This window comes from Haemaphysalis longicornis, unplaced genomic scaffold, assembly GCF_048455015.1.
Source record: "Haemaphysalis longicornis isolate Haplotype H1 unplaced genomic scaffold, Haemaphysalis longicornis Haplotype H1 scaffold_9, whole genome shotgun sequence".
NCBI lineage: Eukaryota > Metazoa > Arthropoda > Arachnida > Ixodida > Ixodidae > Haemaphysalis > Haemaphysalis longicornis.
The window spans coordinates 107,660,773-107,912,505 of record NW_027526460.1 but is presented as its reverse complement, the minus strand read 5'-3'; the positions used below and the strand labels follow the sequence as shown (position 1 = coordinate 107,912,505).

The 251,733-nt window shown below is 46.0% G+C and overlaps 2 protein-coding genes and 1 long non-coding RNA gene across 3 annotated transcripts; all 3 read right to left on the bottom strand.

Moving 5' to 3' along the window:
• Window positions 1-22,342: 22,342 nt before the first annotated feature.
• Window positions 22,343-79,761, bottom strand: LOC144153803 (uncharacterized). Its single transcript, XR_013319384.1, has 4 exons — window positions 79,580-79,761; window positions 38,938-39,061; window positions 23,678-23,719; window positions 22,343-22,502 (listed from the first exon to the last, which is right to left on the bottom strand). It is a non-coding gene; the product is annotated as an uncharacterized LOC144153803 (long non-coding RNA).
• A 28,082-nt stretch (window positions 79,762-107,843) lies between these two features.
• On the bottom strand, window positions 107,844-117,833 carry LOC144151493 (neprilysin-21-like). Its single transcript, XM_077682561.1, has 5 exons — window positions 117,706-117,833; window positions 114,656-114,721; window positions 111,911-112,015; window positions 111,733-111,809; window positions 107,844-108,060 (listed from the first exon to the last, which is right to left on the bottom strand). Exons 1-5 carry the CDS (start codon window positions 117,757-117,759, stop codon window positions 107,955-107,957), a joined length of 408 nt encoding a protein of 135 aa, XP_077538687.1. The 5' UTR covers window positions 117,760-117,833; the 3' UTR covers window positions 107,844-107,954.
• Window positions 117,834-118,360: 527 nt separating this feature from the next.
• Window positions 118,361-210,468, bottom strand: LOC144153347 (neprilysin-1-like). Its single transcript, XM_077684998.1, has 17 exons — window positions 210,368-210,468; window positions 198,255-198,355; window positions 187,808-187,849; window positions 186,452-186,613; window positions 180,351-180,434; window positions 176,465-176,661; window positions 174,507-174,704; window positions 171,571-171,657; window positions 159,427-159,557; window positions 148,683-148,908; window positions 144,711-144,809; window positions 142,103-142,180; window positions 141,253-141,365; window positions 128,006-128,064; window positions 125,297-125,348; window positions 118,431-118,498; window positions 118,361-118,380 (listed from the first exon to the last, which is right to left on the bottom strand). The coding sequence occupies exons 2-17, from the start codon at window positions 198,346-198,348 to the stop codon at window positions 118,361-118,363; spliced, it is 1,710 nt and encodes a 569-aa protein (XP_077541124.1). The 5' UTR covers window positions 198,349-198,355; window positions 210,368-210,468.
• Between the last annotated feature and the right edge of the window lie 41,265 nt (window positions 210,469-251,733).

Here is a 251,733-nt window from a genome sequence, read left to right as displayed (position 1 = left end):
TGCGCATGCGCGGGTGACTCCACGTGCAAAAAAAGTGGCTGCGGCTTAGCTCAGCTGACCGTGCATATGCAAAGCGAAAGCTTGGTTAGCCTACTTAGGTTTTGGTTTCACTCGTTGAACCTTTCATTTAGGCGTGATTATTACACTCAGGTATACACTCATTGTTAAGCCAGATAAGACGGCTGTGCCTAGGTCATTGGCTAGATATGACTGTGATTAGGCTTGGATAGGCACGCATCGTTAGGCACACGCCGGGTGGTTAGACGCCGCTTCCCGAGCACAGCTCAAAGCCGTTCGGTCGCGTGCAACGCTCACAGAAGAAGGCCCGGTATCGCTTTTATTCACGGCGAACGTGGCGTCGAACGGCTCGCTCTTCCGCAGTCTGCGACGCTAGCTTAGCCCATTGGGCATTTCGCTTCGTCTCCAGTAAAGCAGCTCGCCGAGCAATATCCGGGCAATCTCGCCGAGCAATCTCGCCGAGCAATGTCAGATGCCGCTTACACCGACCACAGCTCAAAGTCGTTGGTTCCCGTGCAACAGTCACGGAAGCAGGCCCGGCCTAGCTTGCTTTCATAGCGAGAGCGGCGTTTCTCTTTACCGGGAGCAGGGCCAGTCACGTAGCCCGAGACGACCCACTGGCACATGCGTGTGCCAGCAGCGGCGGAGCAGAGAGGCTGCGGGGGTGGTCGGCTGCCTTTGAGGTGAGCGGCCTTACCCGCCGAAGCAGCCGCCGCTCAGTGGCGCTGAACTGACTGAAAACAGGGCCTTGTGCGCAGCGCAGAAAGCGGGCCCGGCGAGACAAGCGATGCGCAGCAAGGCGGGTGTCGCAGCTGCGGTGAAATGAAGTAGGCTTGAGCATCTGCGGCAAAGCCACTGGACGACAGTAGTAAAGTTTTGCTTTAAAACGCTTCATCACGTGAAACCTAAAAATTATCTGAGCGATCATCGTAACCCACAACGTTGATCGGGAAAACGAGCCGCAGCTTTCCCTTGGACCGGGTTCGGTCGCATACATCCAGCTTCAACACCAGGAACCAGTTGCTTTCGGGCAGCTTACGACAGTCGCTACCGTCATAAAGTCTCCAGGTGGTCAAATCACGCTTTCCACACCGAGAGTTAACATTAAGTTGAGAATTAACACAAAAATGCATTTAGAAAGCGGGCATACAACGAAACATCACTCGCTGCAAACCGACTGTATACTATAGGAAAGGCGATTTTGTTAGTGACGTCAAAAGGATCGCCCCGCCAGCCTCTCCAGCGGTGGCCCTTGAGGCGAATTGCTATCTTTTTTGTTGGGCGTGAAACACTTACGTGCCCCCGACACACAAAGAAAATGCCCACACTAAAAATGAAAAATATATAAATACGGAAATGAAATTCGCTTGCAGTATATCGTAACTTCAAATTACATCCCTAATTTAATCTACAACGTCAACATTAAGTTATTACTGCTTCTTTGTTGGACCAGTTCGTGTTTGATATTTTGAGCGGGTCGATTCTCGTTGTGGAAAAGTTCGCGTATCGGACTTGAATCTCCAGCAAAGCATCACCTCGTAACAAATTTAAAAAAAAGTTCAGTCTAAGTGATGTTTTCTCAATTTTGTCAAAATGGTAAGAAAAGTAAAAAAGTGAGGAATCACCAATGAGGCATTCTGTGCACACTGTCGTCATTTTTCTCTCTTTACTCAAAAGTAACCTTAAAACATTCAACTTTCGGTTATCTTCAGGCGACAAGGCCTATCCAGGCTGGTACTAAACTTCAGCACTTTGAAGTTGCCGTTGTAGCGATTTTGTTGACTGGCAAAGTGGTGCTCTTTGGGTCGTAGCCCACATTTAGGCTTCCAGTTTTATGCCCACCGGTGCCTTGAACTATCATTAGATAGCTATGACGCAAGACTGGAAGCCGTATTAAAGATATATTTCGTATATTGTGCAAAATCAAGGGAGCTTTTTGCGTACGTGCACACTTGAATATCCCATTGGGCAGGAATGCTTGAAATGGTGGCAAAAATGCAATAGGCAAGGTATGATAAAGCTTTTTTTGCATTTGTGAGGTTATTTTCAGTTCGTCTTTTTTATACCTGGTGACTCCTCGACATAATTATTTTGGCACATTAGTTCTGGTAAAGCAACGTTGATCAACAAAAACTAATTATTTGCAAATAAATGCAGCAATAGGTCAATTTGTCGAAAGACCATTCGCCGCAGGCCAACTCGTAGTAGGGCGATTCGTCGAATGGGGCAATTCGTAATAGGGCAATCCGTCGAGAAGACAATTTGTTACCTTATAATGATCTGCTTGTGGGTTAACGACTATTCTGAACTTGGGTGAGTGCGCAAAAAACATTTTATTGAGCTGGTGAAGTGGGAGTGGTTCCTTATTCCAGGAAGCCATGTGATGAGCGGGCAGCCTTCGATTTAGAGGCCAAGGTCTCTGCACGTACAGGTCGCTGCTGGTCACCAGGCTTTTCCACAGCTCAAGGGTGGGAAGGGGGACGGAAGAGGAAGGAAGTTGGGGTTGTGCTTGCACTCGAATATGATGTGAAGAAGAGTACCGGGTTTTAAAAAGAACTTGCATTCGGCCGGAAATTGCGTTGGAAACATGCGATGGGGGCGGACTGGGTGAGGAAAGGTATTGCTCGGCAGTCGGTGAAGTGGGGATTCTTCTTCTTTTGAGAGTTTAGGATGTGGAGGAGGGAGTGATATCGTTCGAACCGGTAATATTGTGTAATATCTTGAACAGTAGAGGGACGGACGGTGCCGTATCCTCTGTAGCCTGGAGAAACAGAGCGCAGGCTTGATGGTGAGCACATTTATTGTACGTCAGCGGGTAATGGCCAGGAGTCCAAATAAAAGTGACTTTCCGGCAGGGTTGCTGCTGAGACAGTAGTTTCAAAGTTGATCGGGCCACCCTTACGGCTAGAAAGCTTCTGCAGGCTTCTTGAGAATCTGTGATGATGACGCGGTTCTTCGTACGAATGAGGGCTAATGCGATGTCGAACTCTTCGGCAATCGATGTTGACGACGTCTCGATTGTTGCAGAAGCTACGAGGGTGGTCTTGGTGGTGACTACGGCTACTTGATGCTGTGCGTTGGGGTAGATGCTATTGTCCGTGTAAGGGACAACTGCACGCTTTCCATAGATGGTCTCGTGCGCTTGAGTTCGCGCTTTTCGGCGGCCGGGTTGTAGGCCCGGGTGCACATTTTTTGACAAGGGGCGAACCCGGATAACACTTCTCCAGTTGTGAGGGAGGGGCTGAGAGGGAGTGGATTAGCAAGAGACGTGCATACTTTTCAGGAGGACTAAGCCCGCAGGTGTTGGGTGAGACGGAGACGTTCACTAGATAAATGGCCGTCAACAAGTTCTGACACCGTGTGGTGGAGGCCCAGTGGTAAAACACGGGCTGTTGAGGTGTTCATAGGAAGATTAAGCACCTGTTTAAATGCTTTCTGTATGAGCCGGTCAATGGTGTTCTTGTCACTATTGGTGAGAATAAGGTACGGTGTGATATACGTGACACGTGAGATAAGGAGGGACTGGACCAGTCGGACCATGCCTTTTTCCTTCATGCCACGGCGGCGGTTAGAAACGCGTCGAAGCATGTGGGAGATTTGGTTAAAGGGCTTGGACAGCTCAGATAAAGTTTCATTGTTGCGCGTATTGGCCTGGATTGCGAAGCCTAATATCTTAAGGGAGGAGCTAGGCCGTATAGTATGGCTGTCGAGTTGGATGCAGACTGGTTCTTTCTGTAGAGCAGGTGGATGTTTACGGATGTTGACAGGCTCAGATTTTTGGGGGGAGCATTGAAGTCCAAAGGAGGAGGCATAGTTGTGAATCACGTCGATAGCCTTTGGAAGGTAGTCTTAAAGGGTTCCCATTGAGTCTGTGTCTGTCGATATGGTGATGTCGTCTGCGTAAAGTGCGCGATGTATGTGAGAAATGGCGTCAATTTTCTGGGGCAAATCCAGGAGGGCAAGATAGAAAAGGAGTGGAGAAAAAACTGAACCTTGAGTGTGCCTTGGTCCCCCAAAGCAATAGGCTGGGATGTAACGTCACCTACGCGAATAATAGCTTGCCGATGAGTAAGAAAATCTGCAATTTAATGAGTAAGAACGGTGGCCGCAGCCTGTTTGATTGAGGCAGGTTAAAATGGAGAAATGCCAAACTTTATCAAATGTACTTTTTAAGCCCAAGGCAAGTATGGCCCGAGGGGAGCAACGAGTCTCTGGAGCAAGCACTTCTTTTATTCGAAGGAGAATGAATATCTTGTGTACTAAGAGGCTTCCTGAAGCCGTACATGGTGTCGGGTATAAGGCCTTTTTCTTTACGGAAGGGCTGGAGGCTCTTCAGTATCATTCTTTCCCCTAACGTGCCCACACAGGACGTCAGAGAGATCGTTCTTAGGTTATCAAGATGGAGGGACTTATTTGGCTTCGGGAGGAATCGTAATTCAGCCATCTTCCACTGGGTAGGGAGGTGACCTGAGCTCCAGTGCGAATTGATGGGGTACAGAAGGTGATCCAGCGAGCCGCCGTCCAGGTTGGCAAGAAGCCGGTAAGTGGCTTGGTCTGGTCCCGGGGCGCTATTTTGATTGCATTCGAACAAAGCTGCTCCCATGTCGTGTAGTTGAAAGTGCTTATCAAAGTGACTGTTGGCCAAACCCATGTAAGGAGGAGGATTGAAGTGGCGAGAGGTGTTCAGATATTTGGCCGTGAGTGTTTGGATGAGATCCTGGGGAGATCCGTTGAAGGAGCTTAGGGTCCGGGTCATATTGCGTTGGGTCTCGCTCTTGCTTGAGAGCGGGTCAATGAGGTGCCAAAGTAAATACTATGTTCTGCGAGTGGTAAGGGTACCCTGGAAGCTGCACATAATTGAAGCCAATTCTGTTTGCATAGTGATAGGCGTACTCAGTGGCCTCTTTATCTTTGCAGTGGCGGTTCCATCTTTGCAGTTTCCATTGCTTTCTGAGGCTTCTACGGGCCTCCCATATGTGGAGATGTTTATCATCCACGCTGGGGGTCTGGAAGGAAGTGATTGTAGATTTAGTGTTTACCCTCACTGTTTCAGTAATGCCATCGATCAAGTTGGAGAAAGGTTGGTTAGGGTCTATAGGGCGAGAGGAATTGGCCTTGCGGAACGCATCCCAGTTAGTGAGACGGGTGACTCATGTCTTGACATTGTAATCGAGATTACCAATTGCAAGTTTGATAATATCATCCTCGGATCTAAGATTCTAGCCAGTGGATGACCATAACACATCCAGGGTGCCCAGTAATAAAGACAGGTCTGGGGAAGTGTCCATGGCTGTGCTGGTTCCCATTCGTGTTGTTGAGCCAGGATGCTCGGGAACCATGAGGTGAAAATCATCAATCGCTTGCGCCAGGAGATGCCTCGTCTCGTTTTGTAACAACAACCCCATTGTTGATGAGCAGCGTTAAAATCCCCAAGAATAAGGAGCGGTTTGCTTTCAACTATAGTAATAGCGTCACGAATTGTTGATAAAATGTCGGGAACCTTCTGGGCTGGGCGGCAATAGATATTGAGGATGTAAAAGCATAGCCTATTCTTAGGAAATGGAGATGGGAGCTTGGTGAGGACATGATTGCATCCCCTCTGTGCGGTGACATGATTAACAGGAGATATAGTGCTACGAAGAAGCGTGAGAGCTGAGTAATTGTCTAAGGAACTGTAGGGGTTGTATCCAGGGAGTTTCATTTGACTGTTAGTTTCCTGGTAGGCAATGACCGCTGGTTTCGAATCAAGGGTGGTGAGGAATTGAGTAAGGGATGTAGCTTATTGTCTGGGGCCTCTACAATTCCATTGAAGGAGTACCGTAGAAGTGGGATTTGGTTGATTCCGGTTCATCAGGTAACGAGGCAGAGATGGTGTTGTCTATGTTTCGGGCATATGGAATGGCACGGGTAGGGTTCCTTAGGAGCCTTTTGAAGTTCTGTCTTGTCGGATGGGCCCTAGGTCACTGGTGGGGCCGAGGAAAGTGGGTGAAGTGTTCATAGAGATTGCTTCCTGCCTGAATGTGTGATGCTCCGTGCCGAGGGATTGAATACCTTGTGGTAGCTTCTGGTTTTCTTGCCTAATATTCTGGAGGTCTTGGTTTATGGAAGCAAGCTGTTTAGCTAGGTTAGTAAACATTTCTTGGATCTGCGGGGGGGGGGGGTGCGGCGGGAGGGGGGCGGGGCGACGGCGTCTGGGTCATTTTCTGGGGGGTTGAATTAGGCAGTTCGGGTGTCTGAGCGGGGGTTAGGTTTTTGCGTTTTTCCCCGACAACAGATTGGGTGTGCTCTAGGGCATCGACACGAGCACGGAGGGATGCCAATAAATCATTTTGTTGTTCCAGAATTCGGGTAAGATACTTACATTCCATGCAGGGAGTTGTATTCTAAGACTGCTGTGGAGGACATGGAGGAAGGTAATTAGTTTGATTGATTGATTGATTGATTGATCGATTGATTGATTGACTAAAGATGATTGAAGGGTTTAACGTACCGACGCAAAGCAGGTGATGAGGTGCGCCATAGTGGAGGGCTCGGGAATAATTTTGACCACCTGGGGATCTTTAAAATGCACAATCTTGTACACACAGGCGTTTTTCCTTTTCGCCTCCATCATAAAAGTGGCCGCGTTGGCCGGGAAGCCAAACCACGACCTCGTGCTCAGCAGCTCAGGAATTAGTTCGAGCTGTGGGAGAGACCCGTTGGGCCCAGCTTAGTTGTTTTGGCTGGGTGAACTGAATGTCGGGTGTCAGTTGCGGATCCTGGGACTGCGTTGCTGGTTTTCTTCGAAAATGGCTGCGTTTTCTTGACGAAGGAGTCGTTGAACGGTCCTGTCCACGACCACGAACCGGGATGGAGACTCATGGTGTTGCAGGAGTGCTTGCCCGGGCTTGTCTGAGCCGCCTTTGCCGGAGAATAAATTGTTCGACATAACGCTTTGAGCAGCCTGCTGCTCCCGAAGGGTGGGAACCACCACAGAAATCGCAGGTGGCCGAGCACGTGTGATTCAGTTGAGGCTGCTTGATCCCATATTCATGGCAGACGGGAGTGGTAGGGTTCAGGCAAGCCGTGGGCCTGTGGACTACGGTACGATGTAGCACACACGCGGATGGTTTTCTTGTAGACGGAGCATGGATATTCTGCGCCGTAAAGTCCGACTGTTTAAAGCACCTTGGGTCCCGCGAACTTAAGAGCCACCGTAGATGACGTGCCAAGTCTTCTTGCTGCGCACACTTCGTCGATAGACTCACCATTGTTGTTGAGAATGTCTGTTGAGACAGTCCAGCTGGGACATCACTGATGACGCCTTTAACAGAGTCGTCGGGTGCCAGGCCGTAACGTTGGACGGGGTACTGTGTGTTTTAAAGTGTTACGTATTGGACTTAACCCAGAGCTCGTGCCGCCTCGGAGGATGGAGTATCGACAGTGGCCGTGTTTTGTGTTACATCAACTGTGAGGCGCAGAGTTGCTTGACGCCACGTGACCTTGATGGTGTTCAGTAGCGCCAGGGACAGCTCAGCGTACTCAATGTTGCCCAGCGACAGCCCGCCCAGGGGACGCAATACTGGTTTTAAATCTTCCTTCGGCAGGGGCTTAAGCCTGAGGAATGGGATACTTGCGGGCGTTAGGGCTTGCTTGGCTTGTTGTGGAGTCGTGGTTGTGGCAGTGTTGACCGCGGGGGCACTGAGGTGTCGGCGACGTTGGGCTCGCGAAGCTACCTCAACCAAGTGTTCATGGTGATCCTGATTTACGGCACAGTGATCTTCTGCGGTAATCGAGTCCATTTCATGTCTGCTGAGGAGTTGGATGATGGCTGCTGGTCTTGATTTGCAGTCGAGTGACCTTCTTGCATTACTTCAGCATCCATATCTGCATCCGAGGAGGTGTTGTTTGAAGGCCCAGTGAGGGCACTCGAGGTGCTCAAGGTGTCTTGCATGATGGGTTCCTTGGCGGCGCCTAGCGCTCGGCGACAGGTATGGCGCGGGAGTCGGGAACAAAAGTTATTCACGAAATATTTCACCCACGGGGTCGAGGGGGGTGCTCCGGTGATCGGTAGAGCTTGTAGAGTTCAGTATCCCGGGATAAAAGGTGAAACAAAACGAAATTTAACGCATTGCTGCGTGAAATTCGGCGCAGCCGATGATAGACACGTCTGAATAGCGCAGCACTTCTTCTTCTGATTGAGAACTTGGGTAGTGGGTGCTAATTTACTGTACTACTGCGCAACGGGCTGTGGCACAGATTTAAACGGGCCCACTGCAGCTTCGCAACACCTACTTATTGCGAAAACAAGCAATTTATAACAAGGGGTAACACTTCGCGCCTGCGCACAGTGAACGGGCAGTACATTTAAGACCTTGCAAAATTGTGCAAAAAAGCATACGCCATGCTTCGACGCGACTGCATCATGAGCACCCTTAATTCTTTTAATAAAAACAAGAAGAGCTATCTGGCTGTTATATAGTTGATTGTTTGTCGAGTATTTTGTTACGAAGGGAAGGGTTAAAAAAGTTTCCTTTAGAAATAACCTTTACTAGAAATTAAAACATAAACAACTCTCGAGGGAGCACTTAAACAAGTGTTCCGCAAAGTACATTGTCTAGGGATGGAATGGCGCTGCATTTTCTTTCGTTTCCTCAAGCACCGAGTTAAATTGTAACATTGTCGACAAATAAAGAGTTTTTAAGACAATGGCTGCAAAGCGATACCCTTACTTCATGAAAAAAATCACTTGTCGCATTCAAAAGGAATAGCATTTTCTTTCGTTTCCTCAAGCACCGAGTTAAATCGTAACATTGTCGACAAAGAAACAATTTCTAAGACAATGGCTGCAAAGCGATACCCTTACTTCATGAAAAAAATCATTTGTTGCATTCAAAAGGAAGAGCAAACACGCATTTCACTTCAGATACAAGATACCCGGAGAGGCAACTCGCTGGGACAGCAGGGTTCTCAGTAGTATTATTTCAAATGTTACGAATGAAGCTTTTCCCTCATTTGTTATTTGCTTTCGAGCATAATGCTTCAGATTTCATTTAACTTCAGTACATCCGTAGTACCCACCTAATTTTTTAAAAGTACTCCAAACTTGAGCAATCAAAAGATCTCACAGAAATTTAGAGAATTGTTTGCCAATGCGTGCCATTCCTACATTGTTTGTCTGCATAGTAATGTCTTTACAGGCAGCTTTGGCTATGAGTAGCGAAGGACGTTTAGTTATTTCAGTGTTCTTAAGTTTCTTTTCTTTCTTTTTGCCAATAACGTAACTTTATACCAATATAGTGATTACGTGCTTTTATTCATCAATTCAGTGTTTTTTTCTGAATAATCGAGGCTTATCTCAGGGTCTCTCCGTTTTTGTAATTTAAAGCAGAGCTTTACTAACCTAGTTGAGCCGAGTTGAGGCGTGGCGAGCAATTTGGCCATCATTTGACCGCAGCTACGCCGTAGCCTTGGCAACGCGTCACGTGACTCACTGCACCGAGCTCCGGATCTGCCGGTTTGGCTCCTGTGCTCTAGAAAACACTTCATAGTTCCCGTCTTACCACGCAATATGCACCGTGTGCATCGCGAGGATCGCAGAGGAGCCCGAGCCCGGACAATATTTAGAATGTACGGAGATGCACCATCTACCGCCTACACAGACGCAGCCTGTTACCCCGGAATAGCAGCCATGACAGCCACCATTGGTTAAAATAAGCAGCACAGGTGCAGCATCTTAATCCCCGGACACAACCCTCTCCAAGCCGAGTAAGCGGTGATAGCACTTGCGCTTAGCCAAGGCGACGCCAAAGTTATAATCCCAGACTCCCAGAAGGCGTGCCGACTCTTTGCCAACGGTCGATTGCACTTCACAACACTTCGACTAATCAATCAGAGACCACCAACGAGACCAGTCAGGATTGTATGGGACCAGCTCACAGAGGAATCCCTGGGAACGAGATCGCCAACCTCGTGGCTCAAAATTTGACCCGCCGAGCCAACGCTGGTGAAGCCGCAGCCGAGTCCGAGCGCATGCAACCTCTTGTCACCTGCCAGGAAATCACGCAGCACTATAGGCTGTCCCGTAAAACCTAATCTTCACCCCACAAATCGATACCGAGGGATCAGGAAAGATTATTGCGAGCCCTGCAGGTCAACACCTTCCCACATCCCACCAGACTTAACCTCTTTGAAGGGACACAGTTTTCTTCACTTTGCCGCTTCTGTGTAGAGCCTGGAACTATCAGACACATAGTGGGCGGCTGCGATAAGTCCACCCTAGAACCCCCAAACATCCACCTTTCCACGGAGCTTTGGGAGAGAGCGTTGGCCAGCTCCGGCCTCGAAGATCAGCTGCGCCTGATCGAAAGGGCTGTCGACGCGGCCCAAGCTCAAGGCATCCTTCAATGAGGACGCCTCTCTGAAGCATTTTCTGGGTTTAATTAAAGTTTATTCTCTCTCTCTCCGCAGCTGGGTCTACGCCTGACCACGTGACTCGCCGCGAGTTTAGCTAGGAAAAGCGCCTCGGTCGTAAATCCAGTGCGAGCATGGACATGAATGAGAGTGACGCGGGGGGTCATCTCGGAGCGTTGCGCGGGAGCAGGAGACCTTGAGCCGTCGTCGGCAGGCGATACCTGACCGCCCCGTGGCTATTACCCGGCAGTCTGCATCACTGGACACGGCTCGGAATGCCAATCGCGCGACTTTCGCGTCGTAGACTGAGGAATAGCGAGCCGTTAGCTTTTCTTTGAATATCAGGGTTTAGGTGAGACTAGCGGCTGCCGTTTTTTCAAATTTGTATGTGCAACGTTGTTTTCCGTGCCTTTTTCAAAAATCTGTTTCTTGGAGGACATGTGCAATTGATTGATTGATTGATTGATTGGATAAGCTTGTTCAAGGCAGAAAGCGCTATGTTAAGGTGCCCGCCCAGTCAGAGGGGTCCTCAGTGGAGGGTGCTTTGGAGGTGACCCGCTCGCTCTGCCCTCTCTACCAACATGAGCTGAGTAGCCGGGTCGGGGCTGGCCAGAAACTTCGCCACCTGCTGTGTGGGAATGTTGGGGAGTAGTGGTTGGGTAGGCATGTTGGAGAATTCTGCAATGATGTGGTAGGGAGTTGCCATGTTTGGACAAAACTGGCACGTGGTTGGTTATTTGGTAGGAAACATGGCCTGGAAAAGTGTGTTGTGGGGACACGTGTTTGTCTGTAGCTTGGGTAGTGTAACTGCTCCCGCACTGGAGAGAGTATGGTGAGGAGGAGGATGTTTCCGTCAGAAGAGTTGAACATAAAGCGCTTGTGTTTGTCTCGTGTTCGCTTCGTCCCGTTCATTGCGCTGCACTCTACTCTCAAAGATATTTCCATCGCTGCCGCTAAAAGTGGGTGATGATACTTGTATATGTGACGAGGGGAGTGGACGGGGTTAGGGGGAGAGAAGAATAGGGGGGCACTAGGCAGTAGGCAATGGTCCGGAGTGCATGTCCGCGGGCCGCGGCATGCGCTGCTTCGTTGCCTCCTAATCCCGTGTGGCCTGTCGTCAATACAATGTGTCGATGGCCAGATGAGGATTCTAGACGAAAATTTGCAAGGCTTGATGAGAGATACGGCCGGTGAGGTAGCTGTGTCAGTCTGATTGTGAATCTGTGAGGATCGTGATGTACTGTTCTGTGGTTCGTAAAGCGAGGGATAGGCCGACTTCAACCGCTGTGGTGGGTTGTGTGCTTGAGAATCGAAACGGCTGTGATTTCTTGTTCGTGGTGGATGATCACGGTGGCAACAAAAGCTTTGGGGTTGTTGTAGGGCGTAGCGTCCACGTATCGAGTGGTGATTTGTGGGGCATATTGCGGTCGAATGGTGGTGAGCTTTGGCTGGATAGCGGGCGGTGTGGTACTCTGGATGCGTATACCGTGTTATGGGGGAGATGCGAAATTGGTGGCGGATTGGGAGCGGGATCCGCTCCTTGTGGTCATCACATGCTTGAGCTGAATAGGCGAGTTGATGTGTAGGTTCTACTCAGTGGGTGTCCGGGTGACCCGACGTAGGTCGTGACTTTGTCGGCTTCGATAAGTTCTGCCATGTATTGTGGAGACCCAATTGAAGTCATTTCTTGGTCGCTGTAGTAAGAGGAAGCCCCAGTGCTGTCTTGTAGGTTTGGTAGATTAGTGTACCCTCTTTCTTGATTTATGCAGTATTGAGGAGTAGGTACGCTGTGCCATACGAAATAGACTTCTCAGAAGTGCTTGGCTGAGTCTCGTGGGGTCATGTTGTTTAAAGCCGGGTCACCTTTGTTTTACTCGATGTAGAAGGTGTGTTAGCTAGCTTACTGTGTGTTGTAATGGAAAGAATATCTGTGACCCAGAACGGTCTTGTTGGATATCGAAACCTAATATACGAAGTTGAGAAGTGTGAATATTAGGTTGCCCCTTAGGGTAACTGGAGGAAGACGAATGATGGTGAGGCGCTGCGAGGTGCGTTTTGTGAGAGCCAGAAGCGGTGATATTTCGGGTGCACCTGTAAGACCTTTTCGTTGCATGTAGCCTTGAGGAATGCGGAAAGCTTTTTCTAAAGTGTCTTGTGGCTCTCCTTGAGAGCCAGTACAGGTTTATAGTGTGAGATCGTCCGCAGAGATGACGTGCTTGAGGTGCGGAAGGTCTTGTAGTAGTGGAGGTAGTTCTTTCATTGAAAGGGTAAACAGAACGGGGGGAACCACCGATCCTTGGGCGTACCCTGTGTACGTGTAGGAATAGGGGCAGGGCGTAGGTGGCTTTTTTTAGGACGCGAAACCCTAGCACTCATTCAGGAATTACGGAACCAGGGGGTAGATGAGCATTATGTAAGAATACTAGAGGATATCTACAATGGGCCCACACCTACCATCATCCTCCATAAGGACAGCAGTAAAATACCTATAAGGAAGGGTGTCAGACAAGGAGACCCAATCTCTCCAATGTTATTCACAGCATGCTTACAAGAAGTATTCAGAACGTTGGATTGGGAACAGGTGGGAGTAAGGGTTAATGGAGAATACCTCAGTAACCTCAGATTTGCTGATGACGTTGCCTTGCTAAGTAACTCGGGGGACGAATTGCAAAGCATGCTTTCCGCACTGGGCAAACAGAGTAGAACCGTGGGCCTGAAAATTAATATGCAGAAAACTAAAGTAATGGTCAATAACCTCGGGACAGCACAACAGTTTGAGATAGGTGGCGAGGCAGTGGAAGTGGTAAGCGAATATATCTACTTATGCCAAGTTGTGACCCCAGATCCCAACCATGAGGCAGAGATAATTAGAAGAATCAGGATGGGGTGGGGCGCATATGGCAGGCATTCTCAGATAATGAATAGCAGCCTACCATTGTCGCTCAAGAAGAAAGTGTATGACAGCTGCAACTTACCGGTACTCACCTACGGGGCAGAAACTTGGAGACTCACTAAGAGGGTTCAACTTAAATTGAGAACGACTCAGCGGGCAATGGAGCGTACAATGATAGGTGTAACATTAAGGGACAAGAACAGAGCGGAGTGGGTCAGGGAACAAACACGTGTTAAGGACATATTAGTAGAAATTAAGAAGAAGAAATGGACGTGGGCAGGGCATGTAATGCCAAGGCAAGATAACCGCTGGTCATTAAGGGTAACAGAGTGGATCCCTAGAGAAGGCAAGCGTTGCAGGGGCCGGCAGAAAGTTAGATGGGCAGATGAGATTAAGAAGTTTGCGGGGATAAATTGGTCACAGTTGGCACAGGACCGAGGTAATTGGAGAATAATGGGAGAGGACTTTGCCCTGCAGTGGGCGTAGAAAGGCTGATGATGATGATGATGATGATGTAGGTGGCTTAACCCCATCGTGGCTGTACGGTTTGCTAAGAACGCTTTCACATAGTTGTATGTGTGTTGCCCGGAGTGTGTCAAAGTTAGCCCGGCGAGTATTGCTTCGTGGCACACATTGTCAAATACACCTGTAATATCCAGTGCCAGGATTGCATAGCGATTGCAGGACGTAAGGTCTTCTAGAAGGTATTCCTTTAGTTATAAGAGAATGTCCTACGGTTTGACGTGGGGACGGAAGCCAAAGATCATATCAAGGAAGTCGTTATTATCTTCTTGATATGCGGAGATGCGGCCGTGGACGAGGTGTCTAAAGGCTTTTCCCGGGCAGGAAGTCAGGGAGATGGGCCGGAGATTGTTCAACTTGAGAGGCGTCTTGGGCTTAGGTATAAGGGTAACGTCTGCGTGCTTCCACTGCGGGAGGATTGGGCCTTTTGCCCATTGCGCATTTAGATAGCCGAGCAGGTGATCAAGGCTGGCGTGGTCCAGGCTTCTGGGGAGTTTGTTCGGTCTCTTCTCTTTGCCAGGTGTGGTATTGCGCACGAGTTTGTGAACGACGGCTTCGTTTTCGGAAAGCGTGCATGGGCATCTAATTCTGGGTTCAGTTGTTGTGTGTAAAATGAGGAAGAGAAGGGGGGTTAAAGTCGGAGCTTGCATAGCATTGCATGAGGGCGTTGAGTATCTCTTGAGTATCTGTTGTAGCTATGGATTAGGCGACCAAGATGATGAATTGTATTTGTCGTTGCTTCTCGTGAGCCCATCCACTTGCGGAGTATACGCCATGTTTTACGGGCACCAAGCGTACCTTGCAGTTTGTCACATAATTGGTTCCGATTCAGTCTGCTTAGGTGTGTGGCGTACTCGACCGCTTCCTTCGTTATGCTTGCGATGCGTTTAGTTTTTGATTAGTACTGTGTTTTTTTTTTCAGTCCTTTAGTAGTTGTACGGGGCATCCCACGAATGTTACAGTTGAGTATCGTGTGCAGGGTAGTCAGGGGGAGGGAGATTTCCGTGGTGTACTTGCCGAGTCTGGTAATTAGACCTTGGCTCCATGTTTCTATGTTTATGATTGGTGCACCGTGTTGATGATAGCGGAACTTCTTCCCATTGGTTAATTTGGCAGTGCCAAAACCGAGCTGCGTGCATTTGTGATTGGTGATAGTGAATGCAAGAACGAAGTGGCCACTACCCAGGGTGTGGGGTGTACAGTCCCAATGAGCGTCCCTGATGTCCGTAGTGAGCGTACAGTCAGGGATGGCATCTCGGGAAACGCTATTCCCTATTCGAGTTATAGTTTTCAGGTTGTTTTGACGTTTGCGTGGGAGTACTCGGCAATGACGTTTGCGTGGGAGTACTCGGCAAAAAATGGTACGCATGAAAAAGTTTAGAACATGTCCTTGGTGACTTCGCGAGAGACTGAGAATCGCTGCCCAAGAGACCTGTGTATTTTCTAAAAACTTTAAATACCGCTTGATGTGTAAGGGGCAGTAAAGTTAGATTTAAAAAAAATCTCTTTCTGAAGAAATCTTGAAGCCGGCTCTGTTAACAAGCGCGTTGAACACAAAAAATTAATGTTTTTCTGCATTAAAGCACAAAATAGTCGTGTGTACAACACGACAGTGTATGAGAAAAGGCTGGGAATAGGAGGAAGTTGAACGCAACTACGCGGAAGCTAGCTATCGGCAAAAACAAATGTACGCCTTATAGAAGAGCAGGGTAACATATGCACAACATGAATGAGATAATAAAAATAGCAAAACGATTCCACGCCAGGATATACGCTAACGACCTAAAGCCATAGAAAACAACTTAACGTGAAAGTTTACTTTTTCTCCCACGAATAACTAACCATGGAGTAGAGAAGGCTCTTAAAGGTATCAAAAGAGGAAAAGCAGCAGGTCACCACGGCATCACCGGGGAACATTTTGAGGAAGGAGCGGACATTTTAGTGGAAAAGCTTGCTGCAATATTTTCAGCATGCTTTAGGACTCTAAAAGGGCCCACAGCTTGAAAAAACACCAACATGATTCTGATCAACAAGAAGAAAGATAACACACACCTTAAGAATAAAGACCCACCCGCCTACTTTTAGTTGCATAAAAACCGTTTAGCAAAGTTATAGTTAGCCACATAAGTAGCAGCCTAGATTCTCAAGAAACCAGAAAACAGGCTGGTTTTAGGTTGGATACTCTACAATGGATCACATGCACGTCGTTAATTAAGTAATAAAAACATCCGCAGAGTACAGTAAATCTTTTTACAAGACATTTATAGAACATGAACAAGCGTTTGATTCAGTACACCCCGCAGCAGTGCTGGAAGCTTGGAAAGAGTAGGGCATAGAGGATACTCACGTAAGACTCCCAGACGGCATTTATCAAGGCTGTACGGGCACAATAGTTATTTACAAACAAACCGACAAATTCATGATCAGAGAGGGCGTATGACAGGGAGATTCCATCTTGACAAAACTATGCACTGGATGCATGGAGGAGGTATTCAGGAAGCGCCACTGGCGAATCAGAGGAATTGGGATAAACGGTGAATACTAGAGACATCTGGAATATTCAGACGACGTATTCGTGCTAAGTGAGAGAGCGAAACACCTGGAAAAAATGCTTGAGAAACTACAGTCAGAAAGGAAGGCCATCGGAATAAAAATAACTATGAATAAATCTAAGGTGGCGATGAATAAACAAGCCGAAAGCGCCCTTTTCGGCTTATGTAACAAAACGTTAGAACAAGTGGAAGAGTATATCCGTCTCGGACAGGCTGCCAGAGCTGACCCCAATCATGAGAGAGAAATTAGGCGGAGAACAGGTTTGAACTGGAGTCTTTCGGCAAACAATCCAAGTATTTAAAAGTAGGCTGCCTCTATCACTCCTAAGAAAAATATACAAGCAATCATCGTGACTGCGATGACTTTCTTAGTTCAAACTTGGCGCCTTACTAAACAACTAAAAAAGAAATTTGTGTCGGCTCAACGGGGCATGGAACCAATAATAATTGCAGTAGAACTAAGGGACAGGAAACGAGCCTCCTGGATCAGTGAAAAAGCTCGAGCAGTTGATGTAGAAGACTCGAGTAGTAAATGACAACCGGCTGACCAGCAGGGTAACAGAGTGGATACAGAGAGATGGGACTTCAAGAATGGAAATGCTAATAAAGCGATGGAGGAATGAAATGAGGTAATTGAGGGGAAAAGAATGGACTCGAGTAGCGCAGGGCAGGAAGGGCTGGCGTTGAATGGGAGAGGCCTTCCTTCTGGAATAGACTTGAGCAAACTGATGATGATGATGGTGGTGGTGGTGGTAGCGGTGTTTGCTGAGGCTTGCAGGAGCAAGTTGAGCATGCTAATTAGAATAGTGGCAAACCACAGTAACACTAATTGCGAATATGTAGGGCCGACAAGGGCAAAGAAGAAAACAAACAGATAGAAACAAGCCCGTTCCATGGGTGGGCCCCATTACATGAAAGCCGAAAAAGACTACAAAAAGCAAAAAGGGAATGTAAACGAACAAAACAAAAATTGACCCTGATGATGGTCACGAGAGCACACAATCGCACGACAATCTGTAATCATCAAAAAGGGGCACAGCCATGAATCCCTGAATGAATCCCTCCGTTTTGGGCAGGTGAAATAAGCCTGAATGGCAGCTTTATTCCCATTGTCACTAGAGTGCTGTTTAGGAGGAGTATTCACGACATATCTTTCAACATGTCTATATGGTCTATATTGTCTTATAGCCGGAAAAATTGTAAATATTTCAAACTGCCACACATTATCTATAATAGGCGTGCCTTTTAATGTTTTCTTTTGAACGTTTAATTGGTCAGTGCGAAGCATAATTTCTCCTCACTACACTTTTTTGAGCCATAAAACCCACTGAACTGCACTTGCCTCAATAAGAGCAGGTACAAGTTCTGCGAGATACAAGAATGGTTCTCAGCTGGGTTTCTTGAAAATCCTTCCTTTTTTACAGTTGAGCTGGGATAAGGGGTGATTCTAGTTTTATTTGCTGCCGGTTCTCTGAGATCGAGATGTAAACATTTGCACCAAAATGTTTCTTCTTCAACTTCGTCATCACGACTGCCCCGGCACGACACCAACCACGTTATACTTCGACCACGCTACCCCAGTTCGCAACAGTACGTAACTTGGACGAGGTCGTTGCTTTCTTTCCAAACTGCAAGTGACAAGAAATGGACTTTTTTGCGCTTTTACATTGACTCGGAATACATTTTTACTCCATTTCAAAAAACGGTACAAAATGCGCTGCGCAGGAACGCAATTGATGAAAACGGGCTATCTTGTTCCAGAGTGCCGCTGGAATATCTTCAATAAGTTTACGACACTGCTAGATATCTATTTGCAATTCACTTTTGCAAGGTTTCAAGACAGCCCGGCTCGAGAAAAACGGCATATGTGTTGCCTGTCGTATTGCCCCTTTCCTGAGCGACCTATTCTCGGCAAAACGCTAACAGGATATACGTTTTGTCGCCTTGAAGGCAATTTTGTTGCCAAGGTTGGCAGGTTTGTGGATGTTTCTTAGGGGCGAAGCCCTATAGGAGCTCAGGCTGTCGGCGTATTGTCATCGCTGTCTGATGTGGTCATGGTACTAAAACACCGGGACAGTTGTTTAACCCTCGCGCTAGTCGCGGGGCTAAACGCCGGGTCATTCGCTTACCCCTCACGCTAGAACGTAAGGCGTACTAAAAGAGCACACCGAGATACTCGTTTTCAAACGCCTCGCTCTAGGACGTTTCATCTCCGCGGGTTTCCGCCAATGGTTTCACCTCCGTTGGCAAAATGCCAAGGCGCTATGAATACACTTATACGCTGCATGCTTCGCCCTACCCAGGTTTTACGTCAGTGGAGATGTTTGTAGATAAGGAAGGCCCTGAGTCATTGCAACCACAAAGAATACAATTTAGTTCTCCAACCTTTCTCCGTATTGCATGGTAGACATTATCAAGTGATTTCTGAAACTACAGAGGTACGGCATCTCTTTATTGATACATGAATCACGTTCTGCCGGATGACCGAAAACTTTTTGTTGGAGATGTGTTCAGCATTTTCACTGAGTGTACAGAGGATCTGAAGTTCCCGCGCGAGGTTGCTGAATTGGAGCATCTGTAGTTTCCGGACATTCACCTGCTCGTTGGTGATGGTCAGCTGTGTGGCCAGTATGCACTTCGTACGAAAAGGGCATTCTTCCTTAATGCCACTCTCGTGAAGCGGGGCATAGCGAATACCACTGCGAGGGCGTCGCTAATTAGGTACTGCCGGCACAAAATGGAAGCAAGCCTGCTGCAGCAGTACGAAAGGTAGAAAACGCAGGTATTCCCCAGAAATTGTGGAATAAATGGCGGACAGCCCTCTCAACGAAGTCAAGAGCGCCTACGTGTCGGGTGGCCTGCGGGTGGCACAGTGGCCGGGTGGCGGGTGGCCCAGTGGCCTTCTCCCAAAGGGAGAAGGCCACTGTGGTAGCTGTGCCATACGTGCACTAGGCGTCGCACCGCTTCAAAAAGGTAAGTAGTAATTTCGGAGTCCAAGTGGTGTTCTCAGCTCCAGAGAAGCCATTGAAAATGGTGCGAAAGGTCAAAGAGCCACGCAATGAGCCCTGCTTTGTTACATAACATACGGAAATGTTCGAAGAGCGCGCGACAGGTGTGGTGCACAGGACCCCTTCGTCCTGCAAACCATGGTACGCAGGGCCGACTGATAGACGCAAGAATGATGCGATTTGAGAGCAACACGCATCTGAGTGAACGGGGGGGGGGTGCCACCTCGCTGATTATTGCAGTAAGGTCGGGTGCTCGCCGAAAGTTCTGCACACGGGCTCCTTGTTTAGGTCTTGTTCTCAAACAGATACGCCAATCTTCGAGGATTTTGGGATAAACATGGAGGACTAAAACTGCGTCAGCGCACCGTTTTTGGTGCTTTAAGGCAAATAAGTCAACTCTTTCGAGAGAGAGAGAGAAAGAAAACATTTTTATTGAGCTCTATGTGGCTAACAGAAGTTTGGGTTTGGGCTAGTTGGTTCATATTTAAACTGGGAAACAGCGCTTAAAACGAGGACAGCGAAGAAGACACAGACACAGCGCTGTCTGTGTCTCAATATGGCTCAACTCTATGTGGCTCAACGGGTGGTTGTTGCCGCTGGCTTGTGCCGGGCGGGGACATCGGGAGCTCTGGTGACAAAGGAGGTTTGTACCTCTAGGTCTGAGCTCCCCAGTGCCTCCTTTCACTACTCATCAGAGGAAATTAGGGTATACGGATCTTTAGGACACCCCCAAAAGATCTGGGGAAGGGTGGCGAGGGCTCCACAAGCAGGGCATTCTGGGGAAGGGTATAATGAAGGGTGGATTCGGTGTAGTATAGCGGGATTAGTAAACGTGTTCGTCTGAAGGAGACGCCACGTGTGTTCTTCGTAATTAGGTTGGCGTGAGCCGGGGCGTACCTACGGCGTTCTAGGTGGTAATGAACGGTTATTTCTCTGTACGTAAGAAGTCTGTCTCTGGTGGATCTAGCCCCGTGATAGAGTTCGAGGCTTGCCCCGGCTGGGATTGTGAGCCCTCGAGCGGTATTGTGGGGAGCCTCATTACCCGCGAGGCCAGCATGCGCTGGAGTCCAGACAATTCCTACCGGGTAGTCGGGTGGGAGGCGTCAAAGAATTTTGGATGCCTGTGGCGAAACATGGCCGTTGGAAAAATTTTGAATGGTTGCTTTGGAATCGGAGATTATTATCGGTGGGGTGGGCCTTTGGGAGAGGGCTAAAGCTATTGCGGCCTCTTCTGCCGTGGCGGGATAGGGAGTACTTCAGTTTAGAGAGTCTAGACGGGGATTATCCGGGGCGTTTATAACTGCAATGGCGAATGCGGCGCGGTGTCTATATTCTGCAGCATCCTCATAGACCACGTCAGATCGAGCGGCGAGTCGTTTTTGGAGAGCACGTGCTCTCTGTTCTCTGCGGCTTGCGTGGTATACGGGAAGCAAGTTGCGGGGTATTAGTTTAATTTTAAGCCTTGCATGGGTTTCAGAAGGGAGGGGTTTTTCAGTCTCTTTCGAGAAAGTGCATGTCTCGCGAGAACACGGGATGTGTAACGACCTGGGTCGGCACTTTGGTTTTGCTTCATTCTCAAAATGGAGATAAGAGCAAGCATGCAGATTGCGGGTCCTCTGCAACACGAACTAAAGTTTCTGTTTATCTTTTCTTCTTTTATCTGCGTATATCAGTGTTCTCTTCTACATTTTGGCGCTTAACTAGTTAGAGGCGTGTGTCTTGTACTTTCTTTTTTAGTCCAGTTTCTCGTTTGCTGAAGGTATGGCTTCATTCCTATCATTGTTTTGGTTCTTTTTCCAATAACTTGATTTTATTATAATGTAATTGCGGTCACCTTTACGCAGTCCCGAGGTTCCACAGAATTCCCGAGGTTCCACCCATCGTCTTACATTCCATTGCTGGCTGAGTCATGCTTGATTTAAAATTAACCCTTTGAGTGAGCCTCCAAGTTTCTGCCCCGTAGGTTAGTACCGGTCAGATGCAGTTTTCACACACTTTCGTCTTCAGGGACACTGGTAGGTTGCCCGCAATTGTCTGAGAAATCCTGCCGAATTCACTCCACCCCGTTCTAATGCTTCTGAACATCTCTGCCTTATGGTTGGGACCCGGGGTCACTACTTCGCCTAAGTAGATATATTCCCGCAACAATTCCACTGCCTGGCCTCCGATCTAAATACGCTCCCGGGGCTATTGAGCGTTGCTTTATGTTCCTGCATATTATTTTCAGGCCGACGATTCTACTCTGCTGGTCTAGTGCAGTAATCATGCTTTGACATTTGTCCAACGAGTTACATAGAAAGGAAACCTCATGAGAAAATCTGAGGTTACTGAGGCATTCTTCATTAACCCTTGCGCCCACTTGGTCTCAATGTAATGTTCTGAATACCTCCGGTAAAAAAAGCTGTGAATAACATTGGGGAGACTGTCTCTTTGTCTGACGTCCATCCCTATAGGCATTTTACTGCTCCCCTTGTAGAGGACTCTGGTAGCGATGAACCCATTGCAGGTATCCTCTAGTATTCTTACGTAATGCTCACCGACACTCTGATTCCGCAACGCCTGCATGACTGCTGAGGATTCGACAGGGTGAACTGCTTTCTCATAATCTTTGACCGCTATATAACGAGGTTCAGTATACTCCGCGGATTTCTTTATAACCTGATTCATCGTTTGGATATGGTCTATTATTGAACTGCCTTTACGACACTATGCTTCTTTATTAGGTTTACTAAAGTCAATGGTTAACTGAAATAAGGTTGCCTAAAATCCACAAAATTATAGTTCTTCGCAGATATCACCAACAGATGAAAAATGTGCAGTTATTGTGTCAACTATATATGGCCAGAAGCGTCTGCAGAAAGCCTTGAAGCTGCATTGACGAAATGTTAAATATGTTTCAGTGCTCAGATGCTTTTTCACCTAGAGGACATGCTCTACATTGGGGTTTTGTCATACCTTTCACCGTGTGAAGAACTTGTACGTCTAGTATCTTCATTGGGTCCAGATAAGATAGATCTTCTGGTAGCCTACGGCTTTTAATCCATCCTCCACAGGCGTACGAGTAGAAGTCGTCGCATGGACGAACCGACCGGTCGAGGGACGCAGTGAGAATTTCAGCTGGAATGAAAAGATGTCCAACGAACTAATCAAATATATCATCTAGCAATTGTATTGCTAGCCGTGTTATTCTTATTTATTCGTGTTAACAACAATAGGTTCACATGTGTACGTATTTAGGATATACAGCTGGTTATTAAAGAAACTGAAACTTACAAAGGCTGAGAAATCTGTGATAAGTGAAATTTGGCTGCGGCATTACATAATGTTTTTCCCTCCATCCTACACTTCGGTATATTGCCTGGAGAATATCTTCGTTAATGCTAAACGAATGTTTGGTTTTCTTTAAGTTTTCTTAAAAGTGGAAAACTTGGATTTGTATACCTTTTAAAGGCGGCCTGGTTGTTTTGTAACTACTAGAAAACGCGTTAATAGGGACTTGTTAGAACTCCAGTGGGGTAGTCGCTGAAATATCCATAAAAGTTTGAGTAACAGCATGGTGACAAATAAATAAGCGGGTGGTAATAAATACGCTACAGGAAAAAGAGAAAAAAATGAGTTAAACATCTGCGGTGGGCAAAATAAGTGCAATATCCCAAAACAAACGAAACAATACGTCAACCCAGAGGAGTGTCATTGCACCGTTCGACCAAAAGGAAACTCTAGAGCCCTCAGCCTTTCTTGTGGTGTTAACGGCCTGTGTTCCCAGGGCAGTCTGTTTAGTTGTTTTATGCATACAGACGCCAAATACAATTCACATTGTTTCATTAGCACAAGTACTGCGTGTTGCATATGGTGCTATGCTGTGCACTAGCTCCGAGAGATGAGTTTATATTTGAAATGCCCGTACAAAATACCGCCAATATAAGCCCCACTATTTGTTTGCTCTGATTACTTCAGGAGAATCACATCATTCGTAGACACCCTTGTATGAGTGGCCTTTTTTGTACATAATTATTACATAAATATATCAAATATAATTCATAAAAAACCGCACGCATAAGTGCTTAACTTTATTCGAGCACATTGACAAGGCAAAGTGGGAGACATAGTATGGTCCAATACGGTGTGCAGCTTCTATAATGTCGAGCACTGCCTTGTTGCACGGGATTTCAGGGAAAGGCCTAAGACAGGTGGTGAACGTATTACTGTTTTCTTGGTGCTGCTTGCAAGACTTTTTAATGTCATAGGCTAATATCACGGCACTAGTTATACAGTATGAATTTATACGTTACCTCTTCGGTAGCACTCGGGACTTGTGCATACGTCATGGCTTGCTAGAAAAGCAAACGACATTCATAAGCAAAAACAAAATTAATGCAAGTTTTTTTTTGTGGGAGGAATCATTCAACACCTCTAGAGAAGCAGCGAGAAATTTACAATACTCAATGGAAATTGACCAAATGTTTGGCCACGTTTAAAACAAAATATCACGCGAAAGCACATGAGGAAGCCTGCCCATCACTTTTAGCAGCGAAGCCGTTGGACAAGCCGGGAGTTCAGTGTTGCAAGAAAAATTGCCGAGAAAATGCTGAGCGCTTCTAAGCTCTTGCCTCGCAGCGACCGCCGAGCGTTTCCGCCAATCGCAGTGGCTTTAGTGACAAAACAAGAAAAATCACGAGTCGCGAGAGAATTCCGAGCGATGGTAAGCGTGTGCATAGCGGCGACCGCCGGCTCCCCGGCTCGCGCAGTCACGTTACAAAAAAAGAAAAAACTCCAGCGCTGTGATCAAGTGCTAACGAAGAAGACACACGAAGAAGACACACAGGGTGATCGAAGAGGAGGAGCAGGTTAGCAGTACCAACAAATGGGAGAGAGAGAGAGAGAGAGAGAGAGAGAGAGAGAGAGAGAGAGAGAGAGAGAGAGAGAGAGAGAGATAAAGTAAAGGAAAGGCAGGAATGTTAACCAGGCTACGGCCTAGTACGCTATCTTCCACCGGGCCATCGCTTAGGGGTCACCAGCACGGGCCGTCGCGACGGGCCCGTGCTGGTGACCCCTAAGTAAGCCAGGAAACCCACCGGGCTACATCATCGGCATCGCACCGGGTTCGTCGTGCTACAGGTGGTAGGACTTGATTCCCTATGAAATAGACAGGTAATGTAATATAGGGATTTGTGACACGATTTTAATAGTGGGAGGTTGTGCTTGTTTTTTTTATGTGCTGTGATATGCTTGTTCATTTGCTATGACCCCGTGTGTTCGAGCTTTGGTTTTGTAAATATGCTGTGTGGGCATGGAATGCCTCAACCCGAGCCTTAGTTTTTTTTTTTGCTCCGTGAGACGCGCGACAACATTTGACGAGCCTGCCAGGATCTATTCTTTGTCCAATCACGCGTCTCAGCTGGCAGAGAGACGGAGCTCGAGAAGATCTTAAAGGAGCCATGAAGAGAAAACACAAGTTTGGTTCATTCGAAAGATTGCCTCGTTAGAACCATAACGACACCACTTATAACGCAAACTTCGCTCAAATAAGCTACATAATTAGGAAAAAAGCAAATGACCATGCGACCCACCAGCTCATTTTCCGCAACAGCACCTACGATGTCACTCGAGAATGCTCTGCGATTGGCGGAGTCCGGCAAAAGCAAACGCATGGTAGGCAGGGCTTATAGTTTGCATAGCGAGCTAAATGCCCGTGAAACATGCTGCACATTCTTTTTATGACAAAGAACGGTGGAGTAAACGGTTGAAGTTCCGAACGAACACGCAAGCGCGTATGCCAATGCGTACGAAACTGCCGCCAGCCGAACTCGACATCTCGCCGTCGCCACCGTCGCGCAGACGAATTTTCGTGTTCAAGGCTCTTCGGGGCCAACGAACCGTCCCAGCACGCACAGCCGCGACCTTGCTTGGTATCGTAATCTCTTCACAGGAGGTTGGCCGTCATATCGCCAACCAGCAAAGGTAAAAATAGAAACAAGGGGAGTAAGGAACACAGAGCAGCAACGAGATAGTGCCACTCGTCGCACAGGTTTCGGTATGGAGGTCGTGTTGGCTTGCTGCTGTCGTTACGAGCTTGTTTACAGTTTACAACCACTGAAAACGTCAGTTTTTTCGAGTACTTTACAATGAAATTTCGTTGCTGTGTTTTGAAATGCCCATGTAGTACGGGCAAATCGTCGAGGGAGTGCGACATCCCCGCCGGTGTGATCTCCTTTCATGTGCTGCCCAACGACGAACCTCGGCGAAGCAAGTGGCTACGTTTTGTGAACTTTGCAAACGGAGGAGAAAGAGAGCTAAAGGAAGTGCGAGTGTGCTCGCTTCATTTCCGAGGAAGTGATTACGGCAGGGACCCGGACATGCTGGCGCTCGTCGCCGACTTCGTCAAATCGCCGAAACGCTCTGACCTTGGGGAAAAAAATTGCCGTACACAGCGCGCATTGACGCTCGAATATTTCTGGTCGGAACAGAGAGCTCCAGCGAACGGCTTTCCATACACGACACCGGCCAACTGGCACAAGCGAAATTGAAAATACGGCACATACGTACCAGTCTGTATTCGTCCGTCGCCACGGGGCTGACGAGGCAGCGGTGCCGACGGCTGGGCGTTCGTCTGTTGTGGCTATCACGGAATGGTCGCTTTCCCGTCCACCGCGTATCCCACAACTCTTGCCGCTCGTGCACTTAGAAGCATTGAGCGTTCAAGTGGTGTGAGGTTGTTAAATGCAAGCCCGAGCTTCTCGGCGAGAGTTTTGTTCTCCGGATCAGGCGATTCCATGACTAGGGCTGCGGGTGCACTAGGTTTTACTAGTATTTTTAAAATGGCCGCCGTCTCGGTCGACTCCCGCGTATGGGTGTTATATGGAGTCGACATACTAAGTATCTGTTTCATGAACCGGCTCGTATGACGCCATTGTTCACGCTACGAAATGTGCAATTTTAGCGGGAGATTTAAAATTTTGGCTTAAATTGCCCTATTTCTCAGTGAATAAAGCATCATTTGCTTCCGGGAAAGCGCTTGGTGTACTCTGAAACACCTAATCTTTCGAATAAAACAAACTTTTGTTTTTTTTTCATGGCTCCTTTAACCTTGGCTAGTGCATTAGGTTTGTCCAAGGAGGAGGCGCTCTGCTTGTAAGAACGGGAAAATACGAGGTTCCGAGTTATAGCACAAGAGAACGAGAGGAAAGCCGTGAGGGTGAAGGAGATTTTCGGACTTAAGATACGCTTAGCAGTGTTAGCGCGGCGTCTCGAGGAGAGAGAACGCAGAAAAAACGGTGAACGCGCCGCACGTGAGCCTGACGGCACGCGGGTCGCCGATCTCTTTGATGCGCGTGAGAACGAAAGTACGCAGATAGCTGACAGCGAATAAGCACGTGCTGTTGCGAGAACGGGGTTCGCACAGTACAGTGATGCCAACAAAAAAATAAAACGAAAATGCTTCTCGTAAACGACCGCTGAGGAAAAAGGCGCATTCGAAGCGCAAGAAGGCGAACGGGCCGGGTATGGTAGAACCGATGCCCAGGCGCTTGGAAATCGTAGTCGGAACACTCCAGGCGAGGACATCGTTCTTCCGCCTAGTACTTCTGATGATTCAATCGATTTGACGGTCTCTGGAAGAGTAATAATTGCGACGGACATACTGGCTGCTCGGTGCGCTGGCAGTAATAACATCCGGAGAGAAAGCTCTATTGCTGGTCCGTTAGAAATGCCTATGGCTATTGAGAGTACACTTGTCCCGCAAAAGTCCAGTGCACATTCTTTAGACAGCTCAGCGGACAGCTCAGTGTCTAAGATGGTAAACGGGGTCCCCAGTGCGCAGCCAAGTAAGCGGAATTCAGAGCAACTAGAACCGCTCCCTCAGACCTAGCTCCTTGTGGGCGATGTATAGTCCCGACTCGAGAAATTCAGGTTGGGCACTGGATAGGGCCTGATCCCAGGTAGAAGGCAGTTCCCAGCACCCGGTAAGGGGGCTGAGGAGCAAGGGGGTGAGAAAAAGTTCCCGCGTTTTTGTAAGCGTGTGAAGCAGAGGAGAAAAAACTGTTTGGGTCTTAAGAAGGTTCGAGTGCATGAGCGCAGTTGTGCGAAAAGTGATAGGGTAGCTGGGAAGTTCGTAGAGTTAGCGCACGCTACCAAGATGATGCGCATACAACCAGCTAAGGCCTGTAAGAACAACGGCTGCCTCCCTAGTCAGCACCCCGGCCAAGGTGGCGTCGGCCATAAGATATGCAGTGAGTTCTTCTCCGTGAGCATCCAAAGTACCAACGTCAGAAGACAGCGAAAGCGCAGGCGCGCAAAGGCAGAAACGAAGAAATCGTACGAGTCGTGCACAATCGAGAGAATGCTTACAGTAGAGGACTGGAGACAGGGAACGGGACATAGGGCAGTGAGACAAGTGAACATTCACGGTGGTTCAAACAGAGATGACTGTGTAGCGAAAGGTGCTGAATGGAAGAGGCGCAAGAAGGTGAAGATGAAGTCAAAGATCAACAAAGCCGGTTGAAATCATGGAGTTGACTTGCAAAGAAATTGGACTCATGAGGGAATATGACACATAGGTTGTGTATTAACGTAAAGCAGAAATGTTGTGGTGTGGTGTAGGTGACAGGTTGTGGTAGGTGTATGAATTGTACATGGAAATGAGAGAGTTGAGAAGTGTACTTTGATTAAGAGTGTTTGCAATCTTGAGATTTGTTGATGTGTTTGATTTTGGTGACGTCAGAGCAGATTGCATGAGTAGATTAGTGTAAGGGTATGAGGAAGAGTTGTCTGTTAGTGTTACGTGTTGTGATTGAGTGTAGGATTTGAAGTTGGTTTTGGTGTAGAGTGAACTGAGTGTGTGATGCAGATTAGTTTAGTAGGACTGAGGTAAAAACGTAATAGGTGTGATATGGTGTTGTGACGGGCAGACTGCGGACATTGTTGTAGCACTTCTTTTAAAAGAAAAAAAACTCTTCAATTTCAGGGGGCAATGTCATGTGGTAAGAAGGTGTGAGGTGAGAATAGAAAAAGCCCATACCCGAAGGGGGATTCGAGAAGATGATTAAAAAAAAGACCAGGAGGAAGAAGGATCAGCTTACGGGTTGGCTAGAAAAATTTTGAGGGACCAATGAAGAAGATACACGTGGTGATCGAAGGATGTTACCTGAACCATCAAATTGGAGCCTCACATGGTACATTGCGAGCTGAAGAGGTGGACGACGAAGTTAAATAAAGTAGGGAGTGTGGAACGAGGTTTTGGGAGGAACGGTGGCAAGTTCGGGTCGACCATCGGGGCCTCCAGGTGGCTGTGCCACCCTCGGGATGAGAGCTGCCGGACCGGTACTGAGGCCCCTGAGCCCTGAAAGAGCCTTTTGGTGAGAGCGCACCGTCGTCATCACACAGGCGGCGACCTGTCGGGCCGTTCCCCACAACGTGCCAACGGCCTCGCACCGTTGGCGCGTGCAGCTCGGAACCACCTATTACCAGCGGCTTTCCACTGCTGGCCTCCTGCTGAGCCGTGCTCCTCAAGGAACCTGTGGCATCGCACCGCGGTCATCCAGGCCACTGACGAATAGCAGGGGCCGTCGCGACGTGCTCCTATATGCGCCAACGCGTAACCCAGCAAACCCACCGGGCCCCGTCCTCGGCATCACATTGGGTTTGTCCTACTACAAGTGGTAGGTTTTGTTTTACTTTGGAATGGACAGTTAATGTAATAGAGTGACTTTTTGACGAAATGTTTGATAGTATGAGGCTGCCATACTTTTTTGTGTAGTGTGATATGCTTGTTCATTTGCTATGATCCCGTTTGTTCGAGCTTTGGTTTTGTAAATATATTTTGTGGGCATGGAATGCTTCAACCCGAGCATTATTTCTTGGCAGCGTGAGACGCGTGACAATGGGTCTTGAATAACAAGGACGGCAGTTTTCTTCACACGCTGAAACAAAGCTATTTCTGTACCAGGGGTCCGCAACCATTTGAGTTGGATGAAGGGCTGACTTGCATGACACCGACATGGTGGAGGGCCGTACGGCCAATCGGGGGGGAGGGAGGGTGGAGGGGGGGTGGCTTTGCAGGCAAAGCGTAAAAATTTAGTGATTTGACATTATTATTTGAAACTTTTCTAGCTAAGCTTGAAGATGCGGTACAATGCAAACTGGAAGCCAAGAAGTCTCTCTCCTTGTCTCCCGTATGAACCTAGTTCAAGTCAAAACTGGCCTGCCGGCGTTCATATAGCAACAGACATAGGGAGGTTAGGCGTTCTGACGACGTGCTTGGAACCGAATATTACTGCCCAGTGGGCTTCATGCACCCTCGGACCGCAGGTTCGCATGGCCAACATGCGAAATCTGCGTCTGAAAAATCTGCGAGTCATTACTAATTTGGGATAACTGGCGGTTCCTCGGGAAAGTACTCAATATCTAGCAAGTCCGAATTTTCGGTGTCCGAAAAAGTTGACAGCTCCTTTATATGGTGATGGTGCAAGTTTGTCTCTTTTCCTGGTAGTTCTGATATTGATTTGGCAAGTTACTCAAATATGATTCTCGCACCCATTTGCTACGGGGCGTCAAACAATCGGTTAAAACGTACTCCTAGAAAGCCTGAAGCCTCGATTTTTTCCCCATTTCGTACGGTCTGTGAAGTTGCCCCAACGCAATATATCTGATCCCAGTAGTAGTGGTCGGGGGTTCTCAGCGCTTGACGTGTATTCTTAAGAAGCCACAACCTGAAACTACAATACAGAATTCTTAATTTCCAATTATCGTATACCACTGTGCTTAAGCGTCGTTGCTACTTTACCCTCTCAATTTCAGTTAATCCTGAATTTTTCAATTGCCTGTTAAACTCTATGAATAACTATAACTCTCTAGTCTGAAGAAAGATAATTTTCCGGAACGCGGGGAAAACTCTTGGTTCAAGAAATGCGAATCATCCGCCTGCTGAGGGTGTTGCCATATCTCTACATGATAACGTTTTTAAACATACTCGCAGTTTCATATATTCTATTTATTCATAAACTTGGTAGCTGTTATGAACAAGCATTTTAAATACCCCAAAAAAGCTGTTTGTATTACATCTAATTGCTTTTCTTTATTTTCAATTGCCCCGCAAGAAAACGACGTTAAGCCACGAGACGTCTGTAACGCGAAAATGCCCAGCAGGAAAGCCAACCTTCTCTGACGATAATGACGAATGATCGTGGGTGAAGTGGGAGATTTGAACTTGATTGGAGTAAACTTTATTTTTGCCTGGAGAGCGGCGTTCTTACGTGCCGTGATGCGGACGCGGCGTCAGCGTAATGAAAAAAAAAAATAACACGCTTCCTGTGGCCCGAATAGAATCTGCGTCCTCCTCAGTATGAAGCCAGCGTCAATCCCATTGCTTAATTTTGATATGGTTGAAAATGAGTTCAAACTCAGAAGATAACCCGAAGAAATTATGACGAGACAGCTTCGCGTCCACCCATCCTCGTCGTTAGACGGCGGAGTGCATGGATTCCTTGGATCGCGTTCCGAACGTCGTCAGTCGCGCACAACTGCAGAGCAAGGACAAGCTAACACGGCCACAGTTGAGCTACTGAAACGCATAAACAACAAAATAACGGTGCCTCTGAACGGTGGGAGTGTAGACAAATGTCACGTTATGCAAACTGATGAGTGATCACGGCGGCGTCACGGAAGAATAGGAGAAAAGAGTGCCGATACGCTGTAACCTTACTAGTGACGCTAGTGTAAAGACCACGCGTTTTTTTTTTCTTTTCGAGTTGGTGCTGCAATTTATATTGTCAGGTGCATACTCGGCTGTTTCACTCGACAACCAAGAACATTCGAGCTATTCTACAGCTTCTTCCCGGTTGCCTCTGCGCGATATTCTTTCTCAGCGCATGAGAATGTTCTCTTCTATTCTGTACTGTCCTTTCATCTCAGGCTGTTCGTTCCATTGTACAGTACTTTCCCCTAGAGCGTCGGCAAAGCGCCGTGGTTTGGCCTACATAGAGGCTTCACTTTATTACGTTCATTACGTCCCACTGGGGGTCTATCCCCATATCAACCAACCCGAAACGTATTGGAGATGACGCCACGGTACTGGTTAAAGATGTACGAGGTCAAAGCCCGACTCAAGCGCTCAGGCATTACAGTGGCCCGTGACATACATGCGTGCCCTGTTTCTCCTAGGAGTCCGCAATATTTTGGGTACATTTTGACTGTTTATTACCATTTTTGGAGCACAAAAGAAGGTTGAATCGCATTGAGCCGCATATGCTCCGCAGACATCACAGCCAACACTTAGCTTTCAGAGAACGTGACTTGCTTGGAAAAGTCGGTAAGGCATCCGTAGGGCACGCTGCCAAGGCCCAGTGTCTACAGCAGCCCATGTAGTATTTTTTTTATAATTTCAGTGGCTCAGAAGAGGCCTCATACAAATCGAATCTAAATCCAGAGGGCTAGACTACTAGTATTAAAATCTGGAATATGCAGCTTGTACACAACTTTTTTCAGAAAAATATCAAGATCATTTATGCCCAAAGAATTGGTGCTTTTTGGGAGGTCTCTCGTTTGATTTGAAACATGGAAAAAGGCCACTTGCATTTTCATTTCTGAAAATGTTGTTCTGACGGAGCCAAGTTGTGATGATTTTCAAGCCTGACCGGCCAGAATTTAAGAGGAGAAGTAAAAACTTGCACAAAAAAATCATTATCTATTTTACTCCGTGGAAATACAATGATTAAAGTATCTGTGAACATGGCGTTGAAGTTAAAAAAAGGCAGGCGAAAAAGTATCAGCAAATTTTATTCTGATGGCAAGCACTTTCTCATAGCACACGCACTTCCATTCCCCTGTTATGAATGGACCGGTTGCTTATGAGCCAAAGAAATTACTAATTGAGTGGAACTGACCACAATGCCTAAGGTAAGGCGGGAACATGGTTGTGGTGATTAGCTTCTGTACAGGGATGACAACAATGCATGGTGCACCTTGTCAGCGCAATTTTGTGGACTGCTCTCGATAAAATGAGCACTGCGGGTCGAGCTCTTTCAGGATTACGGTCTCGCAGTAGGGTTCTGAGAGCTTTTGGTCATGTTTTCAATTCGGCCGCCACTGGGCGACGACAGCGACCAAACAAAGCCTGCCTTACGTGTTTTCCAGCAAACCGTATCGTTGCCACCACGAGGCACCACGTTCATTATATTCCAATACAAGCTGCCACCTGCCAGTAGTGGCATTACTCAGCAGACCGCGCCGCCACTGGACATGCACGCGCATTCTGTCTTGTTGTGGTCTTGTTTTCATAAGTAACAGAAAAATTAAATTCTGTTCACAAATATTAGCTTGTGATGCGGACATTTACCATTCCAGACAGCGGTCACCTATTTCCCGATAACAGCCATGGTCATACGCGAATTCCCAGAGGTGGTAGTGAACCAGGAAAAACAGTCATGTGAAAGATACCAATATCTAAACCGCCTCATAATGACAGCAGCTTTAAGTTGTCATGGGTACTTTTAACGTCTTTCTTGCTTTATCGTCCAAGGTACAACCGACAGGCATCGCTAAACCGAGCATCAACGCCGATGGTGAGTAGCCACCAATGACCGACTTTTTTAATGAGGTTCGGCTACCCAACGGGAGGCAATATTCCGCCAGGTGAATAAATCGCTTCTAGAGGATGTGATGCGGCTGCCGAGGAGATGTTGAATATAGTGTGCTTTTTGTAGAAATATAGCACACTTTCCATCTGCATAGAGACACAAATATTAGCAAAACCATCAACAAAAGCGCTAGCCGTTTGCCACTGCCACGCACCGATGCGGTGGTAGATTGACCACGCCATGGTAGGTACTCGTCAAGTGATTTACGCACTGAATAAGCGGAGATCTGGATCCTGAAATAACCTTCTCTGTGGATCCCAAGGCTGTACTAGCTTATTCTAATGCATGTTGTTTTTCACTCCCCCGCGTTAAAATAGGAATGGGCACTCAAGGACATCTGGTCCTGCATGGCTGGACGCGGTAGCGATATTTTGGCGAAGATTTGAAGAACACCAATGTGGTCTTTGTACTTTTGCCAAGTGACCTGCTCAGCTATCTTTTGCTGTACAGACAGAAATTTCGCCTTCCTTACAAAATATTAAAATATCAAGGTCACAAGTTGAGTTTCAGAGGCCTTCACCTCAACGCCGAGAAAGCAGCCACGTCACATTATGTTCAAGTTAAATACAGGATAAAACGCGGCGCAAACTATACGTGGACGAAGAAGACAGCGTGAGACAGACAATGGCACCTGTATCTGTCTCACCCTGTCTTCTTCGTCCACGTCTAGTTTGCGACACGTTTTATCCTTTTTTTAAGTATGTACCAACAAGATCGGCAACAAGTTTTATGTTCAATGCCACCCGAGAAAAGATTTACAATGAGCTTCATCACTCTCTTCGCTGAGAACACACGTTTTTAAAATACATTTCCTACCATAGCACAGCTTTAGACTACTTGACCCGAGGTAACGTATAGGTGAACTTTACTCTGAACACTGCGCATCATTCAAGGAGACCAAATAATGACTACACAGTCCGCCAAATCTTGGCCTTTTTGCCAAAGGTGCAAACACGAGACTTTACATGGATCCAAGGAATAGAGGATTAAGCTTCGTGGTCACGCTTACTGGTAGTGTGAACTGTGTTTATATGCCTTTGTTTAAAACCCAGCGCAAGAATACCTGGACAAAAAAAGGGACAAACACAGCGCTGCACTCACAATTGAAGTTTTGTTGAAAAGTGTACATGAACCTATGTACAAAAAACCCCGAGTGGCAGTTGACGCTAACTTCAAAAAGCGGCAATCCGCAGGACTGACTTTTATCAAGTAGAAGGCTGTGCAAGAAAACACACTTGTTTTTTTAAGTATACAAAGCCTTTTACACTTCTTTTTGAAGCTTATGATTATGCGGGAAAACACGGTTCTCAACGAGTGTGCAGCCAGCATGATCTTTGCCTAGCGCGCGCCAGTGACGATTCTTCTGTCTCATAACACTATTAAACATAAACAGCCTAGCAGACGATAGGCCTAGCTGGATGCGGTTTCTGAGCATGAACTTAATCTAGACCAGATTTAAACTTGGCTTCTGTCCTACGGCGCTAGCGCATGAAACGTCACCGCTCGCACACAATAGTTATAGATATGGCCGACTGCAAAAACCCCACAAGAAGCATTGAGAAGCCAAATGACACAGTGAAGCATTCTCTACGAATGGGGTTGACGCAGCCATTTACAAAGGACCCCTTTGCCTTTTAAAACAAAAGCTGCGAGACAAATGAAGTCAATACATGACACCCACTGGTTCAGATTACGCTGATCAAGAACTGACCTGTCTGATTTCTCTTTTGCTTGGCAACAAGTAGGAAGGCTTCACGAATGAACTTAAAGCTTTAAAGACAAGGTCAACTTTATTATGGGAGCCTCCTACATTGATCCCTTTCGCAAGGCGGGGCATGTACAAAATGACCATGAAATTATTTTTTTCTTTTCTAAGGAATCCAATCTGGACTTCTGTTTACCAGTATTTTTTTTTAATTTTGAGGCATTTATCGCGAACAGTACGATTGACACCATAAAAAACGGCGTGTTTGGTATGGGCTACTGGTGGAGGTTATCAAACGCTTACCCAATTTTTTAGCGCGGGTTTTAAACAAGAAAAGACGGCGGTGCCTCTTTTTACTACTTTAATGGAGCCTAACAAAAATTAATCATGGGCGGTGCTGAACAAAGTTCACACTACCAGCAAACGCGATCGCTTTTAAACCGCAATCTTAAGTGAAGCAACTGCAACGAGATATGTCTCAGAGTTCAAAGCCGCTCGCCTTAACCATTACCAAAACCTTCTTCTGAGCTTCGGAAATACAGCGTTCTCATCCAACCTTATACAGTCACCTACTTATCGTACGATAGGCTTCGCGGCTCCACGTAGGCGTTTTTATCCCCAAAGATAAATGTTGCACAAATGTAATTCCCACAATACTGGTGCTACGCAAAAGGCGACTGACACTTCTGATCCGTGAAAAAAGGTATGTCATAGCCACCAACAAAGGCCACTTCCTCTATAGGCACTGTTAAATCTATGATCATGACTGTTAAGTCATGATCATCATCGGGGATTTACCATGCGAGTAAAGTGATGATCCCCGTAACGGGCAGCCATGGCTTCGGTCTCGCTTGCGTCGTTCATTGGCTACAGGCACTGTTCAACTGCAATGCCAATAGAAATTCCAAAAAAGACGGTCGCCATTGTCCTAAGTAATACCAGAGTGCTTCGATGGCAATACCTGCTTCGGCGCACTATAAAGTTCGTGGTTGCAAATCGAAAAAGAAAGCGTCTTACCCATAAATAGTGAAACCTAGGCAGAGCTTCGAATAGCCCACTTCATATAATTACAGACTGCCAGCAGGCATGCAGAAACTACGGCAACGGTCGGATCTCAAATTGCGCTCTCCGACTTCAAAAAAAGCACAAGGACACCCTAAACCCGAAACTTCTGCAACACCACCGCCTTGCCAGATGTGCCTACCCACCACCGCACCAGAAGCTCACCCGAGAGGAGGCTGTAGCCTGGTGGCAACTACAGACAAACACATACCCCCACCTTAGCTTCCTGCACATCATACACCCCACAATGTATCCACCAACATGCCCACACTGCAGCGAACATCCAACACTGTACCACACCACGTGGGCTTGCCAAAACACACCAGCAGCCCCCATTATTCGCACACCTACCTTCGAGCAGTGGGAGGCCGCGCTGTGCAGTTCGGACCCTGAGGACCAGCGACAGTTGGTGGACCGGGCACGCAGAACCGCAGCCGCCGCAGGGGTCCTGGACTGAGGGCTTCTCCCGCTTTCAAGCGCGAACCTCTTTCGCTTGAATAAATGTTTCTCCACCACCACCACCTAGGCAGATTGCTGTGTCATCTTGCCGGAGTTGTACAATTGAGTCGCGTCTAAATATTTTAAGGGGTCGGGAATGCGCGCCTGCTTTAAGTAGATTTTAAATATTTGGAAACATTTTTGTGCCACAAAGCACAAAGCTCTCCCGGTTATTATGGTATGAAAAGTAATCGTATGTTTATAAGTTTATGTGTGAAGCAAGTGCTTAGTTCAAAACGTTGGGACTGGAAACAGAAGAGGAGCCTCTGAAGGTGAAAGTCGAGGAAGCGGCGACGTCCGTAACATAACAACGGCCAACTATTGAGGTAGCCCTCAAACTTTCGCAGTTGCCTTGCCCACTTCTGAAAACGTAGCCTCATCCTAAATCACAAAAACCGGTTCCTTATCTGCGTGAATATGTCTTCAAATTCTTGTTATCGCAAATGAAGCCAGCGGCCAGAGAGAACAAGTGTTCCTCCTCGTAGACCCGTCGGTCCCAATTAAATGATCCACACTCTCAGTTATACACCTTATCCACGACTCGTCTTCAACCCACCGTCAGACAGTATTGTCCACCCGTACCATCTCAGGCTCATGCGAGGCTCACATCGACATGCGAAACTGGGACACCGACGGTCCTTCGACTGCGAAGAGGGCGAGAGACGGCAAGCACGTACATTCACGCGGCGCGTACTGGTTTAACTTTTCTTCCTCCGCTGGCATTGTGTGGAGACGTCGCAATGTTAACACGCTGGGCTATTTCTTTTGGCACCCGAATTAAAACTTTAGGTGAACTAATTTGTTTCCATAAACTGTCCACAGCAGTGGCAATTTTATGTACCGGGCCACAACTACACTAAAAGAAATGAGGTTTTTGCGCACAAAGCGGCACTTAATGGTTTCGCTTAAAAACAGTTGGTGAAATGAACGGAATGAGTACTTCCTTCGTAAAGGAAGTTCCTATAAAGAGAGTAGACAGCTGATTTGAGATGAAAATTTTGAACTTTTTGCACTGGGTGCGATACAAACCAGGCTGCACCGAAATGTGAAACCAGCGGAGATCCCGAAAGCTCCGATGGCTCGACCACCCTTAGTGAAGAAATCTTACCCCAGTGATTAACTTGTGGCATTCGGCTAAGAAACTTGTGTTAGAGACCTTTACTCACTGCCGAAGACGAAATTTATGGATATAATTTATTGTAGTTGCACTGAAGTAATTTAACAAGCACGAGCAAGGGTATCTGGAGCGGGTCTTTCATAAAACATGAAAAGCTACATAGGAACAAAAAGGATGGTGGTGATGATGATCATAAGAGGTCAGACATGGACAACGGGCGTGTGACAGGGTAAGCAACGCGTATGGCCGTGCATAAAGCGAATGTGCTGCGTTTTACACGACACTTTACTTACTTGAATCACGCGAAGCGCTACTTACGTTTCACGCGAATTTTACTAATGTCAATTACTGAAGATAATGTTTCTAGATTTAAGACTGAGCGTTATCTTTCAACAAAGTCTTAGGATGCCCACATTGGTGTTTTTTGCAACCGTTATGTATTCTCTTGCCAGCTGGGATGTTGCTTTACAGTAGCCTTTTTCTTCTAGACTTGACTACTGACAGTTGGCATTACCATCAACAACTATATAGAATATAGACATATTGCCCAATCCGCAAAGAAGTTTTAAGAGCTGTGGAAAACGCCTCGATATAGTCCCATGCAAGTAAGCTAATCAGAAAATACAATGATATCCCAGCCCCAAAATGTTACGACTATTGATTGCGAATATACATTGTAGAATGGTTTTAATTACGAAATAGCTAAACTTGAAAACATGCAGAGTCCTGTGAGACACGCCATTTGTTGCCATGGAAAGTTACAACTTGTAGAATGCCTTGCGGTCTACCAATGCTAAAATATAGAGCACTCAGATGTTGACCACTTTGGATGCAAGAAACACCAAGCATTTTATCACATTTTGGGAGCATTTCAAGCTGTTGTAAACGACATTTATTGTGTTTTTTCAACTTGCGTTATTTGCTAATTTGTGTTAGCGTTGTGTTCGGCGGCTATTTACAGCAGAATGTAGTTACAAACTGTGGCATTCTGTGCGTTTCACCGTACCTGGTAATATGTATATAGCGCACTTTGGTGAATTTATTTTGGTGCTGCAAGAGAATGCTATTGTATTCCTGTGCTATATTTATGAAAACAGCCAATGAGGGTGTCTACCGGGCTCCCCTTTGTTGACACGATGTTAATAAACGGATTGTATCCTATTTTATTGTAATTCCGTGTTGTACAAATGTCAGCAATGCGGTGTATACGCTGATATAATATGAGCTGTCAACATCCCCACCTGTAAACACATCTGTAAAACAAAGCGCAGCTATGACAAGTGCCTGCGCACATATGTCTTCAACGTTCGCTCGGAAAGTCAAAATTGATGCTTTCGACAATATTGGTTGCGTGTAGAACATTTTATATTGCATACTTCCACATCTGCAGTAGACTTCTTCGTGACTGAATCGTCACAGGCACGCACACATGTATTTATTTATACCTAAGTGCGAACACGCAATTATATACACTTGTCAGAATATACGCATAGATACAACCTGGTGCAGACTGTACCAACAACAATTTCGGAAGCTTACCTTTGACGGTTGTCTCATAAGTCGAATCAGAGCAGACCAGAGCCACCCAATTCAATAATAGGAGTAAGCTTGGGGTACGCGTAACGCTCAGATGCATTAGAAATTTAAGCAAGAAGTAACGTTCCTGAAAATGTAATGGCCCTTGTTAAAGTTTACAACAGAAAAATGCAAAGTCAAATTCCATAGTACTCAATAGGTTTGTATTCCCATCTCGAACGTCTGCAGCTCAAATTGCCTAGCAAGAACAAATTCCGGGGCAATACTCGTGGGTGCGGCACGTTTTAATCGCATTTATAAGTTCCTAATGATTAATTATATTGGATGATAAAGGCTCTTTGTGTGGAAGTTTGATTGACAAAAATATTTGTTCTTTACTAATGCATTGTGTAAACATAACATTGCCGCGAACCTTGTACGGGTTTGTTTATTTATTGTTTGTTTTTAATTCCCAGCCGCGCCCGGCTCTGTTATCTGTGTCCCATGAGAAGCGCGTGTTCTATTCTTTATTTTTATGCCGCACCGGCTATCTCATTCAGATAAGCAGAGTGTTTCGCCCTAACGCCGCTAGCCCAGAATAATCTTCTGTGATCTACAACGTTCTGGATGTGAATCGACGGTTCCAGAAACTCTCGCGCCGAAAGATAAAAGCCTGCACAGCAGACGCCGCGGCATTCGATTCTGCGACGCTCGCCGACGCAAGTCACTTTGTTGACCGCTGCTTCGCCGCCTCTGTATTCTTTTTAGTGGTTAGGGGAGCACAAGTTCGCTCCAATAAACTTGTTTCTCCTTCATGACAACTGCGTCGTCTTGTCTTCGTGACATCTGGTGGAGGTGCTGGGTACTCACCCTTTATGCTCCCTACGACATCTGGAAGCCGCCAAGCCAGTCCAACGAGAGAAAGCCGCCGACTGCAAGGATTGCTACCCGAGTTCGGTCTTATCCCAGAAGGGCCCAAGAGAAAGAACGCTGCAACCAACACCATGGTGCAAGAAACAACGTCGCCAATCATCCTGCAGCAGCCCCGGGAGCCGCCATCGTTCCGTGGAGCCCCTCTGAAGACCCCGAGGAATGGTTGGAGAAGCTGGAGCGCGTGCGGACCTTCAACAGATGGGACGATGAAGAAACCTTCCGGCATGTTTTCTTTCACTTGCAGGATGCAGCTCGAACTTGGTTCGAGAACCACGAGAGCGCCTTGACCGACTGGACGCAATTCAAAAGCGAGTTCCTTATTACCTTCACGACCGTGGTGAGAAAAGAACGAGCTGCGCTTTTACTGGAAACTCGAACGCAACACCCGAACGAAGGAGTCGTAATCTTCGTTGAGGAAATGAAGCGACTATTTCGTCACGCGGACCCGGATATGACGGAAGAAGAGGAACTAAGGTTTCTGATGCGAGGAGTAAAGCAAGAACTTTTTGCTTGCCTTGTCCGCAACCCCCCCCCCCCAAATCGGTGGCAGAATTCGCATCCGAGGCGGCCGCCATGGAGAAGACGTTGGAAATGCGCACGAGGCAGTACGACCGTCCCATCAATGCGCTAGTTGCGGACACGATCGATGCCGGGGCTCTTAGCTGTAACACACTACGTGATACAATCCGCGCTATCGTCAGGGAAGAACTGCAGAAACTCTTCCCATCAACGCCGCAACCCCAAGTCACCTCTATGAGCGACGTGATTCGGGAAGAAATTCAACTCGCTTTGTGGACTTGTACGCCTCCCGAAGTACCACGTGAGCCTCAAGCTATGACCTACTCCGCGGCTGTTCGACGACCCCGCCCTGCTCCAACCCGTCTTCAAGAAGTCCCGCCGTACTGCCGTCCACTGTCGCCCGCCCGACCCCCAGCACGCCGAAACCATGCGCCGAGGAAGACGGACGTATGGCGAACCGCCGATAATCGTCCGCTCTGCTACCACTGCGGAGAGGCCGATCACACCTACCCTCGCTGCCCGTACAGGAGACTCGGACTGCGTGGTTTCTCCATCGACGCCCCACGCCCCCGACCCGCCCAGCGCCGTACTGAGATCGAGGAATACCTGTCCAACACTAAACGAGGCCCAGCCCGCTTCAACCGATCGCCGTCGCCCTACCCATACCAGTCGCCCAACCGCCGTAGCAGCGCTGACATCGCACGTGGAAGGTCCCCCAGCCCACGCGGGGGAAACTAAAAGCAGCAACTTCAGGAGGTAAAGTTGCACGATGCGGAAAAATGAAAACCCTCCAACGACGCAACGACTCACCGAAGACAGTAATTCACGACATGCCAACATCCCGACGACCCGACCTAACCCTGACGAGACTCCCGAACACGACGACTGCTACACGGCGCGACGCGTACCCGACCTGACCGAGACGTCCGATGAGAAGACGACGACAACGACGACGCACAGTGCCCGACCGTCACAACACACCAGCCGAGATGCGACGCCCCGACGAACCCGGAACTCGAGGTAGGCGGCATCCGACGTCAAGGTGTCCATCGACGGCTTTGACGTAATCGCCCTCGTAGACAAGGGAGCCGACTACTCAGTAACGAGCCAACCATTTGCGTCTAAGCTTAAGAAAGTTGTGACCACATGGGACGGTCCGCACATACGCTCAGCAGGAGGACACCTCGTGACGCCAAGTGGAACGTGCACATCCCGCGTCACCATAGACGGCACGACGTACCCTGCCGCGTTCGTCATCTTGCCTAACTGATCCCGCGACGTAATTCTCGGAATGGACTTTTTGACGGACAACGGCGCAATAATTGATCTGCAGACCAAGTCGATAACTTTTTACTCCGATCACTCCATGACGCCGGAACCGAGCCCCGAACACCGTGCAGCTGTAAGGATCGCCGATGATCATGTCACCCTGCGACCCCGCGCAAGTTTGATGATCACCGTCTACTGTGAAGGTGCTGTTCCTGACGTTGACGCTATCGTGGAGAGTGACCAAAGGTTCCTTCTCCACCGCGGTGTGTCTGGCGCAAGAGGCGTTGCGCGGTTTAAGCAGCGCAAATCCCACGTTTTGTTCACCAATTTTACTGAGAAGTACCAGCATTTAAACAAGGGCGCTTCAATTGCGTTCCTAGAAGAAACGCAACAAGCAAGTGACGTGATCGTGGTTGCCGAATTTGAACGCGCACCCGAAGATACCTTCAAGCTTCCGAATCCCTTCGAGATGAATCCGACGTTACAGCAAGCAGAACGAAACAAATTATTGGCTTTGCTGCGTCGCTACAGGGAGTGTTTTTTGTCAAACTCAAAACTACGTCAGACACCTCTAGCGAAGCACCGAATAATAACCGAAGATGGAGCCCGACCTACTCGACAGTCACCGTATCGCGTGTCTTCCCACGAGCGGGAAGCCATCCGGACTCAAGTCGACGACATGCTCAGCGACGACATTATACAGCCATCGAAAAGCCCCTGCGCTGCGCCGGTTGTACTGGTGAAGAAAAAAGACGGCACATGAAGGTTTTGCGTTGACTACCGGCGACTGAACAAAGTCACCAAAAAGGACGTATACCACCTGCCACGAATCGACGACGCCCTCGACCACCTCTGCCATGCGAAGTACTTCTCATCGATGGATTTGAAGACCGACTACTGGCAAATTGAGGTGGACGAGAGAGACCGAGAGAAGACCGCATTTATAATCCAGGACGGCCTATACGAGTTCAAGGTGATGCCGTTTGGGCTGTGCACAGCGCCAGCAACGTTTCAAAGAGTCATGGACACTGCTAGCTGGCCTGAAGTGGCACACCTGCCTCGTATACCTCGACGACGTTGTGGTATTCGCCCGGACTTTCGACTAACACCTTACAAGGTTGGAATCTGTACTCGAGGCCATCCGTACGTCGGGGTTAACGCTGAAGCCCGAAACGTGCCGCTTCGCTTACGAGGAACTCAAGTTTTTGGGACAAGTCGTCAACGCCGCGGGAGTCCTGCCCGACCCGGCGAAAACATAAGCCATAGCGAACTTCCCAAGACCGAAAGACAAAAAGAGCCTGCGAAGATTTCTCGGACTGTGCGCATACTACCGGCGCTTCGTCGCAAGCTTCGCACGCATCGCAGAGCCACTCACGCGCCTGACAAGAGATAGCACCCCTTTCGCCTGGGAAAACGGACAAGAAAAAGCATTCTGCGAGCTGAAACAACGCCTGCAAAACCCGCCCGTGCTTGCTCATTTCGACGAAAACGCCGAAACAGAAATGCACACGGATGCCAGCAATATAGGTTTGGGGGCCGTCCTCGTCCAAAAGCAAAACGGGTGCGAAAAGGTAATCGCCTGTGCAAGCCGTGGTCTGTCGATGGAGGAGAAAAACTAGTCTGCCTCCGAAAAAGAGTGCCTGGCAATCATTAGGCCATTTCAAAATTTCGGCCATACGTGTATGGTAGACCATTCAAGGTTGTGACAGACCACCATGCGCTGTGTTGGCTCGCCAATTTGAAGGACCCCTCTGGCCGTCTTGGGCGGTGGAGTTTGCGCCTGCAAGAGTTCGACGTTACAATCGTGTAAAAATCCGGCAGGAAACACTCCGACGCCGACTGCTTGTCCCGCGCCCCTGTCGACCCACCACCACAAGACTCCGGTGAAGACAGCGCGTTCTTCGGAGTTGTTATGGAGAGCGACCTTGCCGCCCAGCAGCGTGCCGACCCCGACTTGCACGTAATGATAGACTACCTCGAAGGACGAAACGTCACCGTGCCTAGAGCGTTCAAGCGGAACTTATCAGCATTCAGCGTCAAAAACTCCGTCCTCGTGAAGAAGAATTTCAGCCCCGGAACGAGAACGAATTATCTACTTGTCATCCCCGCAGACCTTCGTGACGAAATTTTGGAAGCGTCCCACGACGACCCGTCTTCCGGACATCTCGGCACAGCTCGCACTATTGCAAAAATTAAGGCGAAGTAATTCTGGCCCCGCCTTACATCTGACGTCACCCACTACGTTCGGAGTTGCCGTGACTGCCAGCGACGAAAAACGCCGCCGACAAGACCCGCCGGACTTCTGCAACCGATCGCCGTCCCGTCGAGGGCATTTCAACAGATTGGAATGGACCTTCTAGGCCCGTTCCCTACGTCACGATCAGAGAACAAGTGGATTGTCGTAGCGACAGACTACATGACGCGCTACGCAGAGACCGCCGCGCTTCCAAGGGGGACAGCACAAAAAGTCACCAAGTTCTTTACAAACCAGGTTGTGCTGCGACATGAAGCCCCTGAAGTCCTAATCACGGACCGCGGAACGGCCTTTATCGCGGAGCTGATGCAAGGAATCTTACGCTACAGCAACAGGGATCACCGAAGAACGACGGCGTACCATCCCCAAACGAACGGACTAACGGAACGCCTAAACAAGACGATTGCGGATATGCTGTCCATGTACGTCGACATTGAACATAAGACTTGGGACGAAGTCCTCCCATTTGTCACGTTTGCGTACAATACAGCGACGCAGGAAACTACGCAGATGACACCGTTCGAGCTTGTCTGCGGAAGACGGCCGACTACGATAGTCGGCCGTCTTACGGCGGCGTGGGCTACTCTTCTGCTACCTCGCAGTGCACCACCGCCGGCGGCCAGCATGTTGCAAATCGTGTTTGGACATCCCCCGCAAATGTCACGTGCCGTATTAGCCTTGCACAAGGGAGCAGCGAGCATGTTGTTGCATATCGTGTTTGAACCTCCCGCGCAAACGTCACGTGGTTCGGATTATCGGAGAATTGAACAGCGTCTGGGGAAAGTGTCAGGGGGAGGGCGCTCCTTGGTGGCGTCACATGAAAGATGCGTGAGGGGAAGGCTGTGAGAGAGATGACGCCATAGCCGCACGTTTCGTACTCCACTTCACCCTTCGCTAGACGCTTCCCAGGCGGCCCAGAAAGTGTGCCCCAAGACCGGGCCGTCTATGGCCGCTTTCTGGCATGTCCGGCTTCGTCGACGCATCAGCTCGAGGCTATTCGCCCGCTCAAGAAATGGAGAGCATTGGAGACATCGACCCGCCAGAGATGTCCGATCCGAGATGGAGATGGTTCACCAAAATAACTGGCCTTCAAGGGCGTCGAGCAAGCGGCCACCACACAGGAGCTAAACCACCACCATGTCAAGGACTCCCCACCAAAGAAAGGCAAGTGCGAGCAAAAGCGCAAGTTATTCTGCTTACAATTAAACTGCGACAAGCAATGTTGCGCTATGTTGTTGGTGATAAACGTAGAAGAGACTCGCTCGTGCATTGGTAGGATCAACTTCATGCCCTGCACTATGTTACTTAAAGGGATTTTACGACTGCCTATTTAGAAAAAAATTATTTTAAATTTGCGATAACAACACAGCCTTGTCACTGACGAAGCCTAGCTGTTAATTTAGTTCCGATGTTTGAAGGTGAGCTTAGCTACTCTTGGGATATGACTCATTTGGGTAAACATAATCGCCAGCATCTTAGCAAACACGGATTTTGTCAGGATTTTCTTGCTCAACGCAGATTGTTAAGTTCACGCACGATTTGGCTCTTGCAATAGATAAGCTTAAAGTGGTTGACTGTATATTCTTGGACTGCAAAAAAAGCAAATGATGGTGTTGCATATCACCTTCTGCGTAGTACATTTCATCCTATGAACTGAATGAATCGGTTATTGCATTGTTATTACTATTGGCCTTATAGCTTTGTTCAAAAGTACTGTGTAGTTAACCGGACTATAGCGAATGAACGTGATTCCGTATACCTGCAGCTTTATTCGAATTTAATAACATCCTGGTGTGCTCATTCAGAAAAGTTTTTGGATGTTAAACATTGTGTTAACGGCACCTTTACAAGAAAACCTTCATTCCAATTGGACACGTAACCGTAAATTATGCTGCTGTGACAACGGCCGAGGGATATAAATATGCCTAGGAGTTTATTTAGGGAGTGGTTAGAGGTTAAATAGGCAGGTTCACACCATAAAAGTTACGGCTGCGTATGTTTTTGGCTTTCTGAGACGAAATTTCAGTGAACCTCCATCTAACTGAAAAGAACAACCGTATTTCACTCATGTGCGCTCAATCTTGGAGTACGCATGTGTTTTCGTGGATCCCTACACCAAAGAGCTTGTTGATACGCTCGAAAACATACAGAATATGTCAGTGCGATTCATATTAGGTAATTGTCACGCTCAACTTAGCATGAGAGAAAGTAAAAGTAAACTGAAATGGCAGGACCTGAAAGATCACCGACGAAACCACAGGTTGAACTTTTTTCGTAATATCTATCATTCGAAAACTGTTGTAGAAGGCGAGAAGTATGTCCAAGCGCCATTCTACATATCGCAAAGTGGGACCGCTAGCTTAAAGCAAATTATTAACTTCCCTTTAAAGGTGACGCCTTGCGCGATTCATTTTATTTTACATCAATACTGCAGTGTAATTATCTTCGACGTATGATTGCAATTACTGTTTATATTGACGATTTTCAGCGCGCTTTGTAGATATATTTTGTTATTTTGTGTCATATTTAATGCTTAGTGTTATGTATCTCCCTTCTGTAATGCATGAAAAGGCAAGCAGGCATCAAATAAATAAATAAATAAATAAATAAATAAATAAATAAAACAATGAATAAATAAATGAATAAAAATAAATAAATAACTAAACTTCCAGAGGCGCAAGTTTGCCTCCGACGGGTTGAGAACCCTACGCATTCAACCTTGACCAATAAAATATTTATTGCCCTATACGTTGCAGTATGCAAGGTTTCCTGTATGCATGCTACCATTGCTATGTTATTGGTTTGAAACAAATTATGTAACTATAATTTTACGCCTTTCCTTGCGTGAACACAAAGGGATACAACTGCAGCCACCTGAAGCAGGGCGTCATTCGCGACGCGTCTAGAATTTTTTGAACGTAGTATGACATTAGAAGAAAATTAAGCTCTTTTGGACTATTAAGTGGTGTGGACGTATACTCATGAAAACAACAATAAAATAGATTGAAAATGAAAGTACCTGTTCGCTCCTTCTTAGGATCAGCCCTGCGCAAGATCATCAGAAAAGTTGATCGAGTAGAAAATGTCTTTGCAAGAAAAATGGGGAAAAACTGGATATACTTTTTTGTGAAGGAGTTATATTAAATGCTCCTGAGTGTTTTGTTGAGAACCAAAACGCTTCGTAAAGGCATTCACGCCGGTTTTATATACATCAAAATTGGTCAAGCAACTGTTATAAAAATAGTTTATGTAGTCATAGCATGAAAGTGTTCCGGAATATTGCCCTAAAAGAAATTGGCTAAAAGCGGCGAAATTTATCTCTCTGAAATTCAACCCACTAAAGTATGCGCCCTCCTCCACCTCCACCCCCCCTCCTCTTTCCCCGTTTATTACAGGTAAGCCGCCCCACAGAGGAGGATATCAGGACCTGGACAATACATCTATTCAAGCTCTACAAAGAACTGAATATTTTCTGTGTTCGGCAGTAAATGAGGCACAGCAATTAAAGGAACGACAATTTGTGAGCACTGTTTAATAAATGAATTTTGCTGTCAACTGAGGCTGGTAATTAAGCAAGGCTGCGCTGAAAGCTTGACGGCTGGTGGTTGCGCGCGAGCTCACTTTGATGTGGCTGCATTGGACCCAAAATGCTGGGTTTGTGCTGCTTCTGCACTGCGCGAATGAGTCATCTGCTTGCGCGACATGCAGTGACTGGCCTCAGTACAGCTAACGTTCTGTGGCTGAACTCCAATGCCCGTAGAACGGCCGTATTTCCGGTAGCTGTAGTCCGGCTGGAGTCCGACGACCGCATCTCGGCTGTCCTCCGGCGGACGTACTTCGGCCGTACACGGGTGGCTTTGGAATGGCCGGAGCCCTACGGCTGGAATCTGGCCGTATGACCGTAAGCCGGTCGACTGGCCGACGGACACTGGCCGTTGGACAGCCATGGGAGTACGGCCGTATACGGCCAAAAGGTCCACATTTGGACATGGGCCGAACATGGCTGCCGGAAAACGGCCGGACAGAAAATCACCGGCCAAAGTACACCGGCCTGTTTTAGGCCGAACAGTCTTGTGCTGCCTGGTCTCCCACTTGTTTCGTCACTGGTGCGTTCGCTCACTCGATTACGCGGACGTAAACTGACGCCGCTCCCGCCAAGCCCCGGTAACGGCATGCGAAGGGCTGCCCTCTAAAACACCCGAATCTCGCCGTCGCCGTTTCTACTCAAATTGACTTTGCCAAGTTGCTGCGAATTCTTCTCGGTAGAAGAGAAACTTCCCCAGTTAGAATGCCGGCTTGAGCCCATATTTCGTTTTCAGCTTGGAGGCCTTCTGAGCGACATTTTCGCCGACATTTTGGCCGTTGTCATTTTCGCCGGTGTATGCGCCATAACCGGTTGCCAGTTTATGCGTTCATGATTAGCGGGTCGATAAAGGAGGGCGTACACGAACAGCTACGCTTCATGCCGCTACCGATGAAATGCCGGTTGGGCTGGCATTTATGTACCGAAATTACATGACTCAATGCGGTTAGCCAGCTGTCCTCCGCACTCGACTAGTTCGGGTATAGGTTGATGTGTTACACAGACATCTTACACACACAATAAGACGCATACAAGGGGGAAGAAAATAATGCAGCCACATGTTTGCATGCGAGAATAGAGCTAAAGGGCTTCCAGGTTTTAAATCGTTATGGGACGGATGCATGATCTTGTTTTGGAGGAAGCAGAGCAAGATTCAAAGCGTTGGCCCGAACCCAAGCCCGAATGGGTGCAAAAACAACGGAAAGCTGCTGGCACCGCCGTTACCGCCTCAAGTTCACCTCGTGGAATAGCGCCAATCTCCGCCGGATGAACAGCAAATAGCCTGCTTGGAACGCAGGCGTGAGCCAATATCACTGCTTGAGAGGGCTTTCAGGGAACATTTTCTACGGGCTCTGTCACTTCTAAGCACGCGAACATAGCCGGTTGCTCGTTTTTGTGTGTGCAAGTTTGTAGTGGAAAATAGTGGGAGGGAGGAGGGAAGGCCTGCACGCGCAGCTATAGGTTTCATGCCCATACTGATGAATGGAGTGTCAATTGTGCTGGTGCGAGATGTAAACGCGGACGTCAAACGGCCTAATGGGGCCTGTCCGAAGTCCCTTGTGGTAGAGTGGATTGGGTTCGTGTGTTAAGCTATGTTCAGATTACCGATGCAAAACCCGTATCGGGATCTATTGGCGTAAATACATTTTATGTCCCGGAGTTCGATTGGCTGAGATGTGAAATGACGTCATTCATTAAAGTTATGACAACAGTTGCGGCTACAGTCTGTACCCGGGCTTACACAGTGAGATGCTTACGGCGTGGGAGGGACAGAGACAGTTCAATGTTAATCGGCTAGAACGAAGCGTGGATTCGTCAGAGATTCATTCAGCTGATTAGTTAGGAAATATGCTCCATCGCAAATTACGACAAACGTGTTTTGTTTCGTACACTCCGTCGACTGAGTCCTGCTTTGCAAGTCACCCCTCTTCACAGAGCGGAAGGGCACTTATTTTTTAAGTGGCGCTTAGCTGAACCATTAGTTCAACATAAGTATCCAAGAAAGTGGAGGGGAAGACAGCTTCTCCGGTGGCGTAGCGTTTAGTTCTCCAGACGGATATTCCGGAGGTCCGGGGTTCTGAACCCAACGGGTGGTCATACTTTTTTCACTTTCTTTCTGCCTTTCAAACATTGCGAAACATTTCTGTGTTTAAAGGAGAATAAATGACGGACAATCTTTTTCCCTTTTGCCTCATCGGCGTTCTTCACTAATCACTCTTGTTTCCGATTCGCCAGAGGCACAGTCAGGGTCTTGGTTTTGGCAGTAATGGTGACATAGGTAGCTTAAAGGGACACTGAAGTGAATTTGTCAAGCTCCCGTTTTTGCTTGCGCTGCGTAGACTGGCTCACATTAGCACACTTTTCATAGTTTTTACGATTGACAAATCGGTAATTATTTTACAAAGCGCGAAAGAAGAAAAACTACCATGCGCGGTTTGCGGCGGCCGCACCAACTAAAGCTGTGACGTTAGGAGGAGCGGGACCATGATTGGACGATGCCCAAGGTGAGCAACCAAACAAGTTTCGGTTTCGGTTTCGGTTTCGGTTCTGTAAAACACAACCGTTGGCGTTGTTGGATGGGCATTCTCAATAACTCAGTAATCATCGTACCGCGCTTCTGCCATGTTGTCAGCTGTAAAATAGCATAAAGATAAGCCTCTTAGGACGGCTTGGAATCGTAGCATTCACTAGCCGAAACCTACGCAGTGCATGAACGCCCTCCGCGGACCCGCAGACGCCCAAATGTCATGCGCTTTTCCCCCTTATTTGGAGCTTGCCTCCCTCATGCCTGTATCGTAAAAAGCGTGTTCGCACCAGGCCAAGGGTCTGTTCATTCTGGCCTGTGCCCACTGCCGGCAAGCAGTCGGTGCTTATGGCAATAGCACGCCAACGAGAACTCGCTAGCGCGCCAGTGCCAGCCTGCGCGCGTTTTGTGAACTAGTTCGTGGAGCCATGAACGTTGCAGCCCAAAAAAAGGTGAACTCAATATAGAAAACATCGGCGGAAAACAAAAAAGAGAACTTACAGGAAAAAAAAGCACGTACCCGTGGGGATTCGAACTGCTGACTTGCAAAATACTTGCGGTGGCATATCTAGCGCCCCAAACCACTCGACCACGGAGCGGGCTTCTTTTTTTTTTCTTTAATACATGGAAATTTTAGAGAGACGTCAGCCAAGAAAATTGACACACAATATAAACACTAACACACAGCAAAGGGTAAGCACGTCAGTCTAACAAAGGTCGGCACCAATTCAAAACTCAGGCAAGCAAACGCACGCATCCAAAAGATGCAGCCACTCTGGTGGATCACTCTGCCCAACGTAAACGCTCCGTACCAACGCCGCCTGTTCCCGAAAAATGACCTTGGTCGGCCTAGGGGGTTCAGCATGCCGATCAGTCATGCGGCACTTCAACAAGCTAAACAAACCTAGGAGCAGAAAAACGCCATACGGCACCCGATTAACGTCCTCAAATGGCAAGAAGCGAATGGTGTATGGGGTGATGTCAATGTCCTTTTTTAGTGTCCGTTGCAAAACGTCCCAGAAAAACACCGCGTCACGGCACAGCACAAAACAGTGGTCAATAGTTTCTGGTTGGTTGCACAAGCGGCAATTGTCTGACCAAGGGATCGACATTCCTTTGTCTCGCAGCCATGTTTTAACTGGAAGCGTTTGCGAATGAAGCTTGAAGAAAAGCGTTTTGGCGTTTGGCGGCACGCACATACGCTTGACACGGTCTAAAACATTATTCGTATGGTCCCGCAAGTATGACTGGCGATAAAGAGGCACGGGGAATAGATTATGAATTAAAGTGTTCGTCAGCGGAGCCCGCTCCGTGGTCTCCCCTAGACTTGGGAGGGAGACCACGGAGCGGGCTCCGCTGCCCTTGGGTATATATAGGGTATATATTGTACAACCAGTTTACACTTTTATTTAGTTTTGGCATTTCAAGCACCTTAGGTGACTATTTGTTATATTGCGCTCGTGCAGTAAGCGTCGCCCGAGTTTCCACAATAGCTCACGTCTAGGAATTGCATTTCGTAGACGGAAAAGCGTTCGCAGATGCGTAGTCGTGCTGCTGATCGCTGTGCTTGTTCGCCCAGCGCAAAAAAGTGGTTCCCGCGCCCTAGTTTTACGCTGTACGGTAAAAATATCAGTTGATTTCATTTCCTTAGTTCCCACCTTCAAGAGGCCTTATATTTTCTTTCTGGCGTACCAGTCAGCGAAGCGTCGCATGTGCGCTTGTGCAGCGCTTGTGTGAAGTGACCTTTACTTGGAGCTAGATACAGTGTACAAACTAACCAAGTAAACAAAGGCAGATTCTACCATTCACAAACGTGTCCTGGCTTCGTTTCGCCTGAGCGAACGAATTGCGACGACCCGTCGGCGGCCGGCGGACGAAACGCTGGGCCGACTGACTGTGTGAAGGCAGGGGAGCCGTGCAGTAGCGCAGCCAATTGCGAACTCGGCTCATCTCGACGTCACACGAAAACGCCGCCGAAAATAGGCGTGCGTAAAGAGATGAGGACAGCATTTTCGAATTAATTTTTCTACTAAATAAAATCGCGTAAACGCGCCCAGGGTGGTCGAAACATGTTCTGGTGACTCCGGACTACAATTTGCGCAAGTAATCCCGCAATGTTTACATATCACTTCAGTGTCCCTTTAAGGGGTAACCGCTGGTGGAAAGTTCCCGACACGGCGTAGATGTTCGATTCACGCCCCAGATATTAAAAAGAAGGTCCCCTTGACACCGGATTGATGCTAGCTACCAACCCCAACCGTCGGAAAGCAATTATCTTATTACAAATACCCAAAATGTTGAGTGAAGCACCGCCCCGCCGGTAGTGTGGTGGTCGTCTGGAGGGCGTGGACACAGATCACAGTTGTCCGGCATGTTTTTCTCCACTTTATTTCTATTTTTCCAACATTACAAAAACTATATGTGTGTAAACGAAAATAAAGGACAAATCAACTTTTCCGTTTGCGTTCCTCGGTGTTCTTAAGGGGCTGACTCTTATTGTTATAGGCTCCGGACAGCTAAGTTTGCCGGGCGAGCGTAGCGCTAGCGCGGCAGACCCGCGCAACTCTGGGTCGGTCCCGCCGTGCCGACCGCTTTCAACGCCCGTGAACGCAACTTTGCAAAAACTTGTGTCATAACGTTATTTGCGTGTATATCTACTGCATACTGCAACAAAGTAATGCAGAAATGTTATATAGCCTCCAAATAAAACAGGCCCCTGACAAAATGCTCTCGCCTTGCTGCCGATCCGTAGGTTGATACAACTGGGAAACATGTGTTCAGGGCGTTGCATTCTCACACGGATTCTTCTTCTCTTTTTTTTTTCGCAGATACGAAGCGTGGTTACTAAATCCTGAAAAGCCTACACTAGGCGACTGGATTACGTGCTGCCGTGGCGTACGAGCAGCTTGTTAGGAGGCTGGTTAGCAGGCCGTAAATACACATAAGTTCGCATTAAATTTGGTAACAAAGAGGGCCCCAAAACACAGTTATAGCAGCGCAGTTTACCACCCGGCGGTTCTACTCTGCTTCTTCTAATATGTAGCGCGCTTATATCGCCGTAATAAATATATATAAACACATATGTGGCGGATACCTATTGGCGTTAACTTCCCAAATATTTCGCAAGCTATTGGATAGCATAAAATCACCGCCTCTTCTTTCAAAAGAAACAATAAAATTGTGTTCCGAGGCAACGAAAGGTAAACAAAAATAGAGATTAGGCGTGCCGCAATGAAAGTTGGAAATATAGGAACGCAGGACGAACTTCTTGCGCTCGGGGTGGAGGCCCAGGAGGACAAACGTTATTTATCACATCCGTTGTGATTGTGATCACTCCGGACCAGTGAGGGGTGTCCTCAGAATACTAAATTTTTCTCCTGAGAGTTTGGCTGCAAAGGTGTTGACGGTAATAAAAGCGCCAATATTTCTTTCTAAGAGAGGTCTCACGCCGGACCCGTTGACGCGGAGAGAAAAAAAATACCAGAATATGAATATTCCGCAATTTATTCCGATACCCGTACTAGATATTCTGCCACCTCCTACCCTCACCTTCTCTGTTCGCAATGGAATTTCTTGTGATAGCGTTCTCATGAAGAGTTTTTTTTTTCGGGCCGTGTTTTCATACAGCTGGCGTACTGGGCTACACATTGAAGCCCAAACGTTTCGTGGCAGAGCGGGCTCTTATTAGCGTCAGCCCTTCCTCTAACGCAAACAAGTGTGAATGTCAGACTATTAAATGTATGGAGCATCAAATTCGGATCAAAGACCCATATATAACACCCATTTGTTTCAGTTTGAAGTTCTGCAGTCGCAAGTGCCCTCACATTGTTGGAATACTTCGCGCGGAAACACCACGCAACGTCTGATATACTTTCAGGGAAAGCGTCCTCTTTTGTGGATTCAACAACGTAAAAGAACCGAGGCGAGGACCGCGGGACGTAAGTGATTCTTTTTAATGGTGAATGGAACTGTACAATGATGGTGATAGCACTATTTGGAGGCAGCTGCTAAAGGCCACCTCTTCTTCCTTTCTGATTTTTTCAACATCCTCCCGGCCACGCGATAAATGTCGGAGGGTAATGGGCATGACGTGAAGGATTGCAGTTTTCAACGGTCATCAATCACTCGTCTTTTAACACTTTCGTCTAAGGTCCCGTGATCAGTTCAATGTGGTCACAATCTTTGTCGTGAACGTCGTAGCCGCCCTATATTAGTCCATACTTTCGTTTCCATCGATGCTTTGTGCATTTGTGATACCTGCACCTTGCTGAATCGGAACAGGGTAATCGACTTGATTGGACCATCGTCCGTCCTGGATGACGACCTTGCAGACTTCGCACAAACTTCATGCGGCATGGGCGTCGGGTTGACTGTCGGGTCCTAAGGAAATCCAAGTACCGGATGTGTCTCTTCAGGTGCATACAGGTCCTTCGACGTGGGGCTTCCTCTTGGTTACTTGTTTTTTGGCCCTCTGTACTTGATTACGCGTTTCGGTTGACCCTTATTTGCGCTACTTGTACATGCTTGTCGTAGGGCTGTCCGGCTTCGCCATTTTCGCCGTCGTTGTTTTGGCTTCGGAGTTATCAAATCTTGCCGTTTTGCCGCAGTCAATAAAATCCCCTCCGAAGTCGTGTTTCCGTGATGGCAACATATACTTGAACGATCGATGGGTGCGCCTGTAACTGGTTCAATGTGTCGATGCTTCTGAAGTGTTCTTTGGTTCACTTTCGGGGTGCACATGGCTGCTCGTTTTCGCTTTAATGTCGTCGTCTTCTTACCAACCAGATCACATTTTGTAACAGGCTCCGGGCCGGCGCAATAGTATGGATCTGGTTGGCGTCCGGTGGCTAATAGCTTTAATCTGGAACGGGGTGGGCGATTGATTGGTGTGTCTGAGATCGGGTACTGACGCCTTCCTTGGAGTCACTGGCGCAGGGCTCAACGTATGCAGGTCTTTGTTCTGGCCCCCTAATTGCCGTTTTCTGTCCAGAAGGTGCTCTCAATGCTTCAATCTGGCACAAACTCTCAGCCGATGAAGCTTCAGGCGCTGAAGTAAAGCATAAATATTCTGCTTTTCGTTCTGTTTCGGTGAGGACTTTTAAGTCCGGGGACTTTATCTGGAAGATTCTCCTTTGTCAGTAGGTCTTGGCTGATCCACCTCCAAAGAAGCCTTTTTCTGCTCAAACACTGGCTCTTCATTTGTTACGTGCGAACATGTCGCTGCTTTTGGTTGTATGCTTGGTGAGGATAATTTCGCGTCTGCAAGCACTGTCCACGCAAAAGCCATTTCCTGGGACATAGCCGTTGATGTGGACGTAGTCGTCAGTTTTCTTGGGGTTGGTCGTTTCCAATTTGGATCGCACAATGAAGTTATGTGGTGTCCTTTGCAATTCCGACATGAGAGGCTTCTTGCATACCTGCAATTGTTAGCGCGGTGAAAGGGCCTGGCGCAGCGAAAGCAACATCCCTGTTTTCGCAATTTGGCTTTCTTCAAGTCTAATGGGAGTTGAACCCGGCAATCATCTGTGAGGTAGTCGTTGGATTCACAGAGAAAACATTCATGGCGGGATGCCTTCACCGTTAGCGTGGAAGAACCACCTTGTATGTTGTCGTAGACGTGGTTTCGGGGTGGTTCTGTCGTGGTAGGCGTATCTGAACCAGTCATTACTGAAGTGGTCTCCCGACTTCGCACTTCGAGGTTCAAAAGTTCGAGTAACGTTGATACTTCATCAGACCGTTCTTTTCGCTGTCCTTGTGGCGTTCTTAGCATTAACAGGTTAAACTTGAGCAGGAGCTCATAGGGCAACTTCCGCAACAGAGCAGTCTTCAACATGATTCCGTAGTACTCAATGTGTATTCCGAGGTTTTCGAGTGATCTAACGTGGGTGTGTACACAATCATGGAGCGTCTGAAGGTCGTTCAAGTCTTCGCAGGAAGTCATTTTCGGGAGTTTGAGCAGTTTGCTTATGTGGTCGTTAATTATGAGGGTTTTGTCTCCAAAACGTTGCTGCAACAGTTCGATGGCTAAGGCGTAGCTGTCCTTAGTTGTAGGCAATCCGCTAATTATGCCTTGCGCTTTCCCCTTAAGACAACTGCGCAGGTACTTGAATTTGTCGACGTCTGTTAAGCACAAGTTCTTATGTATCGTTGACTCGAACTGCTCCCAAAATGCAGGCCACCGTATGAATTCTCCGTCAAAAGGGTGGATCTCAAGTTTGGGCAATTTAACTTGAACTCGTTCTTGAGGTGACGGTAGTCGTTAAAGTGCATGCGGCTGGAAGATTCTTTCAGCGCGGAGGGCCATGCGTGCGATAGAATCCCGGTAAGCTTCTACAGTTCTCAGCTCATCGTCTAGTTCTTCACCGGGGACGAGGTGCTCTATCTCTTGGTCTAGTTCGGTTAAGGCAACCTTTTTCCGCTTAAGCGCATTCAGCTGTTCAGCCAGCTCACCGATTGGTAGTGGTGTCACCTCCATCATGGCTTTCTTCTCGCTGATGATCTTTGTAGTCGAGGCGCGGACTACACCGCGTTTCCTTTTCAGACGGTCCATGATGGGGCTCGGTAGGCAGAGATGCCGTTCTGGTGGGAGGTGGTGCAATGCGTCGTTCTTGGCCGGTGCGTCCTCTTCAGTGGGCTTGCTTCATCGGTAGGGTCTTCAACGGTGTGATACTTCAATCCTGGTCACGGCATTAAATTGTTGAAGACCAGGAAGCAGAAGCAGGCTAGAGGACGCCGCTTTACTCCGCTCCTACGAGCGGTTAGCGTTATTCTAAGGAGGAAGAAGATGTCTTGAGCCGTGCTGCTCGTGCGGTGGCTGCTCGTTTTCACTTTGATGTCGTCGTCTTCTTACCAACCAGATCACATTTTGTAACAAACAATACAAAATACGTTTTCTTTTGAAGCGAAACATGCTTATCTTGACAACGTTTTTTCCGCAGGCAGGCTGTACAAGCGTTTCTCTTCTGGACATCACGCCTATGCGGCCTTCATATGCCTTTACATACGCGAATTCAACCGAATAAATCCTCATTCATTCACCTGCACTATGTGGCTGAATTACTGTACAATCTCTTTGTTTTAAAACCAAAACCGGCCACTTATATGCTTGATCGAAGCTGCAAAAAGAGGAGCGTCCCCCAACCAGGAACGTAACGGCTTGTGGGGACCGACCCAGTGTTTCGCATACCTGCCGAAGGGGGTGCTGGGTGTCGCGGGCTCCGTGACGCCCTGTGGGCGCTGTCCGGCGCCTATATCTCACTGTAATGGATATCTCTCTGTAATGTCCAGCGCCTATATCCCTATATCTCTCTGTAAGGGCTGTAAGGAAATATGTTGTCTGTAGAGTTCTCTCAAATGTTTGCGTCGTGTAATGTCGAGGGCCTTGCATTCAATGAGGATGTGTATCACGTATAGGCCCTCCCCACACCTGCTACACAGGGGTCTTAAGATCCCGCGAGCAAGTGCGAGTGCGTTACATGTGTGTGGCCTATCCGTCACCTACCTAAGGTAACTTCGGTGTGCCTGTTGTGTGAGTTGGTAGTGTATTGTCCCAAGTGTGGTTTTATCACGAGTAGTTTGTTGTCTGTCTGTTCGGACCAATCTGCTTGCCAAGTGTTACGGAGTTGTTGTCTAATGTGTGGCTCGAGGTCTGTGTAAGGAACTGCTGTTATCTCTACTGTGTTTTGAAGTGCAGCACTGGCGGCCATTTCATCCGCCAGTTCATTTCCTCCAATGCCAGAGTGGCCTGGCACCCAACACACAGTCACCCCAAGGTTTGACGAATACGCTAGCATAAATGTTTTGAGGACAAGATTAACGACATGGTTTCTAGATGACTTTCCGGGTGATATTGCACGGACGACACTCAGCGAATCTGTAGAGATAATGGATATAAAAATATGTTCAACTCTGTCACTTATAACCAGAAAAATGCCGTATGCCTCTGCCGTAATTATACTTGTCTTTACATTCATGGTTCTACATGCTTCAAAATTGGGTCCATGCGCAGCACATGAAACTGCAGTGAACGTTTAGATGCACCACTGAAAAACTCTGCAGCCCTGTGTTTGTCCTGCAGATACCAAGTGACACGACACAGGATGGAGATGCCATGGTGCTACAAGATCAGTGTGAGATGATTTGAAAGTATCTAAGAAGGAGACCTCATGAATAGTCACTTCGTCCCTCACTCTCTGCGAGAAAGGAATAGAAATTTATGGACGTTTTAAAAGGAGTTTAGTTGTGGATGTATTAATAAAACCGGTTTAAAGGGATGGTGATTCATTGATGAGATTTTGGAGGCATATAGAAGGTCAACATATGTTCGCTGGTACGCTAAGCACCATTTGTCGCACTTTGCATAAAGACTGTGGACAGGACTGGTACCGAATGTCCCACAAGACAGGCGAAACCCCAATTGAAGCACTGGGTCTAGCATTTTCAGTGCTGTTTTTGTGGCTGACCGATACACAACACTTCCGTAGTCCAACCGTGACCCTACCAACGCGGCATAAACGCGAAGCAGTTGTTTGTCTGCACCATATGATTGGTGAGATAGAACTTTTAGAATATTCGTTGTGTTTAGGCATTTTTATTTAAGTCGTGTTATGTGGGGTATGACCGTGAGTTTTTCGTCAAACACCACACCCAAAAACGTGTGTTCTTTTTTTAGTGGAATTGAATTACCATTGAGTTTTAAGGTCGAGATCGGGCAGGATGCCCCCGCCTTTTTGAGAATACAACGCAGGTACTTTTAGAAGGATTAATTCTAAATCCATTTTCATCTGCCCAGCAAGAAAGTTTGATTACCCCAAGCTGGACCTGACGTTCACCAATGGACATGTTACATAATTTAAAAGTTATTTGTACATCATATACATGAATCAAACAGAAGATAGTTGGCGGCAGTGCCTTTCTGAGAGAGTCCATCTTTACTATAAACAAGGTGCTGCTGAAAACGCCACCTTGAGGCACACCATTTTCATGCAGGTGAACGTTTGATAGTGCTGACCCAACACTGACACGGAATGTTCGTGAAGACATGTAACTAGAGAGAGCGTTGAGCATGTTACCTGAGATACCAAAAGATTTAGGTCTCTAAGAATGCCGTTTCGCCATGCCGTATCATACGCCTATTCAATGTCAAAAAATACTGTCATGCAGTATTGCGTATGAATGAATGCATCCTTAATGTAGGCCTCTAGAGAAACCAGTTCATCATTTGTGCATCGCCCCGCCCGGAAGCCTGCCTGGCAGCTCTGGAGAAGAGCATTGTACTCTAGAAAGTACACGAGCCTCCTATTGATCATCTTCTCGAGCAGCTTGCACAGGCAGTTTGTTAGGCGATGGGACGATAACTAGCAGGGGAAGACTGATCCTTTCCCTCCTTCAGAAAAGCCACTACTATGGCTTCCCTCCAAGACCCTGGAAGATGCCCCGAAAGCCATATATTGTTGTAGAGGTGCAAAAGTGTTACGAGTGTGTCTGCGTGTAAGTGTTCTATGATGGTGTACGTAATGCTGTCTCCACCTGGAGCTGAACGCTTGCAAGTACTGAGAGCCAGCTTCAGCTCATAAAGTGTAAAGGGGGAGTTATAGGAGGTGTTTGAATTATTCTTATCCCACAATGACTTATTTTCACTGGTTGTTTTGTATTTCATGAAAGTGTTTCTGTAGTGTGCAGAGCTGGACACGTGTTGGAAGTGTTGTGCAAATGTGTTGGCCTGATCCTTGAATGTGTCCCCCACAGTGCTCAACAGGGGCCGGCTGTGCGTCTGTTGTCCCTTGTGTTTACGTACAGGTGTTCATACTTTGCGTGTGTCTGTGTATTAGTTTATGGATGTGAGGAAGGCATGGCAACTCTCCTTTTTTGCATCCCGGCGCACGTGCTTCCCGAGTGCTTTTGCCCTTTTGAAGGATACAAGGTTATCAGACTTAGGGTACCGGCGAAGGACACCCCACGCCTTGTTCTGGGCCACTCGCGCTCGCCTGCAGTCCGCGTTCCACCAGGGCCTCCTTGGGTTGCGTAGGGCACCGGAGGCCTGGGGAATAGACTTGTCGGCGGCACCGAGAATGTGCGCCGTGAGCAGCTGGCTCACCTCTTCTACGTGTAGGAGCTTTATGAATGTGTAGTGTAGTTTAGATGTTTCTGTGAATGTACTCCAGTTTGCTCTTCCCTCACAGAACCTTTTATGAGAGGAGGAAGTGTTTGTACCTTTGCCTAGGTAAGTCAATTTGGTGGGGAAGTGGTTATTACTATATAGGTTTGTATCCACATGCCACTCAAAAAATGGGCAAAGAACTCCGGAGCCAAGGGCCAAGTCAAGATGGCAATAACTGTTTTGTTCTATGTTATAATATGTAGCATTGTTTTTGTTAAAAAGGCATGTTCCCAATTATGTTAGAAATTTTTCAATTAGGCGACCCCGGGTATCTGTGCAGGAAGATCCCTAGATTGAACTGTGTGCATTGAGGTCGCGTAAGACTAAGTGCGGATTATGTAGCTATCAGGGCCTCAAAATCAGTTTTCGATAGTTGATAATCCGGATGGATGAAGAGAAAGCATACCGTTATTGACCTATCAAAAATAATTGTTCGAATCGCAACAGCTTTTAGCATGATGTTTAGGTGAATTGTGTGACACGCTAAGAATTTTCGGGCTACTATGGCCACACCACCTGAAGAATAAATGCAAGAGTGTGCCTGTCTTTTTTAAATACCAAGTAGCTATTGAAGAAGTTAGTATGTTTACTATTTAGGTGTGCTTCCTGAAGACACATGACACTTGTCTGATGTGAATGAATTATCTCGTACACATCATCTAGATTGTTGATAAGGCCTCTACAGTTCCATTGAATGATGTTGTCTGATCTCATTATTTACCTTTAAGAATGACTGGAGTGTGTGTTTGTGTTCATGTGTGGTCTTTCGGGGCTGTTACTCTGGGATTGGGCTTTTTAGGCCTTTCTGTAGGCTTGGAAGTAGGTGGCCACTCCTTGCGCTGTGTTGCAGGCAGGAACGAGTGGACGTCCATCTCGTCATCACATGTCCGAGGGGTGCCCGTCGTACCGGGCTCACCTGACTGGGCCCCCTTTCGGGAGCCTTTCGTTTGAGCCGCCACTGCCGAGGGCGTCCGGAGCACCAGAGGTGGCACGGGTGGTGCGGTGGCTGTGGAAGCTGGAGTGGGGCCCGTGGTGTCCATCCCCTCGGCACCCTCCAACGCACTGGAGGACGGTGAGGCAGAGGCGGGAGCGGCACCGGTCCCAACAGAAGTGGTATGCACCACAGCCGCTGCTGCCTCAGCAAGCGGCATGGTGCCGGGTTGGGCTGCGTGAGGCAACCTAGCGGGAGGCGGGGGCAAGACCAGGTCAGGCTCGCTGAACTGGGTCCCTGTGGACACCAGACGCCGCTCCGCCCCCCGGCGAGCTGCATCGGCGTACCTCCCCAGGGGAAAGAGATGAACCTCTTTCGCGCCTCTGGGAAGGTGATGTTTTCAGTTACCTTCACATTTATGATCTCCTTCTCCTGCTTAAACTTCTCTAATTTTCTAGAGTAGGAGGCATGGGGACCCTGGCAGTTGGCGCAGGCTGGGGTTGATGATGGACAATTGTCAGATTGGTGATCATGCTGGGCGCACTTTGCGCAGATCAGACGGCCACGGCAGGAGTTGGTTCCGTGCCCGAACCGCTGGCACTTAAAGCAGCGGCACGGGTTCAGAATGTAAGGACGAATGGACCATCAAATGAAGCCTGCGTTGATATGTTCAGGAAGCGATGATCGGTTGAAGGTCAGGATAATGTTTCGTGCGGATTATCTTATCATCCCTGCGGATCGTGATGCGGCGCACGGCTGTGACGCCCTGATCCTTCAAACCTTCAAGAAGGTCGCCATCTGTCTTGTTAAGAAGATCTGGCTCACAGATCACACCCTGCGAGCTATTCAGGCTGCGGTGGGGTGTGACGTTGATGTCAAGATCGACCATTTTCGTGTCACCAAGAAGTGTGGTTGGCTGCTGCTGGTTTTTTACCTCAACAAGGACTTCACCTGTGCGTTGTTTTTTGGCATTGTAGGTTTTCCCAAATATTTAATCGGGGTATTTTGTAATCAAAAATACTGATTGTGAAGCAAGAGGGCGGGCTGTTTCAAGAGATTCGATAACGAGGAAACGAGAATAGTTGTTCACGGTTGTCGACAAGACAGTTGTTGAGAGGTGGGAATAAAACTTCGGTGCGGCCCCTTTTCAGGGACCGATCACGTTTGGGGGGGGGGTTAGAAAATACCATAAAGCATAGTTTAAAAGCAGGGATACGGGGGTACTTTCTTCGTCAGCCTTACCCTGATAGCTAAAGAGGTCCCGGAGCTCCCTGCCTGATAAACAGACAGGGAGCCCATCCGCCGGAGCTTGAGCTGGGCTCCGAAAGCCACCGTTTGATGTTTCAACCCTTCACCTTAAAACTCATTACCACGGTCGGTTACAGCGTGAGTATGGGAGCTCGGGGTCCGCGGTGTCGCCGACACTGTCACCATGATTGTTCAAGGTGCCCCGTGCGGGAACACTATCCGCATGCTTCATTTATAAGATTTATCGAAAGGATTGGAGCGACGAAACTATAACAATTTTTACCAATTATTAGGGACCATTCGTAGCTCTTTTTGTTTCAATTCAAAAGTGGGCGGATTCCGTTTAGAAGCAAGGGTTACAGTTAGCTCATTAAGTATCCTTTCCGCGAAAATTGAATGCCCGTAACTGGATAAACATAAGGTGTGTAAGCACAAGACACTTGATTAGGACGTCTCTACTGAACAAAATGCTATGACGCATTTTATCGCCTTGGGTTTTCACCTTCTCTGAATATATTTTATGGTGTAGCTCACGCCCAATCCGCTGATTGCAAATTCTCTGTGATATCATTCAAAAAAGTTGGGAGAGAACTTCCATAGTCCGAGAATAGAATTGCCGAGGCAGACAATCACCTATTAAATTCGCATAAAGAACTAATCCTAATAACAGAACAACTACAAAAATTTTGCCTTTGCGTGAACTGGGCTTATGTTTATATAGGTCGGTATATGCGGATTTTCTGTTTTGGTAGTTGAGATTCCGCATTGCACAAAATGTTGACACAAATATTATTCTTTATACGCACAACTAGAAGCACCAGCTTAGAAGCTATTCGTAGGCAGAAACACGGCTACCAAGTTGTCAGAAGCAAGAAGTGTCACACCGTATCAGGTTACAAAACTTTGCAAGACGGCCTTATGGCAACGAGCAGCGCAGCTACCCGTATTTCGATGCCTTACATGAAGGGAGATAAAGGGGAAGCTGTGAAGCATTGCAAAAAAATTAGTGCCCTTCCACTCTGTGCAGACGGATGACCTGCAAAGCAGGACTTAGTCGACGGAGGGCACGAAACAAAACACGTTTGTCGTAATTTGTGATGGAGCATATTTCCTACCTAATTAGCTGAATTATTCTCTGACGGATCAACGCTTTCTTCTTGCCGATAAACATAGAACTGCCTGTGTCCCTTCCACGTCGTAAGCATCTCACTGGATAAGGCCGGGTTCAGACTGTTGCCGCAACTGTCGTCATAACTTTAAAGAACGACGTCATTTCACATCTCAGTCAATTGAACTCCGGGACATGGCATTTATATACGCCAATCAATCTCGATACGGGTTTTGCATCGGTAATCTGAATAACGCCTAACTCACAAACACAATTCGCTCTACCACAAGGGACTCCGGAGAGGCCCCATTGGGCTGTTTGACCCGCCGCGGTGGCTCAGTGGCTAAGGCGTTGCGCTGCTGAGCACGAGGTCGAGGGCTCTATTCCCGGCCGCGGTGGCCGCTTTTCTGATGGAGGCGAAAAGCAAAAACGCCCGTGTGTACGAGATTTCGGCGCACGTTAAAGATCCCCAGGTGGTCAAAATTAATCCTGAGCCCTCCACTACTGCGCGCCTCATCGCCTGCGTTGCGTCGGCGCGTTAAACCCTACAATCAATCAATGGGGCTGTTTAACGTCCGCGTTTAAATCTCGCACCAGCACAATGGACATGCCATCCATCAGTATGGGCATAAAACCTATAGCTGCGCGTGCAGGCCTTCCCTCTTCCCTCCCACTATGTTCCACTGCAAACTTGCGCACACAAAAACCAGCAACCGGCTATGTTCGCGTACTTAGAAGTGACAGACCCCGTAGAAAATGTCCCCTGAAAGCTCTCTGAAGCAGTGATATTGGCTCACGCCGGCGTTCCGAGCAGGCGATTTGCTGTACACCCGATGGAGATTCATGCTATTCCACGAGCAGAACTTGAGGCGGTAAGGCCAGCAGCTTTCCGTTGTTTTTGCACGCGTTCGGGCCAACGCTTCGATTCTTGCTCTGCTTCTTCGAAATGAAGGGCATGCATCCGTCTCATAACGATTTAAATCCTGGAAGCCCCCTAGCTCTATTCTCGCGCACAGACACGTGGCTGCACGATTTCCTTCCCCCTCGTATGCGTCTTTCTGTGTGTGTAAGATGTCTGTGTTACACATCAACCCATACCAGAACCAGTCGAGTGAGGAACACAGCTGACTAACCACATTGAGCCATGTAATTTCGACATCTAAATGCCAGCCCAACCGGCAGTTTATCGGTAGTGGCATGAAGCGTAGCTGTGCGTGCACGCCCTCCTTTTTTCCTTTTACGACCCGCAAACCATGAAAGCATAAACTGGCAACCAGTGATGGCTCATACACCGGCGAAAATGTCAACGGCGAAAATGTCGGCGAGAATGTCTCCGGCAAAAGGACACCGGCGAAAATGTCGCTCAGAGGGCCTTCCAAGCTGAAAATGAAATATGGGCTCAAGTCGGCGTTCCAACTGGAGAAGTTGCTCTTCTACCGGGAAGGATTCGCAGCAACTTGGCGAAGTGAATTTGAGTGGAAACGGGGACGGCGGGTTTCGGGTGTTTTAGAGGGCAGCGCTTCGCATGCCGTTACCTGGGCTTCGCGGGAGCGGCGTCAGTTTACGTCCGCGTAACGGAGTGGGCCCCCCCCCACTCGGTTACGCGGTTACGGTGGGTAGATGCAGCGATGGCGTAGAGGCAGAACACCCGCCTAGCGTGCAGAAGGACCGTGGTTCGAATCCCGGTGCCGGACAATTCCCACCGGAAAAAAAACATCCGCGTATTGATGGAATTGCACAAAGGGGCCTGGGGTGCGGCCTGACCCCGGCGACCATTGCCGGTAATGCACTCCCTCACCAGAGCAGGATTGGGCACCCTGGTGTAGTAACGGCCACAACCTCTCATGAATACCCAATTAACCCTCCGCCCTCAGTCCCCAGCGGCTGCGAAGCAACTGACCACGGCGGCGGTCAGACCTGTGACGCAGCAGAGGGTGCTAAGAATCCCTGGATCCGGACAGGCCGCCAATGAAATCTGAACCTGGCAACGTATAACGCGCGAACCTTATCTAGCGAAGCAAGTCTTGAGGTGTTGTTCGAGGAATTAGAGAGCATTAAATGGGATGTAATAGGACTTAGCGAGGTTAGGAGGGCAGGCGAAGCCTTTACGGTGCTGAAAAATGGACACGTCCTATGTTACCGTGGTCTAGAGGACAGAAGAGAACTGGGAGTGGGATTTCTAGTCAATAAAAGCATAGCTGGCAACATAGACGAATACTATAGCATTAACGAAAGGGCAGCAGGTCTTGTAATTAGGCTCAATAAGAGCTACAAGCTCAAGGTGGTGCAGGGCTACGCGCCCACATCCAGCCACGACGACCAAGTAGTTGAACGCTTCTATGAAGATGTGGAATCGGCAATGGCTAAAGTAAAAACACAGTATACCGTAGTTATGGGGGACTTCAATGCTAAAGTAGGCAAGAATCAGGCTGGAGACAAGGCAGTTCGGTACTATGGTCTGGGCTGTAGAAATAGCAGGGGGGCCCTACTAGTTGAGTTTGCAGAACGGAATAACCGCCGCATAATGAATACCTTCTTCTGTAAACGGGAGAGTCGGAAGTGGACCTGGAGGAGCCGAATGGGGAGCACAAAAATGAAATAGACTTCATTATATGCGATAACCCTGGCGTCGTGCAGGATGTGGAAGTGCTCGGAAGGGTAAGGTGTAGTGACCACCGTATGGTAAGATATCGAATTAGGCTAGATTTGAGGAGGGACCGCAACAAGCTAGTACGAAAGAAGCCGATAAACGAACTAACAGTAAGACGTAAAGTAGAAGAATTCAGGATCGCGCTGCAGAACCGATATTCCGCCCTTAACGAGGAAGCCGAGCTTACCACACAGGAAGCCAGCGACAACCTTACACGCATCATCACGGAGTGTGCAATAGAAGTCGGGGGCACTATGGCTAGACAGGATACTGGTAAACTTTCACAGGAGACGAAAGATCTAATCATGAAACGGCAAACCATGAGAATCTCTACCGCAGCAGACAGAATAGAACTAACCGAGCTCTCGAAGTTAATCAATAGGCGTAAGACAGCTGACATACGGAAGTATAATATGGAGAGGATCGAATACGCTCTAAAGAACGGAGGTAGCCTGAAAGTAGTGAAGAGACGTCTTGGCGTGGGGAAAAATCAGATGTATGCACTTAAGGATAAGCAAGGCAATGTCATCACAAATAGGGATAAAATAGTCACAGTGGCCGAGGAGTTCTATAGGGATCCGTACAGTAGCCGGGACATACAGGATAATGCCGAACGAGACAGTAGCTCAGAGGAGATAGACATCCCAGCAGTAACGACCGAAGAAGTAAGGAAGGCTTTGAAAGAAATGAAAGGGGGCCAAGCACCTGGTGAGGATCAGATAACAGCAGACCTCTTGAAGGATGGCGGAGAAATTGTACTTGAAAAACTGGCAAACCTGTATACGCAATGCCTAATGACCGCAATGGTACCGGAATCTTGGAAGAACGCGAACATCATCCTAATCCATAAGAAAGGCGACATGAAGGACTTGAAAAATTACAGGCCGATCAGCTTACTGTCAGTCGTCTACAAGGTATTTACCAAGGTAATCGCTAACCGAATCTCTGCAACCTTAGATTTCAGTCAACCTAAAGAACAAGCAGGGTTCCGTAAAGGTTATTCAACAATGGACCAAATTCACACGATCAATCAGGTGATAGAGAAGTGCGCTGAGTATACTGAACCCCTATATATAGCCTTCATAGATTATGAGAAAGCATTTGACTCGGTCGAAACCCTAGCAGTCATTCAGGCATTACGGAACCAGGGGGTAGATGAGCATTATGTAAGAATACTAGAGGATATCTACAGTGGGTCTACAGCTACCATCATCCTTCATAGGGAGAGCAGTAAAATAACTATAAGGAAGGGTGTCAGACAAGGAGACACAATCTCTCCGATGTTATTCACAGCATGCTTACAAGAAGTATTCAGAACGTTGGATTGGGAACAGGTGGGAGTAAGGGTTAATGGAGAATACCTCAGTAACCTCAGATTTGCTGGCGACGTTGTCTTGCTAAGTAACTCGGGGGACGAATTGCAAAGCATGCTTTCCGCACTGGGAAAACAGAGTAGAACCGTGGGCCTAAAAATTAATATGCAGAAAACTAAAGTAATGATCAATAACCTCGGGACAGCACAGCAGTTTGAGATAGGTGGCGAGGCAGTGGAAGTGTTAAGCGAATATATCTACTTAGGCCAAGTTGTGACCCCAGATCCCAACCATGAGGCAGAGATAATTAGAAGAATCAGAATGGGGTGGGGTGCATATGGCAGACATTCTCAGATAATGAATAGCAGCCTACCATTGTCGCTGAAGAAGAAAGTGTATGACAGCTGCATCTTACCGGTACTCACCTACGGGGCAGAAACTTGGAGGCTCACTAAGAGGGTTCAACTTAAATTGAGAACGACTCAGCGGGCAATGGAGCGGAAAATGATAGGTGTAACATTAAGGGACAAGAAGAGAGCGGAGTGGGTCAGAGAGCAAACTGGTGTTAAAGACATATTAGTAGAAATTAAGAAGAAGAAATGGACGTGGGCAGGGCATGTAATGCGAAGGCAAGATAACCGCTGGTCATTAAGGGTAACAGAGTGGATCCCTAGAGAAGGCAAGCGTTGCAGGGGGCGGCAGAAAGTTAGATGGGCAGATGAGATCAAGAAGTTTGCGGGGATAAATTGGTCACAGTTGGCACAAGACCGAGGTAATTGGAGAATAATGGGAGAGGCCTTTGCCCTGCAGTGGGCGTAGATAGGCTGGTGATGATGATGATGAACCGAGTGGGCGAACGCAGCAGCTACGAAAGAAATGGGAGAGGAGCGTCTAGCGAAGGGTGTAGTAGAGTACGATACGTGCGGCTATGGCGTCATCTCTCTCACTGCCTTCCCCTCACATATCTTTTATGTGACGCCACCAAGGAGCGCCCTCCCCCTGACACTTTCCCCAAACGCTGTTCGATTCTCCGTTAATCCGATCATCGTGACGTTTGCGCGGAAGGTTCAAACGCGATATGCAACAACATGCTCGCTGCTCCCTTTTGCGAGGCTAATACGGCACCTGAAATTTGCGGGGGATGTTCAAACACGATTTGCAACATGTTGGCCGCCGGCGTTGGCGCAGTGCGAGGTAGCAGCAGAGTAGCGCACGCCGCCGTACGTTCGCTGTTCAAGCAAATACTTCCTCAGACGCAGCAGAAATGCGCCGTAACCGAGAAGACTGCAGCTCGCAATGCGCACAATAGTCAGAGAATTTTTTTACGCCCATCCGTGCTTCCGATTATTTTTTGCTATCATCTGATAAGCACACTACCGCCGTTATCTGCCGAAAGCGAAACTTGCCAAAGGGGCATCGGTGGAGGCGAGTGGGCAAGTAGCTGTGAAAGAGTGGTCAGCGGTGGTAAGGAGGAGCCCCGGAGTGCCGCCAAGTAAATCGATGACACCGGAATGAAAACTGGGGGGGTTAGACATATACTGCTTTGCAGTAATAAGCTCAGATGGCGAATTGTTTCGTTGTATTCGCTTGTTACGCGGTGTGGTGTAGCCCCGCGCTAGCACATCAGGATCGCTAGGTTGCGCTGTCGCACCGTTTGAAAGACGCTCCTTTCCGTTTTCTTTCCGCCTACGCACGGCTGGGCAACAGTGGAGGCGTCCGCCGCTCTAGCCCGTCGTAACAGACGCTGCTGCGTTCGGGATATCGCACCCTCGATTCCCAGGTAACGGTTGGCAGAATCTCAGGTTTCACTGTTTTTAGAGCCACGTGTGTGAATTGAAGTGACGTTGTATGGTCAACTGTTGTGGATGTCGTTTACAGCTTCGCTTTCCAACCACCATCACAGCGTGGATTGCAGCCAATTTTTTGATCAAGTATGTTGACCGGATAATTAAAAAAACGTACAATGCAAAAAAACAACGTACCGGTGAAGTCCTTATTGGGGGAAAAACCAGCAACCGGCCACAAAACCACTTTTACAGTATAAAATGGTCAATCTGGACACCAAGCTAACAGCTAATCACAGCCTGAACAGCTCGCACGGTGTGATATCTGAGCCAGATATGCTAACTGAAACAGATGCAGACCCTCTCGGTGGATTGAAAGAGCAGGGTGGAACAGCCGTGCGCCGCTTCATGACGCGGAGGGATGATAAGAGGATCCCTACCAAACATATTATCCTTACATTTAGCCGCTCCTCACTCCCTGAGCATGTAAGTATGCAGATTTTGCAGGATTCATTCGATGTTCTATTAGTACATACCGAACTCGCGCCGATGCTTGAAGTGCCAGCCATTCGTACACGGTACAAACTGTTACCTCGGCACAAGGACCTATGCGAAATGCACTACACAGGACCACACCAGTGATAACTGTAGCTCCACCACACTCGCCTGCTTAATTGCCGCTGCCGCAAGTGGCATACGCCCGGACTTGCGAGAAATTCCAACCAGAGAAGAAAATAATTAACGTAAAAGTAACAAACAAACAACAGCTCCTTCCCGAGGGGCGAAAGAGGTTTGCCTCTTTCCCTATGGGAACCTACGCCGACGCAGCTCGCCGGGGGGTGGAGCGGTGTCTGGTTTCCACAGGGAACCATTTTTTAGAGTGAGCCCTGCTCCCGCCTCTGCCCTCCCCCGTCCACTGGGTTGCCTCAGGCATGTAAACCCGTCCCTACACCGCTTGCTGAGGCTGCAGCGGTTGTGGTGCCAATCGTCTGCGTCGGGACCGATGCCGCTTCCGCCAATGCGTCCCCGTCCTCCAGTATATTGAATGGTGCCGGGGAGAGGGACACCTGCGGTCCCGCATCGGCTCTCAACTCTACCGCACCACCCGCCCCACTTGTGACGCTCCTGACGCCCTCGGCGGTGGTGGCTCCAACAAAGGGAACCCGAAGGGGCGCCAATTCCAGGGGTCCAGGTGCGCCGGGCTACCCCCTGACATCTGACGAGGAGGTGGGTGTCGTGCCGTACGTGCCTGTATTGCACCGCAAGGAACGGGCTCCGCCGTCCAACGAACAGAAAAGCCCAAAAAGCCCAATACCAGAAGAACAGCCCCGAAAGACAATGCACACCCACACACACGCGGACGCACACACACACACACACGCACGCGCGCACACACCACACACACACAGACACACATTCAAGTCATTGTTAAATTTAAATAATGAGCACACAAAACATCATTCAATGAAACTGTAGAGGCCTTATTATTAACATACGTCAGCCAAGTCTCATGTGTCTTCAGAAGACTTACCTAAATAATAAACATACTAACGTCTTGAATAGCTACATTTTCTTTAGAAAAGACAGGCACAGTTGTACTTATTCATCAAGCGGTGTAGCCGTAGTGGCCCGAAAATCCTTAGCTTGTCGTACCATCCACCTAAACAACATGCTGGAAGCTGTTACGATTTGAAGAATCATTTATAATAGGTTAATAGCAACCCTCCTGATTACCAACTATCGAGCACTGATTTTGAGGCCCTGATAGATCAACTACATCAACCGTTGATAGTCTTAGGCGACCTCAATCATCATAATTCATTCTGAAGCTCTTTGTGCACAGATGCCCGAGGTCACCTAACTGAATAATATTTAACATAATCGGGACTATGCCTTATGAAGGAACCCCAAGATACATATTGTACCATAGTATAAAACAATTATTCACATCCTGACTTGGCTATTGGCTCTGCATTTTTTTCCCATTTCTTGAGTGGTACGTCGACACAAACCCTAATAGTAGTGACCCCTTCCCTACCAAGTTGACATATACAGGCAAAGACACAAACACTCCCCCTTCTCATACATGTTCAGTGAGGGATGAGCGAACTCCAGTACATTTACAGAAACATCTAAACTACACTACACATCCATAAAACACCTGCACATAGAAGAGATGGCCGAACTGTTCACGGCACTTGTCCTCGATGCAACCGCGAAATTCATTCCACAGGCCTCCGATACCCTGTGCCACCCAAGGCGGGACTGGTGCAATGAGGACTGCAGGCGAGGACGAGAGGCCCAGAACAAGGCGTGGGGTGTCCTTCGCCGGTACCCCACTTCCGATAAACTTGTATCCTTCGAACGGGCAAAAGTACCAGGGTAGCCCGTGCACCGTGAGGCAAAAAGCCAGAGCTGGTTAGTTTTTCTCACAGCCGTGAACGCATACAGAGACGCACGCAAAGTACAGATACGTGTACGTATACGTGAACTCAAGGGACAGCAGACACACAGTGTACCTTTGGCCAGCACAATAAGAGACACACTCAATGATCAGACCAACACACTTGCACAACACCTTCAACACGTGTTCAGTTCTGCGCACCACACAATTACATGAAATACAAAACATCTAATGAAAAGAAGTCCTCGTGGGAAAATAACAATTCAAACACCTCTTATAACGCCCTCTTTTCTCTTTATGAGCTGAAGCTGGATCTCAGTAATTGTAAGCCTTAAGCTCCAGGCGGAGACAACATTACATACACCATCACACAACACTTACACACAGACACACTCGTAACACTTCCACGCCTCTACGACAAAATATGGCTTTCGGGTCGCCTTCAAGGGTCTTGGAGGGAGGCCATCGTAGTGCCTTTTCCGAAGGAGGGAAAGCATCCGTCTTCCCCTGACAATTACCGTCCCGTCGCTCTAACAAGCTGCCTGTGCAAGCTGCTCGAGAAGATGATCAATAGGAGACTCGTGTACTTTCTAGAGTTCAAGGGTCTTGTCGAGATTTGCCAGGCAGGCTTCCGGGTTGAGCAATCCACAAATGATTAACTAGTTTCTTTAGAATCCCACATTAAGGATACGTACATAAGCAATACTGCATGACGGTATTTTTTATATTGAAAAGGCATATGATACCACATTGCGCTACGGCATTCTTAGGGACAAACTCTTTGGTATTTTCGGTAATATGCTGAACCCACTTTCTAGTTACATGTCTACGCGAACATTCCGAGTTTGAGTTGGGTCGGCACTGTCAAACGTTCACGTGCAGGGTAATGTGGTGTTTTGAGCTGCACATTGTTTATTATTAACATGTACTCACTCCGAAAGGCACTGCCACCCTCTTTGTCTTGGCAGGTTTATGTAGATGATGTACAAATAAATTTAAATTATGTAACATCTCCATATGTGAACGTCAGGTCCAGCTTGTGGTAAACAAGCTTTCTCGCTTGGAAGAAGGAAATTGTTTCAAACTTAATCCCGCAAAACGTACCTGTGTTGTATTTCAAAAAGGCGCGGTATCCGGCCCGATCCTGACATAAAACTCAATGGTGACGCAATTCCTGTAAAAAGGGAACACAAGTTTTTGGTCTTGGTGTTTGATGAAAAACTAACATTCGCCCCTCACATCAAACGCTTCCAACAAAAATGCCTAAAAACAATGAATATTCTAAAAGTTCTATCTTGCCAATCCTACCGTGCAGACAAACAACTCCTGCTTCGCCTTTAGTCCGCGGTGTTAATGTCTGGGTTGGTCTACATAAGTGCTGTGTATGGGTAGCCATGAAAACCGTGCTTAAAATGCTCGACCCAGTGCTGCCCTTGGGGCTTCGCCTCTCTTGTGACGCATTCTGTGCTAGTGCTCTTCAGAGTCTTTATGCAGTCTGCAACAGTAGGTGCTTAGCTCACCGGCAAACTTATGTTGACCTTCTATATGCCTCTAAAATCTTATGAATGGATGACATCCCTTTATACCAGTTTTTAATGATACATCCACAACTCAACTCTCTTTAAACCACCCGCCAATTTCGATTCCTTTCTGGCAGAGAATGAGGGATGAGGTGACTACTCATAAGGTCTCCTTTTTGGGCACATTTAAATCATGTCACACTGCTCTTTTAGCACCATGGCACCTTCGCCCTGTATCATGTGACTTGTCTTTCCCTCAATTCAGTAAAAACAGGATGCCAAAAGCTGGGATTTTCGATTATTTCATGTATCTGCAGCTTATATATATATATATATATATATATATATATATATATATATATATATATATATATATATATATATATATATATATATATATATATACATATATATATATATATATATATATATATAGCGAATCAGAATAGGAAATGAGGGGCTCGTTGAAAATAACACAGAAATAAGGGTTGGCAGTCGAGAAAACCTCGGAAAGCAAAGGGGAGGATGTGGTAGATCATTGAAACAGATTAAGAAACAGATTCTTAATCTGTTTCAATGATCTACCACATCCTCCCCTTTGCTTTCCGAGGTTTTCTCGACTGCCAACCCTTATTTCTGTGTTATATATATATATATATATATATATATATATATATATATATATATATATATGTGTATATATATATATATATATATATATATATATAAATCTAGAGAAAGATAAACTCACAAAGCGCGCAGAAATAGTATAAGTATTTAGAAATAAGTAAATAGAAATAGTATAAGAAATAGTATTTGCACTTCCGAAGTAGCCATGTCAGACACTGCAAGACAGCAATACCTTACAGCCAAGCCCACCGATTTAGGAGAATTTGCTCAAACCAAGCCGACTTTGACTCAAACTGTCGAGAACTCAAGACCGCCCTCCTGAATAAAAAAATACCCGGAAAAAGTTATCGACGACGCTATTGTGCGAGCCAACCAATTAGACCGTAACGAAATCTGTAAGAAAAAAGCCCCGAACGGGAACCCGAAAACCCACTCATCCTCCGCTCCAAGAGTGTCAACCGTGCTAAAAAAACATCACAATATGCTAATGCAAAGTGACCGCTTAAAAAGCATACTCCCCGAACCACCACGCGTTGTCTACCGGCGTAGTAAGAATTTAGGTGACTTTCTTACTAACTCTCGTATCAACCGACCGGCAACTACTGGCTGCATGCCCTGCAATAAACCCCGATGTAAAGTATGCCCACACATGACCACTACACAGCGCGCCACCAGCACGGCTTCAGACTACTACGTAAATATAAAAGGTAACTTTAACTGTGACTCCGCTAATGTCGTATATCTTCTAGAGTGCACTGTTTGCAGGCAACAATATATCGGCCAAACTGAAACGCCCTTCCGAATACGGTTCAATAATCACCGCTCTCATGCAAAAAGCTGCCCTTATTTGCCCCTGTCAAGACACGTGAACAGTCCCGGGCATGCATTTGAACATCTTAAAGCAACGATTTTAGAATCCGCCTTCAAAACGCACCACGACCGCGAGGTTCGGGAATCTTATCTCATTTATAAGTTTGGGTCAGCCACGCTTGGAATTAATGAAAGTTACGGAAAACTAACGTGCTTATCCCTCGATTAAAATTAGTGGCTTCATAATTTTTATAACTATGTTCATTATTCCTACCCTCGAGTTTGCCATCAGAATTCGCAGAAACTCTCCTAATACAGCAGCTTTATTAGCCTAATGCGGCTCAACAATGCCATTTGTCCTGGGGAGGGAGGCCTCGTTCCCACCATCACTTAAGAATGTTTAACTCTTTGTGATCTATTCATGTTTAACCTTTTGTGACCCTACCTATTTCCTGTTCAATTGCTAGCTTCTGTGAAATGCTCTTTTGTGCCCCCTATCTATTCTCTTGACCCGCGGGGGGCACACCCATCTTCGCTTCCCCCCGAACCAGTCTCAGCAGTCACTGAATACCTCAGTGTATACTCTTCCCTTTCTTTTCAAACCGCGGTTGTCCAGTTTCCCCCGTTGTCTGAACTTGCAGCCCGCGCGGCATACGTTGACCCGTCATGGTGCAACCTTGAACGCTGCATTGTTAACACGACCCCTTTTTCTCTCTCTCGCCCCCCCCCCCCCTTTTTATTTTTCTTGTTTGTTTGTTGGTGTTGTAACATAGGCGTAGCCTGACTGTATGCACACTCCCCATTTCCGAAACATTTTCCGCTCTTTCTCACAGTTTTATGCAAACCTATATAAGAAATGTGTCCAAAATGTTTGCGGCAGCAAAATCATGTAACTTTACTCTGATGAAGGCAAGTCCCGTTGCCGCTACGTAAGTAAACATTGTTTGTTATTGTTCTTGCTGTGTATCCGACTCTTTACTTATACTATATATATATATATATATATATATATATATATATATATATATATATATATATATATATATATATATATATATATATATATATATATATATATATATATATACATACATATATATATATATATAGGGCTGCAGAGTTTTTCAGTGATGCATCAAAAACTTTCACTGTGGTGTCTTGTGCTACGCACGGACCCAATTTTAAAGCAGGTAGATCCATGAAAGTAAAAAACTATTTTTACGGCCGAAGCACAAGCCCATGGCGTTTTTCTTGTTTTAAGCCACATAATTAAAAATCATATTCCTAAGTCCATCATTTATACAGATGCGGTGAGTATCGTCCGTAGATTGTCATCCAAAAAATCCTCCAAAAACCACAAAAAATCCTCTCTTGTTTTCAAAGTGGTTATATTAGCCTATTCTTCAAACCTTGAGGTGACTGTTTGTTGGGTGCTAGGCTAAGGCAGACAGCTGCACGTAATAAAAGCACACTTAAGACAATGCACTACCGATTCGCACAACAGACACATCGAAGTTACATTAGCTAGGTTACGGATACGCCGCACACCTGTAACACACTCGCGCCTGCGCACTGGATCTCCAAGATCCCATAGTTTTACCCCTGGTAGTATACACCAGCCACCTTATTTATCTTTTAACCTCTCTTGGTCTTCATCGTGGCCCTGTACATTAGCCATCCTCAGCATCTATAATTTATTTTATTCGTGTTCGATTTTTAGTAGTCACCTATTTATCAAAACACTTTCTTGGCGCTCTTTGACCTAATTGGCCTTGCTCCCATAACATTCAAACATCATCATTATGCTTGGAAGAGCTCTACCATCAACCTCTATTAACACGTCGAATGTGCTGCTTTTGCTTTAAATGGAAGGTGAAGTGAATTTTTCTAACGACCTTTTTTGATACTATATAGTTTTGTGTTTAATACACATTGTGAGAACGCCATATTTTTGCATCACCACGTAGTTAGTGCACTCATGTTGACGGCACAGTGTCAGGGCTAATTGGGTATTCATTGGCGGTTCCACTGGCTTTCAATCTCTTCTTTACTTCATACAAAATTTACGCGGAGGTTTTTGGGCTCTGTATTAGTTACCTGGCAACGTGAGATCCCAAGGACATCAACAATTACGTACCCATCAGCTTACTCTAACTTGTTTACGAGCTTTTCACCAATGTTACAGTTAGCCGCACAGGTGGCAGCTTCCATTACCATCAACACCGAGAGCTGGCCGGATTTAGGAAAGCGTACTTAACCATAGGTGAGATCCACATTGCCAACCAAGTGAAATAAAAAGTCCGCAGAACACACTAAAACCCTTTAAATCGCTTGTATAGATTACGAGAAACCGCTTGATTCCGTACTCACGCAAGCCGTTTTAGAAGCACTAATAGACCAGGGAATAGACAAAACCTACTTTAGACTTCCAGAAGACATATATAAGGTAATGAAGGGGTAGGATAATCCTCCACAAGCAAAGCGATAAAATTTTGATCCGAATGGAGTAAGAAAGGGAGATGCTATCCATTCGAAACTATTCACAGCATGTCTCGAGGAGGTATTTGGAAAGCTTGACTAGGAAAGCGTAGGATTAAGGAAAAACGGGCAATATTTCATCCATTCGATGTTTGCGGATTAGATAGTCGCGCTGAGGGCCACAGCAGAAAACATCCAAACAATACTTCTAGAAGTACAATCAGAAAGCACCGCTTTGGGCTAAAAATAAATATAAATAAATCTAAAGTCACGAGAAATAAGCACGCTAAGAACGTCTTCCTCAGATTAGGAAACGAAACGCTAGAAGAAGTAAAATAATATAACTACCTCGGGCAGCTGGTTAGTGCTGACGCCAACCACGAGAGAGAAATCCGGCGCAGAATAGGTATGGGCTGGGGGGCACTCCGCAACCACTTCAAAATAATTAAAAGTAAGCTACCTCTCTCACTCAAAAGAAAAATCTCCAGCCATTTTATGCTGCCGGGGATGACATTGATTGATTGATTGTTGGGTTTAACGCGCCGACGCAACACAGGCGATGAGGCACGCCGTAGTGTAGGGCTCCGGGTTAATTTGACCACCTGGGGATCTTTAACGTGCGCCGAAATCTCGTACACACGGGCGTTTTTGTTTTTCTCCTACATTATAAAAGCGGCCGCCGCGGCCGGGAAACGAACCCGCGACCTCATGCTCAGCAGCGCAACGCCTTAGCCACTGAGCCACCGCGGCGGGTGGTGATGACACACGAAGCTGAAACTTGGTGCCCTAAACACGTAGAAAGCGAACCTAGGTCGGTTGAACCGGCCATGGAAATAATTATGGGAGGAATGAGACTCAAGGAAAAGAAACGAGCTGCCTGGATCAGCGAACAAACTGCAGTTGACGATATCATAGTTCAAATAGATAAAAAAAACTGTGGTTGATTCCTCTATCATAGGAATCAGTAAAACACGAAAGTGAAATGTGCATAGAAATCTTCAGCTGAGCATAATTTGCGGGTCGCGACTGCCTTGCGGTTGTGCTCGACGAGCGACGTCATGCTGGCCGGTTGCTTCGGCAAAGGTGTACTGGCGCCATTTCCGTGACGGATATGACGTCAGTGAAATCTTGTGTATTCCGCATAAAACACTTTCGTGTTAAAATACAAAACCCGGAAACGGACGACCCTAAGCATAACGTACTCTAAAGTACTAAAAGTTGCTTCCCCGCAAGAAGACCCTGTGTGCAGGGGTGCACCCTTTACAGGCCGCTTGCTTTGTTGTACTGGCGTCCCTTCCGTGACGGACATGGTGCCACCGAAATCTCCGTGTATCCGGGAATAAAAAACCCTAAGTGTTACCTACTATTTAGTAATAAAGGTTGCTTCCGCGCAAGAGGACCCTGTGTGCAGGGTGCACCTTTTACAGGCCGCTTTCTTCGTTGCACTGGCGTCACTTGCGTGAGGGATATGACGTGAGTAAAATGTTTGTGTATCCAAAAATAAAACACGTTCATGTTAAAGAGAAATGGACTTGGGCTGACCATGTAGTGAGACAAACGGACACCGGTGGACAATTACGGTAACAGGGTAGATACCAAGAGATTGGTATAGAACTAAAAGACCAATAAAACAATGCAGGGATGAAATACGGAACTTCGGGGGTAAACTGTGTACCGGAGCAGCACATGTCAGGACGGATGGAGGGCAATGCAAAAGGCATTCGTCCTGCAGTGGACCCGATCATGGTGGTGATGATGATGATAATGATGTGTAAATACAGTGGTACACTTATATGCTAACTATATAAACCACTACGTGCCAAAGTCACGCTGCCGAGCAAAGCACCACACGCTCCTCGAATAACACAAGGCGGAAAACAAGAGTTGGCATCAGAATCTGTCGAAAGGATCCTAAATATAATGTCATCATATTTGGCAACGAGGCGTCTCTCTAACGGGTAAACGTCTCGTTAAATTGTATGTAGTATTCTGTTCCACCAACAGTGGTCCACTCCCTTGCATGTGCATATCAAACGCGTAAGCTTCGTATACCAAGAGTATTCGAAAGAAAAAACCTTTAGTAGCTTAACGGAGACGCTAGGACACAAACGTTGTCAACTTTTATTTCTTTAACGCTTCCGAGTAGAAGCAATTTTGGAGTAAAGGCTAGTGTACCACGAATTTGGAAATGTTGCTAATATTTTGTGTGCACCCGGCACCAAAGTACTCTTGGAAGTGACGGCATGAATTCGCGTTTTGAAGACTTAGTAGAAATGACACCAATTGCTACTAAGAAGTCAATGAAGCAATTGCGAGTTTTAACGGCCTCAATCTTGCGTGGCCTTGCCAAATGTAACTTTTTAAACCAATGATTAGAAGCTTTTTTTTCCCTAGTCATCATTTGCTTTAAAAGGCGCCGAAGTAGGCTTTTATTAAAAAAACATTTAAAACTAACTGCGCAGTAGAACTGCCGGATTTCACCCTATTAATGCGGAATTTCTTGATTCGTTAAATCATGCTTAGGAAAACTGTCAGGTAACCATACTTACCCTACGCATGCAAGGTTTCTCGCGGATATTCTGAAACCAACATATTCCTGTAGATTCTCGACGGTCCATTGGACTCGTGCATGGCAGTGCGCAAGAGACAACAGAAATTATGCAAACGACGACCGTGGGTCAGAATTTACCTACTATATTCAATTCGCCATAAAATGGCAGCATACAAAGTGTTGAACGTTCCAGAATCATAGGAATATAAACGTTGACAGTTCCTTGTTGTTGATATCTCGGACAGCATGCATATTGTCAACACATGTCCCGCATAACATTGTCTTTACATTGTTTTACAACAGTTGGCTTATAGAACTTTGAGTCATCCATGTATTTGTCTGCGTCGTTTCTCTCTCGTACGATTTCGTCAGTATTCGTATATGCCAAATTAGTAGTTGAGAGCTCTGTTTTCTACACAATATGAGTTATAATACGACAGTATGACGGCATGCATTGAAGTGCACCATGTGAAGTTGCTTTTTTTATTTTAGCTACTCCTGGTTTCGTCTAGGGAATTGAGGAGTTTTTTTATACAAGATTGCACCACAATTGTTCCAATTGTTTTTGGAACAGAGCGTTGTTCTTTCTCCTTGTCATTAAACTATTGTATGTTGTATGCACTACAAACCGAAAGAAGGCGCCGTCTAGAAACAAAGCGTTTGATCTGTTGTTTTATGCAATACCATCTCGAAAACAAAATTTGAATATCAGATTAAAGGTCTTGTTTTTGTTTGTAAACTGTTTTTGATGTTTCTAAACAACAGTAGGTCAAGCGAAATAACGTGGTACAGATTTATGTTAAACCACTAGTTTCCAGTTGGATACATATTGCACCAAACCAAACCTATGGTTCATTGTTGTAGTTTTATTTAATAGCCCCCCCCCAGAGACCTTTCTACCCTCGATTAGCGTTGTTCATCACTATTGTAAGTTTAAAAATGTGTCGACAGCATTTATTGCCTGTGACAGAACAGCTGAAATCCATTTTACTCGTGTCGAAAGTTTAAAACCGACTATGCATGCCGTCGAAGACCATAACTAATTAAGGGCACTGCCCACAAACTGTGCAGGGTACCTGCTTAGAGTGTGTAAAAAGGAAAGACACCTTGGTTTATGAGCCTCAAAAAAATGTTTGAAGCTTTAAACATCCCCCACAACAATTTCCCCTGTGACGTCACTTGAATTCACACTCGGGGCTCTACAAGGAGTGAAAGACTGGTGAATCACTCTGCAAGAGTGAAACACTCACACTCGTGGCTCTACAAAGAGTGAGGATGGTGGATATGCCTGCTAATGTTTATGGATTCTCTAACCTTTACATATCTGTGCATTGCTACCTCAAGCTTCAGACCGGCTGCATCAGCCCTTGTTTTGGCAATTGAATGTGCATAGAAGCAACTACCTCTTTCTATTCACAAAATTTTCTCACAGAAGAGAATAAGGAATAAGACAAAGGGAATAAGTGGCGGTTCTCAACCGTATTAAGTGGGAATAATTCACTGAAACGTATAATCAAGAGAAAAGCAAACTCGTTTGGTATTCGGAATACCATTTCTTTGAGCGTTCCCCAGCCGACGAAAATTCAAACAGTGGGAATAAAAAGGTGAGCTGTAACTATGACGCCACAAAAAACATTTCCCTGTACAGGCATTTTCTCCAGCATTGAAAATAATACTCAAGGAGGCCGTAATTAGGTTATGCCGCATAACGACCTCAAAAAAGTGAAATAGCCTGTTATAATATATATTGGTGTTCTCAGAATCACAACTGCCATGGCAGCTAGGCAAGAGCATTACAGAAATTGAGAAATTACCATACTGTCGGAAACGCCCGCGTAGACTCGATCAGAATTTATTTATTTCATTCATTCATTAGCAAATTCAGTTTTATTCAATTTTGCGTTACATAGTTTTTATTTGCGTCGAGAGATGCCCAAATCTAAGCCTGAAAGCGCTTTTCCCCCAAAAGTATAGCGCTGTGAAGCACGGCTTTTACGTGGAGACACTTTGCTAGCGTTTCCTGTGAACTGTAAGCTTACTTGCGAAAACTGCGTAAAAAAACACGAGTAACAGCGCGGTATTAAGGACATTCGTAGAAATGAACGCAGTGCTTAGGCAATGCACATGTGAGGATCAATAACTAGGAATAGAAAGTAAAGCAAACTGACGTTTAATAACGCCGCAGAAGCCAACTTATTTTTGACGGTTATATCAAAGGAGCAATTCCGTTATAGGTTTTCTTCGTACACACAACGGGGTATCTATGTGGACTTCCACGGGCGAGGCTTTTGTGCACACATTACTAAACACATGAGTGCTTGATACCATTGTTATTACACATCCGCATAACCGAAGATTATTTTCCTTGCTGTAGTCGAACGTGCATAATGTAGCGTTCCTCGCGAAGAAAAAGCTTCAGCACGATTACATCACGTACGTATAACTCTATCGGCCTTCATCACATGGTGATTCTTATGCAAATTAATAACGTACCCGCTGTTGTACGGGTTATACTAAAAATATTTGTTTACTCGTTTGCGTACTACAACATCTCGCGCCGTCCATAAACCGGTGGGGTGAAGTGTGGACAATCGTTCAGTTCTACAATGATGTACGCGAGATAAACCAATATGAATCACCGCCAGTGCACGCACACAATAACCACACCAGACACTAGTCGTTTAGACGACTTCTCTCACTCAATCTGCCTATAAATTACTGCAGCGACGACAAACAAACTCGGCGAGAGAACAAGATGATGTCACGCATTTACCAAAATCCTCTTTTAAAGGGACACTGAAGTGATTTGTAAACAATGCGGGATTACGAGCGCAAATTGTAGTCCGGAGTCCCTAGGCCCTATTTCGACCACTCTGAGCACGTTTACGCAAATTTATTTATTAGAAAAATCCATTCGAAAATGCTGTCCTCCTCTCTTTACGCTCGCCCATTATCTGTGGCGTTTTCGTGTGACGTCAGCAGGAGAGGAGCTGGCAATTGGCTGCGCTACTGCACGGCTCGCCGACCTTCTGCGACCGAGTCAGTCGGCCCAACGTTTAGTCCGCCGGCCGCCGACGGGTCGTCGCAATTCGCTCGATCAGTTGAAACTAAGCCACAACACGTTTGGGAATGGAATAATGTGCCTTTATTTACTTCGTTAGTTTGTACGCTATCTAGCTCCAAGTCAAGGTCGCTTCACACAAGCGCTGCACAAGCGCACATGCGACGCTTCGCTGACGGGTGCGCCAGTAGGAAAATATAAGGCCTCTTGAAGGGGGAGAAGAGTCAGCGAAGTCAATATAGGTACTAAGGAAATAAAATCAACTGATATTTTTACCGTACAGCGTATACCTAGGGTGCGGGAAGCACTTTTTTTGCGCTGGGCGAACAAGCACAGCGGTCAGCAGCACGACTACGCATCTGCGAACGCTTTTCCGTCTGCGAAATGCAATTCCTAGACGTGAGCTATTGTGGAAACTCGGGGGACGCTTACTGTACGAGCGCAATACAAGAAATAGTCACCTAAGCTGTTTGAAATACTAAGACTAAATAACAGTGTAAAGTAGTTATACATTATATACTTTATATTTCGACCGTCCGTTAGCCTCCGCGCGTGGCCTAGTGGTCTAGAGTGCTAGGTATGTCATCGCAAGTGTTTTGCAAGTCGCAAGTTCGAATCTTCACGGGTACATGCTTTTTTTTTATAAATTAACTTTTTCGTTTTTCACCGATATTTTCTATACTGAGTTCATCTTTTTTTGGGCTGCAACGTTCATTGCTCCACAAACTAGTCCACAGAACTCGCGCAGGCTGGCACTGGCGTGCTAGCGAGTTCTCGTTGGCGTGCTCTTGCCATAAGCACCGACTGCTTGCGGGCAGCGGGCACAGGCCAGAATCAACAGACCCTTGGCCTGGTGCGAACACGCTTTTTACGATACAGGCATGAGGGATGAAAGCTCCAAATATGGGGGAAAAGCGCATGTATTTGAGCATCTGCGGGGACGCGGAGGGCGTTCATGCACTGCGTAGGCCTCAGCTAGTGAATGCTACGATTCCAAGCCGTCCTGGGAGGCTTATCTTATGTATTTTACAGCCGCCAACGGCAGAAGCGCGGTACTACGATTACTGGGATATTGAGAATGCCCATCCATCGACGCCATCGGATGTCAAACATGTTGTTTTACATAACCGAAACCGAAACCGAAACTTGTTTGATTGCTAGCCTTGGGCATCATCCAATCACGGTGCCCCCTCCTCCCAACGTCACCGCTTAGTTGGTGCGGCCGCCACAAACCGCGCATGGCAGTTTTAAGTGCGAATGCACTTCTTAAGCGAGCCTGAAGCGTCCGCCGCCGTCCGCATAGCAACAGCTGCGGGTGCGCGCGCTCCTCGTCTTCCTTGGCAACGGGGGGAGATGGGCGCGCGCTGCCTGGCCGCTGACATGGCACATACCCACGTGGGGGATTGGCCAGGAATCTTCTCGTCTTCCTTGGCAACGGGGGGAGATGGGCGCGCGCTGCCTGGCCGCTGACATGGCACATACCCACGTGGGGGATTGGCCAAGAATCGGGCGTGAGAAGGGCTAATGCACCCGCTTAAAGGAGTACTGACACGAAATTTCAAAGCTGAGATCCGCTCTAGCAATCAAGTACAACGACAACACAAATAGGTGTCTGTGAATAAATGTATCTTTCTTTCTTTGTAGTTGTGTGTGTGTGTGTGATCTCTCTTTCGCGAACATTACCGAACCGCGCAAATTCAACTCGTGCACATTCACATTCTTCCCCTCGGGGAAATGCGGGGAAAATTTTTAAGTGCGAATGCACTTCTTAAGCGACCCTGAATCACGCGTCCACCGCCGTCCGTCCATCCGCACCACATACCCACTTAGGGCGATTGGCCAAGAAGAATTCTTTCGCATCACCCGTGCATTCCCACTTACTTGGCACATACCGACGTGGGGGATTGGCCAGGAATCGGGCGTGAGAAGGGCTAATGCACCCGCTTAAAGGAGTACTGACACGAAATTTCAAAGCTGAGATCCGCTCTAAGTACAAGGACAACACAAATAGGTGTCTGTGAATAAATGCATCTTTCTTTCATTGTAGTTGTGTGTGTGTGTGTGTGATCTCTCTTTCGCGAACATTACCGACCCGCGCAAATTCCACTCGTGCATTCGCACTTACACACTCTCCCACTCGGGGAAGTGCGAGGGAATTTTTTTTCTTCTTTCGCGCTTTGTAAAATAATTACCGATTTGTCAACCGGATAAACGATGAAAAGTGTGCTAATTTGAGCCTGTCTACGCAGTGCAAGCAAAAACGGGAGCTCGACAAATTCACTTCAGTGTCCCTTTAAAACTAACGCGCACTGGCGCCACGGGTCCAGCATTTCCGCAGAGTGGGCTGGTGCTGTTCTCAACTTGTACCCGACTATAGTATCAAGCTTTAACGTGTGCAAGTTTAACGAAACGATGCGCCACGTTGGGGAGAGTTGATTGATGTTACCCCCATGGGGCTTAATTACGCCCCTAAAAAATGGCTCCTTGTCTCGTCGGCGTGAAGCAATTTTGTGATTTGGTCATGATTGGTTAGTCTGCCTTGTTTTAAAGCAAAGCTATACTAATCTTGTCTAGCCGTTTCGCCGTTGCGGGGAACTTGAACTTCATTTGAACATAGCTGCACCGTATTATTGGCAACGCGTCACGTGGCTCGCCGTGGGAGCTCCGCCGACGGCGGTGTTCCATAGCCGCCGCCGAAGCGCCGCCTCTGCAGGTTCGGCCCATACGCTCTCCCAAGCCACGTCGTCGCTTGACCTCATGACTCGCCGCGTGCATGCGAGGTTGGCCATGGAGGAGAGGGAAACCAGCCGTCCTCTTTGAGTGTTGCGCGGGTGCGGGAGCCTTTGAGCCGTCGCCGGCAAGTGGTGTATGACCGCCCGGCGGATATTTCCCGGCGAGCTTCTTCACTGGAGAGACTCCGCAATGCCAAACGCGCGAAGCTACCGTTGCAGACTGCGGAAGAGTGAGCCATTCGGCTCGCAAAGCGCCTCAAGCAGGACCATAACCGTAGACAAAGACAGGCTTTGGGGCATTGGTATAATAATTTCAGCTAAATTAAAGGTTAACCATGTGAAACCAAGACATACCCAGGCGAACCCAAGCTTTCGCTTTGCCCTTCAAAGGTTAGCTAAGCTAAGCCAGAGCCATTTTTATGCATTCATTCTTCCGAAGAAACCTCCTCCTTGCGTGAAGGGTTCGTGAGCCCGGAACCGCCCGAGTAAGTAACGCTGACGGACATGAAAACAAATCACAGTTTTATTCCAGGGAAACAAAGACGAAAGGCGCAATAAAAACAAGTTTACAACCATTGATGCGCGCGTAATGCAAGCGACGCACCCATTAACCATTGCGGCCAACAAAGCGTTGCTTGTTCTACAAGTACCGCTTAGTGCTGCTCACTCACGACTGTGTCTTCATTCCCATGGGTATCGGTCCGGTGATGAGCGTCCACCATCGATGCTGGTTGCTCCTCGCTGTCCAGGCGTCATGGTTGTGACTGACCGCCCGAAGGACGCCATCTGACTCTCCCTTCTGCCGCCCGTGGCCACAGCTGCTCTCGCGTTCCCCACGTCCGCGGCCACCCGTCGGCTCGCACGACAGCTGCTTTTATGTGCCACCAGGTTCATTTGGGCAAGTCTGTGTTTCATGGCTTGCCGCGCACTTCGTCCCCAGTGTTCGCTGCGCGTATGCTATTTAGTCACCCACACGCGCAAGCCGCAGGGCACGTAGGGGCTCACGTGCCCACACTTCAAAGCAACGAATATCAAGCAAGGAACAGAGAGGGCGAGAATATATTTAACTGACATCGAGAGAGGCTTTGGAGAGGCAACCTCACTCCTGGATGAATTGAGCTTGGGCCTGTCTACAGCCCTTGCGATTAAGCACAGCTCAACTTCGGGACCAGAGCTGGCCCATTCTCCCTCTCAAAGCTTCGTGAAAAAATTGGGGTACAGTAAAGCCCGCTTATATCGAGCAGCGCGAGGATTGTAAAATAGTTCGATATAGCAAAAATTGGATACAGAAATTCAAGCAACAAAAACTTACATGAGAGCAATCTTGCCGGCGGAGTCACGAGCTAACGCTGAGCTCTTACCACCCCGCAGTTCGCTATTGACACGACACTTTTTCGGAAAGAAAATAATCATTTATTGGGGCAAAAGAACTGCGTGAGTGTAGTCTGCTTCTTGAAGCGCAACGCGTTGCTGGTAACTGCTTGCTCTACGGTATTTAAACAGTCGACAAGCACATCACCGCTGTCCTCAATGGCACTGCAGCATCGCCTAGCAGGGCCACGGCAGCGACGGCTTCGCTCATGCTCGGATGCGGTACGGAGTCCTCGGCGTCTTCGACAGAGGGGAGACAAGCATGGATACAAGCGAATAACGGCAAACCCGGCGAACCGAGTAAGTGCGGGTAGCGAGTGGTGCGGACTTGAAGTTCGGTGACACCGCAGCCCGCAGCGCCCAATGTGTCGCTTCCGGCTGCAACTGCATGCATGCGTGGAGCTGATCCATTCTGTCACGGCCGGTTTGGACGCGCCCGAGCTCGCGCGGGAGTCGCAAGCGATACCCACACCACCGCGGTGCGCCGATGTATTGCGGGAAAGCCTGCCGCATGCCGAAGGATAGCGAAAAATCCCGCGCGGCCGAGACTATATGGTGAGCAAAATGGTGAGCGAAATCTATATGGTGAGCAAAATCGCGTTCGATGTAAAATGTTTTAAAGGCATGTCGTTTTTACCGGAATTATACAAGGGTGCGATATAAAAAATAATTCGATATATCCGTGTTCTATATAAGCGGGATTTACTGTAAGTAGGGCGGTCTGCGGTAATTTTTTTTCGGAGCCACCCACTAGGTGTTTGACCGTCGCAGATCCTCCACAGAGCTGCACAGCGAACGACATTGGGCGGCATCAAAGTTGGGGATTGTAGTGGTGTGGGTCTGGAGAGGCGAGGAATATAGTTCATTACATTTGCTAGTTTAACAACAGAAATGGTCCCGAATGTGGCATAGCATCGGAACTTATAGCTAACATCACGCTTTCAAGTTTTATGACGTAAACCGGTATCTGCAGCTTCCAGAAGGTTGAGTACAATGTTTACCTTTTCCTAAACGTGCCGATTGGCGGCATTAAACCCTACAGCGCGCAGAGACGTATGGTGTTCTGGTAGATTTTAACCACGCTCTTCAAAAATTTCAAACCTCGCGTATATATTATTACGTATTCAGGGTTATTACCAAATTTAGTCCCTAAAGACTAACACAAGTCAAACTTAGTGATACGTAACGCTGGGTATTCGAGGTGCAGCAGGAAGCTCCTGCTACGGTATGCTCAGTTCCTATTCACCGTGGGATGCTGGGCACGAAGCAACGCTCTTCGATGTAACATATAGGTGAACAAAGAACCACATGAGGACCTCTAGCATTGTATATAGAAGAATTTCTCTGAACACGGGTAGAAACAGTGGGTGAAAGGTAGGCACAGTAAATGTTATGTCAAAAAATGTAATATAGAAAAGCCTCGTAGATATGTAGATATTGATTTATACAGGTATGGATTTGGCTGCGAACACTTTAAGCATTTATTTCTGTAGACAGACGCATACAAGTTCCACCGCCACCATACGGGCATTCATATTTTTAACAGGCGCTCATATGATATGTGATATGTGTAACATACAGTGTAACATACATCTGATATGTGTAACATAACATAACATGTGTAACATACATGTGATATGTGTAACATACAGAGAAAGCACCACTTTAAGAAGTTTACACACACTACATCACCTTTCGCTTCTTTGTATCATATTGTGCGATGTTTTCATAGAACTTATTTACCTTGCGCATACATAAGTTAAAATAGGTATCATACATATCATTTTCTCACATGGTGTTATCACCTCCAGCAAGATGAAAACTGCATCGCAAGCCTTTTCGACCACATGATTCATTATGTTAATTCTGTCATCTTCGTCGAAAATAGAATTTAGAAGTAATTTTATCAAAGATCCCACAACATGTCGTAGCGTTATAGCATCTCGTGATGACCTCGTTTTATTTGTCGGCTTGCACCATGAAGCTCTCAATCGTCGTCGTCATCAACCACATGAAATTCTGGTTACCGTTTCAGCGTTCACGAGAGAGTGACAAAAGTTACCATCGTTTGCACCCAGATAGCAGAACTTTTATATCTACTTGATTTATTTCTGCAGTAAATGAATGGGGCATTGATAAATACATAAGTGAATGAATGATAAATGAAAGCCTGAATGGGTGTACCTTAATCTTTGTTTAGCGCCCTACTCTTTTACTACACCTAGCTTCTTTTGCCATCTTTGTGTCGAGGAGGGTGGTGACGATGACAAGGACGTCGACCGCTTTCCGCAATGGAGGAGTTAATATGGGCTGGTATTTTGCGTGCGTGATCTGCGGTGTACAGAATTTGCAGTGCACGTCAGGCAATTTATTGCTCCCAGTCACATTGGGTGATTGGTTTGCAGAAAGACGCGAATACTGGTACCGCCATACCTTTGTGAAACGAGACTGGTTTGACTTCGCCAGTTAAGGGAAGTCTGTCTGCATAAATGATCGGTTAGTAGTGAGGTGGTTAACATAGATTAATGTGAAACAAGGACAGTAGATTTGTACTTCTTTCGCAATTTTGATGGAACAGTCCAAGCGCGTTTAAAACATTTCTTTGTCCTTCCTGTGTCCTTCCTTATTTTATTTAAATGAGGTAGTTCTGGATAACAAATATTGCCCGGTGTACTAGGAATACTTTTGGGAAAAGGCAAGGTACTTGTCAGCTTTTTTGATTAAACGAGACTTCGAGTCAAAGGTCCGGTGGCTTTTCGATCCAACATGGACGCACCTACGCAGTGTGGTTGTTTTCCTCTCGCGAGAGCCTGCTTAAGTTCTACTGAAGAAAGTTGCAGAAAGTAAGTTGAAACTAGATAAGCACGAAGGACTGTAAAAGGACTGTAGACCTTGCTTTTCGCGGAAGGCTAATGCTCTCAACGGTGAACACACTCTTTAAAGAAAGCAGAGAGAGAACTGCCTCAAGAGAACTCGTTGTCATAAGACGCTCAAATGAAATCAAACTTTGCGGGCAATGAATTTTTACTGGTGTATTTATGGTCTTACACTTCAAACTGAGAGTAAATGACAGCTAATAAATCGTCTTTCGTCGAAAACGCTACGTCACTTGAACACACGGATATATTAATTTTGTGATGGGGTGACGTATTCTCATAAGGGGAACAGCTGAGGAACGTTAAGTAAGCACCACATGTGAAGGGATTGAAAGAATGAGGGGAGCAACCATTAAACCATCTGTTCAACGCCATGTGACATTCTAGATTCGTCTCCCACTTTGACGTTTCCTGCCTCGCTCGTGGTACACCTTCATCACGCCCTTCGACAGCGGCCTTGGCATTGACAATGGCAACTATGATAACTGCCTTCAGAACTTCACAGCCGTTCGACCAATTTATGGAGGTGATTGCCTCGGAGCCGATCACACAGTCTTGCTACGAAGCAAACTTTTGTGGGAAGCTTGACAAACTCGGGAGCTTAACAAATTCCCTCGAGTGTCCCTTAAAGCGACACTGAAGTGAATTTGTCAAGCTCCCGTTTTTGCTTGCACCACGTAGACTGGCTCAAATTAGCACGCTTTCCATTGTTTATCCGATTGATAAGTCTGTAAATATTTTATAAACCCCAAAAGAGACAATGACGTGAATTTGCAAGCTCCTGTTTTTGCTTTCACTGGTTAGACTGGCTCAAATTAGCCCACTTTTCTTCGTTTATCAGGTTAAATTAGGTCGGTAATTATTTTATAAAGCCCGAAAGAAGAAAAATTACCATGCGCGGTGTGCGGCTGCCGTACCAACTAAAGGCTGTGACGTCGGGAACAGGTGCACTATGACTGAACGATGTACAACATTAGCATTCAAACAAGTTTCGGTTTTGGTTCTGTAAAACAACATGCTTGACATCCGACGGCATCGTTGGATGGGCATTCTTGTTATCACAATATTCGTCATACAGCGTTCCTGCCGTGTTTTAGGCTGTAAAATGCCTAAGATAAGCCTCCCAGGAAGGCTTGAAATCGCAGCAATCGCTAGCCGAGGCCTACGAAGTAGACTAACGCCCTCCACGTCACCCCAGACGCTCAAATGCCATGCGCTTTCCCACCATATTTGGAGCTTGCCTCACTCATGCCTGTATCGTAAAAAAGCTTTTTGCACCAGGCCAAGGACCTGCTGATTCTAGCCTGTGCCCACTGCCCGCAAGCACTCGGTCCTTATGGCAATAGCAAGCCAACAAAAACTCGCTAGCGTGCCAGTGTCAGTCTGCATGCGTTCTGTGAACTCGCTCGTAGAGCAGTGAACGTTACGGCCCAAAAATGGTGATCTCAGTATAGAAAACATTGGCTGAAAATGAAACAATCAACTTACAAAAAAAAACTTACTTTCGCGGATTCTAACTTGCGTCTTGCAAAAATAGCATACCTAGCGCTCTAAACCACTCAGCCACAGGCTTTCTTTGTATTTTTTGCCTGTCTTTGACAATTTACAGCATATAACATATCAACATTGAAAATATGTACACATACAAGAGGTGGAGTTGCCAGCCCCTAAAGGGCTGACTTTGTCTATTTAAAATGCTCTCATATCAATTAGTTGCTCTATTTGGGGCAGCCAATCAGGTAGTTCCTAGTGGAACCTAATGACTTCAACAAATCGAGCAATGCTCTCTTTGAAATACTCGCTTGCACATGACGCATCAATATCAGTGTACAACCTTGCTGTACGTGAGCGCCATATACTATGGGGACCGTGTGCCATGACTAAATCGTAAGGAACTCCATCCTCATTGTCTATGGCAAGGAAACGTATACCGTGAGCATCTAGGGGAAAATATTTGGGTAATGTCCTCTGTAGCACATCCCAAAAATATACTCCTGCCCACCCCCCCCCCCAACAATGCAAAAATACATGATCTATCGTCTCGGATGACTTACAACTAAACAATCGGTCCCCCGCGGTATAAATAATCCCCTTTCTTCCATAAACGTTCGTACTAATCATGTTCCTGTATGTAACCTATACACAAAGGACTTGACCCCTGGTTGAATCTGCATTCTTTTAACCATCTTAAGCACATCGCTACCGCGCCTTCCACAGTACATGGCTCTGTACATGGGCACAGGGAACACAACATCGACAATGTCATGGTGCAGTTTCTTCCGCGTAACCATACATAAATTCTCTTTTGGAAATCTTGCATTTAAAAACTTCACGCTTGCCACAACTTTCTTAAAGGGACACTGAAGTGAATTTGTCAAGCTCCCGTTTTTGCTTGCACTGCGTAGACTGGCTCAAATTAGCACACTTTTCATCGTTTATCCGGTTAACAAATCGGTAATTATTTTACTAAGCGCGAAAGAAGAAAAACTACCATGCGCAGTTTGCGGCGGCCGCACCAACTAAGCTGTCACGTTGGGAGCAGGGGGCACCGTGATTGGACGATGCCCAAGGTTAGCAATCAAACAAGTTTCGGTTTCGGTTTCGGTTCTGTAAAACAACATGTTTGACATCCGATGGCATAGTTGGATGAGCATTCTCAATATCACAGTAATCGTAGTACCGCGCTTCTGCCATGTTGTCGGCTGTAAAATGCATAAGATAAGCCTTACAGGACGGCTTGGAATCGTAGCATTCACTAGCCGAGGCCTACGCAGTGAATGAACGCCCTCCGCGTCCCCGCAGACGCAAAAATGCATGCGCTTTTCCCCCATATTTGGAGCTTGCCTCACTCATGCCTGTATCGTAAAAAGCGTGTTCGCACCAGGCCAAGGGTCTGTTGATTCTGGCCTGTGCCCACTGCCTGCAAGCAGTCGGTGCTTATGGCAACAGCACGCCAACGAGAACTCGCTAGCGCGCCAGTGCCAGGCTGCGCGAGTTCTGCGGACTAGTTCGTGGAGCAGTGAACGTTGCGGCCCAAAAAAATGTGAACTCAGTATAGAAAACATCCGGTAAAAACAAAAAAGTTACCTTATAAAAAAAAAAAGAGCTTGTATCCGCGGGGATTCGAACTTGTGACGGGCAAAACACTTGCGTTGATATACCTAGCGGTCCAAACCACACGGCCACGGGCGAGAGTGCTGCGGCCAATAGAAATATAAGGTATATAATGTATAACCAGTTTACACTTTTATTTAGTTTTAGTATTTCAAGCAGCTTAGGTGACCATTTGTTGTATTGCGCTCGTGCAGTAAGCGTCCCCCGAGTTTCCACAATAGCTCACGTCTACCAATTGCATTTCTTAGAGGGAAAAGCGTCCGCAGATGCGTAGTCGTGCTGCTGACCGTTGTGCTTGTTCGCCCAGCGTAAAAAAGTGCTTCCCGCACCCTAGTTTACGCTGTACGGTAAAAATATCAGTTGATTTTATTTCCTTAGTACCTATATTGACTTCGCTGACTCCTCTACCCCTTCAAGAGGACTTATATTTTCCTACTGGCGTACCAGTCAGCGAAGCGTCACATGTGCGCTTGTGCAGCGCTTGTGTGAAGCGACCTTGACTTGGAGCTAGATACAGAGTACAAACTAACGAAGTAAAGAAAGGCACATTCTTCCATTCGCAAACGTGTTGTGGCTTAGTTTCAACTGATCGAGCGAATTGCCATGACCCGTCAGCGGCCGGCGGACTAAACGTTGGGTCGACTGACTCGGTCGCGGAAGGTCGGCGAGCCGTGCAGTAGCGCAGCCAATTGCCAGCTCCTCTCCTGCTGACGTCACACGAAAACGCCAAAGAAAATGGGCGAGAGTGCAGAGAGGAGGACAGCATTTTCGAATTGATTTTTCTACTAAATAAATTCGCGTAAACGCGCTCAGAGTGGTCGAAACAGGGCCTAGGGACTCCGGACTACAATTTGCGCTCGTAATCCCGCATTGTTGACAAATCACTTCAGTGTCCCTTTAAAATATTCAAAAATACTCCCCTAATGTATTCAGTCGTAATAACCAAATCAGGGAGAAACCTGCCTGGCATTAATTGACACACTGTACGAAAAAAAGGGTCACTTACTTCTCTAAAAAAAGAAATCTATTTACTAGTTGTCGCACAAATAAATTCGCTAGCCCCGCTCCTCCATCTTTCGCATGCCTAAAAAGGTTGTTACGACTGCCCCTATCCCAGTTCGAGGCCCAGGCAAAAACAGCAAACACTCGATGCAACTTTTGCACGTTTGTGCGTGAGCAGTGCGACACCTGCATCACATACCAGAGTTTGCATACTAAGAACAAATTACACATGGTCACCCTATCAAACGTGGACAAATAACCCCCTCCCGCTTGGTCGCTTTCGCCGCAGTTTCGTGTGTCTGGTTTCGCCAATATGGTTCGCTATCTTTATAGAATTGAAGGGGGGCTCCCAGATACTTGACTGGACTGGGGTTGTTGTCCAGCCTACGTTAGCAAAAGCACTGGGTGTGGATTGCCATTTGCCATGTAAGAATCCCAGACATTTTCCCCAGTTTACTAGGCTTCTGGTTGTGGTACTGAGCCGTTTGTGACCTGGACTACTCTCTAAATACTCTCCTTGTTTTCACAGAGTACAGCAATGTCATCCGCATAAGTCAGCAGTTCCACTTCGGTCTCGAGAAGGCGGAATGCACGAATCTCTACGTCTTTAAGGATACGCGAACACAAAGTTTCAGTGTAAATACAAAACAATAGTGGGCTGGCTGAGTGGGTAGCCCTGGCGCACCAAGCGTTGTACGTCAATGGGCGCTCCCAATGTCTTAATCACCACTAACCGCGTAGTGCAATATCGGTACGCCAGAGCCACCCCATCTTTGAAAACAGAACCTACATTGATTTAATCCAGTATACAAAGCAACACTTCGTGTTACACAAAATCAAAAGCCTTCTCGAGATCTAGCTGAAGCACCGCGACTCCAACTTGTGCGGCATCGCTACACTCAAGCACGCAGCTGGCCTTGTGAATGTTAGTACATATAGATCTTCCTCGTATACTGCAGGTTTGATAAGATCCTACTATTTTATGGGTCACTACCTGGAGTCTACTTGCTAATATTTTCATAAAACATTTATAGTCAACATTGGTGAGTCAAATGGTCCTGTAACAAGTATCTTGTTTACGTTTTTCCCCATCTTCTGTTTTTTGGATCAATATCGTGTGAGCGGATCCATTAGAAGGTGGCAGGACATTCAAATTAAAGGCTTCATGAACAGCTCCTTCGTTTCATCATCCAGTCTCAGCATGTTGCCAAGACATTCTTTCTTGAAGTTTTTCATATCAACTTCCCGTGAAGCGAAAAGTGACTTATAGCACTCGAAGAAGGTACGCTCAATGTGGTTCTTATCGTCTGATGTAACGCCATTCCAATCAATCTCGCGTACGTGGTTCCGTCTGGCGTGCGCCTTCTAAAACCACAAAGCCCTCTTCGTAGGCCTTTCACCCGGTATCGCCTGTTCTGCTATTGCTCGCACTAGCGCTCCTTGATAGCGTTCCTCATCTATTATTTCTAGTTTTTGTTTTGTTTGTCTTATTTCGTCTCTGTAAGCCCCAGGCTGTTTGCTTTCTCGTTCTGTTAACGTTTGCAGCAAAGCTCGTAGCGATGTTTCCTTCTTATTTTGTTCGTACTTTATGCAGCTGGCCCTTTCGATAACTTTATTTTTGAGTGCTTGTTTATTTAGTTCCCACATTTCCGCTAGCGTATTTTGGCGTTCCTGTTCAATTTTGCCAAGATTGTCCATTACTAAACCAGCGAAGGATTCGTCTTTCAAAAGCTTTGCATTGAACTTCACAAGTCCATGTGAAACTATTACTCCATTTTTTGCACCCAATACTACACTTGACAACACAATGGTCAGAAAATGACAATGGCAGAACACTGTAGTTGCGGCACTTCGGAACCAGTTCTAAAGTTATGTATATCCGGTCCAGCCATGCGTGGCTTGTACCCTGGAAGTGGGTGTATTGTAAGCTTCTGGCTCCCTACATACATTCAGCAACATCCTCCATCCCGTATTCTACAATCTGCTAACGTAACAGCTCAGTGCTCGCATCCGTAAAAGGCCGGCTGCTTGTCTTATCACGTATGGTTAAAACACAGTTAAAGTTCCCTAATAACATTATTATCCTATCATTAGATAAATGCCTGCCTATATTCGCAAAAAAATCTACCCGCTCGTCGACTAAATTAGGCGCATAAATACACACAATACGCCACTCAACCTTACAGAAAAACAGGTCACACACAACAAACCATCCAGACGCACAAGTGATAACCGATTTAACCACTAAACCCGGCAGCTTTCGCACAAAAAGCACACAACCCGCCGAGGTTCCGTCTGCATGACTAACGCACACATAGTATCTCGCCGTGAAACGTCGCACCATGCTCTCAGTCTCTGCCTCCCCCTGAACTTTGGATTCCTGAACGGCTAACATATCAACGTCATGCTCAGTTAACAGTCTGTGCACTTGACTTTGCTTTCTTTTGCTTGCCAATCCCCTGACGTTAAGCGTAGCTATGTTCAGGGCGAGGTCCTGTGCTATTTCAGTTCAATTTGAGGCCGAGAGAATGGCGCCTACCTTTCGCGCCACGGGACGCGCTACGCGTTCCCTCCCGCTGCTGCACTGTCACTCGGGCTGCGTTGCCCGGGCGGCGTTTCCGCAGGGTTCCTATACGGTGGGATAGTGGGCCTGGGCCTCAACAAAAGCCGTCGCCCTTGAGTCGCTTTGACTGGTGGCTCTCCGATGTGCGCGTCTCCTGAGTCGTCTTTGTCTTCAACGTGGGGACGCTTGGCTGAACCAGCCTCAGTCACAGCCATGTCCGCGTCCTTGGTTTCCTCCCCTTGCACCAACGCTTCCCCGGAGGCCCCGGCGTTCGAGCGTCTATACTACTAACAGTTCGGCCATCAATGCATTTCTGCGAGCGGACGCTCAGCACGAATAGTGGTGACGTCATGGTTATAAAACGTAACGTCTCTCATAGGAACCCGCCAGGCCCGCGCGCGCGTCCGACCCCGGCAACGACGCCGACGACGAGGCTTGCGACACGCCGGCCAAAAGATACAGTACGTCTTATGAGCGTGGAGGATTTATCAGCGTTTTCGCAGTGCGCGAAGAGTGAGCCGAGTGGGTCGTACTTCGGAGACGCCGAACCACCGCCGAACCACCGCCGAACTGTGACCACTCCGACGACGCCGTGTTTACTTGCGATCGGTGGCTGGTGTGTAGGGGCAGCAACCGCAGCGCTTACGATACCTCGCCTGTTTAGGCTCTCAAAAGACACAGAGAGGCGGCGCGATGGTTACAGAACGTCATCGTAAGGACTGGGCGCCTGGAAACGTGCGGAGCTATGCGAGGTAAGTGCGCAGTTAGAAAATGATGTCTCTTTCGTGTTTCTCCACCGCTTGGTGATACGTATAACATGGTAACCACGCGCGCCTACGTCGAATGGTTAATATGCAAACTTTGCACCGCATAATTATGGTTGAAACCAACTGAACGTTGTAAAACACGCCTTTCGCGAGTTAATAACAAAGACGGAATTCAAATCAAGCAGGCTCGTTCGTAAGATTCCGTGGATATGAATCATACGGGACCGCCACCGCGCTGTAACCGAAATTAAAAACAACAAAAAACTTTGTGGTGCACATTTGCACGCTTCTTTGCCGTTATGGAAGCATCATGCCGAAAGTTAAAAGCGCAATAAGCGAAATACGAAATGGCGCTCGGTAGTCGAAACCGTCGAGGCTCCTTTTTTACGTGCATTCATGTATCGCTGGGCGCTCACGGAGATGTCTAGAAAGTTCTGGGGGATGTCAGTGGACTTATTGGACTTTTAAAAAGTGTGATAAGTGTGGGATAATTGCTTGCCTCAAGCCTCTCGCAAGCAAAGGTTTCCAGATCAATCGCAAAAGCCTTGTCTCCGCTCCCTGTGCATAAGCAATACATAACACATTGCAGATGGCTGAAGGAAACTAAGGCATGTGTTCGAGCAGTATTCGGGCGCAAACTCAAGGAAACAAATATTACACAGCCTGAGACAGCGCGAACATCTTTACGTGGACGTAAATAAATATGCGTCTATCTGAACTATGCATTTCTAGCCAAACATGTAATTCAGACAGTAATGAGCCGCTCTTGCAACGTTTTGTTTCACCTGTTCCTTGGCTCAGCAGCATTCATGAGGTCGGATATACTCATGCTTTGGTGTCACATACAACTAAATCGAGACTTGTTGGCAGACTGAGAGGCCCTTGTTGCAACAAGCAGATGCGACCACAATGTTTGTAGTTGAATTTACTAACAGCGGTGCCACCGGTTTCGTGGGATGCTGAATCCTGTTTGTTTTGTTTGTATTGTTGTTTGCTTTGTTTTATGCTCGCAGTGATGTGGCCTGCAGTACAGACCTCTGGGCTGCTGCAAACGTACTGTTGCAGACTGGGTGAAATACGCTATTAATGTCCTTTTTATCTTACAGTTTGATCAGCCAACCAATGCTCCACTGCAGCCTACATTCCTATGGCCTTGGTTAGCGTCAAGTACCAGTGCAAAAAGGGCACCATCAACCTTTTTTCACGGCTAGAATGTCTGTAATGGTAAGCACAAAGTTTTCATTACATTTTTAAGGCGTCTGCACAAGTCCAGCAGGATTCGGAGCTGTCTACAAAGCCCATCGGCATGAGTAGCTTGGTTCTTCTGTCCACTGGCAAACAGACATGTTGCAACAAATTAATTGAGACACTTGTGTGCTGATGGGCTTTGAATGCATATGTTTCGTTACTTGTTGAAGACTTTTATTCCTACATTGTGTTTTCTTCCCTTTCCCCGTGTTCCTTTCTTTGTCTTTTGACCTCACTGTGCCACTTGAGTTTCTGAGGCATCGCTCTCTTCTAGGCTTTGAGACTTGCTGGAGCCATTATGACCACTTTGCTAGCCCTAAGTACACGCACAAGCTCTACCTTGATACACGGAAAGAAAGTTTCTATGTTGTTTTTATAAGCCACAGTAATTTGCAGTGTGAAGCAGCCGATAGTGCGCGGCTGTCTTAAGCAACCTTCTTCAGAGTGGCTTTGGAAAAGATCTCAAATGGTCTTAAGCTGGTTTGTAACCGCACATTCTCTAAGCCATTTTTACTCTGCCGCAGCCTCACACGCGTGCAAGCGCCCCTGTGGTCAAGTCGCAAGTCACGGACAGCTCCTCCTCCAACGTAGATGTGGTATGCACACTTTCTATGGAACCTCACTAAGCATTGTGCCATGTCTGAGTAACCTCCTAAATGGATGGGGCAAGAAGTAAGCACAGAGATGGGGAGCTTGCCTTTGCCTAGGCAGTTGTCAGGTTGTTCCATCCTGCTGAACAGTGGGGCCGCACAGTGATGGAAGCATCACACAGCATTTCTGTGACCCTTTGGTGCTAGGGCATCCTGTGCGTCTTACCACTAGAAAGGACGGTGTAAAGAGCTGAGTAACTGCTGTTTCACCCTTCTACATGCTGGCGTAAAGGTTAAAATGAGAATCGATATTGTTGTGAAGATAGTGTTCCCCGTGTTTTTGACGCCCTGTGGCAAAATGATGAAATATTAAAAAAGGTGGGATGATGCTGCTCCCTGACAGGAAACAACTGTGTGAACTGTACCAGGTTCCTGATTAGGAATGCTAGTCATATCTTCACACAAGTGGGCAGTGTCCTCATCTGAGGCTGTGACGGCATTCCATTCTCACTTAAAAAAGACTGCAAGGAGCAAGCATGATGGTTGCATTGGTGAGGATTGGTTGTGTAATGACTGGAGTGCAGAGCGTAAATGAGTGGTGGGACATTACCTACCGGGCTGGGTTCACACAGGCACAGATTTTGGGACAAGTACCCAAGTAATGCATTAAAATATGGCAGGCAGTAGAATGTGGCCAATGACTTAGCTCGAATGACTTAACGAAACTACCATTAGAGCTCTGTATGTCTTTTTTATTTGAAAGTAGGTCTTGCCAGTAACACAATAAAATATTGCAAAATTAACGACCTCATACATACAGTTCAACTTGCACCTTTCATGTTTCTTGTAAAGAGCTCCCACTGTATGGTGGAATCACATTTTTTGGATGACTCGGAATCCACAACAAAAATCGTTTTGAAGAGAATGAAGAAAATTACAAAACACTCTTGACATCACAAAATTTCTAATGCATTGTGCACCAGTACCAATAAAGAACCTGCCTTCCTTTTTTTTTCTACGTGAACTGCAACAAGGCCCCTTATCAAGCAACACTTGTGGCTAAGAGGCATTATTTTTTTACTTTGCAGGTTAACTTGAACGTTTATTTGTACTTTATTATCTGATATTGTATTTGCTATTAAATTTTATTAAAGCACTTTAGTTGCTGGGTTAATCTCATAAAAAAGTACAAGCAAACAAAACAGCAAGCTGTTCACTGAGGGGTGGTGGCATTGAAAGCCTGGGACTCTTGTGAGAGTAATTTTTTAATAATCTCGCAAGCTTGATTTCAAATTTAGCAATGGTTGAGTAAAAAATAATACATAGACAACACAACTAGTGATTGAATTGTGTTTTGAAAAGCCGTATAGGTTCCCAGAATTTTCAAATCGGAAGGCCCGGTTGATTTAGACAACCTCTTCTTTGTCAAACTGGGAGGGGCAGTGTGAAGAACCTTGGTTAATATGGTAGCCTCCAACTGGAATTAACAGTGAACAAGTGTATGTAAATACATTCTGTGTGTTCACTTTGTGCCTACTCCTTGCAAACCTTTGTGCTTAAGAAATTCTCTGCTGCAGGGTGCAGCACTACTTTGGTCAGACCTCAAGGTACAGGCACCTGCACCAGACCCACAATGGTATGCTTTTACGGTGTCTTACTTAACTGTGTGAGTTATATAACAATACGGCTGAGAGCAAGAATATTGGCTTGCTTTTTCCTCGAGTAAAATTTGATGCGACATTGAACTGTTGTTTTTAATTCCTTCTTTCTGATATTATTGCATTGTTAATACTCTAAAGCATGTCCCTTAGACCTGTCAACTGATAAAATAGAATGACATGCACAAATAATAGAGTGGAAAAGGACTTTCGGCCCATAACTGCTAGTCAAAACAATCTGCATTGAAATCAAAACAATCTGCATAGCCAATGAAATGTACGTGAGCCTCAGTGATTTTTTCACACCCTATTTTACGGAAAGACAAAAGAGTCCAGCACCTTTTCGGGTACACCAGCGAACAGAAGGTGTTTGTTAACACATAACCAAAGGCAAAAGCAGAAGATCATGCTTGCAGTCAGCCTATTTGGAGGACAGCTTCTGGGCCAAACTTCTGTGCGTGTATGTGCCCTTGTCTGAGGGCAGCCAACTAAATACTACTTTTCCAAATAACCTCCCACCTGTGGCAGCGTTTACACAATTTCACGTTGTGCTGTGCTATGACTCAAGAACAAAGTAGGTCAATTTGTGAACAACTGAAATTGTCGCATCACATTGCCCTCTATACGTAATATATTCCTTGGTGCTGAACTCCTTTCACCGTCTTTCTCAAGGAGCTCGCCAACTCAGGCCTCTGAAAGGTTGAAACTTTGTCTGCAAGGACTTCTGAACTGCTCTCTGCTTTCCTGAGTTTGCCGTCCACAGTAGTCGTGTTTTATTTGCATTCTTCGGCAGCTCACTTAGACTTGTCTGCGTCGATTGTTGTAACCTGTCTTGCGCATGGCCAAGGTCCTATCCTCCGAGAGGTGCAGCTTGTTCCACTTGTTCAGAGGCAGATGGACTTCCCTGGGCTTGACAACCGTAGAAATAGGGTCCTCCATTATTGCGCTGCCCTCGCTTTTTGTCTCTTGTGAATCCTCACAACTTGCGGCTGTTATGTTTTTGTTGCGGTCCTCAGCTGCGACTACATGTTCAAGAGCTCACTGCGAATTGCTAGGGTAAACTCTCCAACGGGGCTTCTGCATGTCGTTCTACTTCAGGAGCAGCATCGGCTAAAAAACAGCTTTTGTGCACCAGTGGTCAATCAAAAGGTGACGAGTTTATGCTACTCGCTTCATCAAAATTCTTGCAGGATGCCTAAATAACAGTTGGTAGTCAAGCAGTGGGACAGTCTTTGTATTCAACGTGTTGCGTGCGCTGTTTATTTGCAGGCTTGGAGAAGGGAACCAGTGCCCTCGGTTGCACAACCTATCTGCTTTTCACACAAAGAGGCCTCTCCGTGAAGTTGCTGCTGTAGTTGAGGGCACTTGTAAGAGTGTGTTGTTAGGAGAGCCGCTTAAAACTGATATCTCGTCGATAGGCGGGCTGTCCTTGTGTTCATCATGTACCTAAGCCATTCGCACTATGTGGCTTCTACGGAGACTGCAGTTCCAACAGTTGCGCGATATGTCTTAAACCCTGGGTCCTTATAAATAACATTTTGTTTAAAATAGCGACCCGTCGGGGTGGGTCAGGTGCTAAGTCGTTGTGCGGCCGACATCTACCGCGTCGACTGATATTTGATAGAGCCGAAAACGGAAAACGCGATCCCCCGGTGGTAAAAATAATCAGGAGCCTTCCACTACTGTGTGCCTCATAGACAGGTATCAATCAATCAATCAATCAATCAATCAATCAATCAATCAATCAATCAATCAATCAATCAATCAATCAATCAATCAATCAATTAATCATTCAATCAATCAATCAATCAATCAACCAATTTTTTAAGCAAGTGATGTGTTTGAAAAAAACCACAAATGTTTACTTTGGTAAACACTGCAGATTTCTGCCTGTATTATGGGCGCCTTTGCGTCCGCGAGGATCCTCTATGCGACATCGGAGATCCTTCCTCGGTAGCAGTTTCCGATGACAGACTTCGAGTCGCTCACGATCATTTTCATTCCTGATTGAGTCATCGCCAGACCGATGGCTTACTCTTCTGCCTGTGTTACGTCTTTGGTCAAAACCGTTCAGCATGAGATGGAGACCCCGTTTTCCGTAATCGCCACTGCCACCGAAGCTCTTTTCGTCGGATATTTTGTTGCGTCTGTCCACAGAACGTCCGTCCTGCCACCATATCTAATTTGCAGGGTTCTGGTTCTACTTTTACGTCTGGCCTCGTGATGCGTCGGGCTCAGGTTTTTTGGTGGGGGTGACACAGTAAGTTTTTCGATGAGCTGCTTGGGTAGTTCTATACTGTCTGCACTGACTATTTATTCTGTCTGATATCCCACACGCTCTAATATTCTCCGACCCTTCTTGCTGCTCAGCAACCGTTGTTGTTGCAACACATTTGCCGCCTTAATGAGTTCGTCGCGAGTGTTGGATACACCCATACTAAGTTATTTGGCCGTCCAGGTGTTTGGGGGAAGGCCTGAAGATTTAGCGCACACTGATACCCTTTATAATTATGATGTCAAGATAACTTTTCTCTGCCTTGGTTAGCTTCATAAAGGGGGCTACAATGAATACCGTGCGAATGCCAAAGGCTTCAACGAGCCTGAGTAGACATTCCCCCGTGCTTGTTGGATATGCGCTTCAACATTCTGCAAATTTGCGCAACGTTGTTGTCCAGCTTTTGGATGGTCTCAATATGTCTACCGGAGTCCTGAAACGTATAGCCCGAGGACTCTGATCTTTTCCCTTGCGGGTATAGGCTTGCCGCCGGCCTTCAGTCGCATGTCGCAGTCCTTTCTGTCCATACTCCTGTTGTTTTTGTAGACGAATAAAAGCGCCTGGGATTTTTCGGCCGAACATTTAAGTCCTCGCGGATATAGGTAGCGTTCGATCTCGTCTATTGCATTCTGAAGAACTTTCTCGATATAGCCATCGCTGCCACGATTTTCCCTCAGCGTGATATCGCCCGCATACATGGTTTATCTTAGACCTTCTATCCTGCCGACTCTTTTCGGAATTCCTATCATAGCCACATTAAATAGAGTGGGGGATAATAATGAACCTTGCGGCATTCCCGTGTTTCCTAGGTTGAAGTTTCCGAGGGACATACCTCCCAGCTTTATGTTTGTCGTACGATCTAAGAGAAAATTTCGCAAGTAACTGTACATTTTCGCGCCAACGTTTAGCTTGCTCAAGTTGTGCAGGATGGCTATGTGTCTAACGTTGTCGAATGCTTTGGTGACGTCAAGGCCGAAGATGGCTCCAGTATCTTTAGTCGCGTAGCTTATGACGTCTTGTTTGATCTGGAGCATCGCTCCCAACGAACTTGTGCGCTGCATTTTATGAGTGCCGTGTTGAGGCCTCTGGGCGTTTCGTCGCCTACATGCAGGGGCGAGAGGCAGCAACGGTGGTCACACGAGGGCAGTTGGACGGCGCATGACCACTCCCATCGTAACGAAGCTAGCCACTGCAAACGATTCTGCGTGTATAACTTAATTCGCACCGCACTGCTACGTAGACCACAGGACGGTTTTTTGTTCCAGTACAACACAGTTAACCTGTGCGATGTGAAGTATAATTGTGTGTTCGGAGTCGTGAGGCCGGCAGGTAATGTTCACCATTGCGAAGGTGTAGTATCTACCATTCTGGATAATCCGTCTGCTAATCACTTCGTTGCTAATCACCTTAAGCCCTCTGATAATAGGACATGTAGCCCGGTGAGAGGTAGGGCTGCAGACAGGACAAACGTTTTTTGTTGTTGTTACCAGCTGTAGGAACCAAACCATAATAATACACATCCAGGCCTCAAGTAGTGAATGAAAAAATGGTAGCTAGTTGCGCTTTGCCCTGGTACCAAGCATTTTTCTTTATGTGGACCTTCTCAAGATAGTGTTTTTAAAATTATCCCCTCTGGGGACCCGTTCAAGCTCGTATAATGACATGCATTCAACAGATGCTGAACAGTTCACCCAATATGTCCTTGATGTGTGTTTTCACATGCCGCAGGGCAATATTGTACTTCATTTGGTACTTTTAGCAACAGATCGTATGATGTCTAATGCTTTCAAGTCCATTTCTTCTGTGTTTACCATGATTGAGGGCTTGTCTGCAGCAATCTTACGGCAAATAAGTATTGCTTGTCAGACAGCACAAAAGAACCACTACAACTAAAAACTGAAATAGTCACGGATAAGGTTTTGCTTAACAGTCTTCTCTCTACAGCAGTAATGGCAATGGCAGCTGAGGGTTTTATGTCGGTTCAAGGACAACTTACATTTTGTATATATTTTAGAGGTGTGTGATTATCAACATTTTGTCTGGAATTGAATACAAGTTTAACTTGGGTGAGAATTGAATAAAATATTTTTGAATACGAAGAGTAAAAGCTGTCTGCGAACTGAATATTTTCAAACCGCACTATCTTTGTTTTGCTGCTTCGATAGTGTATAAAACATAACTACATTAAAAAAATAACAGTGGCTTAGCTCGGCTTTGCAGTATATACGTAGCGTGAGCTAAGGTTCAGCTGGTTATTCTTAGGTTTCCGGTTTGTCTGCGATTAGCTGATTATCATACTTACTGCTGTTAAAATGACTTCCAATCCAATCCAATCCAATCCAATTCCATCTAGTCCAGTCCAGTCCAGTTCAGTCCAATCCAATCCAATCCAATCCAGTCCAGTCCAATACGGTCCGGTCCGGTCCAGTCCAGTCCAGTCCAGTCCAGCCCAGTCCAGTCCAGTCCAGTCACTGCTCATCGCGCATGCGCAGTACGGCACTCGAGAAACCACACGAAACGACTATCAAGCGGTTTCTGCGCAGCGTCCAACTTGGCTACTGCACAACCGAGGCGCACAGCTGGGCATGCGATGGCGCGAGTGCTTGGCTATGACGTCACCCCTCTGGAATGCGAAGACCGGCGAATGTGCCGACCCTGTTCTCTACACACCCGCAATCCAATTGGATTGGATTTCCCATCCAATCCAATACAATTCAATTTAACCCAATCCAATCCAATCCAATCCAAATCCAAGCCATGCCATGCCATGCCATGCCATGCCAAGCCAAGCCAAGCCAAGCCAAGCCAAGCCAAGCCAAGCCAAGCCAAGTCAATCCAATGCTCTTCGCCCTTGCGCAGCACGGTGCTTCAAGGTGCACGCAAAACTGCTCAACCTCAACCGCTCAAGGTGCAGCTTACGCTACAAAATACAGCTGAGGCAGTCAGAACTAGACACATCTCTGTTCAGGTACTGGTATTGATATGCGAACTTCCGCCATCGTCTTCGCCTTTAGAAAGACGCTCCTTTCCGTTTTCTTTTTGCCGACGTTGCTGGTTTCCGGACGCCGACTGCGCGAATCAAAGGTGACAACTGCAGAGCCTCTGGTTGCATTCTTTGTAGAGCCAGGTGTGTGAATTGAAGTGACGCCGCATGTGTAACTTGGTGGGTTTCGTTTACTGCTCCACAGTCGAATTGTCTTCATACCGTTCATACCGTGTATTGGAGCCAATTTCTCTATTAGGGAAGTTTTGACTTAGAGTTTTAGCGTGCAAAGTATCTGTGTTCTTTCGCACAAAACATGGAAGGCATAGTCATATGTTGCTGAACGGCAGATGTTGCGGAATATTGTTCACGCTGAAACTCTGATTCTCCGAACGGCGCCCGCGTCCGGAAGGCAACGTGGCGCTGGTTAACGCCCAAAACCCAACAACAATGAACGAAAAATCTATCAGCTTCAAACAAGGAGCGCACAGGAAATTTCCAGGGAAAAAATTCCTGCGGGAAAAAATGTTATAAATTGAGAATTTCCGCATCCAGAAATTGGAATTTCTATTTCAGGTACGAAACATCACTGTTTCCACGTTATTAGATAACTAGATCATAGCCTGGTAAAAATTTCTGCATCTAATTTACCTGTTTTTCCCTCCTTCCCATGGCCGGCGTTTGTAATTTTAAATCGGAAATGAATCGGCATAAAACTAGGCGACATTCGTCTTTGTTTGCTTGTAGAGCGAAGAAGGCCAATTCTTATATTATTGAACGACATCGGTCTTGACAAGTGAGGAAATGAAGATTTCGAATAAAAGCTAGGTAAAGAAATACGCAGGTGCTTGCGGATTTCGGTTGGGTACTTCCTTGGGATAAACAAGCAGCGAAATAATAAGAAAAAGAACCGGCAAAACATGTTTTTCTTGTATTTAGCGTTCCGTTCCTAATTGCGGCTTAAAAATATTGCGGGACTTTCAATAGTGAAGCGGTATCCTGCGGGACTCAGTAGCTGTGGTCTGGCAGAAGACTCACATGTGCACTAATTTGTCTGAGACTTTATGCGAAAAAAACATAACCGGTCAATCGACCCCGCTGCTTCGCGTAGAAGCCTGTCATATTTTGCGATGAGAGAGCTAGTTTATCAGCCTCTTCGCACTAATGCTAGGCCCCTACTTTTTGCATTTAAGGTGATTATAACAAACGATAATTATCTGTCCAGATTATATTATTGCAGACCGATACAAAACAAAAAGATCGGCATTGTACCTTTTCTCTGTTATTTGATAATACCCGATCTATTATAATGTAACTGATCGAAAGTAGAAACAGTTGCTGTATTTTATTCACAACCCGTTGACCAAAATGGGACCTGTATACGCATCAGAATACGGACAGGGGTTTAGTGCGCAGAGTATAATCACGCCTTTCCGGCTCTCCAAGCATGGAAAACGTTTAGAGGCTATATTTAAATTTACACTCAAGCGGCGTACCGAACAGCAAAAACATACCAATTAAAAGGCAAAGTGCACGCTTAAACAACCAGGCTGTGCACTCAGTGAAGACAAAATAGCTGTAAAGTACATGGCGGGCATAGAAATAATTTACCTAGCGGGAAGGAACGTTCGATCGGGCTAGAAAAAACCAGTCGCTGTAGTACCAACGCTTGTCGCTGTTGCTAATTTGAGGGTTTCTCAATTGGCTGTCATCGTCAAGCTCATGTGTTCCTTACACCGGTGTGCGGTGGCGCGCACGAACACACGTATTCATGAGAAAAAAAATGACGAAAAAAGCTGTAGTGGCTGTGGGGGGTTATCGTCGTTTCTGACAACTAAGGCTAAGTAACGTGAGTTTGTGGAAGCACAGGGCGCGTTTCACACTTCTAGCTTCTTGACCACATGGGTAGAAAAACCAAAATTTGGATCTTGCCCAGTAACTTCTGCTGATTATACAGAAAGGCTCTCGGTACTTCAGAATAGACTTACAAATACAGGAGACGAAATGTTTTAGATGGTTATTTCGGTTTATTCCGTAGTCTAGGCGCATACACGTGTACTGACACTTCTGGGCAGCACTTTCGATGTCCAGGGCTTAAGGCGGATTGCCTTCCTCTTTCGTCGAAAATGTTATTCACCACAGAACGCATGTCTCATTGCGTCTGGGGTTCATTGGCTTCCCGTGCGGGCATTCGAATACCTGAGCGAACTCCTCCATGTTTTTCATCGGCACGTTGACTCTGCGATAAAATAGTAAGAAATCTTTCAATAATATCAGCAAAGCCAATAATGCATTCATAAGCCATAATTTTGTAGTTCGAAAGATTTGCACAAAACGAAACACAAATTCACCAGCTGCACAGCTGGTGAATTTGGGTTGTTTCCTAAAGCTTTTTTCGGTTTTGTGGCGCTCCTAACTTTAGGTATTTTATAAATAAACCAGATTTTTTCTATTGGAAATGGTTGCAATTAGTCGTGATAGCACCATTTATTCTGCAAAGCACACGATTCGGCTCATACTTCAAAGAAACGGAGACGCCAAGTATAGACTTGCCATCTTGTGATCAGTGCACGTTTGTGCCAACGTGAACAGGGCGGCAGCCACGACTACCCAAACCATATATTTTATAGGTACAATGATGCAGGAACTGTTCGCTATTGTGGGCATGACAGATAATAGAATGCGTGTAGGAAAACAGTTACGTGCAGCGCGAACTGAAATTGATACGGCTTTCGGGAGCTCATTGAATCGCTCGTGCCAGAATACTTCATTTTATACATAACTTTCTGCAACAACCCTTTCACGTGACGAAAAATGTGGCGGCATAAAATGACAACTAAACAAACAATTCGGAGAAACCTGCAAGTGAAGCCCAGGAGGTGCGCCTTCCTGAAGTGACAGCGAAGTGATGTTCTGTAGCACTGATTTCACACTCGATTACAGTATTAAACTAAGTTCCCAAATTATTTATTTAATTATTTAAGTTCCCATTTGTTCGAAGTGTGTTCTACAAGGATAACATCTAACTAGCTTGCAATTCTGTTTCCTGATTACTCCAGCCTTAAGACATTGCATTTATGTGTATGTTTTGGTTAAACGTCCAATCGCTTACGAAACACGTCCGCCGAATTATATCTGTGCCGTACCCTAGCGACTGGTCGTACGGCTATTTCGGAACAGTCGGAAAGCCCATCAGCCGATCCATCGTAAAAGTGTTTCGGTAGACAAATTCTGGCATGTCCTAACAATACTTTAAGCGGCACGTAGCTTCAATTTTTCAGCCTTGCAGGCCGGACGAACAAACTTAGCATGGCGTCTGAATATTTTAGCTGGTGCGTATGTGAAGAATCACCATCTCTGATTCTTTCACTGGGATTAACACAAAATTGTGGCGCCAGGAACAAATAAAAAATAACACTGATTGCACTTATTGGGATGAGCAATCAGGGGTAGCTTGTTTAAAAAGCTGTTTGTAGAGTTTGTTGCAGTGTTATTGGTCCTTATTTTTATGGCATCACTTATTTCTGCTGACAACGGCACCTTCTATCAAACTAAACCTGTTAACGGTTGGGTTGCATACAAAACAGCCTGTTTTTATCAAAAACCATTAATGGCAACAGCTCGCAGAGATTTGTTGTTAGTAGCTTCAACTTATCTTTTTTTGTTCAAGCTGTGGGTTTTACATGAGACGGAAGAAGCATGAACAGTTGTAAAATCGCTCTATTTCGGGCAATAGAACCCGTACATTTCCTGTGTAAAGTACAATGAGAAAAAAGGCTGTGCGGAAGAGCTCTTTTATGGTATTTAAAACAAACCCTTTATCCTTATGAATGGTCATCTCATATCTGTTTTTCTTTCAGTAATAGAAACGCAAACAATCCCAGTTTGCAATGTTCTGATTGTAGTATGGTGTTCCGCAGCGGCTCCCGCACCGGGCGGATCTACAGATTGAAGAACGTTAAAGTTATTTTAAGAACCACGTTAAAGAATGCATTTATACTGCACAAATTGATCTTTTTACTAAAGATTGGACCTGAATATGTCGGATGTCTGCTCAATTAGAACGTCAGTATGATGGTTGTTAGGTTTTGCAGTAATTCTACCATATTTGTGCGCCTCACGGGACCATAACTATCACGTCTTTGTTGGAGTTTTCGAATGCGTTGAGAAATTGCAGGCATAATGAGCTCCATGTCGCGAAGACTGCTTTCGAACACCACGTGGCAATGTCGATTTATCACTATTCAAAGCCACTAGAGGGCGGCCTGCTCAAACAGTCAGCAACATCATCATCATCCTATATACGCCCAGTGCATGGCAAAGGCCTCTCCCATAGGTCTAATTATGCCGGTCCTGTGCTAACTGCGACAAATTTATCCCCGCAAACTTCTTGATATCATCTTTCCGTCTAACCTTTTTTCTCCCCCTGCCACGCATGCCTTGTTTAGGTATCCACTCTGTTACCCTTAATGACCAACGGCTACCTTTCCTTCGCATTAAGTACCCTGCCCACGCCCATTTTTTTTTAATTTCTAATAGTATGTCCCTAACCAACGTTTGTCCGTTGACGTACCCCGCTCTCTTCTTGTCCCTCAATTTTACACCTATCATTTTCCGTTCCATTGCTCGCTGCGTTGCCCTCAATTTAAAGTGAACCCTTTTAGTGAGCCTCCAAGATTCTGCCCCGTAGGTGAGTACTGGTAATAAGCAGCTGTCATACAGTTTCTTTTTCAGGGAATATACTGCCATTCGTTTTTTTAGAATGCCTACCGAATGCACTCCACCCTATTCTTATCCTTATAACTATCTCTGCCTCGGGAGTTGGATACGGGGTCACTACATGGCCTAAGTAGATATATTTGTTTACCACTTCCACTGCCTCGCCAACTACCTCAAACCGATGTGCTCTCCGAACGCTGTTTTAGCATATGCTGTTACTTATAGAAGAGGATGTCGGCCATGGGTTTGAAATCGCACAGTACTGCGAAGCAGCCAAGGAACCATTTTCAAATCTTTGTTCGGGTTTTTTCGTGACAGCATCGCTCAGAACGCCTGTGTCGCACACTGCTGTGCCGCACACATTGTAGTCAAACCGCGAGGTAGTGAATCTGCACGGCCCAAAAAAGTCCGTATAGGCCTTGGCTTAAAAACAGCAGACTACAGCACGCCAAGGCTTAGAAATCATGTCATATTTCTTAAAAGTTCTATCTCGATATTCGCGCTTTCTTTTTCACGCTTAGGTTTCTTTTAACAATCAATTTTATTCCTTTAGAAATTGTTTCGCTAATAATTTCTCTACAGCAACCGCCCGAAAAAAACCCATCTCTTAAGTGTTTCTTATGCGAGTCCTTCAGTGGGTGTTTAAGAACGACCATCAAAAGCACAACGAGCTCAATAGGGATGTTAATGCTTAGACAGCTAAGATATTTAACATGACGGATAAAAGCTGTGAATGCATGTTTCTGCCCTATGATGGGGTTGATGCAATCTGCCGTTTCGGTTGGTAGAAAAAAATGCTTAGTTACTAAACCCATTCCGTTATACTCATAAAGAACACAACTAAGTAAAATGTCTGTGGTAAACTGTTACAACGAATTGAGAATTGCGGTGGTGGAAGTGTCGTAAATCCTGTTGACTGCTATTCCAGATTACTCGCTTTAATATAGAACGTAGTTAAATATGTGTATTGTGGCGGTTCTGCCATGCGCGAATCCAACGATACACTACGCAAGAATTTTCACAATTATTGCGGTGGTGTCCTTGAATCACAGGCAATCATTTTGTGTTGTCAAGGTAACCCAACATTGTTTCGGATTAAGCAACCAAAATGTGGAATGCGATTTTACAATATTTGTTGGTGTTTTAAACCAGGCGGTATTTCTTAGCGACCATGATAACGCATTCAACTGACCTGTATCGGTTTGGACTGTGCGTGTCGTACTGAATTCTCCATTGCAGCTCGTTCTTCCTACCTATACTGCACCATATCTGTAAGACAGATAAGCGGACATACTTAGGGATTCATTTTAGGGACACACAATAAAATCGGTTGAAATGACCAAGTTATTCTACTAGTAACGTAAGCATACCATCGCATTGGCTATGAAGAATAATTGCTTCCCGGTCAAATGCTCCAGTCCTGGCAGGCGGGTGTCCACTCCACGACATTCGTCTTTCAAGAATTTGCTGTATGCCTGAAAATAAAGCCATACATATTCCTCACCTTAAATATTATGTCTCGAAAATGAACAGTCAGCTAACAAAAACGAACCGAGGATATTTTATAATGTCCTCCCACTGCATATAAGACATAGGAACGTGAACCCTTCATATATGAACCCCTTATATTATAGGAATATGAACCCCTTCAAACATCATTCAAAGATCCACCAAAAGGGACCTCAGAGTCCTTTACCAGAATATTTATTCGGCGGGAGACGCATTACGCACCTAACCTAGTCACCTACTCAACTCCTCTACATACAAAGAGACTCAGAAGCATGCCTTACCCTACTGGTGCATAGTATCACTGAAGACAACCATATGTGGCCGCAGTCTCTCACCGACACTGACATCTGGACTTTGGAACCACACCCACCATTCCTAACATTGTCTGGCACCCAAAAACCCAGCAATACAGCATTCACACTCCCAAGCCTGCAATCTGCCGTAAGGCTTTGGACGTTTGGTAGAGGCCACCCTCAGCAATCTGGCACAGTTTACTGTACGAGGTCAAGAAAGCGGCAATAGCGATCACCATAACACACTAACCCCTTCCCCCGTGGAATATTTCTCGAGGGAACAAATTTCCTTTTCTGCTCACCGAATGTCCCTATTATGGCAGTCTCTAAATCAAGCTACCCCCTTAGAGTGGACCTGAGCCCACGTGGTACTACGTAGTGCGGAAACAGCTCACCTGGCCTCGCGAGTACTCATTTACTGAGAACCAGGCAGACGCGTCTCGCCGTATGGCGCCCAAACACCCGCGAATTTTTGCTCATACAACTAAAGCTCCATGTTTTCGGAGCAACTCGAAAAATCTGGAAAGCTTTCACCGATAGAACGTTTGTCAAATCGAATTTATGAGATAAACATACATTTCAGCGGTCATAGTGAAAATAATTGCTGGTAAAAGTTGAAACTTTGAATTGAACTTTTGAAAGTTCAATTAAGGGGGAATTGAAATTCCCCCTTAATTATAACCGCCACTGGCTGTTCGCAGTTACTAGCGATAAGTGCGAACGACCAGCGATCTAGGAGAGGGGCTCTTTTTTATTGAGACCTAGACATTTGCATGGGCATGGTTGTGTTTTCTCCACTGTTCTAGAGCAGTGTACAGATGTGAGTCCAGTTTAGGCCATTAGGGTTACCGCGAGTTCGAACATACTTAGCGATTTTCTAGTTGATGTTTTGAGGCTGACAACATCCGCCTGTTCGTGAGTGATTTTACAGATTACCAGCAGTCACGAACATCAATTAACCCTGGTCGTTTGGAAGCTTCACAGTGTCGAGTGCTTTCTCGCTGCGCCCTGATTCTTTTCGCTATCCGGGGTTCAAGCGGAAATGTTGAAAATACATGTTGAATGCTGAGAGTCATCAATCGAAAGCAACGCTCCTCCAACAGTGAAAAAAAACCTCTCAACGTAAGTTTGCAGCTATCCTCACCGTCCTTGAGTTTGTATACGCAAAAATGGACATTGCTTGCATTCTATTTGTGCTTATGCCTACTGATTTCTGCATTAAAACTGTCAAGACACTTAAACTTCGCTTTGAGCGGACTGATGTTTATGTCCTCGAATAACACTCCATCCAAGGTTCTGGTGTATAGAAAATTCAGAAAAGTTCAACTGTCAATTTCTTAAAAGTTAAGTAATTTGCGAGAAAGAAACCTAAAAAACACCAAAAATAAAGAACTGCCGAAAACACCCTCCAAATGTCCTTAACTATAAACTGAGAAAACACGGAGACTTATCTATAACCAGATAAGCACAACCTACCGCCTACAGCGGCTAGAAATCACCCCCCCCCCCTCACCAATCTCCCTCCACGCATACCTGAGCACGGCGACTATGTAACACGAATACCCCCCGAGCTAACCCCACCTCTCACGTTCTCCAAAACACTAATCCCGCCCTATATTCACTGGCGGACTGCCGGGAACATCGCGTTCAGATACCACTCCACACACCATATCGAAATTCGCCTCGTTACCCTCGTCATTTTATCCAACCGTCCGACTACCTGGTTGGAGGTGACCAGGAACTCCTCGCCCAAGCTGCAGCCCGTGACCAGTGAGCACAACTAGGGCCGAAGAATACCTGGCGCACCTGCCCATCCTAGTGGACATTCGCTAGGACTGTCCTCGCCAGAAGGAATGTTCTCTCTCGCTCTCTCTCTGTCTATCTCTCTCCCTCTCAACTACAAAAGACGACTGCATAATCACTACTAATGAACGTTGTGAACTCAATCATGTAGGAAGTTACTCAAGCTGGAGAATGCCTTTCGAGTTGAACTCAGTGGTAACGTGGCAGTTCAACTTTGCCAATAAATGTCTTCGAGATTTGTTGACTATATTCAATCTTTCGAAGAAAGTTCAGCCACGTGTGCCTAAGATTTTGTACGCTGTAGCTACGAAATGAAACTGCATTTATGACTTTCTGAGCGTATTTGGTGTAACATTGTAACGCGGTACCAAACTGATGTTCATTTGGAAGGATAGCCGAGTGCAGCTAAAGTTTGTTCTAACGCACACAGATAAGGAAAGAAACAGTGGCCAGAAAATGTGCGCCGAATGGCCAAGAAATATCGCGAGCACTAAACGTACCCCTGCTTACCTTGAACGCGGTGCGCAGCCCGCCGTTGTCAGCAATGTCCTCGTTCACTGTCTTATATCCGTCGAGCTTCGTCGAATCCATGTGGATGGACAAAAAAAAACACTTTGTAAGACCAACCATAAATGCAGGCAAGTTGCCTATACCTACAAATAGAAGTGCCGTACAGACCAACCGTATGGCCCACTGACCGGATGACCGACTGACTGACTGACTGAATGACTGACGGATCCGTCAAAGCCCAGTAGACGCTGCTTGAACTATACACTTGAAATGCCGGGAGCACATTTCTATCGTGGTGTAGGGGTGGAGTATGGCTGGTTTGCAGAAATTCAATGCCTAATGAGACGGAAAGAGGGATAGTGTGTTTTCGGAAATTTGTTATCATCCACCTCGCCAGTTGAGAGATTGAAGTGGTCTTGGTCCCATGTGCAGCCTGTAAAAATCTATGAAAGGTAGTTGCAGGATTTCGCCCTCACGAACAACTAAGCCGCGAAATGGTGTTTTAAAAATGTTCCGTGTTCTTAGAGATGGCCCAAAACACGTTTGACCTTATGATGTATTGAATTGATTTTTGCAGAAAGATTTTACTCACGCAGATGCTCAAACGTGTTTATACATTGTGCCCGAGCACGCCGCTAAATGCGCGAGAAAGAAGTTTTGAAATCCCACCCTCAACAGACTGAAAACACGTGAGAGGCAATATAAACGAGTAGCCAAAATACCATTCCTAAGGCTTGATATTTTGAAAGCATATTTGTATAAGGGTGTAGATACGCAATATCTCCGCATGAAAAAAAATTGTGATGGATTGAAAAAAGAAAATTGTTCATGTATTCGTCATTGTGTCGCAGTCCTGTATAAATATCGCACTGGCTTTGGCTGGTATAGGCAACGCTCTCGAATGTCTAAAAACTGCTGCGCCTGGATTTTCCTAACCGACCCCTAAGAGGACCAACTTGGATCAGGAGAAAGTTATGTATTTTACAAATTTCTCGATGACTGTTTTATATAACCCATTTATATATCCAATTTGTTTGCTTACAACTGTCACGTGCAAAAATACGCCAAAACTAATTTCAGGATTTCGAGCTAACAAACATACAACAGTGTGAGCGGGACGTTTGAAACTGCACCCCTTACAAGGTGAACATGGCAAAGTTTTGGCACAAATACCCAGCAATAAATGCTGGACATGCAGAGTTTAAAATGTTGGAGTACATTACAATTATTTCAAGGGAAGTTAACTAAACGTTTTTTAACTGCAGCTCTCAAGGGGTGGAACAAATTGGCCGCGAATCTTCTAGTTAAAAATATCTGCGGAAGAGAAGGCTTCCGTTGTCTGTGTTACGTAAGTACGTAAGTACCCCTCCCACTCCTCTCACAAAAGTCTGCGAGAAACAATACGCGAACGTTTGTAATTTGTCGGTTAGCTTTCATTTGAAATATACTACCTCAGTTGTCTTCCCCCGTCCCCTCAAGCTGTTGTTCGCCACTATCGCAACTGACATGGTGAATACACTAGAGTAAATGTTTTATCAATGCAATTCAATTTTTCTGCGTTCGCATAGCGGGCGCGCCATCTGTTGGGACAGCGTGGGGTGTTTTCTGTAAATACATGTTCCCAGTTATAGGCCCTGGAATTAACCACACGTCTTTTCTTCCCCTCTTATCTCTCACATTCTTCCCCTCTTGTCCCGCAACTTGCATAAGGAATACAGTGGAGACTGCTGCAATTCAGTTTTCCTGCGTTCACTTAGATCGCCCGCAATATGTTCGGACTGCGAGCGGCGTGTTCGGTTTAAAGCCTTCCCGAAGGAGCGCATGTTACTTACAAAGCAGTGACTAATAGGTATCACTCAAACGCACTGAGATAACACTTCGCATGGGTATGTATCCGTTTCAGCACACCGATGCTGTACAGTCCCCAAAAACACCACTTCCAGCCATTTCCTACAGCCACACGACTCCGGTAGGAGCCTCCATGTTTTGACCTCAGGCACGACTCCTTTTTGAACTGACTAATTATGACAAGTAAGGAATAACTCGGTAACTGTAACACCCATTGGAATATTGACCCACATGGGCATGGCCGGGTACTACCGCTGATGCTAATTTTCTTGTTTGTAGAAAAATTAGGCACTGTAACCGTAAAATTAGCCCTAGAAAAAGAATAAAAACTTCAACGAAAAGGGGTTTTCATAACTTGAAGGCCCTGTGACATGGCAGGTTTTGTCCGTTGGTCAATACGCGGTTAGGATTTTCACGTCTAACCCGGCTTATCCGCATGAAGGCCTAGTAATTATAAAGAAAAAACAGACGTATTTAAATAATTGGCACGCCGCTGCCTTACAATTCCTCTCAAAAACTCATGGAGCAGAAGAAGCCGCTAACAGGACGATTATGTCTGCAGCGACCTATGATCAGCCGGATAAGTGGTGTTGTATTCCCGGCGTGTGCCCCTGTGGGCTGGAACATGAGGCGGCGTAGAGCATTCGATGGTTTTGGTAGTTTACCCTGAACAACAGATGTTCAGGAGATGTTGGCATGATTCGGGGCAGTTTCTATTTCAGAAGCACATTTTACCAGGTTTTATAAAGTTGAGAAAAAGCCAAGCATCACGCAAGAGCCATGAGCGTGTAAGTGTCTAAATGCAGGGTCTACAAGTTCGAGCAAGAGTGGAATAAATATTTGGCAGCGTTAAAAAATGGCACTTCTGTATAATGTAATTTTTCAGTATAAAATAGGAAAACCATGGTTGCGGCGAAGCTGCAGGTGGTATGGCAGTAATGGTCATAAAAATTGTATCGTAATGAAAGTACTCTCGCCGGCCATATTCTATACATGAGACATGGGCGTCGGTAAAGGGGTGCAAAAGTGCACTTGACCCCTACCCCCCTCCCCATGCCACATCAGCACAATTGCCTCTTCTTCCCGACCTCTCGCTCTCCACCCTCAATACAATAAGTTTGCCCCCCTCTAGACGAAATCCCGCCGACGCCCATGATTGGACATGTATTAAAAAGACGAAAAAGCTCTTCGTCAGGACTTACTTTCATTTGAGCTTCAGTGTCGAAAATCTTTCCGTACTGACGCACAAAGCACATCGCTTTTTCTTCAAATATTGCGCGGCTCTTGTTGCTCCACCAGTTTCGGAGTTCTCCATAGCTGTCGAACTCACTTCCTTAAATTGTCAAAAAACGTGAAGCAGGTCTTGTTAGTCTCGCCAGCATAAGAAAATCTATCACCAACATTCATATTATTAACTTTGATATAAATGTTCTACACACGGTGCAGCGGGCACTTCCATCGCGTATCTGTCCAACTTGGCTATTGCAGTGGCGACTGTACGATTGTATATACAGGGCTGCAAGGTAGTCTTACAAGAAAAAAAAGCGCTCTCTCCTTGTCTACAGAAAATCTTAAAAATTCTGGGATTAGGCGCAATTCCCACAACCGCAAGCAGTACCTCTGGCCAATACGAAATCATAAAGCAGTGTATGATTTGTCTTTTGAAAATTTCAGTGGAAACCTTACTACCCTTCATAAAGGCAGGAAAGTTCTTAGAAGGATGAGTGTACAATATTAATAAAAAGTACATCTTTGGTAATAACAAAAAGGCGAAAGACGTTCGGAGTCTGTGGCCAAAAGTAGGGATCATGATCAATGGAACGATCTTTCTGTTCAACGTGCCGGTTGTGTTTGTCGCTACCTGTTTAGCCGCTGTACTGGAAAATATGCAAATATCCGTTTGTTATGGTTAGAGAAGGGTACTCGCCTTGAGCATCGAAGCCGTGCGTCATTTCATGTCCGACAATTGAGCCGATTGCTCCAAAATTTAGATAACTGAAATAAGACAGCCACAAAGTACACTACGAATGTAAAATGTTCAACTGTGTACACATAGTCGGTACAAAGCTAAGGGTTATTTGTAAATTCGTAAAATGTTAGTCATTTCTTCGAGTCTTTTCTACTTTTTAGTAAAGTCATTAAAGTTTAAATTAAAAAGTATTGCAAGGCAATGTCGCCTAAAAACCTCAAATGGGTCATGTACTGCCGGTATATTCGTATTCCAAAGTTTTCCCAATTAGGCTGCCTGAATGCAAACATGTTGCAAACATGATTACATTTGGACCGATTTTTACGGCGGATCTCAGGGAAATTGTCGCTGACCAAGTTTAAAGATCACGTATTTAGTTTTTGCAGGGTTAATGTACAAACAGTTAATACGGAACAGTTTGTGATATTCAAGAGTTGTGTGTTTAACTTAGATATAAACCTGTGATGGATTTGCCTGGCAATGTTATTGTGGCATCCTCAGCGTATAGTACTCAATGGAATGAAGTCGAGCAATTTGGAAGATCAGTAATCTATAGTAAGAACAGCAATGAATGAAGTCTAGACCCCTGGGGCACACCTTTTGAGCATGAATTTAAACAATCAGAGATTTTCCGTATTATCCATCAGTCACTTCTCGTGCCGTGTACACCCGATTTAGAGCAACACTGTAAAGTAATGCTTTCGAATCAAAATAACATACCTAGAACACCACGATCTCATACCGGGCCCATAGTTCATCGCTATTACAATGCCAAGGCATCACCCAATGTGAAGGCATCGCCCACGCATCACTATACACCAGTCGATCAGCCCACGCCATCAGCATAGTCAATAATCAGGGGCTGGAGCTATCTTCTACTTCTATACCTACCAAGGACATCGACGCCGCTGAAGAAGCAGACATTGCCCTGGCAGCTAGAGCACTGCACGGACCGATTTGTTCCGTCCCGGGCCCGGCCCGGCCCGGCTGGAAAGTGCCATGCTCAGACTCGCCCCAGCGCGGCCCGGTATTTTCAAATAGGGCCCGTACCCGGCCCGGGCCCGAAAGGTTTGGGCAGGCCCGGCCCGGCCCGGCCCGTTTTACCCAATTGCGCCTTGAGCATAAACGAGGCACTGTCCAATCCTCAGCTATTATGAAGATACCAGCAGCACACAAGATGTTTTTTGGAGACTGCTTTGAGAACTTGTGACAGTGTCACAACTGTATCTTCAGGTAATTACGCCCGTAACACTTTGGCGAAATCATTGCAGGGAAATAATATAAGCGGAGGCATAGATGGCTGTCTGATACACGAAGTGCTAACCACGCAATGTTCTTATTGCATTTAAAGGAACGACTACAACATACAACGCCGACATAAAGTGGAAAAAATGGTGGACATTTATAGTTGAGTTTACATTAATTGTTGACAAGCTGGGACTGTTGAGTAACAGCAGCAGAAAATTCTGCTGCTAACTTAGTTTATTGCACAATGCAAGGAGCGAGATAGAAAAAAAGCGTGCTGTAACTGCTCCTGGTGGAATTACAACAGTCTGAGTAGCGCTATACAAATAGGTGACCGGTACATAGCGCAAAGGTTCATGGGTACATTGTCTGCTCCCGCGGAGCCCCGCCACTTCCCATTCGAGAGCTCTCCTGGCCTCCCGTAGGCTGGCGGCTTTCACGCGCGCGTGTGCTTGTTGTTTATCTGTTTCCACCTAAAAAATAAACGCGCATGCATCGCATAGTCAATAAATAACAACGATGAATCCTACAAGGGACTCCTCTGAAAGGTAAGCATTCTGTGAGAAATAAACAACACGCACACACGCGCGTGAAAGCCGCCGGCGTACGGGAGGCCAGGCGAGATCTCGAACCTGAAGTTTCGGGAGCACAAGACGTACTCATGGGCCTTTGCGCTTGCGGTTTTTACCGGTCACCTATTAAACCAGTCGTTTAGACCCCCCGGCAGAACGAAGACGACACAGTCAATACAAGAAAAAATATCTGTAAACCTGAATAAGTAAATACAAAAGAAAGTATTTGAATGACAGGACACAGTAGTCCTTTCACATATTATATCTGAAGAAAAAATCAAATCAATGCAGCAATGGAATAAATGAAATCTCAGCAGAAAATACAGCTAAAACAGTTGGCCTTTTCCTTTAGCATGTGAAATATCAATAGCCCCGGATTCTAATGCAAACCAAGATATGGGCTATAAAAAAACAATTTAACACGTAACAGAAAGGTTCATTCGACAACAACTAAACAGTATTTGAGAAGACAAATAAGTAATGCCAGCCATTGAAATACGCTACGCGCATGGCATGCATATAGCATTCTCTGAAAAGTGAACGCGGCTAGACGCTCATGAAACCTAAATAGTATCTTCACCCTATACGTTTAAGCCAAATTTGCGAATGTACGCAGTATCAGCGGTTATGCCACGCTTGGCAGATTTGTTTAAAATTGCAGCAACTTGGAATGGTAATGACTGATTTTACTTCTTCGAGAAGGCTACATGTTTTCGTGAGGAACAAAAGGTTGTCCAAGGTCACTGCCTTGAGGCACGTTCTCCACTCTTGAAAAATGTAGCCAGTTGCGCTGAAGTCCCTTTCACAGTTGGCGCTTGTCGCTGGTATACAAAGAATACTTTTGGCGAAGGAAGACAACCTAGGGTATTGTTTGGCGAGGGAAGACAACCTAGGGTGTTGAGGCTTCCACCATTCCAGCACATTGTTGATGTGGTCAGCGCCGTCGCAATGCAAGTACTTGTCTAACTCATCATGCTGCCCCGGCTCTGCCTGAAAGAGGTGCATCTTCCATGATGAATTGCGCGGGAAGAGCCCGAGGAGACGAGAACGCGGCATCAGACTAGGTTGGCATGCCACGAAGCTGGGCCGCCTGACTTCATGCTCCCTCGTAAAATTTTTCTTTCTCTGTGCATATCACGCGTTCGCCGTTCCGCGCCGTTGCGGCGCCGTGGCTCACCGACGGAGACGGGCGCGGTGGTGGCGGGGCACCTCCTCTCTGTCTTTCTTCTCGGTATTTTAGAATTCGCTGTGTGGGTTGCGTGTCTTGTAGTTTTCTTTTCAAGCCAAACATTAGCATACAAGCACCATTACCCACATGTATGCGACCCGGGCCTGATGCGGGCCTGACTCAGGCCCAAGCCCGGCGCGGGCCCGAAGCTCATGGGCCCGGGCCCGACTCGGGCCCGATCCATCAATTCCTTACCCGGCCCTAACCGGCCCGCGGGCCGGGCCGGCCGCTGCAGCCGGGCCGGCCCGGGCCCGTGCAGTGCTCTACTTGCAGCTACCACTGGCAAGGAACATATCACCATCATATCAGACTCTCAGACAGCCTGTCGAAACTTCAAATTGGACGCATTTCAGCAACAGCAGCAAAAATTCTATCGGCCCATCCTGGTTTACCCAAACTGTTTATCATATGGACACCAGCTCATTCATCACTGGAAGGGAATGAGGCGGCTCATGCCGCAGCCCGAGCTCATACACACCGGGCGCCCCCTTCTGGGATGTCAGCCAGTCCTTCCATAAGCCCAACACGACAAAAAATCCCCAGAAGGTACAGTGACATCCTGGCCCACTACCGCTTTGGACGAAGAAACTTTCCGCCTCCGCATACAAACATGTCTCGCGAAGATACGGTCATCTAGAGACAGTTACAAACTAACACATTTCCACGTGGTACATTACTACACCCAATACATCCTACATTGTAAACATACACTTGTAAATTCTGCATAGAGCCATGCACTCTCTACCACATGTTATGGGAGTGCCGCCAGACACCATCCATTGCCCAAATCCCAATCCCTCATTTGAGCAGTGGAAGGGTCGGTAGACCAGCTCCAACCCGGATCACCAACGTCTGGTAGACCGGGCGAGACAGGCTGCCAAGACCCTGGCCTTCTTGGATTAATGAGGTCTCCCACCTGGCGGTCAACTCAGCAACATGGACTGCTCAATTAAATGTTTATTCCTCCTCCTACTGGTTGTCTAAGTTTAGCTTGATTATCATGCTTACTACTGCTTCAATGACACACACACGGTACACGCACTACGTGACACAAGTATATTTATCGAGCGGCTCCGGCGCAGCGTCACCAATCGCCCCAGAGCTAAGCTGGTTCCAAAGGCGCATGCCGGCGTTGCTGCGACCCACGAGCATCGGTTCCAAACCCGGAAACCCCTCGCGTGATCATCAAGTAGACCGGGCCGCCACGTCGCGCTTGCGCAGCACGGCTCTCCAGTAGCCACGCGAAACTGCTCAACGTCGGCCAGTGTACCTCACGCTACAAAAGTGTGTCAACTCGTCGCTTATTGGTACTGGTACGCTTCAGTGAGAGTAACGCCATCAAGCACGCAAACACCAACCATCCCTGTGTCAAACGAAATCATATCGCTCGTGCATGTCAAACCTCTTTCATAACCCACGCCTCCCACCTTTCGCGCGGTACGTCGTCTGGCTAGGGCGAAGCCACACGTCCGAGTGCATCTCAAGCCCCCCGCACACTGTAGAAACCCCTCCACTACCATGACAACAGGGAAGACGTATTCTCCGTGTAGGCACCACGACGTCCATTGAAGCCACCATTACAAGCAACCACACTACAACGGTGGGGACGAATCTATTTCCCTGGTCATCTCACATCGCCCGTGCGCTGCCTACTTTGTATCAGCTTTGCGAACTTTGAGCTTTGATACTCAAAGTTCTAACAATGAACTAATGAACTCCCCTGCCCATCACCGATACCGGCACCCTGCAGTGAACCCTATTCCTGGAGGAGTAGATTTGAATAAGATGGTAAACACACGTGATGGCAAAAGTTTTAACCTAGCCGCTGTTTCGGCTAACATAGCCGCTGTTTTGGCTACACGTTGTACTCCTCAAGAGAGGCTGCCTATCCTCGAGACATTTGGGCACAATACCCTACAGTAATGCATCTTCCGCCGGACGTATCTATTCCCTTACCCCAACCACACAACGACTGCCTCGCGCATACGGCCACAAGTTCAGACGCAGAGCTTTCTAAATGGCATAAGTGTAACCCGTACCCACCTTCAGGTCTTCCCACCAACCGCACACCGACAGCCTCTCACATACGGCTACAACTTCAGATCCAGACTTTCTAAATGGCATAATTTTAACTCACACGCACCTTCACCTCTCCCCTCCAACCACACACCGATAGCTGCTTACATATGGCCGCAGCTTGTGGGGAGCGCTTCGGCGCCCCTCGCCACGAGCTCTCTCCTCGGGCCCTCTCCGCCGCCGGTCACCCACCGGCCACGCATGGCCCTCAAGATTCCCCCGCGGACACTTTGCTGCCGCGGGACCTGGGGACGTCGGGCCCCGAGAGATGGCGCTGGCGGACACGACGGGCAGCGGGCAGCGAGGCGAAGGAGGGGGCGGGGTGCTGAAGAACCGCGCGCGGGGACTCGGGACTCGGGACGAGAGTGTTTCTGATGATGGTGTGTGTGCGTATGCCCGGACGGTCGACAGCGTGGAGGATGTAAGTAAAGAGTTCTTTCACGCAACCGCAGTGTGCCTCATTCCCTGGCATGCCGTAGAGAGCAGGCCCACAAGCTTCAGATGCGGACCTTTACCGATAGCCTCATTTTAGCTCACCCACATTCACCTCACCCTTCCTTACCTGTCCTGCCTATGGCGTGATCGATACGCACGTTTCCATGTCCCAAGAACCCTCTCCCGCTGTCGCATCCTCCCACCTCTGTGAGCAGCGCTGTAGCGCTCGGAGGGGCATAGTCAAGACTGGTCAATTCAGGAGACCCGGTCGTCGCGGATGTAACTTTCGCCCTCACGTAGCCCCTTTTGTGAACCTAAAATAGTAAAATTAACTCCTCTCTTTCTCCCCACACCAACCAAACACCTGCCACCGTCCTGAGCGTCACTAAGGGTGAATTTTATTGCCTGACGGTCGCTACAGACCAGAAGTAATGGATCCAGGCTACGGCCGGCGCCACTAGTGGTAAATAACCCATAGTAATCTGCCGTCTGCGGCAACCTCTGCCGTCTTCCGCAAGTACTTCCGTAGGCCGCAACTACCCGCTAGGCTAATGATATCCACGGCTGCAAACGTTCTACAAAACGTGCGCCGGATCCCCGAACTACACACATAATGTGGACACCAGGGTAGGAGTCCCTTGAGGAGAAGGCCCCATACGCCGCTGCTTGCATTCACAGGCATGGGGATGTTCCTCAAGAAGACAAAGAGGCAGTCCCAAGCTTGTCGAGCAGAAAATTTTTTTTAAATAAGCACGGAACACCAATACTACCACAAACGAAGACAGCTGCTACCAGCACACCTTCATGTTCTCGGAACCGAATACACCCCCTTCCGTCAACAACCAATTTCTACATTCATGGCAGACTACTCTACCCCTACACTGTACTCTACTCTACGCCACCTTTATTATCCCTCTCTTTCCGTCCCAATGCCCCAATCCCAAAATCGAACATCCATATAAATTGGTCCCGCCGCGGGTCACGCAGACGACAAATGTCAGTACACTCCAGGTGATAAACACGAACGCGGTTTTTTTCTAGATGGAGGTGTGTCTCGCTTTGGAAACAATGTTGTCGAGCTACTGATTGTGACGTTTTCCTGGTTGTGTGGCTCGTCAGTACGCTACCCAAGTATTCCAAATGAAGTGAATATATTCAGTTGAACAAATGTAACCCTCGATGTTGATTGTTGTAAATGCCATAGATTTAGGACATCATTTCAATGTCATTCAAAAATCGCTATTCGTGAAGTTTCTGAAAGAACTTACCGTGGAATTCCGTACTCATAATATGGAATCTGAAGTACTGCAGATGGGAACACTGCAAACAACGATATAGATGTGTGGGTTACATTTCCTAAAAAAATTGGGTGCAGCAAACGGCAAATAGAGTTCACCTAAGTAATGTGAACACTTAAATCCGCAGGCAAACAAAGAATGCCGGTATGTATGTATGTATGTATGTATGTATGTATGTATGTATGTATGTATGTATGTATGTATGTATGTATGTATGTATGTATGTATGTATGTATGTATGTATGTATGTATGTATGTATGTATGTATGTGGTGGCTCAGTAGCTAAGGCGTTGCGCTGCTGAGCACGAGGTCGCACGTTCGATTCCCGGCCGAGGCGGCCGCTTTTATGATGGAGGAGAAAAGTAAAAACGTCCGTGTGCACGAGATTTCGGCACATCTTAAAGATCCCCAGGTGGTTCAAATTAATCCGGATCCCTCCGCTAAAACGCGCCTTATCCCTTGCATTGCGTCAGTGCTTCAAACCCAAGAATCAATCACTAAATCAATCAATCATGTATGTAGGTACGTGCATGTAGGTAGGAAGGTATCTACGGACATGTTCACATATGTATGTGTACGCACGTACACGCATACATGTGTATAAGTGTATGTATGCATGTATAGATTTATGTATACACTAGCGATAGTGCCCAGCGATGCCCGCGTGGGCCATTATATGAATGATACTAATGGACATAACACGTGCTCAGTTATTTCTTCATTTTATAATTAGCTTGCTCACCGCGAAGTTGGACATAATTAAGAACTCCCGCCTGCTGTCAGTACATGGGCTCCTGCCGGAGCTTGTTGTAATGGGAGACTGGAGCGCGTGTGTTATTGTAACTCTCACTAAACAAACTGCACCAACACGGTGCGCTGAAGCGGGTATTTACCAACGGGAACTGTTATTTCACTAGGTGTGAACAATACTCAAAACTCACCGTTTTATGATAAATAGGCTGATACGCGAGGCGCGTGGCTGCATACAGTCCCAAAAGATGGCGACCGCATGCGAACGCGGCAAAATTCAGGTGAACTCTACGTACAGAGTGGTGTAAGTTAAAAAATCTCGCCGTCGCGTTTATCCGCGTGTTAGGAAAAAATCCTGAAATTTGCTTTTGGAAAACTGTTTGGGCAGCATTTGCGAGCAAAAACGCATTGAATATATCAAAGGCTGTATAGTTATTGAAGAATGGGTAAAAACGCAGTTTTCCCGAATTTATTCTTGCCCCTATTAGGAAGGGGTTATGGAAAAGTCTTATACATCAGTACTTTGATACGTCCATTAGTTACTTATATCGAAAAAAACCACCGCAATATCTCAACTGCGCTACGATAAAAAGCAAATATCTGAAAAATTATTTAACTGCTTCTCAATCTCTCCCTGGCGTATTATTTTTTCAAAACTTTCGGCAACATTGTGCTGCTGCACAATATTCAAATCGTGCTTATGAAATTATAAGCTTTTCCACTGAGCAGTTTGCCTAGTCGTTAACATCACCACTTATGCTTTTTCGGTTCATCAGCGTGACATTAAAAAAACTCTTTTCGCCCTTTTACCGGGGTCCGAGGGCGAAATCCTTAAAATTGATTTTGTAGATTTGTATAGGTGACATTTATGAGGACAAAGTAACTGAATAAATCAATTAGTAAAACATTTGTTGTAGAATATTTAGGAACACCCATTTTGTTCCGAAATGCAGAACCGCCACAATAGTTTCGGTGAGAGTGGTACCGTATGACTACTTTTTGGATATTCTTAAGGGCTTCACATATCAGCAAAGAGCACTTCGATATGTGAACGGGTGAGCGAGAAAATCACCAATTTACAAAAGCACAATTTCCGCCTTTTTCTCGGGTACGAAGGCCGTTTCCAGAAAAGCCGCCTTAGTGATCTCGTACGCCATGGCAAAAGTGCACTCCCGAAATATCAAGTCTATAAGTCTGGCTGTGTTGGAGGGGCCGTGATGTGTCAGTGAGTGAGTTAGACAGTCAGGCAGTCTGTCAGTCTGGCACTTCTCTCCATAGGTTTAGATCAAGGTTGGGGTGCGTGTGGCTGAGTGTTTGTGTATGTATGGCCGCGAACCATTTCTACAGATTGGCTTACTTATTCTATGTTACCAGCGCGTGAAGAAGCCCGGCAAGTTGACGTATCTTTTAAGCGAAGCTCGTTTCCCCCTTTCTTCGTAAGGTGTATTGGGACTTTTGGAACGTCGAGGGAACTAGCCACGCATGTTCTTGAAACGGGAAAAAGAGTGCCCACGGAGCTTTTGTAAAACATGTGCAAAAGTATATGGAACCATGGGATATACAGCTTCGCTGTAATCATTTTTCTGAACTACCAGACACAGATCCAGATATAAATCTGCGAACTAGTTTTAGCACAGCATGTATTGGGGCTTTTAGATTCAGTTTTCGTATGTGTATCCAAATTTCGTACATACATGTAAAATGTAACACTATTTGGAGTTGAATTCAAAATAAAATTGCGAGAACGGTTTTTTCATTGTTTTTACAAAAGAAAATAAAAACCCCTGCGTAGCCGCGGGCACCGTATTGATTTATGTAGAGCAAAACAGCTTCAATCGATCTCTTTCAATGAAGTTGTGGGGGAAGGGCATTGCTAAAACTTAAAAGCTAATGCAGTTGATAAAAGACTGATTGTGTGAAATCCTTACCCATTTCGTTGCTACTCCATGTGTAAAAGGCATTCACAACAGTCGGACCGGCAGGCCACCTATATTAAGAAACGGGAACAGGGGCGTTCAAATAGAATAGCGCAAGCCGGAGCAGCAGGTGATCTCAAAGGTAGCAGCAATTGTTAACGCTTTGTGCTCAGGCTCTAGTATTTATGGATGTTACAGCACAATATTTACTGTGTAATTTGTTAATGACAAAATATATGTTGACCTCCTACAAACACTGTAGAAGTATTGTATTTCTCTGTTTTTTTTGAAGGCCATGGAAGTGGCCTCAAGTAAGCGGGAAAAAATTGGCATGTGGTACTTTCGGTCCAATTTAACAGATGGAAACATTGTGTTTGAAATACACCAGTTGCTTCACTTTCCTCCCGGAAGTCCGTTCTTTAGATGCCTATTGAGGAAAGGTAAAAGACGGTGTTTAAAAGTGTACCCCCTAAGAATGGCTAGGTATGCTCATTTGTCAATAGAGCATTTCTAAAATCAATTGTTGTTCCATCTCTGTAAGAAACATACCTGAGATATAGAAAATGTTTTGGCTTCTCGACATCGGGGTTTCAGAATAGCACCGGCCGACATTCTACCATCCCTTATGTCGAGAGTGCTTGCTATACTTGTAAGGAGTTTACATTTGCATTTCTTCACATGAACCGTCTTACGGGTTCGGTCATACACCAAAGTATAATTGTAAACAGTGTTCAAAGTTGTGTCCGAAGAGCGGGAATGAAGCCGCAGAGCTCTACGCATTATGCAATGTAAAATACACGCGTTCCTATCACTTTTTCTGTGGAGTGCAACAGACGTCACCACATCGAACATTCTTTTGGGTGTGAATTTTTAGAATACCCAATACTAGAAAGCTACTGCTTGTAACTTATAGTCCTTGAAGTTTCCTGAAAATCATATTAGAATGTCCCATAACCAGATTACAACATTACCAGTTGTATATATCATATAATAATGACTTATTCCCAATTCCATATCTATCAAGAGTGCGCAGGTTACTTTTACCAATGTTCAGAATTGGGACCGAGAAATTTTGAGGAAAGTAGCTGGATCTATAGTTTAATAAGCAATCTGCATACAATAGGAGTGATTTCAGGAGAACTAACGTCGTGGATTCGCATGCACCATAGGAAGACAGAATTTCCCTTGAAGTGCTCCCACGTGTATCCACGCTTTTCTTCTGCCAAAATTCGTCACACTAAACTTTTTACACCCTTTTCGCCAAAAAGAGTGTAGCATAAGTGAAAAAAGGGTGTTGGGAGGTCTTTACACCCTTTTTACTGAATCTCAACACGGTTTTTCTAGCTCTACACCCTGTTTGTATGAAAAAAAGGGGGTTGATCAACTTAAACACCCTTGGTTTTTCTTAGGGTGTTGAAACGGTGTAGAAAAGGTGTTCAGCTGTTCATTAAATATAAGGCCATTTTTGGATGCATAAGAGCACTGTAAAGAAGAAGCGATCCCCTTATATACTCGGCTACTCGCAAGAAATTTTCAAACGCAAAAAAGATAAGTGTTGGTATGTAATGATTGCTGGCTTCCATATGCGGTGCACCTCATGCCCCAAGTTTAGCTTTGGCACGTGAAACCCCAATTTCAACCTTCAAAATTAAAAAAAAAGACTATAGTCGTGTGGAGAAAAGGGTGTTTACCCACTTCAACACGCTCGGCTTTCTGGAGGGTGCTGAAACAGCTAGAAATAGGTGTTCAGTTGCAAAAAAGAACAGCGGAGCAGGGGGTCGACCTAGTTTCTTCCGGTGTTGCTAAGTTGTGTTATGTTTGCTCAGCTTTGAAATTTTCTTGCTAAGCTGGGATGACCGCTGAGGGGTGAGGCCAAGTTTAACCGGATTTTACAAGGCTATTCCAGTGTGTATCCCCATTCGTGCCCCGCCCTCCGCGCGCTCCCCCCTCCCCCCCTAGGCGTGGGATCCATGTGGGAAACAAGCTAGGTCGTCCTCCAGCTATGCTGTTTTTCCAGCCTCGCACCACTATTGCAAGCTGCTCCAATTTTTTGCCTTTTAGAATCCAAAAAAGACTAGTAGTACCTTTAAAATGGAACAGTAAGAGGTGCGCATACGCCCCTTGTGCTCACACTCTAACAAGCTCGAAAACCGACTTCACTGTTATAATACCCTATCTGCGGTGGTGCACCCTTTCCAGGTGCCGGAGTTCTTTCTCTTTGTATTTTTTTTGCTAACGCCACCGAAACTAGCTCAAGCTTAAAGAGCTTCACTGGTAATAAATTATGCCAATTTATATTGCTTTAAACGTCGTGAGGTACAAAACACCCCCCGCTTGTAGAAAATGTTCAGTTCACCCATGTAAACAGGTACGAAATGCCTCCAAACTTGGAGGTCTCTTCACCTTTTTTTTTAGTTGGCGGTCTTTTCTTACACCCTTCTTCTTACACCATTTTTTAGGCCCTTTTTCTCAGTTTCGAACACCCTAATTTGTAACTTTACGCCCTTCTGGAAAAAAGGTGTTGAAATAATGTCCACCCTTTTTTAAGGGTGTTGAGGTGGCGGGGAAGATTTGTTTGGTATTTAATAAAATTCTATAGGTTATTGAACACAAAAATACCTCGTAATAAAAGTTTTTGCAAATCCGCGTGTTGATTTGCATACTTCTATAGTAATATCCATAGTTTCAAAATTAGCGCTAAAATATCGGTTTTTTGCGACAAGCCCACCGACTCGATCGGGGGGCTTTCCTTTTGCTGGATATAAAAGCAAGAACAGCACATGCTTTACTAAGTAAGTTTGCACTCCCTGTAACGCTTGCATCCCGCTGGTGTCCTGGCTCAATTCATTTGTGTCGCATCTGTAACTTGTGCGGATTGACTGTTTGTATGGAATGCTGCGTGCTCCGCCGATTCACATTGCAACTGCGCATGCCATCACCTTAAAAAAGGGTGTGAGGCTCAACAGAGTTTTTTTAGTGTTGAGCATCCTCAACACCCTTTTTTAGGGGTGTTGAGCTCAACACTCTTTTTCCATCCGCACACCTTTTTCTGCCAAAACACTATTTAAGGGTGTTAGCCATGGGGCAAGATTTTTACACCCTTTTTGGCCAAAGAGGGTGTAAAACGTTTAATGTGTAGACTGTCACGTGGAGTTATACAACTGCGACATGGGCATCTGAAATAACATTTCACTTGATTGCAATGCGAATGCGCTTTCAGATGTTCGTTCAGCAGGGGTTTATGGCGCCCTCATTGTGCGAATAGGGCGGTAGCCATGTAGCATTTAGTGTGCATCACCTAGGTGGTCTCTGAACTATAGCTGTATATCACAGTCCCAACTCCCCGGAGTATTCAGGGCGTTTAAAAAAACCAAGTGACGATCAGCGTAAAGTAAAGCAAACCCTGGTATATATGTCACACGCCGTTCATATTGGTATAGATGTTCGAGCATGCGGAAAAATATGCAATACTGGAGACGGGAACAGACTTTCGGTACACACTGTCGTAAAAAATCAGCGCTGAGTGCTGAAAGCTTGAAAACGCGTCAAAATACTCGACAGACACATGGTGACACGCAGTTCTTTGCGTTTAAAATCAATATTGACGCCAGGAATGAAATCTTTCTTTTCTTTTTCATTTCTAGGCCCATGCTTGCAGCCTCATCTCCTGTCTGATTTTCACAGTGTCCAGGGAGCCACTGAAGGGTTATGCGATGCCCTGCAGTGTACGCGAGATGGTGAAGGTATTTTAATTCGCGCTTGATGTGTTCGTGGATGCTGAAGCAGCTAGCATGTCGCAGGCTTTTTAGGGCGGCTTTTGAGTATGTAAATATAGTACATTGTATCGGTGACTGAGGAAGTATGTACCGGATGGCTTCTTTGATTCCATAAAGTTCAGCTGGTGTGGACAAAGTCGCTCGCTCAAGTGGGCATGACAGTGATTTGTCAGCTCACAGAATAAAAAAAACTCCTGAAGAACTGCGCTTAGATGTTGCTGATCAATTTATAAAATATAGTTCGTGGCGGAGTAAAATTTTTGAAGATGGCCAAGTGTACTCTGAAGTAGGGCAGTTTGGGTATACGCTTTTTGAATCAATTCCAGGTATAGAAAGTTTTATGGTAACATATGACAAACTCCATGGCGGAACACCCATTGGCATGGTCAGCGGTGGACGTTTTGGAACGGAAGCATCAATTGCCTTTATTGTTTTTCCAAAGCTGGAAGCGTCTTGATCTGCACTACGAGCCAGAGAATGGGTTGTGGTATTTAGCCTGTGCCTCAATACTCTCGTCGCGTCTCTTGAAGCCGTAACACATCCATGGGCAGGCAGCCAGCTTCTGCAAGAGTCCTACAATATGACTAGCCAGCAGGAAGGCCAAGACACTCCCTCAGACAGTTGTTCCTTGCCGCGTCCAGCTGTTTTCTGCTATTAGGGGACAGTTGCTGTAGGACGGAAAGGCTGCAGCGCAAGATACCATCAACATATGCCTTGAAGAAGAGCCCCGCAGAGAGACAATGACTGCCTCAGCGAGTGCTATAAAGACATCCAATACTTTCTGATACTGCTGAAATTCACGTATGTAATGTTTTGATTTCTGGGGATCAGGAGAGGTTTCTGTCTATTACAACGACAATGTATGTTTGGGTTCGTAGGTAATGCAGAGGCCGACCACTGAGGATTAGAGGGCAACAATCCATGCTCTTGCGGGTGAACTCCTTTGCGACACATTTTCGAATGAATGATTGAGTCCTCTCGGCGATAGGTATGACGCTATTCTTGCAAGAGCCTTCTGCAGCTTCTCCTGCGTGATCCGGCGCGATATCAAGGCACTCCAAACATAGATATCTTTTGCTTTGAGTGGGACTATGACGCCCCGGGGGAGAACGCGTTTTAAGCGAATAAGCGTAAGATTAAACAAAAGCGGGCTTAAGACTGCTCCTCGAGGGACGCCTCTATTTAGATCCTACCGTGGTGTTGGGCCTTCTTCTGTGCATATAAAAGTATTCCGGCCTTCGAGATATTCGGAATCCATGCATATAATCTCCCTCCCAGACACGAAGGCAATAAGCGATGCTAGGATTGCATCATAGTACAGTCAATTGCTGACTTGATGTCTAAAAAGACTGCATTTGGGATTTCTTTTCTTCTTCTTTTCTTTTCTTCCGTTGGAATTCATTTCTTCTTCTAAACATGCAATGAGTGCAAATATGTTGTCAATAGCCGGTAGATTCTGTCCAAAGCCGCTCAGTTAAGGTGGGTTGAGTTTTCTGGTATCGACATCCCAATTCAGGCTTTTGAAGATCACTGTTTTCTATTAATTTGCCGGTGCAACTGAGTAAGGCGATCTGTCGAAAAGAGTCATAGCGTGTCGGTGTTATTCCAGGCTTCAAAGTGGAAGTACCCTTCGCTAGCTTTCATTCAGGAGGAATGATTCCCTGCAGCCACGTAGCGTTATAATGCTCCAAGAGACACAAGCGAGGGTGGTGTGATAAATGTGAAATAGCCTCATAAGTAATTTCATCGTAAGCAGGAGGAAAGCGTTATGTGACATCGGAAATGGCCGCATTAAGTTGTTCTATCGAGAACTGGTGGTCTAACGCAGGCACAGCAGCTGGAGGTGGCATGAAATAATTTAACTGCGGGCGCGTACTTGCGGATGTGGTGGAGGACAGCAGCGTGCAATATTCTTCCGCGGCTTCTCTCTGAAAAAAATTCTCATCGAGCGACATGGCGCTCAATGGGTGTAGTTGCGAGATGTTCTTACGCATGCCCTTTATTACACGCCACATGTGCGACAAAGGCTTGCGAACATCCAATTTCGCCCAAAACTCTTGCCATCGCTGCCTGCTTAACTTCTCTAAATGGCACCCCACATGTCTCCTCCCCACTTGCGTGCTGCATGTCTTCTAAAGCTTTGTTACGTCCGTCGAGTCTGGTGTAGTTACGGTAAGGAATTTTATGCTTCTGCTTTCTCTCAGTGTATCTGTTATCAATATTTAACTGTGTGGACGCGCCGGACCCACAGCCTAAATATGTACTCACTTGCAACACACGCTATTTATACGAAGCTTATTGTTTTGGTGAATCCGTTTTTCGACAAATCAAAACATACCATATTGGACTAATCAATACTTTAAGAGAAAAGCTGTTCTTAGCTCATGACATGTAAAATATACTTTACATATAAGAGGTTTTTCCTATATATAATGCATGAATGATGGCTGCAACTGTATCAATGACAATAGAACCATATGCGGTTCACAAGTTCTCATTATTGTAACCTAAAGTTCTATAAAACGAAGTAGCTTTGGTAATGTAAATTTGTGGTATTTCTTCCTCATCTCTTCTGTTTAGGTTTTCCCGCTAGGGGACTAACGAGTTATAACCTACTCAACATGAGCTCTCGCTTTTGCGGCTTTTCATGCGGGAAAACGTCATTCAACTTTCTCAGTTGTGCGTCAAGAACACTGGCAAGTCACAAGAACTCTCCTGTGGCGACGGTTACCGCAGTCAGTGCATTTTACGCCATGATTTCAGGCTGTTTAAACATCGCATCGGGCTAGGCCTCAGGAGAGGAACGTTCCAAGTCCGGCGACGGAAAGCGCCTCGAGGAGCCAGTAGCACATGCCCGCACCACGCGCATGAGCAGCAGCGCGAGCTCTCTCCGGCGAGCTGCGGCTGCCCAAGAGCTGCACGAGCCGGTGCAGCCGCAGCTGCTCGTCGCCGACGCAAGCTCCCACTACCCCACAATGAGCCAAGCACCCGACGCGATGATGCACGCGCAAAGCAAGGAACCGATTCAGGAGGACAGCGGTATGCACACCGACTCCACCGAATAAAGCGGCTCGCCACCGAAGTAGGCATTCGATGAAAACAGCGGCAAAACAATTGATTGCAATAAATGAAAAGTGACAGAAAGTAAACGAAACAAGGCCGCCGCCACTCAAGGAGTCGCACCAGCCGCAAAACCAACCTCTCAGCACTCGGCCCCGGAGACGGCGCAGCGTAAACGTTGCCCGTAAACGCAGCGTAAACAGACCATTGCCCGTAGACGACAAGAAAATCATTTATCACCCTCAAGCCGGCCTTCAACTTTCGAAATGGTCCCTCGCAGAAATTACTAACGCCATCGGAAGAGCAAGCAAAATCACACAGAAGGAATTCTACGACAATGTTCGCATTCAAGTGCAGCGCATCAAAAACATCCTCATTTCAAGTACGCAAAGGAAAGACCTGGCTTTCGACTTTCTGGGAGAAATCAGCAGGATTTAACTAGGACGACACATATTCACCATGCGAGGCCTTGTAAAAACTTCGGAATGGATCAGCAGAGGAGTCATCACCGGTGTTCCACCGATTACCTGTCCCGGAGAACTCATTGACGGACTCCACGTGGCAGAGCGATATACCATTGTTGCAGCACGAATGCTTCGAAAATCGTCTGCCGCCGTCATCTGCATTAATGGCCCCCACCTACCGTTCAACGTGATATATCAGAGCGGTAACCACCGTTGCCGGTCCTATCGCAAGACAGTACAGTACTGCCGTTCTTGCGGGGAGCTGGGCCACCGGCAAGACATATGCCCTCATCCAGCTCAAAACGTCTGCCACAAATGCGGCCAGACACATCAATCACCTGACCACGCCTGTCGGCCATGCTGCAAAATCTGCAAACAACCGCATGAGACCGCAGGGACAGACTGCAGACAAAAGCTGAAGCCAGGACCACCCCCCACCTCCCCCACCCAAGGTTGGACAGCAATGGGAAGTGAACAGCCCAGAACTTCAGAGTGGATGGTGGCCCGGCACAGAACACTTCCCTGATCTACAAGCAGTGAAGAGCACAACTTCTGATAGCAGCGATAACAACGCGCAGAGAAGCAGCAGAGACAGATCCAGAGCGCGATCGCTATCTTGATCCGGCTCGCGAACTTAATCCCAAAAGAGAGTGAGCTACGCCAATGTGGCAAGCGAATCTAGAAGAAGCTCCGAAGACCAAGCTGCTATCAAAACCTTAGAGATGAAGACGCACAGCCAGCAAACTCTCATTGATAAGCTGCTCCAGCGCTGTCGTGAACGAGAAGCTGCTGAACGCCCTCCACAACAAGGGCTACTCACAGAGGAGCAAGCAATTCAGCTAACTGAAGACAGAATAACCGCACTTGAACAACAGATGATGTTAAACCTACAGCAGGTAGTCGCGGCAGAAATCCAGAAGGCCAGACCACCTTTTGCGGAGCAAGCATCGCACAACACGGCAATCTTTGACAACTTCGTCGCATACGCCAGGAAAAATTTCATCACCAAAACGGTGCTCCATTCACTCCTCAGCCCTATAGATGCGGCGCGTAAAAAGGCAAGAAAAGAAAGCCACGACGCTTCACGTTCTTGCTCCCTAAGCCGAGAAGAGCTCTCTGACAAGGAATCATTCGAAGATGGCAGTCCAATCTAACGGCACCACAGACGCCTTACAAACCGAAATCTGGCAATGGAACTATAGATCTATCAGGCGCAAAGTAGCTAACCTCCTAGAATTCAATAAACAAAATCAACCAGATGTGATAGCCTTCCAGGAAATATACAGCACTAACATTCGACTTCAAGGATACAACGCCTCCAGCAAACAGAGCGCACCGCAGTCCTGGCTAAAAAGTCCCTTACCACCCAAGTGCACGAAATAACGGACACAAACGTGAACCATACAGTTGTCGAAATCGTGCCTGAAAGAAAGACTCAGCAAAGCCTCTTTATTTTAAGCGTCTACAGGCCCCCTCGACACCACCAGCCGAACTTCGAGCAATTTGTAAGGAATATCGGGGACATCACGAAAGGGCACAAGTCGTGATCGCGGGTGATTTGAATGCTCCACACATGGCGTGGGGGTACCCGTCAACAACCAAGAAAGGCACCCGAATCCATGACGCAGCCCAATCTCACCATTTAGGTCTCAGGAACGATCCACTGCAACCAACCCGAGCAGGAAACAGCGTCTCCAGAGACACTAATCCCGACCTCAGCTTTACCCATGGTATCCCACAGGCGGATTGGACCCGACTAGAGGGGACGTTAGGAAGTGACCACCATATAATACAACTCGAGATAAGCCATGGAAAAAGAACTGTTTAGTCCGGGACAGCAAATCTCACGAATTGGAAAGCCTTCCATACCGACCTCAATCCAGAAAACATCGAAGAAACTGACGAATGGCTTTCTAAGATACTTGAGAAAGTGGAAGAGCATACAAAAATAATTCAACTGGGGACAGATACTCCCGCTGTTGACCTTCACCTTTCCCCCCTTTGGGAAGCAAGAAGATGCCTGCTCAAACGGTGGAAAAGACAAAACTACAACAGAAAACTCAAGCTGAAAATTGCCGTCATCACTAAGAAAGCCGAAGAATATGGCGCCCTACTCTGCCGGTAAAATTGGGACGAAGCATGTGGCCAACTTCAGAGCACCCTCAGAACGAAAAAGACCTGGCATATCTTACGAGGCCTCCTGGCAACTACAGCGACAAAAATGCAGCAAAACCAAGACCTCCAAAAAATAATCCACTCATACGCAGGCACCCAACAAGACATACTGGATGAGATACAAGTCAAGTTGGCGGGTAACATCCTATCGAGTCCGAAACGTACTGATCCGTACCGTGGCCAGCATAACCCTGACCTCGATCGGTCCGTAACAAAAGCTAAAATGGAGGCAGCCCTGGCCCATTTCACAAGGAACACTTCGCCCGCAAAATGACAAGATTACCAGTAGGCTCCTCTGTAACCTACCTTCAAACGCAACAGAAGCGCTCCTAGAGTATTTTAACGTATGCTGGGACACAGGCGAACCGCCGGCAACGTGGAAGCATTCCAATGTGACCATGATTCCCAACCCAAACAAGCCTCTACGTATTGGGAATATTCGCCCTATATCGCTGACTTACTGTGCGGGGAAACTTCTTGACCTCATGGTCCACGAACGGCTCACGCCCTATCTCGAGGACAACGGCTACATACGGGACACGATGCTTGGGTTCTTACAGCATCTGTCTACCCAAGACATCCTTTTGCTTCTGAAGGAGGAAATCATAACCCGCCTGGATTGACATCACAAGTCTTGCATACTCGCCGTCGACGTCAAGGGCGCCTTTGACAATGTCAAGCACGAAAAGATCCTCAAAAATTCGCAAAGTAGCAATTGTGGCCCCAAAGCTTCCAAAACTTCCTATCCAATCCTACAGCAACGGTGGGCATCGGCAACCTTCAAGGCGAAAAATTCCACCTACCAAACAAAGGCACGACTCAAGGTTCGGTGGTCTCCCCGCTGCTTTTCAACATCGCCATGCTACACTTGCCAAAGAAACTTAAGACCATCGAAGGGCTAAGGCATGCTCTTTACGCAGACGACCTCCCGCTGTGGGTGAGAGCGCCTACAACGGGGAAACAACAGGACGCTCTGCAGGGGGCTATCGACGTGATAGTTACCCACTTAGACTCTTGCGGCCTCCAGTGCGCTCCGGAGAAGTCCGAACTTCTCGTGCTGAAGGCTCGAACTCGAGGAGGACTACCCAAACTTGTTGATGCGGATCCCAGCGTCACTCGTTACGGAGTGGAAATTCCCAAAGTCAACTCCCTTCGGGTACTGGGTCCTACAATACACAAGGATGGATCGGGTGCAGCTCATCGTCCCAAGCTACAGCACACAGTGAGACAAGACGCCCACCTTGTTAAAAGAATCAGAAATCAACGAAGGGGGCTCAAAGAACAAGACGCCTTACGGGTCATTTAACCGGTAGGATGAAGGACGACATCCCATACTTAGCATTAAAAGCGCTGAAATAAATAAAATTGGACATAACGATCATGAAAGCAAGCAAGACTGCTCTTTGTAGCACGCACACCACGTAACATGCACCCCTCTTACCACATAGAAAGAAGCCAGGCAAGGTCAAAGGCACTCCTCCGAAAATATGCTAAAGATCCCAACACAACATACACAGATGCTTCTCGATACCCAGACCACACTGCTTTCGCAATAAGCGTAACGGATCAACGAGGCAGGGAACTGACATCGGCAACAATACCGGCTCGTAACCCCGAAACGGCGGAAGAAGCGGCCATCGCCTTGGCAATGGCAACCTGCAGCGACCGAGCATTTATATTCACCGACTTCCAAGCGGCATGTCGGAACTTCCAAAAAGGGCCCATCTCCCCGCGAGGGGGACTCGAGCAAATGCGTCGCATAGGGGGTGGGTGTATTGCGTTAACGTTTAGTGTTTGGAGAGTTGGTGGTAGTGAATGCGTTGTATCAGCAGCTTCTTGACGTAGTTTGAATGAGTCAAGGATATAAGGCGCGTTCGTAGCCTTTCATTCTGTGTCGGTTTTGTGGCGCAGTGGGAAGAGCACCATGTACCTCGCGTTCCGCCCACAGGTAGTGAATGCGTTGTATCAGCAGCTTCTTGACGTACTTTGAATGAGTTAAGGATATAAGGCGCGTTCGTAGCCTTCCATTCTGTGTCGGCTTTGTGGCGCAGTGGGTAGAGCACCATGTACCTTGCGTTCCGCCCGCAGGGTCGTGTGATCGAAACCAGGCGCCGGTAAGTATTATTTTTTCATATAGTGTAGGGGTAGGGGTGCGGACCTGTTGTTGAGAGCGAGCAGGGTAGCGTGATGCGGGAGAGGAGGAGCGGGGGAGAGGGCACACCTGCGAGCGATGCGGACTACTACGGACTCCTAGAACGGGTGACATCGTGAGTTTAAATGCTCTGCATTTAAAAGGACGCGTGTCCGCGAGAGCACTTAAAATCTTAAAGACGGGCTCCCGACTTCCTGACACCTACGTCACCTGGATCTCGGGGCATGAAGAGATGACGGGAAAGGAAGCAGCACACGCTGCAGCCCGAGAACATACCAGCCGCGCTTTCCTGCCGCCCAACACCCGTGCGGCAACGGGCGCAGAAGACGCACCCATTACCTATAGGGCAATATTGGAGCACTATCGACTTGAGCGGAGAAGATATCCCCCACCACACCTCGATCTCACCAAGGAAGAAAGCGCAATCTTTCGTCGCGTCCAAGGAAACACATACGCGCGCAAAATAATCAGGCACCGCATTTACCCCATGCAATTTCCGTATCTCTGACCTTATTGCGATATACCCGACACCTTGCCGCACATGATCCTGGAGTGCCCGTGCGAAGACTGCCGCCCAGACCCACCTGCGGATAGCCAAGCATCATCAACAGCCCTGACTGCCGCACCACAAGATATTGCAAGCACACACACAACCGGTCAACTCGACATTGCTGAAAAGTGGGAGGCACTGCTCGTCTACGAGGATTGTGAGAACCAGAAGAATCCTACCACCACGGACCGGCAAGGACCAAGTCGTAGCTAGTCTTTTCAGACAATGAACGTTTATTTCTCTCTCTCTCTCTCTCTCTCTCTCTCTCTCTCTCTCTCTCTCTCTCTCTCTCTCTCTCTCTCTCTCTCTCTCTTCTTACTTGTGGCCTACTCAGAGAGGTTGTTCTTGATTTTTTTATCAAATTCAACAATTTAATGAGCAATGATTTGTACAAATGACTGTAAACGTAATCAGCATTACACCATAGAAGCATATTCGCAAAAATGAAACCTTTTCTTTACGCTATTTTTCGGACCATGCACTAAAGAATACCGTAGCTTAAGCTGAATGCCAGAACTTGGTGCGCTGCTTTGAACTTCAGCACTGCTTACACGTTTGGGTGTATATAATCGAGTGTAGATCTATTTCTACTGCTTATAATCTACAAATAAAACAATACAGTGAAGAAGGTAGTGAAATTTAATTCAGTTCAATATTCCCTTCTAAAATGCTTTTGGCTAGCAATTAACCTTGAAAGTTCTATTTTAAGCGTTTTAGTTCTTTGCTGTATTTTATGTTCTCCCTTACGCGTTGTGTGCGATACAAATTCGCTCTTTGTAACCACAATTTTCAGCGAAACATACATTCCGTCGTCATCTATTCTCCTTAGGAGGTCTTTAGAAATATGTTACTGTCCATCTTTGTCATATATTTATTAACACATTGCCTTTGCATGAGATTAATAACCATTGGCTTGAAGGTTACAACGGTGCTATGGGATAGGAAAAACATTCGTTCCTGGTTAAATGTACTTTCAGTGGACCTTTACTGGGGATATTTGTCTTCAAATTGAATGACATTTTTCCAACCCCCGAATGCATAACAGATAGAACTAACATTCGTAAAAAGTTTGAAATGCTTACTCTTCGGTCCTGTTATATGGTTTGCGCAGAATTTTCAAGGACTGCGCCCAAGTGTTCTTTTTTATGGCAAACCGAATATCTACATAAGGGTCTTGAACGAGAAGTGGTGGAATCTGGGAAACAGTCGCCACAGAAACCCATTATAACGTCGAACACTACAACACTAGATTGTTACAGCTTCATTTTCTCATGAAAGGTTGAAATAAACAAAGTTCGCCATTCTGGTACGCGTTTGTGCCGGGTTTGTAGGACATAGTTAGGTTGGTGTGCTGAGAGCGCCCCGTGATCGTGCACACAACTGCATCTCAAGACAAAGAAAATCACTATCGGAGCAGTTAACTCGGTAAGCATGCACGCGCAGTGAATTTTGGTGCAGCCACCGGCTCCTTGTGTTACTTCCTAATCGCACGCCCATATATCCTTTCTCATGTTCCCCAGTCCGCACACCTGCCTCTAGAACGAACGATGGAACGAAACGCAAGAGCCGCTGGCTTGACGTTGACTGTGCTCGATGGTCAGGTTGACGATATAAGGAATGAGCTTTTTTCGGGGATTTTAGCTTCACTAAAAGTCGTTCGCTTTAAAACAGCTCCCGTGATAGCATCGAATAATAATATTTTCACTGCCACTTCAATTTGGGTGCAAGTCAAAGACAACTTTGTTACCTTTGTTTCAAGTAAATACATCATTGTTATATAATACACATCTTGATGATAACTGTCCTTACAATAATAATTCTGCAATGCCCCAGGACACTGAATGTCTTTAATGAAAAGCTTCTCTGAATTTATCAGCTCACCCGCGGGATCACACGAGTCACAGTATTTACGAAGCTTCTGTTCTTACTTACAAATTGTCCAAGTTCTTCTAGATACGTTGTGTTTAACAACCAGCCTTCATATCCAATTTTCCGGTTCATTTTTAACAGCTGCAAAACAGAATATCAAAATTATGTGGACTTGAGTTGCGTTTTGAAGTTTTGGGCATAGCTTGATATTCATCTTTTTGCGATGTTGATCGCGTATACAGAAGGCAAAAATAATTGAATCATTTCTAAATGCAAACGCTACCTCTTCCGCGACAAAGTACCAATATTGATATTAGTTCAATAGGCAGACGAAGGATTTTTATGGTACGCCGCGCATCAAACAATAGGCTTCTTCCATATAACTATACATACATACATACATACATACTCTGCAATAAACATACCGGGAAAGTGCATGCCAGCATTGAAGCTCCCCTTCTGCACTGTCAGCACCTGACCACAAACGCTGTCCGTTCTCCTTTACAGTGAGAAATACACATACCACGTCAAAACTGAACGACATGCACTCACACTCAAAAAATATAGTTTTGTTCATGTGCTCACTCGCTCTCACGCTCACCAGTCGCCCTCAGTACTCGCACCCACTCGCGCTCACGCTCATAACTCGCCACCACCACTCGCCCTCATTCGCGCTCACGCTCTCCTCTTGCCATCACCACTCGCAACCACTCGGGCTCACGCTCACCACTTTCCATCACCACTCGTGCTTTCTCGCGCTGACGCTCACCACTCTCCGTCACCACTTGCGCTCAATTGCTCTCACATACACCTCTTGCCCTCACTCACCCTCACAGTTTGCCCTCACCTTTCGCTCTCACTCACGCTGGCGCTCGCTTCTCATCATCACCACTCGCACGCGAGTATGCGCAGCAGTCCCTCCATGTGCCACAACACGGAAAATATCAGGGTATTACGGCGTGACAAATCCATCCAAATGGCATTTCTGAATGAATGGTCCACCAGAGTTAATTCCATGGTGCCCCAAAGGAGGAGTGGGGTGCCGGCATAATCCCGAAGCTAAACGCGACCGCGCTATTACAACCCTCACATCGAGCGGCTTCTGCGACGAATAGCCTTCAGATAGTAAAAATGCAAGAGTGGCGCTCCCCTTGGTAAGCCAAGCAAATCCCGAGAGTAGCGCGAGTTCACTCGCCACTCGTGAGTGGTGCACGGTGCTCAGCACTCGGGAATCGCGAGTGGGGCTCACCACTCGGGAGTGGTCAGTGCACTCGCACTCGCGAAAAGTTAGCGGGGCTCACCACGAATGGTGCTCGCACTCGCGAGTGGTGAGCGGGGCTCCCCGCCAGTGGCGGTCGTATTCGCGAGTAGTGAGCCGGGCTCACTACGATTGGCTCTCGCCCTCACTCGCACTCGCACTCGTCAGTACCAAACGATGGCGAGGCTCACTCACCACTCACTCGTGAGTGTGGGGGGGGGGGGGGGTATGTGAATGCACTCGGGAGTGAGCCTGCCGACCTGTGGAAATACAAAGTGCACGTTCGCGCATATGTGAAGGAAAAACACTGTGGGGCAAAAACAGCGCAGGGGCAGCCTTTCTCTCCGCCTATGTGTCGTATGCACCTGCCCACAAACGCCTATAAAAGGCGCCTATGTGTGCCCTTCGCCGGGTCCCGCGGTCGTGTCGCAGCGCAGGCACCATCCATGCTACGGCTCTAGGCGTCGTATGTAAAGGTCATGTAAGACGCCAGTGCTTGGAGGAAAGACTGTACATCCAATCCGCCCTATAACCGTTCAGTCAATACAAAGCGGTGCTTGGTAGATTTAACGGGTTATGTGCATCAATGGAGCGTGTAGCAAGTTCTGAGCGTACCGATGTTCAGCAACCGCCCTCCATTACATTCCCAGGTCGTAAATGCTGCCTGGTTCGGTCAGACATCATCGGACAGGACGGGAGGCTATAATCGGGGAAACCATACTAGGTGAGGCTCCCTGGGGCACAAAACAGGATTTCTTCACCAGACAAGGATTGGCAACCCCGGTTGAGTGCATTTGCCAAAATCCTTCCATTGTTTATTCAATCACACTAACGGCCTCCAGTCCCCTGCCGCTGCAAAGCAGGGAGACGGGGTACTTTCTTCACCAGCCTTACCCTGATAGTCAGAGAGGTGCCGGAGTTCCCTGCCTGGTAAATGAACAGGGAACCCATCCCTCGGAGCTTGAACGCTGCTCTGACGGCCACCATTTGTGGCTTCTAACCCTTTCCCTATAAACACATGGCCACGGTTGGTTCCAGCTTACGTTTGGGGTCTCGAGATCCGCGGTGTCGCCAATACCGTTACAATAATTACTCAATGTGCCCCATGCGGGGATATCGTAAAAAGTAACATACATCCTTAACTTATAAAAGCTGCTACAGTACACCATTGCGGGTGTGCTCTACTCTGTGAGACTAACAATCTTGCTCGGCTTCACAATACACGCACGTGGTTTCCAGTGTTGGAAGCAGAATTCTAACTGCAGGTGCTAACGGGAATCTGTGTCCCTTGTCTTATATGATGATACAAATAGAAAGGTGTTATGCCGGAATGCTCATAGTGTGAAAAGAATAACCACAGCTGTAGGTTGTTTACATGCATGCATGCAGGGAAATGGAAGTTCAGTTTCATACCTTATCCACAGCGTGGCCTATAGTTTTTTTGTCCATCCACTTGCTCTTCTCAAGAGTTTCCTTAAAAATATCAGTAAGCCTCTTGATAAGATCTTCTACCTAAGCAGTACGAAATGAACAATATATAAAAAACGAAGTTATGCATTTATATTGGTCTATGTCGTGTTTCTCGCTTTGAATTGGCATGGTAAGTATGATATTCAAACAAAGCACGCATTCGTTTCTGTTCAATGAACGCCGTTATCAAATTTGTTCAACTAAGCAACATCCCTGGGTATATGACTGCCAAATACGCAACACTCGAGCAAGACATGCGAACTGCTAACACAGTAGCTAGCGTTATGCTAACGAATTATGCTCTTTAAGTGTTTGATGTCGACCTGTTCATGCTAGAGAAAAAATCTGGCTGAAAAAGAACACGTCTCCCGGAGACGTCATATGTTCCAACAGCGCAAACCAACCATTCTTTTAATCAGAAAAGCTACCGACTGCTATATGTAATAAATAAATGTGTGGAGCACGCTCTAGAAATTAAAAGCTTGCAAAAAAATTCTTTTACGAGCCACCTTCCTATCGTCAGATTGCATCATTTGGGATTTCTTCCGAATGTTCTATTTGGTGATTGTTTTGTTCAACTCTGGACGTTTTCAAAAGCTTTGAGATAAAGGCTCCACACCTTAGGTCATAGTGCAAAACAATAAACACTCACGTAAATGAGGGCATATCGCTCTGAGCAATATTCCTACTTTTTTTCTGCGTCGCTGAGAAGAATTTCACAGTTTAATCGTGTTTCTTGGTGTATTTCTTGTTGCTGTCACCACACGTCCAAGCGCCTCGTCGAGCTGCTGTTTACGGCAGAGTTTTAGTAGAAAAGCCTTAGGTCTCTTTTTCACAAAACGCTTGACATACAAAAAATTGTGTGGTGCATACACTTGCGCAAAAAAAAAGCGCGAGGCGTGAGCCGGGCATGGAGCACGGGGAATTGAAAAGCAGTCAAGGGCGAAGGTCGGAGTAAGGCTTTGGAAAAGGGTGACCCAGCGCCGGCCGGTAAAGGAAACAGCCACGTTAGAATACCGCAGGCCTCTGGCCTCTGGAAAATAGGAGCCACCTTTAAAAGATGAAGGTACAGACAGGCGCAGAGGTGCTCCTTGCAATGGCGACCGAGCACAATGAACTTGGGAGGATGCTGCCCAGGTGCCTGTTAAGTGGTTGTGTAGAAAGCTCAGCAGCAAATAAACAGAAGATCCAATTCGGCTTCGCCTTTACGTTTGCAGAAAGTTGTAAACATCTCTCGTAATGCTTGCTGCAGCTCCATCTCCTTTGTCCCCCCCCCCCCCCAAAAAAATAGGACTTGATTTGAATTAATTACAACCCTAAAATTATACGTGCACATCCAAATCACGGAAGCAGCAATAAAGCCGTCCACGTTAGTGTACGATTCAGACACAAAAGCCAGAGTGAAGATGAATTTCCCGTCACACGATAGATTTTTGACACTCATTGCTTTAGAAGGTGTATGTTGAAAACGCAGCACATGGAAATGGCTAGTTGAGTACCGGTTGGCGTTGTAAGTAAGGTGATTCGAAAGAATTGAGCTGTGATTTCATGCATAAGTGTTCGAGATACAAGGAAAACAAGAAATTGTACTAATACGGTTTCAATTGACAACACCAGAGGATAAAATCAATAGGTGGGAGAACTTGGTGACTTACAAATCTATATACGGTCATGAAAAAATAAATGTGAACGTGAAATAATGAACCAGAATGCACAAAATCGAAGAATATGTTTTGTAGATAGCCCATAGCACTGTTGTGGTATATTTTGAAAGTCACAGTGCCATACTTTGTAATGGTTAATCAGCTATGGGGGACATTGGCTGGCATAGACAGAAATTGCTCTATTTGTGTTTTCCGGGTCCTATTTCCCCGTTCGCGTTTCATGTGTCAATGACAGCATACAAAACAATTCCACCGCAGAGAGACATTCTATTCCTTAATTATAGCATGAGGGCTGGACATTCTTGAAATGTGGCAAGAAATATTTCTGGAATAAGTAGCTTCTATTAATAAGGTACGGAAATAATGCCGGGAACATAGAACTCGGTTAGATGGACGACTTCGGAAACCGTATATAGCAGCATTCGTATTAGATGTAGACTTTTTTTCCGAAATCTAGTTCGACAAACCATCAAACATAACACGCTTAGAAGGCTTTCGCTCCCGTCACTCCTCTACGCCTAATCAACACTCACGCATAATTCTTGTCACCGTCAATAGCTGAATCAGCCATCTGTGTTCAAAGATGTGTCTCACGTTTTCAGAAGGTGAAGAAACACTTAATGATAAACAATGTCTGGCGTCAAAAGCAACCGAGTGCCTCATTTTTAGAATAAACCAAAAATAGTTCGCGAGGCCTACTTTAGATTGCTCTTTCCAGAATTCCACATTAATACACTCACTCAGTGCACCCCCGTCAATGTATAAAAGCTGTACGGGGTTGTAATTAAGTTTTGCTTAGTTGTAAAAGGAAAGTAGTTATTTTGGAATCAGGGTATCTAAAAATGAGGCCATGTGTATCAGGATCACCTCGTGGTATTGCTCTTATGCCAAAAATGATCCGTGTACCATACTTATTGTTCTCGCTTTATGAATTTTTCAAATTTATATTACGTTATCTTTATGACAGCTTTTCTAAATGCAATTTAGGGGTTTCCTGATGGCTGCTTGTAGTTTTTGCTGGTTGTTTAGGCGGCGTACTGTTTTGTGTTTACGATGAAAAAAAGTGTTTAGAATGAGGAAAGTTGCATTAGGAAACATGCACGTATAGTATGAGTCACTGTCTTACTATTTCGTCTGAAACTGAGCAGCAAATTAAACCTTTGTGGTTAACTGCTCTGTCGCTCAGGTTAGCCCTTAGTAATCTGTATTTTCATATTCCGCATAAATGCAATATTCCAGTACAGCCTACAGGTTTCTCGTTTAGGTGCGGGTTTCTGCTTTGGAATGCTCCAGCCACTCGGGGAAACCACGTGGATGAATATTTCTCGATGTTCGTATCGAATGTGGGTTCAGAGACAGAAATCAGCGTGTGTATGCGTATTGTTGCTTGTTGAAGGATTGGAGTTTCCACAATATAGAAAGCCATTTTCCTATTCTACGATGATAATGTCTATAGTGGTATTACCTTCGTGTGCGATTCTTTTATTCGTGGTTTGGCGATAGCGTTGCACTGGACTAGGCTTAGGGGATTATTGGAAATATCTTTCTTAAGGACATGAGCTAGACAGGATCACTTTAAAACTTTGGTTGGCAGTTCTGTGGAAAATGCTTGCCAAAATTTATTGCTGTGAACATTGATTCCTACTTTGAAACAACAAAAAACAGTATATTAGAAATGCAAATTTAGAGAAAATTGCCTTCAAATAATTATTGTTGAGAAGAACCAAGTCGGCTTATGTGTTTTCAGCGACAAAAGCACATAGTATTTTCCAGGATTGCTAGATATATTTACGATGACAAACCGCAAAATTTGTGCGTCGTGTAGCCACCGTAGTTCCATTTTTTAGCCACATCACATAAGCTAAGCCACATGTGGGAGTAATTTCTAGCAGAAGCCAATGGGTATGTGAGTGCTTTTTTGACACTTTCATAAACCAGTCAGTTTTACGGCCATTGATTCTGTACCTAAAAAAGCAGTATTGTTTTAAGAAAGGCTAAAAATGGGCACATTCAATTTATAAAATCAAAACAAGTTTTTTTTAGGAAAAAGTGAGTTTATAAAATCAAAACAACAGTTTTTTATAAGCAAAATGTTAGTTTCTATTTTCAAGGTCACAGAATGAAAAAGACAAAAATGATAGTGTATTTTATGAAGAACATATCATAATTTTGAGAAGTTGAAGAAAAATAAATGTTCTATCTATTATAAAAAACAAATCGTCATTTTTTCCAAAATAATTATTGTAATTACCTCCTGTTTCGCATGAGGAGTGAACTTTCGTTGCACGTAGAAATAGCCAGCGATGACTGACAGTTCAGTGTTGAAGAACGCCACGCATTCTCTCCACCTAGGCATCTGACGCCGCACTCCATACTGCACTTGTTCAAGAGCAAAAAGAGTTTCCCGGACGCTCTTGGAAGCAAAGGCAGCCACACCCAGCAACAGCTTCATACCTACGTAATTGAAAAATGTGGCGCTGAAAGAAAACGTCGGCAATTGATGTACTATAACTCTGACATCAAACGTAATAGGCTCTACAGATTATGGTAGAGAACTAAGCAATTTTAGGGACACTGAAGGGATTTGTAAATCTTGTGGGGTGGCTTGTGAAAGTTAGTCTGGAGACCGTAGGCCATGTTGGCACCAAACTAAGTGCGTTTACGTGAATTTAGTACATATATAACTTTGAACGCGTTATTTTATTTTTGTTGTGCTCATTGCTCATTTTGTGGCGTTTCCTCTAACACCCAGATTATTTTTTTCATTGTCTTGACTGCGGCGAGTGCGCGGATTGCGAGACCATCGGAAAAAGTAGTTGGCCTACCCGGTCGGTGGTGATTCGTCCGGAATTGATATAAACCAGAAAACTGAGCCTAGAAAATGTGTGTGCTCTCTTGAATGAGGTTATATTTATGCCAGTTTGTAGACGGTGTTACGCTTGGTAACTGATATGAATTCCAAATAGCTGGAAAGTAACGGATGTGCAACCCGGGCATTGGCTTATGAAGCTTGACGGACTTTGCTGCACATGCGTGTTACGCTGCATACGCATGTAAGACCGGCGCGCTTGCAGAAAATCGGCAGTCATATAAATGCTGCAGAAGAGCCAGGGAAGGTAACTACTGTAATAACAAAATAAAATCAGTATAAAATTTATTGTGAAAGGCAAAACCAAGGTACGATAGGCCCTTTTTGGTGCAGGCAGAACTACCGGTGTGCAAAACAACCACACAGGTGCGCTCTCTCTTCCTTCTTGAAGGTGCGCGGTCACTGGCGATGATCGAGCTTTTTGTTGGTGTTAAAGGGAAGCTTACTGTAAAAATCTTACTTCAGAAATTCTGACCGACGGACTTGAAATGATGTAATCTAATACACCAAGAGAAATATACCACGTAAAGCGGTAGTCCTCAATTTGTGTACCTTTCTTTCGGGGGGGATCAGTCCGCTATATTTGGCTCAGTTGTAATGCGCAATGCGAATGCCGCATCGCAGTATGCAGGTACGAAGACCCAGGTGAGCGTCTTTTTCGTAGTTGATTTTTCTTATTCAGGTTGTTTTTTCTATACTGTGTTCACACGGAAAATGTCAGTTTTTTTTCGAGCGAATAGACAGACTGTGAGCGACGACACTGGCGGGTGGTCGGAATTTCTCCCCTGCTTACATAGCGATGGTAGGCGCGGTTTGCAATAGCAGCGACAACTCATGGAAACATTGCCCAATCTGTCAACTGTAGACCTGGTGTGAACGGTCCTCCTTAAAAAAAAAGACGGGCAAATGAGGTTCAGCGCTAATAAAAAGACATCCCCCTCGCGAGGGGCACGATCAAATGCACAGCATTTACGAGGGGGTGCGCCGGCAAGTCGTATCTCTTGATCGCGGGACCCGTGTCGCCATCTTTTGGAAACGCGGGACAACTTGTGGCGCTTTCGAAACAAACGAGAAATGAGTGAAGGATATAAGGCGCGTTCGGTGCATTCAAATCTGTGTCGGTTTCGTGGCTCGGTCGGTTGTGCGCCGGGCACCTTGCGTTCCGCCCGCGGCGTCATGGGTTCGAAACCGGGCGCCGGAAACTGTTATTTCTTCCTGGCTGCGGACTACGACAAGGCGCGCCTGCGGACTACGACAGGGCGCGCATGCGGACTACGACAGCGCACGCCAACGCCGCGTGACATTGTGAGTTACTAAAATGCTATGCATTTAAAAGCACGACGGGCAAGGCGAGCCATAAATGTGCTGAAAAACGCCTCGCGTTGAGCATCTCCGGTAAGCCCGAGGGAGTTATTCCACTGCGTACTCATCTGTTTGTGCTTTTAACAGTGGCTGGCACAATACGTGTCTGCCGTAACAGTTCTGGCAGCCATTTCCGGCCCATTCTGTAGCCGAAATAGGTTGTAAGCGCGGTGTTGTGATTTATGTGTTTTTGTGAATTTGAGACCAATATACCATCGCACACCAATCCAGTCGTTGCAGGCATACAAAACAAAACTGATTTGGATGACTTTCTACAGAAACCACATAAAATACATGCTAACATATACCCTTGTGTTATTTATACCTCAAGGTATTTTTGAAAGAAAAAATATTGTTGACACAACTGCATATGCTTATGCATGAACGTAAAACTTCGAGATCGCACAATCACATTGCAAAAACACTGCGCCTAGATTGACGCAACCCCTGTAGTTGTGGTGGCTGCCGCAAATAGCACATGTTACGTTTTCTTCATTCCGTCTGTATAAGTAAATACTGCTGTGAGTAGGCGCTTTTCGAATATTCGAAATGATCAAGAAGAACCACGCCCTCGAAGTCTGCGAAGACAATATGACGAAAGAAAAAAAATTCCACAGAAATTCAGAGAATTATTTACTTATGCGTAGCATTTATCTCATGCGGTTTATATTGGGTGGGTGTGTTTACAGCCCATTTCTTTGTTTTTTCTAAATCCTGTCTGACCAATTATCTTCATTTACGCTATTATAATGATTACAAGTGGAAAATTAGCGAACTATGCGTTAATGTGGGAATTCAGGGCGTTGTACGGTTCGCCATTTTCCGTGATTTATTAAAGTATTTCTTATTTTTAATGTGTCAAATTTTTTCTGCCAATTACCTCAGTTAAGCTAATATAGTGATTATAGGTGAAACTTCTGCAAAATCTGCATTATTATGGAAGTGCCATGCTTTATACGTTTTGCAATTTTCCGTATTCTTTACATATTTTTCTTATTTTTAGTTTTTCAAATTTTTTCCAACACGTTATCTCAATTACGCTACTCTAACGACTATAGGGGGAACTTTTGTGAAATCTGCATTATTGTGCAATTGCAGGGCGTTACACGGATCGCCATTTTCCTAATTATTTTGTGTAATTCTTATTTGTTTATTTCTTCAATTTTGTTTCGGCCAATTATCTCCATTTACGCTATTATAACGATTAAGGGTAAACCATTTTGCGAAATCTGCATGATTGTGGAAATGCATGCTGATACGCTTTTCCATTTTTCAAAATTTTTTATATTTTTTAGTTTTCCACAATTTGGTACGACAAATCACCTCCATTTACGTTATTATACGATTTCAAATGCAACTTTTCTGAAATCCGCATTATTGTGTAAATGCAGGGGGTTATACTGTTCGCAATTTCCCGTAATTATTTCATATTTTTCTTAATTTTGCAGTTTTTCAAAATTTCGTTCGACCAATTATCTCCATTTATTCTATTTAACGGGTAGAGTTGAACGTTTCGCGAAATCTGCAAAAATGTCGCAATGCAAGGCGTTACACGGATGCCATTTTCTATATTTCTTTCTGTGTTTTGTCTATTTTTTTGTTTTTCGAAATTTCGTGCGACCAGTTATCTCCATTTACGCTATTAAACTAGTAACGGTGGAACTTCAGCGATATCTACGTTTTTGTGGAAATGCAATGCGTTAAACGCTCCTGCTTGGGGGTACTTGGCAAAAAATGCTATGCAGTATTAAATAAAAGTTGTTCCATTCAACGTGAAAGCTGTCGGAAGTGCAGAGCAGTGATTCGCCATTGAGGCTGTGCTCCCTTCATCCGCTCATTGTTAGCGCTGCTCACGTGCTTCCCCTCTATGTCCCACTTCTGTGTTGATGAACAGAGCAGAGGTTTGTTTAACGCAATTAAAATTTCCCGAATTCGAAGTGCCCGCGTGCGCTTTTCATAGGAACAGCATGAGCAGGAGTTCTGTTCTTTTAATGCTTGGTTTCCTCTCACTCGTGCCGGAGCATAAACTGTGCTGTTTTAAAAGGGTGTCTTACGCGGCCAATTTTTAAAGCAAAGCTTTCTGCCCCTACCAGCCAACGGTTCTTTCACGGCGTGCAAGAGAATAAACTCCCAACGGGGAGGAGGCAGCGGCCGGAAGGGATGGAAGGGGGGCGTGGGGGAGCGGAAGGTTTCAGTGGTGGAGCACACTGTGGATGGTGCGGAGACGTTACCCAGAGTTCTCTGCGCAAAGGCACCTGCTCGCAGGGGGGGAGGGGGCGTAGGCCATACGGCTTTGTCGTCAGCTTTAACGATTGTTGTTTTGGGCACTTCCTTCGCGCGGCTTGAATAAATTGTTCGACAGCACCTCCTGGGTAAACCGAACCCGACGGAATGAAGTGGTAGTACGGCAAAGATACGTTTACGATTGGTTTGAAGGGCGGGGAAACAAAATGTACAAACCACAAACCACTTACAGACATCTCGCCGCTAGAGAAACGCTACCTTTTGCGCACTTCTTGCCACGAAAGAGACTCCGTTTGCTAAATTGACGAATACCAACTCGGTTTTGTATTAAGAAGTATTGCAAAAGGCGGAAGGGGCAACTGGTATTTACAAATAGCGATCATAAAAATTTCCTCAGCTTTCTCGCAATTCTCAAACTTAAAACACTAACCAGTTTATATTGGTATAAATTGTAATCACTCAGCTGACATGCCTAATTGTTTCCGTGTCTACGTTTGTGTGGCGCGGTGGTGTAGCCCGAGCTAGCACATCACGATGGCTATGTTCTGCTGGGTTATCCTTCGATAGACGCGGCTCTCCATTTTCTTTCTCCCGAATCACAGCGGGGTACAGTGGCGGCGATCGCCGCTCTAGCCCGGCCGTGGCCGACGCTCCTGCTGTGTTCGAGACGCCGGCCCCCCCGAATTCCAGATAAAGGCTGGTAGAATCTCTCGTTTCATTCTTTGTAGAGCCACCTGTGTTAATTCAAGTGACGTTGCATGGCCAATTGTTGTTGGTGTCGTTTTAAAGCTTTGCTTTCCAGCCTCCTTCACAGCGTGGATTGGAGCCAATTTTTTCACTTACTCTCGTAAAATTCAATCCAACGGGCGTTCCTAACTAAATGAATGCGGGGGCTAGCGGTAATTACACAGAATTTGCCTCAAATTTACCTGGAGGTTTCTTTGCGCTAAATAATTCAGGAAATATATGGCAAGTTACAGGTGTTCAGGAGTTTCGATACGGTCAGGAGTGTATACACCACTGGTTTTTCGAAGCTTTTCTGTTATGCCGTTACGCCGTGGAGCTCTGCTTGAATCTGTTATGTCGGTACTTCGCGTGATTGCAGTGGTGGCTAGACATCATGGCCGCGAACGAGCTACGTGGACAAGCAGGACCCTAAAATGCTCTGCACTTCAAAAATAGAGAAGAAAGAAGAAGACCAAGAACTCGGAAAAGAAATATAGCAAGTCGGAGCCAAGAAGTGCACGGTTCTGGATTAGCTCTCAGCTCGACTTGAACGTTCAGGGGACATTAGTGTGGAGCCACATCCTCCTCTGGCCTAGAAAAATGACGTCTTCGCCGCTTCGACAATGCAGCGGTTTTTCTTGACCAGAACATTACGTCATCGGCCAACCACGACAATACCAATGGCGAGCCCACCGCTGAAGCTCACTGTCAGAGGGACCGCCGTACATGGGCTTGAACGTTGGTAGATAAGTCCTATTTCATAGGTCCTGTTCCGATTGGTGAAGGTTGATCTTCGTCTGTGTGTTTTGTAATTGACTGGAGAAAATACTGTAAGTGTGTCTGAGGACAAATATGTCCTTCCTCTACCCCAGTTCGGCGCAAGCGTCTCACCCAAAAACAATCTGTTGCTTAAAATAGCGTCTGCTACATTACTCCCTGCGTGATTGCTAGAACATTCAAGAGGCAACATTTATGGAGCATAGGTGCGCACTCGGAGAAAAATGGACCTATAAATATCTGGCGATATTGAAAGAGCTACGTCTGCCAGGGAATGCGCTCAACGACTGGTTAGACCGAGAAGGGAGTGCTGCCCGAGAAGAGGGAAATGCCACCCGACAAGAAAAAGTGGTCAAGAGGGATGCTGAACTTAACAGGCTTAAACAAGGACTTGGTGCTCTCGACGTCGACATTTAGCTTGCGGTGAAAAAAAAATCTAAATTAGCGGTTTGGAGTTTCATGTGCAAGTTGCATAAGTAGAGCGTCGCTTTTCAGTGACAGGATGTGGGGAAGATGATTCAAAATAAATAAATTGGGAAGTATATTCCCCGGACACATCACTCTTAGTTCCTTTTCAGAGGCCGGACGCTCCGAGTTTGGTGTGATCGGCTTCTGGCAAGTGAACAATGTTATTTATGGCGGACTACTGTGGGCCTATAAGTAGCATAAATGTGATTATCGGTTACGTCTGTAAGAGACGATACTTCCTAAACTTTATTACACCAAAGTCGATTGACACATACCATTTGAACCTCTCTCCAAACACACCACAGCCTTCTCTACTCGCTCAGCTCTATAGGAGTCCCGGAATATGCCTTTTGGCCTTAAAACTGCACCAAAGGTCTTCCCGTGAGTGATCCGGGATGTATAAGACGTAGTCCCAAGCGGTTTTTATAATTTCGACATCTTTCTAGCCACGCACTCTTTGGACAAACACTTGCTGACTTTGCGCACGCTTTTCTCAAGGGCCTAAGAAACCAATATAAATATAAAGCAAAGCTAACGCAGCTGGGATGTACTTTTATGGAATTTCTGGAACACAAGATGGCAATGAACTTGTCGGGCCGATGACTCAGAACGTTGAGATGATCCGTCAAGTTTGCCCTCCCCACCCAAAGCAGCAGGTCCAGCACATTCTAGGACTCACAAGTTACCACAGGGACTTCATACTTGACTATGCTCAGGAAAAGTACCCTCTCTCGGAACTGATCAAGAAGTGTGGACCGAACAGGTTGTTGTAAATGCACGAACACCAGCTAGCATTTCAGAAACTAAAAGCAGCTCTTACAAGAAAAACAGGCTTTGCGAGCTCCAGAAATATCGAAAGGTGCCTCGGTTCCGCACTTTACAGGAGTATTAGGGGCGACTGCATCCCGAAGGCTACGCAAGCCAGAAATTGTTGTTTTGCAAAATTCATTACACTCCTACTGAGCGCGAATGCTTGGCTCTAGTGTTGGCTATTCAGAAGTGTGTTGTTTACTTTTACGGCAGGACATTTGCCTTTGGAACTGCCCACGAGCCTCTACAGTAGATGAACTTTGCTCACCATGCGACAGCCAGGGTACCCGCTTGCGGCCTATTTTGTTAGAATATGCTTTTTAAGTTACATGTTTCCCATCGAGTGGTAACATGGGTGCAGACTTTTAGATGCGACGAATCTCTTTACCTCGCCTTGTCCGCCGTAGTCAGCGTAGTCCGCACGTCTCTCCCCCATTCTCCTCGCCGCACCAGCTGCGCGCTAACGCCGCTCTCTCACCGCAGCGCCATCTGCGTTTAGCGCACGCTGGCGCTCGCTCCCGTCGCCGTGCCAGCTGTGTGTCAGCGCGCGTTAGCGCTCGGTTAAACACATGCGCATGAGCTGCTCTGTCTCATTCCGCTACATATAAACGCGGTAACTGCGCCGCTCCATTGAGTCCTCCCGCCGCCGTTCCACTGCGCTGCTCCGCGATGACATCCGATGACCACCGATGATTTGAATGGAGACTAACAGGCCTGCTATCGCGAGCTAACATAACGGAAACGCAACGGAAACCCACGATGTGTCGCATGTACCCATGGTTCCCCTCGCGGGAAGATGGTGTAAATTTTTGAGCCACCTTCAGCTGTGACCACTCGTCTGCAGCATTGAATGATTCTTTATTGTGGCACTTGTTGTGATTTGATGTTGTTAAATTTTGTTGTTTTAGTTTGGGAGGAAGAATTTCGTTTCTATTAGCGAAATGATGTTTCATCATTCAAGGCACATATCAAAGATGGGGGCCCGGTTTTCTAATAATCCCCATTTACCCTTTATAGATTCTGGTTGTTATTTTAGTGCATACCTCATAAAATTGTGTTTTTATTTGTAAGGTGTTTGTGATACTGGTGATAGGTGGTGCAATGTTTGTGTGGAATCTACCCGGATACTCTGCTGTTACCATTGATGAACTTCTCACGGGAAGTGTTTCGGTCCAAAACACTTGGGATGAACGCACGTATGAGGAGGCGCTTTCCGAGTAACGCAAGTGAAGAATAAGCACACGAGCTGATGTCGGCGAAGAGCACATGGTTAAGGAGGAAAAAAATTAAAGCCGTTCCACTCAACGTAACAGCTGTCTGAAGTGCAGAGCAATTGTACGCCATAATAGGCTGTGGCGCTGATATCCACTCGTTGCTACCGCCCACCACGCTCTTCGCTGCCATTTCTCACTCGTTTTCTGCTGAATAGAACTGAGGTTTGTCCAGGGAATTTCCAATTTTCCGCCTTCGCAGTGCGCGCGCGCCCCCTGGCCGAAACAGCGCGAGCGTGAGGTTTTCTCTTTCGTTGTTTGCTTTTCATCCCGCACGGGCCGGCGCCTTAGTGCGCAGTTCTAAACGCGCCATTCTTTCTTGCACTACCACTTGTTTCCGCTTACTATCGTAAAAACCAACCCAATGAGGTTTCCTGACTAAATGAAAGCAAGGGCTGCCGGCTAATTATATTTATTTTGCCTGAAATGTACCTGCAGCTTTCTTTGCCCTGAAGAACGGGGAGATGTATGACCAGCGGCAGCGGTTCACGAGTTTCAACGGTCATGTCTATAAAAACCGCTTGTTTTTTTGAAGGTTACTACGTGGGGCGCTACTTGGGTCCTTAATCTGGCTCCACCGCCTGATTCCGGGAGTCGTTTCACATTGAAGAGTGTCACGGCGAGCGAGCTAGGACAACAAGGCGAGCCCCTAAAGTTCTCTACACTTAAAACATGAGAAGGGGAAAAATAAATAGAAAGCCGGAAAGAGACGTGGCGGGTCGGAGACAGGAAGTGAACGTTTCTCGGTGAGCTCTCACCTCAAGTGGATGCATATGTTCACGGTGCCTTCAACGCCAAGTCACGCCCTTCCCCCTGGCTTTTAATACTATCTACTATTTGGGAGATTCGGCAACGCACTGTTTTTTCTCGGGAAGAAAGTGTCCGGGCCAGAACGCTTTCCTTTGTTACAGGTTATTCTTGGGTGAGGAGGTTAGGGCGAACCAGAGAAGAGGAACGAGGCGTTTGGTATCGCATACAGTCAAAGAACATCCACGAGACGATTACACAATGTACAAATGCAGATCAAACTTCATCCATTGGAATATTTACAATGCAAACAATAGGTCGACAAACTGCGCAGTTGAGATGCGAGGACAGAGAAAACAGCGAAGGCGGGGGCCTTCACTAGTGTTAACTTGCCTGTACCTCGCCAGATCTCCGGATCTGCTCGATGCAGCCACACACGCTTACGATCGGTTTCACGCTTCCTTCGCCAGCATTCCGGTTCTTCCGCGGGAGAAAACACTATCTTACATCCGCCCCTCTTATCGGTCGACCGGGCACCGATGCCGCCAAGCGCACTCTGTTTGTCTCAACTAGGAGAACGTCAGACTGAACGTCAGGGTCAACGTCATCACTAGGCGCAGCCTGCGCGCGCTTCCCCACCCGAACATCTTCGCGACGCACTCCGCACGCATGCTTTTCGGCTGCTTGCCTCCTCATACCTTTCGCTCACGCTTCTTGGCCTAGAATTGTACCCCTGTCCACTTTGCTACGCCGAGTTTTAGCCACACCGGGTACGGCTCCCCACCCAAACATCTGCGTTACGACGCGCCCTCCACACGGCTCCTCGTCGGCTCCTTGCCTCCTCGCCAGTTACCGCTCTCACTTTGGCCCTAGCGTTTTCCTCCTTTCCATTTTGCTGCGCCAATTTTTTAGCGACGCCACGCACTGCTTGAGGCCAAGCTGAAGCAGCTCGGCTGCTAACCACTTAACTACAAAATTCCAAGCTCAATTGCGGTGGTCACTGTGACGGCGCGCTGGAGCGGTGCGCTCTCCGTGGCCGCTGTCATGGTTGTCCGATGATGCGGCGTTCTGGCCAGGATCGAGAAAAGCCAGTACGTTTTCGAAGCTGCCAAGGCCCTGTCAATATTTAGGCCAGGGGAAGGATGTGGCTCCGCGTTGATGATACCTGACCGTTTTCATCCTGCTGATGGCTCACCGAGAACCGTGCACCTCCTGCCTCCGACCTGCAACGTCTCTCTTCCGCTTCCGATCTCTTGTTTGTTCTCTCGTTTTTTTTCTTTTGCAACTTCCTCCACGCGCTGACATCGGCTCCCCCGCTTTTAATTAATCACTTTGATAGCTCGCAAAGCGCCTCCTCACAAATTCCTTAAATACGTATAAGGGAAGAAATTTTTGTTTGACGACGCCTATGGAATGCTGACGCAAACAGAAAATTCATTTCAATGTCCTGTCAAACCTCATACGCAAGAAGAATTGTAATTGTTCTCCTCGGGAATGTATTACCACACTATTTTTCTTATTGGGTTCACAGTTGCGGCAATTTTTTATTCGCGAGGGTCCGAAAGCTTCATTCTAGTTTTCTTTTTCGATCTCCTGATTTCTCTTAATGTTCAAAAGGAAAGGTGGTTTAACTTTATTTTGACGTAGTTCTTTTACAAAGGCAGGTTGCTAGCAACATTAATTCTATATTTTTATTCAACACTACCACGTAGTATACTCACGTGTCTGCATTCTGGAGGAATTTCACCATTTTGTGGTAATAGTCTGCACAATAAAATTCTACAATTTCTCCGTGTCTGATTTTGATATTAACAAGTTGAAACTCCTTTTGAAGCAATTTGTGCAAGGGAAACTGAAATCAATGCGAAATAGAACGTTTATTTAAATAGGCGGGGCCCCAAACGTAGAAAGTTTTAAACAGCAAACGAAAACCACAGAGTACGCGGTGTTCAATGCATGGAATCTCTACTAGCATTGTGGGCGAGAGAAATTATCCACTCTGCTTGGTTAATAACCTGAAGCATACTTATATCTTAAAATATGTACTTTGTTTCAACGTCGTGAATCGGAATATTGAAAAATCTTGTATCATTTATCGTCTCAAAACGTAGGCGAACTGAATATTACTACGACCTTTTGCTGCTTCAAGAATGTGTACCCTGCAACTTGTAGTGACAGATTTTAACTATACAAAGGAATTTATATTTCCGTTCTGCTTTGACATGAAAGAAGAAGGCTTCGAATTATTCAACCGTAGCAGCTAAGTTGGTGTCGGTGGTGGCTTGTCGCGTTGTGCACGACCAGAAATATTTGTCGCCTATTGAAGTTTGGAACTTAGGCTGATGTTTTTATATAATATTAACCAGCCAATGACATATAAAAGCAAAAGAAGTACATAGAAACAGCCATTTGCTTAATTGTCATTGCTTAAAGTATGAGTCCAAAAACGGAACAATATGCGGAGAACTGCTGTGGAAAAAGCGTTAGAGTTGTTTTAATTAATGTTTTGATGGTGGTAGTACCAACGATGTCCACTAATGACGAAGTCTGCATAAACGAAATTCTCAGAGTATACACTATGCTCGTGTCTTGAACAATTCTTCTAAGCGTACTAGCACACCTTATAATATTGTGACGGAGAAGCTTCACAGCGAGGAAATTTTATTTATTTTATTTTCACATTATCAGCACCATCAAACACTTATATGAACAATTAGTAAATTTCATTGGCTGATCATCAAATTCGCTTTTGGAGGTCTATGTTTGGGGACAGCTGTCATGCTTCACCAGTTAACCGAAGGCTATAGAAATTGTGGAGGTTCCTCTGAACTGAGGCCGTAACGCTTTCTAGGCACACCATGCCCCGTTCCAGTTGGCGTTTGCCTTCAACAAAGATGCAGCGTGAGGCCCGAAGCAACTCCATTGGCCTTTGCTGTCCTCTTGCAAGCCTTTGGTCTTTGCTCTCACCGGCCACCAGTGCGACCCCCCGAATTTCACCAGGCTCCGCGGAGAAGACGTCTATGCCTGGTTGGATCAGTATGATCGTGTCCATGCGTTTATCTGGTAGGATGGCGAGTCGAACCTGCGGAACGTTACGTTTTAATGGAAGAGGTGGCAAAACGTGGTTTTTGAACCAAGAACACACCATCGCCAACTGGGCAAGTTTTTGCCAGGACCGGCGCCAGATATTTCACGCGCCAACCACGAGGTCGGACGTTGCGAAACGGAAGCTGTTGACTCGCCTTCAGCGCCCTGATTAGACGTATTCGTCTTACATCAAGGATGTTGTCGCTCTGTATCGCCGCGTAGATGCAGGCATGTCGGAAGCTGACAAGGTTCATCACATCCGGAAGGGCATCGCTCCTTTTGCCTGCAATGCCCTTGCAGTTCAAAACCCTTCGACCGTCAGAGACCTACCAGCAAACTGTCAACGCCTGGACGAACTGCAGCCCATACGTCTGCGCCCAGATGCTATCAATATGCAGCCACAAGGCGACAAGGGCTCACGATCTACAGCGGTCAAATCATCGGCGAAGGGATCCAGTTTAATGAGGCGCTTTTTCCTACGCGATCACTTTCGCATGGGAGCTCTTCATTTGCTCGAACTTTGGAAGGAAGAGCTAGAATCAATGAAGGTTGTGCTGCCTACACCACTTCCCATTGCTACGACTCCCACATATTTCTACTCAGTGATCGCATCGCGACCGCGCTTTACAGTAAACTCCCCGCTGGCATCCGGACATCTAACTGCGATCTTCACACAAAGCGTGCAATGTGCTACTACACAAACATGCGGCCGCTTCGCCAGGCATTCCCGAACAACCGGCGCGTCTTGTATTTTTGTGAGATTTTGGGACAGATATCCCGCTTCTTCCGGCGATATGAGCTAGATGAAGGACGAGGGTACGCGCCATTGGAACATGATATCGGACTTCTGGCGATTACCAACGTCGCACCTATGACTCAACCACGCGTCGGTCATTGCCACCCCCAGCATCGCTTGGCAAAACTCAGACCGCTCATTCGTTGCGCCGTCCATCACCCTCACCGTATCGACGCTCCGTGTCCCCTCTTCATTCGTTGTCCCACGTTCCCGAAAACCACTCGGAAAATTAGCGCCTGCAATTTTGGGAGGTGAAACTGCGTCGCCCGTTGAACTTTTTGTCTGGAAGGAATTATCTTTGATTGTTTCGTGGATACCGTTGAAAGTGTCTCCGTTATTCATGCAGATTTCTGTTCGCATGTTAGCAAGGTTATAACTCTCCCCACTGGTCACTCGTTGTATTTTGCTAACGGAGTCCTCCTGCAATCCTCAGTACAATGTGCAGTGTGCATGTTCATAGATGGAAGCCTTGATCACATTTTTTGTGCAGTGCTTGCCCCCTCTGTTCACCAATTTATTCTGGGGTTCGACTGCCTATCTTTGGCGTCAGCTGTTATTTTCTGCAGTTTACGGGCTATTCAACTCAAAGCTACTAACTTCTCCAGTGCTTCTGATGCAGAGCCAATTCATGTTGTCGTGAAAGCAGATCACGTTTTGCTCCCTGTCCAAGGAACGGTAACGCCAATCTGTTCAGGCAAAGTTCAGAATGGCAACATTTTATTCATTGCTGCAGGCTTATTACGTCCTAAAGGAGTCGTGATTCCCACCTGCCTTGTCTGGTTTACAAATGGGTCAGAAGTACTTGGCGCAACGAGCAGCAGTTTAGAGCCTATCTTGCTGCACCCAAAGTGCTACTCTTGCTGCTGCTGCTGCTGACAGCCAGATTATGCTTCTTATGCCCCTTTGCTTGTGATCTGCAGCCCAGCACACTTCGGATCCTGCAGCTTCCTCGGCTACTATGGCTACAGCCGCCGGCTCTGCTCTCAGTAATGAAGATGCCCTGTCTCTCCCTGCTTTGCTTCACAAACATACAGGTTGTTTTGACTTTTCGTCCACGATGCTGGGGCAGACATCCGCAACAGAGCACTGTGTTGTAACGAATGGGTATGGTATTTTTATTTATTTAAAACATACTGCAAGCCCATTGAAGGGCCCAAGCAAAAGGGGCATCACAAGGAAAAAAAATATTTAGGCGCAATACACATGGTACACTGATCAAAATAGTTTTAACAAATACAGGAATGCACCAAAGTTATCTGCTACCGCTGGTATCGTATATCTTCCTCTGAACAAAATATCATCCATGGCCGCGTTTTGAATATGCTTGAACGCCCCATCATACGCCACTATGTTAGCCCCTGGTCATCGGCCCCAGATTTGATTCGTAAAAAAGGACGCATCAATGCATTTCTGTGTTGATTTTTGTTCTTTGAACAAGCATTCCCACCTTTCTCGCTCAAAATTCCGAATTCTCAGGAACCTAGTGGAACCACTGCATGAAAGTGATAATTCGCATGGAGAAGACGGTCTACTTGGACATAAACACTGTGGAAAAAGCTTCCAGAGCTCTAAATAGTTTTTGCCTTAGTCGCTGTCAAAGGTTTCCGCCCATACATATCAATGGGATAGTATCCTTGGCTCTGCAACGTAGTAGAGTTAAGCCCAGACTTTCAAACACCGCATAATGCACGCTGTCGCCTTCAGTATTAACAGTGCCAAAGTTCTTTAATTTACTCTAAATAACAGCAGAGTAATAAATCCTGAAAGAATTGCGATGAGCCGGATTGCTGCATATGATTACCCGAAAATATGTATACCCCACGACCCAAATACGCGGCACTTTAAAAAGATGGAAAGAGAAAACCTTTATTAGAAAGGGATAACTTCTGGTCTTTGGACTGCTTACAAGTTGCGGAATAATTGCCGAGCCTTGACCTCCGAACCGGCGATTGGCATATACCGATGAATGAATCTGACAACGAAAAAACCACGTTTTCCGCCACCGAAAAACTTGATGAATCGAATGTCATACGTTTTAGAAAATGCGATGCCCAAGCTACTTCTCAGCGTCTCATGGATACTGGGCTGCGTAGACTAAATAGGAAGGCATGTTTATGTTGCCGGAATAATATCGTCATCTTCTCATCCACTTTTCCTCAACACCTTGAGCAATCGAATGAAGTGCTGACACGTTTAACAAGCCCGGGACTTCAGCTAACACAAATAAATTCCGTTTTGCCGCAAAAATCATAAATATCCTCAGTCATGTTGCCAGCAAGGAAGGCTCACAACCTGACCCCGACAAAGTTACAGCTGGGCTCAATATTCCCAGACCTCTATAGCAAAAAGCCCTCCGTAGTATTCTAGGTCTGAGGTCTTACTTCCGACGTTTTATTCCCGGTTTTGCCATACTTATTTCCCCTCTCAACAGACTTTTGTAATTCGACCTTCCCCAGATCTCCGAAGACTCCGATGACTGTGAAAAAGCTTTTCAAGGTCTTAAAAATGTTCTTACATATCCCGCAGTGTTCTGCCATTTCGACAAAACCTGATCCTCACTTCCCCATACCACCTCCGTCAGGGACGGAATTGGCGCTGTGTTCCTACATCGTGATTATCAATAAATAGAGTGCCCTGTTGCTTTTGGCAGTACTTCTGTCGTGCCCACTGAAACAATAAACTACAGCATCACAGAACAAGAGTGCCTTGAGGTCGTTTGGGCTGTCCAGACATTTTGACCATATTTTTACGGCCGCCATATCTCAATAAATGCCGACCGCAACGCAGTCTACTGGTTGTTTACTTTAAAGGACCTTACTGGACGCATTGGGTGATGGATCCTTCGTGAACAAGAAAAATACTTCTCTGTCACGTAGAGAGGCAAAAACACCTTCATGCAGACGCTCTTTTACGTTTCCCGCTATACCATTCACATGCGGTTCTCATAAAACCATCCATAAAAGCTTTTTGCTCGCGCCAGTTAGCTCCACTGCGGCCGGCGAACGCTCCGAGCTTGAGAAGCTCCAACAAGACCTGTATTGGAAAATCATACTCAACCGACTGAACAGTATAGCACGGCCTCCAAACAGTCGCTTACGTGCCGAGCACACCAAATTTCAGGTTATCGATGGAGTTTTCATCTTCACCACTACAATCCTACTGGATACAAATTTGTTCATGTTGGAGTCCGGGTACTGCAACGGGAATTGTTAGAATCCTTATATGACGAGGGGACTGCTGGCCACCTCGGATACAAGAAAGTGCATCAGCACATACGGGCCTGTTATTTTGGCCAGGTATGTCCTCAAGTTTGTGCAAGTATTTCCGGTCCTGTACCTCGTGCCAGCGTCGCAAGCGCAGTAGATCACCTCACGCTGGACAGCTGCACCCAATCACGTGCGCCGCGAAGCTTTTTGATGCAGTTGGGATTGATTTCTACAGCTCGCTACCTCGAACTCCTACCGGTTACAGCTGGGTTGTGAGAGCTGTGGACCACCTGACATGCCATTCTTAAACGGCTCCCCTGCGTACTGGTTGTGCTGATTAGGTAGCCAGCTTCCTGAATAGCATCGTCTGGCGGCATATCGCCCCTTGTGTTCTGTTGAGCTAGCGAGGGTGAGCGTTTCTTTTAAACATAGTTCCAGAAGTCCTTAATGTCTCACGAACAGTTCCAATATTTACCACAGGACTAACTCCCAGACTAACTGACACACTGAGAGATTTCACCGCACGCTTTCAGAAATAATTGCAGTGTACATCGCGCTTAATCACAGTAATTTGGACCACAATCTTCCGTTCGTAACAATCGTTTACAATACGGCTACATAACGAACCCATGGTCGTTTCCCAATTCTTCCTCGTACACGGCTGCCAACTCTCTTCGTTCCTCCAGACCTGTTTCCTTACGGCCCCTCGGTCACGCTCTGCTTTGAAAGCTGAACAGTTCATCTCTCGCCTCAAGTACTGCCCCCAAATCGCCCGTGAACCGAATGCCGAGCACACTAAACTTTTTTACACCCTTTTAGCCAAAAAGGGTGTAGCATAAGTGGAAAAAGGGTGTTGGGAGGCCTTTGCGCCCTTTTTCTTGAATATCAACACCCTTTTCCTAGCTCTACACCCTTTTTGTGTGAAAAAAAGGGTGTTGATCAATTTCGACACCCTTGGTTTTTGTTAGGGTGTTGAAAGGGTGTGGAAAAAGTGTTCAGCCGTTCATTGAAGAAGGGCATGTTTCGATGCATACTAGCACTGTAAAGAAGACATTCCCTCATATACTCCTCTACTCGCAAGAAATTTTCAAACGCAAAAAAATAATTGCTCGTATGCAATTATCACTTGTTTCATATGCGGTGGCCTCATGCCCAATGTTGAGCTTTGGCACCTGAAACACCAATTTCAACCTTCAAAAAAAAAAGACTTTAGTCGTGCGGCAAAAAGAGCGTTTACAGACTGCAACACGCTTGGCATTCTGCAGGTCGTTGAAACGGTGTGAAACAGGTGCAAAAAAAGAACAGCGGAGATGGGCCTCGACCTAGTTTCTTCCGGTGTTCCTAAGTTTTGTTATCTTTGCTAAGCTTTGCAATGTTCTTGCTAAGTTAGGATGACCGCTGAGGGGTGAGGTTAAGTTTAACCGGATTTTTCAAGGCTGTTTCAGTGTGCCCCCCTCCCACTGCCAGGGAAAACAAGCTGGGTCGGCCCTCAGCTATGCTGTTTCTCCAGCCTTGCAACACTATTGCAAGCTGCGCCATTTTTAAAGACGATAGTGTTTCTTGGGCTACTTAAACCCAGAAATTTTGGTCTGTCCGTATGTCTGTCTGTCTGTCTGTCTGTCCGTCTGTCTGTCTGTGACTCGATTCAGCCAACCGGCCAAAGCAAAACAATGCCTGCGCAATAGTCTTATATAGTCACAGCTGAATCTACCCGTCTATGTCCGGTGTAAGGTTGATACTTGTCAACATTGTTGAAGAAGAACAAGACATTACGCAAATATGAGACAACAAATCAATACAGAAGTGATATTTGCAGTGTTCCTTTATAAAAAAAGTCAATCATGCTTGACTTTTGCGAAATTAAATACTTCATCAACTGCAGAAAAAGAATTCACTCCGCCGTCGCCTGCTGTCGCCCGCGCCACTATAGCTTCTGGCGCCATTTTAAGAAATCAACCGGCAACAGTTACGCAAGGTTCCACTACATAGGTTCCACGTTCTGCTTGCAACGCACGTGGAGTAGGGAAACGCGGTTCTATAAACGTTAAAGTAGGGCGCCTCGATTAACGCGCGTCTTCGCCGTATGGCAGCGTTCGCATCGAGACACCCGGTTTGGAGCAGTGGAACGCGGGAAATTTAAAATGATTTAAGCAAACCTTTGGCGTCTTTACCTTGGGAAGAGCGCGACGCAAGAGGAACAACATGAGAGGTAAGCGGGAAAGCGAAGGGAGGCATTTACTTCGCAAAAGCCGATAAAGACTATCGTCTTTTGACGACATTTGCAACGAAAGTAGCAGATACGCGGCCAATTTTTTTGCCTTTTAGAATTTGAAAGAAGACTAGTACCCTTGAAATGGTATAGTAAAAGGTGCGCATACGCATACGCCCCTTGTGATCACACTCTAACAAGCTCGAAAGCCGACTTCACTGTTATAATACCCTATCTGCAGTGGTGCACCGTTTATGGGGCCGCAGTTTTTTTTCTTTGTGTTTTTTGCTAACGCCACCAAAACTAGCTAAAGCTTAAAGAGCTTCACTGGTAATAAATTATGCCAATTCATATTGATTTAAACATTGTGAGGTACCAAACACCCCACGCTCGTAGAAAATGTCCAGTCCACTCGTGTAAACAGGTACAAAATGCCTCCAAAGTTGGAGGTCTCTTCAACTTTTTTCTTTGTTGGCGGTCTTTGGTTACACCCTTTTCCTTACACCCTTTTTCTGTACGCCCTTTTACTTAGTTTTAAACACCCTAACTTGTAGCTTTACACCCTTCTGAAGAAAAGGGTGTTGAAATAATGAACACCCTTTATGAAGGGTGTCAAAGTATCGGGGAAGATTGGTTTTGGTATTTAATCAAATTCTATAAGTTATGGAACACAAAAACTACCTAGTAATTAAAAATTTTTGTAAATCCATGTCTTGATTTGTACATTCTCATAGGAAAATCTACAATTCCAAAATTAGCGCTAATATATCTGTTTTTTGCGAGAAGCCCACCTACTCGATCGGGGGGCTTTCCTCCGCTGGATACAAAAGCAAGAACAGCACATGTATTATTAAGTAAGTATGCACTCCCTGTACCGCTTGTATCCTGTTTCTTTGAACACATGTGAACTTTGTGTGCATTGATTTCAGAGTAGCTTAATTGTTTCATCACCACAGAGAATTGTTGTGCAAAGTGTAGGCTGCCCGGAGTACTTGGAAACTGATTGTTTTTTGTGTGTGTTTTTCGGGCAGCGCTGTTACCACTAGTCGCTGCGTGCTGATATGTGGTTTCATAATAAATTCTCTTCTCATCTTGCTCAATTCATTTGTGTTCGTACTGTAACTTGTGCTTATTGACTGTTTATGTTGAATGCTGCGCGCTACGCCAATTCACACCGCCACTGCGCATGCCATCACCTTAAAAAAATTGCCCCCACCTCCCCGAAGGGAATCGTGAGGAAGTGCGAATGCATTTCTTGCGCCGAGAGTACACGGCGTAGTAATTCTGCCATCGCCTTGAGAGGCGCAGTACCGGCGAGGGGGAGCTGTCAGGCGAGGGGAGAGGCGCGCGCCGAGGGTGAGTGCAAACCTAACGGGGGGAGAGGCACGCCAGCTGCAGAGCATGTGACGTCACGGCGCGAGGAGAGGGGGAGCAGACGCAAAGGCGCCAGCGCGCGGTCACGTGGGAGTGTGACGTCACGGCGCGAGGAGCGGTGCGGGAGCCGGCGCGGGCGCGCGCAGCCACGGCGCGGGAGGCGGAGCGCGCGCGGGTCACGTGGGGTGTGACGTCGCTGCGCCGTTGCTACAGACGCTCCTCTCCGCTCCTCGCGCCGTTGCTAGGGGAGAGGAGGAGGAGCAATGCGGACGGCGGAAGGTTCGGGGTCGCTTATAAAGTGCATCGCACTTAAAAAAGGGGGCGTGAGGCTCAGCACCCTCTTTTTAGGGTGTTGACCATCCTCAACACCCTTTTTTAAGGGTGTTGAGCTCAACACCCTTTTTTCATCCGAACACCCTTTTTTTGCCAAAACAAATTTTAAGGGTGTTAGCCATGGGACAAGATTTCTACACGCTTTTCGGCCAGGAAGGTTGTAAAAAAGTTTAGTGTGAGTGTCAACACGACCGAAAAAGCGTTAACACGTACCACAGAGCACTGTTGGTTTCGGACCCGTTGACGAAGCTTTGTTATGGACTCCTATGCGGGTTCCTTAACTTCGCGGAAAGTTTCTTCCCTGGTTTGATTGACGTACACCGTCCTAGACAAAACCCCTGCAATCGACTTCCGCACAAAACCGGTTATCCCAACTGCGAACCACCGATGCCGCGGCACCGATGTTGTGCACGTGTCTTGGCTAAAGCCAATTTATCGTCGTTCTTTAATATGATGGCGGCCAGGAGGCCGCCTTCACCGGCGGGGAAAATTAGCGTGCGCGCGAAGCTCCGAAGCGTGGAAATTTTATTACTTCACTTGCGCATTATAAACTTAAAACATGTCGATGAAGAATTCGTTTACTTTTTAGGCCGATAATCATCACCGATTTTGGAGGGTTGTGTTCAGACACGGCTGTATCACACAATAAACATCCTGCTTCACCAGTTACCCAAAGGCCTTACAAGAGCAATAACGTTGATTTACCTAAGCACTTTGCAAAAAGCGTTATTAGAGCGAAGCTTTTTTGGTGTCGCTGAGGGCAGTTTCGCAAGCAAAACGCACTGCAGGAAACGCAACTTCACACCGTGAGAGGTCGCATGATGATGATGACGACGACGACGACAATGATGATAAAACAAGAAAATGCTTCACGTTGCAGGAATAGAGCCTATGTTCTCGCGCAGTGAAGCCGACGTTTATACGATTGCGCTATCATCGCATTGAGGTGCCTCATTTCTATTCGGTTCGTTGCGCCGGCGTTGGCTAAATACTTTTGGTCACTTGAAGTTTACAAGCTGTAGGCGACCCTGAGCATATCCTTCGGGTTCGTTGAGCAAGGATTGGCTTCGGGCTTTGGCCGAGTTTAAGTGGATGGTAGATGACGATGGTCTAAGGATGACGATGGGTGAGGGTCCAGCTTTGCTTCTTCGTGAAACAGTCGTTGCTGTCGTGTGAATTTAGACTTCGACTCGTAGGCAGTTTGCACTTTGATTATTTATGCTTTGATTGGACTCTCGCGCGGTTCGCAATTTGAGCGCTGATGCTTTGACTTTGATTTCGGTGGCTTTGACTTTGGCACTTCGTCATTTGATTTACGCAAACAGAAAGGTTCTCGTTTCAAACATCCCCTTCCTTAGAAAAAAGAATAGTACATCTTGGGCTTGTTAAATATCGTCGTTTTGCAGAAGTACCAAAAAATAGTATCTTAGCACGTTTTCAGCCACTTACTTCAAACCACTTCCTCTAAGGTTTTGATGAAATAAGCTTTCTTCGATCACCCTAGTGCGGCTGTTCGACTAGCGCGTTAAAAGAATAATACTCTGATGGCAACTTAGTACAGGTGCCCAGTGTTCAGTGACTGCCTGCCAGCTTCGCCGATTGCCAACTTTGCACAGGGCACTTCCCCCTGCAGATTGGTAGCTACGGCATTACATTACAGACCAAATTCCGGCTCCTTGATGCAAGTCCGCTGAGGCAGCATTTCTGGCGGAAGTGCGAAATAAAAAATTCCCGGGCCATCTCCACTAAAGTGAAACCTGGGGAGGGCGAAGCATGCAGTGTACAAGTGTATTCTTGGCACCTTGCCAATTTTGCCAACGGAGATGAAACCATTGGTGGGTACAGGTATACAGCTTTACTGTGAGACTGAAAAGAATGAAATCAGCGCTAAAGTGACGAAGACGAAGTAACACAAAGAACATATACAAGCGGCAACTTCTAACTATTTATTTAAGAAAACCTAGCTTACTTATATACATGCCAAAGACACATATAAAATTTAAGATTTCTGCCAGGGATTCGCAGTGGCTTTAGGTTGCGTGAAAGCTTCTTGTCTTTGAAGCACGAAGCACTCTAGCGCGAGGGGTGAACGAGTGTCCCGGTGTTTGTTTAGTACCCGCTACGTTCCAGCGTGAGGCGTAAACGTTTTTTCTGGTGTTTTAGTTCCCGGGACAACATGAGACGAGCGACGAGTTCGACGACGACGATGACAGGAGTCGCCAACAGCCCTAGCCGCTGAGAGGCTTCGCCCCTAAAAGGAATGTGTCCTGAGAGTAGAACACATAAGCACGATCGCCAGATAATATATACTGCACTGCGCATCACGACCAAGATGTAGATTCAGCACGTATAACCGCATTCCTTACAAGTATTTTGAACTTTTTATGGACCAGTGGTTCCGATGCTCTTTGCCAACGTAGCAACACTTATGATGCAACTAAGTTAATAGTATTGATATCATATGACACTTTCTGCGTGTACAGATGACAGATTCTTTTCCGATTATGTCATAAATATGGTTAGGGACCCTAACGGCTGATAGTATCGCGAAAGTGTGAACACTCTCCAAAAACTGAATATCTGATGTCTAGTAAAATTAAAAAAACATTTTTTCTTCGTTTATATTTTGCTAATGACGTTGACGGAGTCACCGAATCATCGGAAAGAACTGACCGCACGTGCACGACAAATTCTTTTTGATAGTTTTTTTGTAATTAGATGTAACCCTGTTGTTTGAGCAGAGAACCCTCATCTCGTATTACTGTGACACTCAAGCTATCTGATGCACATTTAACTATTGCGAAAACATGTTATTAGGCAAAAGTGGTCGACAAATATCGTGTTCTTTAAAAATACTCACATCGGGAAACTCTGTATGAAGAACGCTTATGTTCACCCGCTTATAGATAGCGGATAAATCGCGTCTCTGTTCCGGAGGAGTGGTCAGCTGCAAGAATAAAAATAAAAAAAATCGGGTAATGAAGATATCAACGAACAGCTATTGCATTATTACTGGTGTCCGCATTAGAAATAGCTTTAAATAAAGCTGGAATGTAGGTCGTCCTTGTGTTCTCCTTGCATATGAATAAATTATAAACTGATATTATGGCGTCCCTTCTAAATTAGTTCGGAACATTTCCAAAATTACGAAAGTTTTCATTTACTCTGCGTAAAATGGCTGCTGTTGCCGAGGGTCGAGGTTAGTGGAGTTTTTTTTACTTTCTTCTAGAAGCTATGCATTTCCTAATAGGTAGAAATAGCCTTGAGTGATGCTTAGAAGATGCCCAAAATTTCTCGGCTGCGTCTAAAAGAAGCGTGATTACGGAGGATCAAATGTACGCTCTCAACGTAGAGAAGTGATTGAAAGGCACATGTGTAAAATTGAGGCGGGGAGAAAAAGTTAAAATCCCGAGGTTTTCCGCCAGTAAAGACGCCCGGAGGTCATAGAATTATTCATATTGAAATCTTTAACTTATGCACCGACAAGGGTTATTTGTAACCATGAAATTCTCTTAGAGCTTTACTTGAGTTTTTTTGCAAGAGATTGGCCTACTCTATAAGAGAAAGTTTTCAAACAGGACACAGTAGCTGGGGTTCTGGAAAATGTCAATTAATAACGTCGGAAACATGCCAATATGTGGCACTTAAGAACAATTTAGCAATCAAATTAATCGCAGTATGTTCAGGACCAACTCCATACAAAAGGCCCTCCTTCCCACACACAGCTACACCGCCGCCTATTTTACCTCTTGGATTATGCTAATGTGCTCTTCCAAAACGTTCTTTTGGTATTAACGGATGAGGCAGAAACTTGGCGTCGCAAGAAGGGACTTGGAAGGGAACTCAGATCAGCCCAAAAGGATACGGTTAAAGGAATGCTAAGGATCACGCTTAGGGATCACAGAACTCCTGCGTGGATTAGGTAGCAGACTCGCGTGGAATACATTATAGCTCAAATTAAGCCAAAAAAATGGGAATGAGCGGGACACGTCATGCACAAGAGGGACAACAGGAGGACCACTAGTTTAACGGAATGAGTGCCAATTAACCGTAAACGCAATATGGAACGGCCAAAGACTCGTTGAAAGATTTAACTACGGGAATTCGGGTGTAAACGGTGGGCTCAAATACCACTCAGGAGAGCTGACTGGAAATTTTTGGCTGAGGACTTCAGTCTTGCATAAGCACAAACAGGCTGTTGATGATGATGACGATGACGATGATGACGATGATGACGATGACGAAAGCTTTCACTCCCGTTACAGGGAGCCATGGACTAGGTCTGCCTTATCTCGAAATTCTTCTACATTCATGTACAGATCGCTTGGACTTACTTCACTGTAGCTGGCATAATGTAGCTGACACTGCGTCAACGCGAAATACTTGTCTCTCGCAGCGCTGAGAAAGCTGTGAATAAAGGTTTATAAATGGCGGAGGAGACGTCATATGCAAGCTATATTTAGGTATGTATGGACGAGAGTGTAAATTTTGATTAAAAATGCGGACGAATTTTAACGAACTGAATCAGCCCTCCTAGGCTTTTGAACGCTTGTGTAACGTTTCACCCACGGGCGCCAACTATTGTTTTAATGAAAATGAAAACAACTGGTACTGTGCCCCGCAGTAGCAAAAAATGATATGCACGCAGTGTATGCAGCGAGGTAGTAATGTCCATGAATGAAAGAGCATACGTGAGTATTTGTAGCACATATATTGTCAGTTGGCACAAAAAAATGTTACAAGTAAAGTACAAATGAATATGGCTGCGACAAAAATTCAAGCTTTTTCTCAAGTAGGACACTTGGCGAAAATTGATGCTGAAATGCGATGAGGAATATATTGCTATCATTCTCCCGTTTTAGGTGTTAATTGCCATCACTGTTTGCAGAGGAGCAGACTCGGGGTCACCTATCGGAAATTTCTGACAATTTTATGTTTTCTCTACCTCTCCTTTTGAAATTGTTTTGTTTGTTAGCAGTGAGGGGCTAACACGGTTATATTAATCGGTAGTTGTAGCAAAGTGCTAATTTCGTCGTATTACACGTGGGCAACTTTGTTTTCTAGGAAAAGGCTGCCACGCTCGAATCCCTAGATTGACCTTTCTTGTGTGATCGTGAAAGTTCTCCATCTAATTTGATTGTTATGAAACTAAGAGCCTTCTGATATATACGCACGTAGAGTAAACGCAGCAGCTCGCGTTTCTCCGACTCTCGTGTGTGCATATCAGCTGGATGACTGTTTTTTAGGTGTTGGTGTTCCTTTGCCTTTTAGTGGGAAGCACCATTTCACCAAAACCAAAATACACGTTACTTAATACACTGACCCTGCATCCTCATTGCACGTGGGACAATGTAATACGCTTCACCCATTTATTTTGAAGATGCGACTCGCAAATAAATTCCAATGGGTGTACCAACCAAAAAAAAAACAAGGTACGTTTTGTGAGTCACCGGCTCCGATGTGACTCACATAAAACGGAATGCTTAAAATGATACTAGTCTCCCTCAAGCGCTGCCATTTTTGGGAGCAGTCAGCGCGACTTTCTATTGCACACAACAACTTGTCTTGTACACAACAGATATGTTTGTTCCCTCGGGACTAAATGCTGAACTCAGGGTGGTCATTGTCAAGTTTAGGGCTTTTACGGCACGAAACGTTTGAATCATTACCCATGATGTTTGAAAATACTCATGAAATCTGGAAGATTGTTCCGAACAGCCTTTAGCCTGTAATAGAGGCAGTGGTTTGACTGGAAATAAACACCTGAGCCTCTGAAGGAAGAAGTAGGTTTCTTACATTAGCCAGCTGTCCTTCAAAGTTCACCAGAGTTTCCGCAAGTCTGCGTGCCTCCGCTGAACGTATCCCAGGTTTTATAAACTGCACAATTGTTTCTATCAATATTTTGTAAGCTTTGGTTACGTTCAAGTTGTACTCGTTCTGATTTGGGTAGATCAATTGGTTTCGCCCCACCGTTGGGAATTCAACTTGGTCTATCTGAAAAAAATGATTCCAAAGTACAGTCAACCAGTGAAGTGATCTATTTTTTGTTCAAGGAGCTATTGAATATTTATTACAAAAAGTTTATACTATACACTTGGTATGAGAATGCATGGGACCGTTAAAAATACCGCTACTTGGTCTGATAAAAAAAGCTATCGACAGCATAAAATTTTGTGTTACTCAATAATGGTGTGGGCGAGTGCAGATCAACAAGCTTTTTTTCCGACTTTATCTTGTTGTTCATACTCTATTTACCGAACAAATGTAGTAATTTGCTCGCAAAACTTGTGCCTTTGAAATAAAATTTGTTTAGGTGACATGGGTCGATGAACGTATGGTTGTGTATAGGGTACTGTGATACCCACAGCCTCCATGCGATGTAAACAACCACGACTAAGCCCAGCAGGCCTTGCTGCCACAACTCGCACTATTTGGTACAAGCTTTGGAGTTTAAAAACACTTCAAAGTCTGTTTTCAGTTACTTTTTTTCAAAATCACAGTGACTCATTATGTCTAGCCCACTTTGCTGCCGTAAAGGTTTAAGTGGCAAGAACCCAATAAAAAAAATCAGCCGAATAAATGAGTTCTTCAAAATCGTAAACAAGGAAAGACCCTTGGATGGAAAGATTCAGGGCTTGCACGGTAACAGAATATCCCCAGACATGGATATATAAGTTCTCTTAAAAAAACCTGGAGTAATGACTGACTGTTTGTTGAAAACAGAAGTATTATATCTATGGATGGTCGATTGTCTTCAGTTAACCAACTTGGTCCGTTAACTAAAACGTATTCCCTAATATATTTGTAAAGCCGTTAAGTGTCAGCGTTATTTTGTCAACGCGGCAGGAAAAATAAAAGTTGCCAAAGTATGACTGACTCGTTTTTTTTTTGTCAGCTCAGGTCACTTGCTAACTTGGACGTTACCTGTTTGCAGTAAAGAATGCTACGACTCATAGCCCCACGTTGCGCTCTTGAATTCGGCCCTTTTAGGCTGTTATGATGGTGATATTAATCAGTGTTCGAAGGGCTCCTTTGTTTTGAAAGACCATCAAGCTTCACAATTTTAAATACACACCGGTACCTTCGTTCATAAATACAAACGGATACAAACGGCCTTCCCACAACACCTAAAATCTTAACAAGGGTACCATGTGACCTGTAGGTCCTACAATTATGGAAGATGCCAAAGAACATGTTCAACTCAACCTAAAGTAGAGAAGCAGTGTTTGCATTGTAAAAAAGCAGCGCACAATTCGAGCGCTCGTATATCTTTTTTCCCTGTTCGTGTCCGGATTTACCACAGTACGTTGAGGCTATTACAAAGTGATGGTATGTTTTCTCTAACCCTAAGACTGTTCCACGTCTTCAAATACTATACAGGGCACACTGATTTTGATAAAAAAAAATATTATGGGAATAATGTAAACATTTCAGCGCAAGTCTACATAAACATCTTGTAGATACCAGATAGATTTGGTTGAAATGGTGTCTTTGAAGAAAACCACGTTTTATTCAAGCACATTAGTAATACAAACACTCGAATTTTTACCCGGTGCACTTCTTTTTATATTCCAGAGATCCAATTCCGAGGTTTCTGCTATCTAGCCGAAACTTTGGCATAGCGCTACACCAAACGCTTTGTGCATTTCTATTATTTGTCACGTCGGGGTGGGGATCATCTGAGTATATTTTGGCAAGTGTAAACAGCCGTAGCTTAGTTTCTCGGAATTTATGTGCATAAAGCGACTGCTTACCTTTATGACGTGAGAAGTGAGTGTTTGAAGGTCCTTTCCAACTGTCAATTTTAAAACAGAACTCATTCCTGCTTCGAGCAAAATGTCGCTCCATTTCTTGTGAAGCTGCCTTCCTTCGGTAATTGGCCATTTTCCGAGACCATAGGATTTCAGAATAACAAGGACAGGTTCCAGTGTATTGTCGCGATTAAGAGCATCTAAGAGCCATAAAAAACAAAGAAAATAGGTTTGCATGACTTTTCACAAGCTCATGTAACCTGACATAATTCTGCAGAACGAGAAAAAGCGCAGTAAATTAGCTAAAACAGTGGATGTTTTTTGTTACAATATTAGGAGGGGCTGCTTTTACAGCGAACGATTTTACAACCCCAGTTTCTTTTTGTAGACGAAACATAAAACCATCCCTGGTGGCCGGATTTCTGGGCATTAGAATTGCGTGCTTTAGGCACGAAAAATTGGCCGACAAAACAAGGTTTTAGGCCTCCAACGCCGTAAAGATAGGCACCTTAAGGGCCGTATGCTGAGTGCCTCCTCCACTCCATTTGCTCCCTCCACTCGGCTGAGGAGAGGATTCATGCACTGCTTATTCATGGGGAAATCGATTTCAAGGCTGTCCACCACTGAAGGCTCGAAGGGAGGAAGGACTCAGAAGTAAATGTTTGCATAAATGCAAATAATTTTCACGAGCGACGTACGCGAACTGTATATACGACCGGAAACTCAACGATGTTATTGCTTTTGATGGTTCAAATGCGTTGAAAGTACCCGTTCCATTGTCCAATAAAACTGCCTGGGACATATTAGCTCAATTCAAGAATGCAAGAAACACGCTGGTCATGTTCATTTTCAATGGCCGCTTTCCCTTCCTCGAGCATCGCATATAGTGAAACCGGCACGAAAAAAATACTTGAGTGCTCGAAATTCTTATTTAGATATGTGCCACCTGATGTATGCCTGGACCAACCTAATAACGACACAAAACAGACATAAATATAAGCGCAACAGAGACGACAGTTTATCACGCATTTAGCAAGCTCTCTAATGAAGAGTCATTGGTGCAGATATACCAGTTTTGTCATGTGCAATGGTATCCGTATCATTCAAACTAGACATCGGCCCACTGCTAAATAGACTTTGAGACATTTGAGGGGCAGTTTCTAAAATTGTTCAGCATCCGAACAGATTTTTATAGATTTACGGCGTAAGAAAATGCTGCTGCGCCGTAACGTTTACCCGTTGGCTCTTCAATATTGGAATTATCTGCTAACAGAGGCGTCTTGGATGCTGAATCGTTGCGTTAAAAAACGTTTGATCGGAGTATGCTTCTGGAAACGAGTATGCGGCTGCACATGTTTGAAAACAACTGTTTGTAGGGCACGGGTAACGTAGTTTAATAATCACTGTGACAACTGTGGAAAGAGTTGTAAGCTACCACCACCTCCAAATTTTTTATTCAAAATTGATGCGCTTGTCACTGAGATTGAACGTCTTATGCCAATGCCGCTATCGGTTTTTTTGCAGTAGTTGGTCACGCAAGTAGGACTAGGTAGAATCACATAGAGATCCGAATAGTTCATTCTAACTGCCAGGTAACATCAATAACGATCTCAGACCACACTCGAAAGCACAATTCGAGGCTCAATTGTGTTCGTGCAAGCAGAGATTTTTAAAATAGACATTTATAGGAATTTAAGTACAAATACCAAAATTTATGGGGACTGTAAAAACACAATAAAAGCCATTCCTAACCTCTAACTCATGCTCACATATCAAAGTGGGGAGATAGGAGCGCAAGGAACGAAATAGGCATCTGCTTAAATTCCAGTATCAAATGATAACTGCAATCTCTATTATTTGTTGGTGATGCAGAATAGCTCAGCCGCTGCTCGAGCTTACATCGTCGATTACGGTAGCTCAGCAACAATAAGGATTCCTGTTAGACTTCCTTATCGTTGGTAGAAGAAGAATGATGGGACAAGGATAAATACGTCTTGTCTGTGTGTCCCACCATCCGTCATCTGTGAACACTTAGCTCTATGAAACCTAAAGGTGTGGTAGCCCACAATTTACGGTATGAAAATGATTACAGCGTTACAGGAAAAATTGTGCTGGTAAAATTAGCAAAAAATGATTGCTGTGATACTTCATAGATTTGAACTTTAATTTAAACCAATTGAAACTAGTCGTGAGGTCTACATTTGGTTGGTTTACCAATTGGATCGGCATATTAACCGAGACACAGTGAAAGGCTATGTTCGGGTCAACGAAAATAGGGTGTTAGAACCCCTCCTTTTGGCCACGTGCTCAAAGCTCGTGAAGTGCTAACGTCGCATATTTTTGTGCGGTGGCACATATTACCATTCCCTAGGTTCCCTAACGTCTGAAGTCTGAGAACTGAACATTCAGTACCGCGCAGTACCGTCCGTATAAAACAGGCAATTACTCGGGCTAATTTTCGTTCAGTAAACCTGCGGTCGCCGTGAAGGTGAAAGAGCACTGAAGGTGGCATTCTCCAAACAAACGTGCCCAGTAGGGCGCCTTTTCCCCTTCACAACCATTGTCATTCTTCTTTTCCCATTGTGTCGTTTTCCTGTTCGTTCTTTACAATGACTGAGCGGTTTGGTCAATGCCCCTTCTTGGGCCTACATATATGCTAATAGCGTGAAACTTGCTTTGTTGCTTTTCTTATAATCCCGCTGAAACACGGGCCCTAGTCCTGCGATTCTGTAGTATCACTGTTATCGTATAATCGTTTCACGATGCGTTGTTTTTCTGTCTATTTTTCTTCGCTGCGATACTGCTACTCAAAAGCTTTTCCAGTCGCCCTTGTAGGCCTCAAATAGGCTATTTTGACAATATGGACATATATATACTTATCGTGGTCACACGCAGTCTGCAAGACAACAACTGGAGATTTCACTGACATACCCTAATTGCAATATCTGTATTTAAAGATTTATTCGGTGGCATGGTTCTTGCATACACGATGAATATCTTGGAGGTAGATAGGCAGGTAGGTGATGACAAATATACCTTGAAGCTTTGAGAGAACGAACGTGAGATATAGGAACTTGCCCGTGCATCGGCTTGCTTCTCTGTGAATGTAGATGAAAAGGAATTGTCTTCTGCTGGCAGTGCCATGTAACGGACTGCTCTACCTAATCCCAATTTATATGCTCACCCCTCATGTCTCCCTACATCCATAGTAAGCGCATTGGAGTTTTGCTGAATTAAATTTGTTTTTTCCGCTTCGCACTTCTGCCGCGCCATCTGTTTCGACGTTTTGCTCAAGGCTCAACCCCGAACAATTGTATTTTGGTGACAATATTATTTTCACAAGCTTCTTTTTTTTGCCAGGGCGAAAATTAAACTCACGACTGTTTTAAATTAAAGAACACCGCTGGTGTTGGTAGCTTTTGCTTCATATTAGCCCAATATTAGTTTTGGCTGAAGGGTATTCTGCCAAAGGTTGTAGTTTGGAAAGTTTATCTGAGTATATACTTGGTGTTCAACACTTCGTTTGTGTTTTGGCTGTCCGGCAGAATTGAAATGATCCCAGAAAGACGGAGAGAAAGACAGCGACAGACACAGAAGAAAAGTTTGGCTTTTAAGTAGTGGCTTTGTAACTTTTAAAACGCTGGTCTCTAGAAGAGTCGTCCTTTATAACAAGACAATATTAAGAGATGACAACACCTAGCAGTCCCACTCAAATTTTTAAGACATTTTTACTAGATCATTTGGCCATGTCCTGGAAGCAAAGTTTCAAACTGAGGTGTGCGTATTGATTGCAACTAGTGGAATCAATATTTTATTCGCTGAAAGTTTGTCATGAAAACGCTAATGAAGCTTGGATATTTTCCGGTAGTAGGTGCAAATATTTACCCACCGAGACAGGCGTGATAAGCAACCACAGCTTTGTCGCTCACGTTCTGGTGGGGTCCTTCAATGACAGGTGTTTTCAATAAAATATCTGCGAAAAGCATCACAGATTAGGTATTAGAAACACTAATACTGGTTACTGTCTGCAAGACAACCTGTTTAGGAAAAAGTGACAGTTACATTCGGTTTAGATTTGATTGACTGGGGTTTAAAGCACCGACGCAATGCAGCCAATGAGTCGCAACATAGTGAAGGGCTCCGAAATAATTTTGACCACCGGGAGATCTTTAACGTGCGCCGAAATCCCTTAACCCGGGCGTTTTTGCTGCTCGCCTCCATCAGAAAAGCGCCGCCGCAACCTGGAATCGAAGCCGCGAATTCGTGCTCCGCCGCACTATGCCTTAGCCCCTGAGCCACCACGGGTGGTACTTACGTTCTGTTTTGCGAATCAGTAAAGGTACATTCAAGCTATGTAACATTGTAATGCCGCTAACGTATCGATACCTAACAAAATCGACTACCGTGCCCTTGAAAAAAGCTGCGAACTCGGGCTCAACACTACAAATAACATTCTTTTATTACAATATGTAATACCCTCCCCAGAGGGACTTTACGGTTTTTTTGAAATAAAAAACTAAAATGTGGGCCTAAAATCTGATTTACACCATCTTATTTGGTCATGCGTATACTTCCAAAAGCATCGAACTCAGCTTCTATCACGTCAAACCCGGTTTACCTTCTCTGATATATCAGACAAGATAGACCGCGGTGAGCTTCTTTCGGAGCTTACTAGCCTCGCAATTAAGAGTCTACTGGCGCGAGTCGTCTAGCAGGGCGACGCCGAATCCGTCATACTGACTCAAAAACTGTGAAATGTGAATGAAATGTGAATTAACTATGAAGTGCGAAGTGCGAAATAAGAAATGAAATTGATCATATTCTATATATCCCCCTTCCAATCCCAACCCCAACCACCCCCTCTTGGCTATGGCCTTCTTTTTAAATAAAAGCTTCAACTAACTTAAGATGGTATGGCTTAAGGCATGAGAATTTTTCAGGACATGCGAAGAAGCTTGTGATTGCTCGCCAGACAATCAAAAGGAAACTCCTTTGCATTCTGAACCTCCTATGCTTTTTATGGCGCCCAGTTTTGGCCGCACTGAGCGGCCAGTAACATGTGAGATAAAGGCTTTTTTAGGAGAATCTTTGGTGTTTTTACAGGAGATTAGACGGACGTATCCATTCCGCCTCTATGTTTAGACCAATATATTATGTACCACTCTTTCTGCACAGGGGTAAACATCTCTGAAGTAAAATTGGAGACAAAGTGTTTCTTTCGAAAAAAACAATCACGAAGACGGATGGGGTAACAAGTGCGTGAAACAATTCGCTCAAAATTGAAATCTTTTATTGAATAATTAAGGAATTATGAAAATATTTTTTTATCTCGGAGCGTGCGTACTTCTAATAAAATTATTGTATATGTTTGATTGTCAGAATTAATTCCTTCAGGTAAAAATAAGATGCATGAACTAATTTTCCGATTCTCAAGCTTTAAGCGCCAAAGCTACTTCAGGACTATGAGGTGCTACCGCGGTGAAGTGGAAGGCTCCATATTAACTTTTACCACCTAGGATCTTTACCTTCAGCCGAAATCTCTCGATAAAGGGCCGTTTTCGTATTTCGCCTCTCTGTGAAGTGCCGCGAAAGCGGCCTGTATCCATCACGTATCCTTGGGCTCAACGATACGTCTTAGCCACTTAGCCACGGGGGCACATTTTGACCAATTTTTAAAAACTGGCAATATTTCGGACGTAGTTTTCTGCTTTTAAACAAAGTACGAACGTAAACATGTATTTATTGATCGATTATCTCTTTGCAACTTTTGTTCTTTTTTCTTGATGAAAAAGAATATTGCAACTTGAAAAATGCACTGCATTTTAGGTCAGTAACGCTTTGTACCCAATATATAAAACCTGCATAAACAGCTTTCTTTGATCTCTCATATTAATAAACAGGCATTAAAGTTGTTTGTAACGCATGACTGAAAAATATAATAATATTTTTGTAGTTTGCAGCTCCGAAGCCCAAAATATGACCTTGTACCTCTATTGCAAGTAGATTCTAGAGTGGTTTCCTGTAAACTTCTGCCCACCACTTAAGACGGGAAAAGTATAGTACAATTGTAACATCGTGAACGTTAAATTGAGGTGATCATGCATGAGGTGCCCTTGAGGTCACTATTGAAACTAAAAGGGAATGACGTAGACAGCAACTGCATGTGATTTCAAATCGCCCATTCCCAAATGAGCTCTTGTTTGCTTATTTTACTGGTCGCAGCTCTGGCAAGGCTCTGGCATTTTAACGACCGCTGAGGTTTAAATGAAGGGAGGAATAATTACATTCAATAACATAAAGAACACGGGAGAAGTTAAATAAAGTTGTTGATTTATGTGAGAAGGCCAATGATTTTTTTGTGTTCACGCTATTGGTATTTCATTTGCCGAATCGGTGACTCGCCTTTTTTTCGAAATCTGGTCACTGCAACCACAAGAAAACTTTGTTTGCAATCAAGATTTAGTACACCTCCCCTTTTGCCAATGATGTCTGTGCATAGATACGCCACTTCAAGGATATATATACTTAACGCACATAATGTCGTATCAAATAGGCGACTGCGCTTTTCATGCCAGTCTATGCGTGAACTGCATCTGTCATGTTCATGGGCCATTCCGGGGCTGACGTTGCAGGTTAGGTTCGTGGCTCATGTGCTGCACAAGACGTTTGCAATGTCTTCGTGGTCTTTTTTGGCGTGCGAACACCCGCAATTTTGTATTTAACTTGGATGGTAGCTTTATTGGTTGCATATCTGAAATATAAACACACCTTTATAACTATAAACACACCTGTTTAGCTAGCTACGACTGTAATGAGAGAACAGAAACGCATGGTAGATGAATTGTAAAAGCGCCAGTAGCAGCACAGCCAACGCTTTAGCTGAGGTCCATCCCTCTTCGTGGGTACGTGTCAATTATAACAACCGCATCACTGAGGAGCTGTAGAAAAGGACGTCATTACCACAGATCTAGCACAAGAAAGTGGATCGCTCAGCTTGGAATAGAATGTAATGCCCTCGAAGTGACACACTGTAAAAGTCTTCACTGTATCTCAGAATTTTATTCATCTGGTTTAAAGAATCGGCCTGGGATACCTGTTTCTAACTACACTTTTGTTGGGCCGTCAAACACAATCAAGAATCCCAGGCGTCTCTGAAGACCCACTGGCAATGATCGCGGAGGACGGGTGCGCAGCTTGTAAATTAAAAAAGTAAATCTGTCCTGCTATATTTCACTTTTCGTATGATCTGGGCCATTTCAGGTTTTATTTGTTTCCTTTCGTTGTGTCCTGACGTAAAAAACATCATTCCGGGCGAAAAAAATTTGGCAGAACAGCCGCCGTACTTTGACACTTGTAGCTTTCCGCTGGAGCAGATGAGCATATCTACCCGATGCACCAATGTGAAGTTCGCTTGTGTGAATCCTAAACCGTCGCATTCCAGGGCCTGGAGCTAACCTGAAGATTTTGGTTAATGGGAGTTCGCCTACAGAGGGCGTACGCAAAAAAAATGACTGCCATCCCGCCGTGCTAAGAGCATATATAGCAAAGTTGCTGCAAACCACAACAAATGGTAACGGAGGAGGCTATGCAATGTTTCTCGTCGTCTCGGCGGTCTTGTCGCTTTCCCCACGCTGGTGTCACGTGATCCTGCCTAACCATCGATGATGACGTGAAAACATTGCCAGGAAGACTAGGAGGGGGGTGCCATAGTTTACAAGTGCCATATCTTCCATAATGCTGTTTCGGGGCTTGTTGTGTGGTTTCCTTCAAGAAATTGTGATCTCTATGCTGCATTCCTGATTAGCCTGCCGCATGCGTTTGGTGTCTTAGAGGTCGGCACGTTGGTGCTTTTGCCCACGTAAATGAAACCTTGGTGGGTAGTGGTGTACAGCTTTGCTACAAAAGTCTCGTGTGTATTATGCTCAACGCGTTCTAGCGCAAACACTAGAAAACGGGTGTTCCAGTATATTCTTTTAGTACTTGTTTTCGACCGCGGATATAAAGTGTTCTAGCGCGAGGCGTTGGAAGACGAGTGTCCCAGTGGGTTGTTTTAGTTCTAGTTTTTGCTATGGAGAGGTTTTTTGCCCATGGAGATAGAAAGGCTTGGGGGGGGGGGAAGCGGGGGGGGGGGGGGGGGCGCCGGAGAGGTATACATCTTTGCTGCGAAACAGCGAGATGTCCTTAGGAGATGCATCCTGAGAATTGGAGGTCTTTACAGTTTAGAGGAGCCCTTCGCAAAGCGTTTGTACTGCATGGTAAATTCTGCGTACTTTTTTCCATGGTTAATTCCAATAAAACATGCAAACATGCCCGACTCCAATTCTCTCTTATGGTTTTCTGTATGTACGGCCCATTCCGCGCCCCACTTTAGCGTCAGCCGTTTGTTACAAACAACTACAGTATATTATCCAAATAGGACTACAAGACCATATTTTGTGATTTACAGCAACAAAACTACAAAAATACATTATGTTTTTAAGCTTTTGATTGAGACCTTGGCTTTGAATTATAAAAATTCGAACAAAATCGACGATGGCCTTCCTGATGGTGGATTTTAAAGTAGACCAAAGGGGCGGCTTACCTGCAATGCATTGCGTTTTTTTACTTGAAACGTTTTTTACAGAAATTAAATTAGAAAAAAAGGCAAATTAATAGAATATGTTGAATGGAAATATTGAACTTGTGGGCTTGTTTAAACGGAGAGAAACACTTGCCAAGGCTTCAGTAATTGTGAAACTGTGCCTACATTGTTATTTGTAGTAAAAGAATTCGTTCTGAAAATCAAAAGTGGATATGTCATTTGTAAGAACTGCGGTAAAAATTTCTAATTTTGTGCGACTGATCCAACGCCCCTGCGAACCGAGCTGGCGTTGTGTCTTTTCGTACAAATAATTTTTCTCTAGAAGCTCTCCCCATAAATGTTTCCCTGTGCGCCATGAGGTATGTATACAATGTTCGTGAAAAATAAAAATGTTTGCCGAATACGCCTGTTCAATCTCTTCTGAATGCACCTTGCTGTCATAGAGAAGCAGACGGCAAGCGGAGCTCTGAATCACAGCAAATCAACGATGAACTAAGTTTACACCAATACAATTGCTCGTTCTAACGGCCTTATTGTATATTGAAACCATTACAACAATGGTGTTATAGTTACTGCAGTACGATAATGAACACCGTCACTTCAAGCTCTATATTTTTACCAAATGCCAAATCTATACAGGTCTTGTCGACAGGGCTCAGACCCACACAGCTATCCTTCCGCGATTCAACAGTACCAACTAATCCTTCCGCGATTCCACAGTCCCTACTAATCCTGTGGACAGGTATAAGACGTTTTTTTTTGTGTCGCTCTATCTCTCTTGGGCATTATATGATTCGCCCTCATGGAATAATCCTGACGAGCGTCGCGCACTAAAAATGTCCTGGCTGAAACATAGCCGCATAAAAGTCACCAAATATTACTACGGGCGCATCAACTTCTGCTGAATCGAGCTGCTGTTTGGACATCGCTTTTTGAATTTTTTTTTGTTCGATTCCCGGCCGCGGCGGCCGCTTTTCTGATGGAGGCGAAAAGCAAAAACGCCCTTGTGTACGAGATTTCGGCGTACGATAAAGATCCCCAGGTGGTCAAAATTAATCCGGAGCCCTCCACTACGGCGCGCCTCATCGCCTGCGTTGCGTCGGCGCGTTAAACCCTACAATCAATCAATCAATCAATTTTGAATATTTTTGTTACTTATCGAATCATTTCTGTTTTTATGAGACACCCCTGTCATTGCCACGCCATTACCCCAATTCGCCAGGATCAGAGTGCTGCGTGGCTAATGCCGCAAGGTAAAAAATATACATGTGATGAGTCAAAGATATTTTACCAGAAAGACGTCCGCCAGGAACCCTCCTGGCGGCATCCATTCAATTTTGCAAGCTTTTCATGCTTCAGTTTTTTGTTCCGCGAACGAACACCTTCTACACTCCGATGGTATGGCCTACCTTTCAATGTGTGAAGAACTTCTTCGTTAAGCAACTGCATTGCGTCCAAAAACGATTTGTCTGGAGGTAGCGTGCGACTTTTCACCCATCCTCCGCAGGCGTAACCGTAGAAGTCGTCGCACGGCTGAACTGACGGATCGAGGGATGCACTGATAATTCCAGCTGGAATGAAAGAAAGGTTTGAGTGCGTATGTAATGGGGTATATATTTCCTAGCAATAATATTGTTGGTATTTGTACTGCCGTATATTTGTATTACCGAAATCGTGCACACGTTCGTGCGTAACGTAGCGAGAAGTTAAGCTCCTTATTGTGGTCGCTGAATTTTCCAAAGGCTGACGGATTGGTCACACGCGATACCTAATTTTTGGTATGAAGATCGCTGAAATAATATATGGTGATCTGTACTATGCCGTACAGTTTGGTATATGGTCTCGTGAACATCATCCTGATTACCAAAACGAACATTTTATTTTTAGCATTATGCTTGCTTTCGTTTTACTTTCTTAATAGTGGGGAACGTGGAGTGACACACGACTCTATTAACTGCCTGATATACTTTAATCGCGCTGTCAGGAAATAAAAAAATGCGTTAATATGCACTTGTTAAAATCTAACCAAGGTTTCTCGTGAACGGGTTACCTAACGCATTAAAAAACCAAAATGGTGAAGATTGTAAAAAAGCATTGGATTCGGCCAATATGCTGTTCAAAATAAGGAAAATCAATTGCGTTACGCAGCAGCAGTTACCTAAATAAGTGAATATAGCAACATAGAAATCCACCTTTCGGCTAAAACTAAACACTAGAGCACCGAACTTCTTTTGCGGTGTTAAAGATTTCGTGTTGCCAGACAGTGAAGTTACCTCACGCATACAGACGCCATTTTCAAGTTGCCTTGTTTCGTTTGCATGACTGCTACACCGCGCATACGCTTTAATGCTGTATGTTAGTTACCAGAAAAACGTTTATATTTATATATCCCTCTTTTAGGGATAAATACCAAATTCTCTATATATGAAGCGCCTAACTTGGTTACTATCATTACGAGAAACGAATAATGTCTTCTTGAGACGGCCTCCCTTGAATTGTCCTGTTTGTAGTAATTAAGAGAATATCACAAAAAAAGTCTGTGGAAGCGCTCCATTGAAGCCAAGTGCCACTATAAGGCATCGCAGAAGTAGTAATCTAACTCATATGAACTGCAGCGTCTAGCGCTCAAGAAGTGCCTTGCAACGTCATTTTATGGGAACGATGAGACAGCTGACGCACTTATTAGGGCCTTCTGACTGGTTGTTCTACTTTCTCATCCCATTGGCTATATCGAGGCACTTAGAGAATCTGAATATAGACGTTACCTCTTAGGTGGCACTCGGGAGTTGTGCATACGTCGTTGCCTGCTGAAGAGAAAACGAGTTTTATTAAAAATAGTCAAACATTTAGGCAATTTTTTTTCTTATAAATTGAGTAAAACTTCTAAGAATGCAATACAATATTGAATATTGAAATTTTGAAATAGGCGGAGTGTTTGGTATCCTAAAAAAGTTATAAAGAAGAAAAGCACATTAGGGGACGTGCCCATCACATTTTCATTAGATATGGTGAGGAGTTTTCCGTCGTCGTGATGATTGTCACTTGCAGGTTTACATTATTTAGTGAATGGAAGTTAGGTTCTCGATTTCGATTCATGTAGGTTTTGTTGGAAAGATTATTGTTGAATATAATCCCACTTTCGGCATCATTCACAGTTGATTAGAATCGGTGACTATACTTCAGTAATAAAAATCGTTAACTCGGGTGCGCAACAAGGTGGAATTTTGGGTACATTTTTTGCACATAATGAGATTGTTACTATAGACAGAACTGTACACCCAAAAAATTGATGAAGCAAGTTTATTTTTCTGATAGGTATGGTACTCGATACTATATGATACTTCCTGGCATTAGCGACTTGCAATCAAACAATATTTTAGAGATCAATACTGGCAAAATAAAAGCATTTCTTTTCCTCCTCGCGCCGTACATTCTGCGACGTTGTTCCCAGTAGCAGTAGCACAGTTATTAGAGGTAAGAGCACAGTTGGCAGACTGTAATAAATAGGAATTTTCCCGAAATGGTTACGCGGGTCAAACAACTGATGTGCATTTTCGAAAAACCATGTCAAAAACAGTGCTGATCCCTGAGCTCTGGTGGACGTAGTTGATGGGCGCAGCAAAGTGTGAAGGGTGAAGACTTCTAATGAGGCTTTATTTTTGCCTCGTGGACTGAAGGTCGCCCATTGTGAAGACTACGTTGCCGTCACAATTCAGTCGGTCAGTATGACGGCGGACTTGACCACTGAAGCCCGGACTGTTCCTATAAACTCAATCGCATGATAAACGTCTTGCTTCCTTCTCGTGAGGAGCAGGTGCTACCTTACGCGCTTCTACGACATGCCGCGGTAGTTGACTTCGCCCGAGCTGACCACTTTACTTCAATGCCCCCGCAATGCGTTAAGTATAGAATTATTAACCAGAATACGTCGCCGGTTCGAGCGCAGCCGTACCGTGTGTCGCCTTCTGAGCGCAAGATAATAACTAGGGAAATACAGGAGATGGTGAAAAAGGGCGTCATCCAAGGGGACCAAGTACATGGCCAGCACCTATGACACTCGTGAGAAAAAATAACTTCTCTTGATGCTTTTGTGTAAACCTCCCGCCGTGGCGGCTCAGTGGCTAAGGCGTAGTCCTACTGAGAACGAAGACAGGAGTTTGATTCCCGGCGGCTGCTGTCACTTTTCTGATGGAAGCCCGTGTGTAGGAGACTTCGGCGCACGTTAAAGATTCCCAGGTCGTCAAATTAATCCGTAGCCGTGCACTACGTCACACCTCATCACCTGCGTTGTGTTCGTGCATTAAACACTACAATCAATCAAGGTTTTGTGTGGACTACCGTATGCCCAACACAGCAACAGAGATAGATGTGTGACTGCTTGCACGTATAGGCGACGTCGTGGACTGCTTGCATTCCACAGCATACTTTTCCTCAGTTGACCTCCGGTCCGGATATTGTCAGATGACAGTGCACCCTTCAGACAAATAAAGGATAGCGTTCGTTACACCGAACGCGATCTTCGGATTCAACGTTGTGCCTTTCAGCTTGTGCACTGCGGCCACCTGTTTGAACTTTTCATGGGCACCATTCTGCGTGGCTTGAAATATAAAGCATGAATGTGCTATTTGGACAGCGTGATCATTTGCGGACGGACATTTGAAGGTCACAATAGAAGGTTGTCGACCGTTCTGCACCGCATCGAGAGAGCGAGCTTGGTGCTCAAATCAAAGGAATGCCAATTTGGAGATCGTAGAGCACTCGTGTTCGGATTCCTCGTCGACAAGGAACGCGTAAAACCTGATCACAAGAAATTCTCTGCCGTGCGTGATTTCTCTGCACCACAATTCCTGAAAGAGCTAAGTAATTTCCTGGGCTTGAACTCCTATTTCCAGTGATTTATTAGAGACTTTACGCAGCTCTCGAAGCATTTGATATCCTTGGCAAGAACACCCATTTTGCGTGGTCATCGAACTGCGAGTCTTCTGTCCAGCCACTGAAAATTTTATCTTTGACCTCATTTTGCTCCACTTTGATCACATTGCAGCCATTGAGCTCCACACAGAAGCGATTGGCGTGGGGGTTGGAGCTGTCTTTGTCCAGCAACATAATGGAACACAGCCCGTTGTTGCTTACGCCAGCCACACCGTGACCAAAGCCAAACGCAATTATACAATAAGTGAGCTGGAGTGCCGGGCCACTGCGTTCGCGGTTCAGATGTTCCGCTGAAACGCCACTAACCTTGGGCACTGACAATCACTCTCTGTGCTGGCTTGTCGACCTGCGCGACCCTTCCGGTCATTTTGCTCGATGGGCCTTACTCTTGCAAGGATATGACTTCCCTGTCTCGTAGAATAGTGGCCCCGCTGTACTGATGCGGACGGTCTGACTCGGTGGCCTCTTCCGGTGACTTCCAACGTCGATCGCAACAGTGACAATTCTCTGGATTGTGTATCATCCGACTTCCCAGATGTGTTTAAATCCAGCAGTGACCAAATTCTTTGCGGCCGCATAGGCAACGTCTTCAATGTCTTTTGTCGTACCTAATCGTGCTCTGTTCAATACAAACTACTCCGTGGATGATGCACGTGTACTTCTTGCTGTACCGCAGCGCTCCAACATTTCAATCTACCTGCAATGCACGACGATGTCATTTCAGATCACCTTGTCCTCTCTCGCACGTCCCATAACCTTTGGCAACGTGTTTACTGGCCTCATATTCATGAGTGAAGCATAAGCGCAAACTGGAACAGGAACGAGAAAGGGAAACAACACAAGCGCTTACTATCAACTGAAAAATTTGTTAAAATCGATAGCTCATTTATACCATGCCAAGACCCAAGAATCAGGCACTTGTGACCGTCGCACATGCGTACGGCCGTACGTGAGGACAACCGCCCCTTCCCTTCTTCTCTCTTTTTTCTGTCTTTCTTCTTCTAACCCCTTTCCGTAAGAAGTAACACTTCTTTATCTAGAATTCTCGGTGACGGGTGACTTATACAATTCGAGCCCCTAATCCGTATATGGAAGGCTTCAGCAATTTTCCTGGTAGCACGGTCTCTCTGTTTATAAAGGACTTGCGTCTCTGTGAAGCAGGGCTTACAGCCCCATTCCGAACAGTGAAGAGCCAGGTGTGTGTAGGTCCTTCCTTTAAAGGAAGAACGATGCTTCCTTAAAAGTACATTGAGACAGCGGCCGGTCTGGCAGACATACACCCGGCCACAGGACATAGGAATACAGTACACATCATAGGTCATACACCGAACTAACTGGCGTGTGTGTTAACCGAACAACCACGTGTGGAAACACTGCCTCGGGAATCAAGCCTGTTGCGCACTATACTGCATAATTTTCCTAGCTTATTCTTGCAGTATGGTGAGCAACAGGCTTGATTCCCGGGGCAGTGTTTCCACTCGTCGGTGCCGTGTGACCTCTAAAGAATGATGCGAGAGCTGGTTGTGCCCATTGTCCTTGCTCAAAAGAATCGTTGGATTTCTCTGGTAAACGAGGGTTTTGTAATGTCTTTGGCACTGACGAACTCGGAGAAGTTAATAATCCCTTTCACAGTGTCTTCAGGTGGTGCTGCATACGCAGACCTTTCGTGGGTCTTCTCTACGAGTCGAGGTTCTTCCACGGCATTGTGGTCCTCTGAGGGCTGGCGACGATTATGTTTTTAGTGGCGTTGCTGCAAAGAAGATCTTTGGCTCATTCCTTGTAGTTGAGACTGGTGGTGCTGAGTAGAGGACTGCACTTGCCCGGGGTAACCCGAAAGCCCGTCCCCGGCTCGCGGTCCGGGCTGGGCTCGGACTGGGTGGCCTAAAGTGTTTTCTGGCGGGCCCTGCCCGGGCCTGGGCTCAAAACCGCGGATCAGGCGGGGATTAGAACTTGGAGTCTTCGTCCTGGCCTTAAATTTCCGACATGAATTGTAGAAAAGAGCATAAAAAAGAATTTATTTCCACGTGATTGTTAATGTTTGTTGTAGGCGTCGTTTTAACGATGTTTCTTGACCAGGTGTGACAGTCATTGTGGGCTTATTGTGTGGCATTAATATTTTAATTTTGGCTATAAAATAGCAAAAATACGATTGCAACGAAAAACACAGCGTGGAACGGAATAATTCAAATAAACTGGCGCTGAGCAGTTATGTATATTTAAACCGGTGTTCTCATGTCCCAAACATGGAAATGCAGCTGCCGTGGACGGAAACTGACATTGCGTGCTACGGAAACAGCAGCGCCGAGAACCACTGCAGGCAGAAAATTTCAAAGCTCCTCAAGTACTCGTTCATTTAAACGCTCCATTACATATTTCAGCATGCCAACTTGTGCCCCCAAAAAATCACGTGATCTCTCTAAGACTCTGGTCAGCAATGGTGATGGTGGCTGTTACCTAAGAATACACGCGATCATTACGCCGATGTTAGAGGACTTGAAGGCGGCGGAAGGTAAAGTGCAAGCACTGCCTAACCTAAGATTTTCACGTACAAATTCATGAGTGCTGTATCCGCTAGATGCTCCGTCGGTTTGCTCGCTATAAAGGAAACTCAACCAAACATAAACAAATTTCTTCCAGCGTATAAGCCCGGTCCCTCCCTAAGCCTAAAAATAAATGTCTGGGCCCGGGATGGGCCCAGAGTTGAGAAGACGGGCACGGGCTGGGCTCGGGCGTGCCTCACTTACAAGCACGGGCCCGGGCCGCGCCTGGGCTAGGTGTTACGGGCCCTGGTCGGGCTCGGGCTGGGGCTTCATAAACCGGACTTGGGCCAACCCGAGACCCTAAAATTGGGACCGTACAGTGCTCTAGCCCTGAGCATTCTTTCGCGTGACCCCGCGCGGCTAACCTTGGTAACGTTTACTCCTGTTCGTGGTCGTAGCGCAACCTTGATGTGTGCCATCGGTTGGTGCGGCTGCCCTGTCATGAGGTTTTGCTTTCGCAGCTGCTGTTAATTAAGCATGTGAAATGCTATTAGTAGAAAAGGAGCACGCACCGCCTTGCTCTCGATGGAGCCCAAGGGTTGCGCATTGTTTTTGAGGGCTAGGGCAAAACGTGGCGATCACTCGTGGTCGAGCCGGATTCCTCCATGATTTCTTCATGCGAAATGGGATCATCTTCACCTTTGACGCCCTCTATATTATGGCTCCGATCTTCGGGGAAAGGAATCGGCGAATCGGCAGTGGTTAACACAAAGGTGTGTCCACACAAAGGGGTCCTGAGTAGCAGAGATGTAGAGGCACACGTTGAGAAGATCACCGAGCTGAAAGTAGAAATTACGCCATAAACGGTTGAAAAAGACGAAGCCCGTGTGGAGAGCCCCCACATAGCTCAGCACCCTAGTGGCGAAAAACGGTCCGGAGAGCCTTAATATTTTACGAGCAAATGTTCAACGGTGTTTAAAAATGGGTTGTGGTGAGTGTGCAGAATTTGAATGTAAACTTAAAACGTTTCCAGAGGGCACTGTTTGTTCTCCCTCCCTCCCTCACTCCCTCCCATTTTCTTTCTCTCTCCCTCTCCCTCTCTCCCCTCTCTCATTCTATCTCTCTTTGTCATACAGTCAATTTGTGGCGGCATGTCCTAGTAAGAAATATACGCGTCTATATTTAGGCTGTCGAAGAAACAATCTCTGAAGCGACACTTAGCATTTGGTATCACTTTATCACAACTAATCGATCGCCCCTAACATTTTTCAGGATCCTAAGTTGGTGACGAAAACAATTGTCTTCTGCCTAATGAATGACTGCAATATGGGTGTGCTTTCCTGTTTCCCCTTTCTCATTTTTAGCGAATCGACAGCAAGTTTTGGGGCGCCAAATCATCGATGAGCAGAAACACCGGCAAAAGTAAAGTACGACAGGTGCCCTCTTCCTTCAAAAATCTCTGTTAGAATTCAATGTTACTTTACGCTTGTTGGACCGGGACATCAGAAAAGGCGTGATGCTAAAATCACGATATAATACGTATATTTAAATGATTTTGAAACGAATTTTAAATAAATATGAAGCAAAGACGTAATCTGTTTGCGCTTCCCTGAGTTATATTAAAACATCTAAAACAGCACACAAACTGTTCGACACACATCTGAGCATTTTAACGAGCAAGTTGTATTTATTTTATTGTTTACATCAACATACTAAACACAATGGGACGCCAGAGGCGATTCCGACGGGGCAGCAGCTGCAGCGGCATTCGGCGCAGTTTTTTGTCGCTGGCGGCGCGAAACTTGGCTGAGCGGCAGCTGCGTTGCCGGCATATCTCCGCCGCGCCGATCACCCCTTTCGAGTTGTTCCAATGGCGATTAATGCAACATTTTTTTTCGGGGCCCCTACACCACTATTGGGAGGTGTTTGTGTTTGGTGGGGTTGTCTGAACTACGTGTGCCCGTGGTTGATGCTATTGAGGTAACCACGTGAAGGGGTTAGTGGCCAAACAAAAAAGTGGCCGCGTATCTTCTCCTTTCGTTGCAAATTTCGAAGAAACACGATAGTACTGTGGTGCCGGTGCCGAGTAAATGCCTCCCTTTTCTTTACCGCTCACCTCTTATGCGGTTCCTGTCCCGTCTCGCTCCTCTCAAGATAAATACGCTAGAGGTTTGCTCAAGTCAATTTAAATTTACAGCGCTCCATTCTTCCACGCCGGGTGCCTAGATGCCAGCGCTGCCATACGGTGAAGACGTGCGTCGATCGAGGCACCCTACTACAACATTCGTAGAGCCACGTTGTCCTACTTCACGCGCGTTCCAAGCGGAACGTGGAAACGAGCTTGCGCAATATTTTATTACAGTTGCCATTTGATTTCTTAAAATGCCGCCAGGAGGAATATTGGCGCGGGGGACAGCAGGCGATACAAAAAATTTATTTTAAGCAGTGGACGTATTTTATTTGCTATCGCAAAAATCAAGCATATAGAATTTTTAATAAAGAAATACTGCAAATATTACTGATGCATTCATTTTATATATCATTTTTCCGTAATTTTTTTTAACAATGTTGACAAGTATGAACATTTACACCGAAGTACGATGTTTAGATTTGGCTGTGGGTATATAAACCTGTTGTGAAAATTCTGTTTCAATTTGGCCGAGTGGCTGAATCGAGGCACAGACAAACAGACAGATATATAGCAGACCAAAATGTCTGCGTTTAGGTATCGTATTTATAACAAAATTGACCACCAACCCTTCACAACATCCAGGAACTGGAATGCGCTTAGGAGGGCGCATAGCTTTCACTGTGTTAAGCGCCGAATGATTCCGGAGAAAGTAGACGGGAAAAAGTAAATGTGGGCTTTAGACAGGCCCATTTCGGCGGCCGATTGGTTTTCTTATCTCATTTTCGTTGCCCTGGCTATAAATGCTCGCGTTCTGCCGAGAGTAACAGTCCCGTTGGAATGTCGCTATGCCGGAGTGTTTTTTTTTCTCGTATGGGATCCTGACTAGCAATAACGGCCCTCGTAGCTGATACTTTAAGTTGATTTGATTGATTGTAGGGTTTAACGCGCCAACGCAACGCAGGCGATGAGGCGCGCCGTAGTGGAGAGCTCCGGATTAATTTTGACCACCTGGGGATCTTTAACGTGCGCTGAAATCTCGTACACACGGGCGTTTTTGCTTTTCGCCTCCATCAGAAAAGCGGCCGCCGCGGCCGGGAATCGAATCCGCGACATCGTGCTCAGCAGCGCAATGATACTTTAAGTTGCTCTTGGGTTCCGAAATAGCCGTGTTTGTTATCCCTTCACAAGCATCCCTTCGTAGGTGGTTGCCTTCGTCACCCAGACAGCAGTGCATCATCGACCCGGTCGATGGATATTGTTGGTTTCACAACGTGTGGTTACGAGCGAGTTGGTACTCCATTATAACACCGTAAAGAGCAGTAAAGAAAACACAGGACCAGAGAGACAAGGACCAGCGCTATTTGGCAACAGGGATGGCGATGAGCGTTATAAGAAAGGAAGGCTGAACAGAAGAACACGCAAAAGGGCTCGTGGACTTTGAAATATATTTTAACAACGCGTGGGCACTCCGAATTGGTACGCCAGGAAGACGGGCGTATGGCGAACCGCCGATAATCGTCCGCTTTGCTACCACTGCGGAAAGGCCGACCACATTGGTACTTCATTATAACTCTTTTAAGCGCAGTAAAGAAAACACAGGACGAGGGAGACCAAGCTTGTACCCACAGGTTGTTAAATTATATCTCCTAGCCGAAAAGTCCTTTTGCGTTTTCTTCTGTTCAACCTTCTTTTCTTACAACGCTCATCGCAGTCGCTGCTTCAAGTGGCGATGGTCCTTGTATCCCTCGTCCTGTGTTTTTTTTACTGCGCCTAACGGAGTTATAATGGAGTACCAATGGGGTCGCCCTCTCCGCAGTGGTAGCATAGCGGACGATTATCGGCGGTTCGCCATACGCCTGTCTTCCTGGGCGTCTAATTTTGGGTATCAGGCGGTCGGGCGGGCGACGGTGGACGGAGGTAAGGCGCGACTTCTTGACGACGGATTGGGGCAGTGCGGGGTCGACGAACATCCGCGGAGTAAGCCATAGCTTGTGGCTCACGGGATACTTCGGAAGGCGTAGAAGACTCCAAAGCGAGTTGAATTTCTTTCTGGATCACGTCGCTCATAGAGGAGACGAGGGGTTGTGGCGTTGTTGTGAAGAGTTTCCGCAGTTCTTCCCTGACGACAGCGCGGATTTTCTCGCGATGTGTAACAGAGCTAGTAGCCCCGGCTACGATCGCCTGCATAACTAGCGCATTGATGGGCCAGCCCTACTGCCTAGTACAAATTTACAACGTCTTCTTCATGGTGGCCGCCTCAGACGTGAATTCGGCCACGGTCTCCGGACGGTTTCGGAAAAGGCAAGCAAACATTTCTTGCTTTACGCCTCACACTAGAAACCTGAATTTCTTTTCTTCCATCACTTCCGAGTTCGCGCGACGAAATAGTCGCACCCTCAACGAAGTTGAGGATGTGACTATTCGTTGAGGATCAACAAGATCACGAGTCCTTCGTTGGGGTGTTGCGTTCGAGTTTTAAGCAAAAGCACAGCTCGTTCTTTTCTCGCCACGACCACGAAGGTCTTAAAGAACTCGCTTTTGAATTTGGTCCAGTTGGTCAAGGAGCTCTCGTGGTTCTCGAACCAAGTTCGAGCTGCATCTTCCACGTAAAAGAAAACATGCCGAAAAGCTTCTGCATCGTCTCACTGGTTGGAGATCCCGACGCGCTCCAGCTTCTCCAACCATTGCTCTGAGCCTTCGGCGGGGGCTCCCCGGAACAATGGCGGTTCCCGGGGCAGCTCCAACATGATTGCCGACGTTGCTTCTCGCACCGTGGTGGTTGCAGCGGTCGTTCTCATAGGTCTTTCTGGCAGGAGGCCGAACTCGGGCGGAAAACCTTGCAGTTGGCGGATGGCTCTAGTTGGTCTGGCTTGGCGGCTTCCAGAGGTCGTAGGGAGCATAAAGGGTGCGTACCCAGCACCTCCAACAGATGTCATGAAGCCAAAGACGACGCAGTTGTCTTGGAGGAAAAAAGTTTATTGGAGCGAACTTGTGCTCCCCTAAAAACTCAAAGAATACACAGGCGGCAAAACAGCAGTGAACAAAGTGACGTGCGCAGAGTAGTGTCGGCTAATGGAATACCGCGGCGTCGGCTCTGCGGGGATTTATCTCTCGGCGCGAGAGTTCCTGTAGATCAAAAAAGATTATTCTAGGCTGGTGACGTTACTTCAAAACACTCTCGCTATCAAAGGAGATAACACGTTTGGCATAAAAAAAATTGCAACAAGCGCGTCACTTGGCCCATGGATAACACAAAGAACACAGTCTGGCGCAGCCGGTCGGCATAAACAAAACAAATAAACAAACCCAATGCACGGTTCGCGGCCATATATAGGATATACAGGCTATACAGGCTTTTCGCATAGCAACTGAGTGCGTCCTTCGTCTTTGAAAAGAGTGTTAGTGCCTTGAACTCGGTACTATCAGAGTTTCGGAAATAACGGAAGGAGGAAAAAGTATGGCAAAAAGAAAGGAGATCATAATAATTACAGCACATATGCACACCAATGGACACAATCCATTGTACGCGCCGCATCATTATCATGCGTGGAATAAAAGCTTGCCTTGTACCAAACACTAGTTCTGCAAATTGTATCGGTGACATGCCCGAATATATGCAAGGATATATTCCTTAAGATGTTTTAGTAAGCAGACATTGCAGAAACTTACCTTTGTTATTTATGTCTCCAGTTGAGCGGGTACAGACCAGCCCCACCCATTGTAATAATAATAGGCTGGAGATGTAGATATGGTTCAGATTCATTGAAAACCTACGACAGAAGTAAGGCTTCAGAAAGGATAAGATTAAATATTTAAATACTCGACACGGAAATGCAAAATGCAACGTATGTTGTCTATGGTACTCAACATGTTTTCATCGAAGGTACTACTTCAGCTAAAAGTGTGAAGTTATAAATATTTCTGAGACGTACACTTAGGTGCTGCAAATTTTGCTGTTAGTTAAGGGTTATCCCTGTTTGAAAGTATTAGATCGATTGAAATTCACTCCGCAATATGTTTACAGATGATTTTTGGTTTTAGTAATGAACTAAAAGAACATTATGCTGGACTAACCCTGTCGCCGTGCATTGCAAGGACGCCTACTTATACCCCTTGTGCGAAACTGATGCATCATGTGCGAACGTTTACAGAAATATAATGAAGACATACATCTATTAAAACAGAGCATCTTCGAAACACACTAAAAACTACATCAGTATCTGTTTTGCGACTGTAATCTTTCAAAGATTATTTGAAATCCCAAACGACCATGAAAAAAAGTTTGAGCCATATAGTAACGATTTCATGAGAACGCTTGTCGCGAAGTGGTGGTACGAAATACAGGAAATGGTTAGTAGAATTGCGTGCGGTTGTGCGTAGCATGATAGATGCCCTCGTGTGATACCGCAGCTTGACTCAGAGTGCTTCCTACGGATCGTTCAGTTGCGACTGGTGGCCAATCTCTCTGCAGAATAGCGTTTACCTGTGTAATAATTAAGAGGGCGAAGTCGAAGGCATTATATTAGTAACCACAAAAGAGGCGGGAGCTTGAACAGAAGATAAAAATCGTTATTTTCTCTGTCGGGAGCTGAAAATACCAAGAAACTGCCGAGGGTGCGCACGCGATCGTGCGCGCCTGAGTGCGTGCTTCGCGGCGACCACCCGGATGTAAAAAAAATCAATAAAATTTTGAGTACTCGCGTGTGCGTGCCTCGCGAGGACCACCGAGTGTCCCCGACGCAGGTTTGTTAAACCAAGCATACCCATTTATGGAAATGCGAAGCTTTCAGCTACCGCCCCGCGGTTCAAAACCAAGAAAATGCCGAGCGCTCGTTTTTGCATGCCTCGCCGCGACAGCCCAGTGTCCTCAACGAGCGTTTGTCGAGTCAATCATACCCACTTAGGTAGACTCGCCAAAATTGGCAAAGAAACTGCAGCGTCCCACGTAATCGTGGCAACACTTGCTCGTAACAAGAAAGACTCCGGCGTTCACAGTAATCGTGGCTACACTTGCTAGGAACGAGGAAGACACGTCATAGCATACTCCCCTTCCGAGTGATTTTCTATGATTATCACATTAATATAAAGTAAGATCCCACTTATAGCAACAATGATGAAGTAAAGGTCGTTGCTGCAGTGCAATAAGCCTTCAAGTCTTACGCGTCAGTGTGAGCTTCCTTCATTTTTTACGGCAGTGCGTGTAGAATTTCATGCGGGTATGGATAAAACAAAACGAGTGAGTTGTCTCCGCAAAGACTTGAGACTTCTTTTAGTTTTTAGGTGCATCGAGAATTGAGTTTTACACGACGTAGCAATAGTCGACTGCCGGAACGGTGCTTCGTTGTGGTTCATCCCGCTTTACCCATCTAGAAAAATCCATTTTAAAAGATCGCCATTGAATAACAGGCCATTCGTAGGCATATATAAAGATTTATGTGGAACACAGGAAAAAGTTTTCAGGGTCCGCTCATGCGGTAAGAGCAATGTCCGCGTAACGGGCCACCAAAGAATAAATAACTGTAGCCGCTGTTTGCAGAAGAATGTTGGCTCCAGAGAGAGACCTGCCTGAAAGAGCATCAAAGTTATGGTAACCCGAAAACTGTTCTCGCCGTCAACGTTTGTGCAAAAATGGGCTGATATTCTGCTATTCTCCGCAGGAAATCACGCCAGGAAATCAGGAAATCACGCCAGGAAATCACGAGTGGGCATGGCGAAGTCAACCGAACAGCAACGCTGACCATGTCTGTCCGTTTCCTTATCCAGGCAATCCTGCTTGGTGGAGTCTTCTTCATGCCACCCTGTCAGAAGCCCGTCATCTTACCTACGCCTGCCTTGTCACCAACTACTGCACTGCCCCACAAACCAGAACCGAGGCACGTGTTGTACAGTCTGCCTCCCGCCCACCGCCCCGTAGCGTTATTCTCTGTGACGTCATCGTCGGTGAAGAGTATAAACAGCGGCCCGCAACGGTTCCACTTCAGTGGGCATGGCGAAGTGAACCGAACAGCAACGCTGACCATATCTGTCCGTTTCGTTATCCAGGTTAAAAACGAATGTAGCTCGGTACGATCAAGTAATAGGTATCTTTTTCTTGTGCCATGCCCACACACTTGCATATGCATTATGTATGACTGTTCCCATGTCTGCAAGCTCATTCTTTGCGGAGACGTCGAAACAAATCCCGGTCCCGAGGTAAATGAAATGCTCATCAAAATCTTGGAGCAACAGGATGTCATCTTGAAAAATATAACTGAGGTGAAGAGCGAACAGACATCCCAAAAAATATGCTTGCATTAATATCCTGTAAAATTTCTGAACTCGAAAACCTTGTCACAGTAATGACGCAATCAACAAGTAAAATTGATCAGGTTGATTCAAAGTTAAACCAAATAAAATCTTCCGTACCGGACATGTCAGGAAAGCTTGTCGATATCGAAGACCGTAGCCGCCGTTCCAATCTAGTCATATATGGCCTCGCGGAAAAAGTAAATGAAACGGAAGATGACTTAAGAATGAGGTAGTGTATGAACTGTTTGGGAAAAAACTTCAAGTTAAATGCAGTTCAATTGGCCGCATACATAGACTTGGAAGAAAATCTGGCAACCGTCCCGTAATTTTGTACCTACAGGATTATAATGAAAAGCAAGAAATACAAAAGAAAGCGAAGAAGCTTAAAGATACCGATGTGTTTATTCAAAACGATTACTCTCCCTGCACGCTCCGTAGGCGTGAACTGTTATGGGACAGTGCCAAGATAGATAAAGCGAACGAAAAGAAACCGTATCTCTTCCATGATAAGCCGCGGATCGATGACGACACGTATATGTGGGATGACAGCAGTAACAGGCGCGTGAAAGTTCAAACGATCACTCCTCCTAATTTGGTAACTACATTGCAGCCCGCAGAAACATCATGACCGAATACTTGTCTGCTAAATAAAACCTCGCGCCTTATTAATATCAACGCCCAAAGCATTCTTAATAAAACGATTGAAGTCGAAAATACACTGTTAACATACAGTCCCCACATCACCGTAGTCGCGGAAGCTTGGCTTCACGAAGGCATCGATGATGCCGAAATTGTTCCTCAAATTTTTAAAATATACAGAAGAGATAGGTCGACACGTGGAGTAGGCGTCGCTGTCCTTTTTAGCGCCCACGTAACCGTTACCCCTTTAGAACAAATAGAAGAGCATGAAAGCTTATGTCTGAAATTAAACATCTTTGGTAGTTCCTTTATTTTAATTGCCGTTTATCGCCCTCCTTCTTCTGATGCCGATTTTCTTAGCAAACTCTACAACTTTTCTGTCAAATACTCTGAATGCCGTCTTATCATTGCTAGGAATTTTAATCTACCGAACATTAATTGGTCCAAATTAAGTTCCTCATGTTCCAGTGATCAGATTGTCTTTGATATTGTGTTGGCGTGTGATCTGGACCAAACAGTGAGCATGCCTTCACGCATACAGGAGCAGGCAGCATCGATTCTTGACCTTGTATTCCACAGCAAATGCCTTTCTGATGTACATGTATCTGTTGATGATGGTCTGTCTGACCACAAGCTAGTTCTCTTTACATGCAGTGTAGTCAGTCAACCTGAAAAAATCCTCGTAAAGAAAAAAGTGTTTAAAAATTTTAGTAAAGCTAATGATGAAACAATTCTTGATTACCTTGATTTAGTCTTTGATCGCTTTACCAGTGTTGATGTCAACTGCCTTTGGAGTACTTTTCGGTCACTCTGTTGCTATTGCCTCAAAACTTTCATCCCGAACAAACGTAAAAAACAACTCTCCAATAATCCGTGGATAACAAGAGAAATTATTCATATAGCGAGGAAAATTAGGCGCATGAGAAAACGAAAGTCACAGGGTCCGTCGTTTCAAAAATTAGAAAGAACCCTTTCAGAAAAAAATCGCGCCAATCCACCCCGTGAATGTGGTTGGAAAGCAAAGCTGTAAACGGCACCTATAACGATTACCCGTGCGACGTCACTTAAATTAACTCACATCGCTCTACAAATAGCAAAACCAGAGAGAAGTGAAATGCACTTGACCACACCATTTATTACTTCAAAGAGATATTCTTGGTAAGGTTAAATCAATGCATGATGCATGAACGGTGTTTGGTTTAGAATTGGTGTAGCACAAGAGTGGAAACTTTTTTTATAAAATTAAAGTAGGCTCCAACCCGCTGCTAGACGATCTGACTTCTCCGTCTCTGCGCCAAGGATGGAGGCGACGAGATTTGCGGCAGAGAAGGAGGAGTAGGAGGAAGAAATACTTCTGTTCAGATTTCTGAACGGCACAGAGTGCAGCCCTGGGGAGTGATTCCTTCTTCTGTGGGGCCCATATGCAGTCCACGCGGCCTTTGTTTGTCCACCCGCTGAAGCTGGGTAGGTAGAGAGGGCCTGGACAGCAGCATCTCCCACTGCTCTTGTTGGGTAAAGAGAGGAGGGTGCCCAGGGCTAAAGTCGAACACCCCGATTACAGGGAGTGTTCCTACTTCTGAGCAAAATTTACATTCAACGTCGTAGAGATTCGGATACATTAGGTGAAGACGCGTTGTCTGTGGGAACGAGCCCGGATTGTATGAGCCGACGGGTAGTTTGTTATTCTCTGGAAAGGTCAGGGTAAGGCGAAGGTACGGTCTGTCTCAGAAGGCGATAATGCTGGGTGATCTCCCTGAACGTGACAAGCGGGTGAATGTCCTCGTGCAGCTCCATAGCACGGGAAGGAAAAGCGCAGGCTTTTTGGGTGGGCGTATTTGTTGCCCTCCATTGAAGCGTGAGGGGGTGTCCAGATGAGCTGAATGGAACCGTTTGGGGAGTGGTTTTTTAGCACGCGCCGTGCAGGTCAGGACACCCAACCCGACTGGTAATTCCAGTAGGCTTGCTGGGAATCGGTGACTACCCTCCGAACCCCTGGTTGAGCGAGAGCCAAGGTGATGGCTGCCTCTTCTGCTGCCGCCATTTCTTGTGTCCAAAGCGAGGTACACGCAAGGAGGTTGGTTCTGGAGGTAGCCACGATGATGGCGTATTGCTGCCCTCGATGTTTGGAGGCGTCTGTGTAGATAACTGCATGATCCCCACCGAGGATGGTGTTTAGCGCTTGAGCCCGTGCTTTTCGGTGACCCTCGACAAGTGAGGGGTTCATATTTCTAAGCAAAGGGAGCATCTTTAGTTTTTAGTCGCCAAGAGTGTGGGAGTACGTCAAGCGGAGTGACATTCTGGGCTGCCCAACAAATCTGATGAAACATGCGGTTACTCACCGCAGTTCTCAGTCGGACCTTCTGGTTAGAAAGATGGCCTTCTATCAGCTCTTCCACCGTGTTGTGGAGCCCCATGCTAAGCATCCTCTGTGTGGACGCACTCATGAGAAGACCAATGGCCTGCTCGACCGCCTTTCTAATCATTATATAAAGCATCTCTATGTCTTCCTTGTCGAGAAGAAGACAGGGGGTTTACGTAAGTGACTCTCGAGAGGACAAAAGCTTTAATTAATCGAAAGGTACCGGATTCCGTCAGGCCTCGCTTCTTGGTGGCAACTCGCCTGATTATGTGTATGATTTGATTAATGCTGTTTTTGAGGCGTTGCAAGGCGACGTCACTATTGGTGTTAGCCTCAAGATGTAGGCCCAGGATCTTGATGCTGGGGCTTGGAGTGATGGCCTGGCCATCAAGGAGTATTTGAATGTATTCCTTGGTTAGGCGTGAGGGCGGACGACGAGGAGCTGTGATTGTTTACGTGAACACTGGAGGCCACAGGCTTTAGCACATTGGCGTACTAGAAGTAAGATGCCATTCTTTGGTGTGAGCTTCCTTTAATTGTTGTAACTCTTAGCACATGAGCAATGTGCGCATAGGGCCGCTAGACGGGCGTAATTGGTCGCGTGACGCTTTCACGTGGCATTCAGCATGAACGCAGGGGGTAAACCCGTAGATGTGCTTGGTGAGTACACCACCTGTCTTCCCCGTCTTCGCGTGGGCTCGTAGCTAAATCAGTAGGACAACGGGCTCTCGCTTTGTTAGTCTATTAGTTCCAGGTTCGATTCCCGGCTGTGCCAGTAAGTTCTTTTACTTGTTAGCTGGAGTTTTCTGGTGACACCAACGGTCGCGAAAGAACCTTTGGGGGGTAGAGGTAGAAAGCTTTGCATTAAAAATACGGTCTAGCAAGCACGCTTTATATTCAGTAAAATTGCCGCGATTCCTTAAGAGCGATCCCGACAAAGTTTTGGCGCCACATAAAGAGTAATAAACAAAAAAATGCAAACTGCATTTTGCTCGGCAATCAAATTATTCGAGATGAGATAAAAATAGCGACAGAATTAAACCGGTACTTTGACTCCGTTTTTTCAAACCCATGCGTGTTCGATAATGCCAGTGGAAACTGCGCAGAAATCGACCCCGACTTCATAACATTCGAGGGTATATTTCATATGCTTCTAAAAATTAAAACAAAATCTTCTTGTGGTCCTGACAACATACGAAATGTATTTTTACGTCGTTACGCTGAATCTCTTACCCGCTTTCTTGTTATAATATTTCGCTTATCCTTATCACAAAGCATTGTACCCTCAGATTGGCGCATCGCTCGAGTAATACCAGTACTTAAAAAAGGAAATAATCTCCTCATAACCAACTACAGGCCGATATCCCTTACAAGCACGTGTTGTAAACTGCTGGAACACATAATCTCAAATTACATGGTAAGTTTTCTAGACGCGCGAAATATTCTATCGCCATTACAACACGGCTTCCGTAAAGGTCTTTCTACAACTACCCAATTAATTTCTTGTGTCCATTCATTCTCTTCAGTACTAGATAAATCAGGCCAATCCGATGTAATTTTCCCTTACTTCAGCAAGGCATTTGATTCGATACCGCATTCCAAACTAATCCACAAACTTAACCTGATAGGTTTTCCCTCTACAATTGTTAAATGGGTTGCATCGTATTTGAGTTCACATGCACCGTTTGTTGACATAAGCGGGGTTTATTCTAACCCTCTCCCTGTTAACTCTGGTGTTCCCTAGGGAAGTGTCCTTGGGCCTTTGCATTTTCTTATTTATATTAATGATATTACAACATGTGCTAAACAAAGTGTAGAAATCCGCTTATTTGCCGATGATTGTCTTTTATTCCGTCCAATTAACTCTTTAAATGATCAGATAATGCTGCAACAATCTGTCGAGCTCGAAACTGAATGGTGTGACCGCTGGGCAATGAATTGAAACCCTGACAAAACTATGTTCATGCGTATCACTAACAGGAAACAGCCGTTTATTTACCCGTACAGTATAAAAGGAACCCCCATTTTACTAACAAAAAGTTACAAACATCTTGGCGTAACAATCACTAACAAACTAACTTGGTCTTCTCACATTGAAAAGATTTGTTCATCAGCACGTAGGAAATTAGGCATGCTAAGGCATAGACTGAGTAGTTCTCCCCCAAGTACTAAACTGCTAGCATACAATACAATAATCAGGTCTGGTTTGGAATATGCATGTGAGGTGTGGGATCCACATACTAAAAAGGATATTAACAATCTAGAGAAAATCCAAAGGTTAGCCGTCCGTTTTATTTTCAACCGATTTCGCCAGTCTGATTCCCCAACTGAACTAATGCATGATAACAAAATTCAAACTTTAGAATGTCGCAGGAAAACAGCAAGACTAAAATTTCTTTTCTATCTATCCAGCAAAAAAAGTCTACTTGACCTATCAAACATTCTTTCCCCGTTATCTTCGCGGCCAACTAGACGATATCATTCCCAAAACTTCCCTCCTATCTTGCTTGAACTGACAATTTCAAATACTCTTTCTTTCCTCGCACAATAACAGAATGGAACGAACTACCACATCACATTTTTGAATCTAGAAACGTGTTAAGGTGTATTGAAAATTTTTTTGAAGTGACTTAGATCTTGTACCGTAATATGTTGTATATTTCCCTGTTAGTTTGTGCCACCTGTATTTGTTTCCTTTTTTGGTCATATTTTTGTATTGTACCACCCCCACACCTGCCTGGGCTATTCTTAGCCTGCAGTATTTTCAAAATAAATAAATAAATATTATCCCCTTTTCATAAGCCCCTTTGTGATTTCTTGCTACCTGGTTACCTCTGCTCCACAGCGTGGAACTTGTAAAATTGGATACTGTGCTGATAGCTTGCCCGCTATACCTCTTTTATTGCGAATGCTTTTAGTGCACTACTATGGCGGAAAACCGCTGTTTCAATTCTTTTGCTGTGTGCAAGTGACTGCCGATTCAGACAAAAGAAAAACGGCTTTTATTTTTGTTGCTAATTGAATTAGGGTATCAAAATCGAATAATTGATTAAAGCACACATTGCACATGGTGGTTGAGGATCCAAAAGTCCACGACGCTTTCTAGGCTGTGGCCGAGTTTCAGCGCGCGTTGGATTGGAGCCACTAGAGCACGTTGACGTATAAGGGTAGCTGCCTGAGTCAGCTAGACCAGGGTGAGCTGGATTAGCAGCATTTTCAAGGAGGCTTGACGGTTATGTGGTTAAATGGCCTGACAACCCAAATGACAATAATCCTATGATAGCCTGCACACAGATATCAAGTGAAAGGGGAGGGTTACAGAAGCGGTAATACTGGATATCGTCTTTTTTGGATGCTAGCGAGGTGTTCGTCACCGCGTGGAAAAGAGGAACCAATTCTTCTCTGCTAGGGGAGGCTGTAGGGGAGGGATGCTTCGACGTTTCAGCAGCAAGACTCTTTTGGAAAGATGGTGAGCCACGGCACTTGATTTGAGAAGGACTGTAGACGATGTAGATTTTACGTTGCTCATGAGGGTTTGTCAAGAACTCGGATTTTGACCTGTTGAAGAATAGAAGTGGCGTCTAAATATAGGCTGATGCCACCTTGGCTTGATTTAACTTGTGCATACTAGCAAGTAAGAGTTGGTATTTTTAAGGAAAGCAGCTGAGTGGATGCAACTTGTTATTGGGCCTCCCGTGGCACCATGGTAAGAGCGATTTGGAGGAGGTCCGATTCATGCCTGAGACCCCGCAGTTACTGGAAGGCATAGTTTTCATACTGGGTGTATTAGATACATGACGATTTGTTGAAAACCCTGCAGGTTCATCACACGGTAGGTTTGAAACATTCCGCGATAGCACAGAAGGCTGAGCGTGCCACAAGAGGGGCATTGCGCGGTGCTTGTTGAATGAGGGCCTAGCGTGACGCGATGTGTTCTCTCATACATAAAACTGCAGACGTTGTTATATATAAGCCTAACCCATAGCCGGAGGCCATAACCTCATCAAGAATGACATCTTGTATGACGTAAGGAATGGCTTTGGTGAGGTCCACGGCTTAGACCTTACGATAAAGTACCGAAGAAAAAAAACCGCATTCAGAACCTACAGCGTGTAGAGTAATCAATTACCAGTCTTCCCCAGATTGTGTTCTTAAATCGTATGCAGTAAATCTTAAGTGTGAGCCCAGTTTGTTGCCACCGCTATGGTAGTCTCAGTAGCAACGGTTAGTGTAATGCATGCCGTGTGAAACATGAACTTGACAAGACGTGAGAAGAACCGGCGCTCGCTAGTCGCAAGAAATGTTATCCTGCGGAAACAGGCTCGCAGGGTCACAAATCTGGTGTTGGAGCCATTCGCTCAACAACACGAAAGAAGGAAAGCAAAGCGAGGGGCGCAAACACCTTGTAGCCGTAAAACGTCTAAGTACTGGGGGATTACGCCTTTACAACGCGTTAGAGGAATTAGGTCCCGAGTAAATTTGCTTTCCATCTCTTCTCACATCTATCAAACAAATCAGAGTTATGAGTCCCTTCTTAAAATATATACATATATTTGCATACCTCCAACTTAGGCTATTTCCTAGCTACTTACAAATTGGTGTATTAAATAATTCCTGCTTTATTCATACATACATACATATGTACATACATACATACATACATACATACATACATACATACATACATACGTACGTAGGTACGTACGTACGTACGTACGTACATACATACATACATACATACATACATACATACATACATACATACATACATACATACGTAGATGCATACGTACGTACGTACGTACATAGGTACATACATACATACACACAAACACAGGCTTCTACTTTTGGGGCGATTGTCATTACACAAAAACCCAAACATGGGAATGGGGCAACACCCCAACTCAGCGCTGCCTGGTTACCTCGAGAACAAACAGGACGCAGGTGCGCGCACGCAGCAGTGACCACAGGAATCAGAAGTCATGTTTCTAACATAGATGTTTAGCCATTGTCCAATTCTAAATAAACTGTAAAGCGTTAAAAGGTTGGTGTACTACAGTATCAAAAAAACGTCCGCAAACATATCATTGCAGGCAAATATGTCCTGAGGCATACGAAAGGAAGGCCCACAACTGATTACGAAAATAGCCTTCATGGGTGAAAAGCAGAACTGTTTTGCAACTCAGCTGCTTCCACTCCAAACATTTCGGCCGCTTTCTCCCTGCATTCGAACAATGTCTGATAAAAACTCAGAGCTGTTGATTTCTTATCTGACTCCTGGATTAGCAGTGGAGTAAGTATTGCGACATCTGTTTTGGTGACATATGAAATAGTGACAGCTAAAATATCTACATTTGAAAATTGAAATTGAGATCAAATCTTAAGAACAGTAGTTGCAAAATTTTTGAATGACTTTCATGAACATAGCATAGATTTCCAAAATCTTACCGCAAAGGATATTTACGAAGTGTTTCTGTAAATTTTCTGGGTGTCACTAGTTTTTATCTGCGTGCAATTTAGGGTTCTTCAAGTTTTTTGTGTGTCTACAGCGGTCGCCTTGCTTACTTTTCGCAATTCTACTGGCTGTTCACAAGACTCGGTTACTAATGATTAAGCCGAATCATCACCTAAGGCTTTTGGTGTTGCAATCAAATAGGCATTACAATGTGATTGTCTTGTACACTTGCTTAGGAACGTTTTAAACGGAGTAATGTGTAATGCTTTTTACCCCTCGACCGATTGTTACCAGCGGAAACTGCCAAAATCCTTGAGCATTTGCTCTCACACACTCTTGATATTCATACGTCGCTATATTATTCCTTTCTAAGCAGGGGGCGAGGGCTGATGAAGCTGCCAAGAGAAGCTTTTTGTTTCGCACCTTTATGGCTACGTAGAACTGGAAATAAAGATTACTCTATTAAAAGAGAGTGGGCTTCTGCTAACGAAGAGTTTGTCGAAGAAAGAAAATCATCTCGCGGTTTGGTGTACGCGCTACAAAAAATGTTACCAAATTCAATTGCACTAACGGAGTTGAACAGACGCATTTCTTGAGCGGTAGTTAATAAAAGGCTCATTGTAAAATTCGCTATATTTTTTAGGGTGAGTTGTATTTGTCCATTCGGAAGGGAAGTTAGCTCACACGGGCTAGAAGTCCAATCCTTGTAGAGCCAACTTAATAAAGGTTACACCCTTTTGTTCGTTAGAAATCTATACATTATTGCGTGTTTTAGCTAAATATGTGAATGTAAAATATCCTACGTAATACACGTTTTCGAGAAATGATATGACGCCGTATGTTCGGCATAAAAATGCAGGGTAAAAAAGCTGTATGTGGATTTTTTTCTCCCCGTGCAAAACACAAACCTCAGGACCACTTTCCTGGGCATTTACACTGTGCATGCCGATTCTTACGGCAGATGCGAATTTACACGTACACTGAATAATGATTTCGCAGGGTAGAAAATCACGCTTCGGAAAAATGTGAGAAAATCATTACTTGCTTTCTTTAAACCAGTACGGTGTCAGTTGTCGCTTTGTAAAACAGTATAATCCTGTAGATGCCGGAGTGGCGATCGAACTCGTGCACGGCAGCACCGAAGGGACAGTACAAGATTAAAAAATAACGTCAACTCTTCGTCATTATTGTTGATGCTGAATTCGCATCAAAAAGGCAGAATACAGAGTGCATTATAATTTTCAAACACTTTCAAGAAGGCATTTCGTCATTTGATTGTTGCCATTTCGGACAACATTGGATATTGTCACGAGATGTCCTGCATGAGTTCGTCGTTAGATTGTTTTACGACCGCTTCTTTTTGTCACATTGAGTCATGCAAGTATTTGTGCCTGTCGTTTTTCTCTGGAACGACTTCGTCAGAACACATATATGTCTAATTTTAAACTTGAGGCATGTGTTTTAAAGGAAACAATTTGTTCAAATACAGTAAAATATAGTGCATCATGCGCATATTTTATTTTTCTCAAGCCTTCTTTTCATTTACTGCAAAAATACAACCAGCGTGCAAGAGACAAGTTGGGCACGAAAATTGTTCCCTATGTTTGTTAAGGAGCGTGTTGTTGATCCCTTCCCATTTCCCTTAAACTTTAATCAGCGCAGTGCCCAAACAACCCAAGCGAGGTTCTGTGGGAAAAACAATCCCTTGTCGTTTGGTTTTATAACAAAAGTTCAGTGATAAAAATTACTAACAGAAATCAAGGCTCTTGCTTATAAGTTACAAACAATTACTTCGTGTTCCTTGCGAAACAGGTGGTGAAGCGGTAAAGCAGAGATTTTGGTTAAACCATGACGTCTGAGATGAAGGCAGTAATTGTAGTAAACGAAACGTAATGTTTACTGTGCTAGTTTTACACAGTGTAAATCGAGGAGAACTTTCGTTATCAATAACAGACGTTAACCATCATCGTTCACTGCAAATACCTTGCGAGTGAATTTTCCGCCAGTTCTTATGCACTCTATATAGCGAACACACGTCAACTCTTATTTGCTTGAACCGCGAATTCGTGCAAGATGATCAACCCAAACTAAAGTGTGTCTCTCTCTAGATAAGCATGTCTGTGTCTAATGGCTCTCGCCGTTATTATTTCCCACTACAGAAAAGCGCATTAATTCCACTCTCGTTAATTCGGAAAATTGGTTAATTCGGACACGTCATCTGCTCCCTGTAAATATACGCATCACTCTATGAGACAGGGCGCTCGTTATTTCGGACAGATTTCACCGCAAATCGGATAATTCGGCGACTTTCAGGCCGCTGGCGAGGCTCAAAAACGAAAAAAAATTCCCCCGCACCACCACGAAGGGAATCGTGCAGAAATGCGAATGCATTGGGTAATGGCGTAATTAATGACGAGAGTGTGAACGTAATCATTTTTTCATCAGTACCTGTTTGTGTTATCGTTGTACCTGACGGCCACAATCACTGCCTTGTGATCGCTAAAGTGCACGGTCAAAGGGTCTTTGAGAAGCATACGCGCGTCACAGTTTCGCGTAAAGACCAGATCAATGCAACTCCCGTGAATGGTAGTGGGGCACGTGTCGAAGCCGGCAGAGAGACAATGCGTAGAGTGCCTGGTCTGCATGTACTCGACCAGCCACTCGCCACTCTTCTTGCGCACGTCAACGTTGAAGTTGCTAACCAAGACTATGGGGTCAGAGGGTAGGAGCGCACGCGCACACTTTCCATAGCCGCGCCCAGCTGCGCGGCAACGGCGTCTCGAGCGAGGTTGGGCGCGAGGTACACGGTCACCACAAAGACTCCGTCTCCGGTGTAGGCAAGGGTGTACAAGTCCTTGTACGGAGACGTGTCTCGAACGGGGGACGTGGCAACGGCGTGCGATATCAAGTTCCCATACACGTTAGACACGAGACTAACACCGCAGTACTCGCCGTCCTTGCCGCTTCGAGCAAACTAGTACAGCTCGCTTCAAGCGCATGGGTTCGGCATTGAGCGCGGAGAGATAACACCTGCGGGCGCACGCCGACGGAGCACGACAACCCCTTCTAAGAAATGCATTCGCATTTACGACGACGACGAGGAAGGCAGAACTACGAGGCGCGCGCTCACGTGCGCTCGCACTGGAGGAATGCAGGCGCACGCCGCTCGATGGACGCAAGACAACCCCCGACTAATAAATGCATTCGCATTTAAAAAGAACAATTCGGAACAAAAGTGAAGCTCAAACGCAGCATCGCCATGGACATCAATTATCGACTTGGCTTGACTTGAGACTGGTTGAACGTCTTTTCTTCGCGTGTAGGTTTGGCGGTGCCATCGGTGCCATTTTGTGGCTTTATTCCCGTTGGAGTGCAGCAACGCTGAACGCCGTTTTAACGTGGAACGATTCAGTGCGGCTCCTTTAGCTTTCTCCTGTGACCGCACTTCGTAAAATAAAGGTATGTGGAAAAAAACGCATTTATTGTGTTTATTTCGACCATTCGGTAATACGGACATTCGGTTAATTCGGACATTTTTTCCGGTCCTTAGAAATCCGAATTAACGAGCTTTTACTGTATTGTCATTTTGCTGCTCCCCCTATGAACAAAATGAAAGATTAGATGCTTTACCTGCGCAACCACACCTGCATATGGCTTGGCCTTGGCTGCAGGTGAATGTCAGGCTAACGCTACCAGGAATAAGTTGTGTGGGCTCTACGTGGGGCAATCACCTTCGCTTTATACAAGTAAGCACGCAGTTCATAAGCAAACCTGAGTATAAAAAGGTAGCTAGTGCGGAGCGAAAAAGATAAGAATCCACGTTTGCTCCTCTTGGGCCTAGAAGCGTGTTCTCTTCCGTGCTGGTGCGAAAGACTAAGATGTGGCACACAGTCTGGTTTGGCTCGTCCGTATCCCAAACTCGTGCTCCTGATAAATTACATTTGACACATACGATAGTATAAGGAAAAATCCCGGGGCCATCTGCACTATCCTGCAACCTGGCGAGGGGCGAATCATGCAGCGTGTAAGTGTATTCTTGGCGCCTTGGAGTTTTTGCAACGGGGATGAAACCGTTACGGGGTAGATGAATACAGCTTTGCTGTAACCATCTCTTGTCTCTGAAGCACAAAGGTCTCTAGGGCGAGGCGTAAACAAGTGTCGTGGAATTTTTTAGCATGCGTTGCGTTCAATGCGAGGCGTAAACAACAATCTCGGTGTTTTAGCTTCGTGACTGGATGAGACGAACGATGATTACGACGATGACGAGGACGACAGGAGCCGCGAACAGTCCCAACCTCTAAGTGGCTGAGCCCCTAAAAAATTGGTTCGTTCATGTGGGTTGTTATAAAAGAATTTATGAAAAAGCTACGATGTCCTTTGCCACAAGAGGAAGGGAACTCAGTTGTAACACGCACTTCTTTGCTGTAACGCTTCTTGGTAATTGTTAATTGGGAAGGATGAAGCTGACCGAGGTATTTTGAAGCGACTCCAGTGGCCGAAGTAAATAAACCATGCTGAAGTTCTGAAATGAGGCACCAAGTTCCCATTTATTGCCACTATTTCATAGAACGATAGATCTGGCGAAGCTCGCCAGCCTAAAAATTTGTATCGAGAGCAGGCCATCATAACTTTACACTTGTAATAATGTTACAATGTGAACGCACGTCTCCAGGCACGAACTGTAGGAATTCAGGCCCCCTTCTAGGTGCTGCAAGAAGTCCTATTGGTTGCATGCAACTTCAACAGCAATGTCACTGGTGTGTCCACGGAATCGCACACACCTTAAATTCGTTGCGTTCATAATTCTGTAAACGATGGCGCGCACGGACCTGGGTAATTGCATATAATGGGTGTGCGCCTATACCGTGGGAGTGTTTCTGTAGATTCAGGCGTGAAAAAAACAGTGGCTTTTTCTGAAAAAAAAAGAATTTACCAGTTGATTGCAAGCGTGATTACGCGATACCGTGGTCACGATATTGCCACAACTACACGTAAACAAACGGACGTGCCTAAGCACTGACAAAATATTGTAGATTCCTACACAGTATTGTGCACACACAAGTAGAGATGAGCTTAAATACACTCGAATGAAGTATAGTTAAGAAAGTTTAAGGCCGCAGTGGACGATGTTCGAAGAGCGAGATGCAGTTGATGAGTGAAATATCTTAATTGTATCACAAGAAAATAATTTTGGGAAGGCGGATTGTGCATTCGTAAAAGGCGAGTGATATTTTAAGCAAGTTAGAGTGCTTGCCTGCAAAACATGTCGTGGAATATTACAATACACACCAGAATTTCAAGGAAGATGTTTTACCAACTGATTTGTGAATGGCCAGCACCTAATCGTCCTTCTAGAGGTAAATGACAACACATTTCCAATTTAGTGTTCCAAATACCCCTTTCCCTCTTGGTGTTGTTTCAGGAGGATGAACTAGAAAAAAATTCCCCCGCATTTCCCCGAGGGGGAGAATGTGAAAGTGCGAATGCACGGTTGTCGGCCCGCTTGCGGCGCTTGCGCTCGGCCCCCGCAGCCCACCGCCTCGCCGCCTTCTCTTCCATCTCTTCCATCGGGTTTGTAGTATCACGTGTACACCACGCAGTTATCAAGCCGCTATAACGCCGCTGAGTCGCCAACGCACGCCGCTGACGACGTAGTTTGAATGCGTTAAAGATATAAGGCGCGTTACTAACACTGATATCAGCGTCGTCGCGTCCGTGGCTTAGTCGGTAGAGCGTCGCGCTGCGGCCGCAAAGTCCTCGGATCGAAACCTGGCGCCGGATGCTGTTTTTTTTTATATAGAGAGGAGGACTGCGTTAAAGATATAAGGCGCGTTACTAACACTGATATCAGCGTCGCGTCCGTGGCTTAGTCGGTAGAGCGTCGCGCTGCTGCCGCAAATTCCTCGGATCGAAACCTGGTGCCGGATGCTGTTTTTTTTTTTATATATAGAGAGGAGGACTGCGGACGCCGCCGCCGCCGCCGGCGGTGGAAGGTTTGGGGTCGCTTATAAAGTGCATTCGCACTTAAAAGTGGCTCCAATACACGCTGTGAAGGTAGTTTGAAAACAGAGCTTTAAACGACACCCCCAAGAATTGCCCATGCGACGGCACTTGAATTCACACACGTGGCTTTACAAAGAGTGGAACAAGAGATTCTGCCAGCCGTTACTTGAAATTTGCGGGGGCGGCATCCTGAACGCAGCAGCGTCACCATGGCCGGACTAGAGAGGTGGACGCCACCACCGTAGGCCGGCCGTGCGTCGGCAGAAAGAAAACGGTGAGGAGCATATTTCGAAGGGTGCGACAGCACAACCAAGCCATCCTGTTGTGCTAGCTCGGGGCTGCACCACCGCGCGACACAAGCGTAGCCACCGAAACAATTCGGCATGTGGGCTTAGTGATTCCCATTCACCCCCATTTAAGCTAGTTAGTTTAGTAAGTTTCCGAATTGCCAGAAAGGTGAAGGAACTTTTTGAATCGCTAATTTATCAGGACCAGTTTCTCCGCCGGCCTTTTGTAATACCACTGAAAACACAACCGAATTGTTATTCATCAATTTAAAAAAACGAAGTCCCATTCCTGACAAGCAGTGAGCAAACCGTAGCGTTTCTCCCAAGGCCAGATGTCTGTATTTGGTCTCTGCATTTTGTTTTCCCGCCCTCCAAACCAATCCTTAACTTTGCGGTAAGATCACTTCATTTGGTCGAGTCCGGTTTACCCAGGAGCTGCTGTTGAACAAGTTAATGAAGCCGTGCGAAGGAAGCGCGCAATGAACACGAAGGTGCGCCAAAATAGGCCCAAAACAACCATCGCTAAAGCAGGCGACAAAGCCGTACAGCCGACGCGCCCGCCCGCGAGCAGGCACCTCCGCGCGGGTAACGCTGGGTGAATTCGCAGAGCCATCTACAATGTGGTCCATCAGGAAAGTCCTCCGCCACCGCCCACCCCTCCGCAGCCTCCACAACCGCAGGGAGTTTATTGTCACGCCGGCCCCATTAGAACCATTAGCTGGTATGGGTAGAAAGCTTCGCTTCAAAAATTAAACGAGCTTACAAACGCAACAGTATTCATACACGAAATGAAACAAGAGAAAACGAAGTACAAACAACGGCGAAAAGTCCGAACGTTCAAAATGCAGGAGCTTGCAAATAAGCCGTAATCATCAGCAGCCACCAAATGTACAGAAAGCGTCATGTACACAGCATGATTAAAATGTAAGTATCTTTATCGCCCCAAAAACTGTCGCAATTTCAGTAAGAAAATTAGAGGTGTAAACACCCGTACCTCTAACGCACTACAGTAATTACCGCAGTTGCACAAACGAGTATTTGCGCACATTTACACAACGATAACAATCACGAATTATATAGCTCTGGTGTAGCCGTTTGAGAACAAGAAAATATGTCCTCGAGTACCTTTCTTTGTGAACTCCAGCCTGACCAGCATGTATGTTATAAAGACAGACGTCTTAGTTCCTCTTGTTTTACACGAAGAGGCTTGCAACATAGGGCATGTGTAACATCTGAACTTCGAATTCTAAAATCATTGTTATGTGTTACAAACGTCGGAGCAGTATTTTTCGCCCACATGATTCTATCGCTCAATGCATTTTTAAATGTTTTCCAATCAGTGCAGTCAGCATACACGCCTTAGAAATAGGTTCTGCCCGTTTTTCATCGGTCAACCGCTTCCTTCTGCTCCATAAGGAAGCAACAATGATGGTAGAGCCCTGGTTTCCTAATGCCTGGATTCCTGTCGGGTACCAGCCCAGAAAATGCACGCCTCGTCGACATCCCGTGCGTAGGACCGGTCGGCGGAGATTCGGTGTGTCCCCCGAATTCCCGAGCTTTCCTTGCGACGCGTCCACACATACGACTCGTCCACCTCAGGTTATGGCCGCTGTACATTAACAGGTAAAACAATTCAAGAAAAAAAGCTTAAGTCTATTCAGCGAATTCCCATGTTAAAAATCTGTAAAGCCTTCAGAACTGTCTCAAATCAAGCCTTAAACGTTATAACTAATGTCATACCAATTAAATTCACAATTGAAAAGGAAAACAAACTCTTTGAAATATTTAGCGATAACAAACCATTTTCATGGCAAAACAAACGATTTCAACTGGATAACATAGCTGCTAAAGCTAACCTCTGGAAAGAACACCCAGCAAACTATACTAAAATTGCATATCATAAATAATTCTTCCAGAAGACTATTATATATACACAGATGGCTCACAAGTCAACACCCAAGTTGGAGCATCTTTCGCTGTATTAAATAATTCAAATAAAATTCTGCATCAAGAAATGTACAAACTCCCAGAACACAGCAACAACTTCATTGCCGAGTTAACAGCGATTGAAAGAGCACTTCAATACATTAAGCAAAATGGGTCCAACTTTCACTATCAAATATTAACTGACAGCCTTTCAACACTACAAGGCCTGAGCAATCCTACATCTACTAATCCTTTCATAGTAAACCTTACATAATACACAACCTTACACAATAACGTACATAAATTAACACTGACATACGTTAAAGGACACTCAGGAATATTAGGAAATGAGATAGCTGATGAATTAGCAAACAAGGCCAGAACTAAAGGAAACGAAATAGACCACCCGATAACTAAAAGATTTATCAAAAAAGAACTTTACAACACAGCTATAAAGAATTGGAACATAGATTGGCAGAAAGAAGGCAAAAAATCAGAAACTTATAAATGGATAAACAATGTAAGGGAATCAATAGACAATCTTCCAACAAATTATTTTTCTACTCAAGCTCTGACGGGACATGGGAGATTCCCATTTTACCTCAAACGATTTAAAATTTCAAACTCGGACTTATGCAAATGTGGCGAACAAGCCCAAGACTTTGATCATTATCTTAGATCATGTTCAATAACCTCTCAACATAGGCAAAAACTTAAAGAAATACTAAAAAAGAAAGAAATTCCGAGCTCCAAGGCCGATATTAGAAAAAACCCTGAACTATTGAAGATATTAGAAAATATGGTTGAAAAAATAAACGATGAAATACCGCAAAGATTACCTTCCTGACGATTCCGTCGGAACTAAGGGAGGGGAAAAGGTTTGCAGAGGCCGCGCTAGGACCCTAAGACAATCATTTATTGTGGGTGACCCCCTGGACCAGTGGCCCAATGAAGCCCTAAGCAACCTTGAGGCAACCTAATCAGAGGCCCAAACTGACTCTCAAAACAACTACATCACCTTCCATCTACTCGCAGAACCATCGCCCACGAGGCAGGTTCGCACGCTATCAGCGAAAAAAAAAAGGAAGAAGACAGCAACAACCTTCACTCTGGGAACGTTACCATTCCCACAGGATGCTCCACTCAGCTGGGTCTTTGGTCCTTCCTGCCCTCCTCAGTTTGACAAGCAATCAAAATGGTTCCTTCTCAATCGAGAGAAGCCGAGTGGTGGCCCGCCACCAAACCTGCTGTCTTCCACCTAAATTGGGCTCCATACAACAGACCTTCTCCAGCTTGAAAAACCAAAAAGTACTTCTTCTGTATCAAATGAAGAGTACCAAAGCTGCTTCCCCATGGGTCCCCAGGAGGGAACAGCACCTCAGAACGCAATCAGATACCACCCCCTGCGGCATGTTCGCCAGGGAGGTAGCAAAAGCAGTCTAAAGTACACATTCTAGATAAAACCTCCATTGGAGCAAGGAATTTCAATGAAATTAGAAAAAAAATGTAAAAATCAAACCTAAACCTCTTCCTCCCAATCTTATCACATTACATATTTCACTGATTCAGCAAACTATATCTCTTCGGTAAAAAAAAATCACAACTCTCTCACCAATCTTCGCACTAAAATGTAGTCACAGCTAACATACTCAACTAAATATTTAACAGTATTATAGCGTGAAAGCCAAACAAGAGAACACCAGTTATCAGACGAGTTAAACGCACGAACTTCTAGCAATTACAGTTTTGCCATGAAAAAAAAGGAACATTAAGAGCGAAGGAGAGATAATCAACCACAGGCCCCCCTCCCAAAAAGGGTTCTGGAGGCTTACAGACTTCAACATTCATGTTTCGCTACTCCTAATCATTTAAATCAATACTATTCATAGGAAATCACTTAAACTTGAATTATACTTTCATTTTATAATCAACTAAATACATATATAGGTTATATGTAACCTTCAAATTCTTTGGAAGGGTACTAATATTTTCTTTATTTTAGCAGGAAAACCAGAAGCAACCTGATATTCCTCCTACATAGTAAACTATCAAGACAAGCCAATCTACTGCACCACAAGAATCAAGACTTCGATTGAAGATTGAAGACTGAAGTCGAAAACCAATCACTTTTTCAAAAAAAAAAAATAAACGCCGCCTTTTGCCCCCCGTTCCCTTGGCCGGTTTCGCTGATGGTATTCCCCCCCCCCCTTTTTTATTTTTTTTCTCTTTTTCCCCCAAAATAACTTTTCCCACTTTATTTTACTTTACTATTGGTTTAAGCCTGCTATACCTAGTGGCGCAGGCTGAGGCACTTATTATTTTATGTTCTTTTAACTTGCCTCACAATATCCATGTTGCATACGGGAAGGCGTAGCCGAGCCGAGCTCTGTCGCCTCCGACATGCGTATAGTAGCGTGGTGACTTGTGCAGCCTTGAAGAAGACCAGAAGCCGAAGCCAAACTTAACTTGTTTACTGCATTGCGAGAGATGAGCCGAAACCAGGCAAGAATAATGCCCCGACGGGCGAGGTTATAGTTAAGCTTTCGAGCAGAGTGACAGCATTGACAGAGTGACAGCATTTCTCAAACAGGAACAAACTTCGGTGCTTTGGGCTCGTATTTAGAGCCAACCCGCTAACGGTCAAACAAGCGTTCTCCTTGCCTTCTGCACACGGCAGGAACGGTACAAACACACACAACACTTTTTCCAGAGTTCGTGAGCGGTCGGCATGAGCGGCGCACGCTGAGTCCGAGAGAGGGGAGAGAGGTGGTCTCCCAAACGGCTTCTGCGTCCTTCGGACAAGTCGAAGCATACCTCGTCTTCCAAAGCCGAAGCTTGAATCACGCAGAGAGAGAGGCGGCAGTGATCCGAATTTTCCCAGACATGTATGGTCGTGTTTGGATCCGTCGGCTGCAAGCGTGAATCACCGACAGGGAGGCCTGCTCGAAAGGCGCACGTAGTAGAGACTTTGCGGCACAGCCGAGGAGTGCGGCACAAAGTGGAGCCGAGCGGCGGGCTGATACGAAACACCACATACTGAGTAAATACATTATATAAGTGCGCCGTAACACGAGGACTGAGAAATGTTCACATATGCACCATTTTTCTTGCTAGAGGTGGGCACTATCATTTGCTTCTTCTGACCAGACGCTAGCGCCGTCTTTGAAGCGACCACCCAATTCGCTGCGCTGGGCGGTTAAGTGCTCCGTACTTTCCGTGTGTCTGCTCGGTAGCCATGCATCGGTTGCAGTGCTTGTGTGTATGTGTTATGTTTTGTTTTTACCATCTGAGGACGGATTTGAGGTCCTAATCTGCTACCAGAGCGGAAGATGTCTACCCCGGCTGTTGCGAGCAGCAGTAGCACTAGTGGTGGTGGTGCTGGTGGTGCTCCGCAGTTCCGCGATGCAAATGTACCGGTATGGCACCGACTGACATAGAAATCGATATCGGGGAATAAATACGTGTTTTCAATGCCACCATACTTGTTACGTTCACGGATTAGTCATGTTTACGAAAGCGCGGACGTCGAATGCGGAGCGCGCAAAGCATATGTGGGTCACGCTGATCCACGCTCGCGATGGACTTTCGACGAGGCGATTGCTACGCTGTTGACATTGCAATGCAATATAATCTTTCTCAAGTAGACTTATGACGGTTACTGACTAAACTAAACGAAGGATCGACATTTGGGCAAGTTGGTTGATCATGATAGTAATCATGATTGGCCTAACTCTGCGACGCGCATGCGGCCTGCCGCTCAGAGCCCACCTTTGTTGCCGGAACCGCTGCTTACACCACAAATGCTTTACGCAATCACCAGCAACTGTTTTGTAATTGTAGTACTTTAGATTCCGTGACAATGCAAAAGGATTAGAGGCCTTTAATTTGACCGCGTTGTGAACAGGTTGGGCTATTTTCCAAATGCAGCGATCACGTATCACGAGCTGCGTTTCCACGTTGGGCTGCCTGCTTATCCTGCTATATGGAGAAAGTTACCCTTTCATATCGTTTGGCAGTATAAAGCGTTCGCCTGAAAAAAGTAAACAAAACGCCGTGGTTTTAAAGGTTTTCTTAGATGAAAAGGGGATTGTTTATCGCTAATCGACTATAATGACCAAAGAAGATATGGTATTTTAAATTGACTACAAGGAACCAGAAGTCACAGTAGTGTATAGTATCGGTGCTCGTGAAAGATACCCAGGTGGTCAATATTAATCCGGAGGCGTCCACTACGGCGCGCCACATCACCTATGAAGCCTCGGTGCGTTAAATCCCATAAATATTTAATTACTTAATCAACTAGTCAAGTAATACTGTATTGTAAAGGGTAAAGTTACTTCTAACATATCAGGGGTTCCGTTCCCTTTCGCAGCTTTGGGTGTGATAAACGGATTTTGCTCCGTCTGCTTTCCGTCCAAGTGCACCCAACAAACCCTAGAGGGGGTCATTGGTACAAAGTCGTTGCGATTTATCAACGGCGTCAACAGATATCTAAACTCGGTGTTCGTTGGAGAGCAATGTAGCAAAAACACTTCGCAACCGCACTGCATTTTCTCCAGGCAGTGTCGTGCAGATGCGTACTGTCGGCGACTTTTTCTCGCTTTCTCTGGTTGTTCGATAACCCACCACCGCACAGTGCTGACCAAGCGACGTTTGCGCCTTGAACGGCATCGCAGCATTGGCTAAAACAGTTGAAAGTTCCGCATAAAATAAGCACACGGTGCGAAACACTCCTGAACTACGCAGTGGAGCACACCGCGCTGAGTGACCTTAACAGCCTAGCGTGCACAGGCAACGCTGGTCCGCCGGAAGCGGAAGGCGTGTGGGCCGGCAGGAGAACTGGTTTGCGAGTATTTTCCTTCTTTCCCGGCTGCTTATGGAAAATGGTGTATGATGCAGGACTAGGCGCATACTAACAAAAATTTTTATTGAGAAAGCAAAGAATTTTTAATAAGGTCAAATACTTTGCTCTTGCGCAGCATCACCAAAAATTATAAAAATCATACAAACTTCAAAAAGCTATAAAACGGGTAGGCCCGTGCAGCTGGCGGGCTTCAACATGCGACAAACCCCTTCTTTGTGTCTCCGCTTATCCAAAATCAAGAAACGCTGTCTCGTTCGCGTGTAGGGCGATGGACGGATGGATTAAGCACTTCCTGTGGTTTTGGTGCATGTAAAAATCTTCCATGATTTCCCTTGGAAGGGTGTCTTGGTGTCTAAACAACAGAGTTTTCGGGTAGAGAGCGGGCTATATAAACGGTCCCTGCAATATTTGCAATGCGACGCTAAGTTCAAGCTTACAGCGCTACTTTGAGACTGCGCTAGTGTTCGCTCAGCCTTTTGTTTAGGCACCGCCTGATATGTTCGATATACGTCTCTACATGCGACAGGAACCTCGTACACAACCCGGCGGGAAAAGGCTATGAACATCTCCATGTCTTTTACCATGCACGTTGGACGTTGCGGTTTGTTTTGTCTTTGCAACCACTCTTGAACAGCTGAACGGATGCCGCTGAGCCTGTTTATTGCCAGGCAGCGGCATTGGTGTCGCAACAAGTTTCCCGCCACCTTCAGCTGGTAACAAAGGCCATGTATAGATGGCCTGATGGCAACCCTTTTCGTGGTTCGTCCTTTTCCTGTTATTTTTCTTATTTAAAGCTTTTCAGGGTCTTCTGTGCATCCGTGCGGACAATTGACATGGCGTACCCGGATACATCGACTATTTTTACCTGCTCTGATACACACTCTGCCATACCATGGATGCAGCTCTGGTGTAACGCCGCCGTTGTGAAGAAAGATTTCCTTGTCTTTGGTTGCACTTCCAGAAACATGTTTGTTCTAGAACTCCAGCTTCAAATCGAGGAATTGAGTCCGGTCGTCCTCAGGAGCCTCAAAGCTAAACCTCACACCCATGCCCTGCTCCTTGAATCCTTGCAGCACTCTGTTCGGGGTCTTAAAGAACTCTGTTCCGTTTACCACAACCAGATAGTCGTCCACGTATCTTAATACTTTCTTCGCTGTATTCAGTGTGCGTTGTATTCCTGTTTCCACCTTTCCTAGGAAGATTGTGCTGAGCACCCGAGCAACCATGGAGCTGATGCACACACCGGAACGTCCGTTCCAGCTGTCACTGTCACTTTCAGATAGCATCATAGGACTTCGAAGAACCCCTCTATGGAATACCGTACAGATCAATTACGGCTTTTTTGTCGTTGGCTTCGCATATGCAGTTTCCGACGCAACGCATTAGGTGGTCATTCCGCGTAGAATATTACAGGTCCTTGACGTCAACGCTGAGCGACTTAAAACCCTGTGTGTTGTCTTTCTTTAGTACCTAAAAACGTCCATAGAAATCGGAAGTACGAACGGTTTTAATGACTCTAAGTGCTTCTGTAGGTAGGCAGACACCACCGGCCGCCATGTACCCTGTTTCAATACAATAGTCGTGAGTAGTACCCGAGGCTTGTGCTTCTTTACCACAAAAATGCTCCGGCAAGGAATTTTATTTGAAGGTAAACAGAGTCCGCCGCAGAGGGATCAAGAGGCACACAGTCCAAGATGAACCAATCGGGGAATTCGTCTTGTGCAGTGAGATGGAACAGCGGTGATGATAGCCGTCGGTTAGTGCTACATGATTGGCCAGTCGAGGAAGAAAGGGATTGGCTCGCGGCAGCACTTCAATCAATCTTCGTTTTACTCTTAAGGAATATGCAGGTGCTTTCCTGATGTACGAGAGCAGTTTCGTTTGATTTTTCCTCTTCAGCACTTCCAGGGTTCGGGGTTTGACTTTTGTCGGTTTGTCTGGGATTTCCATGAAGTTCTATATCCCCGTCTCTCCCTTTTCTTGAAACATTCCTTCCGGTAAAACGCAAACGTGTTATTCGTTATGCGGCACCAGCAAGCGCAGCTCCTCGCTAGCGAGATGGTTTGGGACTAACTGCGGGCTTGTTTCTATCCTTGGCGGCGTCAAAGACGGAGCGACCATACTGACGCGCTCTGCAACGCACCTTACCTGTAATCATTGGACGCCTGTTCTGTGATTTTCCTCTATATTGTCAGCCTCTCTAGTATCTGCGGTGAAGCCTCTAGCCGAATTCTGGTCCCCCTTTGGCCAGTGCACGATGAAGCAAATGTGCGTAGGCTTGAAGTTTTCGCCGTTGAATAAACGTACGTGTTTTCTGAATAAAATTGGTTGTTAGACTGCTCCCTGTGCTGCATTGTATGTTTGTCTTTCTCAGTCCTTGTGCTACCACGTAGTTATATTATACATCCCTACCAACTCGCCCGATTCACTATAATCGCAGGTAACATATATTGTCAGCCGCGCACCCCGAATACTTTTCTCGGAGATGTGTTCAAATGCGCTGAACAGTGGCTGAGGCACTTCGAGCGTTTTTCCTATTTGAATAAATGGGGTGATTGCCAAGTAGGTACGCAACGTCTACGTCGCGTTAAAGTACAGAGGTCGTACATGCTCCCAGAATAACCAGAAAAGCTTGACGACGTTAAACGGCTTCCGTCAGCAGTTTCAGAAAACTTTTTCGAATACCGACCGAGAGAACCGTGCGCTAAGTTTCTGCTAAAGTAGTCGATACAAAAGCCGAATGAGGGCATCGCCAAATTTTCTGAGAATGTGACGCGGCCTTTTCGGCGCGGTGTTCTGTCCGTGTCCGTACCAGACAAACTTCGCTACCTGATCCGTGGCGCCAAGGAGCAGTTGCTTGCAGGTATTTTGGAATCCACCAGGACCCGGGAATGATCCCATTAGGGAGGCGACGGCTACGGACTCGGCTCTGCACAAACGCAGCCGCCAATACGGCCGAACGGCCACTAGGGCTTTTGGAGTAGCTGTCCTTGATACGAGCGCCGAAAAATGATTGCAAGACTTTATCCGGACAGTTCAGGGGAAGGTTGAATGATCTGTCAGTGACTTCTCGGGCCAGGATTGCGCGGGAAGAGCTCCACGAGGTGTTTTGGCCACCAAATCCTCCCTCTCGACACACTGGTCCCAGCTATGCTGCAGCTGTCCCCCAGAAACAACAAAACCAGCTGATGCCGCCACCCAGACAGCCACCCCTTCCTCTGCATTAGTTACCTTGTGGCAGCACGCATTTTGTACCCCTGTCCGTCAGGTTGACTTGTGCTGCACCGGTGAACGGCGGCCACTGTGCTACGTGAAAATGGTCATGTACAAAGACGTGTCCCCACTGCGATATCGATCTCTCAAGCTTCTGTCCTACTGCTCTTTTCCCATGGTTTGGACAGAAGCCTACTGAAATCAAACTACCTTGCCACATAGACCGCAACGACACCCAATCATGCACCCCTATCCCCGTCTCCGCTAACCGACTTTTCGCGGGCCCTTCGCGCCTCTCGAGAAAGGCTTAAAGATCGGTGTCTCAGACCACAGTGGCGAAACTAGACGAAGCCACCGCAGGAGGCGAGGTTGCTGATAGCATAATCTCAGAAGACGTTCAAACTCCACCGACAGAGATAGAGGAAGTAGCGACGACCACCTGGCGGAAACAAAGTATACCAGGAGTACTGCCGCAGTGAACAACAGACAACGACGATGACACTGAATGACGGTTGCGACGACCACCTGGCGGAAACAAAGCACACCAGGAGTACTGCCGCAGTGCACTACAGACAACGACGGTGACACTGAATGACGGCTAAGTTGTTAGTGCAGAGCTCGGTGTGATTGCTTTGCTAGGTAGGGCCGCGGATTACTCCATCAGCCAGCGCATTTCAGATTGTTTTGGGGAAATGAAGAACCCGTGGGAAGGGCCGGCAATTATGTTTAGCCGGAGGTCACCTCATGACAATAGTCGGGACGTGCACGGCTGGCATTTGTTTAGGACGCTCTGACGTTGTTTGCACTGATGTAATTCTTCTACGATGCTGTAAGGACACAAACCTGGGAATGGACTTCCTGGCTAATATGATGGCGTTAAAAACACAGGCGACAGCTTGATTAGCTTTTTGACGAACCTGCCTGTAGAGGAGATTGCCGAGAAGCGCCGTGTACATATGAGTATCGCCTATGATGACGTCAGCGTCCCGCCACGGTTGTTCAAATTTTCGCGATAGTGTGCGACGATCCTTCTACCGCCGACAGCGTCGATGACTTCTACTTCTAGTTGGCCACGGCTTTTACATCGAAAAAGATCTGCTGCACCTGTCCATCGGCCACTGTCATTATCTACTTACCATCTTCAGCAATGAGCGCATGCAGGAATGTGGAGCAGGTGATGTTCGTGTAGTCCTTCTCTTCGGTTGGCGACCCGGTGGAGGAGGTGGGAAAGCTGAGTGATCTGATTGTGTAGTGCCCGCACAGTCGGTATAAAGCTGCCCGCATAATGTAAGGTGAGACGGAGGATCTGGAGGGTGTCAACGAGCGGTATACGGCTGCAAAAATCTGCATCTGAGGAAGAAAGCGGTCCGGTGCCACCCCGCGCTTGTTACTGACCACGAGTAAAGCAGATTTTCGAAGGGAAGATAGAGAGGCCGACAGATGTGACATAGGTCTGGATGTCGTCACACGCTTGCTGGAGAGTATCCTCCGTTTTGCCTGGGCTGGCTTTGGTTAACCAGAACAGGATGTCATCCGCGTATATAAAGTAGGAGAGAAGGGGGATGGCATGTAGTAGTGGAGAAAGTAAATCAAGGGCGATGTTGAAGAGGGTGGGGGAAAGATGAAGCCTTGATGGGTACCAGCTGATAGATAGATTTGGGGGAGGTAGAGCCCGGGATAGAGATGGAAGCGGTAGGGTTAGAGAGAAAGGAGCGGATGTAGGTATACATGCGAAATATGCAGCTAGTTTTGGCTAAGTTAGCGAGAATGGCAGTGTGTGAACATTATCGAAGGCCTTATGAATGTCGAGAGCAAGGATTTCACGCAGCTGAGAGGAGCTACGAAAGCCGTAAACGACGTGCGAAATACGGAGAAGGCTATCCTAAATGGACATATAATGGCGGAATCCTGTTTGGTTAACAGGGAGGGCATAGGTGTGAGAAAGGTGCCATGCAAGGTGCGTCAATGCCATAGGCTCAAGGAATCTACCAACACGAGACGTAAGCGAGATAGGTTGAATATTTGGGAGAGTGTGTGGTTTGCTGTTTTGGGATTAAAATATTTTGGAATCTTTCTAAGACGCCGGCAATTCGCCACCGAGCCAAATGCGGTTAATGAGAGCAAGGAGGTGTGAAAGTGCGCTTTTAAGAAAGTTGCAGAGTAGTTTATAAGTTATTTGTTCTTCCCCGGGTGTCGTTTCGCGACGAAGGGTGTTGAGCGCTCGGTGCAGTTCTGCTGCTGTAAAAGGCTGGTCGACGGGTAACTGAGGGAAATCTCGGGATGGAAGCACAGATGTAAGAATGTGTGTACCAGTGGGGTACATTGGTAAGCGCAGGTCCTCTGCTAGTGTGTTAGGATGTTGCTTTGTCGAGGGGAGGATGCAGAGAACATGGTGGACCGTTGAGGAACGTGGATTAAGCGAGCGAAGGGGAGACTAACCCCGTCCGGCTTTTATTGCTGGATTGAGAGATGCACAGAAAGTCCACCAGTTGAAGCGGGTTAACTGATCCGCGTAGGTTTAAGCTTGTTGTGTGAGGAGGTTCATTCGATAATGCATGCGACGGTTGGCTTTGTTCTGGCGCAAGCGGCGAATGAGTGACGGGCGTGCGTCCCAAAGGTGCACTAGATGGGGGTCGATGAAAGGGGGCATCGGCTGTCGGGGCGACATATTTAGTATGCCGATTGTGATTAGTCGGGATTAGTTGGTTCAATGGTGGGACGATGAGCCAGGCGTAAACGATGCCAGTCGGTGAGGGCCGCGCGATATCGTGGGAGAGGTTTGACCCGCATAAACGGTAGACAGATTTCACTAGTGGAATGGTCGCTTCCGAGGTTTTCGTGGAGGTGCGACCACGAAGGGTTGCCTGTGCCCTGGAAGAACGACAAGTCTCGGGAGGTGTCATGTTCGACTGTGTCACCGGGGTGTGTTGGTAAGGCGGAATCGTTCAGAAGGCAGAAACGACCCTGACTGTTGGCAGTGGCAAAGGATCGGCCCATTGGGCTTACCTTAGTATACTTCAAAAGGGGGAGCAATTGAAATTCCCCAACGCCAGCATAACCTGATCCTTGGGGGTGAGCGGGCAAAAAAAAAGGTGAAAGAGAGGGTAGCAGTTTGTTTTGCCGATGATAGACGTTGATTATTTTTATTGTATGGACAGAATTTGGGTCTGGTGTAATGAGGATGCCATGGGCATATAAATAAGGGTGATGAGGTTCAGTGCGGTGGGATCGTCAGCAACGCCTGTGTGGTAGGTATCGTAGCCAGGAAGTTTCGGGAAGTGGAAAGCTTCTTTAGGAAGAATCAAGTCTGCCTGTGGCTGACTCCTAGCACACCAGAAAACATATGACGGCATACTGTGACAACTATCTTGTCGTCGTGACGTACCCTGTATGCCGCCTACAGCCCAGGATGGGAGGGTGGATCCGATGCTGTGAGGCCCTTCACAGATCCAGAAGCGCAAAACACGATAAAAAAGCACCAAGGTTTTTTTGGGTAATCCCAGAAATTTGTCCTTGAAGCTTCTTGTTGAAGACGAAACAACAGCGCAATTGACCGTTTTCTTCTTTTGCGCCCACTTCGTAAGTTGTACGTTTCACGCTCCGTGTGCGCTACGTAGCCTTGGACAACTTCTTATTCTGGGAATGGAACGGCCACCAATCTCTTCGTTACCATCATCTTCCATTTGAAAGGGTAAGCTCGGCCAGAAAACACCAAAAGAGGGCAAGAGATTTAGGCACAAAGCGGAGTAGCGACGGCCACGTTCCCTGCATGATGGCGAGGATTTCAAAGTGATCCCACATTGATTGAATCCATCTGGCTCATTGGGATTGAGAAAGGTTGTGTACTGGGCTCGTTTTTGAATAGAAATAACCCTTTTGAAGGCGTGTTTCTTTGATATGTGCCTCATTTTGTTTCGAACGGTGTTTCATATCAATGCCCTCTACAATTAGAATTTGTTAACCCAAATTTAGCGTAGTTTTGGTTTAGGTATTTGGCGCAGTTTTCAAAATCTTCTCGTATGTGCAAAATGGAAGGCCGTTGGCGAGGACGCCATGTTTTTATGTAAGTAAAAAGTATGTAAAAAGTGCTCTCTATTTCATATATTCTGGCGTGCAATTTATTGGCATTATCAATACAAGGCTAAAACAAACGAACTAATATTTTTTGAATTGATTAGATTATTTTTTGCTTGATTGAGCAATTATTTTTGGGGAACTGCTTCCTACTCCGCAGCGAAATGACACGGTTTCGTTCTGTAGTCTTCACTGCATTGCCACAAAAATTTGTCCCCGGGTATAGTTGTTTCTCCAGACACGCATGAAATCGCACGATTACGTATAACTGCTATTTACAAATTAATTTGAGTATATTTTTACTTTTGTATGTTTCCTGCAACGTACGGGGGTTGCCATATTTGGCTTTCACTATCCAAATTGCAACTTTTGTTCCTTTCAGTTCTATTTTAGTTTTTTTTTTCAATAATATACCTTACCATTATAACGAATAATGTATTGACAAGACATTAAACGGTTTGCGTGGAGGCACTCGGCAAAGAATTGTTACGCATTACAAAGGCTGGTCTGACGTTCACACTCCGCCACATTTTTTTAACGCCTTGCCCGTGTATCGGTGGCAGCCTATATTTCCCTCTGATGGTAAAATGGGGAGCGGAGGGGGTAGGGCTTGTAGCTCGGTATATTGGGTGGTTGAAATACTTCGATTCTCGATAAAATGACCATGCAAACGCGGGAGTTCCGCTTCAGATTTTTGGCTCCTATGCTGTCAATCATTGAAACAGAAGGCATGAAGCTTTCTCTCATAGGCAGAAATTGTAAAGTTCTGCTGCTTTTTCAAGGCCCCACGGTAATCGAAATTGTAGCTACCTCCGTTTCTCTTCAAAGCCCACGTATCAAGGTTATCCTACCGTTAATTTTGCTGCGGAAGCCGTAGTCACTAAAACCAGTGGAAATAATTTTAGCGGGTAGCAATGAATAATATTACTGGTAATTCTATTTGTACTCAAATCGGGTTGACCCAGACGTTGAGCGCTGCAAAAAGCAACCATGTCAATGAAGCCTATACCCAATTCCTTAGAAGCGTCCGACAAGCTTACGTCCATCTTAAAGCCCACCACATTTGTGTAGACTTCGTTTCATCGCACATATCCACTCGCAACACCAACTAAACATTTAAAACCCCGAAGAGCAAACCCGTCAAAAACTGCGGAAGGCTGCCTAGTTCAATGCGGCGGTCCATTCCAGTAATGGGAAGAACTCCGAGTGGTGGCGCCACCCGTCCGTCTGCCCGGTCTCTAAAAACGTTTTTTGGGGAGCGACATGTTTACCAACTCTACACACTTGATGATCGAGGGAGTGACGATAGTTTAATCACACTTGACGAGGTTGGGCAGTCAAGAGTGACACGGGAGCGGAACAATTTATTTGTGCCCTTCCGCACAGAACCATTTAATAACTGTTGCGATAATAACTGCTTCGATAACTACCTTGATAAACAGTCATAGAAATTTTCAATGGCGGTGCTGTTTCGCTCCTGAGAAGTCGATTTCTCACTGCAACTTTTTTTGTTCCCGAAAATAAAAGCTATTTTTAAACCAGAATTCTTGTGAAGCCTGAATCATCAACTGTGGACAACCAACTATGTGGCAATTCGCATAGCAAACAAGGCAAAAAGCAAACAATGCAGACATGTTTTTCGATTGTGCTTAGTAAATTCTAAGAATTTTTCGGTTCGACTCAAAATAGACTCATGTTGCCCGTTTAGGTGCAGAAAAAGGTGTGGTGCTACCCTCATTCCGACAAGGCAAATGTAAGTGGTACATTTGAAGACAGGGGGCAATACTCGGGTCACAATAAACCTTATGCGAAATTGCTTGGTGATCTAGCAACACTGATGCAAACGAGACCGTCCGCAATATTGGTACGGGCGCCGATCGGGAAGTCTCGTAATGTTTACTGTGGAAGAGTAGGTGACGGTAACGAGTTATGGCTCAAACTGGATGGCGCTTTCCGGCTCCCGACCGCGGATTGTGGACGAAGGACTTGTCTGCGCTGCCGACTGTGTCTGAGGACTCATACCGCTCTGGGTGCGGCGCCAAAGACCCATCCGAGCGGCAGCGGAGCAGGGCATGCCGCCTAGCCACCGATGCGCATTGCTCGCATTCATCGGTGTGGACAAACACGTGCGACTCGCAGTAAGTAAATCCTTCTTTGTTTTTTCGTTGACACGAGTTAACCGGTATGAGCATTTGTATAGCACTTTGTTCACCGTTGTTACCATGCAAATGCGTAGCGGGTACCCTGTTCCAGTAACCCTGGAAGAGGAAGGCGACAATCGCCAGACCGTGCCGCTAGTGGGTGTATTAGTTATTTTCAAATGCTGTACATCGAATTTACGGGATGAGTTTTGGCGAAGAAGTTTACGGAAAGGATGCGGCCGTTTTCCATGACCGTCGTCCGCCCGCGCCTTTGCCGCAAAGCAATCGCGCTTTGAGGCGAAGTCAACTAGAAAAGTGCACATACACCTTCATTTTTCTTTTTTGTGTGTTTTTTTATTTATTGCGCATGTTCTGCCGCAAAAATCTGTTTGTGTGTCTTTCTTCACCTTTTTTTGCAGTTGGGTGGTTGTGTTCGTTTTTAAAGCGCAGGTTTTTGGTGTGCACGAACTGATAATACAGTAAAACCTCGTTAGCTCGAACTCACTGAACTAAAAGATTTTTTTTAATTCGATGGGTCATCGGTATTGCCCTAATGTTTACCTGTTTATCTCGAAAGGTTTTGGAAGTGAGTTCTAGAGAATCAAAATATTGCTTGCTTAAGTTGTGAGGAACACCATTATGCTGGTACCGGTATCATTACTCACGGTTAGGTTTATAAATGTTAAACTTCCTTCTCTTGAAAATACATCAACAAAGCATGCCGCGATACGTGCACGCTCGAACTTAAAAAACAAATTTGACATCATTGCTGTTTGTGGTGTAGATTATTGCTCTTGCAACAGTGTTAAGCAAGACACAAAATCTGGTCATTTTGAGTCTGTTCCTTTCAGCCACTGCTTTCTGCTCTGTCGCTTTACCATAAACTGTAGCGGACGAGTCCTGTTCTTACCTGAGTGCTATTTATTGTTACTCTCTCTGTTCTTGCAGGTTGCGCCTCATCCATGTGCTCAGCATCTACTTTCGCTCCCAGAAGAAAAGTGGCCGTCCCTATGTTGTGTGTCTCGCCTTTGAGACGGACAGTGGGGTGATGGTGGAGGCAGCGTGCCAGTGCCCGGCGGGTTGCTGTGGAGCATGGAGTCGCATCATGGCTGCTGTGCAACTAATCGCCCTCTTGCAAGCCGAAGGTTTTAAGAGGCGCCACCGGAGCTTGCGTGCACTGAGCTGCCACAACAGTGGGGACGTCCGAGACAGCAGGGCATCAAGCCAGCGAGTGTCCAAGACATTTACTGGAGACGCCCGCGAAAAAATTGCCCCTCTCTTCTCTTGCCAATACGTCTGTTCGATGCACGTAGAGTACACGAGCAATGCGAGCAGCAACAAAGTGCCGTGCAGGCGCTTGGGAGAAAACTTGGTAGCCTTGGGAATGGGCTGTCTGCCCCACTTTTTCTGGCCTCACCCCCCACAGTGACAGAAACAAGGACTGGCATGGCACCTGAAGGGTCACCTATGAGCTACCAGCAAGCATTCATGCCACATTATGCCGTGGTCATCTCGCGAGCACGCAGAGGCTGGGCAACGTCATGTTATCTAGACCGCGGCATGCAGGGGTGCGCGAATGCTTCCCTTTGTTCCATTTATATCCACAGTTTGCTATACTGCACGCGCTATAAATCAGCGAGGTAGTTTAATTTACTGGAATTTTCGCTGTGGATACAAAAAAAGCACTCAAGCTGATGCGCGGCGGCCTAATGCAACTCTGGCCGTTTTCTTTTTTCTTTTTTTGAATAAAAGTTGAAAAAGTCTCAGCTAGCTACATCAATGGCCACTATCATTACGTCGGAGGCATGCATGCAGCATGTGACAAACTAGAGGAGTGAGTGTGTATTTTAGTCGCAAAATATTCGGCAGTAAATACATTGTGGCTGAAATGACAATGGGCAACAAGTTAACGTGACGTAACAACAAACTTTTCAGCCAGGCAAATCGGGAACCAAGTGCAAAAGCTCGAATTTTCCACCGTTAGATCATCATAAAACAGTGTACGCCACTTCTGCAACGACACGCAGCTAAATGCAACGGACCGTGCGCGCCCGCCACAGAGGAAATTGTCAACCGCGCCGTGACGGCATAGTGCGGCAAGAAAAGTTTGTTAACAGCCCTAGGTAAGATAAAGGCTCGTGTAGAGGCTAAGCGGTACCATTTAACAATGAAATGAAGCGGACGCAGAGCCACAGGGACGAGTGAAGAAACAGCCTAATTTTGGCAACGTGTGGTACTGTTTTCCCGGTCGAGCGTTTCCCGGTCGACTGTTTTCCCAGTCGAACGTTTCACGCAACATCGACGATTTAATTAAAGATTGCCCACTATGCGTTTGAACGATTCAAGCCTCCTGATGGGTTCGGCGTTCAACTCGCTTACACCGATCCTTCTAAAGAGGAAACGATAATTCTCACAGTAACAGTGTTTCTTACATGGACTACCAGAATACAAAAGAACACTTCACTTGTGTACTAACGTTTGGGGCAACAACCCGCAGCGTCAACCGGGGCCGGCATCCGGCGGCAATTAGCACCCACACGTTATATGCCACAGCGACATCCACTAAGGTTAAATGAGAAACCGGGCTTACGCCAACCGCCACACAGCGAGACAAGGGGTTTAAGCTGGCGGCATTTCCACTCGTCTTCTGACCATTCACGTCGTCAGCCATCAAGGACTAGATGTGGGACCACCCGACAAAACTTGGATTAGATAGACTCAAACTTCCAAAACAACAGATGCTCTTCTCGACCAGGGAATAACGTAGTCTTAGCTTGCACAAATCACGAGGCACATTCCGCGTTCTCACGCAGGTGGGAAACATTTGCGGCCACTCTGTAGCAGAAGCCTTGGTACGACAAGAATTGTTGGCCTACGTGAGTGTCGTCCCGCTCGCCTTTCACGCTCAGACTGATTAAGCGTCCGCTCGCAGTGCGCCATAAAAGAGAGAAATGCGGGGGGAACTCTCACAAATACCGCCTCAGCCGCCGCAGATATCCTCCTGCTCCCCCTCGCCTTTGCCGTCACGAAGCCACTACCCTCCGAAGGCTACAAACTCTTACCCCACCGTACCCTCCTCCACAAAATGTACCCTACCCAATACTACACTGCCTGTGCCTACTCCCGATCCCCTGGCACCCTATACAACCTGGTATGCACTCTTAGAAAAAAAGAGTACAAAAAGGAAGACAAGTGCGGGTTTTCTGCCCCAACATAGCGAGTTTCTCCCTTTAGCCCATTACACGTTGCGGCCTCTACAACACACGGACACGGGGAGCATACATTCTCCCCTGTCGCCTGCGAACTGCCGTCGGCACCGACGCCGACAACGAAACCTTTCTCCGTTGCACAACGGCTTTCGCCGATCGGGCGTACGCGATCAGGCCGGTAAAACTGGCGGCAAAAAGTGTCTAAACACGGTTGCCGCCATGATGCCACGCTGTTGTTGCTAGACGATTAAGTGAAGGTGGGGCTAAAAATTATGCGGAAATTGGGCGCAAATTGTCAATCGTAAACTAACAATAGTCAATTTTTATGTACATTACTGCGCATACATACTGCATTTATAAGTTTTTTTTAGGCAAATTGAAGTTATTAAACAAGTATAACAAACACATAAAGCAGACGCAGAGGAGAGAAAGGGGGTGGCGGAGGGGCGAGTTTCAGTTCCGGTTTTAAGGGGAGCGTCGGACACATGCGAATAATTAACGTACGCAGCTTCTCTCCACGCCGTCGTCTCGTTTCCGTCTTCTGTTCGTTGCTTGGCGGAACCTCGCTCGTCTTTTCCCGTGCTGCAGCGCAAGGACACTCTGTCGACCTGCCTAATAAAGCCGCCGCCACGTATCCTCGAATATTCCACCTACCTACCCGGAGTGGCAGAACCTTTGCCGTCTGCAGGTCATGTCATGTTAAGCTAACGATCTTGCTATGCAGCTAGGCTTACTTAGCATATACGAAGCGTTAATGAAACTAGCAAATGTCCGGACTTTGTAAATGGCTTGCGTATAATAAAACTGGATCTTGTCTACGTACGTGTTGCCATATAATTTCACAGAACAATGTTTACATCTTGAGCCAGAGCTGCTAAACAAATGCTCATAAATTAGGATAATTTATTTCTGCATAACCATTGTTATCTAGAGCTGTGCAAGGTGAAGCACAAACGTATACCATACGCAGCTGCGTCAATCTGTTGCGCCCATACGCAGCCACATGCAACCGAAGAAAAAATTGCTTGACTTTTATTGTATTGAAATGCTATTTTGTATGCATAATTTTTGCGTATATGGCTCAGAGCACCGCTTTGTTGCGCTGCTGTGCACGAGGACGCGTGTTCGATTCTTGGCAACAGGCTCGGTTGTATATATCTCACGATGGAGACGCGTACGACATTTCGGGTGATGGACGCCGCTTCATTAAAACACGCAATGTGAATTTGTTGAAAATCATACCGTATATGCTGCCCTTGATGCCCCTCATGACACACATTTCCGCAACTCGATGGAGCGAAAAATTACGAAGTAATGATTTTTCACATATGTGTATGCACTGCCCCTCCGATGGCCCATGCATGGTCAACTCTAGAAAGCAAATTAATTTGTCCTTCACAACCGAACCCCTGCGCGCCATACCTAATGAACGGAAGCGGTTGCTTCCGTTCCCACCGTGGACCACCTCGGTGTGAAATACCTGCGGTTTTGGTCCGGAATGCTCACTGCTGCTTTTGGTCCGGAAGCAGCGCCCAGTTGGGAATTTGTCCATAAACCAGCTTTCACCAACCAAAATTTATTTCTCTTGGGATAAAATGGATCAATGCTTAGACTTCGTGGAAATAACCGCATGCCTTTGCATGCATATTAAAAAAATCAGCACTAATGTCACAGTCCCTATATGGGACAAGGAGACCGCACTAGTGCTCAGTTGTTCTAAATCATTTCTATGTGCACGTGCACAGTAGCCTGCTAAATTATTTCGTAAAGTGAAAAATGGGGGGTTCACATTGGTCAGTTGAATGGAGCTTGTTGGTGTATACTAAACATCTATTTGATGACACCAAGCATTCCATATTAATAGAATACTTCACCCATCAACAATTTTCAGCTTTCTTATAGCAATGAGTCACTGCTTAAGAGGTGGCTCAGTTCTATTGGCATGTCAACGACTCCAGTGAATGTACGCCCGAGGATCTGTTCCAAACATTTTGCACCATCCTGCTACTACGAAGGCCACACCAAGTGAACTCTGAAACCAGATGCAGTGCCAACAATTTTCCTACAGGAAAAGAGGACAGAGGCAAGTATTAAAATAAATTTTTGGCACAGAAACCTTTGCGGCTATCATTAAATTTTCTACCATCGCAGAGAGTATTCCTTAATGCAAATGAGTTCACCAATTTTGTCGTAGGAGCCTGCAGCCGCTACCTCGAGCCATGGAGAGCCATCTGTGCCAATTAAAACCCCACACAAGGCCCAACGGGTAAGGAACAATAAGCAAGATTAAAGGTGCCCAGATAAGTGACTGTCTGTTATAGGAAATACCTGTGCTTCACTCTGGCCACACCTCACAACAGGCCACGCCACGCAGGACCCCACGGAAACGCTCGGAGGTAGGCGAAATGACTAATTCATGCCTGTGCCCAAGCTTAAATTGTGTTGCTGCAGGAAATGCAGAGCCCCATGCCTGTGCTTCCCTCTGGCCACACTGTGGAACAAGCTACACCCCGAAGGACCCCATGCACTATCCCACGCAAACGCTTGGAGGTAGGTGGAATCACTAATTCATGCCTGTGCCTGACCTGGAATATTTTATTGTTGCAGGAAGCGCAGAGCCCCAGGCCTGTGCTTCTCTCTGGCCACACTGCAGAACAAGCTATACCCCGAAGGACCCCACGCAAACGCCAGGAGGTAGGTTAAATTGGTTAGTGTGAGCCCCAAGCTTTAAAAATTTGTATTGCAGGAAATGCCCATTCGTACACCTTCACCTAGGTCAGGAAGCTGTGCAGAACCATGCACACAACTGCGAAAACTACGCAAACGCCCGCAGGTAAAGTGAATCGACTGCAGACACACGTGTCCTAGCTACTACAGACTAAGCTCGCCGACTCTCTGACTCAGGACACACCAACAACTGGGCCCAGCAGTGCTGCAGATGGACCTACACCAACCAAAACCCCCGCAGGAGCTTGCAGGTAGTGTATAGTGAATGAAATGAACGCTACCCTTGGTTAATTGACACACTGTCTAATGGCACGCCTACACAAAGGTCAACTGGTCGTGTAGGACTGCCTACTCTTCACGAGACTCAACACAAATGTTCATGAACAGTGTTTTAAGTGAGAATGCCAAAGCATCAGGTTACCTATTTCTGTCTCAGTAGTCATTCACGCCTCGACACACCACTCTAGGTCAACTAAAGAGCCCTTGCATGGGTGCCTCAGGTGGAGCAACACCCAAGACTCCCGCCCAAGTATGTTGTGAACCACAATGAAACCAATTTTCCAAAGTTAAGCTACTGTTTTTTATGACAGGTAGCATCCTCTCCAGGCAAATAAGCAAAAAGCCACCATCTGCCCTTGACCACAAATACCACTCCACCCAGACACCCAAATCAAAGCTCCGGGAAACGAGCAAGAAGCTTGGAGTCATGAAGAAAAAGCTCTATTATACAAGAAAGCGGCCGAAGGAGAAGAAGCAAAAGCTGATTACCTTAACAGCTCTTCTTAAGGAAATGAAAAAAAAGCAGCTCATCTCTCCCGCTGGAGAGCAGGCCTTGGAAGCCTTCGGTGAGCTCCCTAGTGAACTCGTACAGAACTGGGGCTCGAACATCAGAAAAGCACCAGCTCGACGGCGCTACAGCGCAAAATTCAGGACGTTTGCCTCCATGCTTTACTACCATTCTCCGAGGGCATATACGTATGTTTCTAGCATTTTTCCCATGCCTAGCAAGCAAACAATACGCACCTGGCTCAAAATCATTGATGCCTGGCCAGGATTCACGAAAGGAGCCCTTGACCCCATCAAAAAGACCCTTGAGGGAAAAAGCGAACGGGAGAAGCTCTGCTGCATCATGCTGGACGACATGAGCATACGCAAAAAGTGCGATCGTGATACAAAAAATGGACGACTCACTGGGTACGTGGATCTCGGAAATGGCCAGAGTACTTTGAACACAGATGAAACTGGCCTAGCTGGTGACGCACTTGTGCTCATGGCTGTTGGTGTGGCGGCCCCATGTGAGGTACCTTTTGCATACTTTCTGAATAATGGACTCACGGGTGAAGCACTACAGAACATTCTTCACGAAGACATTGCACAACTTACTGAATGTTCAGCGAATGTTGTCGCTGTTGTGTGTGATGCACTTGCTGCAAATGTTTCCATGGGCAAGCTGCTTGGGTGTCGCATCCATGAAAGCAATAGCGACTCCTTCCAGACCTCATTTGCTCATCCAGACAAGCCAGCACAAAGAATTTCCTTGATCTTCGATGCTTCTCATGGCTTGAAGCTGCTCCGCAATCTCCTTGGAGACAAAAAAGTCCTACGCAGCAGGTATTACGGAGTAAGTATCTTGTGTATTTTTGATAGCTTTACGGTGTCTCACCACATCTTATTTTACAGTCCATTGAGTGGGCCTACATCGAGAGGTTGCAAGACCTCCAAAAGGCTGAAGGGCTTCGTGCTGCAAACAAGCTCAGAAGGGGCCATGTTGAGTATTACTGGCAAATCATGAAGGTCAAGCTTGCCGCGCAGACGTTCAGCTCATCTGTGAGCAAAAGTCTCGACCTGGCACGACGGTTGGAGCTTAGGCAATTTGAGGGCTGTGCAGGAACAGCCACGTTCATCGCCGATGTTGATCGGTACGTTGTAGTTCAAGTGAACGTTACATGCAACTTAAACTCTTTTGCATTTTTTTCCAGGTCGTTTGACTTGCAGAACTCCCAGAACCCCACATCAATGGACCTAAACGCTCCGCTTCGACCTGCATCCTTCCAAAGACAGAAGGAAACCAAGCTGGAGATGTCGGCTAAGCTGATGATGTTGCGCCTCCCAAGTGGTGACTTGGTCTGCACTTCTGGGAGGAGAATGTCTGTAATCAGCCTTGCTTTCTCTCTGAAGAGTGTGGCTGAACTTGCACACAGGCTATTCAAGTCGGATTTGCGCAGGCACGCCCATAGCTTCCCTTTTACTGCTGGTTGCACTTTTTAGTGCACCAGAAACAAATTTGCTTTTGACAAAAATATATCTGCTAATAAAATGTACACAGTGATGCTGAGTTAACAATTTTAACTTGAAGTGTAAGCTTACTGCATTACAAGACTAATGTGATTTAAATTAAATTTCAGAACCTATCAACTGCATCCAATGCTTTAGAACATAACTGTACCAGGCGTCGCCCACAATGATCCTCCCTCAGTAACGGTGCTATAAGGTGGAATTAAGCTTCCTTGCAAGCAGTACAACAAAAGCTACCATGCTAGCCTAACCTCAGTCGTATTTTGGAAAATTAATCTCATGTTCCATACCAATGATCCGAAAAGGTAAACCCATACTATTCCCGTCATTGAGACTAATGGAAAAATTATCACGCCTTTATATTTTACTACTAAAGAAAGAAACACACAAGCCTTATTTTTTAACATTGCCCCTTGCCTTTAATTACAATTGCACTGCCTTTTAAATGCTTAACCTTAAACTCAACCTGACACTTAACCTTAACACTTAATGCTTAACCTAATACAACCTAAAAATACGAGTTGGGTTTCTCGTGGTACCTGTAGTTCTGTGTAGTTGCTTGCATGTGTAGACGCATGCAAACGTCAACACCTGCAACCCACAAGGGCCAGTTTTTGTAGACTCGCGTAACATAGCCGGCTGCGATGTAAAGAAGCCTTGATGAGGATTTTGTGAGGACAGCATTTGTTTGAAGGGAAATGCATGCCTGTTAGATGCTGAAAAAGGTGAAAGAAAACGTAAAGAGATCATAATGAAAAATATTGCACGTCTATAGTTTCTGTTCCACAATACAATATATGAAACCAAAGCATCATAATTTTTCTATCACCCTTGTGCAACCGTTAGCAGTGTAGCTTTTAGTTCAACAGTACAAGAAATAGCATATTAGCCAAATTGCTTTACATAAGACTATTATCATTCAGCATTGTACTGTGTACAGAAACTGATTGTGTATTTATGATTGCAGTCATTTCGGAAGCCAGCAATGCATTAAAGGGACACTGAAGTGAATTTGTCAAGCTCCCGTTTTTGCTTGCACTGCGTAGAGTGGCTCAAATTAGCACACTTTTCATCGTTTATCCGGTTGACAAATCGGTAATTATTTTACAAAGCGCGAAAGAAGTAAAACTACCATGCACGGTTTGCGGCGGCCGCACCAACTAAAGCTGTGACGTTGGGAGGAGCGGGCACCGTGATTGGACGATGAGCAAGGTGAGCAACCAAACAAGTTTCGGTTTCGGTTTCGGTTCTGTAAAACACAACCGGTGGCCTTGTTGGATGGGCATTCTCAATAACTCAGTAATCATCGTACCGCGCTTCTGCCATGATGTCAGCTGTAAAAATGCATAAAGATAAGCCTCCCAGGACGGCTTGGAATCGTAGCATTCACTAGCCGAGGCCTACACAGTGCATGGACGCCCTCCGCGTACCCGCAGACGCCCAAATGTCATGCGCTTTTCCCCCATATTTGGAGCTTGCCTCACTCATGCCTGTACCGTAAAAAGCGTGTTCGCACCAGGCCAAGGGTCTGTTCATTCTGGCCTGTGCCCACTGCCCGCAAGCAGTCGGTGCTTATGGCAACAGCACGCCAACGAGAACTCGCTAGCGTGCCAGTGCCAGCCTGCGCGCGTTCTGTGAACTAGTGGCAACAGCACGCCAACGCGAACTCGCTAGCGCGCCAGTGCCAGCCTGCGCGCGTTCTGTGAACTAGTTCGTGGAGTCATGAAGGTTGCGGCCCAAAAAAAGATGAACTAAATGTAGAAAACATCGGCAGAAAACGAAAAAGTTAACTTGCAAAAAAGAAAAAGCACGTACCCGAACTCATGACTTGCAAAACACTCACGGCAACATTCCTAACGCCCCAGACCACTCGGCCACGGGAGGGGCTCCACCAACGTTGGTAATATGAGGTATATATTGTACAACAAGTTTACACTTTTATTTAGTTTTGGCATTTCAAGCAGCTTCCGTGACTATTTGTTGTATTGCGCTCGTGCAGTAAGCGTCCCCCCAGTTTCCACAATAGCTCACGTCTAGCAATTGCATTTCGTAGACGGAAAAGCGTTCGCAGATGCGTAGTCGTGCTGCTGACCGCTGTGCTTGTTCGCCCAGCGCAAAAAAGTGCTTCCCGCACCCTATTTTTACGCTGTACGGTAAAAATATCAGTTGATTTTATTTCCTTAGTACCTATATTGACATCGCTGACCCTTCTCCCGCCTTCAAGAGGCCTTATATTTTCCTACTGGCGTACCAGTCAGCGAAGCGTCGCATGTGCGCTTGTGCAGCGCTTGTGTGAAGCGACCCTGACTTGGAGCTAGATACAGTGTACAAACTAACCAAGTAAAGAAAGGCCCATTCTTCCATTCACAAACGTGTGCTGGCTTCGTTTCAACTGAGCGAACAAATTGCGACGACCCGTCGGCGGCCGGCGGACGAAACGCTGGGCCGACTGACTCTGTCTGAAGGCCGGGGAGCCGTGCAGTAGCGCAGCCAATTGCGAGCTCGGCTCCTCGCGACGTCACACGAAAACGCTGCAGGAAATGGGCGAGCGTAAAGAGAGGAGGACAGCATTTTCGGATTAATTTTTCTACTAAATAAAATCACGTAAACGCGCCCAGAGTGGTCGTAACATGGCCTGGGGTCTCCGGACTACAATTTGCGCAAGTAATCCCGCAATGTTTACATATCACTTCAGTGTCCCTTTAAACTCTGCTTTTTTTCCAACAGTTACCTCTGCACATACCGGCTCAGCCAAGACCACCTGGAAATGTTTTTCAGTTGTATCCGTCCGAGAGGAGGATGGAATAACAACCCATCGGCCCTGCAGTTCCGCTACGCGTACAGCAGCCTCCTCCTCCATGCTTACATCAAGCCGGCGGCAACAGGCAACGTCATGCCAGACCTTGGTGGGATTTCTACACTTCCACTTCAACTTGCCCACAGCAACCAAGATGACCCCGAAGAAGCTCAGTCACCAGAGCTGGCTGCTGCTAATGCTGTAGCCGACCATGATTACACAAGCCTCGGCTATGGTATTAGCAATTTCAGCAGCGAAATTGTGCAGTACATTGGAGGGTTTATTGTAAGAGCTGTGTGCAAGCGCATACGCTGTACTTCTTGCACAGAAATGCTCATTGAGCATAAGGTCACCAGCATTCTGATCTTCATAAGAAATAATTGGGGCCTCATAATGCCATCACCCCTTGTGCAGCATGTGCTCCATACGGCAGAACACATTCTGCGTTGCAACTCAGGCAAAGAAAAAAGGACGAATGTTGACAGCCTTGTTCTGTCGTCCTTTCGACAGTTTTGTTCAAGGCATGCAAAGTCGTTCGAACAAGCAGAGCACTACAGGGAAAATCCTGTTCACGTTATTACTCTGATCAAGTTCATGCTCAAACAGTACATCACTCTCCGGCTGCGAGAGCAAGCCAAAAGAATTACAGAAAAGGCAAGGGGCGCATACGGGCGAGCAATGCTCACGAAACAAATTTTATTTCACCACTATTGATCACAGGCGGCCTTCACTTCACTACGCTTCTTTAATAAAGTAACAGAAAGAAGCAACTTGTTTTGTATCACCACTGTTCGCGTGTGATTTGTTTGAAAACCCCACCCAATAAAAAAATGCGTTACTCTTGCATGCAGTGCATCGGCTTGGCTTTTAATTCAGAAAAGCGAACGGGCGTCATTCTAAGAAATTCTAAAAGACGTCGTTCAAGCTGTTCCCTGGTAATTTTTATCGGACTATATTTGGGGAAATATTTGGCGCAACATGGAAGCTTAATTGTGTTTCGGGAAAGGGAAAAAGGGAAAATCTCCTGAATGAGTTTTATGATGCACATAATATAGTATTATTAGGCTTGGGTATTTCACGGTTATTGAATCTAAGCTACTGCAAGAGCCACTACATAAAAGCATTTCAACTGGAGAAAAAAGTTGACACACGTGCTGCAGGGGCCTTGTAGACAGGCACAAGCACAGAAAGCGTGTTTGTTTAGCATAAAGTGCAGTCACAAATACGATTTCCATTTCCATTTACAAAAAGCAATTCTAAAATGCTGCCCTCCTGTCTGCATCTTCATGACAATTTGCTTTGACGCTTCTTAGGATGCTTCCTTGAGATGGTTTCTCTTGAACGCGCAACTGTACTACTTACCGACCCTCCGACAGAATCAGTCGGCCCAGCGTTTAATATGCAGACCACTGGCGTGTCATCGCAACTTTTGTTTGAAAAACTGAAACCAAGCCATGACACGATTTGTGCCTGGAAGAATGTGTGTTTACGTTGTTAGTTTGTTGACTGTATCTAGCTTAGTCAAGTCTATAAGTACAAGTAGTTGGATACAATCCCACATGCAACGCTTTTCTAACAGGTACGCTAGTAGAAACCTCCTAGCCCAATTAAAGGCGGGAGAAGAGTCAGCGAAGTTAACATTGGCACTAGGAATTAAAATGAATGAAAACCTCTATTATAAAGAGCATAAACAAGGTGCGAGAAGCACTTGTTGCGCTGGGTGAACTTGGCGACCTATTTTCTGGCTAAGGAAGGGAGTCGCTAGAATAGAGATATTTTGTGAATTTGCGGGGCACTTAAAGCACGGGCGGTGCTCAAGAAAATTTCATCTAATCTGGTGGGAAGGCTGAAAATAAACAAAAAATAAACTCGCTATGCATTGTATATTTTACATTAACAATCCCAACAGCACTAGTACTGGTTAGTGTCGCGTCAAGCCTATTTGCTTTAATTGAAAGAAATTTTAATTAGAAGACATCGTTTGTTACAATAAAGCACGCACCTTGATCGAAACTGCGCAATAAATGTAATAGGCCTCTATTCCGGCGCCCTTCGTTTAATGACGTCTAATCTCCACTTAGGACGAAGCGAGTTTTGCTCGGCCTAGTATTCGTGAATCCTGCAGCGTTTGGCCTTGAACTATTTATTTATTATCTAGTTTATATGAAGGCAGTTATTGTGGGGTTTCAGCATTTGTTCTGCTTCGATATTAGTCTTCTTAACTTGCAAAAAAGTAAGAACATTTCATCTTATGTAACATCGACCATCCTGGTGTGGTCACGCATGAAATATTTGAATATGGTCACTGTGCGTTAGAACGCAAAAACCAAGTAAATTGCATTTTTCGTTTCCTGCTGCGTACTATACAGAATTTTGTGTTCCCGAAGAAGCAAATATAATTCAATATTGTTTCCTCCTTGACCTAAACTGCCTACGAAAGAGAAGTGCTATTTCGACACATTTTTTTATTCAGTACGTTTCAAATGTTTTACACTCATTTACGGTCCCTGAGATCGAAGTAGCCTTATGCAGTTGTTCGCTGTAAATCTGGGTGCTGGTAAAGAACACGTGGTTATGATGTGCCAGGGCCAATTACGATTTTTTACCATTACCATTTTTACATAACTTACCATTTTTTAGCAAAACCAGCATTTTAGGGTGTGCCTAAATTTATCAACTGACAAAATCTTTGTGCAGAATGCAATCATGTTGTGTAGAGATACCACAAGCAACTGAATGACCGCATATGCCGCATACGTACATAGTGTTGTAAATTGTTCTTTTACAGGATTTTTAATTTTGCCTACCGCTGCAAGACTGTCAGACAATTACGATATATATTTGATAATCCCCAGTATGTCTAGGATTTCCGCTTGGCAACTAATATTTAAACTAATGTCAAAAGAAAATCCTGGAAATTGAACGAATGGACTGTTGTCGTGGTGGGGTTGTTGTGAATCCAGCAGCGTTTCACTTGAAGTTATGGACTTGAATATGAAACGCCGAGACGGTACGTTTTATGAAGTTTCTACATTTCTGCAAGTATTGACTTTGTCCTCGTAAAATGCACACAAAAATGGTTTAACGTCGTATATTAAGCGAATACGGAGAAACAATTGACTTTCGCCAGTTTTTCCGCTCGATGGAGCAACGTTTTAGTCGACCTAAGCGTGCTATCCAATTCTAAAAATTATGTTGATTCTTTTCGAAAGGGTGGCGGCAATTCGTCCACATCTAAGGCGGTTAACTCACCTGTATCGATTTGGACTGTGCGTGTCGTAATGAATTTTGTCTTGCAGCTGTTTCGTTTTGTATATTGAAAGATATATACAATATATATAAAGAAAGACACCATATATGAAAGATATGTAAAGGAAATATTTAGGCGCTAGTTTTAATTATATAGCTTAAACTCGGTTACAACAACTCGTTGTTTTCTCCTAGCAACCTTAAGCGTACCATTGCATTGGCTATGAAGAATAACTGCTTCCCCGACAAATGTTCCAGTCCTGGCGCGCCGAGTGTCCACGTGACCACATTCCGTCTTTTAGGTAGTTTTCGTACGCCTGAAAATATAAATAATTACCCATACAGGACCCATTCTTTATTTAAAGTAGTGGGGGATCCTGCGTTTAGTGGTACATTTAAATTAGATTTTTACATTCTTCTTATAAGTGTACGCGCAAAAGTGGCAACAGGTATCATTGCAACGGATGGCATCATATGCAGCTATAAGGCAAAGTTACAACCCCATGTAGCATTTTACAAAAATATTCAAATTTGAGTGGGGAATATTAGGTAGGGACATGGGAGAAAGGCGGCAGGTGTAGAATTCGGAAGGGTGGGAGGAGTGGGAATCAGACGGCAATTAAAGAGTCTAGGAGGGAGTGGCGGAATTCTCGGAAAGTGAGTGGGAGACTGTGGAAGGAAAAGTGAGTATTCGGGGAGAGGTGAGAAGGAATGTTTGGGAGTGTTGCTGAGGGGAGTAATGGCGGGTAGAAAAAAGGAGAAGAGAAATAGTGGAGCTTCTGTCGAAGGAGTGTTACGTGGCAAAAGCGGCAGCATCATTTTTATCTTTCAGAGTCATTTTCAGAGAACCAAGAGATGTGGCCACCAGTTTTAGGGTTTTTTGCCTGAAGAGGAATAAGCCGGAATAAATTCGGTTAGCGTCGTCGCTACGACTAATACTTGCAAATGGTGTTGTCAATTGCGCGCGTTGTAGAAAAGCGGTAGAAGAAAAGAATACCACAAAGCATAAAACTTAAATAAATGGCAAAAGCAAATATAACAAAACGTGCTGCGGAGCGAGTTGTTTCATACAGGAATAAAAACAGAAAACGTGGCGCTAAGCAGACGTGGACGGTGGCAAGCTACGACGGGAAACTGTTCGAAAAACCGTGGGCGTACATTAGAAGGTGCTTGGATTGTGTAGATCATCTGTGATGTTCTTCAGCGACATCGACAAACTTACCTTGGTTGTCATGAGGGCCAACAGCCAAAGTGCATAAGCTTCGTGCGTGCATGCGGCTCATTTCAGTGGGCAAAAGGCAAAACGGGAAAAAAGAACTTCGCTGCGAAATGACTTCCATGCTTATTATTATTGCTGATGCGAGCGAACCTGGCCGCATTGCTAACAATTTTCGGGTGCTATTGTCCCATAATAAAAAAAAACGATATAGACGCGTCCTCGCAGCTTCCAAGCAACATATTCTCCGACCGTGCCAAATTGTTATTCTCTGAATACTGATGCCCCACCGCAGCTATGTCCTTGTTTATAGCGCACAAGCATGACCATACAGAGTGCAGAGAAAGTATATACAGGATGGTTCCGATACATACTTCGCGTTAAGTTTACCCGCTTAACTTAAACGCCGTGCTTAGCCCCCGTTGTCAGCAATACCCTCGTTCACTGTGTCCGATCCGTTCAGTTTCGTTCAAAAATGTGAATGAACCAGAAAGAAAAAAATCACTTAATAAAACCACGGACCATGAACACAGGTAAAGTGGCAAATTCCACCGGAGAGACCAATTGGGGCTGTTGCCGTATATAAAGTCTTAATAAGAAGAATAAATGAGGTCTATGAAAATAGATTGAAGGGCTCAAGAAGTCCCTGTGACTGCAAAAATGTGCGACACTGTGGGCCTAGGTAAGAAAACAAGCACACAAACCCTGAATGTGTCTAATTACTACTGCACTCCTCAGCCTGTCCACATCATAGTTTCCAGGCATATTGGGTTGACATAAAACGAAAGATCACGCAAGGGTCACTGGTGTGTTCGCGAAAACTTTAGTACAAACGGCTGTGAAAAAAAATTGCGCCGAGGCTGTAAGTGTTACTTGGTATGAGCGTCATAACATTTGTTTAGTAAGGCAAAAACGCTGCAAAGTCACCTTCTAGTATTTCAAATGTTTATTGAAAAGGACAGAAATCTCCAGGTCTCACTTTAATTTCAGCTTCAGGGTCGCAAATGCTTCCGTACTGATGTTCGAAGCACTCCGCCTTCTTTTTATACATCGCGCGGCTGTTGTTGCTCCACCACTGTCGCAGTACTTCGTCACCATCGAACTGGCTTCCTTGGAAACATTCAACAAGCAAGACCTATGTTACACATTCACCAAACAAGACAGTTTTATTACACTATGCTATTAGCAGTGAACCCTACATAGTGGGGATAGGAATTTAAACATAGGTATCAGAGCCACATATAGATACCGCTGCCTTCATGCCCCGTTCGAACCTAATCACTTTTTCGACGAGCTAAAATATTCCAAGTACGGGGTTGCCAGCGTTCAGTGTCAAAAAGCGGTAGGCTTATTTCTTGGGTTATCGGTGGCATCCACAGAGCGCAGTAGAAATTTGAAATCAAGGCGAATTTACCACAGCAGTGAAAAATACATTCGCCCCCACTTCCCTTCTTTTCACCTGAAAAAATGCAGATCCCGTTTGTTTCACTTTAGAATACAATATAGTCTATGGCAGCTTTTATAAGTAGGAATGACTGATCGCAAGAAGAGAGGAAATGTGTATTGGTACTGCAGTCAAGCCTGGATACAACGAAACGTAAAAAAAAAAGCAATTTGTCGTTACATGCCGGTGTCCGCTACATGGAGGTTTCGCGCAAAGACTCGCGCGAAGAAACCAGAAACGAAACCAAAATGCCAGACTTCAGTGATGGTGAACAGTGAAAAACTGCACAATTCCCGCCTGCTGCTTTGCCACGAAGTTAGTCATTATAGGACACTCCAAAGAAGCAAGGTCACTTAACCCCGTATTCACAAACGTAACTTCAGTATAACTTTTGCCTTTTGACACTTCTCGGTGCCTTAACCCGTTTAGAGGAAGAGCGTGCCCTGAAAGGGCACCTTTTTTCAAACTATATGTTCTTCGCCACACACATAATAGTTGAGACGGTGCTAGTTGGTATACTGTACAGGGCGCCGACGTTCTTCTTTCTCGCCGGTGGACATGCTGTTAAAATTGCGAGATTGTTTTGAAAAGGCAAAACGTTCCTTTTTCTGGCAGGAGAACTCATCGCCGACGAACGGACACCCCAGATAACAGTAGAGACGCGCGACAACTAGCCGAGAGGCCGGCGTAACACTTAAAGGGACACTGAAGTGAATTTGTCAAGCTCCCGTTTTTGCTTGCACTGCGTAGACTGGCTCAAATTAGCACACTTTTCATCGTTTATCCGGTTTACAAATCGGTAATTATTTTAAAAAGCGCGAAAGAAAAAAAACTACCATGCGCGGTTTGCGGCGGCCGCACCAACTAAAGCTGTGACGTTGAGAGGAGGGGGCACCGTGATTGGACGATGCCAAAGGTTAGCAATCAAACACGTTTCGGTTTCGGTTTCGCTTCTGTAAAACACAACCAATGGCGTTGTTGGATGGGCATTCTCAATATCTCAGTAATCATCGTACCGCGCTTCTGCCGCGTTGTCGGCTGTAAAATGCATATGATAAGCCTCCCAGGACGGCTTGGAATCGTAGCATTCACTAGCCGAGGCCTACGCAGTGCATGAACGCCCTCCGCGTCCTCGCAGACGCTCAAATGCCATGCCCTTTTCCCCTATATTTGGAGCTTGCCTCACTCATGCCTGTATCGTAAAAAGCGTGTTCGCACCAGGCGAAGGGTCTGTTGATTCTGGCCTGTGCCCACTGCCCGCAAGCAGTTGGTGCTGATGGCAACACCACGCCAACGAGAACTCGCTAGCGCGCCAGTGCCAGCCTGCGCGCGTTCTGTGAACTAGTTCGTGGAGCAATGAAAGTTCCGGCCAAAAAAAAGATGAAATCAGTATAGAAAACATCGGCGGAAAACGAAAAAGTTAACTTATAAAAAAAAAGCACGTACCCGCGGGGATTCGAACTTGTGACTCGCAAAACATTTGCGCTGACATACCTAGCGCTCCAAAGAACTCGGCCACGGGTGAGCGCGGCTGACTTTGGAAATATGAGGTATATAATGTATAACCAGTTTACACTTTTATTCAGTTTTAGCATTCCAAGCAGCTTAGGTGACTATTTGTTGTTTTGCGCTCGTGCAGTAAGCATCCCCAAAGTTTCCACAATATCTCATGTCTAGCAATTGCATTTCTTAGACGGAAAAGCGTTCGCAGTTGCGTAGTCGTGCTGCTGGCCGCTGTGCTTGTTCGCCCAGCGCAAAAAAGTGCTTCCGGCACCCTAGTGTTGCGCTGTAGGGTAAAAATATCAGTTGCTTTTATTTCCTTAGTACCCATATTGACTTCGATGACTCTTCTCCCGCCTTCAAGAGGCCTTATATTTTCCTACTGGCGTACCAGTCAGCGAAGCGTCACATGTGCGCTTGTGCAGCGCTTGTGTGAAGCGACCTTGACTTGGAGCTAGAAACAGTGTACAAACTAACTAAGTAAAGAAAGGCACTATCTTCCATTCACAAACGTGTCCTGGCTTCGTTTCAACTGAGCGAACGAATTGCGACGACCCGTCGGCGGCCGGCGGACGAAACGCTGGGCGCTGGGCCGACTGACTCTGTCTGAGGGCCGGGGAGCCGTGCAGTAGCGCAGCCAATTGCGAGCTCGGCTCCTCTCGACGTCACACGAAAACGCCACAGAAAATGGGCGAGCGTAAAGAGAGGAGGACAGCATTTTCGAATTAATTTTTCTACTAAATAAAATCGCGTAAACGCGCCCAGAGTGGTCGAAACATAGCCTGGGGACTCCGGACTTCAATTTGCGCTAGTAATCCCGCAATGTTCAAATATCACTTCAGTGTCCCTTTAATCGACACCGCCCTGACCCTGGAAACGCATGGTAGTTTGCGGTGTTGGCGAAGGTAGCGAAATTAGTGCATTTCTCCAGCCGGTTCTTTGTAAAAAGTGATGAAAAGATCGGATTATCTGCGGGGCGAATTTTTTACGTCAATTTTACCTGCCGCAACCAGAGCAGAGTAGCCCGCTCCGCCGTGCACTCACATGATCACACGGTCACTTCCTGGGACGAAGTAGCTTTGCGCAGTGACCGAGATGGCTGCAGTACGCGCTGCGCATAAATTTCCCATTATGGAGTGGAGTAATCATCAGTGCATTTTTACTGGTATATACTGCAACCTTTTCCCGGCTTTTTAGTTTAGTCTTAGATTTTGGAGGACATGGATAGGATGCATATGTTTTTATTTCTAAAGGCATCTTTGTAAACTTTTTATTACACTCTTATTTTGTGTTTTGGTTTTCAAAATTGTGTTTGACGAATTATCTCCAATTACGCCATACAAGAGTTAAATGTGTTATTTCTGCAATTGTGCATTTTTGTGCAAATGCAGGGTGTTACATGGTCTCGGCTATGGGTGTATTCAGTGAAAAATGCTACATTTTATTAATATGCACCCCTTTG

Bases quoted from the DNA above. Each gene is read 5' to 3' on its own strand.
- LOC144151493 (XM_077682561.1), bottom strand. From the start codon at position 117,759: ATGTGCTTTGTGCGTCAGTACGGAAAGATTTTCGACACTGAAGCTCAA. The intron at 112,016-114,655 runs GTAAGCAGGGGT...CTTTATTTTCAG, and splicing joins GGCTGCGCACCGCGTTCAAG to GCATACAGCAAATTCTTGAA. The intron at 111,810-111,910 runs GTATGCTTACGT...TCTGTCTTACAG, and splicing joins TCTTCATAGCCAATGCGATG to ATATGGTGCAGTATAGGTAG.
- LOC144153347 (XM_077684998.1), bottom strand. From the start codon at position 198,348: ATGAATCTGAACCATATCTACATCTCCAGCCTATTATTATTACAATGG. The intron at 141,366-142,102 runs GTAAGTAAGAAC...ACTGTTTCCCAG, and splicing joins TAGAAGAACTTGGACAATTT to ATTCCACCACTTCTCGTTCA. The intron at 125,349-128,005 runs GTAAGGATTTCA...CGTTGTTTGCAG, and splicing joins ATGGAGTAGCAACGAAATGG to TGTTCCCATCTGCAGTACTT.